Source organism: Heterocephalus glaber, unplaced genomic scaffold (genome assembly GCF_053883595.1).
Source record: "Heterocephalus glaber isolate CG9 unplaced genomic scaffold, H.glaber_assembly_v1.0 deba00001504, whole genome shotgun sequence".
Taxonomy (NCBI): domain Eukaryota; kingdom Metazoa; phylum Chordata; class Mammalia; order Rodentia; family Bathyergidae; genus Heterocephalus; species Heterocephalus glaber.
Genome location: NW_028258324.1, coordinates 73652312 through 73875279, shown reverse-complemented (window position 1 = coordinate 73875279; position 222968 = coordinate 73652312). Strand labels below are relative to the sequence as shown.

Sequence of the window (222968 nt, the reverse complement as noted above, 5' to 3'; positions counted from 1 at the left end):
TTTTGGCCCCCAATCTTTATATTGACCATGGGCTCGTGGGAGCCTAGCTGCATTGAACCCAGTCTGTGTCACTCACTGTCTTCCATCACAGGCAACAATGTGCCAGTATCCTTTCTTCCCTTCAAGTTCTGCTTTTTCTTTTCTTTGAGCTTTGGGTACTTATTCTTATAGTGTCCTTTCTCTTTACAATATGCACATTGGTCAAAGTGTAAGTCTTCACATCTAAAACCTTTCTATTGCTTTCCCTCTTGTTTTGTTCCCCATCCTTCTTTCTCTCTTCCTTGGCTCCCATAGCCACTGCTATATATCTGGCTCTCCTTTTATCTCACTCATTTTCCTTCCTTGCTCATTCTCTCTCACTGACTCTCTGTTTACATACACTTGCCTTGCTAATTGCAACAGCTGATTTATATTCATGCCTTCCCAAGTTTCTTGCTTCTGAATCTTTCTTCTAATGTCTGAAGCTGACTGAGTTACAAAAGTCGTGTTGATTAACTGTTGGTTATCAGGAACAGTGGGGTCAGATGCTGTGTACATTTTGTAGACCTTGCAGAGCTGCTCATAAAATTGTTCAGAGCTCTCATTGTGCTCCTGTTGTGTCTCTGACACTTTAATCATATTTGTATGTCTTTTACTCGCAGCTCATATCCCTGCCAGAAGAACCGTCTGATAATTTCTTAAGCTCTCCTGGCCTGCATGGGTATTGGGATTCCAATCGGGCTGCATATTTACTGGAAACTGCTGTTTATGCCAAGTGTCTGGATTTTGGGTGTCTCCCAGCATTCTAGGGGCATTAATCTTTTTAATCTCCCCTAGGATTCTTTGCATTTCTTCAGTAGTTAACAATGCACTGCAGAGTCCTTTACAGTCCTCCCAATTAGGAAAATGGGGAGCAAAGATAGAATCAAATAATTACAACATTTTGGATGGGTCTTCAGTAAAAGAAAGAGTACTTCTTTTCCAATTCGTCAAATCAGAAGAGCTGAAGGGTTGATGGAAGTAAATAATGCCTCCTTCTGATGGGCATCCTCTCAATGGCATTCGGAAGGTTGCTGCTGGGTCAGCTGATCTGGTTCTATGAGCTATTAGGGTGGACGGCACTGCCCCAGGAAACTGAGAAGGGCCATTCCCTGCCTTTGGTGGTGGTGAGGTGCTAGCTTCAGCTGACCTCCCTCTATAGGGAGGTGGAGAGTCTAATATATCTTCCTGATCCAATTTCTCTCCTTCTGTTTTTAACACAAAACAAGTTGACATGTTCCCTAAAACATAGATCTGGAGCCAGGGTGGTGGTCTCCTGCATAGGTCTAGCCAAGTGTCTATATACAGACGTTCATCCACTCGGCTTGCCTGGTTGCTTTATTCCACACCTGCCTAACTTTGTCTATGCTTCCTTCTGGTGGCCATTCAGATAACAATTGCGGCCATGACAATTCATAGAATTTCTTTAGTTTTTGGTCATAACTTCAACCCATAATCTCCCACAAATCCTTTATCAAAATTTTGAATCATGCAATCTAATACAGTTGGTTTAGTGTTTGTGTTTCCCATGATCAAAGACAATTATTACAACCTTTGAACAGTAACACAAGACAAACAAAGGTGGGGGATCACTCGCTTGCCTGCCTGGCTGCGGGCCTCTCTGCCACTTTAAGGTCCATTCACACTAAGGTTGGCTGTCACTTAAGCCCACTGTTGTGCTTTTGTTAAACATGACCACAGAATTGTGGGACAGACCCCACACAATCTCCACGATGCAGGGAGGGCTTCAGAGATGAATACATTTCAGTGTGGTCTTAATGAATAGTTTCAATGACGTGAAAACCCCCACCTAACTTGTCTATTGAGGGATAAGAAGGTGGCAGTGGGAGACAATTTACAAGGTATGAGAAGGAGGCCAGTTCACTATTAGGTTACCAAGATGAGGCTATTAAAATCTTCTTTCTTTTTTGCCCGTCACCAAAATACCTGTCTCCTCAGATTGGTGAGATCTTGAAATCACTCAGTCAGGTTATTCCATATTAGGCATTGGTAGAGGGGCTTGTGCATTCCCTTGGGCAGCATATAAACCTGGCCTTAGCCAACTATGGCCCTTTGATGAAATTTGGTCCACTACCGTTTTTTTTTTTGGTACTGGGGATTGAACTCAGGTCCTTGCGCTTGTGCAGCAGGTGGCAAAACCACTGAGTTAAATCTCCAGCCCCTTCACTACTTTTTAAAGAAAAACTATCTTAGTGTACCACAGCCAAGCTTATTCATTTACACATTGTCTATTTCTGTTTTCAAATTACAAAAAGAAAGTTGAGCAGTTGCAACAAAGAGAAAGGATTTAGGGTTTCCAAGTCCCCCATTCTGGGGGTTGGCAGAGTGGGTCAGTTCAACACCTAGTCCAAGCTGTTCTCTCTCCACAAACTTTCTCAGTTATCACTTTCCCCATTTTCCATCTTCTGGGTATTCTGTTTATTACATCATTGTTATCTCTCTTTCTCTCCCTCCTCACCCATCCTGGGAGGGTGTACTGAGGTTTAACCCAGGGCCTTCACACTGAGCTGCACTCCCAGCACATTTTCATTTGTATCTTTTTTTTTTTTTTTTTTTTGGTGCTGGAGCTCAAGCTCAGGACCTTGTGCTTTCAAGGCAGGTGGGGCACCACTGAGCTAAATCCCCAGCCCTTCATTTTTATCTTGAGACAGGGTCTCTGAGTTGCTAGATAGCTCTGGATGGGCTCAACTCCACTACGCTCTCGTGTGAGCCTCCCCAGCACTGTGACTTCAAACCTTAACCACCACACCAGCTAAATTTTAGCCATTTTTAATCCATTGTTAACATTTTGGGGGAAGTTAAACGTTTTTAAAGAAGTGTTGATTTCCTTTGATGCAATAAAAAACTATGCTAAAAATAAATATTTGGACAATTTGTACAGAACCAGCTTGTGACTGACAGAATTTTTTTTTTTGGTACTGAGGATCGAACTCAGGACCTTGTGCTTTCAAGGCAGGCAGTGGCACCACTAAGCTAAATCCCCGGCCCAACAGTAGAAGAATTATTAAATTATATAATAGAAATTTTTTTGTCTTTTGAGGCAGTGTTGCTGTGTAGCTCAGGGTGCCCTTGAACTCATTATATACCCTAGCCCGGCCTTGAACGTGTGGTGATTCTCCTGCCTCAGCACCCTGAGTGCTGGGGTTACAGGTGTGTGCCACTACACCTGGCATATGATGGAATATTATGCAAACAGCAAGGTCATAATTTAAAGAACAATGGTAACGAAAAGATGCTCAAAATAATACTAAGTGAATAACCCAAGGTACAAAATAAAACTATACAGAGCTCTGTTTCTTAAAATGAACATGCGTAGAGAGACAATAAATAGATTGAGTGTTCACAGTGTTAGATTTTCCTGCGTTGTCTACATGTTCTACATGAGCTTGAATGACTTTACGACCAGGAAAAGAAAAGTCCATAGGAGAGAAAGGATAATGCTTGTTCATGTGGTGAAACTTTTGTGGCGTGTGGGTTGGGTTTGAGGACGGAATAAGGGTGTAGAGGAATGAAGTCCCCAGTTCTTCAGGCCCCACTGTCAGGTGAAGGAGTTCAGTCCAGTATAGGGTAGTGATATCGTTCTTGCTGGAGTGTGGACGCTGGCCTGGTGGAGACAGGATTCCGGGAGACTGTGCCCGAGGGTTTTCACAGTCCAAGAGAGACCGTGGGATTCTGAGCCAGCCATTGGCAGGGGTGAGAAGGGAGGGACAAATTGTGTGCTCCAGACATAGAACGAGCAGGCCTCAAGGGCCACAGATGAGCGAGCAGCGAATCCCCAGTCAGGGCCCTGGTGGACACCCGTGATGGGACAGAAGTGGAGCCAGCGGCGGCCTTGGGCTGAGAAGGGCTGGGCGGAGGAGGTGAGCCGAGGCCTGGCAGGCTACCTGGCTGCCCCAGGCGACACTCGCCCCAGTGCCTGTGACCTTGCTGGTGCTCTCCCTCCGAGGACGCCAAGGAAGCCGGGTGCCTCAGGCCAGGCTGTCATCACCACCAGTCTGTTGAGGATTCCTGTGTGCCTGGCACCTCACAGCGATGACCCTCCCCGAAAACTTCTCTTCCCACCCTCATTTCACAGCCAACTCTGAAACCAAAACCTGTGCCCCTTCCTTGCAGCTCCTGTCTCAGCACCCCTGTCCTGACCTAATAGTTCTTTTTCAAACTGCAGTGCTTGCCTGTGGGATAAAGATCTGTTGTATGAAAGCATAGGGAGAAGTCAGAGGGTCCCATCCATCCAACCAGTCTCCTGGCCCGGAGTCTCCCAGTATCGCTCAGCTGCTTCCGGAGATGCTCTGTGCATTCACAGGTGCGAGCATCTCTGCTTTAAAAATGAACAAATGAGAGCCTAGGATGCGGCCTGCCTGCATCTTGCATTTTTCATTCGGTGACTTGGAGATAGCTCTGTGGCCCGGTGAGGTCCACCCCCTTTTCTCCCTGTTCCAGGGCACCATTGTGTGGATGTGCCGTAACTCCTGTGGGGAGGCTCTGTTGCTGGACGTGGGTTCTCTTGTCTCTTGCTGTTATTTTTTATTTTTTCTACTGGGGATTGAACTTGGGACCTTGCACTTCCGAGGCAGGCACCGGCACTGCTGAGCTAAATCCCCAGCCCTCTCTCGCTGGTATTGACAGTGCTGTGCTTAACATCCTGTGCACTGTCCTCAGTATGTGTGCAACTTGATCCACAGGACAGATTGATGAAGGAGTGCATTTGGTGTTTGTTTTGTTTTGTTTTGTTGAGACAGGGTCTCACTGTGTAGTTCAGGCTGGCTTTGAACTCACTATGTAGCCCAGGCTGACCTCGAACTCACAGCAGTCCTGGCAGTGGCCACTCAGCCAGCCCTGACTGGCCTCTCTTGCACTCCCCTGTATTCGCCTCTCCATTACCCAACTTGTGACCCACACCCATCTATCCATAGTGACACCGATCAATTCCTTGGCCACTGTCTCCATCTAGGCTGTGGTGTCTTTGTCCTTTCCCTATGTTCTCTGCCCTTATGTGCAACACCAAACCCTTCTTTCTATTCCACATAAAATGTTAACTTCAGGGGCCGGGGATTTAGCTCAGTGGTTCCGGCGCCTGCCTCGCAAGCGCAAGGACCCAAGTTCCATCCCTCGTACCAAAAAAAAAAAAAAAAAAAAAAAGTTAACTTCAGGGCAGCGATGTAGCTCAGCGGCACAGAGCCTGCCTGGCAAGTGCCAGGTCCTGAATTTGAATCCCGGTACCAAAAAGAAAGGCATTAACTTCACTTCATTTCCAGGTCTGCAGTCCTTGTTGCACCAATAAGGACCCTATCTCGATATAAAAGAAGGACCCTATACAGAAGGACAAATCCTGGATAAAGGATCCAGGGTTGGGAACAGGTTAGGAATTTCTGGGCACCAATGAGGGTTCTGTCATGTTATGGAAATATGTAGGCTAGCTGAGTAGCCGATGTTGCTGTTGAGGTCACTCTATGTGGGTCCAGGTTCAGAGTTGGTCCTTTATTCTATATGATGGGATCACTCGCAGATCTTACCTGCAGTCGGGGGTGGGGCAGGCTAGGCCAGCGCTCCACCACTGAGCCACACCCGCAGCCGTGTGGGGGCTATTTAAGCAGGTAGAGTATATTGTTTAAAGTAGTTCCTGGCTCCGCCCCTCATCCTTTCTCCCCCTAACACCTCCCTTCTAGTTTTCCTGAGGGCTGTGTCCGAGGCTAGTGGAACCCGCACCCGACTCCAAACCCCAAATCCTAGAAATCCAACCCACGGGCACTCTATTTTCAGACAGGGTCTCCCTAAGTGACCCGAGCAGGGCTGAAACTTGTAATCCGGCCTCAGCTTCCTGAGTAGCAGGGATTGCAGGCATACGTCACTGCGCTCGGCTTCAAATGTAGTCTTTTATATGAAACCGTGAAGGTAGTCAGCGTGGAGAAAAAAGGGCTGGATTTGGGTATTCACTTGAAAGAATTCGCGCTTTCATCCAGGGTACCATAGAGATGCTCCTCCCGCTTCCTAGAGAGGGAGCTGAGGGATGCATCAGAGTCTGTGACGCACGACCGGCCGCGCTACCGGACTTCCGGTCCCAGAACTACAACTGAGTTTTGGACTTCCGTACAGCTCTTGGACCTCAGGAGCCCCATCAGGGGGGCCCAGGACCTCACGGTGAGCAGGCGGGGCGCGGGAGGCCAAAGGAGCCTGGCTGGGTAGCTGGTTGGAAGCTGATGTGGGAAGTAGCCTCCGGCTTCGTCCCGCATTTCTGATTGTCCCTACCGCTCTAATCTGGGCGCTGCCCGCCACCCGGCCGAGCCAAGCAGGCAACCTCAGCGCTGCACACCGGGAGCCCAGCGTGGTGTCTGGCACAGAGGAGGCTCCTAGGAAGATGGCAGAGGGAATGGGTGAATGAATAAATGATCATTGAGTAGAGGAACGGGTTATCCTAAGCTACTACCGTGTCCGGGAACGAACGCCTGGGGCTTGGAAATCTTAGACCCGTTGCGAACCCCTGAACCCTGCTGTCCGGAAGCTCAGAAACTTATCGAGGAACCGTTTTCATCATGTGAAACGCCCCGAGTGGGAAGTCTCGAGGCCTAGGTTATAATTCAGGTGGGTACAGAGCTTGTTTCTTGCTCCCTGAAGTTGGACTGTCTAGTAGTCCATGCCTTGTTTTCTTCATAAGGCTTCATTGACAGCACATACGTGATCGCTTATAAATACGGACATTAATGTCTTCCAAGGAAATGCTAGTATCCATCGTACACCAAACATTTAACATAGTTCAGGGCAAGGCTATGTATAGCACCAGTGGTTTGTGGTCTGCAAAAGGGAAGATGTGTATGTGAGGTGGAAGTGCTGGAAGATGTGTAGATCAGCAGGTTTTGGTGATAATTTTTAAACTACATCTCTTGAGCACTTTGAAGCGGTTTGTTTGAAGCGGTTGTGCTAATTTACATAATTTCACAGTAGCATGTCTAATTTTTAAGCAAGGAAAGGAGTTACACAGAATAAATAACTTGTCCAAGGGTACATTGCTATTAACTTACCCAAGGCTGCAGAAAAAAATAGATACAATGTGCTACTACAACCTGAGTGTATTATAATCCAAGAATGGCTTCAGAGATTAGTACATTTCAGTGTGGTCTTAATGAATAGTTTCAATGACGTGAAAACCCCCACCTAACTTGTCTATTGAGGGATAAGAAGGTGGCAGTGGGAGACAATTTACAAGGTATGAGAAGGAAGCCAGTTCACTATTAGGTTACCAGGATGAGGCTATTAAAATCTTCTTTCTTTTTTGCCCGTCACCAAAATACCTGTCTCCTCAGATTGGTGAGATCTTGAAATCACTCAGTCAGGTTATTCCATATTAGGCATTGGTAGAGGGGCTTGTGCATTCCTTGGGAAGCATATAAACCTGGCCTTAGCCAACTATGACCCTTTGATGAAATTTGGTCCACTACCTTTTTTTTTTTTTTTGTACCGGGGATTGAACTCAGGTCCTTGCGCTTGTGCAGCAGGTGGCAAAACCACTGAGTTAAATCTCCAGCCCCTTCACTACTTTTTAAAGAAAAACTATCTTAGTGTACCACAGCCAAGCTTATTCATTTACACATTGTCTATTTCTGTTTTCAAATTACAAAAAGAAAGTTGAGCAGTTGCAACAAAGAGAAAGATCTTTTAGCCCATGAAATCTAAAATGTTTACTTTCTTTACAGAAAATGTGCGCTTCTCCTTCTCTTAGAGGAACTGTTAATCGATGGTTCATGATTAGAGAAGAGTGCCATCACCTACGTCTTTCCTGTACAGGTTTCTTCTTTTTTTTTTTTTTTCTTTTTTGGTACCAGGGATCGAACTCGGGACCTTGCACTTGCGAGACAGGTGGCAGAACCACTGATCTAAATCCCCACCCCTGAATTTTTTTTTTTTTTGGTACTGGGGATCAAACTTGGGACCTTGGACTTGGCAAGGCAGGCAGCGGAACCACTGAGCTAAATCTCTGAACCAAAATGATCATTTTTTTGTTTTATTTGGTACCAGGGATTGAACTCAGGACTATTCGCTTGCAAGGCAGGCACAGTGTCACTGAGCTAAATCCCCAGCCCTAAAAGACATTCTTGAAAGCAGAAATTATCATAATTTTATACCTGAGATGATCGTGGTAACCAATTTGATACATACTAAATTTAAGTTAGTTTTTTAAAATGTTAAGCAAAATATAGATAATAGAGGAAGCTGGGGGAAATCATTCATAATTCACTGTATCACTGCAATGTTTGTTCCTTCTTCTTTTTTTTTTTTCAGTATTGGGGATGGAACTCAGGATCTTGCACTTGCGAGGCAGGCCCAGTGCCACTGAGCTAAATCCCAAGCCCACAGGGCTTTTTAATGATGTACTCCCATGATTTCAGTAATTTTTTCATGTCAGAAGTTCTAGGGGTCTGGGGGTGTAATTCAGTGTTAGAGAGTTTGCTTAGTGTGTCCAAGCCCATGCCTAACACTGAAAAAATAAAGAAAAACACCACCATAAAACCCTGTAAATATATTTTTAGCCCACGTCTTAGGTCTGTTCCAAATACAAATGTCTTTTTGTACACACATTGCAAAACTCAGTGTATCTTCTTCCTCCCCAGACCAATGTTCCTCTTTAACTATAGGTCACTATCATCAGACAAGCCAACAACTGGACAGTTATCTTTGATTTGTCCCTCTCTGTTATGTCCTCTGCATTGCTCCTCTTAGGACTCATCCGGGCCTGGTGATTCTATCTGGAGTTGCCTCTCCCCTTCCTGGACTGCTGTGACCACCTCCTGGGGGTCCCCTTCCCTTTACCCTCACACTGTGCTATGGGCAGAGGGAAGGGTTTTGCTAAAACGGCAGATCAGATCATGTCAGAGTTTCATGAGATCTCCTCAAATCCTTGTATGACTTTTTGCTCACTTTAAGGTAAAGTCCTTCACATGATTTGCAGGTTCTGTGGGCTTGACCTTCATATGCCCTTGGGCTTTGCGTCTCACACTTTGGCCTTGCTAAGGCCCCATCATTTTAAAGTGCTGAGCTTGATTCTTTTTGCATTTTCTGATCACACTTGGTATAATTTCCTTTTTTTCAACTGTCTAGTTCTACTTTATCTGATCTTCAGAGAAGCTTGATTTCCTAGACAAGATTAGGTTCCCTCTGCTCCACATTACATGGTACCACATACTTCCACTTTTATAATCTCCATATTTGAAAGTCTGGCCAGTTGGGATGTAAGTTGTGGGCTGTCAGGAGCACTGTCTGGCTTTACCCCCAGTTTCTGGCAGCAGTCACACTCAAACCCCACCTGCTGCTTGCGTCTCTGTGGGACTCTGTGGCAGCTGATAGGTCCCCTTTGTGCTGCTCCTGTGGACGTGACTGGGAGGATGGGACAGCATCTTCATAAATGTCCAAAACTTAGTCGACAGGCACAGGCCGGGATGAGAGGCACTACGGACCCTTTGGATGTATTCAGCAGGTCCTTCCTGTTTCCAGCCTTTGAGGTCTGGACCCAGGTAAACCACCTCTCTGTCTTCCCTTTTCCTTGTACTAAAGCTGCTAGTTGTGCTTCTCAACTCTGCATTGTACAGAGAGGTATTTTGGAATGAACAGTTGTGATTTTGGCATTTGAAACTGCAGAGTATGCAGAAATTCTCTGTACTATTTTTGCAACTTTTTGTAAATCAAAGTGTATTTGTTTTCAGCCACAGCATATGTCCTCATATTGAGCAAAACAGTGTAACTGATACAACATCAAGAAGAAAGGACAATGAGTATAGCTGTAGTTTGTATCAGATAGAGAGGTCCCTAGGTGCAATCCCGCCTAGAAGTAAATGCACCAGCCTTCCAGGGAGGCTATTCTCTCATGCAGCTTTCATTATAATAACTGACTGAATGGCTTTTACTATATATTGTACAGGGTGCACTAATTGCCATGGATATTTCTATGCATTTAGTTGTCCTCATTCTAAATTTAAAATAGTTGGATGTATTTATCAAGTGCTTGATTGTTGGAAAGTATGTCTATGTGAGCCTGCCTCTTCTTACACAGCTGACAAGTGGGGTTTGTGAACTTAGGAGTGGCACATCAGCCCTGATTTTTGCTGACAGAGAAATGTTGCTATCATGAGAGGTATTGTGTAAAATACTAGATCATTTACCTAAACTTTTGCTCATTTTTCCATTTACTGGGAAAGTGATCTCCCCTCAACCTTTTCCCCCTGTGATCAGGGCTTGTGATTTTGAACATCTGAAGTATTTTCCAATCGAAGCAAAGAGAAGATTTGTGGATGTTGAAAATGCAAGGAGCTGAAGCCAGAATGACTGAAAGGGAGACTTCCCGAGGTGAGTACGCAGGTGGCCATCTCGGGAGAAGCAGCCAGCTTTCAGTTTTGGAAGATGAGATTCCAGACTCATAAAAAGGAGGTCAGGAACAGGCGTGGGTGAGCACTCTGGGACCAGCTTCTCCCCCAGTTCTCACTGTACCTTTCTCCCTTCCAGAATTTGCCCTTTTCCATTCTCCCATTCTCCACTCTTTGTATAGTAAGCATCACTGTTGCCTCTTCTGCCCTGATCTTAGCCTTGGTGTCTGTTGTTTTCTGTTTAATGCCATTGTCTGTGATCCTCTCATTCTTGAGTATCTATCGCTGCCCTTTCTGTGGAGCTTCCTTATCATTGTGATTTATTTCCCTAGTGGAGATCTCTCCCCATTTGCAAGTCTGAAGTACTTGCTGTGCTTGCTTCTGTTGGTCCTTACTCATTTGCTGTTACTGAGACCTGTGAAAGTTACGGTGGTATAGTCAGGTCTTCTACTCTGGTCTGCATGGTTTACTCTGATGGTTTCTTTCAGATTGGAGTAACAAGCGTGCTCTAGAGCATGATGTATCTGAAAATGGTTCACCACGGATCATAGCAAAGAGACTCCAAGAAGATGAATACCAGGATTTTACACTTGAAGGAAAGCACAGCTGTGAGGGCATGAAGGAGAACACTCTCAGAGAAGTTCCTGGGCCATGCCTTTTTCAGAAAGGAAGCTTTGGAGGAATAACCTTCATCCACAAAAATGCACACTCTGAAATGATCAGTCAAGAGTATAACATTACGAAGAGCTTGCTTTTGACCTCAAGCCTTGTTACACATCTCAGGGTGTCTACAGAAGGGAGCCTGCATCAGTGGGAAGCAGGTGACGTACATGCCAATGAGATATCCAACCAAAGTAAATGTGTGACTTTTTCCACACAGGAAAAAGCCTGGAAATGTCATGAGTGTGGGAAGAGCTTCACTCAGAGCTCGTCCCTCACCCAACACCAGAGGACTCACAGTGGAGAGAGGCCCTACACATGTGCAGAATGTGGGAGAGCATTTAGTTGCAGTTCATTTCTTGTTCAGCATCAAAGAATTCACACCGGAGTGAAACCATATGAGTGCAAACAGTGTGGGAAAACATTTCGATGCCGATCATTTCTTACTCAGCATCAGAGAATCCACACTGGGGAGAAGCCTTATAAGTGTACCGAGTGTGGGAATTCTTTCCGCAGTCATTCACATCTCACTGAACACCAGAGAATTCACAGTGGAGAGAAGCCATATAAATGTGACAGATGTGAAAAGGCATTCCACCAGAACACACATCTTGTTCACCACCAGAGGATTCACACTGGTGAGAAGCCTTATTTGTGCAACGACTGTGGCTCTTCTTTTCGCAAGCACTCAAACCTTACCCAGCATCAGAGAATTCACACTGGGGAAAAACCTCATCAGTGTGATGAATGTGGGAAAACCTTCCAAACAAAGGCAAACCTGTCTCAGCATCAGAGAATTCATACTGGAGAGAAGCCCTACAAGTGTAAGGAATGTGGCAAGGCCTTCTGTCAGAGCCCATCTCTCATTAAACACCAGCGAATCCACACTGGTGAAAAACCTTATAAATGTAAGGAATGTGGCAAAGCTTTTACCCAGAGCACCCCGCTCACCAAGCATCAGAGAATCCACACCGGGGAGAGACCGTACAAGTGCAGTGAATGTGGCAAAGCATTCATTCAGAGCATTTGCCTCATTCGCCATCAGAGAAGTCACACTGGAGAAAAACCCTACAGATGCAATGAATGTGGCAAGGGCTTCAACCAGAATACCTGCCTCACACAGCACATGAGGATTCATACTGGAGAGAAGCCCTACAAGTGTAAGGAATGTGGGAAAGCCTTTGCACATAGCTCTTCTCTTACTGAACATCACCGGACTCACACTGGTGAGAAGCTGTATAAATGTAGTGAGTGTGAGAAAACCTTCCGTAAGTATGCACACCTGAGTGAGCACTACAGAATTCACACTGGCGAGAAGCCTTATGAATGCATTGAATGTGGAAAGTTTTTCAGACACAGTTCAGTTCTTTTCAGACACCAGAAACTTCACAGTGGTGAATGATTCTGGCACATAGGTTGTGACAGTTCCTCTTGAGAGAGTGACTAGTAACCTGGCTGGGAGGAGAGGGCCAGGAGGAGAAGCATGAAGGATGCTTGGCTGCTCTACTCTGAGGGGTATACTCCAGAAATGGGGGTGGGGCTAGGATAATACAGAGCCGACTCCAAGTGGACACAGGAATATGGGGTAGAAAGGAAATTCTAACTTTTCAGATAAGCTTTGTGCCACCAGTCCTGCCTCTCCATGACTCAAGTCATTTGTAAGTTAGCATTTGTGCTTCTCCCAAACTCCTAACCACCTCTCTGACCTTGCTACCTGTATGCATCGGATGGGGAGGGGGTATGGTCCCTTTCCAAACAGTGTTCGGGTAGCAACAGTTCTGATACAGGGTTGAGCTAGAGGTAGCTTCCAGATGCTTATAGCTTCTTGAACATACCCATGTAGGGAGGGTCTGACCTGGGGGAGTGATCCTGTGAAGGGCAGACAGAAAGAAGTGGAAAACTGTATTCATTCATTCAACAAGGGGATGGTGGCAAGACCTAGCTTGCTCTATCCATGTCCACGTGAAAAAGGCTTGTATCAGGGTGAGGGAAACCTTTCTGGTTTTCCTTTCAATCTTATGGTTCAGTTGGGCTAAGAAGGAAGTAGGAGGTCAAGAGTTTGCCATTTTCTGGGAAGGCCAAACTGCCTATAGAGGGTACAGAGGAAATCCTAGCTGTGTCATAGAAGAACACTGACTTACCCAGGGGAGGTATGGTCTCTGGTACATGGCTGGTGATAAGAGGCATCAGAGCTGAGAACCTGCATGTGACTGTGCAGGGCACATAGAAAACAAAACCTTGCTGTAGCCTCAGGTGTACACACATGACTTGAAGCTTGGTCAGGCCCTGGTTCACAGGGACCTACCTAAACTAACTGTCCTACCAAAAGGTGAAAGCATTAGTGAAGAGGGAGGACTGCCTGTCAGGCTCCCTGGAGTTTGGGGGCTGTGGGGCTGGTCCTTAATAGAGTGTTGACATTCATCATGGAATTGTGGGGGAAAGTGTTCTGAAGAAAATGACCTGTAGGGCTGGGGATTTAGCTCAGTGTTTTCGCTGCCTGCTGTGCAAGCGCAAGGACCCAAGTTTGATCCCCGGTACCAAAAAAAAAAAGAAAAAAGAAAATGACTTGTGTCAACTTTCCAAAAATCAAGATAGCACAGGTCTCTACTGACTGTGGTCATATTTTATTTTGAGAAAAACAACTGTTTTCTTAATGTCCACAGCCCCTTTCATGCTTTTGGGGGTTTTTTTTTGGGGGGGGGTACCTGGGATCAGGACCTTGCACTTATAAGGCAGGCAGCAGAACCACTGAGCTAAATCCCCAGCCCTCCTTTCAGGTTCTTATCTAGCACCCAGAAGTTGAGCTCCAGAAAGGAGGAGAGCCTTTGACCAGTACAGTGGTGCCTCGGATTCCAAACTTAATTTGTCCTACAATTTTGGAAAAGATGGCCACATTTGTATTCGTGTGGGAAAGATGGCCACAGTTGTGTTTGTCACCCAATGCAGAGTTTGCGAACAAAAACAAAATTTTGCCAAGTGCTTTTTTCTGCAAACCAAATTGTTTACAAACAAAAGCATTCATGAACTGAGGTACCACTGTATTTGGAATAGTTACTAAGCTCTGAAGCATATATAGTTTTAAAATATGACTGTTACAAACAACTAAAATAGGCTGGGGATTTGGCTCAGTGGCACTGTGCCTGCCTTGCAAGTGCAAGCTCCTGAGTTTGATCCCCAGTACCAAAAAAACCCTAAAATAAGTTGATTCTAGAAGACCTGGTTATTTGGAACACAGCACTTATTTTTCTAGCACATCTGTCCTCTAAGCATTGGTTTGGGCCAGTGATGGTCACTTGTGGGAATGTGGAAGAAATAATGCATTTACTTTCCCGTCTCTAGCATGAGGATGGTGTTCTCAAAACCTGCCACAGAGGAATTTGTAATTGAGGAAATTATTACCTTATTGACAGAAATGCCCCTAGGAAATCTACCTGAGTATTTTATATTCATGAAAATATATTAAAATGTCAATGAGTTTATACTTTCTAAATGAAAATAACACTACAGAATTAATTCCTGGCACAAAGTAAATGTTCAATAAATATTTGGTGAATTAATATATTTTAAATCTATCTTTGCCTTCTAAAATAAAGGACATCCTGATGTGTAGGTATTTAGCGTATACTTACTACTATCTTTGAAATCTCACATGGAGAAAATGGAGAGTTTCCTTGAGAAATAGGAAAAACTTAAAGGTGAAAGATACCTATAAGTACTTAGGACCATGCCTTCCTAAAATTGAATGAACATGACCCTAAACATTTAATCCTCACACTGGAAAAGTCTGGCACATTTTTACTTCGTGCACAGACAGGAAGTAAAGATCTCATCTTCTCTGGCCTCACCCCATCTCACTGTCACCTAGCTCCTCCTGCTTTTCCTTCTGTTGTTGGCTGTGAGTGCCCAGCCATTCTGGTGTGGCCTTCACCTAGGAACTGCTGGCCCTGCAGCCCTCCCCCTTACTCAGTTTCATACCCATCCGATCACGTGCTGTTGAAGTTATCCCCCAGATCCCGAGGCCATCTTCTTTCCTTTTGCTTTGGTCCAACCCCCTGGTTTACTTCCTACACTTTCTGGTTTTTCTAACATTTTCAATTTCTTGTCCCACTAAGCTGTCTTTCGTATTTCTTCTGGACGATCTTTATAAGCATAACTGGAAGGGTATTCATTTTACTTTAGAATAAAGTCCTGCCCCTCCAGAGGGACATCAGAGCCCCTCATCTGGCCCATACCACCATCTCGTCCTCAGCTGCCAGTCCTTGCCCATGCGTTCTGTTTCACGTGCATGTTCCTGCAGCTCTCTAATGTTAGCACTGGACTCTGATATTTTTGCACATGCGGTTCCTATGGTCTTTCGTCCTTGTTTCTGCTTGCCTCAACAGCTTGCAATTGTCCATTCTGAATGTGCTCAGCCAACATCTACATTTTTTTTTTTTGAGACAGGGTCTTGCTTTGTAGTACAGGCTGGTTTTCAACTCACTATGTAGCCCAGGCTGTCTTTGAACTTGAGGTGATCTTCCTGCCTCAGCCCTCTGAGTTCTGGAATTACAGGCATGTGCTACCACCCTTCGTAACATCTGCATCTTAAAGCTGTCTCTAACCTCAGTTGTTTTATTCTGTGTGTGTGTTTGTGTGTGTGTTGAGGTATTGGGGATTGAACTCAGGGCCTTTGCACTGAGCTACATCCCTATCTCACCTTTCCCCCCTTTTTTGGAGACAGAACCTTGCTATGTTGACAGGGTGCGTTCTACCTTGTGATACTCCTGCCTCATCCTCTGAGTCCTGGGATCATAGGCATCTGCCACCATGCCCAGTTTGTGTATGATGTTTTCATCACTTTGTGTTATGTAATGTTTTATTTAGACCTCTTTCTCTTTTACTTACCTATCAGCTGAATCACGGCAGGAGGAGTGTGATATTCATCTTTACATCCACAGTGCCTGGCACTTAGAAGGTTGTCAATAAATATTTGTGGAACTAAACTAAAATATTGAATCATGTTGCTCCACGCCAATCTGTGAATTGGGTCTTAGGTCTCCAGTTGTCAGTAAAAAGGTATGGTGATTCTATCTGAAGTATTTGGCAGAAGCAAACACCAAACCATTCTGCAAGACTCTGGTTGTGTTAACCAGAGAATTCTGTAAGAAAAAGTAATAGTTATAGGAAAAGGAGCTTATTACAAATTAGCCCAAGTCTTCATCCCAAGAGGAAGGAAAATGTTCCTTAAGGAACACATTTTTGTCAACTGTAACTTCCATGAAATAGCTGGGCATGGTGATAAACTCCCGTAATCCCAGCAGCTCAGGAGGCTGGTGTAGGACAGTTCAAAGTTGAAGGCCAGCCAGGCCATTTTTCTGAAACCGTGACTCAAAATATAGGCTGTGGATATAGCTCAGTGGTAGAATGCTCGCGTACCTTTCACATGGCCCTGGGTTCAATCCACTGTACCACTAAAATAAATAGAGACAGAAGCAGAGAGACAGGAGCTGAAGAGCAATGCTGGCCTGGCAGTAGAGCGTGCTGAGAGGCCCACAGTGTGAACACTTCTGGGGCTTTTGACCTCTGATAAAGAACTGGATTGTTTGCCTTTTTTTCTCTTTTAGACAAGGTTGGATATGTAGTTCAGTCAGACCTTGAACTCAATGTGTAGCCCAAGCTGGTCTTGAACTCTCAGCTACCCTCGTGTGCCACCACTCCCAACCGTCTTGCTTATTCTCAATGCTGTAAAATTTAATGATTTCAAAAGGACACTGTGGGACCCGGGCACATCATATCCCCAGGGCAATACGAGAGAAGACAGGACCTGCCCAAGGCCACATGACCCCTCAGGGTTGGTAAATTTAAACTGAGCCCCCTGCTTTTCATTCACGTCTTTCCATTAAACCTCTGTTCTCTGTCCCTCTGTATCCACTGTGGAATTGCCACTTAGGGCTCTTGCCTTTCCTTCATCCGGAGGCTGGGAGGAGCTCACTTTATAAGCTAAATGCGGGTTTCCCTCAGAATCTGACTCCAGGGTGTGAGGTGAGCGCCTGGTTTTGCATTTGACCTCTTACTTCCCAGAATCGTAACTTCCACCCTCGGTAGCTCCAGCTTCGCTTCCCTCGTCGGCCGTATCACGGCCAAGGCTGCTTCTGTTACGTGGAGTGCTTTTGGTGTTTGTCCCTGTGAGCCTGAAACTAGCTCAGCCTGAAATGCTTTCATCCTAGATTACTGTTCTCAGTGCTCTTCCAAGGATGCCTCATTCCAGGCTTAATGTCCACACAGAAGAGCTGGGATTTAGAAATTCTTTGAAGACTAAAAGGAAGAGAAAATGATTAGATGTAGGCTCCCTGGCCTGAGGAATGTTAGGACTACAGGGAAGAAATTTCTGCTGCCAAAGAAGTGCTGAGAATGGGGGCCGGTGAAATTTAGGCGGCGCTCAGCGTTGCCACGTGGCATGTCACTACAAAGCGTCTAGTGGAAGGTGGCTCCCGGTGGCCTGTCGGTGGCACATCCCCTGCTGACTTTGTTCTCTTCCTGTTCAGGGCAAAGAGCCACTCTGGAAATCTGCGCGCAACTTCTCTGCTGCTTTTGATTTATTCAGAAAGCGTTAGCTCTGAGTGCCGGGGGCGGCTGAGTGGGGGGTGTGCACGGCCCCTGCGTTGAGCCTGAGGGCAGCAGGACGCCCTGGGAGCGAGCCAGGCGCCAGCTCAGCTCAGGCCTGGGGCGCGGCAGCCCACGGCGCACGTTTCCTGGAGCTTCGCAGAAGCTCGTGGGGCGCCACTGTGAGGGCTGGGAAGGGCACTGCGGCCAGGCTGCACGGTAGACGCAGGCGCGGGGAGTGGGAAGGGCGGCAGTCCCGACGTCTAGCAGGGCCAACCGCTCCTAATAGTGTACGGGAGCTGACCTCACTCACTCCTCAAGCCCATGAGCTCTGGCACCATTGTCGTACATGGCGAAGGACACAGAGGTAACGTGATTTGTCACAATCAGCCGCTGACAATTGGATTGACGCCCACAGCAGCGCTCTGTGCTTTCGGCGGCTTGCTGAATAAAGGTCACCGCTGGGTGAGGTGCGTGAGGTTCCTGGGAGGTGGCCCACACTCACTGGCAGGGGAAATGTGTGCGAGAGGGGTTGTGACAGCTTGGTGAAAGCAGTGCCACAGGAAGAAAACTGCAGCCGGCAGAAATGACACAACAGGAGGTCCTCGGGGTGGACCCCGGTGCTCGCATCCCTTCAGCTTCCCAGCGGCAGCCCAAGGCGTATTGAGGTGGGAGTGAGGACAGTGGGTAGAGCTCAACTGGGGGTACCGAGACGAGCCGCCCGCCTGCCTAGAGAGGAACGCTAGGGACCCTGGGCTGCGGCGCGAACTGATGACGTTACGGAGGCTGGTCGCGCTTGACTATCCCAGACGGCAACTGGGGAGTTTCGCGCGTGCGCCGGATCTGGGGCCCGCCCCCGCTTGTGAGCGGCTGCGGTTTCGCCGTTGCGGGTTTGACGCTGCGGCCGGTTCCAGCCCAGCCTTCTCCAGGACCCGCGGCCGCCGTCCCTCCCCGCTATCCGTGGCGCGGTTGCTGAGCCCGGGGGGGCAGGAGGGGTTGGCCAGATCCCTGGCTGGGTCGGGAGCCGGGCCGCAGTGCGACCTTCAGCACGCCGGCTGGAGCAGCCCCCGAACTCTCGGGGGCTTTGTTTGGCTTTTATTTTTCCTCGTTAGTGATTGCTCCTGCCTGCTTTGCCACTTCACAGGGCTTTGCGGGTTCAGTGTGTGAGGATTACCCCTTTCATTAAGTATCTGTTCATTTCTGACGGCAGCAAAATAGATGCTCCACGAAGATACAGACACAGCCGGGCTTGGGGCGCACGCCTGTAATATTGCTGTGGGAGGCCGAGGCAGGAGGACCACGAGCTGGAGCGCAGTCGGGGAAAAAGCGACTTTGTGATACCGTTTCAAAATTTTTTAAAAGTGGGGAGGATCTGGGGGATGTTGCTCATTTCAAAGGTTCAAATCCCCCTCCCCCAAGAATGTGTGTATGTGTATATGTGTGTTCATACTCTCGATGGTAATTTAACAGCAGATGCTGCTTGTTGAATGTTTACCAGCCAGCATTCTTCTAAATGCTTCCCACATATTAACTCAATTATTCATCACCAGAACGCTAGGCTTAACAGTTGAAAAATGCGACGTACAAATTTTTCCAAGATTGCTTGGCTAATAATAACAATAACGCCAGAACAGAGGTTCAGACCCCGAAAGCCTTATCACCACAGCCCTTGCCATGCTTGCCTTCAAGCTTAGTGAAGGAAGACAAAATGGAATCAGCATTGACCCAGAAGTACTATGGGGGTTGGGGATTAGCTCAGTGGCGCTGCGCCTGCCTCGAAAGTGCAAGGTCCTGAGTTTGATCCCCGGTTCCAATAAAAAACCAAACCAAAACAAAGTAGTATGGGAGAGATGAGTAAAGATCTTTAAAGAAGGGAATGGAATTAATATGAGAAAAAGAAAAAATGGAAACAGTCTGTAGATAGGGGTGGAGGGGTTGAAGGGAGGGCAGGGGAACGGGGAAAAAATAAGAACCAAGATGGATTATGTAAAGGTGCAAATTTCCAATGATGAATGTCATTATATTGTATACCTTGGGCCGGGGATTTAGCTCAGTGGTTCCAGCGCCTGCCTCGAAAGTGCAAGGTCCCGAGTTCAAGCTTCGGTACAAAAAAAAAGGTCAGACTTGTACTGTATACCTTAAATGTACCAACATAATTAAAAAAACAAAAAAAAAAGGATGTAGAGAATGAAGTGCCTTGGAAATGTGAAGAAAATTTTTCTACAAGGAAGAAGGTTCACATTTAAGTTGAATATTAAATTGTGACCAGAAGTAGCGTTACGTTTGTTCAGTGTCAGATAAAAAGTGCTAGTGGAATGGGATGAGTTGGTCTGGAAACTAGGTCCCTGTCTTTTAATACAGTTATTCCTATTAGGAAGGCTTAAAACCTTTCCCTTAGGGCTGGGGATTTAGCTCAGTGGTGCTCCAACTGGCTGGCAAGCTCAAGGTCCTGAGTTTCATCCCCAGTATCAAAAATGAAAAAACTATTCCCTTGGCAGAGGTTCTTGTCTTTCAGCAGAGTCCCCTGGCCATGGAGAGGCAGTCTTATTTTCCATAAATTCCTCCACCTCTGTGGAGGATAACTCAGCGAATTTCCCTGCTGTTGACACAGGCCACTCTTAACAAGAGTGTTTGTGTTCCTAACAGCTGGTCTCTGGTTAAGTAAAACCTAACTAGAGAGCCCAGTACGGATGTCACAGGGTTGTTCATTCAGGAGTGGCAGCACACTTACCATGACACCCACCAGTGACAGTTACCTAGATCCAGCAGCCCAAAAACGGGACTACCCAGAAATGGGTACCATTTATATTCAGATCAGTAAGAGTGACCTACTGTGACAGAATTCTGTGAAGTGATTATAGGACCAATGAGAGGGTGCACTAATTTCTTACATGCACTGGATTTTCTGTGGGTGGTAGGATTCCAAATGAGTTCCCTCTTGGACTAACTGGCAGAATAAGGATGTATGCTAAGATTAAAAATAAAACTTTTATTTGGTGAGAATAACAGTGTAGGAGATAATGTAGTTGAGGTTCAGCTTTTTAATTTACCTGATTAAGCCACTTGGAGTTTATTTTTGTATATAATATATCCACACTGGAAGACAAAGAAAAGAGCAGGCAAGGTATTCAGTATTAGCAAGCAGTGTAGTACAGGCACTGCGCAGTGAGATCAGTTTCTTGTGCAAACAATTTATGCACATAACCAGTGTGGACCAGCCAACCCTCAGCCCCAACAAATCCCTCTGTACCAATGCAAAATGACCTCTAGGACACCTTAAGGGAGGAAAAAAAAGCAAATTGTAGAGAAAAACCTAGAAGAGAATTTTGTTGATGTAAAGAGAATCAAATGCTACTTGTGTGTAGGAAAATAGTGGAAAGGGGACAGAAAATGTACTCCTTGAGTACACTGATAATTTGAGTAAACTTGATAATTTTGGAGGAAGGTAATTGTAGGTGAGCCCGGGTCCCAAGCCCTACATCAGGGCACTACTCATGGCCAACCCATCCAGCTGGACTTGTTCAGGACCTAGACCCAGTACTTAGTTCTCCCAGGCCCGGGGACAAACAAGGGTGAGTGACAAAGAGACATGGAGTCAGCTTAACACGTAGGCAGCCAGGGAGCTCTCATCTCTAGCAGGCAGAGGAGCCCGTAGCCTTTGGCTTGCCTCACTTTTATTCACACAAACACCGGCAACAAGCAATCAAAGTAACACGAGTCATCCGGTATCCATCAGTACATCTCTGGTAAACAGCCTCAGCTATCTCAAGTTTCCCCGAACTATGCCCTCACCCCTGAGTGCAGCCTTTCTCCTTTGTGCTCACAGAGGAGGCCAATTAGGCCTCACTTCTGCTCTGGTCTCTCACAGGGAATGGGTTTGTGTGGGTAGCATTGAATAGTAATAGCTACAAAAGTGACTGTTTTACCTTGTATAGTTGTATAATATCTAAATATATTTAAATGAGGGTATATTCATGTGTATCTTTGTGTGTGTGTGTGTGTGTGGTATGAACGAGTACTAGGGATTGAACCCAGGGCCTTCACACTGAGCTACATCTTCAACCCTTTGTTCTTTATCTTTTATTTTGAGACAGGGTTTTGCTAACTCAGTAAGTTGCCCAGGCTGGGCTCCAACTCGATTCCGCCGAGTGCTGAGATTGTAGGCATGAACTCCTGCACCTGGCTCACACGTAACATAAATAGCAAAGCTAAGGTATAAAGGAGCCTAGAGAAGAGGGATATGTCTGCGTCTCTTGCACAATTCAGGAAAGAGGTTGCAGGACCTGGATATCCATTTTCTGACACTGTATGCCCCTGTTCTGGGAATCGGGATTTCAGAATTTGATGCCATTATGGTCATCTGAGAATTCCTTCCTTTGTGCAAGTCTATGCTTCCCAAGGGGTTTCTTGATTCTGATGATTTTGGCTGCCATATGGTTTTTCCATGGTGAAGAGACTGTTAACCAGCTGGATACTGAGCATGAAATTTTTCATTGTAAATTAATAAACCAACTTTGTTTTGCACATGATTCCACCTGGAAACTGATTAGTACATTTCAAATTCTGGACCATTCCTGGTCTACAAAGGTGAATACCAGAGCCTGGATCTTGATGCTGTAACCAGGGCAATGTGCAATGAAAGCTTCTTGCCTAGGGGTCACATCTGTCTCATTTCTCTAAAACAAAACAGTGGTATTTTATTTCAATAAGGAAGATTCTAGTTTTCAAACCTATGGATTTCCCACTTGGGCACAAGGTGGAAACTATAGATGGTGAATGTTTTGGACAGAAAGAAAGATCCAGAGAGATTTGCATCAAGGTAAACAGATGAAGAAGGCTTGGTGAGATGCGCCGGGTAAGAGTTACAGTCTGGATCACCTGAAGTCTTGGAAGGGAAACCCTTCAGTTAGCACTGATCTGGCAAGCTATTGCATATAGGCAATCTAAGAAAATATCTTTACTCCTCACCTGTTTTTTGAGTAGAGACTGTAAATGGGCAGTAAATTTCATCCACTTTGAATTTACCCAAGTCTAGGGTACTTACTCCTTTTACATTTCCTGTTTATTACTATGGATGCAAGTCTAGATGATTCCAAATTACCTGGTTTTGTTTTTACTACTTGATTGTTTTAGAATCAATTATATGAGGGAATTCTGTAGGATTCCTAACACCTGTCATTACTTCATCTTTTTCTTTAGAGAAACTGGCTTTTGAAGAAGTTGAAAATATATGCTGAACTTGGAAGAGGAAGCAAAACCCTGCAGGAAGGACAGAGAGGGTGACACATCCACATGGACACTTGCGCACACCTTTGCAGGTCTCTCTGATGAGTCATCATTGAGGAAATGCCTCCTCAGGATGAATGTTCGAGGCCTTACCTAAACCTAAGCCTCTCTGGGTAGAGGTGTTACAAGCAGTGTGAGTTCCAGCCAGATTTCACTACAAATGGCACATCCAAGTGTTAGTGTGCAGAATAAGCCTTCTGAGTGCAGTGAATGTGGAAAAGTCTTCCCTCACCCACCAGAGGATTCACACAGGAGAGAAGCCCTGTGTGTGCATGAGTGTGGAGCCTGTTTCCACAAGCAGTCAAATCTCAGTAATCATCTGAGAATTCATACAGGAGAGAAAATGTGTCAGTGCAATGAGTGTGGGAAAGCCTTTTGTCAGGGCTCATCCCTCACTAAACACCAGCGTGTCCACACTGGTGAGAAATCGTACAAATGCTTGGAATGCAGCAGGGCCTTCAGTCAGAGCATATGCCTGGCTCACCATGAGAGAAGTCATTCTAGAGGCAAGCCTACCATGTGTGCTGAGTGTGGGAAAACCTTCAATCAGAGAGCAGAGCCTTCACTTAGAACTCCCTTGCTGAACATGAAAGAACTCATCCTGGGGAGAAGCAGTGTAAGTGCATCATGTGTGAAAAGGCTTTCTGCAAGCAGGCATACCTGAGCAAGCATTACAGGATTCACACTGGAGAGATGCCTCAGGAATGTGTCCAGTGTGGGAAATCCTTCAGGCACAGTTTAGCACTTGTTCCACACCAAGGGCTTCATGTGGAGAGTAACACTTGGAAAACAAAGAATGTGGAAAGATTTGTATGGATATGACTTTTCCTTCTATGTTCTTGGGAGTTTAAGACTCAGCAGCTAGCATCAATATTCTGGGTTTTGATGACACACTGTGTCCTAAAAATTAAGGAAAAAAACCTGGGTGTGGTGGTGGACACCTGTAATTCCCAGCACTCAGGAGGCTGAGCCAGGAGGATCACTGAGAGTTTGAGGCCAGCCTAGGCTACTTGGTGAGTTTAACGACAGCCTGAACTACATAGCGAGAGCCTGTCTCAAAAAACCAGGGGGCGGGTAGTATAAGAAAAAAGACCTCAGAACCACTCTTGGGCCTGCCACTTAAAGAATTGTGACCTTATTCTCTAAGCCTCAGTTTCTCTATCTTGCTTCACCAAAAAAACACAGATGCTTCCAGGGTTGTCTTAAGAGTAAAATTGCTCGTATGTGATAATTAACTAACTGCCATTCATTGGTTTCCAGATATTCCAAAGTTTATAAAAATACCTAAATCTGGACATGTTGAGCTGTGTTTGAAGCACCTTGGCATGGAATGGAGACAGTGTGTTTTTGGGGGGGTTTTTTTGATACCGGGGATTGAACTCAGGACCTTGCACTTGTGAGGCAGGGGCCAGAACCACTGAGCTACATCCCTGGCCTGACAGTGTGTTTTAATATTGCATTATCATCCCAAAGTGTCCTTGGGATTTTGCCTGAAAGCTGACTCTGGGAGGTCCTTCTTGCATTTGGTTCAGGACTTTAGGAAACTATCAAAAGAAGCCAGCCTATACCCAAAAACATGTTCAAAGGAGGCAATAAGAACTTTATGTAGTTTGTTGAGTGATTTCTGTGTTTAAGCCTTTTTTTTTTCTTTCTGGTACTGGGGATCAGACTCAGGACCTTGCACTTGTGAGACAGGTGTGGCACCACTGAGCTAAATCCCTGACCCCTGTTAGGGCTTTTGCCTCATTATTTTCCCAGTCACCAGGCAAGACAGGAGTGAGTGCCCTAATTTCATGGCTGAGGAAGCTGAGGACTAGTTGGTTGCCAGGGTTCACAATTTGCTCAAACCCACACAACTGTTGGCCTTGTCTGGGAGTGGGCCTGGGGGAGGGCAGGAAAGCATCATCTTTTTTTTTTAATAGCAAAGCTTTTTGGTGAATTTTAGGCATCGTGATTACTCACATCATAGGGAATTTGCACCTGTGCATGGTACATCCCGCCTCTTGTTCCCATGGCCCCCCTCAAGCCCCCTCCCTTCCCTGTGTACAAAAGCTGTTTCTATTTTTTCCTTTATTTTCACTTTTTTTCTTGTCCCTTCCTTTCTCCCCTCTCCTCCCTTCTTCCTCTTTGAGCATTATCTTCCCATTTCCCAATATCCATTATGCATCTCAGTCCTTGTTTCCACTTTCAGTTTCTCACACCAGAGAAACAATGTGGTATTTACACGTGTGTCCCATTTATTTCACTTAAGAGCATGGTCTCAAGGTCCATCCATTTAGCCATAAATGTCTGAAGCTCATCCTTCTTTATGGCACAGTAGTACTCCACTGTATAAAGTCTTGTCAGTTGATGGACAAGCTCAGGGACTGATGGTGTCACATCTCTGAGGAACTCTAGATCCTGAGGTCAGGGCTACTTCTTAATTCTGCTGCAGCATCAGCAACTTGAAATGGTTTGTTTTGGGGGCTGGCACCTGGTAGTAGCTAAAGAAACCAGAACGATAAGACATCTGGAGAAACAGCACACAAATTAGCCTCAAAAACCCACATTTTGTATGTTTAGGGGAAGAGATAGTGCACTATCTTGTGTAGGAGCAAGTGGCAGTTCTACCTGGAGGCTGAGCTCTGCTCTGCCTCCCACCCTAGGAATCCTATGAGAGAGCTGAGTGGAAGTGTGTCTTACAGTGTTTGCTCTATTAGGGTTTAGGGGTGAAGGTTCTGCCCCGTAACTGAGTGGTTGGGAAGCTCAGGACATGCTGGCCTCCACTCCTATATCCTGGCCATTTCAGGGAAGCCCCAGCTCTCTCCTGACTAGGCCCAGGACCAATACTCCGCTCTTGGAATGCAAGGTATGGGGTCAACAGAAAGAAAAACAGCACTTTTCTTCGACTGGAGTGACTGGCCACTGCCCTCTGCTTAGCAGGAGTGGATCATGCTATCAGCGGAGCTGAACAGGGCCGGGGCAAGACAGAGGCCAAGAGTGTGGCGCTCTAGCAGCCAGCACGCTTCAAACACTGTTGAGCGGAGCACCATGCAGGAAGTCACCTAGCTTTCAACTCTGGCCCCAGACTCCCCTCTCAGCAAGACAGAGCCTGCAGTTGGCAGGACCCACTGGTTTTGGAAAGCAAGTCTATAAAAGCTGAGGGAATTTCCTTAAGGACGCTCGACACGTCTCACAGGCCACTGTACCTTGGTCTTCAGGTTTTATCATAAATGCACTGCCTGGCTCATAGCTCTTATACTTACATTGTTATGCATATCGACAGCAATAGTTTCCTCAGTGTGATATATTTCAAGACTTCAATTAAAGTCTTGTTAAATTGTTTCTCAAATTTGTTTAAATGTTTCATCTTGTTTCATATATATGCCTATGGATTTCACGAAACATCGGGTTTCATTGTGGCACGTTCGTACACACGTAAGACACATTTAGATCATACCCATGCCCATCACTTTCCTTCACACCCACCTCCCTCCCCACCCTCTCCTCTTGGCCCACAGTCCATCTTCTATGCTCATGTCATCTTCCCCCAGATTCCACATATTAGAGAAAACATGTAACACTTGCTTGAGTTTTGCTTATTTTCCTTAACATGATCTCCAGGTCCACCCATTTGACTGAAAATGGATTTTTTAAAGTTGAAAAAAAAATATTTTTTTGGTACCAGGGATCAAACTCAGGACCTTGCACTTGCAAAGCAGGTGGCGGAACCACTGAGCTAAATCTCCAGCAAAAAAAAAAATTTACTTGAGACAGGGTCTCACTATGTAGCCTCAGGCTGTCCTTGAACCCATGATCCTCCTGCCTCAGCCTCCCAAGTGTCAGGGTTACAGGCTTGCACCACCACATCCATCTGATTTGATGCTTCTTTATGACTAAATAATACTCCATTATGTATATACACACACACATTTTCTTTATCCATTCATCCACTGAAAGGCAACTAGGCTGATTCTGTATTCTGGCTATTGTGAACTGTGACAATAAACATGGGTTCGCAGGTACCTCTATAGTGTGCAGACTTTAATTCCTTTAGATCTGTACCAAGGAGTAGTATAGATGGAACATATGGTAGTTCTGCTTTTAGGTGATTTTTTTTTTTTTTTGGTACCAGGGCTCGAACTTGGGATCTTGTGCTTACGAGGCAGGCGGCAGAACCACTGAGCTAAATCCCCAGCCAGCATCACTTATTGCTTACATTCTTACTGATAGCCATTCAGACTGGTATGAGATGAAATTTCAATGTAGTTTTGACTTGCATTTCCCAAGTGGGTAAAAATGTTGAACATCTTCTCATGTAATTATTGTCCATGTTTACTTCTTTTGAGAAATCTTTGCTAGTTCATTTGCTCATTTTTCATTGCACTGATTGTTCTTGTGGAGTTAAGTTTTTGAGTGCTTTGTACATTCTGGATATTATTCTCCTGTTGGAAGGGTAGCTGGGCGAGCTTCTTTCCTATTTTACAGGCTATCTCATCACTCTTTATTTCCTTTGCTGTTTTTCCAGTGTCTTTTCAATTCCCATCTTTAGTGCTCTGTAATGCTGTACTCTTCCAGTCCTCTGTACATTTTCATTGTACAGGTATTTCACTTCCTTGGGTGTTTATTAGATATTATTATTTGTGTGTGTGTGGTACTGGGGATCAAACTCAGGTCATTGCGCTTGTGAGGCAAGTGGCGGAACCACTGAGCTAAGTCCCTGGCACAATTAGATATTATTTTTGAAGCTACTATTAATGAATTGTTTCTCTGATTTGTCGGTGACTCCATTATTAGTGTACAGAAAAACCAATGATTTTTTTTTTTTTTTTTTTTTGGTACCGGGGATTGAACCTGGGACCTTGCACTTGCGAGGCAGGTGGCAGAACCACTGAGCTAAATCCCCAGCTTTACTTTTTTAAACTGATGGTTTTTAAAAAAAAACTCTAGCTGCTGTGCTGAATTTGTTCATCACATCTAAATATTGCTTGGTAAAGTCTTTAGGGTTTTCTAACTAGTGGATCACCTGCAAATAAAGATTTCACACCTTTCCTATTTGTATCTCCCTTGTATTTCTTTCCATTGTTTAATTGCCCTGGCTAAAATTTCAAGTAACTATTGGATGTGGACATCCTTGTCTTGTTCTTGATTGTAGGGGAAATGCTTTCAGTTCTTCCCAGTCTGAAATTGGATATGGGTTTGTCAACTATAGCCTTTATTATGTTAAGGTATTATCCTTCTATACTAGTTTCTTCAGGGGTTTTATCATGAAGGATGTGGAATTCTGCTGAAGCTTTTTTTTTTTGCATCTATTGAGATGATCATGTGATTTTTATCCTTGATTCTATTTATGTGGCTTATTATGTTTATTGACTTGTATATGTTGAACTATCCTTGCAGCCTTAGAAAAACTATTTTTTTCTGAGTTTGTTTTTGTGGTGGGGCGGAGGGGTGGGCGGTGTGGAACACAGGGCCTACCTTATGAACGCTAGGCAAGCCCTCTTCCGCTGAGGTTTGTTCCCAGCCTTTATTTCTTATAATAGTTCTAATAATCTTTTTAAAAATAAATTTTAATTTTATCCTATTACCCCCCTCAAGCTCCCGCCCCTATGTACAAAAGCTTTGTTCCCATTTTTTCCTTTATTTTCACTTTTTGTCTCTTTCTTCATTTCTCCCTCACTCCTCCCTTGTTCCCCTTCTCATTTGAACATCTTCTTCCCATTTCTCAATATCTATTGTACATCTCAGTCCTTATTTCCACTTTCAGTTTCTCACACCAGAGAAACAATGTGGTATTTACACACGTGTGTCCCATTTATTTCACTTAAGAGCATGGTCTCAAGGTCCATCCATTTAGCCATAAATGTCTGAAGCTCATCCTTCTGTATGGCAGAGTAGTACTCCATTGTATTAAAAAAAACCTTCTTTATCCACGTCAGTAAATGGGCATTTGGGCTGTTTCCAAGATTTAACTGTTTACAAACTGTGCTGCTATAAGCATGAATATGCATATATCACTGTACTTTTCTTTTGGGAAGAGACCAATTAGGGGAATAGCTGGGTCAAATGGAACCTCTAGTTTTAGTTTTTTGAGAAATCTCCAGATTTCTCCAGTGGTTGCACCAGTCTACACTCCTACCAACAGTGGAGCAGGTTCCTTTTTCCCCACAGCCTCTTCAGTATTTGTTTTTGATTTCTTGATAGCAGCCATTCTTTCTGGAGATGGAATCTCAGCAGTTTTAATTTGCATTTCACAAATGACTAGTGATGTTGAACATTTTTTAATATATTTATTTGCTGTTTCTAATTCTTCACCTGAGTAGTGTCTATTCATTTCAGATGCAAATCCTGAGTTTGATCCCCAGTACCAAAAAAAAAAAACCTAACCAAAAACCACATATATTCAGGGCAGGGATTTAGCTCAGTGTTTCCACTGCCTGCTTTGCAAGCGCAAGGTCCTGAGTTCGGTCCCCGGTACCAAAAAAAAAAAAAGCCTTTCAGATGCCCATTTTTGGTTGGGTCTTTAAATTTTGGGGTCTGATTTTTTTTGAGTTCTTTCTATATTCTAGATAGTAGTCCTCTGTCTAATGAATAGGTGGCAAAAATGTTTTTCCCACACTGTGCATTGTCTTTTCACTCTGATGGTGGTTTCTCTTGCTGTGCAAAAGTTTTTTTTTTTTTTTGGTACCAGGGATCAAACTTGGGACCTTGTGCTTGCGAGGCAGGCAGTGGAACCATTGAGGTAAATCCCCGGCTGCAAAAGCTTTTTAATAGATATAGCAATAATACAGATAAGGAAAAACCCACCTTGGCTTACGTAAGTGTGTATACATTAAAGACGGTCGGCACTGCTGAATGGTTTCAGGACTAATTTGAGTAATTTAGAAAGAAGCTATTTCAGACTTTCCTAGCCCTTCCAGACGCACTAATTTTGGGTAGTCCTTGTATTTTTAGTTTGAGTAGTTTTTATACTACGTGCTTAAAATGTAAGAAAAATAGATGCTGCTCCAAATTCAAGACAGGATGGTCAGAAATTTCCACTTTCACATGGATCTTAACAAGCCTTCAGTCTTGGCTGAGTTGAACTAGTAAGAAAATGTTAGGATTAAGCAGGTTCTTAAGGAATCATCTATCTAGAAAGGCTCAGGCTTTATAATGGTCCCTTCCCCTCCTTATCGCAATGTGTGGAAAAGTCACGCAGGTGGCCTAATAAGTGAGAAACTGGCACATGTCTAGAACACTTGATTATCGGAGGAAAAGTATGTTCAAATCCATTCCAGGTGAGATCAAGTTTAAAATCCAAAAAATGAAAACAGAGAAGAGAATATAGGTGATTCATCTCAAACAAAATAACAAAACAGACTGTAGATTACACAATTTACAAATTAGTAAGAAAGGTTCAGGAGTAAATCAACAAGATAGATGGATTAGCCGGGGATGTAGCTCAGTGGCACTGTGCCTGCCTTGAAAGCGCAAGGTCCTGAGTTCGATCCCCAATACCAAAAAAGAAAAGAAAAGAAAAGAAGAGAAAGAAAAGATGGATTAAATAATACATTAATTAGTATGAAAAACATGAGTGTAGTAATGGAAAGGAACAAAGTTAATCCAAAAAATGTAAAATCAGTTAATGTATAAAAAAACTGTTTAGATAGATCAAAGAAAATGGCAATTAAATTTAACTGTTAAACACCAACCCAAAACATCAAGGTGACTGAAATTCAAAGCTCAGTGCTAAGCCAAGGCTAATGTTATGGATGAGATGAAGTAGGCTCTGAGATGGGAAATGAATAAAATAGAGTAGTTAAAAACCTCTCTAGAAAGCAGCTTGACAATAAACATTAATAGCTTTAAAAATACTCAAATACTTTGATCCAATAATTCTGCCTCAGCAATTTGTTCTAAGGAAACTGTCAGAAATACAGGGGAGCTCAGTGGTTCCACCACCTGCCTCACAAGCACAAGGTCCCTAGTTCGATCCCCGATACCAAAAAATAAAAAAAGAGAGAGAAAGAAATACAGAGGTATGTCCGCAGAATGTATGACCAGATACACTGCACTGCTCAGGGCTGCACCTCGCTGTGTGTAACAGAAGCCTGGCTGAGGCTTACACAAGCAGAGTGTTCCTCCTCCTTAGGTATCCAGAAGTTCCAAGCCCAGCAGTCAATCAAGATCCAAGCTCTCCAGTCTTCCACCGTAACAACCAAAGCAAGTAGCTGTCGTCTTTATGCCAAAAAATGGCTCTGGTACAGCTGGGTTTCATGTCTGCATTCCAAGCAGGGTAAAGAGAGAAGGGCAAAGGCTCAAGGTAATTCAGTCTGTCCATCCGTCCGTACCAAACACCAAGCAGCTTTATTAAGCACTCCTGCATGCATCTCTTAATGCTCTAGAGTGAGTCACATGACCTCTCTTAGCAAAAGCTAGGTGGGATTTTTCAACAAGGTACATTACTGTCTCCCCCACCAGAAGTGGTATTTGGCTAATAAGGAAACTATAATAGGAAGTCTGTTTTATTATGAAATTCATTGTAGCTATTAATGTCAGGTTTTTAAAATTTACAGATCTGGAAAATGCTCACAAAGTAATACCAAATGAGAAGCAAGACAGAGAACATACATAATACAATCTTGGTTTAGTTTAAAAAAATAAAATTTACATATATACACCCACACATGGGAAAAAAATGTTAATTTTTTGTTAACTGGAGCCAGGTGTGCTGATGTCTGCCTGTAATCCCAGGACTCTGGGAGACTGAGGCAGGAGGACTGATTAGAAGTTTGAGCCCAGCCTGGGCAACATAGTGCTATAGTGAGACCTTGTCTCAAAATTTGAAAACTTAAAAGAGCTGGGGATGTAGCCTAGTCTAAAGGCCCTGGGTTCAATCCCCAGTACCACAAAACACAAACTAAAATTAACTGTAGTTAACGTCTACATACTGTAGTTGGTATTTCTAGTCAGACTGGTAATGATGGATAGACAGCTTTCGTTTTATTTTTTGCTACATTTTCTTCTCTTTTTTTTGGAACCAGGGATCGAACTTGGGTCATTGTGCTTGTGAGGCAGGCAGCGGAACCACTGAGCTAAATCCCTGGCCCATTGTGCTACATTTTCTAAATGTTCTATAACGTACTTATATAACTGGAAAAACCGTTATTTTTAAAAACACAGGAAAAGGGCCAGGGATTTAGCTTAGTGGAGCTGGGCCTGCCTGGCAAGCGCAAGGTCTTGAGTTTGATTCCCGGTACTAGGAAAAAAAAAATAGGACAAATATTATTTTTAAAAATACTTCAAAAGGGCTGAGGATTTAGCTCAGTGGTTCCGCTGTCTGCCTCACAAGTGCAAGGTCCCCAGTTTGATCCCCGGTACCAAAAAAAAACCAAAAAACTTTATGTACTTTTGAAGGAGACTAAGTTAAACTGTTCATGCTCACTCGTTTTCATCGTCATTGCCAAAAGAAAGGAGGCTGCTGTTTCTGATTTGCTTTTGTGAGTTCTTTTTAAGTGAATCCTGCTTATTTACTTCATCTTCATTTGTCTTCTTCTTTTTTGAGCTTGCTGTTAAACCTGAGTATTTTTCATCTGAGGGCCGCTTGACTGGTTTCCGATACAGGATTCTTCCATCAGCTGCGGCTGGTTCTTCATCTGAAGCAAAACAAAGTTAAAGAATTTTCTTCTCCCTCATTATTCTGCTATTATCAGAGAGTCCATGGGCAAGGAAACTCACAGTGCGGTTAAGGGCGTCCTTGAGTCCTTTCAGCATGGTCTTCTCTACCTCTTGCTAGGAGCCCCACAGACGTGCACTGACTCAATAAAAACTCACTGAGCTGCTCCACACTTTTTGTCAGTCTGCAGCTCATGACGGTTGGGGCCAAACCTAGGGCCTTGCACACGCTCTACAACTGGGGGGTCCCCCAGTCCATCAGGTTGTTTTGTTGGTTTGCAGCATTGGGGAATGAATCCAGGGCCTTTGCACTGAGCTATGCCCCCAGACCTTCTGCCTTTAAAAAGTTTTTTGAGGGGGACAGAGGCTCACTAAATTGCCCTGGCTCGGGTCAAACCTGTAATCCAGCTTCAGCCTCTCCCAGTGCTGGGATTATAGGCATGCACCATCATGTCTGGCTTTAAAGGTTTTGAAAAGTAAAATGGTACTTTCTTCTAATACAATGTAATAAAATATTTAGGAATAATACTATATACTACACATTATGCTATACACTAAACTTCAGATACTAATTACATATACTTTTATTGACTGGTTGTAAACCTACCACCTACTAAAGGATGCTTTTACTTAAATTTGCACTTAATCCTCAACCCAAAAAGGTAGGAACTTAATTAAGCCTTGGAGGTGAAATAATTTGCTCAAGGTTACATACTGAGGCTGGTAAGTGTCAAAGCCATTGCTTGAACCAGGGACTCTCTCCTTTGAACAAATCATACTATTACATAAACTAAAGCAATTTCCTACTCCAGGGTCTTTACATTATTAAAAAACCCAGATTACTCTCAGACCTACCTGTTTTGGCAGCCTTTACTTCCGCTTTAATTTTCATGACTTCTTCAGCTGTCAGGTCTCCCTTTTTTAAAACCACCACTTGGGGCTGTTCATCTTCTTTGTCACTGTGATCACCCTCTCCATCTGGGAGCTGAGGCTGGATTCTCTAGGGGAAAATACAAATACAACATGTAGGTTGCTGGCCTTGACTCAAATAGAGCCACTGCACCCCCGGACGCAGCTGTAATTATTAAAGTGAGGAGGTTAACTATCAACTCAATGTGGCAGGAAATAAATTTTCAAGTAACTCCAAAGAGCCTAACCTCGCCATATCAGGGAACATGGCAGTCACCCTGGGGTGCCTGTCCAGTGGGATCCACTTCCAGCTTGCCAGGACCCCGGCTGGCAGCTACATGTGAGGGCCTCTGCTGTGGGTAATGCTGTCATTCCCAGCCTACTCAAGGCAGCACTGGGCTGTATCACTTCTCTTTGCTTCTCGTCAACACTTCTCCCCTCCTCATTAGAGTTACACCAAAAGTACTCAAACACCATCAAAGTATAGAAAGCAGTAAGTAAAAGATTTTCTTTCCCCTACAGTATCCCTTTAACAGCTTCAGTTTAGTGAATATCCTATCAGCTGTTTTCCAAGTATATACAAATAATTAAGTATACAAAACATGTTATATACAAACAATACTATATTCTGTGACTTTTCTATTTTTTACGTTTAAATTTCTCAAACATAAAGAACAGAGAATAACGTAACAGAAACCACGGACTCCTACTATACAGGTAATAAATGGCAACATTTTGCCAGTTGATTCAGATTTTTTTAACTGGCAGACATCAGAAAAGCCCCACTCCAACTTTTTACTTAAAAAATATTTTTGCACAATACTTTGAGTACATATAGGATTATCTGAGCTTATAACTCACTGCCTTGAATTTAATTATGTACACAGTATAGTCATCTCATGATTTTTTATGCCCTATAAATAAAAAAAAATTAGTTGTTTCAAGTTTTTTCCTATGATGAGAAAAACCTTATATACATTTTTGCCCACTTTTGGAAACTTATGATAAATTCCTGGAAGTGGAACTGCTGGGGTGAAAGACATGCACACCAAAACGTGTCTGCACACATTCTTCTTTTTATATTTTAAGTATTTTTTGTCTTGTTTTGTATTTTGGTCTTTTTTTTTTTTTTTTTTTTGGTACCAGGAATCAAACTCAGGGCCTTGTGGTTGCCAGGCAGGCACCGCGCCACTGAGGTACATCCCCAGCCCTGTTTTTGTTTTTTTTTTTTTTTGGTACTGGGGATCGAACTTAGGACCTTGCACTTGCAAAGCAGGCCACGGAACCACTGAGCTACACCCCCAGCCCCACCTGGTTTTTGTTTTTTGAGACTGGGTCTATGTAGTTCAGGCTGGCCTCCAACTCGTGGTGATCCTCCTGCCTCGACTTCCTGAGAACTGGGGTTACAGCCGTGAGCCACCACACCCTGATCGCACACATTCGAGCGCTCGTTATTCTACTTCTCACGGAGCCTTGTCTCCCCAGCAGAGAACAGAGCCTTGCATGACTTGGCCTCAGCCTCTAACCGCTGCTTTGTCCTGTACCACTCTAACAACCTCTAGGCTCCAAGCAGGTTTTAGTATTTGGAGATCCATGAATGTACGCCCTTTTCCTCCCGTCTTAATGCAATCACTGGACACAGAGTCCTAAATTTACGTCTCCATACGTTCTCTACACATAATGGTCTGTTACCACTGAAAGTGGTAGAGCAGCTTTTGCTGTGAACTAGTTAAGGTGGAAACCTCGGCAGGCTCAGCACTTGATTCTCTCTGAAATCCTGTTCCCACATAGTCAGGTGAGGCTCTCTCCTGAAGCTCTTCTATTCCGACCTGGCGTTATAAGGCTTTAGCTTATGTCTTTTAAAAAATTATTTTAAGCTGGGGATTTAGCTCAGTGGTTCCGCCGTTTGTCTCGCAAGGGCAAGGTCCCGAGTTCGATCCCCGGTACCAAAAAATAAATAAATAATTACTTTATGTAACAAAGCATAAAAATAGATCCAATCCATGACGTTCCTCCAAAGATGATCCAGCCTCGTGTCTCGAGCCATGGTGTCATCTGATCCAGTGGCCTCAGTTTCCTTATCTGGAAAATGGACTAGCTATCACGTACCCTGCTTACAGGGTCTGAGATAAGCGAGAAAGAAGAGACAGGAAAGCGATCTTTCCTATCTCCAAGAACCAGGCGCTTTTCCCACGTCAGGTCATTTTGAAGAACGAAGCAGCGCTAGGAAAAGGAGAGAGCTCCCTAGATGCAGGAGGCTGTCACAGTCTGGGCAGGACGGGGCCAGAGTGTGACTGCCGCCAGAACCGGGACAGAAGGAGGGACAGGTTAGTACCTAGCCTCCAAGTACTAGCCTCCGGCGGAAGGCGGAAGTGGCAGGAGGGCAGCGTTTCTGAATTAGCGCGGCCAGCCCGGGCTCACCTTGGTCTCCACGGTGGGCCCTTCCCGGTAGCCGACCCGCTCCTTGAAGCGGGACAGGAACGCGGGCTCGGCGGGCCGTACGTAAGACACCCGGTTCCGCTGGCTCATGGCAGCTCCGGGGAGCTCCGGGCAAAAACAAGTTTCCTGGAACCAGTCACAGAGCGCAAAAGCGAAGACGCACACACAAGACGTCACGTGGCCACGGCCCTCGACGCGGAGGCGGGACCAGGGGCGGGGCCGTGTTGCGTCAACGCTGCGCCAAATTCAAATTCGCCGCCATCTTGAGCGGGCGGGATTTCGGCGCGCGGCGCGGCTGCCAAGCTGAGGCGGAGTTGGCGCTGCTGTCGGACCCCGTGCTTCGACCGCTATGGCACCGGGATGCAAAAGTAAGGGGAGCCTGGCCTCACGACCCCTTCACCAGCCCTGCCCGTGGGGTTCCCTGCCGGGGGCGAGTGCGTCCCTCGGTCCCTCGCCCACCGCGTTGGGCCGGAGCCAGGCCCGGGATGTGGAGAGGGGAGGCCCCGTCCTCACTGTCGTGCTCCGCGGCCTCGCGGCCTCGCCCCGGGTCCGCCGCGGCTTCCTCCCTGGCTGACCTCCCCCTTTCCGCCGGTCTACACGTCCCTGCCTTTCTACAAGAGAAAGATTTAGGTTCAAACGCTCCTTCCTCCTCTGGAGAGCCTCTCCTCAGATAAGGGGATTTGCAAGCAGAGATTGCGGTGTATCTCACAGGGGTCTCCCGACCCCGGGCCCCCGTGAATCCTGAAGCCTCATAGCGCCCTGGTGCTGAATGCAGTGTGTGCTCTGCTTGGTCCTGACGTCCGTACCTCTGCTTATGTGCTTAGTTTATGAATCAGGCACAGTAGTGAAATGGAGCAACGAGAGCAGACATTCTGTAATCATGGGTGCAGGTGATCTCTCTCGAAGCGTCTTACAGTATTGCACTCACCCTCTTGTGCGGTGAGATGATAAAATGTCTCTCTGGTGAGAGGAAGTGAGATGAATGACAGTGTGACAGGCTCCGAGGGTGACTTGAATACAAGCCCGGCGATCTGCTAATTGATCTGATAACAGAGGCTATGACTGCTGGGAGGGCGGCGATTTATAGACAGGGTGGATGCGTCGGGGCTGGAGGAAGCAGGGTCCTGTTAAGATAGGAGAAATACAGGTCGAAAGGAGACATGGTGAATGTTCAAATTAAAAATAAAAATTACTACAGTAAGAGACACATTACTGGAAGGATAGGCTGTGTGTTGTGAGGGGAGAGTTCTGAGAGGGATTAGTGTCAGTGTATCTTTTAGTGTAGTATTTTTTTTAACCTAGCATGCACTGTGTTTTTAGATCACCCTGCACCTCCAGCCCCAGACCACAGGGCACCACTGTCTGGAGGGCCCACTCTGTTCTCGGAGCCTGTGTTTCTTTAACTCTGCCTAATAAACCTTTTTTGTCTCTCGCTGTATCCTGAAATTCTTTCACTGTGATGAGTCAAGAACCTACTTGGCAGGCTGAATTGAAGTCCCCACCTCCTCCTTTTGGGGGAAATATTAGCCCCGTCTGGTGACTGAGATTTCATCCTCCTACTCAGAACAGCATGCAATTTAAAAGCTTTTGAATTTTCTTCTGGGTTTTCCATTTAACATTTTAAAAAATATTTTATGTGTATTGGTACATGTTGGCAGTACATAATGATTACATTTCCATTTAACATTTTTGGACTGCAGTTGACAGCCAGTGAGACACTGGAAAGAGAGTCCCCAGATGTTGGGGGGCGGGGTGTCCATTGCTGTATATTCTCACAATCTATTTTTGCCTCAAGGGCATCCATCCATTTCCTCCTCTTTTTTTAACCCCCAGAGGAGAGCAGCAGGGAGGGTCTCCAATTTTTTGCTGTCATTTTTGCTTTTGACAGAACTGCAGTGCTAGTTATAATGGCTGTGGGGTCACCCTGGGTTACTCTGAGTGTGATAAGGGCTCACGTCAGGATGTGAGGGACACAGTGGTGAGATCGGATTGTATTGCTCCGGTGCATGTCAGGCTGTTAAGGAACTGTGGTGAGAGCAGGGCACTCTTGCTCTCCAGGAGCCAGCAGGGATCCTATGTGGTGTGAGCCTGAGGCCAGGATGTCTCCTATGCTGTCTGTCTCCTGCCTCAATTGGACTAATAGAGTTGGCTTTACATCTGCCACATCTTGTTTTTTTTAAATACATTTTATTTTAATTTTATCCCATTCCCCCCTCAAGCCTCTCCCCTCCCTATGTACAAAAGCTTTTCTATTTTCACTTTTTTTCTTGTCCCTTCCTTCCTTTCTTCCTCCCTCCTCCCTTGTTCCTCTTCCTCTTTGAACATTTTCTTCCCATTTCCCAGTATCTATTATGCATTTTAGTCTTTATTTCCACTTTCAGTTTCTCACACCAGAAAAACAATGCAGTATTTAAACATGTGTGTCCAATTTATTTCACTTAAGAGTATGGTCTCAGGGTACATCCATTTAGCTATAAATGTCTGAAGCTTATCCTTCTTTATGGCAGAGTAGTACTCCATTATATAAGAAACCCATATTTTCTTTATCCACTTGTCAGTTGATGGGCATTTGGGCTGTTTCCAAGATTTAGGTATTACAAACTGTGCTGTAAACATGAGTGTGCATATATCACTGTGTTATGATGCTTTTAACTCTTTTGAGAAGATACCAAGAAGAGGAATAGCTGGGTCAAATGGAGCCTCTAGTTTTAGTTTTTTCCGAAATCTCCACACTGATTTCCACAGTGGCTGCACCAGTCTATACTCTCACCAGCAGTAGAGAAGGGTTCCTTTTTCTGTCATTACTGAGGTGAATCAGCACATGCAGGTGTCGAGGGGAATCAGAAGCTCCATTATGGAGGTGTTGACCTTGAGACGTTTGTTGCCCACAGGGCATCCAGCTGGAGAGAGAGATAAGCCTTAGACGGCCGGAGTCTGGGGCGCAGGAGAGCAGTCTGGGGGAAGACTCAGATTTGGGGATCATCATTGCCTACCTTGTGTTTACAACCATGGGATTGAACAGTGGGACTGGGATAAAAGGGGGAAGAGGATCCGGGCCTGGGCTTGGGGTGCCCCACAGTCCTGCAAGGGATCTGGGGAGACCAAGGAGCATTAGAGAAAGTGTGATTTACATAGTGCGATTGTAACCACCTCTCATGACTTCTCACCTTCTTTTCTAGCTGAGTTACGCAGTGTGACAACTTCTCAGTCTAACCAACCCAGGTAAGAAAGGAATCTTGTCATGACCCCCCAAATTAGCTATACAGTATTTCTAAAAGAACTATTTAGCATAGTAAGGTACCTTGTTTCAAATGTTAGTTTGATCATCAACCAAATGGAAACATGGGGAAATGCCTGTGGAGCAGAGGCTGGCACTTCCTTCGTGGGGAAGGGGAGCTGGGGAGGGAAGCAGCATGGTGCAGGCAGACTGGAAGATAAGCAGGACCACCTCAAGGGCACTATGTCCTGAGGGCTAGCAGAGCCACTGGAGGTGTCAGGGAAGAAAGGGTCCAGGGCAGAGGACCTCTCTATTTCCAGGCTAAAATGTGGAATCAATTGCATAATTCTCCCTTGGAATTACTTATCCTATCATTGCTAGTAAGGAAATGAGAGACAAGCAGTGTTTGTGTCTCCTTGCACTGAACTCCCTTTAGTTTTACTTCTAGTAAAAGGTGGTAAAGGTGCCTATCATAGAGGAAATTAATAAAGGGCACGGGTGGCATGAGACTCTTAAAAGTGGTAAATTTAAGTGGAGTAGGCTTTGTCAGCGAAGTTCATGGTGTACGTACTAGAAGCAATCTGAGACTCAGATTCTTTGACGGTTTTCTTTTCTCTGAAAATAGCCTTATTACTTTTTTTTTTTTTTTTTTTTTTCCTTTAGTAATGAAGGCGATGCCATCAGAGTTTTTGTACGAATCCGACCGCCTGCAGAGGGCTCGAGATCAGCCGATGGAGAGCAAAACCTATGCCTCTCCGTGCTCTCCTCCACAACCCTCCGGCTGCATTCCAACCCTGAGCCCAAGACCTTCACATTTGATTACATAGCTGACATGAACACCACTCAGGTAGAGAGAACTAGAAGCTTCTCCCATGGAATGTAGAAGGCTTTGTTATTTGTAAGGGTTTCATTTTTGTCATTTGTTTGGCAGACTTCAGGTCAGGAAGCTCAAACTCTCCATAAATACCTCAGATCTAATTTTATCATTTTTTTTTCTCTTTTTTCTGTTTATTCCCAGTACAGGACACATAAGCTACATCCCTAGCCTTTTAAAATTTTGAGATGGTCTTGCTAAGATAGTTGCACAGGCTGACCTTGTGCTTGTGAGCCTCCTGCCTCAGCTTTTTGAGTAGCTAGGATTGTAGGCATGTGCCATCATTCCTGGGTCTTGCTTACTAATCAGACTTTGTACTAGCTTTACTTTCCTTTTCTACTCAGTGATGGAAGTTAATGAGATATACTTTTCAGAGCCACTTGAACAGCTAACTACAGCCGACTGCTTAGTTTAATAATTAGAATTACTATGATGTTAGTAACTTTTTTCAGTTTAGATCAATTTAAGATCTAAGCTCTATCCAATAGGACTTTTCTGCAGTGATGAAAGTGTTTTATATCTGAGCTGCCCGTTACAGTACCTCTAGCTCAACATGACTATTTAAGTGAAAATTAAGAACCAGATATGGTGGCATACTTCTATAATCCCAGCACTTGGGAGCCTGAGGCAGGAGGATTGCCCCAGGTTCAAGACTAGCCTGGGCTATGTAATGAGTACAAGGCTAGCCTGGACTACATAGCAAGATGCTGTCTCAAAAAACAAAACAAAACAAAACAAAAAACCCAGCCAGGCATGGTGGCATAGGCTGGGTATGGTCGTGCACACCTGTAATCCCACCGCTTGGGAGGCTGAGGCAGAAGGAGCGCCTCAAGTTTGAGGCCTGCCTGGGCTACATAGTGAGCTCAAGGCCAGCCTGAACTACCTAGTGAGATCCTCAAAGACATTAGCCACATGTGGCCATTAAGCACTTGAAATGTGGCTAGTGTATTTGATGAACTAAGTTTTATTTAATTTTAATTAAATTTAAGCTGAGTATGATGGCACACACTTGTAATCCCAGCTGCTCAGGAGGCTGAGGCAGGAATATCACAAGTTCAAGCTAGCCTGGGCAACTTAATGAGATTTGGTCTCAAAATGAAAAAATAAAATGAAATAATGAAGTGAAATAAAATAACACTGGGAGCTGGATGTGGTGGTGCACATTGGTAATCCCAGTGCTCTGAGAGGCTGAGGCAGGAGGACTGCAAGTTGGAGCCCATCTTGAGCAACTTAACGAGACCCTGACTGAAAATAAAGAAAGGGCTGGGAAGTAGCTCAATGCAAAGTCATATTCTCAGTTCCCCAGAAGTTATATACTCAGTTTCCAGAGCTGGGGCAGGGGGACTTGGAGTGTATCTCAGTGTTGTAGAGTATCTGTGTGGAATGCATGAGGCCCTGGGTTCGACCTCTGCTGCCTCAAGAAAGAAATGAAATAAAGCACTGATGACAGCTCCACAGACATCATGGCTCTTGCTTATCTCCTTATACATAGGAACATTTTTGGTGGGGACCTTCACATCTTTAAATCTTCATTCTTTTCATCTAGAACTATAAGCTGAGCCACATAAATAATTTTTAAATTTTCTAGTAGACACAGGTACAGTTAATCTTAATAATATAACTTGTCTCAAAAGGTCCAAATCCTTTTTTTTCCCTCTTTGGCAATACTGGCAGTCAAACCCATGGGCTCCCTAGCACTGAACTACATCCCTAGCCCTTTTTAGTTTTTATTTTGAGACAGGGTCTTGCTAAGTTGCCTACACAAGACTCAAACTTATAGTCCTCCTGCCTCAGCCTCCTCATGTGCTGGAATTACAGGCCTGTGCCTCTATGCCCCACACAAGGTAGGATTTTAATCTGAAATCAATGTAAATTACTAATGAGAGAGTTTGCATTCTTTTTTTCCGGCTCAGTCCTCAAAATCTCGTGTATGTTTCCCCTTGCAGCACCTCATTGTACAGTAGTAACGTTTCAGGTGTTCAGTGGCCTCCTGTGGCTCATGAACAATGTGAGTTGAAGAGTTCTTGCATAGTTGATAAGACTGCATCTACTTATATATAAAAAATGAAAATGAAATTCATATTACTTGGTACAAACTTATGAGAGAAAAACTGAAGAAAATATAGGGCTATGTATTTTACACCAGTATCAATATAATTACATCCAGTATGCTAATTCTGTATGTTTAGATGTGTGCTTTTTAAAAAATATTTTTATTTTGAAAAATTGAAACACATTTATAAACTAAATAATATTGACACCTTAAAAAAATAGTACAAGTTGGCCATGGTGGCATATGCCTGTAATCCCAGCACTTTGGGAGGCTAAAACAGGAGAATTTCAAGTTCAAGTCCTGGTTTGGGAACTCAGCAAGACCTTATCTCAAAATAAAAGCAAGTAAAGAACTGAGGACATAGCTCAATGTGAAGGCCCTAGGTTCAATCTTCAATACAGAAAAAAAAATAGTACAAAGTTAGGTATGGTGACTCACACCTGTAATCGCAGTACTTGGGAGTCTGAGGCAGGAAGATCTTGGGTTCCAGACCAGGTAGGACTACAGAGCAAGCCCCTTTCTCTAAATTAAAAAAAAAAGCCAGGCATGGCAGCATATGTCTATAATCCTAACATCCTGAAGGCCAAGCCAGGAGGATCACAAGTTTGAAGCCAGCCTGGGCTGCATACCAAGGCTCTGTCTTTAAGAAAAAGTGCAAACTACGTGTTTCCTAGAAATAGATGAAATTAAAGACAGGTACTCATTAACTTAGCTTTCATAGCTCCTGGTGTGTGGTTGGGTTTCTAATGATGTCCACATACGTCTATAATTGTGCAGGAGATTAATGGGCCCTGGTCCATTTAGGGTTCAGTCCCCTTAGACAGCTAAGCCGTTTCCATAGTGGATATAATCTTCATGTTATCACAGTGTTGATCTAAGCTTTCCATTTTTATTGTTTTCTTGTAGAATGTAGTTTAGGAAAAATGTGTCCTATTTCTGAAATGTTAACTGTTTGGCACTTACCTTTGCAGGAGTCTGTGTTCTCAAGCGTGGCGAAGAGCATCGTGGAGTCGTGCATGAGTGGCTATAATGGCACCATCTTCGCCTAGTATGTTGCTGACTGTGTCTGTATAGAAGGGTGTAGTGGTGAATGTTAGTTCAAATTTCCTACTGCTGTTTTAACAAATTGAAGCAAACTGAGTGAGTTAAACAGCACAAATGTATTCTTACGGTTTTGTAAGTCACAAGTTTGGTGCTGGTTTCATAGGGCTAAACTGACGCTGGCAGGGCCTTGCTCCTTTCTGGGAGGAGCGCAGGAAAAGCTGCATCCTTGCTTCTTGCAGCTCCAGAGGCCACCCACATGGCTTGGCTTACAGCCTCACCCTTGTGGCTCAGTCACACCTCTGCCTAGAGCTGGAGATAGTCTCAGCTGTTAGGGATGTGTGGTCAGGTCCTCCCTCATGGGTAGCTCTCCAAGCTCTACTGCCTGGAGAAGAAAGTATCCGTGCTATGTGAAGCCTTCTGTAAGAACGGTGTGTCTTTGTCCTCTGTATAGTTATGTATGGCTTATTTACGTGCTGTGGCCTCATGTGGATTGCTACTGCACTTTGGATTATAATCCAGTCTGCGTTTTTCTTTTCCCTCACTTTGATCCAGCTTTGCCCAATGGGAACTCCTTTGAGGCTGATTTCTGTGTTCCCTAATTTTTTTTTTTTTTTTTTGTAGTAATTGGGACCGAACCCAGGGCTGCTCACAACCTTGGCCCATTTTATTTTTTATTTTGAGGCAATGTCTTGTTAAGTTGCCCGAACTGACCTCAAATTTGCAAACCTCCTGCCTCAGCCTCCAGCATTGCTGGGATTACAGGCATGCACCACCTCTCCCAGTTTGTGCCGCCACACCTGGATTGTTTCCTGTTTTTAGTGGTATAAACCTACCACAAACATTTGAATATTGGGTTTTGTGTGAATATAAGTTTTCACATCACTTGGGTAAATACCTAGAAAGGCAGCTGCTGGGTCACCTGGGTCATGAGAAACTGCCAAAGTGTATTCCAGAGTATCCTGGTCACATTTGCCCAGCCCGTGTGTCCTGGGAGTAAGTAATGCTCCTGCTGTCCTGGTGCCGGCAGCCTGGAAGCACCTCTGTGGGCTCTGTGTTGGGACTCCAGTGTGGGTCCAGAGGCATCCTGATTGTCTTGGTTTTTTTCTTTTAGCAATAGGCTTTAATTCTGTGTAAAACCAGAAGTTTTTAATGGGATGCAGTGAATGTTAGAATTCATTTTGAGCAGCAGTTGTATATTTTTAGTTTTGTTTTTGTTTGGGCCTATGTGTCCTGGTTCTTCTATAATTGGCTCAAAATACAAGAAAATAAAATATTATATTAGAAGTTAAAGTCTTCCCTTGTTTTGGAAACATTCCCCTGGGAAATTTTTCCCCTTTTTTTTCCTTCCTAGTACTGGGGATTGATCTCAGGGCCTCATGGGTGCTAGGCAACCACTCTGCCTCTGCCCTGCAACCCCAGCCCTTTTTATTTTGAGTCAAAGTGTCACTAATTGCCTGGGCTGGACTTGAACTTCCAATTCTCTTGCCTCAACCTCCTGAGTACCTAGGAGTCATGCTTATTTTATATAGAGTCAGCAGAACTACATCTTCTCTTTTGAGCAGGAAAAGCAAGCTGTTTTCTCACGTCTGCCCAGGAGAGCAGTGATGTTTTCCGCATTTTCATGGTGAAGTTCAAAATGAGTCTGAGATAGTGCCTGAGCTTATCTATCTTCAGAACAGTCGGCTTTGAAGACCCTGTAGGCACACTAATGGTCGTATTGAATTCATGGTGCACTCTTAATAACTTTGTGCAAGCTGCTTTTGGCGATATTAGGTAGAAGTAAGAAAGCATTTGGAAAGGACCTTGCTGGTGTGCTGAGGACAGCTGCATTCTAGAGCAGTGGTTAGCAGTGTGCCCTTCTTCCTCAAGGGCCTTTGTAGGGAATACTTAGAGTTGCTGTAGTTGGGGAGGGCTCAGTAATAGCCATTTCTCATTCTTAGTTACTGCTCAGCTTTTTCCACTACCTTCTAAAATTACAAGATAAACAATCTGACAATACTTTTATTAGTGTGGAGGGACATTTAACCAAGAAGTAAACTCAAAATTTCATATTTTTGCTATGAATCTAAGCTAAAGTCATTTCACATGCTGATACTAAAATTTGGTATTCTTAGTTCCGTATTGCTTTTGTTTCTGGTAAGTGGAATGACAGAAGAAGGATGACACTGCACAAGAAACAACCTATAGCATAGGGTTTCTAAAGTTGCCTTGCTTTTTTGGGGGGGGGACCAGGGATTGAACCCAGGGCCTTGCGCTTGTGAGTCAGGTGACGAAACCACTGAGCTAAATCCCCGACCCAAGCTGCCTTGCTTTTAAGCAGACATTTTAGTATCTTTTTGAGACAAATAATTTAGGAAAGGAATTGCTTCATTATTTAAAGTGGCAAAATTGGAAACAAAAGTCCAGTTGATTCTGGTTAAATTACTCCACAAGCTTCTATATCCATGAAATACTGTGGAACCATTATAAGCAATGAGGCAGACATCTGGTTTCTGACTTAGAAACAAATTGAGATAAAATGAGAAAAGCAGGTTACAGAGAAGTATGAAGGACATCGTCCCAATTTTTGTGAATGAAGATTGTGTTGGTTATGTTTATATAATCTAGAAGCATTTAATAGTTAACAGGTTAGCTCTTTGGAGTGGGATTGAAGGGAAAGAAACTAGACCAATCACTTTTTACATAAAATAATTTAAAAATAGAATAATTTTCTGTGGGGAATATTTGTACAAGTATTAAAATTAGAAGGGTAGTCTTCTAAATTTTATGTATAAAAATATAAGACATTCTTTTTTACAGTGGGCAGACTGGCTCGGGGAAGACATTTACCATGATGGGTAAGTTAATGAAAGATTAACCTTTTCTGACTTATTGTATTCTTCCTGATGACAGTGTCATACGTGTTGGGGGACATTTTAACTTCTGTATGATGTATCAATCTCATAAAACTAGGGATATGCCCAGGATTCTGCCAGATAGTGAGTTTCTGGATAGTAAGTAGGCTTTTGTTTTTTGGGGGGACAGTACTGGGCACTAAATCCAGGGCTTCTGCATATCTCCAGCTCTTTTAAAATTTTATCTATTATTATTGTTTCTTTTTTTTTTTTGAGGAACCAGGGATCCAACTCAAGACCTTACACTTGCCAGGCAGGCGCTGGCGCCACTGAGCTATACCTCCGGCCCTATTTATTGTTATTGTTGAAACAGGGTCTCACTAAGTTGCCTAGGCTGGGCTTGAATTCATAATCCTCCTGACTCAGCCTTCCAGAGTATGCCATGACACCTCATTTTAAACATGCCTGTCCCTTGATGCTTAGCTCAGACTGGTGCTAGCACAGCACTCAGCACAGAGCTAGGTGATCAGTAAACAGTTTCCAACAACTATTGGTGATTATCACCATTTCCTCATTTCACCCTTGAGTATGTGTGTGGCTGTGGCCTGGAGCGGAGGTCCATCCATGAAAGCAGATGTCGCATGCAGTCAGGTCGATATTTCTGCCTGTTTCTGCACTTCGCAGTTGGAAAATGGGAAAGCTTAATTCCTAGGTGGACTGTTGGTTAGTTTATGAAACAGCAACTGCTGTCTCTAATTATTGGTGGCCGCTGTGACCACTCCGTCAGGCCCATCCAGAAGGCAGCATCTCTAACCCTGGCCCCACAGCATCAGTGCAGCCCATCAGGAGCATACAGTGTGTCCTCTCCTCTCTGTAAATTTATAAATTGCCTGCCAGGGTTGCCACTTTGGAGGACTTGGGATAGCATGAAAATCAACAGGCTGGGCTGGGGATTTAGCTTAGTGGTTACACTGCCTGCTGCACAAGCACAAGGACCTGAATTCAATCCCCGGTACCAAAAAATAAAAATCAACAGGCTTTTCATTTATTTTAGGACCATCTGAATCTGATAATTTTTCTCATAACTTGAGAGGAGTAATCCCACGAAGCTTTGAATATTTGTTTGCCCTAATTGATCGCGAAAAAGAAAAGGTAAGACTGTAAAAATAGAGTTTGCTGAAATGGCGGGTTTTGAGGGTTAGCTCATGTACAACAGAAGGTGTGGGCAGTACCCTACTGTGTTGACCGGCTAGTGTGATATAAAAAAAACCCTTTGAATTCTTCACGTACAATTACAGGTTCTGGGAGTTTTGCTTTCAATTTCATTGAGTTTTTGGTTTGTAAAGTGTGCATCTTCCTTTACCCAGATTGCTCACTTACAAAGAAGAAAATACTGTTTCTTGGGCTCTCAAACGATTTTTTTTAAGAGAAAGTATAAAGAAATTCTCAGCCAAGGAAAACAGATACACGAAGCCCTGCCATCTGCCTGAGCCCACGCTCACTGGTGACTGCAGTTGTCCCCAGACCCTCATGACACCTGGTAGTGATGTGGCTCTTTGCCTACAATGTGGTCTTTTCTCTCACCAGCCTCAGGCTGGGCCATTCTGAGAATATGTTTCTTCTTTAGCTTGGCGAATTCCAGGCTTAAGAACCCTCCATGTTGTGTGTACCATTACTTGTGTACGAGGGAATTCATACAGAAAATTGCTTTACCACTTCTTTGTAGAAACTGTTACTAACATTGCACTTAGACAAATTGCATGGCAGTGAAATAAATAAGTTTGGTACTATGTAATCCCATGGTTAAAAATCCTGTAGAGAATCTTTTTTTTTTTTTTTTCTGTAGAGAATCTTTTACATGGATTATCTTCAGTCTTTAAAAGACATAATACTCCTTTCAAATAAAACTTCATGAGGAAGTCCATAGTCTGTCTCAGTGATGGCGAACCCTTTAGAGCTTTCATAACAGCCAGCTGTTTGTGCCATAGATTCGCCACCACTGGTCTGTCTTACACTAGAAGTCAGACAGTGGAGTTGCCCTCCTGACTGCTCACTGCCTGTGTTTGTGAACTGGCTCTGAGGCATCTGTGCAAACCTCCAGGGCTCCTGGGGCCAGTGTGATGCTGCTTTCGAGTGTCCTGATGTGTTAAACCTAGTTATTTAGACGTTTCTCACTGACTTTTCAGCATCACAGTATTCAGCATTAGAGGATAATTGTGTAGGAAACTTATGCACTGAAGCAACTCATGGGAAAGCCAGGGCTGGACACAGGGCAGTGATGCACCTAATGAGCTTATCTCCCCAGGCTGGTGCGGGAAAGAGCTTCCTCTGCAAGTGCTCCTTCATCGAGATCTACAATGAGCAGATCCATGACCTGCTGGAGTCTGCGTCGGCCGGGCTGTACTTACGGGAGCACATCAAGAAGGGGGTCTTTGTCGTTGGTGCAGCAGAGCAGGTGGTCACCTCAGCTGCCGAGGCCTATCAGGTACCTGTTGTGAGCGCTTGTTTGATGTTCAGATAGTCAGTGTGCTGTTGGAGCATCTCAGGCTCAGAAAGAATAAGAACTGTGGTCCAGGGATTTAGCTTAGTGGTTCCACCACCTGCCTTGCAAGGGCAAGGTCCCAAGTTCGATCCCCAGTACCAAAAAAAGAATAAGAACTGAATTAAGTGCAGTGGTGCACACCTATAGTCCTAGCCACTTGGGAGGCTAAGACAGGAACGTCACAAGTGCAAGACCAGCCTGGGCAACTTAGTGAGAGCCTGTCTCAAAATTTAAAAAAAACTTTAAAAAGGCAGCTAAAGATGTAGCTCAGTGGTAGACAGTGCAGGGGCTTGAGTTCCATCCCCAGTATCGTCCCCCACCCAAAAACAGTTTGTGAAGGCTTAGTACAAAATGTTCATTAAAAGTAAAAAAAAAAAAAGTCAATATTCTTCTTGTTTTGGTGCTGTGTAGCTAATTGGGAAATGGCCTGGCAATGAGAGCTTTTAGTGTCCATGTCCCTTTTCTTGTCTCTCCTGGGAGCTGCCTGTTGAGATGCTCCTGGGGTGCAGCCCTTTTGCCGGCAAGCTTTTCTTCTTTCTGCTTTTGCTGGCTTGTCGTGAGTCTAAAGTCAGCTCTGAGCTTTGGGCTCAGGACAGATTAACCCATTGACAGGAATTTATAAAAATATTCTCACTTTATGGAATCTGATCTGACCAACTGACTTTAAACAAGTCCGTCCGTGTGTCGTGTCCCACCCCACTACTGGGGATCAAACTCAGGACCTTGTGCTTGTGAGGCAGGCGTGGCGCCACTGAGCTAAATCCCTGGCCCTTAAATAAGTTTTATAATGTATTTAGTGTGTATGAAATATTGCCACCTGCATGTAGGTTAGCAAGCATGATGCCAAAGTGAACACTGGGAGCCCCTTAGGCAATTGAAGACCCACATGACCCTCTCCTATTTACCTGTGTGTTCCTCCCTGCCTCTCGTCCCAGGTGCCGCCCCCAAAATAAGCACAGTGCTCAATGGCGTCCTTTTCTTCTTTTAAATCACATATGTGCATGTGTATTACTATTTCGTGTTCCTTCTTTTGGAATTTTAAGAAATATATGGTTAGGGTGCCGGGGATTTAGCCCAGTGGTGCCATCGCCTGCCTTGTAAGCACAAGGTCCTGAGTTCGATCCCTGGTACCCCCCCCCCCCAAAAAAAAGAAATATATGGTTAGGGTTTAGCCTTCTATGATTTTTTTTTTTTCTTTTGGTGCCGGGATCAAATTCCGATCCTTCCACTTCATCCTTCTGCTTGTGCAGCAGGCACTAGAAACACTGAGCCGAATCCCTGGCCCTCTATGATTTTTGTTTGAGACAGGGTCTCACTAGTTTAAGCTGGCCTTGAACTCCTGGCAATATCCACCTGCCTCAGCCTCTCAAATGCCAGGATTATAAGCCTGTGCCACCGCACCCAGCTTGACTTTTTTTTAACTCAACTAGTTTAAGTTAATTCTGAAATGTATATTACATTATAAAGATATATTTTATTTATTTTTACTGTTATGTAATCATTTTTTTTAATTTATTTTTTAAGTTTTTGAAATTGTTTTGCTGTGTAGTTCAGGCTGTCCTTGAACTTGCTATATAGCCCAGGCTGGCCTTAAACTCATGGAGATCCTCCTGCCTCAGCCTCCCAAGTGCTGGGATTACAGGTATGCACCACCATGCACAGCAATAGTCCATTATTAATTTGTTCTTTTGTCTTCAACAAGCCTCCTGATTCAGACTTAAAATTGAGACTTCCTCAATGAGCAGTAGGTTTTACATGTAACCCAGTGTGTCTACACACATAATCACAAAGTCGTGGTGAGTTTTGTTATTTTTAGTTTTCTTGGTACATTTCAGGTAAATAATACAATGACATTCATCATTGAAAATTTGCACCTTTACATAATTACTCTTGGTTCTTATCATTTTCCCATTCCCTTGCCCTCCCTTCACCCCCTCCACCCCTCCCTATTTACAACGACTTTGTTTCCATTTTTTTCCTTTTCTCACATTAATTCCATTCCCTTCTTTCCTTTCCCCAACTGCTCCCACTTCCCCTTCCTCTTTGGACCTTTTCTTCCTATTTCACATTATCTATTTTACCTTATAGTCCTTATTTATACTTTCAGTTTCTCACACCAGAGAAACTATTTGGTATTTACACATGTGTGTCCTATTTATTTCACTTAATATCGGCTCAGTGTACATCCATTTAGCTATAAATGTCTCTAATTTCTCATTCTTTATGGCTGAGTAGTACTCCATTTTATTAAAAAACACCACATTTTCTTTATCCAGTCTCCAGTTGATGGGCAATTAATTGGGCTGCTTCCAAGTTTTGGCTATTACAAACTGTGCTGCTATGAACATGAGTCCACATATATCACTGTGGTATGATTCTTTTAATTCTTTTGGGAATATTCCCAGTAGAGGAATAGATGAGTCAAATGGGACATCTAATCCTAGTTCTTTGAGATATCTCCATACTGATTTCAACAGTGGTTGCACCAGTCTACGCTCAATGGGGGGATTTTGATTGCAATTGGATTGTAGTTAGAGACCAGTTTGGAGAGATTAACACCTTCATAGTACTCATTCCATTCATGAACATGGTATGTCTCTGTTTCTTTAGGTTTTTAATATCTTGTGATAAAATTTTAATAATTTTCACCACAAAAGTCTTATATATTTCTTGTTAACTTTAATATACCTTTTTTATTGCTTTTCTCATTTTTAGTAAATTGCATGTTGTCTGATGTGCAAAGAAATGCAGTTGATTTTGAGTCCTGCTTTTTTTAGTACCATAATTTGCTACTTTGCTAACTATTTTACAAAATCAAGAATGTTACAGGTTTTTGTTTGTTTTCCTCTATTTTTTGTGGTACTGGGGACAGGTCCTTCACACTGAGCTACATCCTCAGTCCTTTTTCCCATCAGTACTTTTATGTCTTAATGTTGTTAAGTATTTCTTGTAAACCCTGTAGCTGTATTTTTAATCCACTATTCAAAGTATCCTATCTAGTTTACACTGATATGTCGATAATCTTGACTGGTTTCTGCTTAGTGTTTTTTGTCTGTTTTATTCAGTGGTTTCTTTTTTCTTGCCCCTTTGTTTTTGATCTAGTATGCAATATGATTTGTTGAAAAATAACTTTTTCTCATTGGCTTGTCTTTGTACCTTTGGTGAAAGTCACTTGATTTTTCTATAGCCTGTTCTCTTTTCACTGATACAAATCTGTCTTAATTATTATAGCTTCTTGTTCAGTACTAAGTCTTATGATAAAGTATGGTGACTCCTCTTTGTTCTTTTTAAGTGTTACTTTAGTTATTCTTGGTTCTTTTCATTATCACTTACAAAAGGCTGCTGGGGTTTTTAATGGGTTGTGTTGAATCTGTCAAACATTTTTGGAAGAATTAATGTCTTAATATCAAGTATTTTTGGCTTTGGTCTTTGGTTTTTGTTTGTATTTCAATTTTTGTATAAGTATCCATGCAAGTGTGCTTGTATTTGTTTTTCCTTTATGTTGTGTAAGTAATAGTATAGTGTACTACTTTTATATCTTGCATTTTTTGGATAATATTTTGGAATGTTTCTTGTGTTTGAGGAACTTTTAATGTTTATAACATTAAATATGTCATAATTGATTTGATATTTAGTATTATGAAAAGGAAGCATAAAATACTATTGAAATATAAAAGATAAAAATAATTTCAATTTTATGGGCTGGAAATAGAGGTTAGTGGTGAAATACTACCATGCGTAAAGCCTTGGATTTGATCCTCATCACTGACAGATTTAATTTTGTATTGTGTCTTGTGAGTAGAGAGGCTTATAACAGCTAGTATTTATTGAGTATATAACCACGAACTGTGCTGGCTTCTGTGTATATTATTTCATTGAATTTTCAGTATACTCTTTCAGATAAAGATTGTAATTTGCCCACTATACCCTACACATACTGTGATCATGTTGCTCAGAATTTGGTTCTCAGCTGATTAGCATCAGCTGCAAGCTTGTTAGAAATCTGTGATCTCAGGCCCCACCTCACACTGAATCCCTATGGGGTAGGTACCCATATTCTCATTTTACCAATATGGAGCCTGTGCCTTGGGAAAGGTTCAGCTATCTGCAGACCATAGCTTGTAAGCAGTGAGGTTTTGAACTCATGGTCACCTGACTCCAGAGCCTGCAGCTGGACCATCAAGTATCCTGCTTGTCCTAGGACATAGACAGGGAAATCATACCTTTTGGCGGGAGCAAAACCCTAATAAAACTGTGGTTGAAGTTAATGTAAAAGTTTTTTTTGGTCCAACACTGATTATTTAGACAAAGAAAGGGAATCAGAAAGATTTTGTGATTTACATTAACACAAATAGAGAATGGCAAAACCAATTCTAGAGCCTATGCTTTCTTTTTTCTTTGGTACCGGGGATCGAACTCAGGTTCTTGCCGCTTGCACAGCAGGCGGCAAAACCACTGAGCTAAATCCCTGGCTCCGATCCTATGTTTTCTAACTTCCTATTTGTTCTCCTTCCATGTTATGGAGAAGGAAAGAAAAATAAATATGTTCTTCGATGCTAGTAATCCTTCTCACCACCATTTGCAGATTTCCCACTGATTTTGGTGGCTAATAGGTACCACTTGTTTTTGGGGTTTTTTGAGACAGGGTTTCGCTATGTAGCTCTGGTTGGCCTTGAACACACTATGTAGCCCTAACATGTTCCACTTGGAACTTGCAATCATACAGCATCTCTCAAAGCTGGATAACAACATCCAGGCCATAGGTGTTCCCCACCCGTGTTCCAGAAAGCAGATACGTTTTGTGTACATGTTGTGAAAGTAAATAATTCATTATATGTCAGTATTTTTTTTTTTGAATGAGTGATTCTTGTGTTCGTGTTTTATGTTTTAAGTTTATCTCAAGGGTACTTGTTGCAGCCTCTTGCAGCATGCTTTCCTTTTGCCTAGGTGTTGTCTGGAGGATGGAGGAACAGGCGTGTGGCATCAACATCAATGAATCGGGAATCCTCTAGGTCTCATGCAGTCTTCACAATCACAATAGAGTCCATGCAAAAAAGCAGTGAGATTGTGAATATCCGGACCTCCCAACTCAATCTGGTGGACTTAGCAGGATCTGAAAGGCAAAAAGATACCCATGCAGAAGGGGTGAGGTTGAAGGTGAGCATGAAATTGTGGCCCTCGGCTTGTATGTGAATTCCTTCTGGAAGTCATTTCCCCACTAAATATGGTGATGACTGCAAGGAAATAAATAGCTGCTATCTGCAAGGAACAGTTTTTGTTGTGATGAAAGGACAGTAAATATAAATGAGATGGGGCAAGTCTGTCAGTAACAAGAACACTTTAGTCTTTACCAGAGGGGAGACTGGTATAAGAAGCAATGGGAGAAAGCAGGGCATCTCATGGGCCGGTTGGGGGAATGGTGGAGAAGTAGTTTCTGTACTGTCATTGCAATTTCAAGAGATTTTCTTAGAGGATAGTAGAATACAATACATCCCCAATAAGGTGATTTTTTATTTTTTTGGCGATACTGGGGATTGAACACAGGGCCTTCATTTTTTTTTTTTTTTGGTACTGGCTATGAAACTCAGGACCTTGTGCCTGTGAAGCAGGCACGAGTGCCACTGAGCCAAATCTCCAGCCCAGGGCCTTCATTTTTTTTTTTTTTTTTTTTAATTTTAATTTTAATTTTAATTGTTTTTTCAGGGCCTTCATTTTTTATTGTGAGAAGGTTCTCACTGAGTTGCTGAGGCTGGGCTGGAACTTTCAGTCCTCCTGCCTCAGTCTCCCAGTGTGCTGGCATTACTGGCATGTACCAGTAAGATGGCATCTTAAGGGTTGTTATGCATGTGTAGAATGAGCTTGGTATTTGGCATTCCAGCTTGAGTACGTGCCAAGGTGGCCCAGATCATTGAGGCCCAGTTTGCATTCAGCTTTCCAGACTTTGGGAAATACTGAAAAGTATTGAGCTAATTAGTGATTTCATGAAAAAAACTCAGACCTTCTGAGCCACCACAGCCGCATCAGGCTGAGGTACTAGCCTAGGAGTAATTCTAATGTGAATTATTAAAATAGGTCTAGGTTCTGTAATTTAGGGTATATGTGAACTGGTGGAGAAGAGTCAAATGGTGGAGGAGAGACCTATTTTTTGCATTAAAAGTGAGGTTTGAGGGCCAGGTATTTAGCTCAGTGGTGCCACCGCCTTCCTCCGAAGCGCAAAGTCCTGAGTTCAATCCTTGGTACCACAAAAAAAAAAAAAAGTGAGGTTTGAATCTTAACTATTTGGGAGGCTGAGACAGGAGGGTTGTAAGTGTGAGGCCAACTTGTACAACTTAGCGAGACAAAAAAGGTGTGGGAATGTAGCTTAGTAGAGGTCTTGCCTAGCATGCACAAGGCCCTCACTCTTGTCCCTAACACTGCAAAGGAGAAGGGAAAAAAAGAAAAGAGTAAGATTTGCGTCTCCCAAGCTCTCAGGCAGTTTCAAACAACCTAAAGCTCATGTTCTGCAGCAATTTTTTTTTTTTCTTCTGATGCTAGGGATGGAATGCAGAGCTTGCATATGCTAGGCAAGTGCTGTACCACTGAGCTGCATCCCCAGACCAAGGATCATGTTTCTATCAAGATATGTAGCTTAAGAAAATAGCATGTTTGTGTCCAAGTAAATGTAAAAGAATTGAAGTTATCCCCTGTATTTTATCAGACCATAGTGCAATAAAATTGGAGACCAATAACATAAGAAACCGAAAAACCCCCACAAACACATGGAAATTGAATAACACCCTCCTGAACAACCAATGGGTCACAGAGGAAATTAAAGAAGAAATTAGACAGTTTCTACAAGTAAATGATAATGCCAGTACAACATACAAGAATCTGTGGGACACAATGAAAGCAGTTCTACGCCCAGAAATTCATAGCAGTGAATGTCCATATTAGGAAAACAGAGAGAACTCAAATAACCTAATGCAGAACCTCAATCTCCTAGAAAAAGAAGAGCATAACAAACCCAAAGCTCGTACAAGAGAGGAAATTATAAAGATCAGAGCAGAAATCAATGCAATGGAGACTAAGAGAACGATACAAAAAAAATCAGTGAATCAAAGAGTTTTTTTTTCGAAAGAATAAATAAAATTGATGAACCTTTAGCCAACCTTATCAAAAAAAGGAAAGAAAAGGCTCAAATCCATGCAGTTAAGAACAAAAAAGATGAAGTCAAAACAGACCCAGCAGAAATCCAGAGGACCGTCAATACCTACTTCCAGAATCTGTACTCTAATAAAATGGAAAACACAGAAGAAATGGACAGATTCCTAGATACATATGAATTGCCAAAGTTAAATGAAGAAGATATAAAAATTCTAAACACCCCAATCACAATAAGTGAAATTGAAAATTAAAATATTTACCAACAAAGGAAACCCCAGGTCCTGATGGGTTCACTACTGAATTCTACAAGACATTTAAAGAAGAACTATCACCATTACTCTTTAAACTCATCAAGGAAATTGAAAGGGAAGCAATACTTCCAAATTCATTCCTGGAAGGAAGTGTTACTTTGATTCCAATACCAGGAAAAGACCCAATCCAAAAAGAGAACTACAGGCCAATCTCCCTAATGAACATAGATGCAAAAGTCCTCAACAAGATACTGACAAACAGAATACAGAGGGTCATCAAGAAGATCATACACCCTGACCAAGTCGGATTTATCCCAGGGACGCAAGGATGGTTCAACATATGTAAATCAATAAATGTAAAACACTATATTAACAGAGCCAAGGACAAAAAGCATATGATCATCTCAATAGATGCAGAAAAAGCATTTGACAAAATCCAAAACCCATTCATGATAAAAACCCTACAAAAAAGTGGAATAGAAATCTTTAGCTCAACCTGATTAAGGCTGTCTATGAAAAACCTACAGCCAACATAATACTAAATGGTCAAAAACTAAAGGGGCCAGGAATTTAGCTCAGTGGTTTCGTTGCCTGCTGCGTAAGCACAAGGACCCAAGTTTGATCCTCGGTACCCAAAAAAAAAACCCAAATAAAACTTTCACAATAAAATCAGGAAAAAGACAAGGATGCCCACTATCATCACTCCTGTTCAATATAGTTCTGGAAACATTAGCCACAGCAATTAGAAAAGAGAAAGAAATAAAAGGAATAAAGATAGGAAAGGAAGAAGTGAAACTGTCATTATTTGCTGACAATATGATATTTTACATAAAAGACCCAAAAAACTCAGCCAAAAGACTTCTAGACTTAATTGACAGATTCAGTAGAGTAGCTGGATACAAAGTCAACACTCAAAAAACAATAGCCTTCTTTATATACAAATAACAGACCTACAGAGAGAGAAATTAGGGAAACAATTCCTTTTACAATAGCATCCAAAGAAATGAAATGTCTAGGAATCAGTCTAACAAAGGAAGCAAAAGACCTCTACACTGAAAAAAAAGACCTCTACAGCACTCTGGAAAAAAAGAGATTGAAGAGGATAAAAGAAAATGGAAAGGGCTGGGGATTTAGCTCAGTGGTTCCATTGCCTGCCTTGCAAGTGCAAGGACCTGAGTTTGATCCCCAGTACCAAAAAAAGAAAAGAAAATGGAAAGACATCCCTTGCTCCTGGATAGGAAGAACCAATATAGTGAAAATGGCCATACTTCCAAAACTACTGTGTAGATTTAATGCAATGCCAATTGAAATTCCAAAAATATACTTCACAGAACTAGAGAAAACAATCCAAAAATTCATTTGGAACCAGAAAAGATCTAGAGTACCAAAATCAATTCTAGGCAACAGAGACATGGCAGGAGGTATCACAATCCCCAATTTGAAACTACTACAAAGCTACTATGATAAAAATAGCATGGTGCTGGCAAAGAAACAGACTCGAGGATCAGTGGAATAGATTAGAAGATGCAGAAATAACTCCAGACATACTCAGCCACCTCATCTTTGACAAAGGAGCCAACCACCCTCATTGGAAGAAAGATAGCCTATTTAATAAATGTTGTTGGAGAAACTGGATTTCAGCTTGCCAAAGATTAAAATTAGACCCATATCTATCACCATGCACCAAACTAAGATTGAAGTGGATTAAAGATTTAAGTATTAAAACAAACACTAAACTTACTGGAATATAGGTAGAACTCTCAAAGACACTGGCATAGGAAAAGACTTTATGAACAAAACCTCAGTAGCATGGGAACTAGCACAAAGAATCAACAAGTGGGATCTCATCTTATTAAAAAACTTCTGCACAGCAAGAGAAATCACCAGCTGAGCTAAGAGACAACCTACAATATGGGAAAAAAATTTTAGCAGCTGTACCTCAGACAAAGGACTGCTATCTAGAATACATAACTGAAAAAAAATCAGACCCCCCCCAAATTAAAAAACACAATTCAAAAATGGGCATCTGAAATGAACAGACATTTCTCAGACAAAGAAGTAAAAGCAGCAAATAAACATATGAAAAAGTGTTCGTCACTGGTCATTTGAGAGATGCAGATGAAAACAGCACTGAGATTCCACCTCACCCCAGAAAGAATGGCTGCTCTCAAGAAATCAACCAATAACCAATGCTGGTGGAGCCAGGGATTTAGCTCAATGATTTCACCGCTGCTGCGCAAGTGCAGGGACCCGGGTTCAATCCCCAGTACCAAAAAAACAAACAAATGCTGGTGGGGGTGTGGAGAGAAAGGAACCCTTCTCCATTGTTGGTGGGAATGTAGACTGGTGCACCCACTGTTGGAAATCAGTATGGAGATACTTCAAAGAACTAGGGCTGGAGGTCCCATTTGACCCAGCTATTCCCCTGCTGGGTATCTTCCCAAAAGAATTAAAAGAATCATACCACAACAGTATATGTTTATAGCAGCACAGTTTGTAATAGCTAAAGCTTGGAAATAGCCCAAGTGCCCATCAACTGGAAACTAGATAAAGAAGATGTGTTTGTTTTTTTTATAAAATGGAGTACTACTCAGCCATAAAGAATGCGAAACTAGAGATGTTTATAGCTAAATGGGTGCATATCAAGGCCATACTCAAGTGAAATAAATAGAACACACTGAAAATACAGTGTAAATCCTGAATAGTTTCTCTAGTGTGAGAAACTGAAAGTGTAAATAAGGATTAAAACGAATAATTGATAATGTGAAATAGGAAGAAAAGGTCCAAAGTGGGGTAGGGGAAGTGAGAGGGGTAGGGGAAAGGAAAGAAGGGAAGGGAAAAATTATGAGAGAAAAAAATGGAGACAAAGTCTGTGTAAATAGGGAAGGGTGGAGGGGGTGAAGGGCGCACAGGTAATGGGGGAAAAAATAACCAAGATGCATCATGTACAGGTACAAGCACCCAATGATAAATGTAAACGTATACCTAAAATGTACCAATGAAAGAATTTAAGAAAGAAAAGAAAAGAAAATAGCATGTTTAAATGTTTCTCAACACAATACTGGGATTATTTTCCAGTAAACCCATTGTTCATTGGAAATGCTCAAGTCCAAAGAACCTGACCTGCTGAACGTCGTGGCCAGTGGTGGTCCAGGCAGTACACTGTGGAGGGTTGGTTATTGGCCCTCACGATCAGTGGTTGCCTGGGAGCTGTAGCTCGAGGCCGGGCGCAAGGCTCGCCTGTGACTGGCTTGGGAAAAGCTGAAGTACAGCTCCTCCTGTCTGTTTCCCCACCATTCTCCAGTTATAGAGTAACAGGGAGGGCCGGGGATTTAGCTCAGTGGTTCCGGTGCCTGCCTCACAAGTGAAAGGTCCCGAGTTCAATTCCTGGTACCAAAAAACCCCAGAGTAACAGGGAAAGGTTAGAGGGTGGTTGAACATACTCTTTTTTAGCTCAAGTTAATTGTCTTTAACTACTGTTGTCCCTGAATCATCTTTCCATCGTATAGTGTCACCTGCAAGATCTATTTTAGCTTGAAACATCAAAAAGTAACTGGCACATCTAAATTTGTATTCTTTTCTCCAATGCCTTAGGAAGCAGGTAACATAAATCGATCCTTGAGCTGCCTGGGACAAGTGATTACCGCACTGGTTGATGTGGGGAATGGGAAACAGAGACATGTCTGCTACAGAGACTCTAAGCTCACCTTCCTGCTGCGGGTAATGTCAATGCCTGGGCACCTGGCCTCTTCTGTCCTCACTAACCCTAGTCTCAGCGCTGGTGGCCAGTGTATATCTTCTCTTTGCCTAAAAAGATCTTGTGATTTCTCTCCTAAAAATGTCTGTCACTCGTGTCATTGAACAGGACTCTCTTGGTGGGAACGCCAAAACAGCTATAATTGCAAATGTTCATCCTGGATCCAGGTGTTTTGGAGAAACTCTATCAACACTTAATTTTGCTCAGAGAGCCAAACTGATTAAAAATAAGGTAAAACACCCAATTATACACTATGCTGTATTAAGTGAATTAGGAAAATAGTTAAGCTCTAAGTATACCATTTTTTTATTGCCTTAATATTGCCAATAACTTATTTATTCTCTATAAAAGCTTATCTTAACTGTATGCAAGGTTTCTCTTTAACCCCTACCATGCTGGCTATTCAACCCAGAGCCTTACATATGCCACAGAAAAGCACTGTCCTGTTGAGCTGCACCCCAGGCCTTCTATTCTATTTCATTCATGTAATTTGAGAGCTAGGTTATGTCTTATGGGCATTGTTGTTTTGCTGCTCTTTCTTCAGGCAAAGTTTTTCCTTTGTTATTATGTTGGAGAGTAAATATATTTACCTGCACAGTGCTAGCAGTCTGGTGTTTGTGTGCCCGTGTCTGCCTTCCCCTCGCACATATGTGATGTGTATTGTAGGGGGGATTGTATGAAAGTGCTTTGATAACATTGACATGTTCTGCCTTTTATGTTGTTTACATCACCAAGGCTTCCATAGTTTATTTGACATGCAAGAAGCTGCTTCCATATTGGTATACACTTGGAGTCAGAAAACTTCTTGTAAGAGCAAGGTGGTGACTGCTTTATGCTTCTTGGATAACAGCTTCTGTTCCCAACTAGAAGCTTTGTAGAGTCACTGTCGACAGTCAGCCCCTGCCACCTGTCAGTGACAAATGCTTGGGTGTCAGGGACTTGCTGACGGCTAAGCCATTCACATTTTTCCACGGGGACAGGTAGGCTGTGAGACAAGAACACTGGTCCTTGGATTGTCATTGTTTGTCCTTGCTGAGCAGTTGGATTTATCATAGCTGCAACACCCGATTATTCCCCTTTGGCCTGATTGATGTTTACCTATTAGCACTTGTTATTACCCACATAGGTTTTGTGGGTTCTCTCCTCTCCCTCCTCCCCGGTACCAGGGATCAAACTCGAGTCCTTGCGCTTGCAAGGCAGGCGGCGGAACCACTGAGCTAAATCCCTGGCCCTTTGTGGGCCTTCTTAAAATGTATTTTTGGGGCCTGGGATTTAGCTCAGTGGTTCCGCCACCTGCCCCACAAGCAGAAGGACCTGAGTTTGATCCCTGGTACCAAAAAAAAAAAAACAACAATAAAATGTATTTTGGGGCTGGGGATTTAGCTCAGTGGTTTTGCTGCCTCCTGTGCAAGCACAAGGACCCGAGTTCAATCCTCGGTACCAAAAAACAAAACAAAACAGTAAAAATGTATTTTTGTAATCAATAGATTTTTCTAGCAGTTTTAGATTTACAGTGAAATTGAACAGAAAATGCAGAGAGTGCCCATGTACTCGCTGTCTCCACCTGTGTGCAGCCTCCCCATACCACAGTGGCACGTTTGCTTGTGGGCCATTTTATCTTCTAGAGGTCTTCTTAACAAGACCTTTCTTCAATAACAGGAAAATGCCATGTAGTGTAATGAAATGCAGATACCAACCCTGCCTTCCAGGAGGGCTGCTATTGTCACAAAATACCCAAAACCTCAAAGTAAAGGAGGAGAGATGTATGTATTTTGGCTGGTGTTTTTAGTCCGTAGTTGGTGACTAAGGCAGATAGGCAAGGTGAAAAGCCCTGAGTGGAGAAGAATGGCGCGTGTCTTGGGAGTCAGCAAGCAGAGAGTGAAGGCAGACATGGGGGAGGGAGATGAACCCCCACCAGGCCACACCTCCTGCCTTCCTGACCTGCCCCACCTCCTGACAACACATTTAGCTGCAGCATCCCCATGTGCAGGTACCCTTCAGAAGTCCCCCCATGAGTGCATGAGGCTTTGGGGGGTGTCTAGATATAAGCATAGGAGGGTCTGTTAGAAAACAAAGGCTGCTTCGGAGAGGGCTGTTGGTGCCAAGCTGATGGGGCACAGGCCCACCCTGCAGGTCCTTGTGCTCTTAGCTGCCGGGCTAGCCTTGGGAACCAAGGCTGAGGGACATGGCATGCATTTAGATGTTCACTCTTCTTTCTTGTATGGGGCCAGGTGTCATTACCTGCAGTAGGAAGGTGAGCTTGGAGTCTCTGTAGCAGGGAAGGAAGTCTTAGGGCAACACACTCAGATCTGAGGGGTGACCCATTGTTAAAAACTCTTAAAAGCTTTGCCATCCCTGCTCTAGGCCACAGCACAGGAAAGGAAGCCTGCCTCTTCCCACACACTGATTCCAGTGGCTTTCTGACCATGCGGTGAGATGGAAGCAGATTTGTTTAATATTCATCACTCCAAAACATACAAACAAGTGTAAATAGGACCACAAAACTCAGAAAGCAACCCTCTAATCCTTTGTACCTTCTGGAACAGGCGGTGGTGAACGAAGACTCCCAGGGGAATGTGACCCAGCTTCAAGCTGAAGTGAAGCGGCTCCGAGAAGAGCTAGCCCAGCTCGCTTCTGGGCAGACACCCCTGGAAAGCTTCCTACCTGGAGGTAAGAGGAGCACAAGGCCCTTCAGCAGAGAAGGACCAGGAGTGAGTAGATAAACTCTTGGTCTTAAAATTTTAGAAGTAATCATTTTCCCTCCTTTCTCTTTCTTACTGGATCAGTTAAAGAGAAGACTAGATACAAGGAGTGTTTCCTGGAGGCAATGTTTCTCTTTAAGAAATCCAAACAGGAAAAGAAGGTAGGAAACTAAAAAGTTAAAGGGGATTCAAGATATTTCATTGTGGTTTTTAGTGCTGTACTAGGTGAAATACCAGTAGGTTGACAAAGGAAGTAAAAGAAGGCTGTGAAAATCTATTTAAGATCAAATCGTATGGGGCCGGCCAGGGATTTAGCTCAGTGGTTCTGCCACCTGCCTCACAAGCGCAAGGACCAGAGTTCCATCCCCGGTACCAAAAAAAAAAAAGATCAAGTCATAATCTAAAATTTAAGATCAAATTCTTAGTATTTGTTGCTGTTGCTGGGTTTGTGGAAATTTAGGGAAGCTTATTTTTCATGTTTAACCAAACTGAATTTCTTAAGTCTCTGGTAGAAAAAATTACCCAATCAGAAGACCTCATCCTCAAAAAGGAAAAATTTATTCAGTCTTATAAAATGATTGTGAAGTTACGAGAGGCTTACATCGTGCGCCTGGAGAAGCTCCTCAAGGAACCCCCGGGAAGCTTCCTGCCCGAGGAGCAGGACCGTCTGCTCTCGGAATTAAGGGATGAGATTCAGACACTGCGAGAACAAGTGAGTGCGAGGCATGTGCAGGCTCTTGGGATAAAGCAGGTCAAAGGAGCATAATTTTGGCACCAGGTGCTTGCTCTTTAATACAGTGGGAATGGTTGAAATGAATTGGGCAGTATGGTTTGCTTGATTCCTTTCCCCCCTTCCCAAAGCAGTTATCCCTGAAGGAAAAAGAGAAGACTGTGTCCTGATGTTACCTTTTGGCGCTCAGGCAGGGCTGGTCACACAGAGTCCCCTGGTGGGCAGTTGTGTTCACCCAAGTCAGCAGACTCTTCAGACTTGAGCCTTTCAAGTTCTGTCCTTGTTGTTTTCCCTTTTTCTGGGGAGGATGATGGGGTAAACAAAAGCACCTAGTTAAAAAACCAAAATAGGGCGGGGGATTTAGCTCAGTGGTTTCGCTGCCTGCTGTGCAAGCGCAAGGACCCGAGTTCGATCCCTGGTACCAAAAAAAAAAAAACAACAACAAAAAAAAAAAACCAAAATACTGTGTTAACAGCTTTTTTTTTTTGTCACTTTCCAGAGTTTTTAATGCATCCTTAAACTCACAGGATAAATATTTTTACTCTTAATTTTTTTACACTGTTCTGCACTTTGCCCTTTCAGTTAATGTGTCTTGAGGGCATTTCCATCTGGGAGGACAGAAGGTTCCCTCATTCTTTTCGATGTGTTGATTTTGTGTGAGACCCTGCCACACTGTACACTCTTGTGCTGGCTCCCCAGGTGCCTAGATGAGAGTCAGACAACTTAGTATAAAGAGCGTGTCGGATATGCATATTTCAGCCTGATCCCAAAGGCCAGGTGCTTTCTCAGTGGTTGCAGCAGAGCAGGATGGATGTATTTGTAAATGCGTAAAGTTGTGTGATTATTGTGTGCCACAGATAGAGCACCACCCCAGAGTTGCAAAGTATGCCATGGAAAACCATTCCCTCAGGGAGGAAAATAGAAGACTGAGATTATCAGAGCCTGTGAAGAGAGTCCATGAAATGGATGCCCAGACCATTGCCAAACTAGAAAAAGCTTTTTCTGAAGCATCCAACACAGAGAGAAATGACAAAGGTAAGAAATGATTCCTCTAAGAAAGGATGGGGTTTTTTTCAGACAGAATCTCACTATGTAGCCCAAACTGTCCTTAAACTCACAGCTATCCTCCTGCTTCAGCCTCCCCTCCTGAGCACTGGAATTATAAGTAGAAGCTGCCACACCTGGCACAAGGAGGGACTGTTTTAAAGGGCATTTTTAGTGCTTTCCAGTTAGTTTTCATTTTAGCCTCCAGACCCGGTATGCTAATTTCTTATGCAAATACTGTTTTATGTTACATAAAGGAATTTAGTTGCTAAATTTTTTCCTTTAAAAATCACAGAATAGGCTGGGATGTAGCTCAGTGGTGCCGTACCGGCCTGGCAAGCACGAGGTCCTGAGTTTGATCCCCAATACAAAAAGAAAAAGATCACAGAATAGTAAATCATGTAGGCTAATGATTATAACAAGAAAGTACTCACATTTCTCTTTTTCCCTACAGTACTCTGTATTTTGTTGGCCTCAATAGCATCTTTACTAACTACCATTTAGAGATACTCATGGTAATTTCTGAAACCAGTTTCTAAATGTGTGTTTCACTGAACAACATTTACACAGTATTTTCCCATGCTGGAACTTAGTGGACTCTGATGTTCTGTCTTCAAAGGAGTCCCTGAAGTCTGTTTTCTATCTGTTAGATGATAACAGGTTCTTTCAACTTGCTGCCCTTGCTGCTTAACTTTCTTTTCTAAATAATTCATCATCTGCTCACATTGGCTGCTAATGCTCGTTCCTGTGAGTCCGCACTATTGTGTTTCTCCATCCAGCATCATGCATGCAGCACCTGTCACCATCCATTGTTTGTCTGGATGGAGAGGTGTTGCCTTGACTCTGCATCTCCATCCTGCAGCCTCTCTGCTTCTTGACTATGACCGCTAACCCTCCTTGGCACACTGCGCTGTATCCTGCATCTCCTGATGAGGCCTTTTTATTTAAGAGTCCATATTCCAATGAACCCTTATGTATCTTCTTTGTGCATCCACATTGATGGCTGTCAGAGTACTTAAAAAATGTGTTTTGGGGCCGGGGATTTAGCTCAGTGGTTTCACCATCTGCTGCGCAAGTGCAAGGACCTGAGTTCGATCTGTGGTACCAAAAAAAAAAATGTGTTTTGTAGCCAGGCATGGTGTGGTATGCCTGTAATCCCAGCACTCTGAGATGCTGAGGCTGTAAGATCACATGTTTGAGCCCAGCCTGGCCAACTTAGCGAGACTCCATCTCAAAATGAAATTATTATACAAAAGGGAGGCCTGGGGATGTAGGTCATTGAGATGGCCCTGGGTTCAGTCACCAGTACCAGAGCCATGCACATATGTGCATGTGTGTGTTTGTGTGTGTGTGTGTGTGTGTTTTCTTATTTTCCTCTTTCAAAGACTGAGATTGTTTCCATATTATCAGGTCAGCAGGAATTTTCTCCCAAAGCTCTGAGAGAACCATGTTCATTCACAAATGTTGAGAAGTTAAAAGCACAGCTCCTGCAAGTTCAGACAGAGCTGAATAATTCAAAGCAGGAATGTGAAGAATTCAAAGAACTAACTCGGTAAAGTGTAAATACATTTATACTCATCCATTTTCTTACAGTGTTGATTTGCTGTAGTGTTAATATTGTGAATTTCATTGGGCATTTTACTTTCAATATGAAACTCCTAGTAAGAACTAACTTGTTTTGACATGAAGAGAAAGGGGCCTTTTGTCTTTCACCTCTGTTGTGTATCTAATGAACGAGATGATACAAACATTTATTTTTGTTTTTTGGATTTTTTTTTTGGTACTAGGGATTGAACTTGGATTGTTCTGCTTGCAAGACAGGCGGCAGAACCACTGAGCTAAATCCCCGGCCCGATCAAACGTTTAAACAGTGCTCTTGTAGAGATGTGTGTCAATTGAACTTGCATAGCAAATTTTGTCTCTTTATCACGTTTAAATCCCAGTTGTTATGAACTAAATAGGGATTTTTACAAATTACAGGTTTGGGGTCCAGATATTTAGCTCAGTGGTGCCGCCGCCTGCCTCGAAAGTGCAAGGTCATGAGTTCGATCCCTGGTACCAAAAAAAAAAAAAAATTATAGGTTTGTTAATATTCTTACTTAATACTCATTGTATAAAAGAAGAAAAGATTGGGGCCGGGGATTTAACTCAGTGGTTCTGCCGCCTGCCTGGCAAGCGCAAGGTCCCAAGTTCAGTCCTTGGTACAAAAAAAGAAAGAAGAAAAGATAAACCACATTGATATGCCGAAGACTAATCCTATCCTAAATATAAAAAAGTGTTTGTTTTAAAAGTGATATAGAACATGATTCCAATGATGAATGTAACTGTATTTTATACCTAAAATGTACCAATAAAGTTAATGGAAAAAAAAATGTGATATAGAAGGCCAGGGATTTAGCTCAGTGGTTCTGGCGCCTGCCTCGCAAGCACAAGGTTCCAAGTTCAATCCCTGGTACAAAAAAAAAAAAAATGTGATATGGAGACCAGGGATATAGCTCACCAGTGCAGCGCCTGCCTGGCAGGCACAAGGCCCTGAGTTTGATTTCCAGTACCAAAGAAAACAAAACCTGATATAAATGATACTGTCATGGACCCCTGGGCTTTGGATTTGTGCTTTACTGTCAGCTAACTGCATACCTTAGATAGTTGTCAGTCCTGAGCCATATTTTATTAGCCTGAAAATGATAATGAAAAGGTAATGATCTAAGAGAATATCTCTGATTTAAAGAGTTATAAAGTTATGTGTAAATATAAGCTGTAAAGTACTTTGCAGATGTTTGACGTTATTTATTACCTGGAATACTCAGTTTTACAATATCCTTTAGGAAGAAGCAGCTAGAATTGGAATCAGAGCTTCAGTCTTTGCAAAAAGCAAACCTTAATCTTGAAAACCTCTTAGAAGCAACAAAAGCCTGCAAGCGGCAAGAAGTTTCTCAACTGAATAAAATCCATGCTGAAACACTTAAGGTAGGATATGTGAAGCAGTGCTCCCGTTTGGAGTCATACATTTCTCTTATTACTGGAGAAGCCTGCGGGCTCCATCTTCAAATAGCAGTGCCATCCCTTGCAGAAAGTGCCTTGGTGCTCTGGTGTACACCCTTTGGTAGGGCTGGGGACCAAAGAATATGGCATTTGGAATCACCTTCTCCTCTGCCATTGACCTCAGGGTTTCTTCTTTCTTTTCTCTGAATTGGGGGTGAAGGTGATCTAATTGCAGGGATTTTACAGTAATAAATGCAGTCATTGATAAAGTGCCTGGTGTTTGAGAGGTCCCTATTAATGGTAGCTGTTGCTGTAGCGTAATGTGCACTGAGCTTGCAGTAGAACAGAAACCCTACAGGCAGAGAACCCTAAACAAGGGAATTATAAGGAGTATAAAAGGTCGGCGATGGCAGATCTCTTTCCTTCAGTCGGGGTCCCTCTTTGAAAGCCATTAGTGTCACCAAGTTGATAACCACTTCGTATTTTCTTATTTTACACACAGGGTTGCACAATATACATGTCATTCTACAGCTTTGTTTAACTTAATGATTTTAGTTTGCCCCATGTCTGAAAGGGAGAAAAGGCTTTTTTTTGTTTTTGTTTGCTTTTCTAATTTTTGGTTAGTTTTGGCAGCTGCATAAGAATCTATTGCAAGGATATTTCACAGTTTTTACCTGGTAATTTTTTTCTATAAAGGTAGGTTTGGGGGGATTTTTGGTGGTACTAGGGATTATACCCAGGGAGTTCTGGGCTGTGTTCCTATCCCATTTTCTAATTTTATTTTGAGACAGAATCCTCCAAAGTTATTCAGGGTGACCTCAAACTTGGGATCTGCATGCTTCAGCCCCCCAGGTAGCTTACAGGCATGCACTGTCATGCCCAGCGTTTTTCTTTTCTTTTTTTTTTTCCTTTTTAAAAAACTATTTGTAGGACATGAAAATACTTGCAGAATATTGCCAAATGTTTTGTAATCTTGACTGGCCCCTTAGCACAGTAGAGTTGTAGAGTGAAGAGAGGCTTAGAATTCAGATCTTTTGTTGTAGTTAATTGTATGAATACTTAATGAGTATATTCACTTTGTCTGAAAGAAATTATACACACACACACACCAAGGCTACACTTCCTTTTGAGCACCAGTGCCAAATTAGGTCCATTGTTTATAGTTTATTGTTTTCCTTTTTTTAAAAAAAATTGCATTTGGGGCCAGGGATTTAGCTCAGTGGTTCTGCCTCCTGCCTTGCAAGTGCAAGGTCCTGAGTTCGATCCCCAGTATCCAAAAAAAAAAAAAAAAATTGCAGTCAACCTGCATATGTCATTCTTCTGTAGTCTTTGTTAAATCGTGATCTGCCTCAGGTCTTTCCATACTAACTAGTTCCTAGAGTGCTACCTCATTGTAAACCCAACTTTGCACCATTCGGATGACTGTCAGTGTTAGGTGGTTTCCAGGGCACACGTTCTCTGGCTTGGATCCTGCTGGAAGATGGTCTTCCTAGGAGGGCTCTGGGGACGTGTGCGGCCTCTCCCAGTGCCAGCCCCCTCCCTGAGGTCCTCAGGTTCTATACCAGTTGACAATCGATTGGGAGCAAAATGAGATTAAGATTCTGATTCTCACTTCCTTCATTTCCAGTGAAGGTCAAATATATTTATATTCATTTTGTCTGCTTTTCCTTGAAGAAAGAGCCCATTTTCTACTGGCTGTTGATCGTTTTCTTGGGATTTGCATTCTCCTGTACAGTCTGTTGGCTGTGCACACTGCCAGTGTGTTCCATGTCACACTGCTTGTGTTTCATTTTTGCCTGTGGTGCTTCTGTTACATGAGCTTAAGATTTTGATGTAGCCAGTCTTAGAGACCTTTTTATTTTAATTTTTTTGTGCCTTTATTTTTGTTTTTACACAGGGGTGCCATGCATCTGCTATTTCATTTTTGAATGGTAGAAATGTTTAGCTTTTTTTGAACTTATTTTTTTCCCACTATTTTGTTTGACTATACACATGCTAATAAAGCATGGTTTTATTTTTAATATTTAGAAAAGGAACATTCATTTTATTTTTCCTTCAAATTCACAACGCTTTTAGAATTACACACTCAAATATTTCTTCGTTCAATATTGATTCTAGATAACTCACAAGTGATAAAGTATCTGATGACCCTCACTCAACAGTGGATGACAAATAATTCATACAACCTTGTGAGGAGTGGGGAGTCATTATTAGGCCGGAAGAAGCAAAACGCACATACTTATCCTCCCAAAAGGAGGGAATTGCCTGTGGGGCAGGGAGTATGGGCTCCTCACCTTCACTCTCCGCTTGGGAGGGAAATGGCCTAATCTGCCTAGGCAGGGTGGGACAAGAGCCTGACTTCAACCTCTCTTTTATTTTTTGGTTTTAATAGCTTTATTAGTACGTTAAACTATGTGTGTTTAAACTCAACAGGGTAGGGATTTAGCTCAGTGGTACCTCACCTGCCTTACAAGTGCAAGGTCCTGAGTTGGATCACTGGTACCACCAAAAAAAAAAGAAAAAGAAATGTTCATGTTGCTGGTGGGACAAAATTTTACAACAACCTTGGAAAATAAATTGACATTACTTTGTGAAGCTGAACATGCATAAACCCCACAACCCAGCAGTTCGGCTTCTAAGTATATGCTGTAGAGAGAGTCTTGCATTTTATATAAGAGACAGAGAAAGAAAGAACTGATTGAAATGTTATTCTTAAAAGCAAAAACTTTGGGCCTGGGGATTTAGCTCAGTGGCACCATGCCTGCCTCTCAAGTGCAAGGTCCTGAGTTTGATCCTCGGTACCAGGAAAAAGGAAAAACAAAACAAAAGCAAAAACTGAAAATGACACAAATGTTTATCTTGGGAGATTATATAAAATATAGTGTATTCCCACAACTACATAGCAGTAAAAATGGACTAGTTACATTCTTTAACATAGATGAATCTGGGGGAGTAGGTTCATTTTTCATTTGTTTCTTTTTTTCTCTTAAGTGTTCTTTTTTTTTTTTTGGTACTGGGGATTGAACTCAGGACCTTGCCCTTGCTAGGCAGGCGTTGGAACCACTGAGCTAAATCCCTGGCCCTTAAGTGTTCATTTTATTATCAGGCTTTGTAACTCCCATCTATGTAATTTTTTTGTTGTGTTGTTGTTGTTGTTGTTGTTGTTGTTGTTTGGGACTAGGGATCAAACTCAGGACCTTGTGCTTGCAGGACAGGCGGCGGAACCACTGAGCTAAATCCCCAGCCCCCCATCCATTTTTTTTTTAAAAAAAATGGTTTCAAATATTACATAGACAATTGAGAAAGAGGGCTTCCAGATCCACTCTGGTGGGCAAACCTGAGTCTGGCCCAGATGTCCTTGGATCAGGGAGAGAAGAGCAGACAGCCCAGCATGGGCAGCAGGCAGAGCCCTCCAGAGACCGATAGCAAGGGCAGGAGGAAACTTGGAGGTGTCGGACATTTTCACTGCTTTGACTGCAGCAGTAGTTCGCTAGATGTGTACTCACCAGATTGTTCACTTTCAACATGTTGAATTTACTTTTTTTTTCTGGTACTGGGAATCGAACTCAGGACCTTGCACTTGTAAGGGAGGTGAGGTACCACTAAGCTAAATCCCCGGCCCAACATGAACATTTCTAATGAGCCACATCCTCACTAGTACCCTTATGGGGAAACTTAACTGTGTCAATGTAATGGGTATAAAATGTTGTTTCAATGTGGCCTTAATTTGTGTTTCACTGGCTACTACTACTGTCATTATCTTTTCATGTATTTTCTTTTTGTGTGTGTTTTTTTGGTACTGGGGATTGAACTTGGGACCTTGTGCTTGTGAGGCAGGTGGTGGAACCACTGAGCTAAATCCCCGGCCCACCCCTGCTGACTTTTTATTTTAACAACTATACTTTTTATTTCTAGTAATTCTATCAGATCCTTTTCAAAACTGCCTGGTCATTTTTAAATAATGGCTTGGTTTTCGCTCATTATTTTTAATAGCATCTTTTATTTCTTAACATTTCTATAATCTACTTGATGACTCCAGAATAGGAAGTCCTTGGAGTCTGTGCTGTTTGTTGTTTGTTCACTCTCACTCAGGTGGTATATTTTCTCCCACTTTATCCAGTTTTCACTTATGAATTCATTTCTTCTTGTACCCGGTGGGCCTCAACTGTGTCACTGTCCTAAGGGCATCTCACTTGCCTCTGCCAGGATGTGCACCTGCCTGGGAGCCTTGAGCTTCCCTGAAGGACCCCCAGTGCATTTTGGGGTACCAGGCTCAGTTCAGCACCTTGCAGCAGGCTCTGTGCTTGTGTGCAGAATCCCTGCCTATGTGGACATGTGTCCCACGTTTACTCTGACTTCGTGCTTGTTGCAGTTGCCATTCAGATTCTAGTAAGTGTTTCTCTTATCTGTTTTTTTTTGGGGGGTATGAGTGAGAGCCTGGATATTTCCCTTGTTTTCTTGAAAGCTCTATCATTTTTTTCTTTTTTTAAAGAATTAAAGTATGGGGTCCAGGGATTTAGCTCAGTGGTTCCACCACCTGCCTCGCAAGTGCAAGGACCCAAGTTTGATCCCCAGTACGAAAAAAAAGAATTAAAGTATGGTTTTAAACAGCATGCCCTGTTACGTTCATAATGTAGTTTTATATTGGATAGAGAGATGTTTCTTCTCATACTTTAATTTTTTGTATAAAGTTAGATATCAACTTACCAAGTTTCATTTTTAAAACCCATACTAGAATTTTTGGGAGGATTGTGTTGAACTGATAGATTTACTTCCTTTTGGTCATTTTTATTTTGTTTCTCAAGGATACTTTTCCCTTTCTTTTGGTGTATAGAATTTTATCTTCTGTGTTTATAAAATTGCTAAATATGCTATTCTTTTCATGCATGCTAATGTTGTTGGCTATAATCTTTTTTTTTTTTTTTTGGCAGATTATAACTACACCAACCAAGGCTTACCAACTTCGTTCTCGATTAGTACCAAAATTAAGCCCTGAAACTGGGAGCGTTGGCTCTCTGCACACTCAGAATTGCAGCGCATTAGATAATGATATATTCAGTGAGCCTGTGCCTCCCGAGATGAGTGAACAAGCTTTCCAGGCCATTTCTGAAGAGCTTAGAACAGTGCAGGTAATGTTTTAGTTTTAAAAAAACAAAAAGTTGAATATTCACTTAAATAACTTTTCTTTGTCTATCATTTTAACTGCTTATAATTTATAGTGTTCTAACATGCTTGGTATTAAAATCATATTTTTTAACGTGTGGGTATGTAAGGATCCTTGGCTTGGAAACCACCCTAGTCTTATTCCTTTAATTCATTTTGTTATCCTAAGCAAATCATGCTCCACTTTCTGTGGGCTTTCATTCCCTCATGTGTAAGATGACTGCTTTATCACTAGCCTCAAGTTTCAAAACTGATTTACAAGACATGGGGCTATATCTCCTAAAGGAAGTTAAAATATTTGGCCGAATCTTACCAGAGATCAAATTTTCGGTAGCTTTTAGTGTACATGGTATAACTTGTGAGATTGCATTTTCTTGGAGTTCTGCTGGTTTGGTAATTTAAAAAAATTTTTTTTACTGTCCAGTAAAACTTGGAGTGCTCTGTCCCACTTTGAATCCCAGTATTTTGCCCTTTCGAGGAATAGAGGCCTTGTTGGAGAGGTAACCCCAGGTAGTTCTGCTCAGAAGTCTCAAGAGGGCTCTGTGTTTGAGGCCTTCTTTCCTTTGCAGGTTAACTTATCCACTTTGATGAACTATGAGTATAATGAAAATTCATCAAGATAGCAATTGAATTTTTCTGCCTCCAAACAGGCCTTGCTAATGCTTGTTCATATGCAGTTTTGCAGTGCTATCTTGTTTTATTCTGGTATCTTGTCTCTTTGATGAAAAAAGAAATTTGAAGGAAATCAAAAGAAATTTGATGAAATCTGAAATCTGTGTTGCAGGAACAAGTGAGTGCTCTTCAAGCCAAGTTGGATGAAGAAAATCATAAAAGCCTAAAACTTCAGCAGCATGTTGACAAACTGGAACACCATTCTACTCAGATTCAGGAGGTGAGCACAGGACCATGGCCCAGACAGTATAAAAGATGCGCAGAGTCAGAGCATCATGGGACTAAAGAGTCCTCCCAAAGCCTCAGTTGATCCTGACTTCACACAGTGCTCTGGTGATGAGGCTGGAGTTCACTGTCTGATTGCTGGCTGGCTCCGCCAACATTGCAGACGTATCTCTTGCCGGTGTTTAGAAGAAAACAAGATGGCTCATCCATGCTCTTGCCATAATCCAGTACTTTCTTGGTCACCTTAACTATAATTCCTAAAGACAGCCAAGTTTCTTCTGATCAGAGACCTAAAACTAGACATTAAAAACAGAAACAACTTAATGATTTGGACTGTTTCTTAGAAGGCCAGCATTCCTTTTCCACTAATCCTGTGTCTTTCCCAAAGCTTTTCTCATCTGAAAGAACTAATTGGACCACCCAGCAGCAAGAGCATCTCCTACAGCTCAGTATCCTTGAAAAGCAGCTTCGAGATGCGCAGACTGAGAATGACCGTAAGTGTGAACAGTTAGGATCTTTGTGATGTGACCAAGTACTGTAACTCAGGGTCCTTTTACTTACTTAGGTTAATGTCATCTGTCTTACTTTCCTTGTTGCTGGGACAAAATACCCCACACCCACAAGATGAAGGGGGAAAGCTTTATTTTAACTCTTAGTTTGTAGAGGTTTCACTCCATAGTTGGTTGGCTCTCAGGCATGGTGGGTTGGCAGAGGGTCACAACAAAGAAGAAATAGCTCATGGCATGGCAGGCAAGAAGCAGCACAATTTCATCCTTCTTTCCCTTTTTATTCCATCCAGGCCACAAGCCTGTTGGTTGGTGCCACTCATGCCCAGGTTGGGTCCCCCCCTCAAATTCATTATCCATACCCAGAACTGTGCTACACCAATCAGTGAGTGAGCTGATCCATTATCACACACCCATAATCCAGTCACTCGCAAAAGCTCCACCTATGAGTGCATGAGACTTTGGGGGGCCATCTGACAGACGGTATAACATTACCCCTGTGGTGTTTTTTAGTTGGCTGTTTTGTTGTTAGATATGACATAAATATTTGCTTAAAGTTGTAAATAAACTGCCTTGAAAATGAAGTCTCTTGATGTAATGGGATGAATGTTCTTATATTGATAGAAAAAAGCATAAATTATTTATATTTGTAGATATGGGGGTACATTTGATTCGAAGGGTTTTTTTCCTCAGTTTATTTTCTCTTCATCAAAGTATTTATAGTAGTTAAAAAGCTAAAACAAAATAAAGGCGTCCTATTTTCTTTGATCTAAAAAGTTGCCTAATTCACTTTACAGGTAGAGTTTCTTTAGAAGACTAGAAATGGTTAACCTATGTTATAAAGTTATGATATTTAGTAAAGGGTTTTCAATAACTAAGATCAGGTGACTTCATAAATGTTAATTCTTGTGATTTTTTTCTTAGATTAAGAGGCGATGCATGTTCTACAGGAGAAATCTGGAAAAGTCAAGTGACTGCGAGTGAGGGTCCAATGTTAGCTCTTCTTTTTTTAGCAGAAATGTAGGATGAACAGAGCACTAGGTAGAAGAAAGCAGGTCTCATTAGTCCTGGGCACTTAGCTCTTCAGCTTCTTTACTAAAAGGTGATGTCGGAATTTATTGGCCAACTTTATAAAAACACCCGTAAAGAAACCCACTGAGGAGCTGGGGATATAGCTCAGCAGCACCACCTGCCTGGCAAGTGCAAGGTCCTGAGTTTGATCCACAGTACAAAAAAAAGAAAGAAAGAAACCTATTGAGGATTTGTTTTGTTTTCTAGTTTTGAAAAGTGAGGTGCAAGACCTGCGGCTGGTTCTCCACTCTGCCGATAAGGAGTTGTCTTCGGTAAAACTGGAGTACGGTTCCTTCCGAGAGAGTCAGGAGAAAGAACTGGGCCAGCTGTCGGAGCGGCACCTGCAGGCGCAGCTGCAGTTGGACAGCCTCAGGTAGCCCCAGGCGGTGTGGGGGAGGGGTCCAGGAGGATTGGTGACCTGGAGGATGCAGCGTGCAGGGGCAGAAACCCGGTTACTCAACACACCCTGGCTGTACTTTCGCCTTGCACCTTGTGCTGAGCCTCTGAATCCAATCTTGGCTTTACTGCAGACTAGTTTTCTATGATTTTTTTTAGAAAATCACTCTCTTAATCATCTTGGATCTTAATCTCCTTGTGTTTACTTGATAGAGTGGAACTAGATTAAAAGATATGAAGAATCCACTCTGTTTAGCTGTGTACTTAAATTCTATCTTAAAAGTGTTAAGTACACTCTAGCTGTCTAAAGTACAAGGCACAATTTCATTTTTCTCAGGGCCTCTGGTGTTGAATAATGGCTTTCGAGCTGCTTGTTCTCCATTGTAACACTGAGAGGCTGTCAAGGCCTCTGAAGAAACAGCACAACACTGCAGTGTGTTTCTTAATTATTTTGCCCACTTTATCTATACTGCTTACATCCTAAGTACATAGGAGCTGGGGATTTAGCTCAGTGGTTTCGCCGCCCGCTGCACAAATGCTAGAACCCGAGTTCGATCCCCGGTACCAAGAAAAAAAAACCAAAAAAACCATCCTAAGTATATACACTATATATGTTCCCTCCCTGGCAATCTGTCTTTTAGCCCAGGATTTTATTCCACTTTGTGTTTGCTGCTCCTGCTGTGCTCTGAGCTGTAAGATGGTTATTTCTGTGTCTGATGGCTCTGTGTAGAAGCTAGGACATCTGTTGGGGGTCCAAAGCCAGCCTGGTTGTTTGCTGGGCTTGGCTGGGCTCTGGGGGCATGGGTATGACACATTGTATCAGGGGAGGAAATAAAAGGAGAAAACTGAAAATGCAGGAGGCGGTTCTTTGCCAAAGAATTTCTCTGTAGCTGAGATCAAGGCATGTTTGCCATCTTGCAAAAGCTTCTTAGAGCTGAAGAATGTGGCTGAGGTTGAACTGTCAGCTCTTGGAGATTAATAACTAGTGCCTAGCTGGGAACCCCCAAGTGAACCGAATCACCCCATATTGCCGGTCCATTGATTGTGTCTAGTTGAAGCCACAGGGGGTGAGCCTGAGAAAGTGATGCCTGCCAGCTGACACCCTCCTGGCTGGCTGCTGTCCCCATCCAACACCACCACCACCCGTGGTCCCGTGGGACACACAGGCACATCATGGACCCTTGCGCAAGGCCATGAGGAGCTTCAGTCTAGGCCAGTGTCCCTCAGCAGTGGTCTGTTGATGGCATAAATTGAACTGCAGATAATCTGACTCCAAAATACTTTAGCTCTTATATTTACCATTGTAAAATGTTTTCCTGGTAAAGATTAGAAAATGAAAAACTTCTTGAGAGCCAAGTCTGCCTTCAGGATTCCTACGACAACTTACAAGAAGTAATGAAGTTTGAGGTAGACCAACTTTCAAAAAGCCTCCAAAACTTCAAGAAAGAAAATGAAACTCTGAGATCTGATCTGAGTGTAAGTCAGGAAGGGGTTGGCAGTTGGTGAATGTGTCCTGGCTCTGGGCCATTGTCTTGGTGAAGGCCAAGGACCGTCTGAGCTCCCCTAACATCCTGCTCTGCCCTGTGCCAGCCACATGTTGGCCACGTGTTACCAGGCCCGGTCGTCTCCAGTCTAATCTAAGGCTGTCTTTTAGAATTTGATGGAGCTTTATGAAGCGGAAAAAGAACGCAACAACAGATTGTCATTACAGTTTGAAGAAGATAAAGAAAACAGTTCTAAGTGAGTGCTATTAATTGTTTCCGCTTGACTAAACTGCTGTTCACTACCATAGTCTCTTCTTGTTTTTGCTCCTTTCGCGTGGAGGCTTAACTTTTAGCTTGGGATGTGGCTCAGTGCGAGAGCCTCACCTGGCACTCATGGGGCCCTCGGTCCATCCCCAGAATGGGAAGGGGTAGAAAGTCTGAATTGACAGACGCAGATCCTGTTTCCATTGAAGGAAGCGGCTAAAAGGTAATTCTTTTATTCCAGAGAAATCTTAAAAGTTCTTGAGGCTGCTCATCAGGAGAAACAGAAAGAGATGGCCAAGTTTGAGCATCAGGTATATTTCCAATTATTCTGACTGTACAATTTGAAGTTTATAACTTTTATTCCTGATACCTAATGAGGTTTATTATAAAAAATTTTTTTTAACTTTCACTATTAGGAACTCCATCGTTTATGGAATTTTTTGTTGGTCCTGTTATTACTGCTATTATTCATTTATTGTGATCCTGGGGATTGAACTCAGGTCTTTATAGTGAGCTACATTCCCAGCCCAGCCCTTTCTTACTTTGAGACAGAGTCCTGCTAAGTTGCACAGGCTGGGCTTGAGCTCATCCTCCTGCCTCAGCCTCCCGAGTGCTGGGATTACAGGCCTGTGCTGTCACACCTGGCAGGTTGGTATTTTTTTAACTTATTTTTCTAACCCCCAGGTCACTGTAATCTTAGGATTTGTTGGTCTCTTGGAAAAGACCATAAAAATCATTGTCTTTCGATGTAATTTATCATTTTCAAGTATTACTCTTAGCTCAGACTCAATATGAAAAATAGGCAACAGCCTTTTTTTAAATGCATGTGTAGTTAACTTCGTGATTTAATTCTTTTTCTAAAGTATTTGTTTTTCTCTTAGGTGGCAGAAATACAGAAACTGGAAGAGAGTTTGCTTGCTGCTAAAATAGTGACCAGTTCTCTGGAAAAGTCTAGAGATGCTGACAAGGTAGGTGGACCACAGCTCCCCCCTCAGTGCTGCTTGACACTGCAGGCCCCTGAGGGTCACCTGAGAGCCACTGTTTCCTTTTGGATTTAGGCTGTGTTTGTCTTTATCTTTCAGGGGTGCCAGAGAGTGAGGTCTTCCACCTTAGTTAATTTTCCAACTAACTTTAAGTACAAACTACCCTGACACTTTGGATGGCAATGTTTGTAAAACACATCCTGCTATTTTAACTAGGATGCTGACCTTATCTCATTGATTTTTTTTTTTTTTAGACAGGGTCTCGCTATGTAGTTAAGGCTGGCCTCAGACTCAGTGATCCTCCTGCCTCAGCCTCCTGAGTGCTGGGATTACAGATGTAAGCCACCATACCTTGTCCTATCTCATTTGACCCTTAAGTCTCATGATACAAATTCTAAAATCCTTGGTATTGACTTTTTTTTTTTGGTATGGGAATTGAACTCGGAACCTTGGACTTGCAAGGCAGGCTGTGGAACCACTGAGCTAAATCTCTGGCCCACTTTTATTATTCTAGATAAAAGTCAGTACCAAGGGGCCCGGGGATTTAAGCCCAGTGGTACCCCCACTTGCCTTGCAAGCGCAAGGGCCCAAGTTTGATCCCTGGTATCAAAAAAAAAAAAAAAAATCATAGAATAAAAGTTACATTCCTATCCACAAATCAAAATAAGTGTAGAACTTTGCTTATCTAGATCTTATTCATAAAGATAGAGCAGCTGGCCCAGCATGGTGGTACAGGCCTGTAGTCTCAGCCTCAGGAGACTGAGACAGGAGGATTGCTGTGAGTTGAATGTCAGCCTGACCTACATAGACTCTGTCTTAAAAACACCCTTGAAATAAATAAAACCAAGCAACTGATTAAATAAAGTAGAATAAGGCAATTAAAATATAAATTGATATTAATAATGGAATGGGACGTGATATTTTACTACAGTAAATTTGCTCTTTTTTTTCTATACTGGGAATTGAACCCAGGACTTTTTATTTTTTATTTTGTGGAGATAGAATCTCTAAGTTACTAAATTGGGACTTGAATTTTTGATCCTCCTGCCTCAGCAAGGTTGCCGAGATTACAGGCTACCATACTGGATTTAAAATTTACTTCATATGCTGCCATTAGGAAAGAAAAATGACTTATCATTTAGAAATGATTGTAATGTGTTTGGGTATGAAAATACCCTTCTGTCTTCTTCAGGAAGTTATAGCCGACCTCACAAAGCGGATCCAGGAGCTCAGAACATCAGTGTGCGAGAAAACGGAAACCATAGACACCCTGAAGGAAGAACTGGAGGACATAAGTGTAAGTTCAGTCACCGTGCTGCTGAATTTGACCATGACACACAGTTCACAGACTGGAAAGGTTAACTGTTCCCAGCAGCACGAAGCAGTGGTTAGCATGTCAGCGTGTCGGAACACACTCGCCAGTGCTTGGGGCTAGTAGGTGCTCAGGGCCTCAGCGTATGCAGCGCTAGTGGCAGCGCTTCCAGTGTCCCTGACCAGAACAGGGTTCTCTGCACCACCTCGGAGCTGCTCACTCAAGCCATGGAAGAAGCAAACTGGGTGTTGCCCGTGATGGTTCAGGCCATAGTGCTCCTTGGTTGCTTCAGGAAAACAATGGCCCACTCTAGTGAAGTTTGGAGATACGAGCTGTGTAGAGAGTGGGTTTATTTCCCCAGAGTTAGCCTGATCAACTTCCCTAGAGCAGCCGCTTCTCTTTCCCAGTATCTCAGTTGGCGCTTGGTGCCCTCTGCTGTCTGGGTGGCTGTGAAGGTTTCCATTTGTGTCAGTGCTGTGCCCTAAGCAGAGTGAGTGCATTCCCTAAGGCAGGCTCCTGTCGAAGGTAACACAGAGTTTGTCCACTGATATGCTGGGACTTCACTTTTTTTTCTTTCATTATTTCATTAAGGATTTATTGAATTGTGTTCATCTGGTTACCATTGTAGATAGAACTCAGGCCATCCTTGTCATTTTAACCTACAAAAAGGCATACAGCTCTTGCATCATGACTTTCTTTCCCGCAGTGCAAATACAACTCCGCTCTCGCTGACAGAGAAGAAAGCAAAGTGTTGATTCAGAGACACGAAGTGGAAATTCTGGACCTAAAGGAAACCGTGAGGCTGAGAAAACTCTCTGATGACATCGAGGTAGATGTTAAGAGCATGCCTGTTTGTTTGTTGTTTGTCAGTGCATATATGTATGGAGGTTTAGAGTGAACAAGTAGAAGAATAGTTGGAGCCACTCTCCCCATGGGAGCCCAGGCAGTTAGGAGATAACCATGAAATCCTCGTGTTTGGGCAGGTGGTCTGTTTTTCTTCACTGATGCTGTGCATGGTAAGCTGGGGTGACTGACCCTCACGTAAGAGGGGCAGTGCGGAGCCTGCTCCAGTGGGATGCAGAGGTGGCAACAGATCAAAGAAAGGGCTACTTGGCGGGTTGAGTTCACGTATCCTTTGTGTTTTAGCTGAAGTACATATTTTTGTTGTCCTCATTGTGGGTATAAATGTATCTGTTTCAAGACTAAGTTGTACTGTCACAGGGTTCAGAAGCAGTGTCCCTTTCCTGCTACTCCTCCCTGTCTGTCATGTCCTCCCACCAGTTTTTGCTGTGTCTTGGGGGTGTAGACCAATCTCTCCTACTCTCACACAGGTGGTCACCCACTGTGTGTACTGTTGTGCATTTAGAAATGAGGTTTTCTTATAGACCGATGCTACCTGTGAAACAACAGATACTACTGTACCTACTGTACAGCCTATGCCACGGCCTACTTTCTAGATGTCAACCCAGGAGCGCAGAAAAGTGGGGAGAAGAAGAATGCTGCCTGAGGGATTCCAGAGAGCTCCCCAGAAGGGATGGTGTTTGTACACACTCTGAGGGTGGGAGGCTTGGTAGTGTGAACACAGGTGCAGCGCCCAGCATAGTAGCAGTGAGGAGAGCTGGGCCCGGGTGTGCAGTGACTTGAGGGCAGGGACAGGCCTTTTAGGAAAACCCAAGTAGAAGACCGGGAGGCCTGGGCCCAGAAGCGCTTCTGGAAGGAGTGGTTGTTGAGGATCGCAGTGGGTTGAGGTCGATGTCCAGCTGGATCTGGGCTGTGAGGGAGGAAGTAGTTGGAGGGCATCTGGCTGCTGACCTGCAGGCCGGGGTTCTGTGGACATCCAAGGAGGAGCAGAGAGGCCCAGGAAAGGAAGACTGAATATGTGCCCACTTTCAACTTACAGACCCTGGGAGGGAGCCTGGCGTGGTGCCGCACACCTGGCATCCCAGCTACCTGGGAGGCTGAGGCAGGAAGATCTCAAGTTCGAGCCTAGCCTAGGCAACCTAGTTATTTTGAGAGACCCTGTCTCAAAAGGTATCAAGAATAGTCAGCATGGTGGCACAGCACTCAGGAGGCTGAGGCAGGAGGATTCCCTGAATTTGAGGCCAGCCTGGGCTAGTGTTTAAGGACAACCTAAACTACATAGTGAGACCCTGTCTCAAAAAAAATGTGTTGTGTTGAGGATGTAGTTCAGTTCCTGGGTTCAGACCTCACCCAGCATCACACGCATGCATGTGTGCACACATACACACACACACACACATCTGTGGGGATAAATATCCAAGGTGGATATAACCAGTACTTTGTTTATATCTTGCCACATCCCAGGTGGGATTTGAAACTGCTAATATACATACAATACAAGTTTAAAACAAGTAAAATCAGAGTAACCGGAAACTAAGAGAGTTTAGAAGAACTGAAGTTTCTAGGAGCACAGCCTGCCGCATTGGAATTCTGGCATTTCTCTGCCTCTGTCGCACCTGTAGAGCTGACAGTACCTCCTGACACAAGGTTGTGAGGATGACCCCGGCTGGCCCCTTGCAGGTCCAGGACCTGCCTGCTGGGTGTGGTGGGAGGGGCAGATGAAAAGTCAGGCACTGCAGCCACACCTAAGGTGCCTGTGAGACTAAACCCTTGGCTAGAGACTGTCGGTGGGTGTGCCAGCCGGTGTGCCTGTTGTAATGGTAAAGAAATATGGAGGGGAGTAGCTCAGTGATGGGCGCTCATGGTGCCTTATTCAAAGCTGTTCCAGGGCCAGGAATGTAGCTCAGTGATTTCACCACCTGCCTCACAAAGTGCAAGGACCTGAGTTCGATCCCCAGTACCAAAAAAAGAAAAAGAGAAGAAAAGCTTTTCCTTCCTTCTCTCCCTGTTTTCTTTCTGTCTTTCCTACTTAAAAAAAAAAATTTTTTTTTTTTAGGACAGCAATAAGAGTTCCCGGACTGGTGATTTAGCTCAGTGGTTTTGGTGCTTGCTGTGCAAGTGCAAGGACCCGAGTTCGATCCCCGGTACCAAAAAAAAAAAAAAAAAAAAAAAAAGACAATAAGAGTTCCCAGTCAGTGCAATAAAATGAGAACAGTATGGGACATTACAAATATTCTAAAAACTGAAGATGACTGTTACTTACACATGAGTGGTGTCTGTCTGGAAACTGAAGTCTGTGTTTCCTGAGCAGCTATTAGAATAGTGGGCTTAGTAACCAGTTATAAATTATATCTGTAAAATATATTTGCTATTTACCACTTAACAGTGTAACAACTAAAAAATCTCATGCATATAAACAATCAAAACTATAAACTTTGGGCCAGGGATTTGGCTCAGTGGTTCCAGCGCCTGCCTGAAAAGCACAAGGTCCAAGTTTGATCCCTGGTACCAAAAAAACCCAACAAAACTATGAACTTTTTCAGGGAGCACATTAGTGGCACAAAAGTTTCCTGAGGGATATGAAAATAAATTATTTATTCAAACAGCTTTACTGTATATCACCAATAACCATTTACAAACAGAATTTCTTTTTATAGACTTATTCACAAAAACAACATAGTATCTTCGGGAGAAAACTTAGCCAGCATTAAGGACATGAAACTTCCTGAGAGATGAGAAATCTTGGGCAGAAAGGCTGAAAGGACTCTCGGACAGTAAGGCAGAGGGTGGCCATAGAGACCCAAATCCCAACTTTAAACAGTTTGACCAGATGCTTTTAGAATTCCCTGGAAATACGTGCACAGAGGTTCATAAACCCGGAGTTGGACTGGCGATGAGAGAGAAGTCAGCCAACTCTGTGACCGTCCACAGAGAGGTCACAGTGAAGGCAAAGCTGCAAAGGAAGGGCGACTGTGTACAACAGAAACACAGTACTAGGAAAACTGTCTGACCAATTTTTAAAAATATGGTTAGATTCTCTCTTTTTTTTTTTTTTGGTACCACGGATCGAACTTGGATCCTTGCACTTGCGCAGCAGGTGGTGAAACCCACTGAGCTAAATCCCCGGCCTAGACATGGTTAGATTCTTAACCAACAGAAGTTCTTAGATTAGACAAATGATGTTATAAAAGCACACAAATATATAAACAATCTTGAGATCGTTTATTGGTGACCCTTTGGGAAAAAATGTTAATACTAAGGTTAAAAAGCATAAGGAGGGTCGGGGATGTAGCCCAGTGGTGCCGTACCTGCCTCACAAGCGCAAGGTCCTGAGTTCGATCCCCAGTACCAAAAAAAAAAAGCATAAGGAGAAACTATATATATATTAAAACAAAAAACACTTGACAGCAGTTTGGAAGAAAACGTAATTGATGACAGTGTATTGTCTTAAAACCCAGAGGGGCTCTTACGAGTCCCGAGGACAGAATGCTCTTGTGGAAAATGGACAAAGGTGCACATGTGCTTCCCCAGAGAATCTAGATGTGAGAATAAACACATGAAATAAGAGTTCAGGTGGACCAGAATACCTAATGGTGGCTTGAATTGTGTTGCCTGTGAGATGGAATGGATGTCTCTCAATGAAAATTATAACAGTACAAAACAGAATGTTTGTGATACATTGGGTATTTTTTAAAATATATGTATACATGGGGACTAGGGATTTAGCTCAGTGCTTCTGCCACCTGCCTCACAAGCGTAAGGACCCGAGTTCGATCCCCAGTACCCCAAAAATACAAATTAAAAAAAAAATGTATATACACACACATACTTTTAGCAAGGAAGGCTAAGCAAATTCTCCTGTGATTAACAATCACATGTACTGTATGTACAGAAATTATGTGTGCAGCTGGGTGTATGGCACATGCCTGTAATCCCAACACTCTGGGAGGCTGAAGCAGGAGGCTTGTAAGTTTGAGCCCAGCCTGGACAACTTAGTGAGACCCTGTCTCTAATAAAAAATTTAAAAGGGCTAGGGATGTAGCTCAGTGCAACTGCCCTGGGTTCAATTACTAGTGAGTACTTTAAAAAAAAATAAGACTTCTCATTCTCTCTGCCACTTTCCAGCTGGGGTGTGGTGTCTTTTTCTTTCTTTTTTTGGTACCGGGGATGGAACTTGGGTCCTTGGGCTTGTGAGGCAGGCGGTGGAACCACTGAGCTAAATCCCCAGCCTGGAGTATGGTGTCTTTGATAGCCGTTTACCTTCTGGTGTGTAAAAGCCTGGTGATGGAACCATAGGTGTGCTCTGTGCTTCTGTCCTCCCCGAGAAAGAGAGAGGAGCTTTGAGATCCTGAGTGCGGGGTGTAAGTGCAATTAAGTCTTGCTGGGATTGCCTGTATGAATTTTCAGAAATAGTATTTACCTCTACACCTGGTCACCTAGACATTATCTGTTGGTTTGCTTTGGAATAAATTAACACACAAGCCAAAAAAAAATTAATAATAAGTTCTCACACAAAAACTCTTAACCTTTTTCAGAAAGTGTACATGGTAATGACTTGCAGACTTTTATTGAGTTATTATAATTTAGAACTCTTCCTTTCTGGGATTGTCTCGAACAGAGGGACATGATGTGTGAGGACCTGGCTCATGCCACCGAGCAGCTGAACATGCTCACAGAGGCCTCCAAGAAGCACTCGGGGCTGCTGCAGTCCGCCCAGGAGGAGCTGGCCAGGAAGGAGGTCCTGATCCAGGAACTTCAGCAGGAGGTGAGGGCGCCCCAGGACCCACCACTGCAGGGGCCCACAGTGTGCTGGGGAGGCGGATGTGCTGTGGGCAGTGTGGGTTCCCACCCGGCTACCTCCCTCCCCCACCCCCGGCCCTGCGTCCCTGACACTGGGGCAGGTTCAGTCAGAGCCAAGGCTGTGGCTCACCTTCATCGTCTTTTTTGGCTGCTGCTGTTTTACATTTTGTATTTTCTTCAATAAGCATTTTGTTACTTGTGAAATTTAAGAAGTAAAAACAGGTATAAATTAGTTTTCGGAGGAAAAATGAGAAGGTTGGGTTATGGTAGCAACTAAGAGAGACAAAAAAAGCAGCCCAGATTTCACAGTGTATTACTTTGAAAAATGCTGTGATATTTTTAGAAAATAGGTGGGCTGGGGATTTAGCTCAGGGTGCCGCCACCTGCCTTGTAAGCGCAAGGTCCCAAGTTCAATCCCCAGTACAAAAAAAAAAAAAATATATATATATATATATAAAATTGCTTTTTCAAATCCTGAAAAAATAATGTAAAGCGTATTATTTCTTCATACCTGAAGAACCTTGTGTGTGTGTGTGTGTGTGTGTGTGTGTGTGTGTGTGTGTGTGTAGTGAGTGCATTTTAAGAAACATCTTTTTTTTTGGTTCCAGAGATAGAACTTGGGACCTTGCGTTTGCAGGGCAGGTAGCGGAACTACTGAGTAAATCCCCAATCAAAGAAACATCTTTTTTTAACTGATAAATAACAGTTGTGTATATTGATGGATTACAATGTGATGGCATTGTGTGTGTGTGTGTGTGTGTGTGTTATGAAATGATTAAATCAAGCCCATAACTCATCCATCCCTTCATGCACTTAGCTTGTTTGTGGTGTGAACATTTTAAGTCTATACTCTCAGCAGTTTTGAAGTATACACTTTTTTTTTTGGTACAGGTGCTCAAACTCAGGACTTCACACTTGCCAGGCAGGTGCTCTCCCGCTGAGCTACATCCCCAGCCCTACATATTTTTAATTTCTGAAGAACTCATTTTTCCTGTCTGACCAAAGCCTTGTGCCTTTTGACCAGTGTCTCATCCGTGTCCTCCCTATCTGGTAGCACTGTTCTGGTTCCACTTCTGTAGGTTTGGTGGTTTTAGATTCCCACACGAATGTGCCAGTCAACTGTGATGGATGACTGATAAAATCGCAACTGGGGAGCAAGTCCTGGTTCATTCCATTCCAGGTGTCAGCCCATCACCAGCTGGCTCCATTGCTTTCAGGCCTCCAGCAGTGAGGCGGAAACATCCTGGCAAAGGGCAGGGGAAAGCAGCTCCCACCCTGTGGACGGGGCCCACAGTCAGGGTGTGTCCTCCATCATTTGCTTTCCCTGTGCCATTCTCCTCTGGAGGCTCCCTCACAGACTCCCGGACGTGCTTTACATTTCCGAGGTGTTTCTCAGTCTGCCACATTGGCAGTCAGGGTGACCATCACCGAGAGGCCAGGTGTATCTGTCTGTCTGTCCTGCCTCCTCCAGCTTCTTCCTTGCTGTTCAGTGACAGAATGTATTTCTTGTTTAGGCCTGGCTGGTATTCAGTTACAGGTATTGGTCCCATTTTCTTTGCTTTTCTTTTTTGTCACTGGGGATCGAACTCGGGACCTTGTGCTTAAAAGGCAGGCATTGGAACCACTGAGCTAAATCCCCAGCCCTTTGCCTTTTTTTTTTGTAATGTCCCATTTTCTTTACCCATTCTTCTGCCGATGGGCATTTAGTGTGTGTTACTCCATAGCTTATCTGCGGTGAACACGAGAGTGCAGATGTGTCTTCAACATATTACTTTGGTTCCGAGAACACATGCCCACGAGTGAGGCTGCTGGCCAGGTGGCAGCTCTGTTCTGGTTCCGGGGGAGCCTCCACTGAGCCTTTCCCAAGGGCTGTACGGTAGCATCCATCAGCAGTGTGAAAGGCTCTCCTCTCCTCACCCTGCCCAGTGCATGGCTTTCAGTCTCGTGGCTGGCCGTTCTGTGAGATGAGGCCTCCTGTGGTGAGGGTTTTACTAGTTGGTGATGGGGAAGCTTGTCTTCTCCAAATGGATCATGCACTCTTATTACCTTCTAACTCGTAACCCTTATCTCTTCAATTTTTCCAGCTCAACCAAAAGAAAGAGGAAGTGGATCAGAAGAAAAGTGAATATAACTTCAAAATGAGGCAGCTAGAACATGTGATGGGTTCGGCTGCTGAGTATCCCCAGGTACTTTTCAAAAACAAAAACAAGAGTGCATTTCAGGACGAATACAGGACTTATTCCTAAGATTAGGAAATTAAAGACCATAGCTTTGCTTTTTTACAAAAAAAGTTTCAGCAGCAGTGTCTGCTTTCTTCTTGATAAAAGTACCATTCCCAAGGGGGCCAAGGATCTAGCTCAGTGGCACCACGCCTGCCTCCCAAGCACAAGGTCCTGAGTTTGATCCCCACTACTGGGAAGGAAAAAAAAAAGTACCACTCCCGCTTGTTTTCTATGGACAAGAATTAGAGTAACTAGCTAAGTGGCCTGTGCTTTGGGATGAACATGTGAAATGCATGTGTTATACATGTTGTTGTTTTTTTGGTAGTGGGGATGGAACTCGGGACCTTGCACTTGAGAGGCAGGCAGCGGCACCACGGAGCTAAATCCCCGGCCCTGTTACATGTGATTTTTTTTCGTTTTGTTTTTTGGGTTTTTTTAGTACTAGGGATTGAACTCGGGACCTTGCACTTGTGAGGCAGGCGCCGGAACCACTGAGCTAAACCCCCGACCCTGTTATATGTGTATATTCAAAATGAATTCTTCATAATATCAAATGTTGATCAGATATTTAGATGGGATGTGATTTCATTTTAGAGTCCTAAAACACCACCTCACTTTCAAACACATTTGGCAAAACTCCTGGAGACACAAGAACAAGAGATAGAAGATGGAAGAACCTCAAAGACATTTTTGCAACAGCTTGTAACAAAGCTAAATGAAGACCGAGAAGTCAAAAATGCTGCAATCCTCAGAATGAAGGTACCTGGGTAATGTTTTTTCAATAATTTAAAATTTTTCAAAATAAACAGTGTCCTTCTCATGGTTACTGAGGATACAAATTCAAAGGGCACAGAACCAGAAGGTGACAGCGAAAAGTCTTCCTCCCAACCCTGATCCCTGGCTACCTAGTCTGCTGTCCCAGAGGCTTCCAGAGTAGCCAGCTTTTCTCTTTTTTAAAGTTTTTTGGTACATCTCTGACAAAGTCCTTAAGCATCTTTTCCATGTCCCGGTGCTGTTTATGCAGTGGTGTCACACTGTGGAGTGGCTGCACTGTCAGCCATGCAGACAGGGCCTGTTACTTGAAACTTTGCCTCTTGGCGCTGTCTGACCTCTGGATCTCTGTCGGTTTAAAGGCTGTAGCATGTTATCTCAGTGTGGTTTTAAATTGGTATCTGTCCTCCTAGAGGTCAAATTGTGAACTATACCCTTTCCCATTTTTCTGTTGGCTTTTCCTTAATGATTTATGGGCTTTCTGTATATATGAGGGAGGCTCCCTTTCCTCTGTGCGGCACAGTGCGGTGCACTTGCACTGGTGCGGTGCACGTGTGGTTAGGCGTGGCGGGTGGAGAGGATCTGGGTAAGTGGTGGGGTGGGTGGGACAGGAGCTCCTCACAGGTCTCCTCTCACCTGGGCATTGCCCTGCAGGACCACAGTCCGATCACTGTATCCCAGGGCCAGGAACCACAAAGACAGTGTCACCCCAGGTGTTCCTGCTCGCAGAGAGGCTTCTTGTGTCTCTTTGTTCAGGCGCCTCTCTGCAGGTTGTACTGAATGTGGTTGTTACTCAGATTGGCTTGATCTTGAAACACACAGCTGTGCCAGGTTAACAGAGACCAGCCTCTCAGCAAGTAGAAGTAAGCTTAAAGAGTGTTCCTCCCATGCAAGTGTTTGTTTCTTCTGGATGGTTAGACTCGTGATTTTCAAGTGAGGGTCGAGTTGTGATTCCGAGAGTTGGGCTATGGCATCAGTTTTTTCTTGTGAATTTTAATCGAAATCTATTAAAAAGAATCCCGTAGCTGAGAAGTTTACCAAACTAGGGCCTTTGCATCATTTTTTCTCATAGTGGAATTTTAATGCATTACATGATATGGTTGTGGGTCACAGCTCTCGGCCCCCAGAGCTGTCACAGCTGCATTTGATCCAGCGATAACCAGCTGGTGCTCGGTACATAGGAGGAGCTGAGAGGACCCGTGTCATAGTCATGGCCTTGGGGACAAACACACCTGCCATCATGAGTGTTCTGAGACTACTTGTTTGGTGTCTTCTCAGGAGCAGTTATGTGAGATGGAAAAGCTGCGCCTGGAGAATCACCAGCTAAAAGAGAGAAACTGGCTCCTGCAAGGTCAGCTGGATGACAGTGAAGGACAGGACAGCAGGTGAGGAGGCCTGGCCTGCCTGAACATGGTCCGGGGAGTGAAGTCGGAAGTGGTTTCTAAAGAGCGCCACATCCCCACTGGCCAGAGACAGAGATAGTCCCTCAGGTGCTGTAGTCTGATGAGAACATTGCTTTCCCAGAGTGGGCAGATAAGGCGTTTGTGTCCACCCACTCAGTTAGACTTTGCACTGTTGTCAGCTTGCTGAAGTAGCTTGAAGTACATGAGACACTTGTGCCAAACTATTCTTTAAAGCCAACAAGGCATGGTCCAAGAAGCCTTGCAGAAAGCGAGGATTTCCTCTAGCTTTGTGGCTGTTGGTGCAGGTGGGAGGGCCAGAGCACTGGGAACATTTCAGAGCAGTGCTGTCCTAGGAACTATGCTGGGCGCATCCCAGCTTCAGTCACAGCTTTCCCTGGTTAGTGCATTTTCCACAGCACGGCAGAGTGCCAGACTCCACATCCAGACCTGGGTCCTGGGTCAGACCCTTTAAAGTCTTGTGAGTTCTCGAGCAATTGTTAAGGGTTTGGTGCCTTGGTTTCCTTAGAATAAGATAAGAAAATTGCCTAACACGGTGGCACAAACCTGTTATCCCAGCACTCTGAGAAGCTGAGGCAGTAAGATTGGAAGTTCAATCCCACCCTGGGTGACTTAGACCCTATCTCAGAATAAAAACATTTTGAAAAGGGAAAAGAAGAAAAGTGTACCTTCCTCAAAAAGGGATTCAAAGGACCAGGGATTTAGCTCAGTGGTTCTGCTGCCTGCCTCGCAAGTGCAAGGTCCTGAGAAGTTCCATCCCTGGTACCAAAAAAAACCAGTGATTTAAAATAACAACATATAGGGCTGGGGATTTAGTTCAGTGACAGAGTGCTTACCAAGCATATTAGGACTATGGATTTGATCCCCATCATAGAAAGGCAAGATGATAAAGTGACATTCACAGCATTCAACTGGGGCTGTCTCCCCATAAAAGGGAGTTAGTAAGTGCACAAGGCAGAATTATTATCTTGGCCGTTGTTAATTTTCTGCCTGAGAGATTACAGATGATGAGAAAGACCAGTAAAATTATGCAAGGAGGTGAATTGAACCAAAGGTTTGGGGTCCTCTGGGATGGAGGCCCTCACTGAATTCCCTCGCCTGGATGAGGAGTGTCTGCTGTCCGTGTTGCTGCCAGAAAATTTTGACAGAAGCTTGCCAGCTCCTCAGCCCTGTCCAGAAGCCACCCTGAGACACACTTCCCAAACCCATATGGTCGGCTCTCTGTTGCTGGGACAAAACACCTATGACACCCTCACCTTAAAGGAACGAGGCTTACCCGATCACCTACAGTAACCCCAAAGGGAAACGAGATGGAACAATCTGATACTCAACCACCTGGACTCTCTGAACTGGCAACAAAAGAGGATCTGGGAAAAATGAAAGCAGAAATACTCAGATAACAGCAAAGATTGTGCTCATGGTGCAAGACATGATTAATAAATCTAGAGAGGACACAGATGAAAACATAGAGGATCTGAGGAACATGATGGAATCCCAACACAGGAAACAAATGGAATCCGTAAAACAGATGCAAACAGATTTCCAGGAGATGAAAAACTCCATTGAAAGTCTGCGCAGCAGAATGAACCAATGTGAAGATAGAATTTCAGATATAGAAGAAAAGATTGCAATTAGTGACCAGGAAAAGAAAAATTGCTTTAAAATTGTAAAGGAACATGAAATCAATCCAGCAGCTGCTACACAATGCAAAGGAGAATAACATAAGACTGACTGGAGTCAATGAAGAAAGAGGAGAGAATGCAGATGACATAAAAAAACTCTTCGCAGAAGTGATGGCAGAAAACTTCCCAAGGAGGGGAAAAGAACTTGACATACAGATAAGTGAGGCATATAGGACTCCAAATAGCCTTGATCAAAAAAAATCTACACATAGGCATGTAACAGTTAGGATTCCAGAAATCCAACAGAACAAAATTCTACAAGCAGTGAGAAAAAAGAAATCACATACAAAGGAAAGCCCATCAGAATCACAGCAGAATTCTCAATGCAAACTCTCAAGGCAAGAAGAGCTTGGAGTGATGTATTTCAAGCCCTAAAGGAAAACAGCCTCCAACCCAGATTGATGAACCCTGCAAAACTATCTTTCAGAATTGCTGGAGAAATAAGATACTTTCATGATAAAGAGCACCTCAGGAACTTCATGAATATCAAACTGGCACTCCAAAAAATTTTAGACACTACCCTAGGAAAAGACAATGAGGATCACAACCCCAGGAAACCCAGCAGAATGAATCCATTGGGCATGACAAATTAAACACAAAGCGGGAGAATCCAACAAAAAGAAAAAGTCATGACAAGGCTTTTAAAACTTTTAACTTCATCTCCCTAATGAGTGTATAATTCAATCTTGTTATTGTACTGATTAGTATTTTTCTGATTCTAGAGTTGCACACCTTTCCTTGTGCCATACTGGGTATTTATCATCTTACGTACTTTTTAAATGGGTTGTCTGTTAATGAGCTGTAAGAGTTCTTTATATATTCTAGTCGTAGGTTATATGCATTGTAAATATGGTCTGTTTAAGGACTACTTTTCATTTTAATGATGTCATTTAAAGTTCTAAATTTTGATGGAATCTCATTTGTCAATTTTTTTCTTTTATACATCATGTTTTTTGTATCCTAGGTAGTTCTTGCCTACCCTGAATTCATACTCATTTTCCCTTATAATTTCTTCTTAAAGTTTTATACTTTTAGGCTTTCATATTTAGGTTCATAGATCCCTTCAAGTTATTTTCATGTATGGAAATAAAAGATTGAGATTAATTTTTTATATACGGATACCAGGTGTTCTAGTGCTGTTTGCTGAAAACACTATCTCTTCCTCGGCTCTTGAATTGAGTTTATATTCTATAAAATGTTAATGTTAAATAATCTTTCAAAACTCAGTGGACCATATATGTGTGGTTCTATTTCTAGATTCTCTGTTTTATTCAAATGATCTATATGTCTTTCCTTACACCAACACTGCCTTGATTACTGTAGCTTTAGAAGAAGTCTTAAAATTAGGTACTAAATGTCTTCCAACACTGTTTTTTTTTGTTGTTTTTTTTTTAACTTTTCTAGGCCCTTTGTATTCCTACATAACTTTTAAAGTTCAATATCCAATTCTTCATTTATAGCAAGTATACACAGACCTGAATTTTTATATATACCTTGTGTTTTCTAATCCTGCTAAATTCAAATACAAGTTCTAGGGGCTCCTAGAGATTTCTTAGTATTTTCTCTGTAGATGATCATTTCATGTACATAGAAAGATTTTGCTTCTACCTTGCCAATCCTATCCTAATTGTGTCATTTTATTGCCAGACTATTTTGGTGGGGCCTAGGTTTCAAAGTTTAATGGACAGATAAAGAGTAAGCATATCTGCCCTTGTTCCCCACCTTGAGAAACCGTTGTATCTTCTCCATTCATATAAGGCATTCTCACTGGAAGTATGGAGTACATGTCCTTAATCTGTTGAGAAGGTTCTATTCTACTTCTGGTCTTCTGATAGCTTTTACCATGAACAGCTGTAGAATTTAGTCCAATACTTTTTCTCCAACTAGTGACAGGATCATATGGCTTTTTCCTTTCCTCTGTTAAAATGATGACTTTTGAGGGTGGATCTTCCAATGCTGAACCAACACTGCCATCCCTATAACAAAACCACTTTCTACATACTGCCAGATCTGACTTCTAATAGTTTGTTTTGTTAAACAAATTTCTATCTATGTTCATACTTTTTCTTCTATTATCTTTATCCAGTTTTAGGATTAGCACAATGTTGATTTCCTAAAATGTGGGGAAAAGTGTTCCTTCTTTTTTCTGCTTTAAATGTTTGATATAATTTATCAGTTAAAATGTATATGAGCCTGTTGTCATATAGGTAGGTTTTCAAGCTAGGAATATACTTTCTTTAATAGGTGCTATTCAAATTTTATATTTCCTCCAGAGTTAGCTTCATTAATTTGTCTTCCAAGGTACTTCTTAGAAGTTGTCAAATTTATTTCAAAACAGATTTTTGAAATATGCTTTCTATATCCTTTTAAATTCTGTAAAATCTGTGGTAATGTCTCCTAGGTCTTGATATTGTAATTTAAAAAGTGTATAATTGATATTGTGTAACAGGAAGAAAAGGTCTAAAGGAGCAGGGCAAGTGGGAAGGGTAGGGGAAAGGAAAAAAGGGAAAAGAAAAAATATGAGAAAAGGAAAAAAATGGAAACAAGGTCTTTGCAAATAGGGAAGGGTGGAGGGGGTGAAGGGAGGGCAAGGGAAGGGGAAAAAATATGAACCAAGATGCTCATGTAAAGGTACAAGATCCCGATGATGAATGTAACTATTTTATACTAAAATATACCAATAAACTTAATGGGAAAAATAAAATAAAATGGAGGTAAATATAAAAAAAAAAAGAGGAACGAGGCTTATTTGGCTTGTGGTTTCAGAAGTCTCAGTCCAAGGTCGCTGGCTGTATGGCAGAAACATGGCAGAGGGTGTGGCTGGGAAGAGCTGCTCAGTTCATGGCCGTCAGGAAGCAGCACAGAGGGCTGGACAGTGCCCAGGGTCACACCCCATGACCCACCCAGACACACTCGGAAGTGTGCTTCACTCACCTCCACAGTGTCCTTCAAGTCAGTGGGGTTGACAGTCAGCGTTAACCATTGCAGTATTAATGTGCCTGTGCTAACGGTCTCTCCTAGGTGGGTCTCTGCACATGTTAGTAAGCATCAGAGGTCTCAGTAGGATGGGCCAAAGCCAGAAAGCTGCATTTGTAATGAGCACCTTGCTCCCCATCTAGGGGATTGTGATGTGTGTAGCTGATAGTCTGCTCACCTAGTATCCATGTGTCCATCCATCCCCATGTCCAGCCTTTTACCAAGATTGAGTAAAAGCATGGAGCATAGAACATTTCCAGATCATCTGTTAAACCACAGTTAAAAACACTTTACCTCGGGCCGGGGAATTAGCTCAGTGATTCCCCCACCTGCCTCGAAAGCACAAGGTCCCAAGTTTGAGCCCAGGTACCAAAAAAAAAAACCACTTCATCTCAGAGTCTCATGTTCCTTGTGTGAGGAGCCACACAGAACTTTTTTGAAAAATTAGGGATGAACTACAGCTCAGGAACCAAATCCAGCCCACACGACATGGTCACTATCGCTGCTTTTGCACTGTAGTAGCAAACTTGAGCAGCTGTGATAGACAGATGGCTCTCAGAGCCTAAAACACTTGCGGTCTGCTTCTTACCAGAAATAGTTTGGCTACCCCTGAATTAATGCACTTTTGAAAACACCCCTTCCCCTCATGATTTGCAGTGTCCTCCTCAAGGGAGTCTCATTACCATCTTTGCCGGATTCCTTAAGGGAAAGGAACCTTCCTGTCGCTTCTGTTTTCCTTTGAGAAATGGTCTTGGTACTCACCGGTCAGAGTCCTAGAGAAGCCTATGCCTCCAGGCTGGTTCTCTTTGGGAGAGGTCTTGGGTGCTAGGGACTCTGCTAATTCCCTGCACTGGCCAGGCTCACAGCATGAGGGTGCCATCTACAACTGTTATTCTGAGGATTCCTTTTCCATGAAGAGATTATGTCTATGCCCAGGGACTCCCCATCCTGTCGTTTGCATACATGGGAAGCCAGAGCAGTCACCAGGAATTCACATGAAGGGAGAGGTGGGGTCCCCAACTGGCCCTTTCCCTCACCCTCCTCTTGCTCACATTTGATCTCCCACAAAATTTCTAATTTATCTCACTTTCCAGCATGCCTGAGTTAGATTTCCCAGCTCTGTTCCTCTTGCTTCTGTCCTGGGAAACAGTCCCAAGCTCTGAGGAGGGTCCTTGTGTCACCCATGTGCCAGTCACATTTCTCAGCTGTGCCGATGGACCTAATCCCCATAGTTAGCTTCTGTGAGCATCAGTGGCCATGGCTCCATGTAATAAACGCACAGTTGATACCTGAATGAACTTCACAATGTCTCCCTGTCTGTTCCCCTAATCTATGCAGTGATCAGAATCATCCAGAGAATCAGCAGCTGAAGAATGAACATGAAGAAGAAATTCTCAAAGAAAGACTTGCTAAAGTATGACTTTTTTTCTGCAATAGTTTTTTGTTTTTTTTTTCTTGAGACAGGGTCTCACTATATAGTTCAGGCTGGTCTTGAAATCACTGTGTAGCCTGGGCTGGCCTCGAACTCAGCCATCCTTCTGCCTCTGCTTCCCGAGTGCTAGGCTTATAGGCATGTGCCACCATGCCTGGCACATGGAATAGTTTCTTTGAGAAAGTCTTATAACTAACGTTTTTGGTTATATACTTCAGAAACCATTTTATTATTGAAATTCCTGTCTTTTCTGTTTTCTCACTGTGAGCATGCTGTTTACCATCAGAATTAGACACAGCTGAGGAGTAAGAGTGTGCTGTGTTCAGGCCTGCATGGGAGCTTGCTGCTCTGCATGTGCACCTGTCCATTTAGAAACAAGTTTGGGGCCTTGGTTCCCCGACGTGGGCACAGCTGGCATCAGGGACAAGAGAGTTCATTTGATTTTCTCAACATGAGAGAATGGACTGATGCCTTTGTGTCTTTTTTAGCAATGTTATTAAATAACCTAAATCTTTTTTTTTTAATCTTATAGAGTAAAATAGCTGAAGAAATGCTGAAAATGAAAACAGAGTAAGTGTATTATTTTATAAATAATTGTTGATAATTGTTTTTATTCTCCTTTAAAGGAAAAATAATTCTACAAGGTAAGTAACTTCTTTCTAACTGCAGTACTGTGTGAACAGAACTGATACTTCCAATACCACGTGCTCAAGGGGTCTTCAACTAGAGCCACTCCAAAAGAAAAGCTTAAAGAAATCAGTGCATGGAAAAGCTAAACTTCTTTGAGCAACTGAGTGGTGTTCTCCTCACTGATTAAAAGAACAATATCTCAGCCGGGCATGGGGGTGCACGCCTGTAATCCCAGCACTCGAGAGGCTGAGGCCGGAGGATTGCTGCAAGATCAGGGCCACCCTGGGCTACATAGTGAGATCAGGGCCAGCCTGAACTACAAAGGGAGACCCTGACTCAAAAAAAAAAAAAAGAACAATATCTCCGACTGGTTCCCCTTTTCTCTTAGGCTTCTACTTCCTTGAATTTAAAAACTTGAGGCCCTCTGAGACCAATGGATCAGTATCTGAGTCCCTTGTCTTGACCTAGGTTCTCTGTATGTTTCCTGAAGCCATGATTTTAATTTATGTATACAGTTTTCATATTTATCTATCCTTATAAATTGCCCTATTCTTTCATGTATAAGGTATACTATATTTTCTGCAGGTTCAAAACAAGTAAACTGATAGGTGTTAACCAATAAAATGATAAAATATCATTAGAAGGATATTGGAATAAGTATTCAGAGTCGTCCTCAAACATATTTACTTGTTATACTTCTTAAAGGAATTTTGAAATACCATTTAACCTCTTTTTTTTTTTTCCTCTCGGTACTGGGGATTAAAACCAGGGCCTTTGTACTGAGCTACATCCCAAACTTTTTTAATTTTTTTATTTTGGGACAAGTCTTACTAAGTTTCCCAGACTGGGCTTGAACTGGTGATCCTCGTGCCTCAGCCTCCTAGAGTGCTGGAATTATAAATGTGTGTCACTACACCCAGCTATTGTGCATCTTTTTTCAATTTTTATCCTTTTTTTGCAGTGCGTAGTGATTACATTCCTTATGAGGAGTTGAAACATGCACGTAATACATCTCTTCATCCCCTTCCCCTCCTTTCTCCCTTCATCTCTTGGTCCTCTTCTCATTTCCAAAAGATCCATCTCTGTTTCCTATTATCTATCTTTTCTTTTATCTTACATATTTTTGAAGTTGGCTTTATGTGTAAAATTTTTCATTATAAGTTTAAATTGTTCAAAGGCCAGACATTCCTGTTGCAACTCCAAACATTGTATCTCCACAAGATTACATTTGCAAGAAGGTAGTTTCCACGGGCTTTCTTTTGTCTAAGTTCCCAAGAATCAATTTGTGTCTCCTTGCTACAAAAGGCACACATGAGGAACCTTCAGGGGAAGCTGTGACAGCCAGTGTCTGACAAGGGAGTAGAGATAACCATACTTACCTTAGATCAGTTGTTATTTACTACATTCTTGGGAAGCGAGTTCTCCAATTTCCCCCAAACTAGCCACTGCTCCCTCTTTTTGTTTTCCTCTCACCCTACCCCTTTCTCTTTTTCTTCCTCCTCCTCTTCTCCTTTTTTTGTGGTGCTAGGGGTTAAACCAGTTTGGGGAGAAATATGTAATTTGAGTGCTGTTTTTGAATTACATTTCTTGGGAATACCATAAAATGATACTTATTCTTAGGCCGGGGATTTAGCTCAGTGGTTCCGGCACCTGCCACGCAAGCACAAGGTCCCGAGTTCAATCCCCGGTACTAAAAAAAAAAAAAAAAAAAATGATTCTTATTCTTCCAGTCTAGGAGAAGTCCAAAGTGCTCTTCATAGCAAAGAAATGGACTGCCTCAGAATGGCTGAGGAAGTTGAGCGAATCCAGACATTGGAGGCTAAAGCATTCCAGGAAAAGGAACTACTAAGATCGAAACTGGAAGAGATGTATGAAGAAAGAGAGAGAAACTTTCAGGTGTGTTGATATACTGGGTTTTTCATGGTACTTGGAATCCTTGAATAAAGAGGATTAATGGGCAGAAATCTCCTTCCTGTGAAAATGCATTCTGGGATAGGATCTTTGGTTTGAGTCTCTCTAGTCCCACAGACATGGTTGTAGGAGCTATAAACTAGGCTCCATCTCTTACACCCTGTGCTCTTGGGAGACAGGAAGTCATGTGAATTTCAGAGGATGTGAAGTCCTGCTTTTCACCTTCTCGCTCGGGTTGATTTGTCTACAGGAGATAGAGATGTTAAGGGAGCAGGTGGAGTTTCTCGCGGAGGAAAACGGGATGCTGGCAGGGCATCAGAACCTGCATCAGAAGATTCATTATGTGATACGCCTGAAGAAGGTACGCTCTGAATGTTACTCTGAATTAACCCACTCTGGCTTAAAAGTGATCATTTTATTGAAGGGAAATTAAAATTTTAATGACTGAATGGCTTACTTCAGGGAATGTCCTGAATTTGAGAAAATTTTGTTCTTTACTGTTGTAATGTAATTAATTCCAATAAATTCTCATAGATGCCAAATTTCTATTTAATGTTATGCAGTTTACATATTGAACATTCTAGGTTTAATTTAAAATATATGCTTATTGAAAGTCAGGAAGAATATCTCCTGTACAAGTTAGAGCCTTAAATTTTTTCCTCTCTTTCTCAATTACTTATAGGAGATGGAAAAGTTGCGTGCTGAAAATGTAGTTTTAAAAGAAAAGAAAAAGACTGAATCATAAGGATCCTGGTCACCTATTAGGAATTGCCTTGTTTGGAGATGTTTTTCTCTCCTCTCTCTCTTAGAAGTAAGACCTACTCCTGCTGACTCAGGAGAGTGAACTTAAGGACCTCAATTGTGAATTGTATACATGGTGGTGGTCACAAGCTCACTGATTGTCAGCAGTCTGCTAATAACTGGCTGCCATTTTCATGTTTCAAATCAGTTGTAAATACAGGAAAACCTTTTTGTCTTATAAAATTAAAGGCCTGTAGCTAATGTCTATAGTAGACATTAGTCAGATCATTTTTTCCGTAAATAATCTTGTTTGAGTCTCATGGTAGCGCTAACAATATATGGTGGTTCCAAAACATGGCAGTGAGTTTGATGGCTGCATTTGCAGCCCCCTTGTTTTTGTGTTTTTGTTTGTTTTGTTTTGGAACCGGGGATCGAACTCGGGTCCTTGTGCTTGCGCAGCAGGCAGCGAAACCACTGAGCTAAATCCCTGGCCAGTAGCCCCCTTGTTAATGTGATAGTTTTTGTACGTTTGGTTTAGTTTGGTTTGGTGTGGTTTGGTTTTTTGCAGTGCTGAGGATCTAACTCAGGGCCTCGCATGGCAAATAAGCACTCTACCTCTGAGCTACACCCCAACTCCATATTTTTGTATTCTTTAAGTATTTTCATGAGCATTTTCTACAACTGTAAATATGGCCATTTTTTCAAATAAAATCTTTTAAAAACAATAAAGTAACTTAGATGATTCATTCATTTCTTTTTGGGTTTTTTTTTTTTGGTTCCAGGGATTGAACTCTGGTCCTTATGCCTGCAAGCCAGGCAGCAGAACCACTGACCTAAATCCCCGGCCAATTCATTCACTTCTTCACTGCATATGTCACTGGGCTGGGTCTGAGGGTCCCCAAGGCTGAAATAAGGAGTCTGTCCCACCCTTGTACAGAATGAGTTTCAGGTCCGCTGACTCCCATTACAGTAAAAGAATTTTCAGGACAGGTCAGTAAGAGGCACAGAAGGGTTTGTTAGAGATTTTAGCATGCACTCAAGAAAAGTGTGGACACTCACAGAAGAATGACACACATTGTGGGCCAGGGCTGAATGTAGTTTAGGGGTCTGGAGTGTCTTCAAGGTGGGTGATCTGGGGTGTGAGTTCCTGTGTCTGTTGGGTTATGCCAGAATGCGAGCACCTCTGTGTTTGAGGCTGGGACTGCTCCCCACCAGTATTGCTGCTTCCTTAAGGGCAGAGGAGACGTAATTGACAGGTGAAAAGGCCAGGTCCAGACCCCAGATTTACAGCCTTACTGTGTCTTAAAACTTCCAGGAATTGTTTTAATGAGTTTCCTGGAAGGGAAAAGGGCTTGAGCAACCTTTGTATCTTCAAGCTGCAGTTAAGTATAATTTTTTTGTTTGTTTTACTCTTTTTATTGTTGAGCATATTAATTTTAATTTTTATTAGTACACATCTACAGTACTTAATGATTACATTCATTGTAGGGAGTTTGTACATGTATATAGCACATCTTCATTCTTAAGTATAATTTTATTTATTTATTTATTTATTTATTTATTTATTTATTTTTGGTACCGGGGATCGAACTCGGGTCCTTGCGCTTGCTCAGCAGGCAGTGAAACCACTGAGCTAAATCCCCGCCCCTCTTAAGTATAATTTTAAAATCTCGATTTCCTTGTCTCCTTTTTGCCTAGTTTTTGTTTCTTATTTTCTGCCTCACATGTACTTAGTGAAAGCTGGGCATGGTGGAGCACCTCTGGAATCCAGCACTCTGGAGGCTGAGGCAGGAAGGTCACTGTAAGTTCAAGGCCAGCCTGGGGTACATAGAGACCCTGCCCCACCTTCCACCCCAAATAATGTACTTAGCATCTATAATGTGCCAGATACTGATCATCAGTGAACAGGCAGGTACGAGCCCCTGTCCTTGAGGGCTTCCATGTCGGCATTCTGGTCCTTTTTACTGACAGTGCAACTCCACTGTATGGCTGTATCATGTTTATCGCTTCTTTAGTAGCTGGACCTTTGAGTTGTCCCCATCATGGTTGTATTATAAACAAGGCTGCTATAAATGTGTGCGGTATGTCTGGGTGTGGACATGTGTTTCACATCTCAAGTACACACCTAGAAAAGGAAGATCTAGGGCAGTGATGGCAACCTATGGCATGTGTGCCGAAGTGGGCTATTTGTTACCATTGAAAGCTCTAAAAGGTTCGCCATCACAGGTCTAGGTCATCTGGGAAGTGTGTGTGTAACTTCTTAAGTCAGTGCCTGTCTTCCAAGTGTACTCTGGCTGCGCCATTGCATCCCATTAGTCTGGCCCAGCACTTGTTACTGTAAGTTGCAGTACAAGATGGAACTTTAAAAGTTAGATTATTTTTCTTTTAGAGGTAAACAACTTCTCTAAGCTTCCTCCTCCCTCCTCTCCTCAGCCCAGATGAAGTGACAGAATATGCAGATGCTGACACCAGGAGGCAGGAGCCCAGTTTTCTTCCCAGAAGGAAGGGGACAATGAGCTAAAGCCATAAACCACGTGTGGCGATCTGTATTAGCTCGGTGCTCCTTCCCTTCTGTTAGGGGAGGTAGGTAATACCCTTACCTGTTTACCAGGAGATGGTATTTGAGGCAAATGGACCCCTCCATTTCTTCAGAGCTAGGTTTTTTGGGGCAGGGGGATCGAACTCGGGAACTTGTGCTTGCAAGGCAGGCAGGCACTGGAACCACTGAGCTAAATCCCTGGCCTCTTCAGAGCTAGCTTTAAATAAATCCTTTTTCCTTTTTACCAAAACAAATGGCCTCCTTTGATTTGTCAGTGGTGAGCAAACGAACCTGAGTATATGAACCTACATGGCCAGTAAGGGTTTTGGTGAGCTAGGCAGGAGCTAAGGCCCAGCTCCTAAGAGCCCTTCATCCTGGCAGGGAGTTAGGAAAAGGAACTGACTGCTCATAGCTACTTCAACCCATGGTCAGGAGCTGGAGAAATTTTTGCACCCAGAACCCTCATCCTTTTCTGTTCGTGGCATCAGTTTCCTATAAATGCTTTTGTTGGTAAAAGGAAAAAGGTTTAGGGGGCTGACAGGCTCCAACTGTTTTCCTGCTGGAAAATGCACTCCCGGGATCTACTGTCTCCGTCATTTGGACTTCTCTTGGGTCACTCAGCAGTGCCATTTGGCTGAGCTAAGGACCTTCGCCCTTTGTAGCCATTTGGTCATATTGGGCACTGACTGGCCATCAGGGCCATTTAGGGTGAGGCAAGCACCTTCACCATTTGGCCGTTGGTCATTTTAAGGCACTGACTGATGTGATGAGAGATTCAGAGGTAGAAAAATTCCAGGCACTGGCTGGTTTGGAATCCTCATTTATTTTGGTTTGCTTTGGTTTCTTTTTCTCTTAACCACTTTGGTCTAGAATGGGCAGTAGGGTACAGTACCATCTAGAAGCTGCACACTAAGTGGACAGGTTGCAGCCAGGTTTCTGTGATGAGGGGCCTGCCAGAGCTGTGTGTTCTGTACTATGTGGAGGTAAGGCAGGAAATCTCTGCACCTTCAAGACCTGATGGAGCACTCAGTTTGGCCAGAGAGCTTCTCATTTTGGGACAGGACAATACCTCTAAGACATTATTCGGTTAGAGGTATTTGCTCAGGAATGAAAGTGCTCATGCTAGCTTGTTGAGGACTGACCCTAACCAGGACCTGGTGTCTGCTCCTGTGGCCATCACACATGTATGCATCTTTCCACATTGGCCACTCTGGCATCCAGATTGGCAACACCTGCTGGGAGCTCGCCTGGCTGGAACATGGCGTCCAGCCTGGTAGCCAGATGCCAAGTGACAAGACCCATGGGGAGGAGGGTGGCTCCTTCAACGCCTCTGGTGAGAAGACCTGGAGGAGTCATTGATGAAGTTCACACAGGCATCGGCCACCAGTTCTTCCACCCTGAGCAGCTCTTTAGGGGCAAGGAAGAGGCTGCCATTAGCTATGCCAGTGAGCACTACACTCTTGCCATGCAGGCCACTGACCTTGTCTTGGCCCGAATTCTTACTGTGCCTGACCAGCGCACACAGATCTACTACTTATTTCTCCATTGTTTGGCAAGGGAGCTGTCTCTGGGTTCACTTCCCTGCTGATCAATATGTTTGTTGACTATGGCAAGAAATCAAGCTGGAGTCCTTCATTTACCCAGCCCTCCAGCTTCCCACAGCTGTAATTGAGCCCTCCGACTCCACGCTCACCACCCAGACCACCCTGGAGCGCTCTGATTGTGCCTTCGTGGTAGACTGTGAGGCCATCTGTGACATCTGCCATAGAAACCTTGGTTACTGAGCATCCAGCCTGCCCTAACATAGCCATCTTGTGTTTTCTGTCACTGCTTCCCTCAGATGTGATGAAGCCTGAGTGTTGACCTGTCAATTCCAGACCAATCTGGTGCCCTACCCCAGCATCCACGCCCCTCCAGACACTCCCCTGTCGGCTCTGCTCAGAAAGCCTCCTCAAGCAGCTTTCAGCCAGCAGCCACATGGTGAAATGCGGGCCTCACCACGGTAAATCGATGGCTTGCTGCCTGTTGTACCATGGTGATGTGATCCCCAAAGATGTCAGTGCTGCCATTGCCACCATCAAGGCCAAGCACAACATCCAGTTTGTGGACTGGTACCCCTGTGGCTTCAAGGGTGGCATTAATTACCAGCCACTCACTGTCGTGCCTGGTGAGACCTGGCTGAGGTGCAGCGGGCTGCATGCTGAGGCCTGGGTTTCTCTGGGCCACGGGTTTGATGTGAGGTGTGTCAAGCATGGTTTGTTTTGGTTTTTTTGGTACCAGGGATCGAACTCGGGTCCTTGCGCTTGCGAGGCAGGCGATGGAACCACTGAGCTAAATCCCTGGCCCAGGTCAAGCGTGGTTTTGCTCACTGGTACATGGGTGAGGGCATGGAAGAAAAGTTTTCTGAGGCCCGGGAGGACATAGCTGCCCCGGAGAAGCATTGTAAGGAAGTTGGTGTGGCTTGTGTTGAAAGAGAGGGGAAGAAGAGGAGTACTGGTTATCCATTCCACTCCTTGCCACTTCAGCCTCGGCTGCATGTTGTGCTCCCAAAACTCCAGCTTCAGTATAACTGACAAGCACTGAAGTCTTGACTTGATTGTTTCTGTGATCTTCTGTGATTTTCTCATTCATGTGTACCTCTATGGTTTTCCCATCATGTGTCAAAGTAAAGTCTTTATGAATGAATGTGCTTGTGTTATTTGTGGCTTCCTAGAGAAATTTTACTTATCTGTGACTTAGAAAAGGTGATTTTATTGTATAACAACATGGCCTGTCTAACTGAAAGTGCAGTCTGATTTCATGCAACTGTCTTGTTTTTTGGGTTGTTTTTTTGTTTTTGTTTTTTTTGCAGTACTGGGGATTGAACTCAGGACCTTGTGCCTGCAAGGCAGGTGCAGTGCCACTGAGCTAAATCCCCGGCCTCATGCAACTGTCTTTAAGAGGATTGTTTGAAGTAGCTTTGGCCAGGATAACATCTATAGCTGCTTTTCCTTGCCCCTTTCTGGATTACCAGCCAGATCCTTCGGTGCCACTGACTGCACAGTTGTTTGACTAATGTGGACCGGTTTCTCATTGCATTTAATTTTCCCCTCAGCTGGCTAACGGTCTTGGTTCATTCTAAACCAGTTGTGTTTCAAAACATTTGTTACAACTTATTTGCTGAAAACTGATATTTGTGATGTGTAAACTTCTGACCAACTTTGTATATATTTTAGCCCAATGAAAGGAAACAAGTCTTAAAACTTGGGGCAAGAGCTTTGTAAATTGACTTAAGACAGGAAAAAAACTTCAGAAAATTCAAACTCATATTAACTGAGCAAGCTATCTCCTTTGAGATGTATATTTCTCACCTTGCTACAACCTGGAATCCTTTCAAATGTGGAAATTTAGGGTTAAGTATTGCTTGGGACACTAAAAAGAAAAATCATGCCAATAGTGTAATTCTTTAAAAGTTGATAAAAATAAGAGCACACAATAATTAAGAAAGCACAACCCCAAATGCCTTTTAGTCCACATGACTTAAACAAATGTTTATAAAATAAAAGTGTCTTCAGAACCATTGACACACATTTTTCCCATGTTAGCTGTCAGGCTTGGCAAGTGAGACCACTGCAGGGCCTGACCTGGCCTCTGCTGATAGCAGAGCACCATGTCTCAGCCCCTCGGTTCCAGGAAACATCTGCACTGCAGCCCTGACTGAGGAGCTCAGCCCACACCATCTGGGCCCTCAGACTCCTTAGGCAGTGATGCTCCAGACTGATGCTCAGCAACCGCCACCATCGCCTAGGCAACCATTTCCCTACTTAAGTGTATGCTTTCCCCCACCACGCTGAATCCCCTTCTGGACCCAGCCTGGCTGCTCGCTCTGGAGTGAATAAACAGCGTCACTTGCTCTCACAAAGCATGCTCGGGTGGTCTCTCTCAATTCTCTCTGCCTCTCTTACACATTACCCAATCAAAATTAGTTTTTAGCTATTTGACTTCAAAAGAGACTTTGATTTCACAAAGGCTGTAAGAAAGACTAAAGCGCATGAAGCAAATGCAATTAAAATTTTTGAGTTTGTTATCTCAAAGACTCGTGGGAATCAGAGTCAGTTGAACATTGAGAAAATGTGCCACACGTTAACAGCACTGGCTGGTTGTTCCTTTATTTACAAGTTTAAATGATTTAGTAATAGTCCGTGTGCATGAAGGCTGCTTCTGGTATTAGCAAGAGTCATAAGGGAGTATTTGCTAGACACTGTTACAAGTTATGGTTCATGGTGGGAATGGCTCTAAGTCTGAATGCTTTTAATGAGCAGCAGGCAAGGGCCCAGGCCTGCTGCTCCTCCTCCCTGCAGTGGTCTCGACTGTGTCATGACTGCATCGGTTTTAGGACTGGTTTGTTCCACACTGTGCTCAGGACTGCTGCCCTGTGCAAGAGTGGTTTAGAGACTGGCATCCTCATTCTGTGCAGCAGAAACTGAGTCGGATAAGAGGTATCCCCTGTGGCTTACTACAGTAGACAAGTGAGTGTGACTGAAAAGTCCACTTGGAGCTCCCTAGCTAGGTCCATGAGAAGAAACAGACAGTTTTGTCTTTTTTTCTCCAAAAAAGCACTTTTATTTTCATCTCAGCAAATGTCATTTGGCACCTGACACATCAAACCAAAGACTTTAGGCAAAGAAACCAAAGATAGAAACAAGCTCCCATCTGCAGGTCTCCATGCCCACCATCACCAGACCACTGTTTCTATCTTTGGTTGCTTAGGGAGCCTGAAGTCTGTCTCAGGTGCGCTGATGGTGCCGGCCACAAGGTGGTGGAAGAGTCCATGAGGCTGCAGCCGGCTGTGGCAGAAAGCCCTGCAGTGCTTTGGCAGCAGGTATTCCCAGGTGGCGGGTATCTGGAGAGGGTCCCAGTTAGGTTCTTAGCAACATTCTTCTGTCTGAAGAAGGGCTTCTCTCTCCTGTAATGCAGGGCGGGAAATGCAAGCTCTCTTGCACTCTCAGAGCTCAGCTGTCTAAGGAAGTGTGACCTGCATGGACGGGACCAGTGAGCTCTTGGGTCAGTGCTGCTGGCCGGACAAAGTCCCCAAGCCCAGTTTGCTGCTTTTGGAGAGGAGTCCATCCCCACTGTGGAGAATACTTAGAGCCCAGCAGGACCCTTGACTTAAGTTTCCTCTGCCCCGGGGCCCTGCTCAGGATCTCAGTCAGGATTAGCTACTCAAGGCATGAATAACAGGAAATACATTTCAGGGATCAAGGCTGCTCTTCTTAGCCTGATGAGGAAAAATCTCAGATGTGACTGGGAGGAAACTGGGTACCCAGCCGGGCACAAGCAGGTGCTGCCTTCAGGCCAAGACCTCCTCTGGTGTGGCTCAAGCAGCCCCAGTCAGGACCGGCACTCCCACTGTGCAGCGCTCCCCTCCGGCCCTGCCAGAGGCTCGATCATGAAGACAGTGATCAGGGTGAGCCAGAGTGCTGAGTTTGCTCCACCAGCTTCTAGCACAGCAGCCTCTCAAAGACAAAGTGGAGGCTAAGACGGTGAGGACCCAGAGGAGGCACAGCACAGCAGCCAGCCGCTGCTCCCAGTCCTGGAAGAGCTGCACAGACACAATGGTGGTGAGGTAGGTGCTGAGCCGGGCAGCGGTGAAGGGCACCAGCACATCCCACCAGGAAAGACCAGGGGCCACTGAGAACGCCAAAAGAATGGCAGGTGCGCGAAGACCCCAGAGGTGGGGCCCTGGCCACTGCACCAGCTGTGCAGCCTCCCGTATCCTGGGACCCCCTGCCTGGCCAGGACTGGTGCTGGCTGCTAGGGACACCTGCCTCACCCGTTTGGCCTTATGCATCGAGTTGTGTCTGAGTACACACTGTCCAGCCATGCTGTGCCTGCTTTCTAATTTCCTGAAAGAGCTGGGTCCATGTTTCCGTGGGTAAGGACTTCCTCCACTCGAATGATAAGCCAGGAAGCCCTGATGCAGCAGCAGTATTTCAGCCTGTGGTCTGTGGATCTTTTAAAATCTTCTGAGCTTTTCCACTTTAAAAACTCACGGTTATTAAAGTTCCTTTAATAGTCCTCCAAGTGGCTTCACTTACGGGCTTCCTTATTCTCCAGGATCGTTTGCATTTGGTGACATAAAAATTTGGTATTCAAGGGCCAAGGATTTATCTCAGTGGTTCTGCCGCCTGCCTCGAAAGCGCAAGGTCCTGAATTCGATCCCTGGTACCAAAAAAAAAAAGATTCATTGGGTTCAATGTAAATATCCAAGTTCCAAAGCCCCAGAAACCCTTTCAAGGATTTTGAAACATTCTCTTGTAGCACATGTAGATGCAGTTTCCAGGTACTGACTACAACTTTTGAGAGATTTTTTTTTCCTCTCAGCAAAACATTGTTTTGGGACATTAACTTGTGTTTGTCAGATATTTTACATTTGTGAGCAATGTAGAGGTAATTGTTAAAAATTAACAATTCCAAAGAGCAAGGGCCTGAGTTCGATCCTTGGTACCAAAAAAAAAAAAATTAACAATTCGATGAATATGTGAGTAAAAATCTGAGTTATTTATGATTAAAATACTAAAGACACTTGCTAAGTATATATTTGTGTATTCTTCTTAAAATTTATAAATGGTAATGTATTTGAGTCTATTAAGTGTATTTCATAGATTGCTAATATATATGTATGTGTATAACATTGATATAAGATCAAAGAGGGCCAGGGATTTAGCTCAGTGGTTCCAGCGCCTGCCTCTCAAGTGCAAGGTCCCAAGTTCGATCCCCGGCACCAAAAAAAACAGATCAAAGATATCTGGGCTGGGGATGTAGCTCAGTGGCACAGCACCTGCCTCCCAAGTACAAAGTCCTGAGTTTGATCCCCGGTACTGGAAAAAAAAAAAAGTCAAAAGATATCTGACATTTTCTTTTATTTTTTTTTCAGTACCGGGGATCAAACTCAGGACCTGGCGCTTGCCAGGCAGGCAAGGTGATGCTGAGCTACATCCCCATCCCCATTCTTTTCTAGATGCACAGTGCTTACATTTATACATTATAAGGTCAGACTGAGGCATGACTGAGACCTCTAAAGCAGGCAAAGTCTAAGCAACATTCGATGAGCTTATTGCCATCTGAGTGCAGATGGGCCAAAGGCGAGAAGGCCACTGGCACTGACAGGAGCATGCTCGTGGTTATATGGGGTGTTTTAGGTAGGGGAGGGGCCCTGGTCTAGAGGGTGGAAAATTTGAGAGTCCCCTGGGTGATGGGCCTGGGGCTGGCTGATAAACAGGGTGGTGGTGAGAGCTGCAGGGTGGCTGCTGGCTGCCTCTTATCTCTGTGCTCCTGTGGATTCAGGGAGGGGGTCTGCTTGGGTGGGGGTCTGGCTTGGGGCCCTGTCATCCTTGCCTGTTGTGTTATTAAGAAGAAGAAGAAAGGGCCAGGGATTTAGCTCAGTGGTTCTGCTGCCTGCCTCGCAAGCACAAGGTCCCAAGTTCAATCCCCGGTACCAAAAAAAAAAAAAAAAAGAAGAGGTTGGGGGATTTAGCTCAGTGGTTCCGGCGCCTGCCTTGCAAGCGCAAGGACCCAAGTTCGATACTCAGTACCAAAAAAAAAAAGAAGGAAAGGGTAGGGGCGTAGTTTCTCATGATTTCTTTCAGCGTGGCTGGGGACAGCGTGAGCATCCTGTGGGGAGAGAGAGGAGAGCAGTGTGTGTGGGTGGAGGGTTTAGTTCCAGAGTGAGGCAGTGGAGGTGGCAGGAGCATGGTGCCTTTCTGATCCTTCTCAGGGTCAGCCAGAGGCTCTCGTGGGACAGCAGTGTTGGGGGGAGTCAGGCGGAGTTGTCCAGATGTCATGGAGCGGGTCTATTCCTGGATAAGATCTGTCAAAAACTTTATTATGCAGGGTCCAATCAGTAATAGTAGAAAAATTGGGACTAGGGACTCTAACATGGGGAGAAGCCAGGACATCCAGCCGTTTGCCTGTGTTTTGAGCCTGGTGGCTTGATCCTGGGGGCTTCTGAAGCTAAGCTGGCAGCGAATATGAGGCAGGGGTATACATGTGAGTGGGAAGGGAAGATGGCAGCACCTAAGGGAGCTAGGCTGCCGGAGTGGCTAGACAGAGGGTCAGGGAAGGGTGTAAAGGTGGACTTCGTCCGGGGAGAACTCACAGAGGGTCCCTGGAACCATCCAGAGGAGGAATCTGGGGAATCACTCTGAGGGTGGGGGAATGACTTGCTGTCTAAGGAGTCGAGGGGCCCCTCAGTTAGTTTATAGAGGGGTTTTGTGTGCATTGCAAAACCTGGAATCCAGAGATGGAAACAGCCAGGGACTCCCAAGAAGGAAAGGAGCTGCTGTGCCATGGTCAGGGTTGGGGTCTGAGTAATTAACAGTGTGTGGTGGGGGAAGAACTAAGGGGTGTGGAGGGGCAGTGAGGTTGAGTGACAGAGGGGACTGAGATGCCCCAAACATGCAGGATGGAGGAGGGAGAGGACATGGGGTAGGAGGAGGGTATGGAAGTAGGTGAGAAAGGGTGGCGATGAGGTGGGGAGCGGAGCCTGGAATAGTGAGGCTGGCAGAGAGCTTTGTTAAAATATCTCCTCTGAGGAGCGGGATTGGACAGGTGGGAATGACGAGAAATGAATGAGCAAACATTGGGTTTCCCAGGTGGCAGAAGAGCAGAGGGGTTTCGAGAGGCCTGGACACAGTGCCATCGATTCCCACAATAGTAATTGAGGCTAAAGTTGGCTGTCCTGAGGATGAAAAGAGGGTGAAATGGGTCGCCCCTGTACTGATCAGAAATGAATCAGTCTTAGCTTCCACTGCAAGATTTACCCAGAGTTTGGCACCTGTGATGGTCCAATGGGCATCGGAGACCTCCAAGCCATGTCAGTCATCTGAGGTCCAACCGTCAGGACAGCGAGGGCACCTGGGCCCTGGCCAGTGGCCCTGGGACCCCTGACGTGGGCCCGGCCACCCCAGTACAGCCTGCCTCCTACTGCTGAGGGCTTTTGCACGTGAGCATGGCTTGGGAGGGAGTCCTGGGTTGGGACAGTCTTTGGCCCAGTGGCCAATCTGGTGACACTTAAAGCAGGGTCCTGGACCCATTTTTTGTTTGTTTGTTTTGTTTTTTCAAATGTCACATTTAATTTTTTCACCACTGTACCTCAAATCTACATTGTACAAAGTAACCAGAAAGTGTGCCACAGTAATTGACCAACCTCTGAGTCTTCTCGGGCTCTTTTGATACTAAACACGTTTCTCATCCAAGTGAATTGAAATGCTTCAGTTGGGTTGATTCACAGGAGCCTCACTCATTTAAAAAAACAAAGATATTGCACCATCTTTGCATTTTTATTTTTTTAAATTTATTTATTTTGGTACCGGGGATCGAACTCGGGTCCTTGTGCTTGAGCAGCAGTGAAACCACTTAGCTAAATCCCCGGCCCACCATCTTTGTTTAGCAATTCAATGTTTGTTTCTTTCACAGCAAACAATTACTTCATTGAAGTTAAAACTTCCAAACATAACTTATTAATAGTCTTCAGGGGCTGGGGATTTAGCTCAGTGGTTCTGCCGCCTGCCTCACAAGCGCAAGGACCCGAGTTTGATCCCCAGTACCAAAAAAAAAAAAAATTGTGAGTTTATCATATAGGGCCAGAGATTTAGCTCAGTGGTTCTGGTGCCTGCCTCGCAAGCGCAAGGTCCTGAGTTCAATCCCTGGTACCCAAAAAAAACAACAAAAACACAGTCTTCAAATTCGGCTCAGATCACTCAAGATGAAAATACTCTGCTAAATACAGATAAACTACAATAACTTTAACAGTTAATTGTCCATAAACACACACCAAGGTTTTTCCTAGACCAAGACAATCCATTAGTACTCCTTGTACAGGTGAAAAACAACCTTCAGTTTTCTTGTCTTTATTTTTAATATAAAAGTTGGAAGGGACGTTCAAGTTTCAAGTCTCCACATTGAATTTAAAAAAAAAAAAAAATAGTCAGGCCAGGGATTTGGCTCAGTGGTTCTGGTGCCTGCTTCGCAAGTGCAAGGTCCCGAGTTTGATCCCTGGTACCAAAAAAAAAAAAGTCATCATCAGCATGTGGAGGTAAACAAGCCAAGGTGAATAACTCCAGGAGGTAGGGGCCTTCAGTTTGTATTCATATATACATATGCCAGAAGAATTCAGTGTTCCAACAGAAAAAAGAATTTGTAAAAAGTAAAAAGTTATTTACCACTGTGACATTTCCAAACTCCCACAGCTTTGCCTAAGGACACAAACACATTTGACATAATTCCCTATGTGCCTTTTTGTGTGGCTTTAAATTTTTTTTTAAATTTGTTTTTGTCTCAATTTATTATTTTTCACTGTTCAGGGCAGGAAAAATCTTACAGAATTTCACAGACCTAAAATGTACAAGCTAATTCTCTATATAGCAATGTTAGGATTCTTTTGAGGCAGGCAGCAGAGCCACTGAGCTAAATCCCCAGACCTAGGATTCTTCTGAAATTAGCCCAGAAATGAATTATTTACATACATGGAAGATGCATGCTAGACCCATTGTTTGGATCTCTGGAGGTTTTATTGGCTATCAGCCCTTTTGGTGGGTTTCTTACAGTGGATGCGAGTGGTTATAAGCCATAAATACAGCTGGAGGGCAGCCGTATCACGATTATTGAAATGCTTGATTGATCAATTTCTGATGGGAATTTGAGGGCCAGATTTAATTTTTTGGAGCTTTTTGTGACTTTGTGGGGCAGATTGGGTAATTAAATGTATCTTTAAAATAAGCTGCCCCTCCACCGCCTGCCTCGCAAGTGCAAGGTCCCGAGTTCGATTCCTGGTACTAAAAAATAAAAAAAAATAAGCTGCCCTTCTGAGTCAGGGATTTAGCTCAGTGGCACCATGGCTGCCTTGCAAGCGAAACGTCCTAAGTTTGATCCCCAGTACTGCAAAAAAAAAAAAAATCACTTGGGGGGAAGAGGCCAGAGGTCTGATGTCAAGGATGGCCTTGAAGGATGGCAGGGTTCAAGGGAGAGAAGCTCAGACCTCCCCGTATGGGCCACCAAATGTAAGGTCAGACCAAGGCATGATTGAGACCAGGGAGTCAAAGTCTAAGCAACATGCGATGAGTTTATTGCCATCTGGGTGCAGATGAGCCAAGGCGAGAAGGCCGCTGGCAATGAGAGGAGCGTGTGCAGTTGTTATAGGGGACTTCAGGTAGGGGAGGGCGCACCGGTTCAGGGGGTGGAAAATCTGAGAGTCCCCTGGGTGATGGGCCTGGAGCTGGCTGATAAACAGGGTGGTGGCAGGGCAGCTGCTGGCTCCCTGTTAATTCTGTGCTCCTGTGAATTCAGGGAGCGGGTCTGCTTGGGTGGGGGTCTGGCTGGGAAGGGGGGCTGTCATATATGACACAGTTTGGGACCCAAATATGAGTAATAACATGACTCTAAATTTTTAAATTTTAATATGATTTTTTAAACTATTGGTAACCTATGTGTGGAGTGACACAATTTTGTAATAATGTAAAAGTTATGTTTTTGTTGTAAGTTGATCATCTATGTTAAACGTATCTTTTGAGTGAAACTTTTTTTTTTTCTGGGTACAGGGGATCGAACTCAGGACCTTTCACTTGTGAGGCAGGTGGCACTACTGAGCTAAATCCCCAGCCCTTGAGTGAAACATTTCTAATTGCAGTTCTAAAACAGATCTGAAATCATTCAAAAAGTGAGCAAAATGTTGCAGAAAAATTGGAAACTGCATTTCTCACAGAGGCCATAGTCCATAGAAAAGACAAAAGAGATGAACCATACCCTACAAAGAAAAATGGTCAAGCTCTGTCAAGAGACTCATTTTATTACAGATAACTAAGTTAGCTAGAAATTATAAAGCAGTTAGACAAGGCTGAGAACTCAGAATAAAAAAAAAAAAACTGATGGGCCAGGGATTTAGCTCAGTGGTTTTGCCACCTGCTGCGCAAGCGCAAGGATCCGAATTCGATCCCAGGTACAAAACCCCCCCCACAAAAAAACACCTGAGGACATTCACTGGTTAGCATTATACAAAGGGAAGGTACTGCACCCATTTACTTCCCCTGGGGATGAACAGCAGTGATTGATAGTTTGGGTTTTTTTTGGTACCGGGGATCGATGGAACTCGGGTCCTTGTGCTAGCGCAGCAGTCGGCGAAACCACTGAGCTAAATCCCTGGCCCTGTACTTGTAATCTTACTGGTTGGTCATGGTTTTGTCCCACCTCATGCCCACCTTGTGACTTTTCCATTGGACCTTACAGTTTCGTCCCACTTTGTACCTGCCTCACCTCGTGGCTTTGCCCTATGAAAAAAACACCTTTGAGAAGTGAGGTGGGCGGGCAACCCACTTTCTGGTCCCCCTTCTGTCTCTCTTAGACAGACGCTATCTTTCTCTCAGTAAGTTTTTCCAACTCTTAACTGCCATTGTTCCTATAATTCATTCTTTGATTTTAGAGACTCCTACTCATGTTTCGGATATCTAGCAGGTTGGGAGTTATAATATTTCCCTTGTTTGGATTATTTTTGCTTATTTGGATTACTTGCTGCCTTGTATCAATTTAAGCTGGATAAAGTCTTGCCTATTCCCCTGCTCCGAATTACAGCAGTATCCAGAAGTGGCCAGGTGAAGCCCTTTTGAAATTATGTATGGAAAACCCTTTCTAGCCCCAATGAAGGTGCCCCACACTTTGAATCAGGAAAAAAAGCTAAAATTAAACAGTGAGCAACAGTTAAGTTGATATTAACTGCTTGGCATCAGTTTGCTGTCTCCAGGTTCTCCATTCCCCTGATGAACACTTCCATCCCAGCCTGGAGAATTCTGGCCGTGCTGGAAACCTGTAGGAACCCAGACGTCTCTGGCCATCCTTCGATCCTGCCTAGTCCTTCATGCCAGTGGAAGACCTTAGGTATTTATGTAAAAGAGAAGGACAGAGTGCTTCGGAAACGGCCAGCCCTTTGTTTTTCTCTGAGCATCTGTTCGGCTGGGCAGTGCTCCAACAGGAATACCTGACACAGGACTCAGCCCCTCAACCCACACCTCGTTTGCCATAGGATCGGGAAAGTTTCTTAGTGTGCCTCTTCCCTGGCCCCTCTTTGCTCAGGATATTGGGAACAGGAAACCAGGCATTCAGCGCCATGTTAAAATCTCAACCTTCCTTTGAGGGGGCCTCGGGTAAATAACACCCAAGATCAAGCTTGTCTTTGAAGTCTTAAAATCAGGCTTCACACCCATAATAATAACAGCAGAAATCTACTTGGGGGTGAAGTGCATTCTATTGTATTACAAGAAAGATATAAGCAGGCCTCCAAATTGGCTACCAGGACCAAGACTCCAACCAACCTCCCTCAAAAGGAAGACAGAATTGTCAGGTCAAAACTTTCCATTCCAAGATTCCCCAGGCTTTGCCCCTATTTAGCAGGAAGCAGCTAGATCAGAAATCCTGCTGCTCATTCCCCTCTATAAAAATAGAATGGAGGGATCAACAATGAGAAGTGTAACAGAAAAGGTTTCACTTTGCCAGAATAATTTGTGTTCTCTTGGGTTGATAGCCTGACCAGTTAGTTGGGATGCCCGACCACCTGATGAGGTCACTGCAGGGCATGACAGAATAATGTACAAAGAACAAGGAATCAAGAATAAAGAAGGCTAGCTTATTACTGGGGGGGGGGGGGGGGCTGGGCACTGACCTTCACTCTGTCCTGGCTAAGACCCTGGGCTCAGGGTCAGTCAGGATTTATGATCATACAGCACAGCAGGGGCGTGAGGCAGATGCAGGGAACAGCAGACCTGATGCACAGTGAGCCAGACTGTGGAGGGAGTGACCGTGTGTCCTGGTAACGGGTCACAGCTAACACAGCACCCGTGCTATCTGCAGGTCACAGCTAACGAGCCACCTGTGTGATCTTAGCTAACGTTTGATTGTGGAGAATGGCTGCACAGAGTCTTAATTATTTAGCTGTAGTGTTTCCTTGCTATTTGAGATGTCACAACCTCAGCAATCACTGAGCTCTCAGTTGTGACCACTGGCGTGGTCAGTGACCAGCCAAAGGCTCTTTAGCAAGCCACATTTAGGCCTTGGAATGACTCATAATTTTAATCAATAGCTGAATTTATAACCCAAATCAGTAATCTCTAAAGCCTGCTCAGTGCAGTTTCAAGCTGGCCTCCTGCATTCTCTACTGCTTTTTTTGTTAGGTTTTAAATGTTTAGAAAAATTAAGTCTTAAGAAGTTCATATTTACTTAAATATTTGTTTAAATTTTTGTTTTAAAAGTTCTAGTTACAAGAAAAAAAGTGAAAATAGAAGGAAAAAATGGAAACAAAGCTTTTGTACATAGGGAGGGGAGGAGGAGGCTTGAGGGGGTAATGGGATAAAATAAAAAAATTTATAAAAAATTTTAAAATAGAATTTAAAAATAAAGTTCTAATTATATAAACTATTATGATTTGTCTTATATTAAAAATATAATTGCCCTGGTATAGTATAGTCATGATTATTATCATAATATGCTGTCAAAGTAGCTCATTTCTTTTGCCAAATTGCTACCTTGTACGTTGCTTACAGTCGTATAACTGGCAAAAGCCATGTTCTTCTTGGTCATTCAGAGTCTCGATCAAAAAGCATGTTTCTGGTTAGTAAAATTACATCTGTTCTTATACATTGTTCTGTGTGTATGTACCTAAGATATTCTAAAGATGTTACTCAGCTGTAATTCTTGGTCTTGACATTAGTGAATTGTGTGCTCTCTCACCTAGTGATCCACACTGGTTTACAAGAACAGGGCACCCTAAGTATTTGCTTCTTACACCTCTCTGGGAGAAGTAAGCTTGCTTCACAGAAATACTGACTTTCTTTGATTAATTTGGACCCATGTTTCTTGGTTCAAGTCTACTGTGCAGACTGGATTTGCTTTGCTTTTCTTGAAGTATTTTATGTCTGGTTATAAGCTTTGTGACTGTCAGTGCTAATATTTTAGGGTGCTAACTGCAGAATAGACAAGAGTAGACTTGACAGTGGACTCTAGATAACCTCAGCCTGAGTCACTCTGAGTCTCTGATATTGCTCATTTTTTGGCAAAACAAAAAAAGATTTTATGAGATTGATCCCACCTGTCTGTCACGTTCCCTCCAGAGGGATGTGTCCTGACAGAACACTGAGGATCACTACCTTTGCATCGAGGGATGGGGCCACAGATGGCCAACTGGCAACACCTTCAGGAGGGAAGAAAATGCGATCGGAGATGGGGGGGAGCAGAGAGCAGAGTTACCTGCAACAGCTCTACCAGAATGAGCAGAGCTGCAGAGGTTATGCAAGAGGCTTCGTGTGCAGGATTGCACTGCCAAGGAGCAAAAGCCCATCTGTCTAGCAGGTGTAACGATCAATCCTAGCTCTGGCTTTCTTCTGAATTTGACTGCCCAGTTTTTATGATCTCAATTTTTTCTTTCTTTTTTTTTTTTTGTACCGGAGATCGAACTTGGGACCTTGTGCTTGTGAGGCAGGTGGTGGCACCACTGAGCTAAATCCCCGGCCACGGCCAGTTTTTAGTGATGCATTTTCAGCTGAAGTGCCCCTTTGCTTATGCTCCAGCTGCCTTGGTTGGATCTCCGCGTCACTCCAACATGAGACGCCAGCCGGTTGTCATGGCACCTCAAGGCGCTCAAGATTGAGGGCCGGACTGCACCAAGGGGGAGTTGTATGTAACTGGCAGTGCAAAGTAGAACTTTAAAAATTAGATTCTTCTCTATTAGAGATAAGCAACTTCTCAAGTTTCCTCCTGCTGAGTTCATAGCCAACACCCCCTCCTCTTCTCAGTCCAGAGGCAGTGACAGAACAGGCAGGAGCCCGTTTCTGTCCCCAGGAGAGGGACAAGGAGTTGAGAAGCTGGAAGCCGTGACGCAGGCGTGGACGTCTGCACTGTCTCTGTGCGCCCTCCCTGCTGCCCCTTACTGTACAGGACCCTCGCCCACCTGTACACGGGGAGACGGTGATTTGAGGCAAATGGGCCCCTCCACCTCAGAGCTGGCTTTGAATAAATCCTCCTTTCTTTTACATAAGTACATGGTTGCCTTTGGTTTGGTCAGCGGCAAGCAAAGGAAGCTGAACGCACGAACCTGAACCTGAGTGGCCGGGAACATGACCCGGGCTGTTTTGTTTTGTCCCAGCGTTTCGGGGTGTGCAGTGTGTCTGCACTGCCCAGTGACTGCGGCTGCTGGGCACTGATCCTTATTAGGAAATCCTAATGGGCAACAGAAAGCGGGCAACTGATGGTCCAACACCTCACAGCGTAGTGAGCGAAAGCAGCCTGGCCCACGTCCACGTCCACGTCCACGTCCAGAGGCAGGGCGTCAGGAAGTGCATCCAGAGCCACAGGAAGTGCAGCGGGCGCCGGGATGAGGGTGGGGGTGGAGACGATTGTGCGGCACAAGGGAGCCTTCTGAGGTGGAGGAAAAGCAACTTCAGTTTAGTGCAATGGGGCCCAGTGAGCAGGTGCCAGGGGCGCTGCTGCCCGGGCCAGACGCCTCCTCCATCTCTGAGACACTCTGCTCCACGAAGTGCACTTTCTACGGTAACTTAAACGCGCACAAGTGCACAAGGGAAGAGAGGTGGTGGGTGACTGCTTCTCACAGCTTCTGGGTTTCCTGTAATCAGCGCGGACCCTTCAGGAGCCTCCTGGGTCCGGAGGTCTCTAGCGCCCCCTGCCGAAGCGCGTCTCCATTCTCCGCCTAAAGGCGCGGTGTAGACGCGTCCAACGGGTCTGGGCGGGCCCCAATTCCGGAAGCCGAGGTGGGGCGGCACCAGCTCAGGCCCCTCCCCTCTCCCCGCCCACTGCCCGCCCGAGGCCCAGAGCTCCGCCCACAAGTTGCCCCGCCCACCCTGCGGCCTCGCGTCACGTGGGCGCCACCTCACGTGAGCACCGCGTCCTCCGCGACAGCCAGCACCATGGCGGCATGTCCGCTGCCTTTGGGCTGCGCCGTGACGGCCACCGCCTACCCCGACACGCCGGCCGCGGTCCCCCCGCGCCTCCAGGCCGGCGCGATGCGGCGCCGCTTCTGGGGCGTGTTCAACTGCCTGTGCGCTGGCGTGTTCGGGGCGCTGGCCGCCGCCGCCGCCAAGCTGGCCTTCGGCAGCGAGGTGGAGCCCGGGGCGCGGGGGCGGGGGGCGCCCGGGGAGCGGGGCCTGGGTTCGGAGCGGCCTTCGGGGCGGCCTGCGGGGCGAGGGGCGCGGGGCGCGGGGCGCGGGGCGGGGGCGGGGGGGCGTCGGCGGCGGGGCCAGGCCCCTCCCTCCAGGCACCCGGCCGCCCCTCCGTGCTGGCTTCTCGTTCCCGGGGAGGCCGCCACCTCCTCCCTCTCATTTTAAGCCCTTAAATGGGCTTCAGCTTTTCTCTGCGCATGACTGTGAAGGTGAGAAACCTGTTGCCCATCTCTTTTCTCCGACATCAACGTCATTCATGGATCTTCTCACCCGTCTAATCTGCTACCGGGAAAACTGGTTGTCGGGGTAACCCAGGCACGAGGGAACCCTGAAAGATGGGTTCTCAACCTTTCTTATCAGGAGAGGCTGTAGCCTCTCACCCCGGGTCCACACCAGGCCTGCTTGCTGGAAGGCTCTCACTGCCCCTGCAACCCCGGCTTGGACCCTGATCAGGGCAGGAGACTGGCAGCATTTAGGTGCCAGCCTATTTCGAGCTAATGTAGTGAGAGGTGCGGGATGTTAGCGTTCCGTGGGGCATAGTTCTTGGGTGCGTGGGCCAGAGTAAAATGAGCGACCATGGGCCATGAAGTTTCTTATTTCCTAGTCTTTGCATTTGTGATCTGGCTTTCCTAATTCTCTGTTGTGGGAGAGGCTGTCACTGGCCCTTAGGATGCTTTTGTGTAAATTATAAGGAAGACCCCCTGTCCTCAAGACACTTGGTATTCAGCTCCTGGAAAATCGACAAGAAATAAGTATGATGATGCCAGGTGCGGTGATGCACACCTGTAATGTAATCCCAGCACCCAGGAGGCTGAGGCAGGAGGATCACCACAAGTTTGTGGCCAGCCTGGGCTACATAGTGGGTTAAAGGGCAGCCTGTTCAAGATACGGTGAGACCTTGTCTCTAAAAGAAAAAAAAAGTATAATGAGTGGATAGGCCTACTGGAGGGCTCCTCAGCCAAGCAAGCTCTGCATACCCTTTGTGCAGGGGCCTTTTAAAGATCCTTTCCTCTCCCAACGTTTTTTCCCACTAAAAGACAGGAGATAGGGCCTGGGATTTAGCTCAGTGGTTCTGGCGCCTGCCTCCCAAGCTCAAGGACCCAAGTTCGATCCCCACTACAAAAAAACCAAAAAAGCAAAAAACTCCAGGAGATAAAGAAAGAAAACATTTGCTGCAGGTTCTCCAAGAGATGACCCGGGGTGGGGTGTCCCCAGGCAGGTCTGGGGCCCCATGAGGAGCTTGGGCCACAATGCTTGGGGTGTTTTTGTTTTTGTTTTTTATCAGGGATTAAACTCAGGATCTCCTGCTTGCCTGGCAGGCCCTGTGCCGCTGAGCTACATCCCCGGCCCTACCCAGGTTTGGATCCTTGTGGTGTTGTCTAGTCTATCACTGGAGGGAAGTGACATAATGCCTCTAGTTCTTCATCTGTCAGCCTGCACAGACTGGGTTTGAGGAGGAGAATGGAGACTGCTGTGGCCCTTTGTGCTTTATCTGACCCACCCCCAACTGGAATTGCACACCAGCTGAGGCACTGGGACCCCAGCACTGGCACTGAGCCAGACAGGGACTTGTGCTCTATGGGAAATACTGTTCTGGGTCAGCATTTTGCTTCTGCCCAGGCTGTGTGGCCAGCCAGGGTCTTCCTGAATCCGTTTCCTCTGTAGATGGGTCCACTGCAGTTATGGGAGCCCCACACAAGAAGTTCTGAGGGTGCCTGGGCTCTGGAGGGGTGTTCTGTGAGGGTGGCTGCAGTGGCACTTTCTCCTGCAGGTCCACGTCGGCTTGTGCATCACAAGCATCGTTGTGATGTTCTCTGCCAACTCTCTGATGTGGACCTTCTTTAGCCGGGGCCTCAGTTTCTCCATGTCGTCAGCCATTGCATCAGTCACAGTGACCTTTTCAAACATCCTGAGCTCGGTGAGTAGTCTGAGGGCATGGTGTCAGGTCCTAAACCTGTCCTGAGTGAGTTGTCTTTGAGGAGCCCCTGCTTTCCCAGGCAGAAGGGACAGAAAGTGACGTGGAGGTTGGGTCGAGGCTTGACCGGTGCCTGGCTGCTCCTCCAGTCACGGAGCAGTTAAATGTGGATGACTTCTCTGGAAGTGGGGATGAAGCCTGACCCGGAAAAGCCTACCTGCTTGGAGCCCCGAAGGTGGAGCCTCTTCCTGAAGGCCCCCAAAGCCTGGGTGTCTCCTGGGGTCGTCCCTGCACACCCTGCTGGGGTCTGGGATGGGAAGGAGGGCGTGGAGCCCCAGCTTCCTGCTGTGGACCTGCGCCCTGCCCTGAGCTGACCTTGGGGGGGAGTGGGTGGGACCCTGACGCTGTCTCTGCCCGCAGGCCTTGCTGGGCTACTTGCTGTACGGTGAGTGCCAGGAGGTGCTGTGGTGGGGAGGCGTGTTCCTCATCCTCTGTGGGCTCACTCTGGTCCAAAGGAAGCTGCCACCTGTCTGGAAGCCTGTCCCGCACAAGCAGCAGTGACGCCACCTGGTGTTTGGCCGAGAGCTGACTGGTGGCCGCCTCAGGCGGGTGTGTCCTGTGTGCCTGCTTCCCCTGTGGCCTGGGTGTGCAGCCTCCTAACTGTCGCAAGGGAGGTGCCATACCAGCCAGCCTTCTTGATGTCAGTGCTCCCAAGGGACCAGGCCCCCAACCTCCAGCTGGGAGGGTGGCAGCGAGCCACCTTGTGCCCAGAGTGCCCGCAGTGTCTGTGCAGTGCTTCGATTCTCGACCTGGGCCACCACGGTGAGCCCCACAGATGTAGAGGTCCAGGGTTTCCGCGCGCCACACCAAGTTCTTGTCACACTCTGCTCCCGGGGGCTTCCTCGGGGCTTCCTGACTTCACGAGTATGTTAAGCAAGATGAGGAAACCTGGGCTAATAAATATTTTTTTGTAAGTTAAAGCCGCCGGGTGTGGAACCTGGGCCCTTCCCTCCCTTTGGTGTTGGAGGCTGAGAGCTCTTCCCCGGGTGGGTCCTGCTGTGGTCACCGGGTGTCTGTCCCTTGTTGGGAAGTCAGGCCTCACCTTGACCCTGTTCCTGTCCTCTGGAAAGGGAAAGTGGCCTGGAGCCTACCTGGCCCTGCGCCTGAGGCCCCTGGCTTCTTGGCTCCTCCGTCCCAGGGCGCTGGTGGTTCTGAGGCCTCGGGGTCTGAGGTCCCCGTTGCCCCTGCTGTCTGAGCCCTCAGCTTCTCCCCGTCTTCCCCCTTCCCTGTGGGCCGTAGGCTCTGTGCCCCACTCAGCTCTGCTGCAGGACGGGAGCCTGGCAACATGGGCCTGCTCCCGGCTGCCCTCACCTCCGTGACCCCAGAGCAGCGCTTCCTCAGGCTGGAGTCACCCCGACACCTGTGCTTCCAGCCCTGGTGCGGAGCTGCTGTGCTGCTTCTCTGCCCCTCTGCTGTGGACTTGTACCCTCACAGGGGCCCCGGCCAGGCTGTGACAGTGCTGACGGATCAGGTGGCGTGGACACCTCCAGCCTCAGCCTTACCCCGGGGGGTCCCCTGTTCCTACTGTGGGGTGGGGGGCAGGTGAGCGGTTTGCCCAGTGCCACACGGCTACCGAGTGCCAGTGACCATGGTGCCCATCTGCCTGAGCCCAGGGCTGGCACCAGTTCCGCAGTGGGCCACGCTCCCTCAGCCCAGAACCCAGGGGCCACCGGCCACCTCTCGCCTTCTCCAAGGGCCCCCTGCCCCAGCCCTGAGCCAGTCTGACCCTGCTGTGGTAGCAGCGAGGAAGGGCAAGGCCACAGCCCTGTGGGTTGAGGTCCTGTGGGGCGGGCACAGGACGGGGCTGAGAGGCGGGGGGGGCGGGGCCGGCACCCTGGGCAGTGTGTGACTGCCAGGAGGAAGCCATGAAGGGACCCATCCACACAGAGGCAGAGGTGGCTGGCTTCACACTTGATTTACCGAGTGCACCTGGGTGGCATGGTGCTGCACGCCTGTAATCCCAGCATTTGGGGTGCCGAGGCAGGAGGAGTGCTGCAGTTCAAGGCCTACCTGAACTAAGTGAGACATCTCGAAAATGACGACACACACACATCTGCAGGAAGCCCACGAGATACAAGATGGCTTCTCAAAAGAAACAGGCCACTCTGAGGCACCTTGCAGTCATCTCAGACGCATGGGAATGATTCCCGTATCTGCTTGTGCATTTCAGGGATTGTCCTCAGTGAACCTTGAGTCAATATTTGTCTCTGCTCGGCACCTGGGCAGTGGGTCGAGCTTGGTTTTGTTTGTGCTGGACCTGGCAGTTTGATGTTGTGTCCTCCAGCCAGATCCTGATGGGGCAGTCACCAAGTTTTTGTTCTCATTTTTTATTTTACCTATCTCTTTTTTTTAGTCTTTTTTTTTTTTGGTACTGGGGATCAAACTCAGGACTTTGTGCTTGCGGGGCAGGTGGCGGAACCACTGAGCTAAGTCCCCGGCCCATCTCTTTTTTAAAGTATGCAACCCAGTCTTTTTTTTTTGTAGCACCATGAGATTTTTCAACCGTGATCACTGTCTAATTCTGGCACATTCCCCAGTCAGCTCCTCTGTCTGCTCTGGCTTTGCCTGTTCTGTGTGCTGCATGCAGGCCGCATGCCGCATGGCCTGGCTTTTCATTCAGGATGCTGTTTCAAAGGCGCAGAGCTATTGGAGCCCAAACTGTACTTCCTTCCTACCAGTGGGTTAGTGATCCTCCCTCCTGTGGCCACACCACGTTGCTGTGCCTGTTGGTCAGGTGATGGCTATCTGGATGTTTCTGCTGTGGGGCTGTTACAGGTAACGCTTCGAAGCTGGGGATGTAGCTCAGTGGTGCTGTGCCTGCCTGGCAAGCCCAAGGTCCTGAGTTTGGTTCCTGGTACCAAAAAAGAAAATGCTGTGATGACTATTGGCTTGCAAAGTTTTTGTGCGTGTGCGATTTCAGTCCTCATGGTCTGCTGGGCCGTGTGCTGCCTCTTATGCTCACCTCCTGGACGCACTCTCCCACTCTGCAAAGCAGCTGCACATTTTCCATCCCCACCGTCCAAGGGTGAGTGAGGGTCCCAGTTCTCCACTCCCTGCCGACACTACTACCGTTCCTTCCGCAGTCACCTGGCTGTGTCTTGCTGTGGCTTCTGTTTGCCGTTGCATAAGGACTGATGTTTTCTGTGCTCTCTGGGTGTTCATACACCTTCTTCGGGTTTGGGACAATATCTAGAGTCTTTGCCATTTTAAAAAAATTTAGGATTGAGGGCCAGGGATTTAGCTCAGTGGTTTCACCACCTGCTGCACAAGCTCAAGGACCCGAGTTTGATCCCCGATACAAAAAAAAAAATCCTAAAAATGTTAGAATTAATTCAGCAAAGTTGCAGGATGCAAAATCAACACAAAAACATCAGTTACATTTCTGTATACTAACAATGAACAGTTTTAATCTGAGAAGGAAATTCTGCAATAGTTTCAAAAACAATAAAACACTTAGGAAATATTTAACCAAGGAGACAAAACAGTTCTGCACTGAAAATTACAATCCATTGCTGCCAGACGTGGTGGCACACCTGTAATCCCAGCACTAGGAAGGCTGAGGCAGGAGGATCACTGTGAGTTCAAGGCCAGCCTGGGCTACATAGTGAGACCCTGTCTCAAAAAACAAAATACAAAACCAAAACAAACAAGTGTTAATGAGGTTGGAGAAATCAAAACCCTGTGTGTTGCTGGTGGGATGAAGCAGTGCAGCGGCTGCAAAGAGCAGAGTCTAGGGTTCCACAAGAGGTGAAAGGCATTGTGTGTGTCGTCAGGGCATCTGGAGGCTGCGGCTGCCTGTCGCCTCCGTGGTGCTCTGTCCGGCCCTGCAGGAAGGAGGTGTACTTTTTCCTGCTCTCTTTGAAGTTTTTTGTAAGACCATGGCTTCTTTTTTTTTTTGGTACTGGGGATCGAACTCAGGTCCTTGCACTTTCGAGGCAGGTGGCGGAACCACTGAGCTAAATCCCCAGCCCCGAAGACCGTGAATTCTTTAGAAAACAGTGGATGAGTTGGACGTTGCTGGACAAGACACTGTTCCCGTGGTGGCTCAGCAGGGACACTCGGGCCAATGACGCCCACGTGCTTTGGGGCCACATAAGGAGTGTGGCAAATGGGATGGGGACGCGGGAGGGGACGCCTGGCCACGGTGTGGGCCCCAGGCTGTGTATTCCAGAGCCACCCACATCCCAGAGACAGGGTTAGAAGACTCAGTTTCCCCACAGTCTTCCCGCTGGTCAGAGCAGCTGGTCAGAGGTGGGTCGCGTGGGCCCTGTGGATGCCTGCATGAGGTTCCTGGGAACCCCTCAGGGGAGGGGAGACCTCAGTTTATGGGATCTTAGATTTCATCCTATAAAGCTGTTTGCTTGTGTGCTGCGAGGGCGAGGAGCGAGGGCAGATAGGAGCCGGATCTGAGGCGAACAGAGCCAGGTCAGGAGGAAGGCTGTCGGCCCACAGACCTGTGCCTCCCTGGCTCCACATGAAAGTGGGTATCGCGGCACTTTCCTCCTCAGGACAAGGGGAGTGTGGGGTGGGGGTCCCTCAGAACGGGGGTCTCCCTGCCCGTGCGCATCACCCGGCGAGGTGGCCCAGCCCTGGAGCTGCTCACATCTGGGCCTTTTGGTTTTCACCCATGAGCCCAAGAGCCACCGGGCCCCCTGCGGGCTGGAGACGCCAGGTGACTTGGTTCCCTCCCTGCTGCCATCCGTGCGCCTGGGAGTCCCTGCTGCCATGTCCCTGTCCCTGTGCCCACGGCACCTTGTTGTCCTCATGCCCTGCCTGCCTTCTTCACCCTGCCCCGTCTCTCTCGCCCATGTCCACAAAGGTGCCGTCCATGCCGTGTTTCCAGGAGGTGCCTGCAGAGCCCTGACCCCTCTGTGAGCACAGTGAGGGTCTTGCTTGGGCAGCCGGGGACCCCGACATCAGGGCCGGCCACCTGCAGCCCTGGTGACCTGCACCAGACCCCAAGTCCTGGGGGCACAGGCCAGAGAGCGAACGCATGACCCTTGAGGCAGTGACAGCTCCCACACCACCTGCAGATGGGGCCTGGCCAACAGTGCTGGGACCTGGTCATCCCTGGAGGCGGGGACACCTGGGGGCCCTCTTCAGGCATGGGATGGGCCCCTCAGCTAGGTCCCTGGCACACTTCTGCGCCCCTGGTCCTGGCCAAGCCGGGACTGCTCTCAGGCGGCGTGGTGTGCACGCGCCTCGCCAGGGCTCCTAGACTGAGCTTCCTCTCGGTGGTTTGAGCTGTGGATTTCATTTTCACAAGGTGCAAAATTCTGATGGCACACAGGGGAACCCCAAGAAATGTAAGCTGTCGCCCGTATCTCTGGACCCCAAAGCAGGGCTCGGGCCCCTGTGGACAGGGCCAGCCAGGGCCCTTCCTTCTTCAGTGCTGTGTGTGCTCTGGGCTGGGGCCGTGTGACTCACCGTCCCTCCTCCCTTCCCCTCTCTCCATCCCTCCGTCCCGCCTATGTTCCCTTCTTTCTTCCCTCCAACAGGGTCTCACTGTGTATCTCAGGCGGGCCTTGAACTCATGGCCCTCCTGCCTCAGTGCTGGAATTACAGGCGTGCACCACCACACCTGGTTTTCATGGCCTGTGTGCTGGTGTCTGGGGAACAGTGGGGAGACTTTTGTCCCAGGACATGGCATCCAGGGTGACCCGGCCACACTCTGCTCCTGAAGCTCCTGGCTGTCACCATTCGGTGCCCTCCCACGCAGCCCAGCGCTGCAGTGTTAGGGCTCCAGTTGGACCCCACTCCTGCCCGGGGCCTTGTGCCACTGGGCCAGGCTGGTGCCTTTCAGCAAAATGAACATCATTTTTAAAAACCACAGGTGGGGCCGGGATGTAGCTCAGTGCTTCCGCCACCTGCCTCAAAAGCACAAGGGCCTGAGTTCGATCCCTGCTGACATGGTGGCACATGCCTATGATCCCAGCCCTAGAGAGGGTGAGGCAGGAGAAGTCTCATGAGTTCAAGGCCATAACGAGACCCTGTCTCAAAGACAAAGCCCCACAGGTGGACGGGAGAGCACAGCGTGCCTGTGCCAGCCCCAGCGTCCCCTCGAAGGCCCTTGGTCTCCCTTTGGCTACAATGGAAAGGAGTTGCCCTGTGCAGAGCTTCCTTCTCCTCGCTAAAGCCCAAGCGCAGCGAGAGTCCTACAGCTCCGAGGCCCAGTGCAGGAAGTCGAGGTGGGGGGACTCAAGCCACACTGGGCGCTCTGACTGTGGGGCCGCCTCTGGGGGACACCGGCCACATGGAAGCTTTATATATGCAAAGTAGAAAACCAAACACTGCGCCCCTTGCTGGGGATCGAACTTGGGTCCTTGCGCTTGCAGGGCAGAGGGCGGAACCACTGAGCTAAATCCCCCGCCCTCCCTTGACTTTTTAATGTGAGGAAAGAAAACCTCCAAGCCGGTGCTGGACGGTCACTCCGGTCACTCCACACACGGCCAGTCACCGTGCCGGGCCCCTTGTGGTCTCATGAAAGCCGAGGGGCCGCTCCCCACACTCCTCCCAGGACAGCGGCTGCTTTGCCCTCATCCGGCCCAGATAGGACGGTTATGGGTCTTACCGCCCTCATGGCTGTGCTCCCAGGGCCGCCCCTTGGCAGCTGCGCAGGTCACGGCCGCATAAAAGGGGCCGGGCTGACGCTCCGCAGCGCAGGGGGGACGAGCGAGTGCAGGACCATAGCGGAAGGTGAGTGGGGCTCCCCCGCCGCTCCCACCTGGGGACCTGGGCCAGGGCCGGCGCCCCCACCCCTCCTGCTCTCCGCCTAAACTTGGCCTTCACTTACCACCACCTGCTGCGAGGAGGATGCGAATTCCCGCGTGCCCGCCACCTGCCACCGAATCCCGAGTAACCAGCTTGCTTTTCAGCCTTTTCTTTTGGTTTTCCTCCTTCTTTTAGACTGAGAATGAAGCCCAGGGGTGTTTTCTATCTGTGAAATTACATCCCTAGACCATTTATTTATTGGACCCGGGGTCTTTGCCCTGAGCTCCTTCCTCAACCCCTGGGTTTTTTGGTACCAGGAGTCAGTCTCAGGGCCTAGTGCTTGCCAGGCAGGTGCTGTGCTGCTGAGCTACATCCCTGTCCCTTCCCAGCCCTCCTTATATGTTTTATTCTTTGTTTTGAGACGGGGTCTCACTCAGTCACTAAGTTGCTCAGGCTGGGCTCGAACTTGGCCTCCTTCTGCCTCAGCCTCCTGGAGTGCTGGGAGGACAGGTGTGGCTCACCCGACAGCTGCTGTCTCAGGCCAGGGTCTGGGCCAGGGCCACCGGATGGAGGCCCTGCTGATCCGGTGAGGCCCGTGTGAGTCTCCAGTAGCAGGAGGTCGTGCTGATGAGTGGGGCCCCGGGCTTTTCTCAGCCGTGAAAGGGGCCGACCCCGAGACAACGTCTGGAAAATGCCAAGGCTGCTGCAAGAGAAGGGCTGACTCTGCTGCGGGGCCCCTGAAGCATCCTGGCCTTGGGGGGCTCGGCACAGCTGCCTGGGGTCTCGGTGCGAGGGGCAGGGCGGTGACACGGACCTGCTGCCCTCACGGGGTGTCAGCTGCCTCCCTGCGGGCACAGCTCAACTCTGCTCTCCAGGTCAAAACGACCGGGACTGGGCCTCGGGGGCCCCGAGGCGTCCTGCAAGGGGCTCTTCCGTGTCACGGGCCCCGTCTGTCCTCCGAAGACAGGGACGTCGAGGCAGGGGACCTGGATGGGGCTGTGGGTGTGGGGAAGGCGGGGTTCTCGTGGAGGAGAGCCACTGGGCTAGGCCCCGGAAGGCTGGTCAGTGCTCCTCGAAAATAAATGCCAGCTGCCTCGGCAAAGTCCAGAAAAGCCCTGGTGTTAGAGGAAAAGGGAGGGGCAACGTTTCCAGGGAAAACCAGAAACACGAAGGCGACCAGAGATGAAAGCAACTCTAGAAAAGTTAGAAATACGCATGTGGCCAAAGCTTTAGAGTCAGAAGACAATAGGCTAGGCTGTGAAAGTAGCTGCCACACCCACAGGAAGCAAAAGCTGCCACTGTGGGGCACACATCCGTGATCTCAACTACTTAGGAGGCTGAGGCAGGAGGATGTGAAAGTTTGAGCCTAAATTTAGTGACTCAAAATAAAGAGGGCTGGGGGCATCGCTTGGTGATAGGTCCCCGAGTTGGAGCCTCAGTACCAAAGAAGGAGGAGAAGGAGGAAGACAAAGAGAAGGAGGAGCAGAAAAAGCTATTTTGTAGTACAACTTAGTGAGTTAGGAGACTCTCAAAAAGTAAAAAGGTCTGGAGATGTAGCTCAGTGCAAAGGCCCTGGGGTCCATCCCCAATTTTGCAAAGAAAAATGAATTCTCTTTGTATCAGCAGCAGCCTTGGACCGTGGCCTCCGTCTCCCCGATTTCCACCTCTCTGGGGCACTCGCCCCTGGCCCGAGTCCCTCCGCCCCGGCAGGGAACAGTCCCTGTCCACCACTTCTGCCGGGAAGTGCCGCCTCCTCTGCCCAGCCTGGGGTTGGTGGATGGAGAAGGCGCAGTGCCCTGGCCCGCTGTGGCCGCGGTCCTGGCTGCAGGGAGACACGGCCTGGGGCGGGGCACCCAACAGCTCCTGGGGAGGTGACCTCGCGTCACCGGTGGGCAGCGCAGCCTCAGGAAGACCCGGCCACGCCTTCGGGTAGTGGACCCCGTTTCTCCTCTCGCGCCGTGGGCAGAGCTGCAGATCCGCCACGTGGACTTCATGAAGCGCGACAACGCCGTGTCTCACCACACGGCCGAGTTCCAGACGCCCGACCTGGTGCTGCGGCGCGGACAGACGTTCATGCTGCGGCTGCAGCTGAGCCAGCCCCTGCAGCCCCGCGACGCCCTGACGCTGCAGTTCAGCACGGGTAGGGTCAGGCTCCCCTCCGGCCTGGAGGACGCACGGGTTGTGACCCGGGGTGGCCCGTAATGCCTTTGCCTCCTGGCCTCAGTTTCCCCATCTGGGGAGTGGGAGTGGTGAGCGCTCCACCCGTGGGGGATCCGAATCCTCGGCCCAGCAGAGGGCGCTGGGGAGGGAGGCAGCCCCTAGCTGCTCCGGAGACATCCACAAATTTGTAGAGGGCGGGTGTGGCAGGAGGACTGCAAGTTCAAACCCAGCTTGGGCAACTTAGCAACTGAGTGAGCTGCTGACTCGGAAGGAAAGATAATAGGAGCCAGTCGTCCACCCGTGGGTCGGTAGCTGCGTGCGCCTGGGGACGACCGAGCTGGACGGCGGGGCCGGGAGGCCGGGGGTGGCGTGGCCCGTGTCATTCTCCGCCCGCGCCCGCGGGACCCTGGCCCAGCGTGTCCAAGCACATCCTGATCTCGCTGGACCCGCACTCCGCCGGCTGCCACGGCTGGAAGGCCAGCGTCCGCAGCGAGGCCGGCTCGGAGGTGAGGCCGGCGGCCGCCTGCCCAGCGCCGGGCTCACCCGGGTCCCTACAGGCGGCTTTAGAACAGCGGCCGTGGCTCCGCCCAGCTGCTGGCTTCCGGGGGTGTGGTCAGCGCCCCCGCCGATTGGGGGGTTTTGGGGACCCGGGAGTGGCTGCGACAGGTCTCCCTGTGGCCTAGGCTGCCTTGGACTCACCCGGTCTTCCTGCCTCAGCCTCCCCAGTGCTAGATTACCCGTATGCGCCCACGCCCAGCAAGGCTTGCTATCACCCGTGTTTCAGCCACTCTGCCCAGTGGGGGGGCCGAGTGCAGCCTGGGCACCGGGACGGCGAGGGGGCGCGAGGGACCGGGTCCCGCCCTGCCGCGCAGAGTTGCGCTTTCCTCCCCTGCTGCCCGGGCGGGACGCTCCCGGGCTCCGGGCTGGGGGGACCCCGAGTCTGCCCGCGGGACTCCGGGCCTCCCACCCGTCGCGCCCCGCAGGCCGTCGTCGCCGTCACCAGCGCCCCCAACGCCGTGGTGGGCAAGTACTCGCTGGAGGTGAAGAGCGGCCACAGGGCTTCCGGCCCAACGAGAGCGCCGTGTACCTGCTCTTCAACCCGTGGTGTGCAGGTGAGGCGGGCGGCGAGCCCAGGACGCCCCGCCCTGATCCCGGAGCCCCGCCCCGGACCCGAGCCCCGCGCCCTCGGCAGGCACCGGAGCCCCGCCCCTGCGGGCCTCACGCCGGCCCCGCCCCCAGAGGACGCCATGTTCCTGCCGGCCGGCGGAGGAGCACCGAGCCGAGTACGTCCTCAGGGACACCGGCTACCTGTACATGGGCTCCTTCCGGCAGATCAAGGCGAAGCCCTGGAACTACGGCCAGGTAGCGCCAGGGAGGGCCTGGGGAGACTCGGGCCCGCTCTGCCTGTGTTTTTAATAAATTTTATTCCATACCATTCCCCCCGCAAGCCCTTTCCCCTCCCTATGTGTAAAAGCTTTATTTCCATTTTTCCTTCTATTTTCAGTTTTTTTCTTATTCCGTCCTTCCTCTCTCCCTCCTCCCTTGTTTCCTTTCCCATTTGAACACTTTCATCCCATTTCCCAACATCCATTATACATCTCAGTCCTTATTTCCACTCAGTTTCTCACACCAGAGAAACACTGTGGTATTTAAACTTGTGTCCCATTTATTTTACTTATGAGTACGATCTCAAGATTCATTCATTTCGCTAGAAATGTCTGAAGCTCATCCTTCTTTATGGCAGAGTAGTACTCCATTGTATATATTAAAAAAACACATCTTCTTTATCCATACATCACCTGATGGGCGTTTGGGCTGTTCCCAAGTTTTAGCTGTTACAAACTCTGCCGCTCTAAATATGGGTGTGCATATGTCACTGTGTTATGATGCTTTTAATTGTTTCAGGAAGATACCAAGAAGAGGGATAGCTGGGTCGAATGGAACCTCTAGTTCTAGTTGTTTGAAGAATCTCCATACTGATTTCCACAGTGGTTGCACCAGTCTGCACTCCCACCAGCAGTGGAGAAGGGTTCCTTTTCCCCCATAGCCCTGCCAGCATTTGTTGTTGGTTGATTTCTTGATAGCAGCCATTCTTTCTGGAGTGAGGTGGAATCTCCGCCTTGTTTTAATTTGCATCTTTCCAATGACCAGTGATGTTGAACATTTTTTCATATATTTATTTGCCATTTCTAATTCTTCGTCTGTTCATTTCAGATGCCCATTTTTGCATTGGGTCTTTAAATTTTGGGGGTCTGATTTTTTTGAGTTCTTTATATATTCTACATAGTAGTCCTTTGTCTAGTGACTAGGTGGTAAAAATGTTTTTCCCATGCTGTGGGTTCTCTCTTCACTCTGTTGGTGGTTTCTCTTGCTGTGCAGAAGCTTTGTTTTTTGGTACTGGGTATCAAACTCTAGACCTTGCACTTGCGAGGCAGGAGGTGGAAGCACTGAGGTAAACCCCCCACCCAGTGTGGAAGCCTTTTAATGAGATGAGGTCCCAGTTGTTGATTCTTTGTAGTGTTTCCCTTGCAGTCTGGGTTTTGTTCATGAAGTCTTTGCCTACTCCTGTGTCTTCAAGTGTTCTACCTATTCTCTCTTCCAGCAGATTTAGTATTACTGTTTTAACATTTAGATCTTTGATCCATTTTGATTTTAGGTTAGTGCGTGGTGAAAGATACAGGTCTAGTTTCAATTTTCAGCTTGAAGCCAGTTTTTCCAGCACTATTTATTAAAGAGGGTATCTTTCTTCCAGTGAAGGTGTTTGGCTTCTTTGTTAAAGATAAAGTGGTTGTGTCTGGAGTTGTTTCTGCATCCTCTTTTTTGCTTGTTTTGAGACAGCATCTGGATATGTAGTCCAGGTTGGCCTCAAACTCATTATGTAGCCAAGGCTGGCCTTGACCTCACAGTGATCCTCCTACCTCAGCCTCCTGAGTGCTGGGATTACAGCAGTGTACCACCACACCCCGCGATTATTATTTCTTTTTACTTTGAGACAGGGTCTTGCTGAGTTACCCAGTCTGGCCTTGAATTTGCAGTCTTCCTGCCTCAGCCTCCCGAATAGCTAAGATTACAGGCGTGCACCACCATGTCTAGCAGTGCACTCCTCTTCAATGGCTGCACCCTATAGGTGGTTTCTTTTCGGGGAAGTGGGTCCCGGGTTGGCGGGAAGGGCAGGTCCATGGTGTGTGTTAACTTTCCAGCACCTAAAAAAAAAAAAAACAACAAAACTTTCCAGCACCGGTGGAGCTCTCATGGCCCTTCCTTATTTCCTGAACTAGTTTGAGAAAAACGTCCTGGATTGCTGTATGCTCCTGATGGCCCAGAGCTACCTGAAGACCATGGACATGCGGGACCCTCTGATGGTGGGGAGGAACATGGGAGCCATGGTAGGTAGGTGTGGGAGGGAGGGCAGGCAGGGGCAGGGATGGTTTCCAGGCCTCCTGCTGGACCTCGAGCTGCGGCAGCCCACCAGCAACCCTGACAGCTTGGGAAGACAATTGTGGTTGCTGCTTTTCAAGGTAGGGCTGAGCCCCAAATCCCAGTTTCCCTGCTGTGAGTTCTGTCCCTGGGGCCAGGCCGCAGTCAGGGTGAGTGCGTGGCTCCAGCTCAGCTGGGAGCTTTCAGGGTTAGCGTAGAGAACCCCAGGGCCAGGACCCCGCCCTGGACAAATGGGCTGCGGGTCACCTCGGCCCTGGGTGTGCGGAAGTCAGTTTCCCAGAGCATAGCAGGTGTGCGATGCTTTACCACGAGCAGTGGCCACGCACCCAGGAGCTGTTTACGAAGTTAGAGCCACAGATATTTATTGCATTAGAATCAAAACCAAGAAGCTCAAAACTGTTTTTCTTCTTAAAGAGTAGCAACAAATGTATTCCATGTTAACATATCTTTGTAACCACCCCCCCACCCCGCCAAAAAAAAAAAACAAACCCTAGAGGGCCAGGGATTTAGCTCAGTGGTTCCACTGCCTGCCTTGCAAGCAAGCACAAGGTTCCGAGTTCGATCCCCCATACTAAAAAAAAAATAAACCCTAGAGCTGGGTAAGGAGGCGCACACCTGTGATCCCAGCACTCAGGAGGCTGAGGCAGGAGGACGGATGTGAGTTCGAGGCCAGCTTGGGCTACATAGCGAGACCTTGTCTCAGAAAACCAAAAACAAAAGAAAAACCAAAACACTTGTTTTTCAAAGCATACAACACATGGAGAAGAGTAACACTGTTTACATTTTTGCAAATCCCATCAGCCAGCCTAATAGAGTCAGTGACGTTTCTTACCTGCTGGGATGCGGGGGTGTAGGTGAAATACATGAAGGAAATCTGGCCTCGAACGGATGTATACATGCAAAAGGTGGGAATATTTCCATAGCCCTTGCAGGGAATGGGATATATTCTTTTTGATACTACACCCATGCTCAACAAGTAGGGAGGTGTTTTTTGGGGGTTTTTTTTGAGACAGGGACTTGCTACATGGCCTCAAACTCACAGCCATCCTCCTGCTTCAGCCTCCAAGGACTGAGGTTACAGGTGTGCACCACTACACTCAGCTTTTTAGCTTAATGTGCTTTTTGTGAGTGGGAGGGCCTTAAAGTTGGCAACAGTGTGGACTCTGAGGCCACACAGCCTGTGTGTGCTGCACCTCATGCTGATTGTGGCCTGGTTCAGCCCCATACCCGGATCCCCGGGTCTCCCAGTGCCACCGGGCATTGCTCTCTGCTGGTCCCAGCCGCCTGGCGTCCCTGGGTGGTGCCAAGGCGCCTTTCTGTGAGCCTGAGCCAGGAGTTCCCAGGTGCGGCTTCCCCATGGCCTCCCGGTGGCAGCTGCCTGCTCAGCCCAGGTCTCGGCTGAGTGAGGGGCCAGGCCCCACTCACCACTCAGTCCGCAGTGTGCAGGCCACGCCTGGCAGCAAGCCTGGCCTCTGGGCTTCATGCCTCTGCTGGGGGCACAGGACTCCGCTCGCGGGCACTGAGCTCAGGAGGCGGAGGCTCAGTGAGGGAACCCAGGCTGCTGCCCTCAAGCAGCTGCTCCTAGTGCAGTGCTCTGTCCGCCCTAAAGTTGCTTCCAAAGATGAGGGTCTGGAGCCCCCGCCCCTTTCGCCCTGGGCCAGAGGGGCTGCCTGGGAGGGTGGTGCCAGAGAGGATGCAGCAGTCAGGAAAGTGTGGTGCGGCTTTCCTGGCCACACTGGGGAGGTGGATCGAGGGGCACAGTGCCTGGTGGGGAGGGGTTCTGCAGGGCACGGCAGGAGGACAGCGGGGCCTGGCCAGGCTGCGTCCACTCCTGGAGGTGACTGAGCATCCTTCCAGGGAGCCCGGGGTGCAGGTGTCTGTGGGTCCTGTGGGCCCTGAGTCCCTGGCAGGGGAGCAGAGAGGGGACGTGGTGACAGCTCAGGTGGTGTGCGCCCCGCAGCCCTCCCTGAGCCTTCCTCGATCCTGTGCTTCCCACAAGGGGCGCATGGAAGGCTCCTTGGGAATCAAAACCGAATGAACCACAAGCTGGGTTCAGAGCCGGCAGATCTTTAACCCCTCAGGTTACAAACTGGCGTCAGTAACGCTGAGGTGCGAGGCAGTGACCGTGCACCTCTCGGGCCGTTGTGGAGCTGGCAGAGGGGATCGTTGTCCCCCGGCCTCCCTCGACTGTCGTCCTCCGTGGGCTTTCAGAGGGCCCCTCGGGGCTGTCTGTACAGGCCACCTTTTTAGGGATTACACCGGCAAATCTAACTTAGGACTCTTTGTCAATTTTTTCCCAGTGCTGGGTATCAAACCCAGGGCATTGTGCATGCCTGTGAAGTGCTCCAGTGTGCTACCCAATTTATTTTTATTTTATCATTTTTGTGGTACTGGGGATTTCACCTAGGGCCTTCACACTTAGCTCCATCCCCAGCACTAATACAGTTTTTTATTTTGAGACAGGGTCTTGCTAAGTTGCCCAGGCTGGGCTGGAACTTTCGATCCTCCTGCCTCAGCCTCCCAGAGAGCTGGGTGTACAGTCATGCACTACTGCCTGGAAGAGCTTGTGTGTTTAAATCAGAGAGCCCTTCCCACGTGCCACAGTTAGGAGAGGCCCTTGTGGCTTTACCTTCTCTCTGGTTTTAATCAAGTTGCTGGGTGTGGTGGCACATGCCTATAATCTCAGCATTCGGTAGGCTGAGGCAGGAGGATTGCTGCGAGTTCGAGGCCAGCCTGGGCTACATATTGAAGCCCTGACTCAACCCCCCCCCACACACAAATCAAGTGACAGGGGTGTCCTCCCAGGGTCCTCCGGAGAGACGCAGGCCCCCGAGACACTGAGAGGGAGTTCAGAGATAGAAGCTCCCACAGCCGGCAGAGCTTTACCCAGGTCCCCTGAACAGCTCTCAGGGTGCTGCCATGACCAGCGTGGAAACTGAGGCACAGACAGCATGGGCGGGTCAGGCGGCCGCACGCGGCGCTGTCCCCTCAGGGCCGCTGCCCGCCCCCGCGTGTCAGATCAACTCGCAGAACAAGGCCGGGGTGCTGGTCGGGAACTGGTCCGGCAACTACGAGGGCGGCACAGCGCCCTACCTGTGGTCGGGCAGCGCGCCGATCCTGCAGCAGTTCCTCAGCTCCGGGGCACCCGTGTCCTTCGGCCAGTGCTGACCGACGGTATGGATGGGAGCGGCGGGGCCAGGCTGACGCCCCGCCCCTGCAGTGCTGAGGGCCCTGGGCGTCCCCGCGCGCAGCGTGACTCCGCCCACGACACGGAGGAGAACCTCACGCTGGACATGTTCGCGGACGAGATGGGGAAGACGGTGCCCGACAAGACCAGCGACTCCGTCTGCTAGGCCCCATCCGTCCGCGCCTCCCCGGGCCGCCGCTCCATTCCCAGGCCCAGGCGGCCGCGCCGGGAAACGAAGTTTTCAAATTAAGTCCCAGAAAATCTGTTCCAGGAGCGGGGACCCCCTCCCCGCCGCAACCTCACGCTTGTTAAAAATGCAGGTTCCTAGCCAGGTGCGGGGGAGCTCACCTGTAATCCCAGCTCTCTGGAAGGCTGAGTCAGGAGGATTGCTGTGAGTTCGAGGCCAGCCTGGGCTGCCTAGGGAGACCCTGTCTCAGCCCTCCCCTCCACCCCAGTGCCATTCCGAGGGTGCTGTTACTGTCTGGAAACCGGGGGACCCACTGAAAACTAGCCAGGATGCGTGGCCAGGTACAGTTACTGAGCCGGCAGTGTGCCCGGCTCTCGTTAACTGGGGGCGCCAGCCCCACACTGAGGCCCGCAGTGGCCGCCCGCAGCCGAGGAGCACCTTAGCATCCTGGGCGAGGCTGTCCCTGACGGTCCCCGCCTGGCAGGAACTTCCACGTGTGGACCGAGGCCTGGATGAGGCACAGGGACCTCCCCTCGGGCAACGACGGCCGGCAGGTGGTGGACGGCACCCCGCAGGAGCTCAGCCAGGGTGAGCGGGGCGGCGGCCTGGGCAGCGCCTCTAGGCCGGCGGGTGGGGGCTGGGACCCCAGCCGCCCAAGGCCACCTCTCTGGCCCCCAGGGCTCTATGCTGCGGGCCCTCGCTGGTGGCCGCCATCCGCGGGGCAACATCTTCATGGGGCGCGACACCAAGTTCGTGTTCTCGGAGGTGAATGCCGACAAGCTGGTGTGGCTGGTGAGGACGGTGGGCGGGCGGGCCCAGGTCGGCCTGCTGTCGATGGGGACCACGAGCACCGGCAAGAGCATCAGCACCAAGGCGGTGGGCCAGGGCCGCTGCAGCGACATCACCCACCAGTACAAGCTCCCCGAAGGTGGCCGGCCGGGGCTAGACTCAGCAGGGTGCGGGGCAGCAAGCACCCGGCCACTGTCCTCTGCCCCAGGCGCTGTGAATGGTGTGGCAGTGCAGTCTTATGGACGTTAAAAATGGAGCGGGGTGTGGTGGGGCAAGCCTGTCCTCCCAGCACTGCGGAAGGCCGAGGCAGGAGGATTGCAAGTTGCAGCCCAGTCTGGGTAACTTAGTGAGATACTGCCTCACAGTAAAACCCAGGGTGCTGGGGACAGAGCTCCATGGGAAAGTCCTGGGTTCGTTCCTCAGTACCAAGAAACCCTACTTGAGAACGAGGCACTGTGTGGCAGTGGAGGCCCCAGGGCAGGGAAGCTCAGCCCCAGCTCCCCGCCCTGGCTATAGCCTGGCTTGGAGGTGAGCAACAGGGATCACAGGGATCGGAAAGGAGGGCTCTCAGAGGACGAGCAAACACACAAGCAGAAAGCCAAGCGGTGAGGGGCCAGGGCGGCAGGACAAGGCACGGGACTGAGAGCTGTGCTCCGCGCTGCCCGACTACGGCCTCTGTCCGAGCACGACAGGTGCCCAACGCTGCCCTGAGTCGTCCTCTGCCACGCTCGTCCATCCTTGCGGCCCTTTCTACTCTGAAAGGCAACCTGACCCCTCCACGTCCTCTCTGGGATGCCGCTGCCTCTCAGCCCCTTGCACATGTTTTTTTTTGGGTTTTTTGGTGCCGGGGATTGAACTCCAGACCTTTCACAGCAGGCGGTGGCGCCCTGAGCCACATCCCTGGCCCGCCCTGCACATGTTTAAAAGGGTTTCTCTAGCAAGTTCACGTCCAGGCTCCTTCAGGAACAGTTTCTGCTTTTTCTCTTCTTTTTCTGGAGGTGCTGGGGATAGAAGCCAGGGCCCTGCACAGGCCAAGCCAGGCCTCCACCAGGCTCCCTGCCCTTCTGATATTGAGGCAGGGTCACCCAGGCTGGGCTCCAACTTTCAACCCTCCTGCCTCAGCCTCCTAGAGTGGGGAGATTACAGGTGTGTGCCACCATGCCTGGCTCTCAGGGACAGTTTCTCCTGACTGCTCTTTTCTTCCCTGTGTATGTCCTGTGGTTTCTTGCTGAAAACTGCATCTGAAGAATATAACAGGGCAGCTCACTTCCTGCGGGGCGGAGGCTTGGGGTCTTTACAGGTGAGGGTGCCAGGCTTTCGGGCCTCAGCAGACCTTCCGGGTGTCCTGGTGTTGCCTCCTCCTCAGCTCTTCCTCTCAGCTTTGGTCAGCTGCGTCACTGTTGCCTGCCCTTTCCCTTTTTGTTTTTAACAAATGTGCCTGGGAAAATGCTGTTTGTAAAGCAGGAGCTCCGAGCCAGGTCAAATGACTCAGCTCTCGGAACTGAAGTGTCCAGGGAGCTGAGGTATGGGTCACACGAAGAGAATTCCCTCTCGGGCCACTGGGCTGCCAGCCCCAGGCTTCTGTGGCCCCAGGAGGAAGAAGCGGGGAGGGGAAGGGGGAGGCCTTGACTTCCTTCTCCCTGAGGTGAAGGCTGCTTTTCCTCCATGAGGGCCAATCAGAGGGTCCCAAGCCTTCAGTTAATTTCAGGACTTTGGAGGAAGTTGATTTTGATCATTTCTCCCAGTTTCTCAGCGTTATGGCGAGGGCAAGCTTTGGAGGTCTTTATCCTGCTGTTCCCACTGTCACCAAGAACTGGTGTGGGTGGCTCTGGGGTGAGCCCCGGGCCCCGGCAGGCCAAACAGGCCCTCTGTGCCCCGTGGAGGATGCCGGCATGCTCAGGTGGCTGCTGTGTCCCCGCAGGCTCCTTGGAAGAGAGGGCAGTCATGGACCACGCCTTCTCGCTGCTCAGCTTCAAGCGGGAGTACACGATCCCTGCCAAGGAGGACCTGCTGGAGCTCTCCATGCAGGAGGAGCCGGTGCTGCTGGGGGACCCTCTCAGCTTCTCTGTGACGCTGTGGAGGAGGGCCACCACCCCCTAGACGGTCACCTTCTCAGGCTCCTTTGACCTGCAGTCCTACATGGGCAAGCAGCTGGCACACCTCGGTGGTATCCAGAAGACCGTGCAGATCCAAGAAGAAGGTACTGGGCCGGTACAGAGCACTGCGGGGCGGGGGGGGTCAGGGTCCCAGCCTCTGAGACCCCTGTCTTCTCCATGACCTGTGCACTAGCAAACAGGTGTGCGTGTGAATAAAGTCAACACGCACTTACGAAGCGTCCACCTTTGGGGGGGTCAGGGGACCCAAGCACAGAGCAAATGCGGGCCAGAGACAGGGACCAGGAGCCTGGGGTCTGTCAAGAGTCAGAAGTTAGGGGCGCTAGACAGGTCCCTACAGATACTTTCTGGCCAGGCGTGGTGATGTGTGTCTGTAATCCCACTCTGGGAGGCTGAGGCAGGAGGACTGCAAGTTGGAGGCCAGGCTGAGCAGCTTAGTGAGACCCTGTCTCAAAGTAAGGGCTGGGGTTGCAGCGAAGGAGCCCGAGTTCAATCCCTGGCAGCACAGAACACAGCAAGCCAGTATGTTCTGGTGTGAAGAGACTTAACCTGGAACATCTGCTCTCAGTGGGTCGTGGGTCCCCAGGGCGCAGCGGTGGAGGAGTGGGATGTCCCGACAGCTGGTAACATCTGTCATGCTCCGGACAGTGCCTAGAGAACTTGCCAGAGTTCCGAGTTGAGCCCAGCTTCTTGTCTCGGGGAAGCAGGGCCGGGGGTGTGCCCAGGCGATCCCAGCCCGTGCTTGATGATGAATGTCACTCCTCTGCCCGGCTCCTCCGCAGTATCCAACGTAGTGCTGACCTGGGATTCCAGCACCTACTCCGACAGCCTGGACTCATTTGAGACGAGCCGGTCATCAAAGGGTTCATCGTGGCGGAAGTGATGGAAACCAGGAGACCATCAGGAGACCATCACCACAGAGATGTTGCTGTGTTTCCAGTACCCGCGGTCCACTATAGAGGTGAGCGGCGGGCAGCCAGCGGGCAGGAAGAGCCGCCGCCCCTTGGCTGTCACCTGGGAAAGTCTAACTTCCAAGACTCCCCGTCTCCTAAAGGAGCCATGCTTGGTGCTAGGGATCGAACTCGGGACCTTGCGCTTTCAAGGCAGGCGGTGGCGCCACTGAGCTAAAGCCCTGGCCCCACAGTTCGGGATTCTGAAGCTGCTAATGGGCGGCGAGGAGCCCTCTTCTCTCCTGTCTCCTTCCGGAAGTGGCAAGCGTTGCTGTGTTTTCCTCCTCCGCCTGAGTTTACACACAGCAGTTAAAGCTCAGGTCTTGGCGCAGGAGCCCAGGCCTGTTGACCCGCTCAGCTCCCAAGGAGGCTGCCCCAAGCGCTTGTGGCGCCGTGAAGTCGCCATGGCCTGGGCTCTCTGGGGAGCTGGGGAGGTCACCTGGCAGCCGTGGCACAGGGTGACACGGGGTCCCTGTGGAATGGGGCCTCTGCCGGACTCTGCCTCGGCAGGGAGAAGGCCCGGCCCACGCCTGGCGCCAAGCGGGGGCGCTGGTGCCCGGGTGAAGGCAGCAGAGAAAGACGCGGGGCAGGGGCACCGGGCCCAGGGCTGGGCCCCGCAGAGAGGTGGTGGCTCAAGGACGGCTTTGGGCTGCTCTGGGCATCTTGGGGCTGGTTTGTGAGCTGGGCACAGAAGGAAGCCCGGACGGCGGGGCGGGAGCCTGCAGGTGGCACAGGAGGAGCCCATGCAGGAGCTGAGCCCCAGAGGCTGGAGGGCACCCTGTCCCTAGGACCCCCACCCTCCCGCTGGAGGGGGTCCTGGGAGGTGCAGGCTGCAGGGCGCTGAAATCCTCTATGGCTGGGGATTTAGCTCAGTGGTTCTGCCACCTGCCTCAAAAGCGCAAGGTCCTGAGTTCGATCCCTGGTACCAAAAAAAAAAAAAAAAAAAAGAATTGTACAAATATTTTGCCAGGGATTTCGCTTAGTGGTTTCGCCACCTGCTGCGCAAGCTCAAGGACCCGAGTTTGATCCCTGGTACCAAAAAACAAAAAGAATTTATTTTGGAGAGGAGGGGTCCTAATTAGGGCTGAAAGAGGTCAGGCTAGGAACTCTGGCTGCCCGAAGACTCTTGAGTTTTAAATTCCTTTAAGAAAATGTCTGGCCAGGTGCAGTGGTGCACACCTGTGATCCCAGTTCTTGGAGGCTGAGGCAGGAGGATCTCTGTGAGTCTAAGGCCAGCCTGGGCTACACAGTGAGATCCTGTCTAAAACCCTAATTTGGATGAGTGAGTGAGTGAATAAATAGAAAAGCTGTGACAGAGCCCAGGATGTAAGGCTGTGGCTATAGACAGAAATGCTGGCAGTACCAGAAGCTGAGAAAGGCGTGGACAGAAGCTTCTTCCCTAGACTCTGAGGGACCCTGGGGCTGTGCGCACTGGCCGCAGGGACATGGACACAGGCTTCTCAACCGAATCGCCCTTCCGTGTTATGTGGCCCGAGATCAGCGGTCAGCACGGGGAGGCACGGCTCACACCTCTCCTGTCTCCCTGCAGCTGCCCAACACGGGCAGGGTGGGCCAGGTGCTCGTCTGCACCTGCACCTTCAGGAACGCCCTGGTGATCCCGCTGACCCACGTCAGGTTCTCTGTGGAGAGCCTGGGCCTGTCCTCCCTGCAGACCGTCGAGCAGGGGTGAGTCTGGTCCCTGGGGTTCAGCCTTCTTGGCTCTCAGTCCGCATCTCTGCGAGCTGGATTCTGTCTGGTTAATGGGCTAAGGGCTGTCTCCAGTGGGCTACCTGTCTGTATCTTCTATTTTTCCTACTGACTCACACTTTTTCACATTAATTTGACAGTGTTGCGTTGCAGTGTTAAATTATCACTGCAAACTTTACCACAGCTGCACCTTTCTTTTCTTTCCATGCTGGGGATTGAACCCAGGACCTTGTGGATGCTGGGCAAGTGCTCTGCCACAGAGCTGCACCCCAGCCTCCCCTTTCTCTCTCTCAACACTCACCATTAGAATTTTGAAAACTTTGGCTACAGCCAAATTTTAATCTTTTCCTTTATGGATACTGAGTTTCATGTCACCCCAAGCATACAGATACAATCTGCTGTGCTCTTTCTAGAATTTCTGGCTGAATTATAATCTGGGGGATGTGGAGCAACGCAGAGCTCCACCTTTGTCAAATAGTCTGTCCTAGCCGTGGTGTGGTGGCGCACACCTGTGATCCCAGCACTGGGGAGACTGAGGCAGGAGGATCGCTGAGTTCAAGGTCAACCTGGGCTACATAGGGAGCTCAAGACTACCCTGGGAGACACAAGGAGACCCTGTCTCAAAAAACACAAGTCAGACCCGAGCGTCTTTGGCTGACTGGACTCTGTGCCGTGTCTCCCCACAGTAGCAGTGTGTACAAGGCAGACTCCGCCCCATCTCCATGTCCATGGACCTTCTAGGATCTTTTCTTCCTCCCCTCTGAAAGTCAGCAGGGTGTGACTGGCGTTACAGTCACTTTACTGATGCCTGTGGGGGATCTGAGCCGATCCTCGGTACTGAATGGTGGAAGGGAAGTCATCTTCCCCAGTTCAGCTCTTCTTTACAGAAGCATGGTTTTCTTCGTGTATGACTCAGACATTCGTGCTTAGATTCATTCCCAGGTGTGCTGCGGCCATTGCTGCTTCAGTGGATGGGATACTTCTCACCTGGTTTCTAAGTGTGTACTGGGAGTATAGGAGTTACTGGTTTTGGTACATGGATGGAACCGAGAAAGACGTTACTGAGCTCAGAGGGTTTGTTCCTGAGAGGTCTGCGGCTGTCTATTTTGTTGTTGTTGTTGTGTTTGTTTTTTGGTACTGGGGCTCGAACTCGAGTTCTTGCACTTGCGAGGCAGGTGCGGAACCACTGAGCTACATCCCCAGCCCTATTGCTGTTTGTTTTTTCGGAGACGGGGTTTCGCTATGTATTTCAGGCTGGCCTTGATCTCACAGCAGCTCTCCTGTCTCAGCCTCCTGAGTGCTGGAATGACAGGTGTGTGCTACCACACCCGGCTGATTCTACGTGTCTGACAAGCTCCTGGGTCAGGCCAGGATCTGGGACCTCCTTGAGTGGCCAGGGGCTGGACAGCCCTTCATCTGTCAGGAGGCGGACGCTCCTCAGGGCACAGAGCGTGTGAACTGACGGAGCTAGCCAAGCCCTGGGGCCAGCTGGTCTGTCAGCTGCCTCACCTGGGCGGAGGCTGACTACTGCCCAGGTCCGGGGCCACTACACCAGGCCCAGATGGCCAGCGCTTTCCTGGGAGGCCATGGCTGGGGCCTGGGCTCCTCCGCTCCTCTCTCCAGCATCCGTGGCTAATTCCACATCCCTCTGTCCCTCAATTTTGCAGGACGGTGCTACCGGGCAAGACCGTGCAGTCCCAGATAAGATGCATCGCAGTGAAGGCGGGGCCCTGGAAGTTCATCATCAGGCCGAGCTCCAGGCCCGTGAAGGAGATCCACTCGGAGAAGGTGGTTCTCATCACCCAGTAGCCACTGCCCCAGCCGTGGGGACAGAGCCCCCCCCACCTACGGGGTTGAGCTTGTCACATTTCCTTCCCACTTAGCCACAGATCACACATGATTAGCTTCGACTGCTCTTGGGAGGCAGATTCAGGAGCCAGTGGGCAAGACAGGAGGTCAAAGGCAGCCACACCCACCTGGCCAGAGACCCCCGGCCTCAGCCCAGAACCCTCCCACCTTCCCAGGTCACAGCCTCCAAAAGCAGGGTCACTGCCATCTACAGTCAGAACCCAGACATGGAGCCTCAGGCCAGAGCTGCTGCTGCTCCCTGCAAGAAGCCACCCTGGGGACAGCCGAGGCAGGGACTGGGCTGGAGAAAGGCCAGAGTGGGAAGCCCAGGGTGCCTGTTCTGTGCAGCACCCGGAGCAAGTCCCTCCCCTCCCCGACGAAGCCGCTTCCTCCTGGGTCTGCCTCCCACGCTGTTCTGCTCTCCATGATCAGATGCCTCTAAACGCTGCTTCAGGGTGACCAGGTGGTCCCAAGTCACGTGTTCTTTACTCCCCAAGCTGCTGGGCGGCCCCAGGGTGCTGCATCCTGGAACACCCAGGTCCAGGCTCCATCCCTCGGGCTCTCGGAGTGGATGTGTCCCAGGCAGGGAATTGGTGGGATACTGGACTCCCCCCATCTTAGGGTAAAACCCCAATCCCAGGGCTCTCGTCCTGGAGATCCACTTCCTCCCTGGCGCACCTGGCGCTCAGTGGGGTCAGAGGTGACCTCAAGATGGAACCACCCTGGTGAGGACTGACTGAGATCCACGGCAGCGCTGGGCCCCAAGGCAAAGTGACACTCGCATACTTCGCAGGCTCAGGTACCTCGCACACTGACCCGTAAGGTAGGCACTGCCCAGGGCTTTGGACTGGGATCACCATGGGGAACAGGGACTCACCACAGAGGCCAAGAGAGCTCTTTATTAAAGAAAGAGGCGAGGCTCGCAGCCACCGCCCTGGGGAGACCTGGCCTTGCTGATGCCCAGTGGAATGTGATGTGGCAGCTGCCACCTCGGGGAGAAGACCGCTGTGTCCCCAGAGTGGGAGCACGAGGCTCAGGCTGGGACAGGCGCAGCTCCCAGGGGGTGCTGGGCGCGGCCCCAGGGTGTGCGCCCCTGCCTGCCCTCCCCCGGGTACCTGGGGACAGCACTGCTCTCCCGGTGTGCAGCTGGCCGCCCAGGGCTGCATGGGTCGGGAGCACATGGGGCCCGCGGCCGGCGGACAGCTCTCTTCCGGGACTCTGGGCCTGGCCGGCCTTAATGAGGACTAAGCTGATTCCGGCCGGCCGGAAGGCGCTGCCCTCCTGGCTCTCTGTTAGTTAACGCTAGGCCTGGCCACCACCGTCACAGGGGGAGTGGGAAGCTCTGGGTGAGGGTTAGCACGGGGTGGCCCTGGCCTGGGAGCCAGCGACCACAGAGTCTGGGGCAGCCTAGGGACAGGAGCGCAGACAGGGCGCTGCCACCAGGGGCCACCTCCCTCTCCGGTCCCCAAGCTCTCCTGGGTGGGTGACTGCTGAAGCAGAGCGGGCAGGGCTCTGGGCTGCCGCAGCCACTGCTGGGGACATACGGAGGGACCAATCCGGAGTTGGGGCTGGGCCTGGAGCGAGTTTCTCAGACAGCGACTGTACAGAAGGGGGCTCAGCAGCCACTTCAGCGGGCTCAGGACAGGACACCCAACACTCCGACTTCACACGGGCCGAGGGTTCCAGGTGGCATGGGGTGCCTGTCCCCTCGTCTGTCTGCAAGGTGTGGCCATCACCCCTTCGTTCTGGGACAAGCCTGCCCTCTCTGGGAGGACTGGCGGCTCAGTGGGTCCTGCACAGCTGGCCTGTGGCCCTGCACCCCCAGGAGGAGGGACGCGTTGTTCCCACGCAAGGAGGCCCTCCCGTCCCCTGGAGGGGCTGTGGCCGCCAGCGGAGGACCCCAGGGGCCCAGCGTGGGGCTGGTGTGGGGTTCTCCAATGACAAGTGCTGACACTCCACCCCGGGTGGTCCCCGCCCATGCGGGCCTGTGAATGTGTGTGCGTGTGAACATGTGTGCGTGTGAACTTGTGTGTGTGTGTGAAGAGTTGTGGCAGCCACGTCTTCCTCTCAGGCAGGCAGTGGGTCAGGGTCCAGCCTGGTCTCCTGTTCTGTCCCCAAGGCTGGCCCTTTGTGTCCTCCCAGCAGAGGCCGAGGCAGCAACCCTGGAAGCCCCGGCTTTGGGTTGGGGGGTCCCCTGCTGGCGAGGCTGTGGCCCCCCGCCCTGACGGCCCAGCACAGGCACACTGTGGCCCCAGCAGGGCAGTGTGGGGCCCGGGAGCCCAGGGGAGGACGGCCGGCTTGAGCGCGCCCAGTGCCCATAGCAGCACTAGGCGTCTATCACCTCCACGGGCTCCTCGTCTGTGGTCCCCGTCGGCTCCTCCGTGGCCAAGGTGTCGTCCGTGTCTGACTGTGACACCTGCCGCACCAAGTCCTTGTCGGGGGGGATCTCTGGCTGCCCTGAGAAGGGGTTGCACCAGTTCAGGGAGAAGTCCCCGCCGAAGGTCTCCTTGAGCGGCTGCCAGCTGCGTGCCTGCTGCTGCCGGTCCTTGCGCTGCAGGCGCTCGATGCCCTGGGGAGAGCGAGGCCAAGTCAGCACCTCTGTCCCGGATGTGTCCCTGTGCTGGGGCCTGGGGACTGCGGCAGCACAGCAAGCAGCCCGTCTCCGCCACTACCAGCCTTCCTCCCTCGGGAGCACGGGCCCAGTGCTGACATCGCAGCCTCTCCAGGTGTGGCCTGGGCCAGCCGTGCGCCAAGGCAGCATGTGCTGAGGCGGCCCCTCCATAGGTTCTCTGGCTGCTCCCTCCTAGCAGGGGCAGCAAGCCTGGCAGGAGGAGGCCTCGCAGGCAAAGGGGGAGTGCAAGACACATGCACGCCGTTCAGGGGGAGCAGGGCCACATGCGTGGGCAGCTGGCAGGCACAGCTTCGTGGCAGGCGTGGGGTGGAGGTGGAGCTGGTCATGCAGGGGACACCGTGCGGCCTCCCCAGCTGCCCACTCACCTGGCTCTGCATGCTGGCTGTGACATGGCACCAGGCCACAGAAGAGGGTGCCGGGCAGGGGAGCCCAAAGGGGCTAAGGACACAGCCAGGCCACAGCCCCTCAGGGGCGCAACGCCCTCCAGTCTCGGCTTCTCCTCCTCTTCTGCACGCAAAGGGGACTGGCCGGAAGCTGGCCGGGCTCGGGTGCGCTCATTTGCACGGCTCAAGTCCTCCTCGGAAAGGTCTTGTGCACCTACTCCTCTAAGTTTCCTGTTCCCCACAAGAGCCTTCTACACTGGAACAATCGTTTATGTTACGCACACAGAAGCTGAGGCACACACTGTCTCGTGTAGAGAACCCTAATACGGATTATGCCCAAAGCAGTGCAGGCTGTGAGGAGCTAACCCCACAACCGGTTGTTTATAGGAGTGAGCCTGGCTGAAGCCTACGTGCCCAGGTCAGAGTAACTCACACCCAAATTCCGTTCCCACAACTAAAACCTTCAGACTAGAAGGACAGTTTTCCAGTTACAAGCATAGATTTTGTGTATTCTGTTCCTGATTCAAGAATGCTTTGTCTTGTCCTTTATGAGCCTTGTTTACCTTAATTTCCATAGAACCTGCACGTGGCTGGCCTTTACCCCAGTGGATTCCCAGTAAAAGTCAGCACCTGGGACTGGCCAGGGCCTGTGTCGGTTGCGCTGACATTGGTCGTCCGGGCCCCGCTTTCTCTCCTACCTCTGTCTCAGTGTGTTTATTTCTCAGGCCTGTGTCGTATACTGGGCAGGCGACTGGAACCTGACTGCAGGGCTCTCTGGCAGTCTCAGATTTACATTTCTTGAACAGAACTGGAAGTTAAAGATCTCAGAGCATCTCCTTACAAGAGACTTGCGCAGTACCAAGGGGGAAGCAGCAGTAGCTTCACAGGAGGGAGACATGGACACCACCCTAGCCCAGGATCGCACCCCTCCCCATGAGGGTGCCAGGACGCAACACTGCAGCGGGGCTCAGACCCACAGAAAGCACCTGACAAGCACAAGCTGAGGGCTTTTCTGTGGAACGTGCCGGCCTCCAGTCGGAAGAGGTGCTTGCATAGCAGTACGGATGAATTTAAGCCCCAGGATGGCTTGCTTCAAAGGGCTTATCTCATGTTTCATGGATTTCACTACCATTTCAAATAAGGTGAAGTCAAGGTTATGAAAACTAGAGAAAAACTGAAAAACAGTCACAAATTGGAGGCGACTAAAGAGATGTGACAACTGGTGGCACATGGGATCCTGGAATAGAAAAGGGCATTAGAGGGACAGTTGGAGAAATGTGAATAAAGTATATATGCAGTGATCAAAATATACGGTGACTGCTTAAATTTTTAAAAAATGTACAATGTAAGACACATTGCCACGAAACCCCCTCAAAATATTTCTCTTCCCCTTGACCACGCTTCTCCTGTGTTCCTGACACTCTGCAGCAGCTCTGGAGTCCTCTTTCCTGGGCTTCTTTAGGTGTGACCAAAAATAGTGACTGCTGCCGAGCGCCCCCCAGCGGAAAGGCAGCTCATGAAACCATGATGCCATGTCCTCATCCACCTTATTCCCCAGATGTGGCACCTCCTTATGGGAAACTCCTGGCGACTCCTGGCTCTTCCCCAAAGTCAAAACCACCATGAAAGGGCAATGTGCTGAGCTCGCCAAGGACACCAGGGCAGCCAGGACAGCACAGCTGGGTCAACCTCTCCGGGGCCCCTGCTCTGCTGAGGAACAAATGCTGCCTGGGTCACCTATGAGCTTCCTGAGGGAGGGCATGCACAAATGAAGCCTCCCTTCAGGGGAGTGCACTGCTCAGTCTCCTGCTCTGCTGTGAACCCGTCTTTGCAAAGGGGTCTCACTATGTCTCCCCAGCTGGCCCTGGACTCAGCTGCAAGTGCCAGGACGACAGGCGCACACCTCCATGCTGGCTCACGGCGAAGTCTTTCCCTTCTTGAGGTGACTCGGGTTGGCACATCTTGGGTGCTGGGCCCACAGATGGGAACCAAAGGTCAGGACGCGAGCCTGTGGCCATGCTGCCCACAGCCCTGGCTGCCACTTCCACCTGGGTCCCTTGGTTCCCCTCTCCTCCTGCTGCCTTCCTGCTGGTTCTGCAGCGAAGGTGCTCTTGGTGGAGACAGCTCAACAGGGATGGCGAAGGAGCGCTGGGCCTGTCCTCCCGCCACCCTCTTGTTGGGAAGGCCACAGGTTAGGGTGGGGGCTCAGGGGCTTCTGTGCAGTGGGAGGCCCCACTCGCCTCCCTGCCAGCCCTGCTCACGGGCAGCGCGGCCAAGGGAAAAAGCCTCGGAGCACCACCAGGAGGGCAGTCTGGGCTGGGGAAGAACATGCCTCCTCAGCCAGCTCCGGGTGACACCCATGCTGCAGGCCAGGGCCACCTGGAGGAGTCCTGCAGGTCTTTCTGTGAGGGTCCCACGCTGGGCAGGCGCCCTTGGCTGGCTCACCCTTTAAACTGATACGGGGCAGCTCTGAAGAGAACCCTAAAACCCACAAGCCTGGTGGGGAGGGCTTCTGTGTGCTGCCAGCCTCGGGTGGGCGTTTCTAAGAGTCAGGCTGATCTTGAACTAGGTAGCCCAGGCTGGCCTTGAACTTGTGGCAGTTCTCCTGCCTCAGCCTCCCCAGTGCTGGTTGCATGGCTCCTTGGTAACTGTTAGTCTCCCTCATGTGGGAGGGATCTGATCAGGGCGGTGATGTTGCTGAGCGGCTGAACCACAGCGAGCAGCAGCAGTCGATCCTCTTGCCCTCCCCAGAAGAAAGTCTTCCAGACAGAGGGGCAGGGGAGACTGACACACGCAGCTCTACGCAACTGACGGCACCCGAGCCGTGCCTAGGCCCGCCCTCCTCAGTCTGGCTGGCGCTGATAGACGGGCCGCCACGTCCTCTCCGCTTCCATTTCCAGGGCCCTCGTCAGAGGCTGGCTGCCTACAGCTCCCCGCAGGGGACACCTTTGTGCAGAGACGTCTTGTCGCTGGTCTAGAGTGCGAGGAGCTCGGCGGGGTTCTTCCTGTCCGCAGCCAGGCTGGGACGCACTCCCGTGGACGCACTCCCGCACGGCCCATGGTGTTGGGAGGAGTGTACAGGTCTCAGGTGCAGTGTTCTTCTCTGACGTGAGAGCTGGGGACGTCCACTCTGTCCAGCTAGAAACTGGGGGCAGAGTCACAGCGGCTGCCTGAGGCCTCTGCTCTGGAGAGGGACACTCAGGAGGCTCAGGGGGAGGTGCGGAGCCGTTGTGTTGATGATAATTCAGCACTGCCACCGACGGCAGGCCTGAGGTTTGCCCCACACAGTGCTGAGGACACCTCAGCCCTCAGAGGTGGCTCCTGCAGCCCTGGAGCTGGCCCCCGGGGGGCAGGATTCTGAGGGTGCTGTGGAGTCGTCCACACAGCCTGCTGCTTTCCTACCTGCGATGAAACTTAGGAAAAAAAGCACATGGAGAACAAATACTATAAACTCGATCTGAAAACAGCCTCAAAAAACTCGATAGCCACAGAGCGTGGGGTCTCAGGGCTTGACTCCAGGGCACAGCCGTCTCAGCAGAGGGGAGGTTCCCGAGTGACCTCTCTACTCGTCCATGGACACGGCGGGACCCTGAGCTGTGCACAGAGCAGGCCGCAGCCTCCCACACTCGCCTCTGGCTCAAGTCTGTTCTCTGCCTCACCCCCACAAGAGACTCCGGCCTTTCGCTGTAGCCGCGGTGAACCTGGTGCCAGAGAGCCGAAAAGTCTTTTAAAGACACAATTTAAAAGCCCCTCATGCAAGACAGGGTGCAGTGAAACAAAGGAACTCTGAAGTAGGGAAAACCCTGGGCCCTCGGACAATCTGCCCTCCTGCGGGTTGGCCAGGACAGAGACAGCAATGCTGGAGGAGGTGTGGAAAAGTTTTATTGCATCGTTTCCATGTGGAAGCACTGACTGAATTGAAAAGAGGCAGCATGTTCCACCTTCAAAAAAATCACAGGGCTGGATCCACTTCCTCCCTACCCAGGTCTAGATCCAGCAAGACTCCCCCCACCCCACCCAAGCCAAAGCTAAAAAGGGAGCTCTGTGGCAACTGCTTACAAAACCAAACCAGGGTGCAGAATTTAGATGGTCAGGGGTTCCGTTAAGGCCCTCGCCTGCCCCCGGCATGTCTGGTTCTTTCCCCTCGCCCAGGAGCTCCTCTCGGGGAACCTCGGCCCGCAGTGCCCCCGAGTGGGAAGGCTGCGCTGCTCCCTGGGCGTCCCTGAGCCCAGCCAGCGGGATGCCATCTGTCCCCCTCGGGATGCGGCCCGGCTTCGTGGCTGCCCAGCCTCGCAGAGCTGAGACGCAGCTCTGTGCCTCTTTGGGCCCTAGTGTCAGCACGGAGCCCACAGGGCTGATGTCTCACCAGGGAGCGGATGGGGTGGGTGGCGGAGGAAGGAGCGGCGACACAGGGAAATGGAGCTTGTCTGAGCGGCATGTCTTCCCTCTTGATTGTGTAAGGCATTTTGAACAGAAAAACTTTCCTTCCCACGCTTGAACAACCGGAGGGCTCTAACTGCTGAGTGACTGGGAACACAAATGAGACCCGCCTCTCTCCCCACCCCAGGCCCAGCGGCACAAGGCAGGGTGTGATCTTGCAGGGTAGGAGCAGATTGTGCCTGCCTGCCAATGCTGGCATCCCGGGCCGGGCCTCAGGGCCAGCAGTCTTCTGTGAGGTCGCCAGTCCCCCGGGCGCCTGCTGTGGCCTCCCAGGCAGTGGGGGCAGGGCCGCTGGGCTGTACTGCACAGGGCACGCCTTGTACAGTTAGGACACGCGGCACAGCGTGGGGAGAACACCTCCGCATTAGTCACGCCAGACAGAGCAGAGAGGGAGCCAGAGGCCAGAGAGGTGATTTTAAAAGAAAAAAGAGCAGCTTCGGTCATCAGAAAATCAAAAGGATGATTCTTAAAAAAATAAAACATGGGGAGTCATTTTTTTTTCTCTGCAATGCTCAGCCATTTCACTTGAGACATAAAAATGTTTTAAGAGTAGTTGTTTTGCTTTTCGGTCTACACATTCATGAGGACAGGTCGGGCGGAGGTGCTGGATGTGGCTGTGTCTGGTGGCAGTGCCGTGGGACCTCAGACCACGTACTGGTAGGGGTCGGCCTTGCCGTGGTCTGGTGTGGCAAAGGGGCTGGCCCAGCCCAGAGAGAAGGGGTGGCCGAAAACGGCTTTCATGTTCATCCATTTTGTTTTTTTAGCCCATCTTCTCTCTTCCTTTTTCAACTGTTCTATTCCCTGAAAACAAGAACAATCACACTTTCAGTCACGCACTGTGCCACTGGAGTTTCGGGGAAGGACGCCCATTACCTCAAGGAGGCTGGAGGAAATGCTTTCCTGGAAGGCACCTACATAACGTATTTTCTTTCCGTCTCTCACAGGAAGCGTCATTAAAACAAAACCCTACTGCTTTTGCTGGGCACACCTTTACACGTCCCTCCAAAAAGGAGGGAGAATGAGCCCATGGTCAGGTCCCAGAGCCACTGTCCCCAGTGTGGGGAGGCGGAAGGACCAGGCCCAGGTGCCCCGGGCTGTGCTGTGGGGCCGTGGGCGGCGGGAAGCCTCGGAACGGGCAGGAGCCCGCTCTCCAGACAGATGCCGATGGTGGCTGTGCATTTGGGACAGATTCACGGGAAGCTGAAGCTACTGTGACCACTTTGCAGACAAAAAAAAAAGAAGAAAGAAAAAGACAAAGGAAAGAGCAAAAAGCAAGAACTCAAAGGGCTGGTGTGCACCGAGCGAGGAGGGCACAGGAGCCAGAGGGGAGGCGGCGCGGGTCGGCGGGGAGGAGGGCGCGGCTGTTTCGGGGCCTGCGTCTGCGTCTGCGTCTGCGTGGGACGGCCCGTCTGAGACTCCGCTGCCCGCCTAGGGCCCGGCAGGTGAGTCAAGGTGGGACACGGCCCTCTGCCCCTCTCCTCCTTCCCAACAAGGCTGCCCCCGGGATCCATCTGGACCTGAATCCTGAAACCAGCAGGGCCTGCCGGTGGGCCGCGCTCCCGCGGGTCTCAGGCAGAGAAGCGGTCACTTCCTGCCGGCTAACACGGCTGGGTCCACACCGCTGGCTGCGGTTTCTGCAGCTCTGTGATGGTGCTGTTCCCCCTCGGGAAGAGCAGTGGCGGGAAGCCCCCAACCTCCTCACCCCACTGGGCCCCTGGCCCCACCCTGGCACCCTGGCACGGGCAGCAGGTCCCTCTTCTCTGCTCACTGCTTGCCTGGCCACAGCGGGCTGGCTCTGTCTTCCTGCGAGGCTCCACGTGACCCTGGCGGCCCAGGAGCCCGGGCCCAGGCCGCTCTCAGCGCTGCCTGGAGTTGGACGCGGACCCCACGGTCTGTTCCCCCGCTCGGAGCCAGGAGCTGCCGCTCTCCCCGAGGCCCTCTGCCCCTCGAGGCTCCTGGTCACCACAGGAAGCTTAGGAGGTGGCAGTGGGGGCAGGAGGGAGGCAGGCTCCAGTCTGGGCCAGAGGAGAGGGAAGGCTGGGAGGAGGACAGGGCATGGTGGGGACCCCGCTGCTACAGGAGCTCGCTGCCCTGGGGGCTCTGCCTCCCGGAAGCCGCCGCGCCTGTGCCTGTGTCCCCGTCCCCGTCCCCGCTGGGTCAGGACCCTTTTCCCCACGCTGGTGGCCTCCAGAGGTGTGCAAAGGATTGAGGGCCGGGGAGGAACGCGCCGAGGGCTGCAGGGCGCGTGCAGGAAGATCTCCCAGGGTCACCCCCCGGCCTGGGTGCAGAGTGGGGTGCAGGCACCTACCGTCTCGTCCGTGCAGATGGAGTGCACCTGCGTGCCGAACATCACCGACGTGAAGATGAGGAAGAGCAGCGCCTCGAAGCACAGCAGGATGAGGAGGATGACCGTGGTGGGCGGGGAGAAGGAGCTGCACTCTGGAAGAGAGGGGCCGTGGGCTAGGGCTGCTCTGCGCTGGCCCAGCCCCGCTGCACCCCTCCGAGGATCTGTCCCTGGGCCCAGGCACAGCCCTGGCGGTGGAGGACTGGGAGGGCTCTGAACTGGGCGTGAGGGGCCCGTGACAGCCCGGGCAGGGACGTGGGGCGGCGCGGTGGTCCAGGGGGCCCCGGGCACTGTGGTACCGACCAGGGGCCCCAGAGGTAGGACAGCAAAGGCAGGTCGGCCGCTTGGTGGCACCAGAATGTGAGGCCTGGCCCCACCTGCAGCGACGCCTGCACCCAGGGTGGGGTGTTGGCTGAGGAGTGGCCCGCAGCAGGTGCTCCCAGCAGCCTGACCTGGAGACTGGTGCCCTGGTCCCACCAGCCATGGGCCCTGCACTGCGAGCAGCCCTGTCAGTTTATTCTGAGTGGAGGACTCTTTTGCCTGAACAAAGCCCATGTGAGGAACCAGAACCCTAAAGAGCGGCTAGGAGCTTCGGAAGGTGGTGGGGTGGATGGAAAGAGCCCGGGGGCAGCCCCAGGTCCAGGAGAGGTGCACACCCAGGCACAGGGACAGTCCCCGCAGCACCTGGGCCCAGGGCACCTGTGGCTCTGTACTCAGAGCTGCCTGGGCTGGGGCGAGACAGGGCCAGCAGCTGCCCATAGGATCACCGGAGGGGCGGGAAGCTACAGACAGGAGTGCTGGGGACAGGCCTGGCGGTGGGGCCCAGCCGTTTCATCTCCAATGCTCCCCGTTCCAGGCTCCCCAGGCCTTGCCAAGCAGGGCGTGGTCGAGGCCACCAGCCTGGTGGACAGGTGGGCAGCTCTAGGCACAATTTCCCCAGCACCGGCTCTGAGCCCGGCCCTGCCCACCCTGATGGAGCAGCCGATTCTTCCTGCCCTTGCTCAGATCTGCCTGTCTTGCTACCCCTCCAGCTCTGGGAGCAGACTTTTTTTTTTTTTTTTTTTTGGTATCGGGGATCGAACTCGGGTCCTTGCGCTTGCAAGGTAGGCTGTGGAGCCACTGAGCTAAATCCCCGGCCCTGGGAGCAGACTTTGTCTTGCTCACAGCTGTACAATCAGCTGGGGAGCTGTGCCCAGCAACAGCGGAACCTGGCAAGGGACTGGGCTCCTGAGAATGGGCTTTCCCTCTGTTCATCAGAGAACATCTGCCTGGCCCAGCCTGGCACAGGCGCATGGGGCGCTGGCTGGAGGGCGGGCCATGCCCCGCCTCGCCTGTCTCAGCTGTCCAAGTACCTGGCGCTGGGTGCCAGGAGTTGGGAAGGCAGGACCCGGATGCCAGGAGCGGCCCCACCTCCCTGCTGAGAAGCCTCATCCCGTGGGCTAGCCCTCCCCTCTACACAAGCTCTGGAGGCCCGGTGGCTTGGCCAGGGCTGAGCAGTGGTGATAGCGACCGTCACCCATAGGCACTGTCCTGGGAATGTGACCTCTGCCCGGAGTCCTGACCACAGGGCACCAGGAGCGTGGCTGGGAGGGCTCAGGCCCTGGAGCCAGCCAGGTCGGCCAAGCGCCCTGCTCCAGACCACAGCTTGAATGGCAGGCTCACTTCTTAGCTGGGGAGCTGGGGACCTGCTCAACCTCTGGGTGTCCCAGCTACGTGGGGTGCAGTCCCTGTCCCATGGGGCTGCTGTGAGGCGGGAACAGGCACTGCTCAGAAGCCCTGCACCGGCCCCTGCCCGAGCTATCCCCCACTCTGCTGGCCGGGGCTGAGGGCAGCGTCTGTGACAATCTCATGTCCCCTGATATCCCAGGCAGATGCCCGTCAGTTGGCCAAGCGGTTGGGGCTGGCTGGAGACCCTCAGCTGTGCAGATCGGCAAGATCCGCAGCCCCCACTCGCCCCGCTGTGGCTTCTGCCAGGCTGGGGCCAGGCACCCTGAAGCTGGGTGCTGTACAGGAAGAGCAAGAGGCCTGTAGGTGGTGGATGGAAAAGGGCACCCACCATAGGGAGGCTGGTGGGATGCACGTGCCTTGCTGAGACACTGGTCTCACAGGTGCTTTTTAAATTGTTTATTAGTAGTGTTTGTGACACATAATAACTACATTCACCCTGGGGAGCTGGTGCATATGCATGTTGCATCTTTGTGTGTGCGGTAATGGGGACTGAACCCAGGGCCTCAGCACTGAGCTACATTACCAGCCCTTTTCTATTCTGAGACGGGGTCACCCTAAGTCACTAAATTGTCCAGGCTGGGCTTGAACTTGCAGTCCTCCTGCCTCAGCCTCCCAGAGTCCTGGGATTATAGGTGCGCGCCACATCCAGCAACACATGGAATCTTGATCACCTGGCTCAGATTCTGAGTGTGGAAGATCCAGCCGAGCAGGAGGCTTCACCCCCCACCCGTCTGTGCCAGCATCTATTCTCCCTTTCAGGGTCTGTGCAGTCCTCGGGCTGGACTTCCTCTCTTGGCATCTGCACAAGTAAGTGGAACACTTCCAAAGCAGGAAGAACTGGTCTATGGTCATATAAATTGATGATTATCAATATAAGCAGATGAAAACAATCAAGCACAAAAAAACAAATGCAAAATCTCTGAGAGCTAGTCAGGAAGTTAAAAATGTATGCCTGCAAGATTGGAAGGAAGTGGCCTTTGATGAAAGTGCCCCATTAGGGCTGGGGACTAGCTCAGTAGAAGAGTTCCTGCCTAGCATGTACGAGGCTCTGGGTTCGATCCCTGATACCGCAGGAAAAAAAGGAAAAAGAAGAAAAGCGCCTGACTCCAGAAGAGGCGATGCTCTCCTGCGGGTGGCCCTGGCAGAGCCCTGGGGTCTGTGTGTGTCTGGCCGGCCGGCAGGCCTGTCACCCTCCGTGTTACCTGCTGGCCTGACAGTAAGGGGCTGCGCTTTCGCATGGAGGGAGACTGGGGCCTCTGCCGGTCCTGCCCTGTCCAGTCCGTAGGCTCGTGGGAGATCTGATGAAACGAGGGTGGCCCTGGCACCTCGAGGTGACACAGCCCCCAGCCCCGGCCTGTGGGCCACACCCCCTCGGCGGCGGGCGGGCGCCTGGCGTACTCACTTGTCCAGTCTTCCTCGAAGCAGTGTAGGAAGTGGACTCCCACCATGACGAGGGCGTGCAAGGAGATGAGCGCTATGTACATCTGAAACGGGAGAGCGGGCCTGGGCCAGGTGACCGGCACTGCCGGGGCGGGCGGAGGGCAGCGGTGACTCCAAGGCCCCCGCCCGGGTCTCTGGGTCTCGGGACACCGGGGCCTCCCCTTCCCCGCAGCTCGGGGGCCGAGGGCAGCGCCAACGCCATCTTCGCCGGGCTCTCGGGCCAGCCCTGGGGCGAAGCAGGACGTGGCCTTGCTGCCAGGCTCTCCGTGCTCAAGTGCAGGGCACCTGCTGAGCTGGAGCGGAGCCTCTGAAGGGGCAGCGTCCAGGGGGCGGGGCGGGGCGGGGCGGGGCTTCCCATGGCCGGGGGCGGACTCACTGTAAACAGGACAAAGTACTTCTGGTTGTTCTCGCCGACACAGTTGTTCACCCACGGACAGTGGTGGTCCATCTTGCGGATGCAACGTTTGCAGACACTGAAAGAGCCCACAGTCAGACCTTTAGGGGTGCCCCGTGTGTGTGTGGGAGGCGAGGGGAACGAGGGACCCCACCCCAGCTCCTGGATGTGAAGCAGCTGCCCTGGGCACTGGGGTCTCCGGGTGTGTCCTGCCAGGGGCCAGGCCGCCCCGCCTGTCCACTCTGCTACTAGGGCCAAATCCGCGCCTATCCACGTGCGCACCACACACAACGTGCACTGGAATCACAGGACTTGGTCCCCGGGCACGATCTAAAAGCAGGACAGGGAGTGAGCAGCGTCCCCTGTCCTGGGCTGCAGCCCTGCACCCAACCCCAACACCAGCTCGGCTCGGCTCATTCCCCTGGTTGGTGGCCGCCCTGCCAGCTCCCCAGTGTCTCCTCCTCCATTGCCAGGGGAGCATTCCACTGTGTGACCTCTCGGCAGCCTGCACCTCGTGGCAGAGGTGCAGGGTAGCTACAGTTTAAACAAACACCACAGCAGTCACTGTCCATGCCCGCCTGGCCTCACTGAGCCGGTGGACACCAGGAAGCAGGCTGCAGGTGGTATGGCCCGTGGCGCGCGCACACACACACACACACACACACACACACACACGAGCATGGGCACTGGCACGCATCGCGTCTGGGGCACAAGAGTGAGGCAGCCCCGGAGGGCAGGTGTCGGGCTGTCAGGCCCTGAGGTCCCAGTGTCCCCTGCATGGCCCGGGGCGTAAAGGCCGGAACAGGGGAAGGACCTCTGGCTCAGGCCTGCTGTGTCACACAGGGAGCTCGAGGGGCCCAGTGTGGCCCTCCACCCCAAATGAGGCCCATGGGGACTGTCACTTCACAGGGGCCCTCGGACAAGGCCACAGAAGCTCCCTAGTTACACTGAGCCGGGGCTGCCAGCCACGCCAACAGAGCTACCTCCTGCCCACCTGGCTGGGGACAGCCCCAGCCCTTCTGTGTGGCAAAGCCACATCCTGATGTGCCTCCTCCAGGCTCTTTCCATCATGCGCCTGGCTGCCCGCTCTGCTCTCTCTCTAGCACCTGCCCCGTGTCCCAAGGACCAGCCACTATGGCCTGGGAGCTCCTGGGCACAGGACAGGGCACGCAGCGACAGTCACCAAGCGACCCAACGCCTTACACAATGTCCTCGCCTTCCAGGTCTCCCAGGCCCTGCCTGTGCTCCGTGTTAAGGTCATGAAGAGGGCGGACCCATCTCCTCTCCTCCTACCATTTTCCAGGACTTGCGCTCTCGTGGGCTGGACAAGCTTGGGGGTCCTGTGCACCCACCCACTCGGGCCTGTCCCTGTCCCCCGGGAGGCGCCTCATCCTTTCTTGGCGTGCACCCCAGGGCATTGGCCGGGACGCTCCTGGCTCCCTGGGGACTTGCAGCAGGCAGACAAGCTGTGTTCCGGGGACTCAGCTCTGGGGCAGCCTGGAGGACTAAGGGGCCAAGGCCTGACGGGGTTTTCTCTTCACACCATGCTGGTGCCAACAGGAAAATAAGCAGGAAAGCAGACGGTGCCCTGCTGCCATGCACAAGTGGCCTTGGAAAAGCCAAGCAGCGCGGGTGGATAGGGGACGCAGGTCCTCCACTGCTGGGCACCAGTAATGTAGCGAAACGCTCAGAACACTACCCGTGCTGGGCAACCTTCCTGGTAATCGTCACCCGGGGGCAGAGCCGGGGCTGCCACCCTTGGCCTGGCTGAGAGGTGTGTCCCCTCCCAAGGGAGACTGACTGCGGACGCCGGAGGAGTCCTGCCGGGTCGCCCAGGGAGAGACCCGGAGCCAGACGGACACAGCACAGTGGCGAGGGCCGTGGAGCTGGCAGGGCTGGGGTGGGGGACAGCAGCCTGGCACAGCACACACATGCAGCTTCTCCAACAGGCAGCCCCTGGGCCCAGCCAGCGCACACAGCCAGTCCGCCCAGTGTGGGGCCGTGGGTCCCCAGAGGGCCAGGCCGCCACGCTGTCAGCGTTTCCGAGCAGCAGCAGGCTGCCACTGCAACCCGGCGCCCCAGCCCGGCACCCCGTCTGTCCAAGCTGCTGGGTCGACAGCCTGGCGTCAGCCCCGGGAGGGAGGCCAGGAGCAGCGCGGGGCTTGCAGGGCACAGGCAGGGAGAGACAGGAGCCGCTGTGGCCGCCCACAGCTCCTCCCCGCGAAGCCCAGCGCCAGGAGCCCAGCACACATCCTCTTGTCACCAAGGGGCTGCGCCGGGTAGAGCTGGGCGACTCACGGGGTTTACACGGGATCCTCACAGCCAGCCTGCTTGGCAGAGAAGGGACAGGGTGCTGGGGACAGCGCGGCACCCCACCTTCCACCTCTCCCAGGTCCTGGCCAGAGCCTGGCCCGGCCCATGGAGCAGCCCCGGCAAGCGGGGTTTCACGGGCCACTCCCGAGCACCAGGTCCTGACCAGGAAAAAGGCGAGGTTTACGTCCCCACCTCGGGCAGACACCCAAGACACACACCCCACAGGGGCAGCAGCCCCACCGGCCCTGCGCACACGCCTGGAGCGGGTAGCCTGGAAGGAGGAAACACGACGGCGGCGCCGCGGCAGGGCGGGCACGGGGCCCGGGCGCTGGAGGTGGGCCCGCCTCCTGGGTGCCAGGTAGGCCATGCAGAAAGGACCTCTCTCGCTCGGGTCCCTCACTCCACCCAGGTCCTGACCAGGATGACTTCCGAGAGCAGACTCTGGGCCTCACCCCATCCCAAACACTCACATGGTGGGAAGGGGGACCCAGGGACGCTTGTGTCTGTGATGGGCACCTCGAGTCCTCTCATGATGACACTGCGGTAGGTGTAGCGCGATGTCTTCCAGTCAGGAAGACAACACCACGAAGAACTCAGAGCACGAAGGGCAAACTCACTGCCGAGAAGATGCGACAGTGGGTTTGGGGCTAAGTTCTACACGGTTGGACCCTCTGCAAGCCTTCTCTCCAGCCCAACGCTCACTTTATGTGCAAGACAGCAAAGAAATGACCTTTTCTTGTTTTTGGTTTTGTTTTTTTTTTGGTACTGGGGATGGAACTCAGGTTCTTGCGCTTGCACAGCAGGCGGCAAAACCACTGAGCTACATCCTCGGCCCTGTTTTTGGCTTTTTGAGACAGGGTCTTGTTATGTAGTTCAGCTGGCTTTCAACTAGGCAGCCCAGGCTGGCTTCAGACTCATGGCAGTCCTCCTGCCTCAGCCTCCCAAGTGCTGGGATCACAGGTGTGCGCCACCACGCTCGGCTCACAAATGCACTTCTAAGGCTGTCTCTCTTGGCACCCTGTCATGAGGATGCGCGGTAGGAGGAAACCCAGGAGTCCCTGCTGTTTCACGCATAGTGCAACGAAGGCTGGCACCGGGGGTGACAGCACCCGGAGGGAGACTCAAGGTGCTCATGCTGTGCCCGAGCAGGGGACACTGGGAGTCCTGCTGTGGGCCTGGCAGGGCGCACAGGCGCAGGAGGCCGTACCTGCAGTGGTGTGCGCGGTCGGGTTTGATGCTGCAGCACTTGGGACACTTGTACACCACCTGCCCAGGCTTCAGCTGCAGGCTCTCTATGAACTCCTTCGTAGCGTTTCCCTTGGGCACCGCTCCCTGCAAGAGAGGAGAGGTCAGGGCTGGGCTGGCGGCTGTCAGCCGTCACCATGCAGCAAGGTGGGCACCTCACAGCTGCCACCACACCCGCACACGGACCTGTTCAGAAGGACGGGGCACGGAGGACACTTACTGACCAAAGGGCTGAGCAGTTTCCTACAGGGCAGCTGCACCGTGGCGGGTATTTTGCTTTTGTTTCTCTAACCCTGCTTTCACTGAACCCATTCTCCCCAAGTCAACATCACAAGGACGATTTCCCCAGCTGCGAAGTTTCCTGGCACAGCCTGGGTCTGTGCGTGTCCCCTTCGAGCAGCTCACCTCCCAACCCCGCTGATGAGCCCTAAGCACTGGGAAGGGTTTGGTGGATTTTACTCCTCCCAGACAACCACTGTGACTGCGCTATTCTCAGTAACTGCACGGGCAACGGGAGCCAGGGCCCAGGCATCTGCCCCTTCTGGCCAGGCTGCTGCTCACCTTCTCGCTGGCCACTCTTTGGGTGGAGCCAGCGGGAAAGGATGCAGGCCAAGCCCACAGGGCAGGGGTCCTGGCAGTCGGCCCCTGCTCACTGCCGGGGACTCGAGTCGGCCTCCAGGGCCTCTCCGGCCTGGCGAGTGACCTGCTAAAGTGGCTCCATGTGCAGAGGCTGGAGCACAGGGGAGGAAGCAGCCGCCTATGCAGGGAGTCAGAGAAGTTTGAGTTTTCAGAAATGAAAGCTCATGGTGAAAGCCAGCGTGGCAACACCCGCCTGTAATCCCAGCTCCTGGGAAGGCTGAGGCAGGAGGAGCGTAGGCCAGACTGGGATGTAGCTCACAGCAGCGTCTGCCTAGTGTCTGTGAGGCTCTGGGGCCCCTCCCCGTACAGCAAGTGAGAAGAGCAATGGTGCTGCAGGGCTGCCCCGAGTGGGGAGAGGGTTTCCAGGGGGAGCTGCGGGGGACAAGGTCAGCAGATGAGGGGCCCGTGGAGGGGCAGAGGGGACAGTGGCACGCCTGAGTCAGCAGGGCAGCCAGGGCAGTGGGCAGGGCCGCCCTCCCTGCAGGTTCAATGCCAGAGGTTTCTTTACAGGGACCGTGGAGCCCGCGTGAGCGGTGACAGCAGACTCAGGAAGAGGCTCCCTGTGCGTGCGGGCGGACCAGATCAGGCCCCAGATGCTCAGGAGGCACTCTGATGGTCTGGGAAGGAGGCTGAGCCGTGCGGACACAGAAAGGAGGGGAATACAGGCTGTTTCCAGAGTGGTGGTGGGGACAGGCGGGGAGAGGGGCACCCTGGAGCCCTCGAGAACAGTGGAGAAGCACAGCGTATGTGTGACCACTGGGACCCGCAGGGCCTAAGGGACACCCAGGACAAGGTATGGGGGAGTGGCCAGGAATGGGCAGTGGCTCGCAAGGGTAAGAGGCACCCCTGCCTGGCCTGGGGAAGGCCTGGGCCTGCTCCGCCTACGCCTTCTGAGCGCTGCCCTGTGCCGCCGGTGTGAGGACCTGCAATCCCAGGCTCCACCCCAACTGCTACAGCAGCAGTACTGCTGCCTGCTTCCCCACAGGCACGAGCTCCAGGGAACTGCACAACTCAACCCACACCCAGAGCGGAGCCCCTCCCTGGCCCGGGCGCATCTACCTCCCCCTGCAGCCGTGGGAGACCCAGCCACCGCCCTTGGCTCTTCCCGTCTCACCCAGCCCAGCTGTCACCGGCCCACCAGCAGCGTCCCCGAGCCTTGGGCCTGCAGCCTGTCCTCTCCTGACGTTAATGCCCAAGACTGGATCTGACCACGGACCCTGCCCACAGCCCAGTCCCGGGACCTCGGGACCGTGGACCAGAGAGAGTCCCGGGGTGGGCAAGGCCCAGAGCCGCCTCCCTCCTGCCCCAGCCAGCCCCAGGGCCCCCCACCTCCCTGCCACTCCCAAGCCCACAGGGCCACCCCTTCTGCCTGTCCTGACAGCCCAGGCCGAGCCCACAGGCAGCTCACGTGTGGGTCACAGCACACTCCGTGTAACTGCACACCGCTCCACACCGTGACTGAGCCCCGGATCGCAGCTGGGTCTTTCAACTTGCAGGCAGCACACTGCCCCGCCTGGCACGGAGCCTGCATTCACCGAGCCCATGTCAAGAAGTGAGGCAGAGGCTTTACTGTGCCAGGCACAGCTCCAGACGTCTGCGACAAAACTGTATCTTGTGCGCCACTCTGACCACCAGCCTATGTGGCGGAGACTCCGGGATCCTCATTTTATAGATGAGGTAACTGAGGCGGACAAGCCAGTGACTTCCCAAGACCACACAGCTGTCCCCGGCAAGAACAGGGACCCAGAGCCCAGCCACCGCGTCTAGAGACGCAGCCACCACAGAAGGCGGGCGCAGCGATGAGTCTCTAGGAAGTGGCCTGGAAAAGTTCTTCTACCCACTGCCTCGAAGCTATTGCCCCCTCCACTGCCCACAGCCACGTCAATACCACACTGACACTAAGGCCGAGACAGGACTGGATAACTGTGTGTTTCAGTAAGGGCGGGACAGTATGACTATGTGAAAAGCACACTGGAGAAAGCAGCAGAGGGTGCAAAATATGCCAACAAAGGATTGAACTTAAGAAAAAAGGTGTGTGTGCTGAGCGTGGGGTGAGCTCGGGGCGGAGGGCCTGCCGAGCATGCGTAAAGGCCTGGCTTTGAGCTCTGGCACCAACAGCAGAATGGAGACCAGGTTGCTTGTGATTTCTTTCTTTTTCTCAGGACCTTGCAGTTGCCAGGCAGGCGCCGTGCTGCTCAGATACACCCCTGGGCCTTGTGATTTCCATGTGGCTCCGGCCTAACTAGCTTCATTAAAAAATGGAAGAAATGTCAGCAGTTTCAAGAACTCAACATGGGTAGCCAAGGCCTGACAAGGTGCTTGTATCATGTCCGGCCCCGGGGGGCGGCGTGTCCCCTTCTACAGCTGTCCCTGGAACAGGGCCACCTGTCTCCTCCACAGACAGGCAGGGGCTGGTGACCTGGATTTGGCCACTTTGCCTCTCTGGAGCCCCAGAGTTCTTGTGGTTGTCTACAAGCCGTTCAGCCGCGGCTGTGGGTGCGGCCTGCGTGAGAGGACGCAGCACTGTGCAGAGTAGGCGGTGCCAGTGCCTCCGGCGGGCCCTTCTCTGTGACACCCAGCACCTGCCTGCTTCAGGAGCCTTTGGTGCAATACGGCTAAATGGGACGGGTTCTTATCCCTTCTTTTCTCAAATCTCAGATTTGAACTAATTTATGAACGTAAAAGAATTAGGTGCAAAGAAGGAGGGGCAAAGTACATGAGCCAGAGGGTTTTTGCAACTGCTGAGGTTGTGCACTGCCGGTGTGGAGAGCCCCGGCGGCCGGGGCTAAGAGACAAGCGGGTCTGTCAGCTGTGAGCACCTTCTGTGAAGACACAGCCCGATCTGAGCGCGAGGCTCCTGAAGGAGTTCACAGGGTGGATGGACTCGGAACAGGGACCGAACTGGCAGGAAACCGGAAGCGGGGAAGGAGAGAGGCTCCAAGATCAGGGATTCCGACTCGAGGCTGTCCTCAGGGGCTGCTCCTCAGGGCGAGCAGGCCACCACAGACCTGGAACATCTGTGTGGCAGGCACATAGGAGGCTCCTCGGGGGGCGGTGCGTAAGCTCAGGGTGGGGAGAAGAGGGTTTCATGGCACCCAGCCGGCCTGAGTCACCGCCGCCCAAGCCCCCGCGTCTCCAGGTGAGCCGGTGGCCAGGGAGATCCGCCTGTCCTTGCCATCTCAGACCCGTCCTCTCCACCCCGTGTCTCGGGGGCAGCATCTCCCGAGGGCGGCTCACGCACGATACGCACGAGGCATTTCCCTCTGCCCCTTTCTGCCCAAGCCACGTGCGGACCCAGGCCCTGCTGCAGTGGACAAAGCTGTGGGGGCTACACCTGCTCTGATGTCGCATCTGAGATGAAATTCAAACCTTGCAGTGGTAGGGCAACACTTTGGTGGGAGACCATGCAAGACTGTCTTTCCTCCTCTCCTTTTTTTCTAGCGGTGCCGATATGCAACACCTACACTGTTTAAAACCTGTGGGTGTAAGTTACTCTGCAGTCATGGGCAATATGAACCCCTGACACCAAAGCATCATAATCCCATTAGGGAAGCCCTGGGGCCTTATGGGGACCCTGCCTCGGGGTTCTGCTTTGGAACGGAGACCTGGGCCCCCAGGGGTGCCACAGGCCACCTCTCCGCAACTCCATCCCACTTTCCATGCCAGGTTTGTGGTACGGAGGCAGGAGGTGACATGATGACCCTGGGTCAGAGCCTGTCTGCAGGACACGCTCCGCTTGCTTCCCTCACTGTGGCAGGGATTCGGCAGTGACCTGGTTTTCCGGTCTGGTTCTTTCTGGGGCAGCGGAACACATCCGGGAGAAGCTGACCAAGGTCTGGCATGTGGTCTTGTGGTTCTCACCTGTTCGGGACTGGAAGCCAACAGCACACTGAGTGAGAACCACACATCCCACTGCAGGCCGGGACGGGGCGGTGGGGGGCCCTCCTGGAGAGGCAGGGCCTGCACAGGTACTGGGGGAACCAGGGGTGAGGCAGCAGGGCCCGAGGCAGAGCCTCCTCTCCCGCTGCCCAGCCCCAGCTCCCCCTCTCCTGCAGGCCTTGGCTCGACACACGCTGCTCCCTCTGCCTGGAGTGCTGCCTGTCAGCCCCTGCCCCAAGGCTCTGACAGGACTGGCTCAGTGTCAGCTCTGTCAAGCAGCCCGCTTCCGTGTCCTTCTGCTGGGAACCATGCTCCTCCTGCCTTGAGGGCAGAAGAGCGGTTGGGGCTCAGCAGCTGGCACACTATAAGCTGAGCAGAAGGGCATCTTTTACCCCTGCAAACCTGATGCAGCAGGTGTCACAGAAGCTTCTGCATAAACCCGACTCGCTTTCAGTTTTGTTTTTTTTTTTGGTACCGGGGATCAAACTTGGGACCTTGCGCTTGCCAGGTAGGCGGCAGAACCAATGAGCTAAATCCTTGGGCCCCTGACTTGTTTTCAGGATGATCGAGTGGACACTGTTGGGAGTACTCTCTATGTCCTGGTGTCAGGACCTTTTGACCACGCCCACGGACCTAATTTCCTCCAGGTGACACTGCTCAGCACGCCTGTGCCCAGGCAAATGCATGACAGGAGGGACCGCCTGGGCCTGTCACTGACATGCAATTGGGCCAGCAAGCTGCCTTCCCTGGGGATGATTTAGTCCACCACCTAAGCCAGCAGGAAATGAGCTCTTCCCCAAGGGGAGTGTGCTCTCCTGGGGCTCAGAGAAGTGACATCTGGGTGCCGGGGCCAATGCCATCCTCGGTGCTTTCTGTCCCTAATTTAAGCCCCACCACAGGCATGGTGAACAACAAAGCCACAGCAGTGTTCACCAACAACGTACTCAGATAATGGACAGGAGGGAGGACTGAGAGCCAGGGCAGGAGGCATGCACAGCCCGGCAGGCTTAGCTAAGTCTCTGAGCAGGTCAAGACGCTCCCCGCTCCCCCCACAGTCACAAGAGGCACCTGCTGAGCCTGAAACAGGCCAGGCCAGCTCTTCAGGAAGAGCGGAGCCTCGCCCGGGCAAAGAGCAGGCTACATCCGGGCAGCTACTGGGATACGTCAAGTCCGCCTGGCTCCAGTGCTGACTTCACTGCCCTGAGTGGAAGCCCAGCATGCTCTCTGGACTGCCCATCTGGCCCCGTCTTTAAGGAGACAGACTGTCTTCCCACCCACAGGGCAGGCTCCTCCAGCAGGGCACTAAGGCAGCATGAACACACACGTCAGGCTGTGGCCGAGACCCATGGGCTGCCACGTCCCACTGCCCTGGCCCGTTCTGCACATTCCCAAGGGGTAGGGGAGCATGCAGGCTTTGGCCATGCAGGGCCAGAGGAGGAGTGTGCGGGCCGGTGAATACGAGCCCAGACATACTCACGGGGTCCGTGAGCATGGCCCGGCAGTGGGAGGCCAGGGCCAGGAAGGCCAGCAGGTTGAACATGATTCCGTTGATGATGCTGTACGCGTAGTCTCGGGATGGAATCAGCATGACAAAGAGGACCACGAACTCCGCGTAGAGGACCAGAAACCAGGTGACGATGGCACAGGCGATGCCACAGCCGTCGCGGATAAACCACATGGTTCCCACGGGCCCAGGGTAAGGAGGTGGCATGCACTTCTCCAGCTGGAGGTACTCTGGCTTCCGCTCAATGTTTCGGAAGTGGTGGGCGGGGGTGAGCATCATAGGCTAGTTTGTCCATCCTGGCATCTGCAAGAGGAGAGAAGCCACACTTGGGTCACCCTGTCAGGACGGAGACTGGACAAGGAGAGCCGCGGGTCTGACGAACAAGCCCTCGAGGCAACGTGAGTCGCCTTCCCACTCCTGACTGGCAGAGAAGAGGGCACCTCCTGAGGGGACAGGCCCTGCCAGGGCCAGCTGGAGCGCAGCAGCAGACCCACAGGAGAGGCAGCACCGGACCAGTCTTCGTTGCTAGGGCTCTGCTGGGCCCATTCTGACTGGAGATGAGAGAGGCAGGCACGGGTGGAGATCAGTGACTGCTTGGGGAAGACCTGGACAGCAGGCCTGGAGGCGAGTGTCCCAGCTGTGTGGGGCTAACAGAAATGGGTGGGAAGAGGACTGGAAGCCAGCCAGGCCCGGCACCAGGCTGCAGCCATGAAGACCTTCCAGCTCCCTGCAGCGCACAGGAGGGTGCTTGGCACAACAGACTCTCTCGTGGGGAGCTCTGGACACAGGCAGGTTTTTCAGCTCTTCTGGGGAAAGGAGACTCTCAGGTCCACTCCCCATGTAGGAGACGGGGCAAAGGGGGAGAAGGCCGGACAAGGAGCTCAAGACCGGTCCCATCTCCCAGCATGGGCTCTGGACCTGCTTCCCTGCCCACAAGGAGGCTGCATCCAGCCCTGGCCTCCGCCTCCCGGGTGGGGGATCGGTGGAGGTGCCTGTGACAGATGACGGAGGCTGGGACACCTTCCCCAGCTCATGGGCTGCATGGGCATCTCTCAGCCGCAATCCTGGCCTCTGGAGACACCAATGACATTTAAGAATCAACGACTGAGTCTCTGCCCCCAGCATGTGCTGCAGGACGCTCCTCCCTCTGCTCAGCCTCCGTTCTCAGAAGGAAACTGATGGCTCAAGTCCACCGCCAGATGCAGGTGCCACAGCAAAGCCACCGGGGGCCCAGTGGTGGAGCAACAAGTAACACCTGGTCTTTGGTTACTCCACAGGGGCCGCCCTGGCTGCCTGTGCCACCTGGAGGGCAAAGGCAGCTTCCCACACTGTGCTGCCTGCCTCGGCTCGCAGGGGAGCACCTGGACCACACAGCGGAGCCTGATGAGGAGGGCAAGGCCAGGAAGACGAGCAGCAGGGCAGCACTACTCCTCACAAGCACAGTCTGGGCCCAGTTGCAGGGTGGCCCCGAGCAAGGCCAGCTCCTGCAGCCGCTGCCCAGGGGCTGGCAGATGGGAGATGGGAGCTGCGTGCCTGTCCAAAGGACGCTCAGCTCAATGGGTCCGCAGTGAGAGCACACGTCGGGACCAAGACGCCACAGAGCGGGTAGAACAGCTCCCTTAAGCAGAGGAAAGAGGTAATTCCTAATGTCCATCAGCTGCAACCTTCTAGCAGAACAACCTGTGCTCTCCAGAGGACAGTGACAACTTCATGCTGCCAGTGACAACCTAAGTGGATTAAAAGCCTCGGGCCTACCTTCTGAAGCACCAAGCAGGGCAGCGGGAAACTGCGGCCCAGGAGTGTCTGGGCCCCGACTTGGACCAGCAAACCCTGAACTCCTAAACTCCACGGGACCCAAAACCAACCAGAGCACACAACAAGCTGACATCCAGCAGGATTCAAGAGCGGACCCAATCAACAGCCGGCCACCCCCAAACGCAGGCCTTCTTGGGCCTCCCTGCTCCCTCCAGACTGGCACACGCAGCACCAGTCACCCTGAAGCGCAAAACCAGTCACCTGTTCCCGGCTCGCACCCGAACCACTCGAGTACAGGAGCTGTGGCCGCTCTGACATCACAGTGGCAGAGGCTGAGCAGTTCTGCTGGAGACCACGTAACCTGCACGTCTGCTGACCTCTGGTTCCCACCAAGTCAGTGACAGAGCCATCGTGACCCTGCCTCCCCTGCATAACGGCTCAGTGTGACGAGGGTCGCTGATAGCCCCCTCCCCACGCCCACCTGTACTGCGCAACCTTCCGTGGAGCCCAAGGCTCATGTGCCCCAACAGTGCCCGCCTGTCACAAAGGGTGTGGCCTTCATGGATGGGTGATCACTAAGGATAAATTTATAATTCTTCTTTAGATCCTTCCAGGGATTAAAGTACGCTCATGGTGCAGTCAGTGACTGTATTCTCTCTGTCAACACCATCCATTCTGGACTGTACGCAGGACGGTGGGTGACTCTGCTTCCTGTGTGTTACTCTGCTGAGGGAGGCCTTCCAGCTACAGACAGACAGGGAGGGAGGGAGGGAGGCAGAGAAGCTGCTCCTGCCGTGGGTACAAGCCTCCCTCTCCTCCGAGATGAGCGATGATGACATAGTCTGCAGTGTGCTGGCTAACGATGTCCTGGGGGCTGCAAAGGCACCTGCTCTGGCCCCTGCCGCTCTGCCGCCTCCTTTGCACAGTCCCTTGTCCTCTCCAGCATGGCTGGCCACTGTCACTTCCAGATGTGCAGCCGCCACTCTGGGCACACTGCTCATGTGGTGCTGCTAACGGGCTGTGAAGCGGAAGGGCTGCTAACAGGAAGCCGGGCTGGACCCCGCAAGGAAGGGGCTCGCTCTGGGCAGGGCCTCGGGGACACTGGCCATCCGGGAGGGTCTGGCCCGCAGCAGCTCCCACACAGGTGTGCATTAGACCAGCGTGTGGGCTCTGTGACCCTATGGCCACCCGAGGCCCTTCTTGTGCCCCCAGGGCTGGGCGGAAGGTGTTCGGGCAGCACCGTATAGCCCATGGGCTGACTCCTGCTCAAGGGGCAGCAAGGGTACAGAGGCGCTGTTCCCACCCCTCCTGGCAAGCAACAGCCAGCAGGAAGTACCACAATAGTCAGCAGGAAGTACTGCAAGAGTTGGCAGGAAGTACCACAAGAGTCGGGGCCAAGTGTTGCCTGCAGGCACCTCCACCCCACACTTCAGTTTTGAAACGTGTCAGCTGAAACCACACGCAGAGAAGGTTGCTTCACCCCGGGCCTCCCAAAAGCAACGGGAGGAGCGTTCCGGTAAGGACGGTAGTCTCAATTAGCCAACAGAACCTGCGAGGGATGTGGGCGAAACACCCTTCGGGAGGGAGGGGAGCCCTGTGTTCCTGCAGCCTGTCCCCGACAGCCAAAGGGCAGACGCAAACCCTCGCCTTTCTATGTGCAACAGGGAAATGCCCGTCCTGGGGCTCAGAAGCAGCTCTCTGGCAGCAACGTCTTCCCATGAGCCCATTCCGCCTGGGTGCTCAGGCCGTGGAGGGACTGCGCGGTGGCCTGTGGGTCCCAGACCCCACCACAGCCGCCAGCCAGACGCCGCTTGCTGTCTCCTTCCTCACGCTGGCACCCTCGGCCCCTAGGGTCTCCTCTCAGTCAACTCCAGAAGACTTTCACGAGCAGCCACTGACTCCATGGAGGGGCTGGGGGCGTCAGGCATGTGCTACCGTGCGTTCCACCACGCCCTCCTCCGGCTCCCAAGCCGCTGCCTCATTGGCTTTCGCCTGCTAACTCACGGCCCACGGGTGTAGCTCTAGCCTGGCACCCGACAGGAGTATGTGCTCGACTCAGCGGGCCTCGTGAACGGGCACATGTATCAGATGTAACGCCAAGCCTAGGACCAGCAGATAGCACGGCGAAGGGGCAAACAGGGCCAAAGCAACCAGCACTAAACGGGAAACGACTCGGGAGTGAGACAAGACTTTCACAGAAGTGCCCTGGAAGGGACGGGTGGGGCGGGGAAAGTGGGGAGCTGTGGGGGCGCTGGTGCCTGGGCTGCAAGCAGTCGGCACAGACAGGGCTTCACTGGGAAGGGAGGGCAGGACGGGACGTGAAGCTGGAAAGGCAGGCGAGGGACGTTTCAGGAAGCCGCTGAGCTCTTGGCGTTCACTCTGGGGGCACTGGGGAGGCGAAGTCACCAGGGAAAGTGGAGAGGGGATTGTGCTGACTGCGACAGGCCAGACAGGTGAGAGGGCTGAGGCAGGGGCGGTGAGCCTGGGAGGCTGAGGAGACAGCCCGGAGTCCTACTTGGGGGAGCCAGGTTTTGTTTTAAGAAGCTCCCGGTTTTCCAAGGAAAGATCAACAACAATGGTCATTTTGTAATTTTAATGATAGTTACCCGCATCGTACTTTTGTGGCTAAATCTTTTATAGCATTCAAATGTCAGCTCCTAAGTGTTAGTGATCTATGTTCAAAGTAATTTTTCTTGCTTGGTGAAGAGTTTGGAGAGGCCCAGAGAGGCAAAGGGACAGTAGGCTGCGGGGTAAGGAAGGGACTGCAGAAAAGGATCCACAGCATCTGAGTTCTGAAGTCCCTACAGTTAGCATTCTTTTTTTTTTTTTTTTTTTGAGACAGGGTCTTGTACCATGGTTCAGGCTGGCCTAAAACTCACTGGAACTCACTGTGTAGCCCAGGCTGGCCAACTCTCGGTGATCCTCCTGCCTCAGCCTGCTGAGCGTTGGGATCACAGGCTAGAGTTACCTAAGATGTGGTGTTAGATTGATGATCTCAGTCTGTTGGGGGTGGGATGGAGGGAAATCAGCTACAGCTCCGCTCCTTCCTAGAATTTCAGAAGCCAAACTCAAATGACTGACATTAGCACTAATTTTCTAAAACAAAAGCACCTTCTAGTCCAGAGAAGCATGCTGGACCCACGTGTAACACGCAGCCTTCGTTACTGGACTGGTCCCCTTCCCTCACCCAGATGGACAGATGCAGAGGCGGCCAACGAAGCAGAGCTCAAGGACCCGAGGCCCGGGACTGGACTGAGCCCAAGACGCCAAACTGCTGGCCACACCAGGCAGCTCCAAGCCCCTCCCACTGTGGCCCATCAGCAGGGATGAGCGGAACAAGCTACGGTGCCTGTCATTTGATGAACGAGGGGCCAATGCCTATAAATCTATCACTCAGGGTAAAATACGGACCCACAGTCCGTGCTTTAGGCCCAGGGACCGAAGGCACGGCTGTCAAGTAAGACATGAAAGTTCCACAGCGGAGCCCCGGGCCCTGCTGTTTTCAGTCCAGTCCCCAACAAGCCCTAGGCACTGCCTTCTTGGGACAAGGCCCGACACAAGGTCTTGGAGCAGCTCAGACCAGTCCTAGGAGGCACTCAGAGCCCTGTGAGTTCCGTTCCCAGAACAGCAGCCACTCGCCTCTCAGCGCACCTGTACTCACGTTCCAAGCACCATGGCTGGGGATGGCAGAGACAGAAGGCCCACTGGCCCCTACCACGAAGGCCTGCGGGAGCCGCTGGGCAGAGGCTGCTTAAACAAACTCAAAGTCGGAGGCAAATATTTTCCCTGGGCTTAGAGATGAGGACCATCTAGACAAAGAGTGAGGGAGGGAGCTTTGGGGGGCCCTAGAAACAGGAACATGGGATGGAAACCCTTAGCCCCTGGCAGACTCCTACAGGGGAGCTCTGGCTCAGGTCAAATTGTTTCAAAGGAATTTGTAACATTTTAGCAAATCCGGGGAGGCTGGGTACTCCGTGATTTGATTCAGCAAGACTCTGTCTCAAAAAGTAAAAAGGAAAGGAGATACAGCTCAGTGCAAAGGCCCTGGGTTCAATCTCCACTATCAACAAACACAGCAAACCTAGTGCTGCCATGGGCTAACAGTGGGGAATGGGGAGCTGGTATTCTCCGGAAAGGTTCTGTTTAAACTAATTATTATCTGAGTTCAATAACGCAGCCCACCCTTAAACGGTCACTCACAACATCCCCACTGAGCGGGTGGCACCCTTAGTGAGTGCAGCCCCAACCTTCCTCGGTTTACAGACACTGTGTAGAGCATGTGCTCGCCTCTCCCAGGGCGGCTCAGGTCTCAGGGACCCACTTCCACACAGCAGTCTTCCCAGGCTGGCCCTGCAACCTCGAGGACCCGAGGACATATGGCCTCGCCCTAGAATCTTTACAAATGAATATGGTCAGGTTGAACATTATTTACCTGAGTAACAACTTAATTTAAACATAAGAATCCAAAAGGCTTTAAGATGCCTGCCCATTTCTAGAGAAGTCTCAGAAAAACAAAGGAGCCATGAATTACTATGCTTCCAATACTTCAAAGCAGAGTGTGCCACCCGCTCCTTCTGAAAGGCGAGGCGGGGCACAAAGCCCTGCAGGGAAGACGCCTCCCTGCTGAAAGTGCGGTGTGGACAGACAGAGCCTGTGCTATGGGACTGGGGCCCGAGGTCTACACTGCTTCTCCCAGAAAGGAGGGTCAGTCTCTCCCTGCCTGCCTCTGTATGTTGTACTCAATCTTCAACAAAAAAAACGTACCGGAAAAAAGAAAAGCAAAGATATCGCAGGCATGAACTAGAGTTCATCTACGTGAATGCTCACCCAGGAAAGCAGGAAGTCATGAGTAAGCTACTTTCCCTCTCCGCCTCTCATCAAAGCCATTCTCAGAGTGCCCAGACTGCTAACAATGGTGACCTTCACTTCAGAAAAAAGTGTGGGCTCGGGCAGCTGCCACAGGGCAAGCACAGTCCCTCTGCTGCTACTGGTGGCTGTTTTGCCATCTCCCACTTGACAGGTCTACTGAAGTGTCTGCCACACGGAGTGTGACAACATGGGTTGCCATCCCACAGATCTGTCCCGTAACAAGTTCTGTTTATGGGCGTGGTGTATTATATGTTGCAATGGTGAGAAAAACTGAGACAATGTTAAAACAAGATCACATGGAAGATTAACTGGCAAAAAAAAAAAAAAATCACTATCTGAATCCGGACTCCAGCCCTGGAAGGGCCAGACTTTATCAAATTCTCTCGCTTTACAGATGTGGAAATTGGGGTCCATTTGACCTTGTGTCAAGTGCAAGTGTTAGGCCAGACCTGCGGCACAGTCTACAGATGGCAGGGAGGCGACACTGCATTCCTGGTGCCCTCCGTGCTGTGCTGAGCACGAGGACTGCGAAGCAGCGGGCCTCAGCTCCTGCGGTGGCGGCTTGTCGTGTTCTCCACTGCAGAGATGGAACTGAGCAGCTCACAGGTTTTGGCCAATGTTCCCAAGGTCACACACCAGTGAGGATCCCAAGCTGGCCCTGCCTGCCCTCACAGCCTGGCACGAGGCTTCTGAGCACAGTGCGGGCTCCTTCCCTTGGCCCCAGGTGGGGCGGGGAGGGTGACCAAGCACAGAAGGAGCTCCACTTGCTGCACCTTGTGTGCATCTAAGGGACCCGAGCATCAGTCGTCTCGCTTCTGAAGGGGTGGATGAGATCTCTAAAGTCTGTGACTTTAACAACTCAAGGGCACTCTGTGCAAACTTTCCTTCCACTAGCTCCTGGGAAACCAGATACTCATCCTTACAGACAAAACATGGAACACCAGCTCTCCAAAAATAAAACACAGGAAAACCCACGGAGCACCACTTTACTGGTGATGTCCACCAGGTACCTGCGCACGGGGTCCCGGGAAGCAGCCCCGGAGGGAGACTGAGGCCGAGCTGACCATCCAGACCCTGGCGGGGCTGTTTGACAGATTAGCAAAGAGCAGAGGCTCAAGGAGCTGGGGAGGCGAGGCACCCTCAGAAAGTCCTGCGAGAGGCTCCAGCTGGCTTCCTAGGTCCAATGCAGTTGCTTAACGAGCTGCCATGCAGCTGTCACCCTGCATCAACCCAAGCCCAGGAGGAATCTCCACAAAGCCATGGTGACTGTCACTTCACAATGACAACGAGTTACTGACCCAGCTGCCCAAGAATTACTTACCAACGACTGTGAAACTCTCAGTTTTTGAAGCCCTTTACGATCAATCCGGTGCACCAGCGCCTACGGCCCTGACCTGCCTTCTGGCCTGTCAGGGTCCTCTGACCCAAGGACACCCGGCTTGACTGCCACTGCAGGCAGAAGCCACTGAAGCAGGGTGTGGCCAGGGTTTCCCAACCCTGTGGGATGCAGACCGGCTTCTCCCCACCAGGCCCTGGGCGGTCCAGGGGTGCTCCGACCTTGCAGATAAGCCCCCATTTTTCTTTTCCCGTTAAAGAGATGAGGAAGCGGAGGCAGAGATCTGCCGAAGCTCACACTCTGAGGAAGAAAGGGAGACGGCATGCACTCCTCTCACCCAGCCTGCTTCAAACTGGGTGCTACAACCATTCCATTTTGTTTCGGAACTAGAAAACAAGGGCCAGGTCACTACAGTTGGGCTGTCTTGCCCACTGGGCTATGCTGAGACAGGTTACCAGCTGGGGCCTCAGCCTACACAAAAGCATTTCGAGCTGAAGGTCAGCCAGCATTCAGAGGCCAGGTCCTGTCCTAACCCAGGGTCAGGGCCATGCAGCCTCAGCCCTGACTGAACTCCTGCTGCCTGCTCCTGCTGGAGTACCATCCTGTGGGACCAAGTACCAGGACGCTGCTCTCTCTGAGGGAAAGCCCACCCGTGCCAGGCAAAGACCAAACAGCACAGGTGCCCACCTGAGGGTGTGAGGACAGCATGGGCCCCACACTGTGCCACGGCAGACACCCAGCACTATGACATCACCCAGGCAGGAGGTGAGGTTCTTAGGGACTAAAAGCAAAAGTGCCGGAGGGGGAAGGCTGGAAAGACAGCTGGGTCAGAGAAGGACCCAGCCCTGCAACTCCACCAGGCTTTGAGAAGGGGAGCTGCTGCGTGGGGTACATGCCCACAATCCCAGCACTCTGGAAGCCTGCGGCAGGAGGGTGGCAAGTTTGAGCCCTCAGTGGGGAACTTAACAAGACGCTGTCGCAAAAGCTAAGAGCTGGGGACATAGCTCACTGCAAGGCCCTGGCTTCAATGTCCAGTACTAAAAATGGGTGGGAGAGCCATCTGGCTTCAGAGTCTCTGCGGATCAAACATATCCCAAGCACCTCAAATGGGAACGCAGGGCCCTGGGGGACCAGGACCTTGGAAATGAGGCTCAGTGTTCTACAAGAACATATCCCTGGCTGGGGAGTAGCTCAGGGTATGGCACTTGCCTGATGTGTGGAGGCCCTAGGTTTGATGCCTACACACACGCACAGCGCCGGCCCCCCAACTAGGAGGGTACCGGATACCCTTGCATCTGCCACAGGGCTCTGGAGGGAGAGGGAGGGCTAGAGGGGAGCCCTGAACGAATGACAGCTCAGGTCAGGCGGCCAGAGCCCCTCAGTCCTGCTCCCCTACCCGCCCGGTCTCAGGTGAGGCAGCCACCTCCTTTGGCCTCAGTCCCCTGGGTCCACGAAAGAAAGGGACAGCTCAAGCTAAGTGCTAAGGTCCTCAGACCCAGCAGCCCTTGCAGGGCCGAGACTCTAGGAGTCCTCCATGCTCTGGGACAAAGTCAACGGTTTCTTTGTTAGTTTCTTGAATTTTGTATCTTTCATTTTAAACCCCTTTCCCCATTCTCTGCTAATAGTCAAAAAGAAACCCACAGTAACTGTCTCTGTTGGCAGTTTCCCGAGCATGTGTAGTGTTTTCAACCATCCATGGCATGTAATTACTATTTCCTTTTCTTCATTCATTTAATTTTTTTCAAAGTGGAGAAGTACAATCGAAATACATTAAGTATTACAAAATGAACTGAGAGAAATCTTAAAAACCCCAAGTTAGGGCCAGGGATTTAGCTCAGTGGTTCCACCTGCCTTGCAAGCGTAAGGTCCCAAGTTCGATCCCTGGTACCAAAAAAAAAAACCCCACAAAAACCCCAAGTTAAACACAGCCCCATTTCCTATGTTTAAATGTCTACATATCCGGGGTCTATTCTGAGTTTCACTACCTGGCAAGATCGTCACTTTGGGTTCAAATGAGGCTCGGAAAGGCTGACTGACTGGCTTAAAGCCACGGAACAAGCGTGGCAAAGCCCCGGCCTCTGGACTGGACAATCACTAGTGCATTTACTGTGGGTCGCTGCTGTCTTCCTAAACAGCCTGTCTTTCTGGATTCCCCGGAGACTCATCCTTGGGTTGGAAACACTCACTTTCCACAGAGTTGGGACTCAGGGAACAGGACCTCAGCCTGAGTGCACACACGGAACTGGGCCTGCTTTGCTATGGCAAGAAACCGACCTCGTTCAGACTTTCCATCTCCACTGACCCGACAGGAGCTAGAAACCTCTTGGGGAGCACAGAAGATGGAGAGTTCAGTCACCAAGTCCCTCTCCCCTGAAGGCTATGGTGTGGAGACCAGGAAAAGATGAAACTTCCCCAGCATTCAGTTGTCCTGGGGTGAATATTAAATTAGGAACATGCCTCTTCTCATCTTCACTCGGTAGCAGGAGTGGCCTGGCTTTCTGTCTCTGGAAATCTGCTTCCAAAAGGAAAGCAAATGATTTTTAAAAATGTAAAACCAGATGGGCACGGTGGTTCACACCTGTAATCCCAGCACTTGGGAGGCTGAGGCTGGAGGTTCCCCAGGAGTTCAAGGCCAGCCTGAACTACACAGCGAGACCCTATCTAAAAAAAAAAAAAGCAAGACCAGGAAGAAATGAGCCCTCGCCATAGGTCGATATCGAGATACCACCCCCCTTTTCTACTTCAGACTGCTCTGTATGGCCATCGGCATGCACATGCGTTAAATATTCCATACTTGGTGGTCAGCACGTGTGACCTTTTCTCATACATGCTCTACAGAGCACAGGAAGCACCCTGCTGGCTTCTTAAAATGAAACACACATTAGACCGACCCTTCCTCTGTTTTTAAAATTTGGGGGTTATTTTTGAGACAGGGTCTCAAGATGTAGTCCAGGCTGGCTTTAAACTAACAATGATCTCCTGCCTCCGCCTCCCAGTGCTGGAATTACACGCATGCACAGCTGTGCTGGGCTTGGACGCTTTCTCTGGTTGGGACTTTCTAGCACTATAGTCTCACGTTATGTCTCGAACAAGATAGGCACAGGTCTGTTGGCCAGACTACAGGTTATTTGTATCTAGCATTCTTTTGTTTTTTTTTTTGGTACTGGGGATTGAACTTGGGTCCTTGTTCTTGCACAGCAGGTGGTGAAGCCACTGAGCTAAATCCCCGGCCCTGTATCTAGCATTCTTTAAGACAAGGTACAGGCAGGACAAATACCAGGTATAGGGAAAACGGTAGCTTGTTTTGTGCTTTCCTAGGGGCTAGCTGATGGTGAATATGAACAGGTCTAAAACGGGCTGGGAATAAAATACACCCTGCTGGGCTTTCAAGAGCTCTTTGCAACTTCAGCACCACAGACCCAACACCGCCCCAAGCTCTTCTCTTCAGTAACTGGTGTTCAGGGCTTTAATTAACCGAGGCTAGGGATTTACTCCATCTCTGCAGTGCTGTTATTGCCTGCCAGTGCCCAGCAGCTAGCAGCAGCTTTGCCTCTTGCTCTCCGTGCCTGCCCTGCACAATTAGCTCCTCATTATAGCTGGCCTCTCTTCTAATCACTACATGGCTCAATTGAGCACTTTATTTTATTGTCTGGTTCCTGCACTAGTTCAAGGGTTCCCCAGCTATAATAAATCCTACCTCCTTTCAGGCAGGTGTTTGGAGTTTCCTGCCTCCTGAGGCCCATGAGAACACTCCAGGGACTGGAGGCATGCAAACACTTCCTGACCAGAGAGCCACTAGCTGAGCGTTCCGGGGTGTGGCACAGGGCTGGAGTCTGGCTCCACAACCATGTCCCAGGAACTCCACACACAGGCTCCACGTCCTACTGCGCTTCGAGAGCTCTCTTCTTAGCAGCTGGGGCCACACTCTGATCCCCTGTATATTACTTTCTCTTTATCTAACAGGATGGGCTGAAACACATAAGGAAACATCTTGTGGGCAGCACAGCCCATGTTTCTCTAGAAAAAAGACTCACGGGATGTGAACAGACTCTTGCTTTTGGAACCACATCTAACTATAGTTTCCGGGGCAGTGGCCCAATACCACAAGAGCAAAGATTTTAGTGAATGAGGTGGAGTTCGGGGGAGGCTGTAGAAGGGGGCGGGGTGGGAGCGAGAACATCTGGACTCAAATCCTGCCTCTCCCATTCACTCCTGTAATTACGTTATCCGTGACCTTGCTCAAGGCACTGAATTGCTGTGCCTCGCTTTCCCAATCTGTAAAACAGGATTCAACGGCTCTTATGAGGGAGGACTCAATCTTTGTACAGTGCTTGGCACATAGTAAGGATTACAAACAGCGTTAAAGATGCAGAAAGGGTAGGGTTTTAGGACAGACACATCTGCAAAACAGTACGCCCCTGCAGAACCCGCCGATGACAGAAAAACAAGCTGGCTTACAGAATGCTGTGCTATCCTTGGCTCCTTGATTTTTCTGGCCATTATATGTTCTTTGAATCACTTCACTAAACTAAAAAAGAACTTTGAATTTATGAATTTTAAAAACATCTAATGCACTATCACAACAAAGGAAATAAAAATGTTCTGGCAGCATTTAAGTTGAATGATTAGTGAAGGTATGTTGTTTTCACTAGAGAATTTAAAATGAACACTCAGCTGTTTGCATCTCTTCATACCTACCTGGCCTAATATAACACTCAACGTTATTCAGAAAGTACTGCTGACCTTTCTCCAGCGAGGAACCTTTTGTCAATTGTCAAGATGGTTCAAATACACGTTCTATACTTTTTAAAAAGTTTTTATTACTTCCGCAGTGCTGGGGATCACACCCAGGCCTTCACATATGCTAGGCAAGCACTCTACCACTGAGCTACACTGCTAGCCCTGTTCTGTATTTTCAAAAACATACAGAAAGGCTTTTCTATAAAAATAACTCTATGGGATACATTTTTTTTTTCTTTTTTTGGTACCGGGGATCAAACTCGGGTCCTTGCACTTGCGTAGCAGGCGTTGAAACCACTGAGCTAAATCCCCAGCCCCAATGGGATACATTTTTAACAACAACAATAATAACAAAAACAACTACGCGACTCCATGGTATCCAAACTCAGATATTCTCCTGTGTCTCCTCTGATTTCCTGCCACCCTTTACATCCTTAGTTCCTTTAGACATCCTAGTTGAAATTCCACTTCTAAGGTCTCCATGCTTTCTCTGGCACAAGACACCGTATCTAACACCAAGAGTTCCTTGCTATCCCAGACTCCCTCACACAGAATTGCTGTCCAGTCACACAAAGGTGTGTACCCATGTGCCATTCCAAGGGGGCACCTGTGCCTTCGTCAGGAAGGCCTCCCTCCCAGCCTCAGGCTCCCAGTTTCTCTGGAGGGCAGAGTCCAGTCCCACAAGGTGTCCTCCCTTCAGGTGCAATGTAGAGAGCTATGCAGAGGCCGAGGAGGTGGCTACCATGGTCAGCACGTGGTGGCACCTCTTCCCCACGACTCTTTTAGACACTGTCCAATTCCACTACCCATGATGGCATCACCATAGCTCTAACCACAGAGCTCTGCAGCCCTGTTGACTCCCGAGCCTTGCCCTCTACTGTACCTGGGGAGCTTCTTTGGGTGGAAGTTGTGTTTTGCTCATTTCAGTGATCCAAAGCTAGCACAAAGCCCCTCTATAGTAAGTTCCTGATATGTAGTTATCTGTGATACTGTATTTGAAGCCACTGTCTGAGAAACACCTCCTTTATGATTAAGCTCACAAGGATTACTTTCACAGGGAGATTCCTCAAAAATAGGACATCAAGAAAGTGAGTTGGGCCGGGGATTTAGCTCAGTGGTTTCGCTGCCTGCCACACAAATGCAAGGACTTGAGTTTGATCCCCAGAAGCAAAAAAAAAAAAAGAAAGTGAAGTTTTGGGCCAGGGATTTAGCTCAGTGGTTCCATGGCCTACCTCGAAACCACAAGGTCCTGTGTTCGATCCCCAGTACCAAAAAATAAAAATAAAAAAAGAAAGTGAAGTTTTGCTATGTGTGTTAGCTTGTTTGTTTTTGGTACTGGGGATCGAACTTGGGTCCTTGCGCTTGCGCAGCAAGCAGCGAAACCACTGAGCTAAATCCCCGGCCCTGCTGTGTTAGTGCACACCTGTAATGCCAGTAAGCTGGGAGGCTGAGGCAGGAGGATCTCAAGTTCAAGCGCTGTCTGGGCAACTTACAGACTTAGCAAGTCTATCTCAAAATAAAAAACAAAAAGAAAAAAGGGCTGGGGATGTCACGCGTGCGAAAGTACTGGGTTCAATCCCCGTACCAAAAAAAAAGAAAAAAAAAGAAAAAAAAAAGTGAAGCTTCAACCAGTTTGGTTTAACTTTCTCCTCATTCATCCGCTTGGTTCCTTTAAAATTTGCATCGTAATCTGTCTGCCCCTCCTCCGTGGGCTCCTTTCTGTGACCGAGCTTCACCTTGCAGGTATCCTGTCAGCGTGTGTGAGGCCCAGACTCCCACTGCGCGCCTCCGGGCGATGCTCTCTTCCAGGCAGCTCCACAGCTCCCGGCGATCCCCTCCGCGGAGCCGGGGATTCCGGAAGTGCGGAGACGCCCCAGGCACCGCACACTTCGCGCCGCCAGCTACCCAGATCCTCCCACTTGCTCTCTTAGGACGACGCTAAGGCGACCACCGAAGCAAAGGGACCTCGCGAGGTCCTGGGTCCAGGTTCGGCGCGCGCGGGGGTGGGGGTGGGTCCACTCCCGGCCCAGACCCTTCCCCTAGAGAGTGACTTGAAAGGGTTGCGTCGCCTCATCTCCTCCACCATCCCAGGGACCCAGGAAGCGGCCAATCGCGACATCGCTTCCCTCGCTGGGGGCGGGGGTCCTCCTCTCTCCCCACTGCTCCGAATCCAGCTCCGAGCAAGTGCACCCCGCGCCGGCGCACGCGAGAGCCCGGCCTCCCGCCTCCCCGGCTCCCTCTCCCGGCCCAGCTTCCGTCCCCACTGACCGCGAAGCCGGTGGCAGTTCCCAGTCCCAGACCCCCGGCGGGGCTCCCGCCGCCGCCGTCGTCTCCCTGTGTAGTCGCCTCGGGACCCGGCCGCGGGCTGCGGCGATGACTCCCCGGCCCGAGGTGCCGCGGCTTGCCGGGCTCAGCCACACACCCGGCGACGTGCAGGAGCAGCCCATCGAGGTCCCGGCGCTGGCTGCGGCCGCGGCTACAGGACCGGCAGCGGCGCAGCTTGGTGACGCGCGGGCTCGTGGCCGGCGCAGGCGGATGACGTAGCGCGGCGGCTCAGCAGCATGGCGTCCGTGTCGCTGAGCGAGGCGGAGAAGGTGTACATCGTGCACGGCGTCCAGGTAGTAGCTCCAGCCTCGGTGGCCCGGGTTCTCTTACCTGCGGCTCGCCAGGGAAGAGCGTCCAGGCCGCTGCGAGACTGGCTGGCCTCGTGTCTTACCGGCGCGGTGTCCGCGTGTGCTGCCCGGAGCTGGCGTCTTGGGACCCTGAGGCAGAGGGCGCGCTCGGCATTGATTACCTCTTGCAGCCTTTCGGGTAGATGAGATTCGGTCCTCGCCCGGAAGCGGGGAGCAGCCGCTGGGGCCGTCTCTGAGGGCGCTTTGGCCTCACGGGCTGCATTCAGCTTTCGCGCCTTCCTGAACTGAGTTCCGTGTTCTCCCCCAGGAAACGAGGTGGGCATCTGGCCCACTTTTCCTGACCTCGTGCTGGGGAGACGCAGAGATAGCGTGCACCTGAGGTGAAAGCGCTTTGAAAATACACAGCGCTTTACAGAAAGCAGCTTGGCAGCCGAGATCATGATTGTTGCTGCTTCCCATCTTCAAAGTGGAGAACTAAGCGCCCTACGCAGCCATAGCTAAAATTTTCTATGCTCACACTTTGGCTCCTGGTTTCGACCATTCCTGGTAACGATGTACCTGGTATCTCTTCCCGACTGTGTCCCCACTTGTGAATGCACGGGGAGGTGCTCCTCTCAAGAGTTCTTCAGCCCTCTGAAACTGGACCCTGGAATGAGAATTGTTGGCTCTTGTAACTGCCCTGTGTAGCTCTTGGCCTGGGTCAGTGGGTTGGTGTCCCTCTCTCCTGGCTAAGAACAATACAGAACTTGGCATTTTGCTTCCAGTCTGCAATTAAATCCTACTTAAATACCTCTGACCTTTAAATTCTCAAGGAGCACAAGAGGCATTCTCAACATGCTGCGTTTTTGCTTTTGCTGTGAGACTCTCTGATGGCGCTGGAGGCAGCTCCCTGGCTCTGGGGCAGCTGAATGCTATGGGCAGGTGGATGCTCCTGGCAGTGGTGCTGGTGCTACTGCCTGCTCGCCTGCTTCAGTCTATGAAGCTTGTTTTGGAATTTTTTTCTCTTGGGTTTAAGATATAATTTTAATCATTTATTTTTGTTACCTAAGCAATGTATTTTAATCGTAGCAAACCTGAGAAAATAAAAATTAAAGGGAAAATTTTCAAAAAAAAAAAAAAGAGTTCTTCAGCTCAGCCAGCGGAGCCCTGGTGGCAGCTCTTCCCATTTCCTTCGTGCTTTCCCCCTGCCAGGACCAAATTGGAAAGTCACATGAAGGCAACCCCTAGAGGTCCACAGCGTCAGTAAAGACTATGTCCTTTCTTTTGAGGCAGGGTCTCCCTTTGTATTTCAGGCTTGCCCTGAACTCACTGTGTAGCCCAGGCCAGCCTCAAACTCTTGGCAATTCTCCTGCCTCAGCCTCCCTTGTGCTGGGATTATAGGCGTGTGCCAGTGGAATATGCAACGTCAATATTTAGTCAGTGGGTTGCCTATTAAACTTGGATTTAAAAAGTCAAAACTCACAATTCCATGAGCTTTTTAGTCTCAAGAAAAGGAGGATTCATGGCAAGAGCCAGAAAGATCCCACGCGGTGCTCCCAGGCTCTGTAAGGGATCACATTGTCTGTGTAGCTGTCTGTAGCAATAACCCTGCTTTTCCTGTCAGAGTATCTCCTGTCTCTGTGAACACTTGCTACCCAGCATCTCTTACGCCTTAGTAAAATCTGCCCTCCTCCATACCTTTCCTTTCCTTTCCAGCTCCCTACCACATTGTGACCTGTTGACCCCTCTCTTTGTTTTTTTTTTGGTACCGGGGATCGAACTTGGGTCCTTGTGCTTGCGCAGCAGGCGGTGAAACCACTGAGCTAAATCCCTGACCCCCTGTCTTTGTTTTTAAGACAGGATCTTGCTTGTTCATTCTAGCCTTGAGCTCACTGTGTAGCCCAGGCTGGCCTCAAACTTGTGATCCTCCTGCCTCAGCCTCCTGAATGCTGGTATTACAGGCATGCGCCACCATGTCCAGCAGCTCCTCTTTAACTCTTTTCTTTGAAGTGTTTCCCAGATCATAGATGGAGTCAAGTGAGAGAACTAGTTTGGCCTAGTAGTATTCCATGCCCTGAAGAGCTGGTACTCCTGTGATTGTACACCTTCGAGTCACACACTTACCTCTAGCCCTGGCTGCTGAGGGAAGATCGTGACTCAGTTATGTGGCTACTGAAGAGCTGTAGGCACAGTGGGCTTCCCCACCGTCAGCCTACAGGAAACTGGCCGCCACGGGTTCCCCCTGGCCTAGCAGTTGGTTAACCCCAGCCCAGAGGCTTTCCTCTTGGGGTCCCATCATGGCTCCTTCTTATATGTTCTTGTGTGAAGGAGATGTGGCTCAGCCAATGGTTTGTTGCTTTTCTGTGCCCCTAGCTTTCATCATGATCCATTGTGGGGGACTCGGCACAGGAGAGAGAACAGCTACAGCACAGAGCCCAGGCATGGGCCTCAGCTGTGAGGTTGTTAGCACTCAGGCGCTCAGTCTGGCAGTGGCAGATTGGAACCAGCCCCCAACACTCTTGCTAAATAGCTTCCCTCTCTGGCACAAACAGGAGGCTGAAACTTGGTGACAGAGTTTCCTTGTCTGTACCCTCTTCCAGGGTTAGTTTTGAGGGCTCCATGAGCTTGCACAGGCCCAGGAGCAGGGGAAGGGCACTGCTTTGAAGGGCAGGCTGAGGGTGGCACCCTAAGTGATCTGTGCCTTTTGTCTCTCCTGTAACTAGGTGGGGGTTGTTCCTGCTTTGTGGATGCAGAAACAGGCACTTGCTTGGGGTCCTGAGAGCTGGTGTGTGACGGCAGAGACACTGGTCAGAAGGTGACTCTTCTATTGTACCACACCCAGGGCAGTGCTGTGGGAGCAGCCGTGGAAATGGCCAGGAGCTGCCCCGAATCCCGAAGCCCTTGCTTCAGAAAGTGCTCAGTCTCTTCGGCACAGGACGGGGCACCGCACCACCATGTGTGTCAGCCATTGACCTCACCCTCGGCTCAGGGCAGCCCGTGTGGAAGAGCTTCCGCCCGCTCTCTGGGACAATGCTCTGCTCCTGAGCACCGAGTGCTGCAGATGCTAACAGCTGTGCTGAGGCTCTAGGCCCTGAGCCAAGCCAGGCAGCTTTAAGCAATTTCCTCAGCTTTTTATAAAGGAAAAGCAGATTGCAAAGATGTTGGCCTGGGTGCAGTGATTCATAGACTGGGTCCCCCTTGGCCCCTCACCCCAAGAGGGAGAAAATGTGTCTTACGAACCCTCGGAAAGGGCTTGTGTTTTCTCTTGCTTGTCACCTGAGCCTTTCCTAAGAGGCAAAGAGTAACTAAAGGGTAGAAAGCAAGCTCTGACGAGGCCCCATTTTCTGACACATCCAGCCCTACCTCAGGAATGGGAGTTGTCACTTCCAGGAGGTGTGACTGGATCTTTCCAGAGTGTGGCATTTTATTTGGGGGGGGGGGCCTGGGCAGTTTTATTACTCGTTCCCTGAACCTCAGCTGCCTCATGAATAACACCCATTTCACAATGATAATAAATACAGGAATGCAAAAACAGTATTTGCCTAGGTCATACTGTACCCTCAACAAAGGTCCGTCATCAGCTGCCATTATTTATGTGCCCATGTCACCACAGGGATGGAAGGTTTAACAGAAAACAGGTTTTTGCTCCCAGGACATGTGAGCTGCCCATTTGTCCTTCATTTCCACAGGTGTTCTGTCCTGGACTTCTGCTAGGTGGCTTTCATCTGCAAAGCTGAGAAAGGCCATCTGGGCTGTTTGGGTAGAAGACACTAGTGTTTAATCTTCCAGCCTGACAGACCTGGACACGTTCTTGTCTATGTAGAAGACTTTGTTGGGGAAGGCAGAGAAGCCGAGGCTGGTGCCCTGGCTGTACCTTCAGCTCATGGTCCGGTCATAGTCCTGCTGCAAGTTCTGCTGCAGGGTGTTGGCCACCGCCTTGCTGAGGGCCATGTTGGGTCTTGCAGTCATGCTAGGGGGGCGGCTGAACGAAGGGGACCGATTCTTAAAGCCAGCCATAAGTTTGACAAAGTTCAGTTTCTGTTCCTAGCTTTCAAAAGCTGCCGTATCCCACTGGCCAAACCGAGTCCCGTCCGCTTCCTGGGTTCCGAACCTTCTGTCTTGCCCGACTCCCGATCAGTCTCTTCTTGCAAGACCTTGCGCCTCACCTGGTCTGTGTGCGCCTCATCCGTGTTGCCTTTTTTGCCCAGCGCTAGCCCCAGGTCTGTGTCTGGTGCCTTCAGAGGGTCTGCTGCTACCATGCTCTCTTTCTTCCTCGTTTTCTTGCTTTTCTGAGCCAGCTCCTTAACAACTGGCTGTTCCACCTTTTTCTTAGGGTTTGTTTTCATCTTCCCTGGGGCCTTAGGGTCACCTCCTATCGGGATGTACTCTAGAACCTCAGCTTGGACCAGCCGCTGCTTTCCTTCCCTAGGGTTGCTCGCCGTGGACCTGGGGAGCTCCCTGGCCTAGGAGGGCGTCTTCCTCCTGGTGGACTTTCTTCTTCTTCACTTTCCCACTGTGTTCTCTGGAGCTGCCCTGCTTCCGTTTCTGCCCCAAGGCTGCCTGCTCCTCCGCCCCCTTCCCCACTGTGCATCCATAGGAAGCATCTCCGGCCCTGTAAGGGCCGCGGGTCCTGGATGGGGCAGGCTGTGCTACCCTGGGCCTTTTTTTTTTCTTTCTTGTGTTTTCTGAGCTTCTTGCCTCCTCACCCTGTCTGGGGTCTGGGGAGGCCTTTAGCCCTGAGCCCTGTGACCTGGCCAAAGGCAAGGACTTCTTCTTTTTTTTCTCCCCTCTGAAGGACTCTGAGTGGTCAAGGGCCAGCTTCCTGGGGCTGGGGGACTTCTCTGTCCATCTGGCTCGTGATGTGGGCTCAGATTCTGGGAGCTCCTCACAAAGGGTGCTGTGGCCTTTCTTTTTCTTGTTTTTCTTCTTCACCAGGGGTACCTTGGGGGCCTGCCCTTGGCTCATAGTCCTAGAGGGGGCTGTGGCCCTCATAGGAGAAGTATCAGCAAAATAATTGCCATCATTTATAATTGAGGATCAAGTCTCTGGTTTTTTGACCCCTTTTTTCTATTTCTTTTTTTTCTCCAGGAGCGCAAGGTCTACTTTGTGAGTTTTGGTGATCATTTCTGCAGGTCAAACCTCCCCGCCTTCAAGTGCGAGTGCGCTCTGCTGTGACCAGAGTGTGGCCTTTTAAAAGCAGTGGTTGCTCCCTCCTGGCCGTGTGGCCTTGGCCCAGGGTTTGGGTGTCCTCCAGCCTCAGTTTCCCATTGGTGAAATGGAACGAGGAAACTTGTGGGGTGCTGTGAAAGACAGACGTAGGATTTGAGTGTTTCTCACATGTTGTCTAATCCGCAGTAAGTGCACAGTGCACGGTAGCTCCTGTTATTTGATGTGCGTAATTGCAGCCATTTCACAGTCTGTGGAATTAGAGAATTACCTTGAGAGCCGGGGATTTAGCTCAGTGGTTCCAGCACCTGCCTCCCAGGCACAAGGTCCTGAGTCCGATCCCCAGTACCAAAAAAGGCATGCAATCTTTCATAAAAGAAAGAAGGAAACAAACAAACATTCACATATCTGCTCATTGGTGGAGAGGAAATACAAGAAGGATAAAGCAGAAACTAAAGAAATGTCTCACTAACCTGGGGTGGCTGTGGGTGGTGGGAAGGGGAACCTGAGGGGGGTGCAGTGCAGACAGGGCCGGTGACATTTCTCTGTGCTTACCCTTGCTGCAGCGTTGACTCTGGGAACCACAGTGATATTCTGAGTACCAACAAGGGAGTAGTTAACCAGGGTGCTGCAGAACCCAAAGGGAAGTAGAGACAGTTACAGATGAGCCTGAGTTACAAGTGAGTGTTAGGACCGAACACAGGAGGGGCGGGAGCAGGTTTTGGCTGGGTACAGTGGGGCCACAGACAGTAACTCTGCTGTTGGTACACTCACTTCTCCTAGGGATGGAGCTTAGCAGCTCTGAAACTGCTTCATAATAAGACTGAACAAATACAGAAACATACTGTGACAGAGACAGACAGACAGACAGACGTAGTAGGGATTGATTGCACTGAGCCACATCGCCACGCTTTTTAAATTTTGAGGCAGTCTAAGTTGCCCAGCATGTCCTTGAACTTGCAGTCCTCCTGCCTCAGCCTCCCAGAGCACTGACATTCTAGGCCACCGCACCTGGCTGACAGGCAGCTTTCCCCATCTTAGAAGTTACCAATGAGAAAAGAGGAAGGTTGGCGAGAACCCTGTGGGAACCGGATTGGAGATGTCAGTATGAACTCATGGCTTTTCAGTAGGTCTGTGGGTGCAGAATTACACCTGCCTGTGTGGGAGCGGTCCTAGCATACGTACATACGTGTTTTTCTAGAAGCAGTGCTGCCCGCTGGTGAACTTAGCACCCAGAACCTGGTTTTTAAGAGTGTGCTCTGTGGGCCGGGGATTTAGCTCAGTGGTTTTCTCGCCTGCTGTGCAAGCCCAAGGACCCGAGTTCGATCCCCGGTACCAAAAAAAAAAAAAAAAATAGTGTGCTCTGGTAGAAGAAACCAAGGCCGGGCACGGGGAACATGAGAGGCTGGGCGGCTTGTGTTGTGCAAAGGTAGAGGTGCTCCAAGGAAACCGGAGGTGTTGAAAGCCCAGGAACCGACCCACAGGTGCTGCCAGGGGCCAGGTGTGGGGCAGAGCAGTGGTCTTAGTGGGTTATGCACAGCCGTAAGCAGATGTGTGTCCGAGTCGTGCTGCTGTGAACGGTGGCAGAGGTGAGTCCTCGGGCAGACCCACGGACGGACAGTGTGCAGACCGCCTCAGAAACCCCCAGAGAGGAGCTGGGAAGGCTCAGCGGCTTTCCCATCGCTCACGGCCCACTCGCCTCTCACCTCTGCCGTGGTAGGGAAAATGAATGGGCGTGGCCACAGCCCTTCGCCTGCCGCCCTGCTTTAGGAGAGCAGCTGCTCCTAGCTTCCTGAGGGCGCTGTGGCGGGAGGCCGCGGTGGAGGCAGCCCACCCCGTGGCTGGGCTGAGAGGGCTGCTGGGGAACTGTCAGCTTGCAGGTGTGGAGGCAGGTGGCCGCTTCGAGCATGTGCAGACGTCCTGTTTGGCGCACGCGCCCCGCTGGCAATGTGCTCGGTGGCCCTGTCACACGGCGTGGCTGCGGGACCTTGCACAGGTCGCTGGACTCACCCAGGCCTCCTCGTGTGTCGCTGGCAGTGTCGGTGTTAGCCGGGGGCAGGATTCCCGCTGAGGAAAGGAGATGCGCTGCGGTCTCTCCAGGGGCAAAATCATGCGCCAGCCTCGAAGGCCCTGTGGCGCGGGGTCACGGCCTCGGGCGGTGTCGTTAACTCAGGAGGACCTCCGCGTGGATGGCCGCAGCTGTGAGGACTACCGGTGCGCGGAAGTGGAAACCGGCGTGGTGTCCAACACCAGCGGGTCTGCCAGGGTCCAGCTGGTGCGTACTGGGGCGGGGCGGCTGGCCCTGGGGAGCGGGGTCTGTACCGGCCCCGAGGGACCCCTCCTCCTAACACACCCGCTTAGCCCCCAGTCCGTGTGCTGCTCCTCAGAGCCCTTGGCCTGGGCGCTCGGAAGCAGAAGGCCGTGGTTCCTGGCTGCCTGCCCTGACCGAGGGCCCTTCTCGCTCCTGTCCCCAGGGTCACACAGACATCTTGGTGGGGGTGAAAGCAGAAATGGGGACGCCGAAGCTGGAGAAGCCAGACGAAGGCTACCTGGAGTTCTTTGTTGACTGGTCAGTACTGCGGGTGTTTTAGTTTTTGTTTTTTGGTACTGGGAATCGAACTCAGGGCCTCATGCTTGCCAGGCAGGCACTGCACTGCTGAGCTACATCCCCGGCCCCTCGTGCAGGTGTTTCTAAAGACTGATTTAAAGCGTGAAGATTCGGAAAACAAACCTCTAGTTTCCTATGGAGGCTTCATTTTCTCTGCATTTATTTAACCCCTCAGCTTTCCAGGAAATGTTTGCTGACTTGGTACAGGTAGGTCTGGACGGAAGTCCTGCCCTTGTCTGAGTGGCCTGGCCTTGTTTGTCCTGATTTGCCCTGTCTGAGAGGAAGGACACCAGCCCAGTACATAGGTGTGAGGCCAAGCCGAATGTGTCCCTGCTCTGCAAAGTGCCAGACTCAGATAGTGAGGACCATTTGGTCCAGGATGGCCTGTCTCTTCCTGGTGTAGCTCTGCAGAAAACTGTTCTTGACTTGCACCCACCAGGCTGCAGAGGTGGCTGCTGGGAAGCTCGGCCAGCCCTGGGCCACAGTCACACTTACTTCTGGGTCTCCAGGGTGGTTCCTCTGTGCCCAGTTTCTCCATCGCAAAGGTGGAGGTGATAAAAGCCACAATGAGGAGGAAGTGAAGGCTGAGCAGGCACCCGGCTTGGTGACTGGTGCCCAGGGGGCTCTCGGTCGTGTCATTTCCCTCCTTGTCCAGGGAGGGCCTGGCCTCCACTTCTGTCTGTAACCCTGCTTCCGAGGCCAGTGTGGACAATGGCCTGGCAGGTTGTCTGTTGGCCCCTGGAGGCGATGATGTGTCAGGTGTCACGAGGCCACCTCTGCCTGCATGGACCGTGGGGTGGACTGACAGGGCCTAGCGGTGCTGTGGTTTGGACAGCGGTGAAAACACAGCGACTGTCTGCGACCTTCCTGCCCAGGGATGCCCACTAAAGACTGGGCACCGGGAGTTTTCACTCAGGGCTGGGCACATAGGCACCCTCTCTTCACACACACAGCTCCAGACTCCTGCAGGGAGGGCCGGTGCAGTGCACAGAGGTCTCTGTCCTACTGATGGGACTCGGGCCCGGCTCCCAACGCCAGAGGCGGCATGTGGAGTGTGCAGAGGCGGTGACTTTCCCAGGGCCTTACTGCTCAGGGCCCAGCTCCATTCCATCCCACTGACTGGTCTGTCTGCTTTGTGCAGCTGGAAGGGGCCGGCCTTAGAGGGCTTGTGATGGACGCCCGGCGTAGCCACGCTGGTCTCTGGCCGGTGTCTCCAGCCGCTCCCGCCTCCTCCAGCCCCGGCTGCCCGCGCTGCCCCGTGGAACTGGCTCTGTCACGCGAGCGCGGATGGTGGCGACCTTGCCCAGGCCCCTGCTCGTCCTTTTGCTCATGGAGGAAGTGCAGTGCCTCTCCTGACCTTGATCCGCCCAGGCCAGGGCAGGGGACGGTGACCGAGGAGAGGAGCTGCCCTTCGCTTTCCTTCCCTTGCCCCGGGTCGCCTCTGCCTCACTCATGGGAGGCCACCCAAGCCTGTCGCTGTCGCTGTCGCTCAGCTGCCCTGGGATGCCCGTACCGTACCGGGGAGCATTCGCTGTGGCAGGCCCGCCTGCGCTCAGCCCTACGGGGCCTCCCCTGGGAAGGGGCCTCTGAGCAGCCTGGGAGGAGCTGGCTTCTGGAGGCAGCATCACTCCCGGCCCAGGAACTGCCGCTGGCCTCTTCCTCCTCGTAAGTCGGAGAGGGACCTGGGCAGGCTCAGGAGTCCGGTCCTGGGGCTCTGAGCACGCCCTGGGGTGGACTGTCTCCAGGTGGCACATGGGCCCTTCCAACAGGAGGCGAGAGGCTGCCGGGTGCTGGCTGCCACCCAGATCAGAGCCTGCTGGGCGGCCGGGGGCAGCCCTCCACTGCCTCACTCACGCGTCCTGCGGTCCTGCCCAGCACAGACCGGCTTCTGGCCACCTGGATGCCCCAGCAGGAAGGGGCCGCACACCCCTGCACCCCTCCCTGGCACTGGTCTCTGCTCCCTACTGGGAGAAAAGTAATTGGTGCGCGGGCTGGGGGTGTCCCTGCTGTCACTCTGCTCTAGCTTGATTTAATTCCTTATTGGCAGCTTCCAGGTTTTAATTATTTAAATTCCCGAGGGTAGAGAGGCCTCAGAAAGCTAATTGCCTACCCGCTGACTCATGTCCCTTTGGGTTTGTCTACTTGGAATGATGGCACGCAAGCCCGGGAGACAGCACCTCTCCCTGTCCACCCTGCGTCTCGGGAACGCCGGAAACGCCATGGGTCTCAGCCCTTTGCCGAGGCTGCCTGCTGCCCTGACCCCCAGCCTGCTCGCAGATGCCTGACTATAGTTTCTCTGAACTGGAAGCCAAATCAGACTTCCCAACCCTGCTTCTTGCCTTGGCCTGCTGGTGGGAGCCTGAGAATGCACATTTTAAATGAAAACTCGGAGCCCACGGGACTGGTCTAGGACCCAGAGGAGGCAAGCGTAGTAAGCTAGCACGTCTTCATGGCTGCCGCTAGGTGGCAGGCCGTCGAGGGTCTTAGCCCTGTGACGCTGCGCGGCTTTAGCACTGTTTGGGCTCTGGGGGAGGCGTGGCTTTCAGCTGGGGTAGGAGACTGTTTGATTCGTAAGTGTCTGCGGGGTCCCCGTTGGCCTTAACTCCTTGTCAGTGTCTTCTCTGGTGCCCTTCACAAACGCAGAGCCGGGGTCCCTGCCGCCCGCCTCGGTGGGTGGGATGGCTTCCCTGCCCCTTAGGGCCCACTGCGTGCTGCTGGGAGCAGGTCAGCTCTGGGCTGAGGGCCAGGCTGAGGACAGCACAGGCAGCCTGCCCAAGCCGCAGAGGCCGTTTGTCCTCAGGTCTCCAGCGCGGTGAGGTCACTTCCGGAAACTGCGCAGCCGCTTGCAGTGGAAGGTTGAGGAGTCTGCCTGCGGCCGGAGGGCTGCATGTAGCCTGCTCAGTACCCCTGAATCACACACAGGCTTGCTTGGTTGTGCAGGAAGCAGCCGTGGGGCTGGAGTCCAGACTCTGTGCCAGGTGAACGTGGCCCTGATTGCAGGCCACCCGGGTTAAACCAGAGATGTCCCAGCCAGAGGAGCGGAGTGGAGGTGCAGGGTGCAGAGGCGCAGGGTGCAGATGCGCCAGCTGGGAGGAGGAGTGCCAAGATGTGGGTGACGCCAGGCTGCAGCTCTGGGGCGGGGAGTGGTCCTGCCTAGGAAGCGCCTCTGTCAGATTGCCGACCATAGCTGCATTGTGGTGCATATGATTTGTTTTTTCTGGTACCGGGGATCAAACTCAGGACCTTGCGCTTGCCAGGCAGGTGCGGCACCACTGAGCTACATCCCCGGCCCTCGTGGTGCATGTGAGCAGGGAGCTGGAGTTGGCAGCCAGGGTCCTCTCCACACCCCCAGCTGTGTATCTACCCACGAGTGTGCTCTCTGACGGCGTTTGGGGTGTAGTACTGAGTCCCAAGCCAGAGCAGCCGCTCAGTGTCTGGAGGCAGAGGTGAGCCTGAGGAGAAGCTCACGGACCGCTGTTAGGGGGCAGCCCAGCGTGCGGGGCCCTGGACACACTGACGTGCCCTTCCTGACTTAGTTTCCGAACCCCTGAAGTGGAGACAGCGCAGTGGCAGAGCACTTGCCTCTGGGTTCAATCAGTCCCCACCACCACAAAAATAAAATGGCAGCCGAACTTCCCTGGGCAGCTGTGAGAGTGCAGTGGTTTGTAGCTTTGGGGACCTTTTTAAAGTCAGTGCAGTTATGTGGGGCGTGGTGGCACACACCTGTGATCCCACCACTTGGGAGTTGAGGCAGGATTGTGAGTTCAAGGCCAGCCTGGACTCCATAGTGAGACCCTCTCCCAAGGGGAGCAAAAAGTTGCTCAAGTTTCCCTCCTTGTAGAATGAAAAAGCCACCCTGCAGGTCGTGTCCCGCCCATGAGGTTTTCGTTTCACCTGTGGGGTGTCTGCTTAAAGGGGAATTAAAATGCCCGGAGAGTGCCCAAGTCGCTGTCCCACTGCTGGCCCGTGCCCCTGTTCCGTCCCCTGTCGCTCGGGGGCCCTTTCCAGTCCGCACTTCTCCTGACTGGTGGAAGGGCCCCTGTGCCGTGCGTGCTCCCAGGATGAGGTGGCCCCTCGTCCCTCCCGCCCACATCCGTTCTTCAGCAGAGCGGGCTCTGGCTCTTCTTCCTTGCTGTCCGAGCCTCCCGCTGTCCCAGCCTCCTCCCAGAGCCAGAGCCTGCCCTGGTCCCTGAGGCGGGAAGAAGGGCGGTGTGTCTAAAGCCAAAGGCTTGGAAATGGGCAGAATTTCCACTGCAGAGAAACCTCGTCTCAGGAACCCACAGGGCCAAGGCTTTGTAGACAGACTGGCTTAGATGCTGGATCCAGGCACAGAGGGCGCACTTACGGTGGTACTCAGTCCTGCCTACCGGGAGGGGCACCGCCGCCTCAGGCTGAGCGCGCACGGAGGCCCTGCGGAGGTATTTTGAAGCACCTGCAGCACAGGGCTTCGTGTCAGTGGCCGGGGTTTAAAATTAGAAGGAAGCTGTGGTTGCAGGCTGTGCAAAACAAAGACTTGGTCCCTGGTGACTCCATTATTTCCCGGAGCCGAGTGGCATTTCACAGCTTGATGCCGAGTCCCGCCGAGGTAGTGAGGGAACAGTGGCGTTGCTATGGCAGTGAGGCAGGTTCCCTTGGAGCTCTTTAATTGGCTCCCAATGGCCCACGGGGTGAGGAAGCTGAGGTAATTAGACCAGCAGAGTCGCTGTACAGTGGCCGTGGTTCTTCCCTTTGGGGGGCATACTGGGCACTGACCCAGGGAGCACAGTGTTACCCATCTCTATTTCGAGATGAGATCTCGTCAAGCTGCCCAGGCTGGCCTCACACTTGTAACCTTCCTGCCTCAGCCTCATGAATAACTGGGATTAAAAGCATGTGCCATGCCATCCAGTGTTGCCCACTTTTTATTTATTTATATTTATTTATTTACTTATTTATTTTGGGGGGGATACCAGGGATTGAACTTGAGTCCTTGCTTGCACTTGTGCAGCAGGTGGCGAAAGCACTGAGCTAAATCCCTGGCCCTGTTGCCCACTTTTTAACTGGGTTTCTTTTAGCTTTTTATTGGGGGGAGGCAGTACTCCATACCCCAGTGCTTTTTCTTTCTTGAGGCAGGGGCTCACTGCAGCCAGGGCTGGCCTGGACTTTAGATACTCCTGCCTCGGCCATCCCAGTAGCTGGGATTTCGGGCACACACCTAGATCAGGGCAGCTCCTGCGGCTTTGGTGGCACAGCAGGGTGCCCTGTCCCCCACCGCTCCTGCCTGCGCCTCCACCATCTGCTCCCTGCTGTCATCCTGTCCTTCCTCAGGAGACGCTGCAGGCCTGGCTGTGTCCCCTTGCTCAGTCTCGGTCACTGGTCCTTGCCGTGCAGACGAGGGCTGACAGACCTCTGGGTGCTTTTGCAGAGTCTGCAATGCAGCAGCGGGTTTCTCACCTTTCCTGGCCGCTGTCATCACTTCCCTCCCAACAGACAGCTCGGGTGGGCTGAGCCCACACTGAGCGATTTCCCAGGAGGGTGGCGAATATTGCGACTTGTGGGTTCTTTGAAGAAGCAATTGGACACAAGTAGCAAAAGGCCAAGAAAGAAACATTTTCTTCCTCTTGAAAAATAGCAAATAAAAGGGGCTAAGTGGATATTTAGTCAGGCAACAGCCCTTCTCTTGTTCCCATTTCTTTTCCTTCTCTTAGCACAGCGCCAGCCTAAGGTCTGTCCTAGGCGTGTGGGGAGTCTGCAGAGCGGCTGCATTGGACACGGGTTCGGTCCTGGACACCGGGCTGGTGTGTGGTGGAGCCGCCAGAGCAGGGCATCCATTGTGCCTACCCAACTGTGCTCCTGCTTCCCCCTGGCCAGAGGGGCTTCTGTGGCAGTCGCTGGGAAGTCCCACGCACACACACCCGGCCAGGCGCACACATGCCCGGCCAGGCAGGCGGCAGACACACCCTTCCCTCGCTGGTCCTTTCCCTCGGCCGAGCCCTCCGCCCAGGCTGTCCCCACCCCAGTGATTGTCCCAACAGCAGGGGGCTCCCCCAGCCTCACAGGGGAGCCTGGGGGTCCTGTCCTCCGCTCCTGGCATCTGGAAACACTCGGGCTTTGCCCCTCCTGTTCCGTGCAGCTCAGCCAGTGCCACCCCTGAGTTCGAAGGCCGCGGAGGGGACGACCTGGGCACCGAGATCGCCAGCACCCTCTACCGGATATTCAGCAGCAGGAGCAGCGTGGACCTGCAGTCCCTGTGCATCAGTCCCCGGGAGCACTGCTGGGTCCTCTACGTGGACGTGCTGGTGAGTGTGCCGCCCGCGCTGCTGCGGGACACTTGGCTGCCTCCTCCCGCCGCTTCCCCCTGTGAGCTGGGTGCTTTCAGCCTCCACGGGGGTCACTGGGGAGAAGGCGGCTCCTGCGGTAACTGTGTGGAGAGAAATCCAGCGTGTGTATGCCGACACACACGCAACGCCATTCTGCAGTGAGCTTTGGTCCGCGCAGTAATCCAGAGAAGTCCCCAGGGTTGGAGAGACCAGGAGAAGCTGTGGGTGCCAGGCAGGGACAGGCGGGTCTGGAGCGGTGGAGCTCTCTGGGGCCCTTTGAGAGGCTGCTGTGATGGTCCCTGTCTAAGTGAGGAAGCCACGACCCAGAGGGTGGGTGTCGGAGCCGGCGCTGAAGACCTCAAGGTGGCCTGGTCCCTGACAGCAGCAAGCCCGCTGCTCCTAGCCCCTTCCAGGTGAGCCCCAGGCCCTGCCTCCTCCTGCAGAGCTGGCTCCACCTCCTCCACACTCCGCCCCGCCCCGCCCCGCCCCACCTCGCTGAGGGCGCCGGCAGTAACCTCAGTGTAGCTGTAATCGATTTTCCCGCTGTGTAGCAACGTGCTTATTGGGTCTGTTTTCCCCAGTCTTATTAATTTTGTGACCCTTGAGAGAAGTAACAATATCCTCCTCCTCAGATTGAGGACGCGAGGCTAAGCTATCGGCCAGACAGAGCCTGCAGGGAATACAGATAATGAAGAGCTTGTGGACGCAGTGAATTGGACGAAGAGAAACAGCCTGGCTGTTTCTAAACATTGTCTGGACATGAAACAGGCTAGCGCTTTCCGGATGCTTTTAAGTTAATTTGATAATGGACGGAGCTTGGAGAACAGATAGCCTTGGGCTGGGGAGAGCCGTGGTGGAGCCAGCACCACCAGAGTGGGAAAGAAGGTGGTAGCCATTGCCCGGCAGGTCAGGCCCGTTCTGAATGCTCCCGCTCATCGGTGAAATGACAAGTCCGTCTGCGTGTCCTCGGTCCTGGTGAGCAGGTGTACGGTGTAGGGTGACTCCTACCAGGAAGGATCTGGTGTTGATGAGGGCCCAGGCAGCCCTGGTGCTTACCCGGCTACCCCGGGAGGCACAGCCCTGAGCTGTGTTTGTCCCCACAGGGGACCTAGAGGTTGGGTGTCACCCAGGGGTGCAGGCGGAGGTGGACCCAGACCCTGTGAGCGGCCAGCAGGGGAGCGGGGGGCCTCGGGTGGGGCGGGCAGGATGAGGCTCCTTGTGCAGCTCGTCTCGGAGGCGGCAGAGGCTTGCAGGAGCCCCTGGGTGTGATCTTGCTCGGCCCTACCCTCCCCGGCCCGCCCGCTTCTGTGGGAAAACCGCCCGTGTTTAGGCAGCCTTCCTGCGGGGGTGGGGGACAGGCTGAACAGAACCACACGGGTGTGTACAGGTCTATGTGGCTCCGGCCGGCCCTGTCCTTTCCGCGTGCGACCTCCCTTCCGTGGGAGCCTGGCAGAGGGGAGCGCGCTTCGGCTGCACTGACTGCCACGGGGAGCACAGGGGGAAGTGACGCCTACTGTTCCTCCCTCCGCCTGTCTCCCTCAGCTGCTTGAGTGCGGTGGAAACTTGTTCGACGCCATCTCCCTCGCTGTGAAGGCTGCGCTCTTCAACACGAGGTAGGTCTTTGGGGAGCGCACAGGCTCTGAGAACAGGGGTTGTGATGCCGAAAATGGTGAGGTCTGTCTCACGTTAGGCTCCAGAAAAGAGACTGCCCAACTTAAAACTAATACATAGCTGGGCGAGGCGGCTTGCGTCTGTAACCCCAGCACTCAGGAGGCTGAGACTGGAGGATCACTGTGAATTTGAGGCCAGCCTGGGCTACATAGCAGGATTCTATCTCAAAACCACACATTTCTGGGCCGGGGATTTAGCTCAGTGGCACCCTGCCTGCCTGAGTTCGATCCCTGGTACCAAAAACAAAACAAAACAACAGAACAAACCACCCCCCTACATTTCTGTGTTTGTCTTTATATTATTTTCATCAGTGAACACGTATTGTGTAGAAAAGTATTAGAAAGCCACAGAAAAGGGAAAGCATAGCTGGCAACCATGCCAGCTGTTCCTGACTGGCTCTGAGCGGGGATTTTACCTTGCTGTCTCCCAGCGCTGAGAGCACGTGGGGCGCAGTCGCCCGGTCCTCGGTGTGCACGAGAGTCCTGAGAGCCAAGGCAGCTGGTCCCGTGCTCTGGCTGGGGCCAGGAAGTGCTTGCGCCTCCCAGGTAGCCGTGTGGGAGGGGGCCGCTGAGCCCCCTGGAGGTGGCGCGTGTCCACACTGGGTGTGTAGCTGTCTCCCTCCCATGCACGAGCGCTTCTTCGGGGAGTTCCTAGCATTTGAAAGTAAATATGAGGCGGGGTTCATTCTCGGAGAGCTTACAGGAAGCGCACAGAGAGTGGGGTCAGGGCATTAAAAAGGAGGGTTAAAAACTTGGGGCTGTAGCCGAAGAAAATGGTTGAATACGTGAGCGAAGATGCTGCCTTGGGCCCTCGGAGTCCCAGCATTGGGGATTCAGAGCCGCACAGCATGGTTAGCAGGAGGCTGTTCAGTAGCTCCCGTCTTCGTGTCCTGCATCTTGCCTGTCTGTTCGTTGTGTTTGCATCTGGTACCTCTCATGTTAATGTGCCCTGAGACACGTGCATATCCCCCAGAATGGTCACGAAGGTGGTTTTCCCTGCTCAGCTCGTGCACAGCTTAAGCTGTATCTGCTTTCTAGAGGCCTCCGCAGTGAACTCGGGCTGTCTGTATGGGTTAAACAAACACACAGAGTTTCCAGGAGAGACCGTGTTCCACCTGCCGTGCCCCAGACCCCTCGCCGAGGCCACTCAGGGTGTGGGCCTGGCCCTCGCCTGAGGCCACCATCCAGGAGCGTGGGAGCCCGGCCACGCTGGGCCCCGTCCAGGCACTTCATCCCAAAAGTGCCCTGGGGAGGCAAGTGGCAGGGCAGTGGGAGGTTGTGCGCCAAGGTCCTTTTGGAAGGCCACCCGAGCGAGGGCTTCTCTAGCCCTCCTGCCTGGCTGAGTTGTAGCCAGAGGGTTGGGAAATGGAAAGATACTCTGTGTGTGTGTGTTTTTAACATATCAACCCCAAGTTTTGTTTTATTTTGAGACAGGGTCTCGCTGCAGTTTGGGCTAGCCTCAGACTGGAGGCAATCCTCCTGCCTCAGCCTCCCATGTGCTAGGATTGCAGTTGTGCATCACCACACCCAGCCATACTAACCCAAAATTATGTTGGTTGCCCTCTTCTTCAACAGGGTATTCCTTAGTCCTGGGCCCTGACGCAGGGGCTTCAGCCAGGGCAGACCTCAGCAGGACCCTCCCTGGTATGGCTCACTGGCCTAGACACACCGCGTACAGGAGTGTCCTGTGGAGCTCAGGCCTGGGCAGAGGACCTCACTGTCCTGGTGACAGCAGCTCAGGGGCTGCCCCTTCCCCCGGGCTCCTCCACCCTTCTCTGCCCTGCATTGACTTCCTGGGTTGAATGTGTCTCCCAGCACTCAGCGGAAGGGCGGACCATGGCCACCCAGGGCTCCATCCCTGTCCCTGTGTGGTCGCCGCTCTCCGGTGGTGGCCAGTGTGCAAGAGCTAGAGGAGCTGCATGCTTCACGAGGGAGCACACACAGCCTGCTCACTAGTGCATCCAGCTTGTCCAGTGAGCATCGTGCCGAGACTGGGCTTGGTGCCACAGTCACACGAGCTTTGCAGGGCAGTGTGCCCCTGTGAATGGGGCCGGCCACTGGAGGAGCACGAGTTCTGGCCGGGGCAGGGCTGTGTTCAGCTTCATAGACACCACTCTTACCACTGTGTCCTCGCACCAGCAGTGCCAGTTCTGGTCCCACACATTTTTGCCAGCCCTCGGCCTTTCCGTTGTTATCGTTATCTTCCGACGTCAGCCTTCCTGGTGAGTGCCTCTTGGGATCACGTCACAGTTCCGGTTTTCATTCCTCCGTCACATGTTTGAGCTGAGAGACCTCTCACAGGTGACTGGCCGTTGTGTTGCCCTGCGCTTGTGTCAGGAATGACAGGGACAGGGATGGTAAAGTGCAGGCAGGCATAACACAGCCTCTGCTTGTACGATACGGGTTTCAACTCCTATTCTTAATCTCAAGAGAAAGAAAGCATTTTTCTTTCTTCCAGTCAGTGGAAATTTTGATTGTGCTTCTGCTTCTAGGATACCGAAGGTTCGCGTCCTGGAGGATGAAGAGGGGTCGAAGGATATCGAGCTCTCTGATGACCCTTACGACTGCATGCAGCTCAGCGTGGAGAACGTGCCCTGCATCGTCACCCTGTGCAAGGTGTGGCTCACGTCTCCTCCAGCCCGCTGACGCTGCTTACCAAGCTTGGAGGTTACAGTTGCACAAACCATGTAGAAGTCGAGAAGCCCAAACCCAGTGGTTTGGTCACCGGGAGAACGCTGCCCCATAGCGCTTTCCTTTCTTGTCAGAGGCCTGCTACGTGCTCGAGGAGGGGGCTTCTTTTTGGGGTTTTTGGGTTTTTTTTTGGTACCGGGGATCGAACTTGGATCCTCCCGCTTGCAAGGCAGGCGTCAGAACCACTAAGCTAAATCCCCGGCCCCGAGGAGGGGGCTTCTTAAGCCCCTTCGCATACCGTGTCCTTGCTGCGTTTCCTTTAACGCCCTCAGCTCTTTGGGGCCTCAGGCGGCTGAGGAGTGCTGGGGTTGGAAGAGTGTCCCTCCCCTCTGGCACGTTGACCCCGGGCCTGGGTGTCTGACGTGTCGGGTGAGCCTGTGGAAGAGCCCAGGGCCCTGCCGACGTTGGGCCGAGGCTGTTATACTGGCGCTCCCTGGGCTGAGGGTGAGGTGGCTGACTCCCCTCGGGGCTTGTGACGCGTGTGGCTGGGCCTCCTCCCCCGGGATCGCCTGGGAGCCTGGAGTATGTGACTCCTTCACGCGGAGCTGCCTGGCCCGAGCAGGCCACCTGGACTTGCCTCGTGGTTGAGCTTGTCCCTTGGCACGGGCCCTCTGGATCTGCCACAGCGGTGAGCGGGATGTCACATGGCCGCACGTGTGACCTCCTGCCCCTGCCCCTCTGCAGGGAGCCTTGTGCCTGTGACCCCGGCAGCCCGTGTTCTGGGCTGTTTCTGTCCTGGCCCTACACGGTGCCCCACAACAGAAATGTGGCGTTGGCCCGGGAGCACAGCAGACCGAGAGGAGATGGAGAATGGGTACAGTGCGTGAGGCCTCTGCCTGGCATCCGTGTCGGGTGGGGACCCGGGGTGCACACGGGCCTCCTTGCCTCTGCAGATCGGCTGCCGGCATGTGGTGGACGCCACCCTCCAGGAGGAGGCCTGCTCCCTGGCCAGCCTGCTGGTGGCAGTCACCAGCTCGGGGGTGGTGACGTGCATGAGGAAGGTGGGCAAGGGCAGCCTGGACCCCGAGAGCATCTTCGAGATGATGGAGGTGAGGCGGCCAGGCGGGTGGGGCCCGGTCCCAACCCTGGACTGGAGCTGGGGGAGCAGCCAGGGGCCTGGCCAAGGGGGTGGGGTGCGGGGCCTGGTCAGGCGAGCAAGTCCCCGCCCCTTCTCTGACCCGCGAGTTTGCACCCAGCCTGCAGAGGGCGCTGGCCTCTCCCACCAGCACGCTCACCGCCGGCTCCCCGCCCTCCCTGCCCTGCAGACCGGCAAGCGCGTGGGCAAGGTGCAGCACACCACGCTTCAGGACGTCCTGCACAAGGAGGAGAGCCTGGGGCCCCGGAGGCAGAAGGTTGGCTTCCTGGGGTGACAGTCGCCCTGCCGCGGGGGACGGTCCGAGCTGTGGTCCAGGCTGGTCTGGAACTCCTGGACTCCTGCCTCAGTCTCCCCAGTCAGTCGCCGGAGCAGTGTGCGCCACTGCACCCAGTCTCCCTTTTCCTTTGGAACTGCTCTGTATATATTTTTTCTTAGCTGTTGAGAATTTAAAATTAAAGTCTGTTTTCCAGTCCCCCGTGGCGTGGCTCACATTCTTCAGCCGAGAGCTATGGCGTGGATGCCTCAGGAGACGCCTGCTCGGAGTTCATGACGGGCCCTGGAAAAGGCCCAGCAGGAAGAGGCTGGGGGAGATGCTCGTGCTGTGTTTGGGGAGTTCTTCTCCCCAGAGCGTGCAGAGCCAGACTCCCAAGAGAAGCACCGTGACCCTGCGTGCCCTGGTGTGCCCTGGTGTGCCGTGGTGTGCCGTGCCTGGGTGGGGAGAGGAGCCCAAGGCCCCGCCTTCGGTAGCCGCCTGGTCCTTAGCCAGGCTCTTACCGCGCGCCCTTTGGAAGCCTTGTGTTCTAGGCACTCCCTGGTGTGTCCGAGACCTCGCGTGTCAGCACTGTGGATGCTGCCTCTGACTGCTCAGCCTGCTGGGCACCACTGTGGGCAGGGCAGCCTCAGGTCCTGCTCGGCTGCCGTGCGGCGCTGGACGGCGTGGTCTTCTCTGCTCAACTCCTAAGTGGACCTTCAGGCCCCGGGGAGGAGCTGGTGCTCGGAGGGGGACGTGTCGCCTGGTGGGAAGGGCGGCCGGTGTGGCTGAGCCCTGCAGGCTGCCCGCCTGTCTGTGGGGAGGTGTGGCTGCCATGTCAGGCACAGGCTGGGTCTCCAGTCTTCCCTTTTCTGTTTTTCCAGTGAGTGTCCCCTCGGTGCCATGACACTCCATGTCTCTGATGGCAAAACCTGTCCCCACTGTCTGCCGGTCGGCCCTTCGGGGTGAGGCCAGTGCAGGCCTGGGCACGGACAGTTGCTGTAGCTGACAGGACGAGTGCTTCCGACAAGCGGAGCTCAGCTCATCCACGTCCTACGTCCGCCCAGTGAGGCTGTGAACACTGCAGGCACAGACCTAGAGATCTGGGTTCTGTTTGCTCCGGCAAAACTGGGGTCATCTGGTGGCTCTAAGTAAACATGTCGGGGAGAAGCACGTGCACATCAGCCTACGGGCTGAAATGCTGTGTAAGATGCAAGGAGATTTTGCAGTTTCTGGGACCCTGGGCCTCACAGCTCCTGTGAATTCAAGCCCAGAGAGCCCTAGGACTTAGGGGAATCGCGGCCGTGTGCATCTTGCTCACTAACAGCAGTGGTCTCACAGAGGAGTGGCCCACCGATCACACATCTAGAGCACACCAGCCCCGGGGAGGCCACTTGGCAGTGGGCATAGACCTAGGAGTTCCACTTCTGGGAACGTAAGCAAAGTGCATGGCCCAGGGTGCAGGCAGGACCATTAACTACATGGAAGCTCCTCCGTGTGTTTGCTCACTGTGCAGCGGTCTGGGAAGTGGCCTCCTGCAGTGACCTCAGGAGCATGTACAGCCCAGGGTCTCTGGGGACTCGGTGTCCCTGCATGGCAGAGGCACCTGGGGAAGTGCTGCTCTGTGTGGCCACCAGATGTTTGGTTCTCTTCGAACTGCATTGGTGCGGCCAGCGGCAGGGCCTCGGGACAGGATGGGCCCTGTTGTCCCCCCTCACACTCCCAGCTCCCCCTCAGCAAGTCTGTCTCGGGCTCTGACACGCCAAGCACTGGCCCCACAATGGTCCGAGAAAAGCCTCAGCGAAACTGGCAGGTGGCACACACCCTGCCTGCTGCCGGTGCAGTGACAGGGTGAGGACGGCCTCCTGTTACGCTGTTGCTGGGTGAACTGGGCGTGCAGGAGGACACACCACGAGGGGAGGGCCCTGCCACGTGGAGTGCGGAGTCCGTGGTAGCGAGAAAGGCTGCAGCTTTGCTGGCTTCTGTTAGCTGCCCGGCTCTCCCTGGTAGCATGCAGGAGAAGCCCTATGGCCTCCTGGTGCCGGGCGAGGGACGAAACTTTGGGACCCCCAGGCACCCGGCTGGGTTACATCGCTGCTTCTCAGACCTGGAGAGCGTTTCCTACAGCCTGAGTCTTTGTCCTGCGAGTGTTACTGCACCGGCTCAGGAGGTGACATCTGGCCGGCCCAGGTGTGGAAGTTCCACTCAGAGGACCCCCTGACCCCAGGGGAAGACGGGAGGAAGGGTGGGCACTGCCATCGCATGCCTGGCACCAGGCCAGTGAGGGCGCTCACAGTGGCTCCCACACCTTTGCAGATTCCCAGCTGTCTCCCGCACTGCCGACTCCGTGTGTGCCCGGAAGGGGTGTGTAGCAGGACAGAGACCCTCAGCTCATTGGAGTCTGAGTCTGAGCAACTTGCCCAAGGGACTCAAGTGCCAGGGGTCTTGGGTGACTTGGAACTTGACTCCCAGTTCTGTTTCCCTGGCAACACTGCTGACCCTTTTGGGGGTTGGGGGTGCGGGTTGAGACAGTCTCTCTATGTAGTTCATGCTGGCCTTGAACTCCTGGTGATCTTCCTGCCTCAGCCTCCCGAGTGCTGGGATTGCAGGCGAGTGCCACCACGCCTGGCTACACACTGCTGACCTTTGAGGACAAAACGCCTAGGAATGAGATCCCCACGAGAACAGACCCCTCACTGGTGTCTTGCTGTCCCTAAGGCCCACCTAACACAGGACCTTGGCACGGAGCCCCTGGACTCAGAGTCCCTTGCCAACCAGGCTGGACCAGAGGGCCTTCCGAGTGAGGGCCCTGGGTGGATGTGCTGGACCATTCGGGCTTGGTTTTTTTTCCAGTACTGGGGATCAAACTCCAGACTTGGCGCCACTGAGCTACATTCCGGCCCCATTGGGACTTGGTTTTGATGCTCCCAGGGCCCCAGTGTTCTTGGAGCCATGCACTGGGTGTGGGGAGTTCTCCTCTCCCAGGGCCAGGCCCATTTGTTTCTGCTGATGGTCCAGGCCAAAAGGAAACAGCTGTGGGTGGGGAGGGCTGTCTGTGGCCAGTGTCCTTGGTGCTGGGCTGCTGTGGGTGGAGGGCCTGGGGCTTGTTTGTGTAACTCAGGCTCCAGCAGCTGGGAGGAGAAAAGGAAGAGCAACCCTGGACACGGACTGAGCCTTCCACGAGCCCCTTTCCCGACTCAGGTTGTCCTTTGTGCAGGAGGTGATGGACAGTTCCTTTTCTGGCTGCACCCGCCTTGCGCAGCTGTGGTCGGCCAATCTGGAGTAAAGGGAGCCCATGGATTGGGCTGCAGGGCCGCTCTGTCCACCTGCAGAGCCATGGGCTGGCCGGGACCTGGGTGTGGTAGTCTGGAACTGCACCCAGCACCCAGTAGGTGCAGCTGCTCCCCTGCTCTGGGTCGCTGTCCCGGGTGCCCTGGACCCACAGGAGCTGCCCTGGGTGGCCCGGTGGGGTCTTCCTGAGATCCGCTCCTCGAGGCGGTGCCCGGAGGCTTCCATCCAGAGGGGCTTCTAGAGGTTAAAAACCTCATTACAGAGCAAAGCTGGGCCAGGAGAGAAGGACCCGATGGCTGATTTGTGGGATTGCTCCCAGGCCGCTGCCAGCGGCCCTGGGCGATGTTTTGGGGGTGTTGGAGAGGGCCGGTGGGGAGGTTGGAGAGGGCCGGTGGGGAGGCGCAGCCACATTGAGGGCAGGACGGAGAGGTGGAGGGAGCCGAGGCCCTGCTTGGCGCAGGAGCCCGTGTCTTGCTGTGGAGCCAGGCGCACTGCCTGTCACAGTTCTGAGTCCACCGAAACGGAAAAAATCATGAAATGTCTAAACAAGGTTACAAAAAAACCGATATATTCCAGATGCCTTGAGTGACAGTGCTTTTAACACACACAGGGCGTGGGGCGGTGTGCTGTGTGTGTAACGCACCTTTCTGAAACGGCAGCCTGCGGGTGACAATGGCTTAGAGGGGAACAAAGTTGTCACCTCCCGAGACTGCCGCTGCATTTCTGGGCCCAGCAGACCCTGCCTGTGGGACAAGCTGGGCATGGCGTGTGCCTGGCCTGTCTTAAGTCACTGACAGCACCAGCAGGCTCCTGTGCACACACATGCACACGTGTACACACACACACACGTACACAACCTGCAGGTGAGGCGACCAAGATGCTGCCCACTGCTTATGCAGACCTGAGGCCAACTTCCTACTGGCAGGTTCGGAGTCAGCCTGCCAGCTCGGGTAGGGAAGAGCCCCCCGGGCGTGGCCCTCGTGTACTGGCAGAGGGGCAGATGGGGCCCCGCACCCCCACACCACAGCCACAGGCTCTCTCCCGTGTGCATCTGGTCTCAGCTCCCCACTTGGCCCTGTGTGGGCCTCGATGTCCCCTCGAGGCAGGAAGAAACGGCTGGAAAGACAAAAGACCGGAGGCCCCACCTGGGAGCCTTTCTGCCCTGGACCCACCCTCAGGGTTGGACATTAGCCCAGGACTGGGACACCGGGTCTAAACACAGCAGGACAGGTGACCAGTGACTCAGCTTACGCACAGTGAGTCCGGGGCCTGCGCCTGCCACTCTCGCCCGTCCAGCTCTGATCACCAGGTCCCTGGCCACGCAGATTTGACCCTGGTGGGCCATGGGCGCCATGACAGATCCTCCCAGGGCTACAGAAGGTCAAGGCCTCCACCGCCCTACGGAGAAGGAGCTGAGCCAAGTGCTCTTCGGCAGGAGCCACACCTCAGAGCAAACCCCAGTCCCACCCCGCCCTGGGTGCCCTGCAAGCCCCTGCAGACAGTGTGACACCCCTGCCTCAGGCTCCCAGGACCTGGCATGGCCCGGCTGCCTGACAGAGGCCCCAGGTACCAGCAGGGCCAGCGGGTCCAGCAGCGTCCTGACTGAGCAGAGTCCTCCTGGCCTCCCAGCGACGGGACACGCAGCAGCCAGTGTCCTGAGTCACCTCACGGAGCTTTTTGGAAAACACCCACCCCAACACACCTAGGACACAGCGTCCACCATCGATTGCGTCCCGAGAAACGGGGCTCTGGCTGCCACGTGCTTGGAGAGCATCCTCCTGGTTCTGTCAGCTGCAGCAGACTGGGCCAAGGCAAGGAAGCGGGGGAAGCAAGGGCTTAGAGAAGGAGGTGGTGGGAGAGAAGAGGAAAAAGAGGAGGAAGAGGGGAGGAAGGAGGAAGATTAATTTCCCTAGCCAGCTGCCACCCGCCCAGAGTTCAGGACAAGGGCCTATGGGTTATGTAAGTGTCAGGCTTGGATCGGGTCACTGCTGGCCCAGCTGTGGGGCTGAGGGTGGAGGCCTGGAGGGGAGCCTAGTACACAGCCCTGACCCCAGCTCCTCCACCTCTCCAGGCTGGGCAGAGGAGCTTAGGGTCCAGCTGGCCCCATGGCGACCCAATGACCAGCGCCCTGCTGTGACCAGTCCCCATTCCTGCTCCCCGCCAGGGGAGCTCCAGGGCTCCAGGGCCCACGCAGAGCCTGTGCTTCCCTGGGACGCTGCTCCCCGTGCTGGGCTCAGGTGCACACAGGAGTCAGGACAGGGACGCCTCCTGCCCCTTCCTCCGCCTGTGTCACCTCCTAGGACCCGAGCATGAAAAGGCGGAGTGGAGCAGAAAGGCCTCCTGCAGAACAACAGGGCAGACATTCTGAGCCGACAGCCCCCTCGCCGTCCCCTGGGAGCTGGGCAGCTTGGGTTCACAGAGCCTCAGTTTCCCTCACTGTAGATGGGGAAATGACAATGCTTTGCTCACAGGGTCAGCGTGAGGCCACAGTGGGCAAGTGACAGTGGACCTGCAGCCCCACTCCTGCTCCGGGAACTCGCTGCTCAACAGACACCTCTTAGGAGGCAGGGCTGGCAGGTGTGGTGGTACACACCTATAATCCCAGCACCCAGGAGGCTGAGGCAGGAGGATCGCCTGAGTTTCAAGGCCAGCCTGGGCTACACAGTGAGCTCAGGATCAGCCTGAACTACATAGCGAGACTCTGTCTCAAAAAATAAAAAAACAAAAAGGAGACAAGGCCAGCACGTGGATGTTCTTGAGCAGCACAGCTCAGTGGCTGCTGGGCAGTTCCCCTTCTGCAGGGTTGTTGTCTCTTTCTTTTCTTTATTATTATTGTTTTTTGCCACGCCCCAGCCACGTCTTGGGAGGGTTTTCTGGACAGAGGGCCTGGTGGCCGAAGCCATAAGACGCACAGACTGGGGCGGAGGCCGCCACTGCTTCCCGCCCAGGCCCGGCAGCAGCAGCAGCATGGAGCTCCTCAGACCCCGCCTGCTCCTCTGCGTCCTCGCCTTCCTGACCCAGGGTGCCGCCGAGCCACCAACCTCCAAGCCCAAGAAGGCTGCCAACGCCCGGAAAGGTAAGAGGTTCGGGCCCCTTCTCTGGACCAGGTCTCCCTCCCGCTCCTCCTCCCCCCACCCCTCCTCCTCTTCCTCCTCCTCCTCCTCCTCCTCCTCCTCCTCCTCCTCCTCGGTGTGCGCTGGAGAAGCGTCCCAAGGCAGCAGCTTTCCCGCTCATCTTCTGGCCTCACACCTGGGCTGGGGCCCAGCTCAGTGCTAACACCCTCCTGACATGCACAGCGCCCCAGGTTTGACTCCCAGCCCCGCAGAAACTGAAAAGAAACCGAAGTCGCTGGGTCCCCAGCGTTCGCCCTGGAGCCTGTGTGGAAGCTCAGCCCCAGCAGGGGCGCTGCAGGGCTGCGCAGCGGGGAGACTGATGTCTCCCACTGAGGGTCTGAGGGTGCAGAATAGTGGGGGCGCCTGGCCCAGACACTGCTGTGGTGACGCAGAGCGGGTGTCACGGCCGGGTCAGACACTCCCAGCTGCCCTGGGTGCGGTGATCTTGGGCTTCCAGCTGTGAGGTCACCCCACTGTGTGGACACAACATCAGGGATGCCATGGCAACAGGAGGGGCTGTCCCCACACCACACGGGAGGTGGGAGGCAGGAGGTCAGGGGTGGCTGCCCCAGGCCCCCTGCACCTCCTTCCAGGGCCCCACAAGGCTGCCAGAAGGAATGGGAAGGGCTGGGTCTTTTGAGACAGGGTCTTGTAGCCCAGGCTGGCCTTGAATTTGCGGTGATCCTCCTGCCTCAGCCTCCTGAGTCATGGGATTACAGGTGTGCACTACCATGCCCACCTACAAGCATGGGCAGATCCAGGAGCTGACAGAAAACCCCAGACTGGGAACGGGGCTGGGACCTGCCTGGTGTGTACCAGGCCCGGTCCATCCCCAGCACTGAGGGAAAGAGAACAAAAGAGAAAATCATTTCCAAGGTTGAGTTTAAACGTGAACAAAGACAATTTCAACGCGGACACAACATTTGCTCGGCAAAGGCAATTCGTGTGAAATGCTATCTTCATTGTATTCGTGTGGAATCTTCCAGAAGTTGGCACAGTGTTGCGGTACCTCTGGGAAGAGGAATGGCTCGGGGACAGTCTCCCTGGAGGGAGGTTTCAGCTTTGGAGCTCTTTGGGTTTTTGGTGATACGCATTTGTGACCTCCTACAAAATGCTTGTGTAAGGAGGAGAAGACAGAGCAGGGCGTGGTGGCGCACGCCTGCAATCCCAGCACTGGCAGGCCAGGCAGGAGGACTGCCAAGAGTTCAAGGCCAGCCTGGGCTACCTGGCGAGACCCTGTCTCAAAAAGTGAAAACCAAAACAAACAGAAAAGACTGAGTGGGTGTGTGGTTGTCCGAGCCCTTATCAGAACTGACACTGAGGAAACTTGGTGAAAGGCACAGCTTCAAGGCCAGAGCCAGGGCACCAGGGGAACGCAGGGAGCTGCACACTGGCCTCCACTGGCCTCTCCACTGAATGCCCTTCTGCAGGGCCCAACCCTCACTCTCATGTGGCACCCTGGGCTAATGCATCATGGGACTGGGGACAGAGGGACCATGACCCCAGAAGCAGAGGCCTGGGCGGGGTGGGACATGCATCGGCCCGGGCTCCCAGCCCACCCACTTCCTGCGTTGCTCACACCTGGCATGTTCCATCCTGAGTCCTGCTGTGGTCCCATGGAGGAATCCATGGGTGCACAGGGCCCTGACCCCGCCCCTGGGGGACATGGGCTTCACAGAACCTGTTGCCCCCTCTAGGCTGAACTCCTCTGGGGTTCCAGAATGGCTGGGGTCCCCTCTGCAGACCCTCGGCCCAGGCCCCTGGCCAGCTGAGCTGCATCCTCTGCCTCAGTGTCCTCGCTGGTGACTGGTGGTAGGCGGAGCCCAGAGCCTGCCTGAGCTGCCACTGCGCAGACTGAAGAGCCTGGCTGGATGGGCGTGGTGGGGCAGGCAGTTGTCCGGCACTCTGGGAGGCTGAGGCAGGAGGACTGCCAAGTTTGAGCTCAGCACGAGTAATTTAGCAACACTGACTCAAAAATAAAAAGGGGCTGGGCTGTAGCTCAGCGTGAAAGCGCTGGATTGCATCTTTATTTTTTTTAATTTTTTTTTTTGGTACGGAGGATTGAACTCGGGTCCTTGCCCTTGTGGGGCAGGCGGCAGAACCACTGAGCTAAATCCCCGGCCTAGATTCCATCTTTAGTACAGCAAGAAAAGCCTGGTCCTCCTGCCCGCCGAGGCTGTGAGCTGGGGGTGGGGGGCATTATCATCCATTTTTATTTTTTATTTTTTGGGTACCTGGGATCAAACTCAGGACCTTGCACTTGTGAGGCAGGCAGTGGAACTACTGAGCTACATCCCCAGCGCTACTTTCTTTTTAAATTAATTTTACTGGTACGCTTCGATATACATAAAGCTCACATTCACCATAGGGAATCTGCACCTGTACACAGTGTATCTCGATTCTTCTTTTCCCCCATTCCCCTCCCCTCCCTTCCACCCTTTGTCTTTGTCTTTTGTTTTCTTTCTTTTTTGTAGCAGAGGCTGAACCAGGGCCCTCACACCGACTTCCATCCCAAGTCCTTGTTATGTTTTATTTTGAGAACAGAGTCTCGCTAAATTGCTAAATCTCCCAGGTTGGGCTCACACTGCCTGCCTCAGCCTCCCGAGTGCTGGGACCCCAGGTGTGTAAGGACAAAGCCTTCCGGGAAGCCAGCGGCTGGCCCGGACGGAGGGCAAGGCGGGCAGCGGTGCCCCTCACTGGCCACCCCTGTGCCCGCTTCCTCCCCCTCCTGCAGACCTCGTGAGCCCCAAGATGATCGCGGAGCTGCAGGGCCGGCTGGACAGCCTGGCGCAGGAGGTGGCCGTGCTGAAGGAGCAGCAGGCGCTGCAGACCGGTGAGAGCGGCGGGGCGAAGCCGGGCTGCGTCTGCTGCCCCCTGGCTGCCCCGGCCCCGCCGGCCGCAAGCGCCACCAAGCCACGAGCGAGTCCCAGCAGGGGGACAAGCGGCACCCAGCCGGCCTGTCCTCCCGCGCGGCCTTCCCGGCCTCCGTCCATGCTCAGCCCTTCCCCTGGCGGGGGCGGGAACTCCTGGGCCGGCCGCCTGTCTGGGTCCCTTGCGCGCTGCTCCCGGCGGATCTCAGGGAGGGGGCGGGGCGAGAGGAGGAGGGCGGGGCGGGCAGGGAGAGGGGCGGGGCGTGGCCTGCGCCCCCCGTGACCCCGCCCCGTGTCCCTTCCCGCAGTGTGCCTCAAGGGCGCCAAGGTGCACCTCAAGTGCTTTCTGGTCGTGGCTCAGGCGCTCGCCTTCCACGCGGCGGGAGAGGACTGCATCGCGCGCGGGGGGACCCTGGCGGCGCCGCGCTCGGAGGCGGAGAACGAGGCGCTGCGCGAGTACGCGGCGCGCAGCCTGGGCGCGGCGGCCGAGCTGTGGCTGGGCCTGCACGACCTGGGCTCCGAGGGTGCCTGGGTGGACGCGAGCGGCGCACCCGCCGCCTTCACGCACTGGGAGTCGGAGATCACGGCGCAGCCCGACGGCGGCGCGGCCGAGAACTGCGCGGCCATGGCTGGGGCGGCGCACGGGCGCTGGTTCGACCGGCGCTGCCGCGACGCGCTGCCCTACGCCTGTCAGTTCGCCATCGTGTAGCGAATAAAGTCGGTGCCACTCGGCCCAGCCGCCGCGGTCTCAGTCTGTCTGGGCGCGGGCGGCGGGGCCGCTGCAAAAGGAAGGAGAGGCCGAGGGAAAGACGAAGCACAGAACCCTGGCCTGCTGTCTCCTGTTTTTGCAGCTAAAATTTTTTTTTCTTTTTTTGGCTTTTTCTAGACAGGGTCTCACTGTGCAGTTCAGGCTGGCCTTGAACTCGCGGCGATCCTGCTGCCTCAGCCTCCCAAGTGCCGGGACGACAGGCGTGCACCACCACGCCCTGCACCTTTTTATTTTTCATACAATTTCAGACTTCCAGAAAAGCTGCAAGAACTTCTGATTCCCCAAGTCCTAACGTTTCCTTCTGCGCGCTTCACCCTTTTATTACCTTGACAGTAAATGCAGACAGGATGCCCGTTTGTCCTAGTGCTCAGGGTTCCCTGAAAACGAAGATTTCTCTATTGAGGCACAGCGCGGCTCTCCAAGTCAGATTGTAGGCGACAGGCTGTCCTTAGCCTGGGCGCAGCCGAAGGCACGTTTCCAAGCTTTTGGTAGCATCTGCTCCCTGCTCCCCCCATTTCCCGAGGGCCTGGGCCGCCATCCTCCTTCTGGGGACCCATTTCTGGGGTGCTTTGCTCAGCCTGGAGGAGCGGGGAGATTCGCACCCTGCGCCTGAGGCAGATAGGACAGGCGCCAGCGGAGCTCACCAGTGTCCCCTCCCTGCCACTCCGAAAGTTGGGTGGGCGTCGCTGGCTGCCAGAGAGGAGCACCTTCCGGAGCCCACCGTGCTGCAGGACTTGAAACCTGTGGTTCGGTTTAACTCTGCTCTCTCGGGCGGGCGAGATGCGTCATCATGAGGGGAGCTCAGGGAGGCCGAGGTTGAACCCAGGGCGATCCTGGCCGCGTGCGACAGCACCTGCCTGGATTTCCGGGGAGAAAGGGGGAAGCGGCCCCTGCAGCTCCCGGTGCGGCCTGGCCTCCCGCGGGAAGCGTCCCTGTCCTGCCGGCGTGGCTGTCACCCGCTGTCCGGGTTCGACGCCTCTTTCTCCTTGCTGGCTTTGCGTCGGGCCTCGGCGAAAATCTGGTGAGGGTCTGATTGAGGGGGTGGGGCTGGCAGGGAGCCGCGGGCACGGGCCAGGTCTGCGGTCCGTCATCGTCGCAGACAGCTCCTGGCGAGTCCCGCACTTACGGGAGGAGGGAGGGGACCCGCGCTGGGGGAGCGGAGCAGGCTCCAGGGCGTGCGGCGCCGTGCAGTTGGCCAGCTTGACACACCTGTGTCGCCTTCTGGACCCCCCCTGCCCCCTGAGGCCTAGCAGGTAGAGGCGCGCAGTCCCCGCCGGCGGCAGCGGAAGCGGCTGCTTCCAGCAGGTGGCAGCATGGGCCAGAGAACCCTGATGGCCTTTGCCAGCCGCGAGTGCGCTGGCGTTGGGGACATTGTCATGCTCAAACTGGGCACGCTTGTCCTCCACTTTTGAGGGCTTTGCTTTTTTAAGTTTATTTTTGTGTTTTGGAGACAGGGTCTCACCATGTATCACAGGCGGGCATTGGAATCATGACAATCGTCCTGCCTCGGCCTCCTGAGTGCTGGGATTACAGGCATGTGCCACCATGCCTGGCTTTTTTTAGACTGGGTCTTGCTGTGTCGCCCAGGTTGGCCTGGAGCTCCTGAGCTCAAGGGATCCTCCCACCTCAGCCTCCTGATGATCTTGTCTGTATTTTAAATTTTGTCATTTTTGTTCATCGTGGATTTTTTGGGGGGTTAATTTTGACTTTTAAAAAATACGGTATTCAGATATTGTTTATCTTGTTTACTGATTTTTGTGTGTGTGGTACTGGGGCTCAAACCCAGGGTCACTGTACCACTGAGCTACATCCTCAGGCCTTTTTACTTTTTATTTTTTTGAGATGGACTCTGGCTAAATTGCCCAGGTGGGGCCTGAGATTGGGATGCGCCTGCCTCAGCCCCCTAGAGTGCTGGGATCACGGGCGTGTGCCCTACGCAGGGTGTGCAATGATAGGTTGTGTTTTTTTTTTTTTTTTTTGGTACCAGGGATTGAACTCGACTCCTTGCACTTGCAAGGCAGGCAGTGGAACCACTGAGCTAAATCCCCAGCCCCAGCAATGATACTTTTAAGGTGCTTAATTTCTGGCTTTTCTGTGGAGTAGAGCTGCAGGGCATGGCACAGGGCAGAGGCCCGGGGGCCAGGGCAGCATATCCTCCTCATTCACCTCCATGCCTCCTCATAAAGGAAAAGCTGACAAATGAGGGAGGCAGCCGGAGACCTGGAAATATGGGTGCAGGAAATGGGAAAATAGGAGCAGTAACCCATCCTTTTGCAAATCTAAGATTTAATGTTGACTCCCCCTTTATTCTCTGACTCATGAACCATTATTTTATTTTGTTTATTTTTGTATCTTTTTTGAGACAGGGTCTCACTGTGCAGTTTAGGCTGGCCTAGAACTCACTATGTAGCCCAGAACTTACAATGCTCCTCCCGCCTCAGCCTCCTGAGTGTTGGGATTACAGGTGTGCACCACCATGCTGGGCATGAGCCATTTTTAAAAAAACTATTCATTTGATTAAGAAAATTCACTGCCTGCCTTGGAAGCCCAAGGTCCCGAGTTTGATCCCTGGTACCAAAAAAAATAAAAAAAGAAAGAAAGAAAGAAAGAAAGAAAGAAAGAAAGAAAGAAAGAAAGAAAGAAAGAAAGAAAGAAAAGAAAAGAAAAGAATGTTTAGTTATATTTATAAAAATATGTAATAGACCTGTGATTTTTGGATGAATTGTGTGCTAACAGAATGTGTTGGTTGGCTTTCCATTGCTGTGACAAAATGCCTGAGACAGCCACTGCTGTAAGGAGGAAAAGTGGATGCCAGCTTACAGTTTCAGAGGTGTCAGTCCATGGTTGAGGCCCCATTGCCTTTGGGCCTGTAGTGGACAGGACAGCAGGGTGTGGGCACAGAAGAAAATGCTGACCCTGTGGTGGCCAGGAAGCGAAGAGCAAAAGGGTGGGCTGGGGTCCCAGGGCTCCCTTCATGATCACAGGGACCCAGCTGTGCCCCAAACCTGGGGTGTGGGGGTGGCTCACACTGAGGTTCTAATAATCACCAGAGCCCTGTGCTTTCGACCCCTGTGGGCTCCCTGAGCTGTCCCCACTCTCTGGGCCCCTTCTGCTACCCGAGCCATTGCTGGTCACATTCCTCCTGTCCTCCCCGCCCCAGCGTCTCTACAGCCTCAGCCACACCCAGGCCACCGAGCTGCTTGTGTGGAAAGAAGGTGCCTTCAAGATGTGCAGGGGTTGGGCCTGCCTCGCTCACAAACACGCATCTTCTCTGCACCTTAGACCTCCAGGCAGTAATTCTGCCTTTGCTTTTGGCTTTGCAAAGAGAAAACAGGAATCTGTCTACCTATCATCTGTCATCTACCTGTCACCTCTCTATCTATTATCTATCTATCTATCTATCTATCTATCTATCTATCTATCTGTCATTATCACTTATCTATCTGGGATCAAACCAGGGCCTCACACGCCCCAGGCAGGACATGGGGTGTTAACAAGGAAGACCATGCTCAGGCTGACCGGAAGCCCTTGGCTGTGGGATGACTGTGCTGGATGTGTGAGCCTGAGGAGGACATTCCTGGACTTAGCTCATGATTGAGGAAAGTGAGGTGCAAAGGTAGCTCTGAGGCTGTGCAAGCACAAGGACCCGAGTTTGATTCCCGGTACCAAAACAAAAAAAAGGTAGCTCTGGGGGCACTGGTCCCGGCCCCTGAGGTGCCAGCCGCCGCCATGGAGAAACATGCCTGTCTTCGGGACACGGCAGAAGAGTTGGTGGGGTGGGCGTGGGACGCCGTGATGGGTGCCGGATGCAGGCGAGCACTCACCCCCCCGATTACCGGGCCATCTGTGAGGCCTCGTGCCAGGCCCTGCCTCACCTGCTGTCCACGGCTACCCAGTTATGAGTGTGGCTCATGAGTCTGCCAGCTGAAAGCCAGGTGTGGTGCTGCATCCCTGGAATCCGAGCACTCGGGAGGCTGAGACAAGAGGATCGCTGAGAGTTCGAGGCCACCCTGGGCTACACAGTGAGTTCAAGGGCAGCCTGAACTACAAGGGGAGACCCTGCCTCCAAAAACAAAGAAAAAAACAATCCAACATGAGCAGGAAAGTCGATCATCATGCTGAGCAAAATAAATTGGACTCAGACAAATTTTGCATATTGTCTCCAATATGGTGAATAGTTTTAAAAAGATGACTGTGAAGTAGAAAGGAAGGGAGTAAGGAATAGGGGCCTAAGGGCAGGTAACAGAGGGGATGGAGATGATCCAAATATATGCATTGAAACCTAACACTTTGTAAAATTAGTAGGCACTAATACTAAAGGAAAAAGAAAAGACAAAAGGAACAAACAGCAAAGAAACTGGAAGTGACCTCAGAGTGGCGACAGATGGAAGTCTCGTACTGCGGGCGGGCTGGGTGCGAGCGGGGGGTGTGGGAACTCGAGCTCATCTGCACAGCTGAGGGGAGCAGCGCAGGGAAAAGGGTGACTGGAACTTGCGGAGCATCGCAGGCGCCCCTGGGGAGCACTTGGGACCCTGAAAGAAAACGATGAAAGGTGAAAGCTGATCCCACTGAAGGAAGAACCTCGACAGTCTGCCACGTTGTGGCAAGGCACTTACTGTGCACAGGGTCCTGTGGAAGGGGAGGAGGGACTCTGTGCCATGCTCTGACAGAGTACAGGCCCTCCACCCATGACCGCAATAAACAGTGTGTGTTTAACCCTAAAAATACAGTAAGAGACATCGTGCCAGCAAATCCTCCCCGCATTTTGAACACACTCATCCCCTTGCTCTGGCCATTTCTGAAACAGCTCTGGAGTCCTCTTTCGTGAGAGTCTTATGAAGTGGGGTGGAAAATACAGTGACTGCAGCCACCAAGCGCCATCCCATGGAGAGGCAGCTCATGAAAACATGGCACTGTGACCTCATCCACCTTGGTCACCGGAGCTGGCACTGTGTGGCTCTGGCTCTTCCCAAAGTCAAGATGACCGTGTAAGGAAAGCATTTTGAATCCATTCCGGACAGGGAGGCAGCCAGGATGGCACAGCTAAAGAGACTCAGGAAAGAGGGCTCCAGAGCTGCTGCAGAAAGTGTCGAGAACCACGGAATGAGTGTATTCAACTTGAGGGGGAGGATTTGGGGGTGATTCACAGCAATGTGTCTTTCACACTTAAAACATTTTAAACAATCACAGCTCATATTCTGTGTGCCTAATGCTTTATTGTTTACTTATTTAATTTTTTTGAGACAGGGTCTCACTATGTAGCCCAGGCTGGCCTTGAACTCACAGCAATCCTCCTGCCTCAGCCTCTCAAGTGCTGGGATTACAGGTGTGTGCTACCACACCTGGCCCTAATGTTTTAAATTCATGTATTTAATGTTAATTTTTTCCTACTCTTTCCGTAATGGAGAGTAAGACGCTTTTGATGTTCTGACAAACACCTTGAGAGTTCAAGAATACTCGTAATTTTCCCAAGTGATGATTAAGATTGAGTGGCCTCAGCTTCATGGTCATTTTGGGAGTGCCACAGTACTGTCCTCAGTGGGGGCGTCCTGTATTCATGGAGACTGGATGTGACTGTCTCGCAGTGGGGGCACAGCCATCTGCTGCTCTGGCAACTGTGATGCAGCTGAGGCTCGATTTCTGCCCTCCACATGGGACCCTGAGCTGCCCTAGGTGCTGCCCATATTGACAGGGTCACAAAGTTCAAAGAGCTGGAGGTCCAGGGCACGGCAGGGTGGCAGGGCAGGCATGGGCACATCTCTCAGTTACCGCTTGGCATCGAGCTTTAAAGACATTCCTTTCTGACTTAACAGTTTCTGTAGCTTACATAAATTGTGTGTGTGTGTGTGTGTGTGTGTGTTACAGCTTTGAAATCTGTTAGGGGTTGGGATATTCATTAGATCGAAATTTGCCATTTAAATGGGAAAGAGGTTGCAGGGCATGGTGGCACACATATGTAATCCCAGCTACGCAGGAGGCTGAGGCAGGATGGTCACAAATTCAAGGATAGCCTGGGCAACTTAGCGAGAATTTGTTTCAAAGAATAAAAAGGGCTGGGGATGTAGTTCAGTGTTCCCTGGGTTCAATCTGTAGTACAAGGAAGAAAGGGAGAGAGAGAGAGAGAGAGAGAGAGAGAGAGAGAGAGAGACAGACAGACAGACACGGAGGGAGGGAAGGAGGGGCAGAAAGGAGGAAAGGGTTAGCGATGCTGTCTGCAGAGGCCGGGGGGCTGTCTGGGCTCCTCTGCTCTGGGCCGGCCTGGTGCCCTGCCTGCCTGGGAGCTCCTGGTCCTGGGAGTCCCCTCTAAGCCTGCCCAGAGGGCTCCTGCGTGTCACCTGTGACCGGCTTCCTTTGGAGAGGCCTGGGAGGACCAGCCGGGCGGAGCTCCCTGCTGGGCACCGTGGCCGTGTGGGAGGACAGCTCTCCCCACAAGCGCCCCAGCCTCTGCCCACCGGATCCCGGGGACTCCTGCAAGTCAGATGGGCACAGTGGCTGCAGACCTGGCCGGGTGTCCCCCAGGGGCACAGGTGCACCCGGTCGAAAGCTGCCGAGGCAGAGGATCCTTCAGGGTCCTCAGAGAAAGGTGCGTTCTGCCTTTGTGAGATGCTTCAAACTCCAACCGTCACTTAACACGACTCAGAGGAAAGCATTTTTTATTTTTGGTTTTCTGAGACAGGGTCTCAAAATGTAGTCCAGGCTGGCCTTGAACTCACTTCCTAGCACAGGGTGGCCTGGAACTTACAGCGATCCTCCTGCCTCGGCCTCCTGAGTGCTGGGATCATGGGCATGCACCGTCACACCAAGCAAGCCTGTGTCTTACACAGGGGCCCTGAGACAGAGTGTGGCTTTCTCTTTTAGCATCCAAAATGAGAGTTCTTACAGAATATTGCCGGGCAACCACTGCAATGTGTCCACATGGCTTCACAGATGAACACAGAGCGTCTGTTTGCTGATGGAAGTGACTCACAGCGTTGCCTTGGGAGCAGAGCTAGAAACGGAAGCTCAGAGTTGGGAAACTGAATAAAAATTGGCAAAGAATCCTCATCACATTTTCACAACCGCCCCTGTGGCCACATCCCCAAATTGATTGTTTTTCTAGTGTAGCAGCGTCTTAGCAGCTCAGTAAAGCACCTCACGGGATGGAGATACCAGGACTGAGCTTGGTGCCATGTTTGTTGAATGAATAAATGAACGTTCCCACCTCAGGTTTGAAATTGCCCCACCCCACCCCAGCCTAGCTGAGCCCTCCATGATGGCCTAAAGCCGGCATTGGTGCCAGCGGGTGTTCAGCAAGGGTGGATGGGGAGAGCTAGGCTGCCCAGTGAGCAAACACCGTGGCCTTCAGTGCCGCCCTGAGGAAATCTTTCCTGCAGACGAAGTGGGGCTCACACTGCACTCGCTGCCCTTCTGCTCAGCCCTGGGCCAGGGCAGGGATGGATGGAGACTTCTGGATGGGCAGGGGCAGATTTCAACTTGGAAATCGAGGTCCCTGGCCTGAAGAAGATGAATCCCATTGATTGCTTTCTTACCGCCAGGAACCAAGGCTCTGTCCTTGCAGGAGAACCTCGTTTCCAGATTGAGGCGAACATGAGTCACCTGACACTGCACGTTCTCTGCAGAATCAGGTGTTTCTGTCCTCCTTAGGGCAAGGGTGTGTGTTTGCGCCCTAGTGGGGTCAGAGACTCCTCCTCAGAAATGTCCCCGGGAGAGAGTGAGAAGTTCCCGCACCCTGCGCCTGGGTGGGAAGAACCCGAGGCATCCTCGCTCCGGCCTCTGAGGCTGCGTTTCTGTAAGGGCTGGTTCGGTTCCCAGGGGTGCGGCGGGGGGGGGCATTAAAGGGAGGACGGGCACTGCTCCTGATGACAAATTCACACACAGGAAAGCAAGCAACCAGTTAGCTGAGGCAGGAGGATCGCCTTGAGTTCGAGGCCAGCCTGGGCTACACAGTGAGCCCATCTCGAAAAACAAACAAACAAGAAAAAGAAAAACAAATGGTTTGGTTATTAAATAATCTTTAACATTCTTCCTAATACAAATCTCTCACAATTCTTTGCTTTCGTGCTGGATGAAACAAAGATCAACTGAAAGCACAGTCTACCGTAGTTTTTGTTGTTATCCCTGGGGTGCACACCTGTCATCCCGGCTACTCAGGAGGCTGAGGCAGGAAGATTACAAATTCCAGGCTAGCTAGGGCACCTGAGTGAGACCCTATCTCAAAATAAAAAATAAAAAGGGCCAGGGGCATAGCTCAGTGCTCTCCGGGTTTAATTCCCAGTGCTGAAGGAAAAAGTGATTATGTAACCATGGGGGGGGGATTTTTTTTTTCCCTCAATCCTCCTGGGTTCTTCAGCCCCTCCATCTACCCAGGACTGATCTATTGTTTGCAAATTGTAACAGGGCCCCTTTCAAATTGGAGAATTTAAAACCAGCTGCGGTGGCACATGCCTGTAATCCCTGAGGATTCTTAATTTAAATATTCTTCATACATTTTGATCTTAGGTGAGAGATCAGCAGCCACTGAAAAAGTATTTTTCTTCCCCCAGTGCTGGGGATTGAACTCGGGGCCTTGCACTTGCTAGGCGAGTGGTCTACCGCTGAGCTACATCCCCAGCTAGCCCTGCCAGAGTTTGACAAGTTGCCCTGAGTGGGCTTGAAATTGTGATCCTCCTGCCTCGGCCTCCTGAGTAACTGGGATTACAGGTGTGCGCCCGTGCCTGGCCACTGGAACGACCCAGCACCCACTTTGGAGTGTGGAGCAGGTAGAGGAAGGGCCTCACCCCGCCCCACCCACAGGGGGCAGCAGCAGCCACTTTCCTGCTGTGTCGCCCTAGGCACCAACCTGTGTTCCTAGAATCAAGAATGTTTGGAAATCCCTCTGTGAATCCACTGTGGGTGTCAGCCTCCTTTGAGCCTCTCAGGGAGAGGGGACCCTGGGGCAGCCCGCGGGGTGGGCTCCGGGTCTCAGGGAGGGGTGAGGTGCAGCCTGGACGGGGGATGGGGGCGTCAGGTGGTCCTGCTGTCCCACCCTGCAAGCTGGCTTGGGGCACACAGGAGGCAGGAAGTTGGCAGCCCCGGGACCCCCTCGGCAGCCCAGGGCTAGTGTGGGCTGAATCCAGTCTCTGAGCTGCAGGCTGGGGCTTGGCTGAAACATTTTCCCCGCAGATGACACAGCAAGCCCAAGGGGGTCTTCCAAGCAGCAGCTCTCCCAGGCCGGGCTTCCATCCCCACCTGGGCAGCGCAGGAAGCCCGAGAGGCCTGCGGTCATCTCTCAGGTGCCCCAGTACCGCAGGATCACCTGCGGGAGTGTGGAAGCGGCCTCAGCAGGTTGGAGCCGATTTCTGGGCCGCACCTTCCAGTCTGTCCAGCAGTTGGCCTCTCGGCTCAGCCAGAGGGAAGAAAAATCTGGCCCAGCAGGTCTCACTCTCCAGGAGGGGCAGCTTGGGGACAACGGATTATTAGAGGCCAGCAAGCTGGAGGCACTTATTTTTAGGGACATTTAGTAGCCACAGTACCTTCTAGTGAGCTTTTAAAAAGAAGTTTTAACTTTCGTTTTATTTAAAAACTAGTCATACCCAGCTACTGGGGAGGCTGAGGCAGGAGGATCCCATGTTCCGGGCCAACCTGGTCAACTTAGTGAGATCCTGTCTATAAATAAACTAAGTAAATAAATGGGGCTCATGGGTAGAGCATGTGCCTCGCAGGCACAAATTCAGCTCACAGGAGAGCCGTTTCCTCAGTGCAGATTATCTGGCAGTGGCTCCTGAGCCCAGCACTTAATGAGGGCTTGTCTCTAAATGAGAAATAAAAAGGGCCAGGGATGTAGCTTAGCCCCAGAACGCCATCCCCAGCAACACACCCACCCACACGCGTACACACACTCACACATACACACTCGACATGTATCCCAGAGGGGACCCAGCCATATTCACACCATGTGCACAATCTCTCTGCCCTCAGTGTCCTGGACACCGTGAGGGTGAGGTCACCACTGCACTTCCTGCATCCCTCCTGGAATGCTCCTGGAGGAGAGGCCACGACCCTCACCCTGGCCCCTCGAGTCCACCTGGTGCCCCCGCTCTCCTGTGCTCCTCAGTGATGGGGAGGCTATTGGTCCCCCACGGTGATACCCCTGCCCCACCCACTCCAGTTTCCGTGGGGACGGTTACCCGGCCCCTGCCCCACCGGGGCTGCCAATGGAGCTGGGTCCCTGGCCTCCACCCGCGTCCTGTGAGTGGGACTCAGCCACCATGAGCCTCTCGGGGCCTGGGGTCTGCAGCCGGGGATTGAGGCAGGGTCCTCCATGATGAGAGGGACCTGAAAGTCTCCTTTTCAGGTTGAACACAGATGTGTTTTGCCTTTAGCACAATGAAACCATAGATTATGCCAGGTCTGAATTGGTGTTTGGTCTGGATTTTTTGAGACAGGGCCTCACTATGTGGCCCAGACTGGCCTTGAACCCACCACAATCCTCCTGCCTCAGCCTCTCAAGTGCTGGGATGACAGGTGTGCGCCACCATGCCCGCTCAATGTCACAGTATTAAGGACCTCCACAAGGAAGGTGAGATTACCACACTGGACCCCCGGGGACCCAAGGCCTCAGGGTTGGAACTTGGCAACGTTGGCCAGGGCTTTCCCATTCCTCTATGATGGGCTGCGGTCCTGACAGTCGGGGACATCACGGGGCCGGGGAGCAGGGAGACTCCTGGGCTGACCTGCTGCCTGTGAAGCAGGTCAGCATGCTCTTCCGGGGCAGCCAGGGACTTAAGAGCCGGCTCCATGTGAGCCGCGATCTCGCCTTGGGCCCGGGGGGGTAACTGAAAGCAGAACCCAGCTGGACCCTCGGTTTGTACCTTTGCTGCCGGAGACCCTGAGTCGAATCCCGGCTCCGCTCCGTGGGGTCAGCCAGGCAGCCTGTCCCTGTGTACAGGGTTTTCTCCCACTCCCTCTGGGGGCATCAGCCATGCTCAGAGCCCCTGACACACCTGGCCACGAGCCCCGGATTCCAGGACGTCGGGGCCCTGCTGGCTGCGTTCTCTCCCTGAGACAGAGAGCCCTGTCCTGGGATCGGACCCTCCCTGGGCCATGGGGTTCCGAGATGGGACCCCAGGCCTCTGAGGACGACCGCGCCATCCCAGCCACCAGCCAGTCCTCGAAGCTGGCTTTGGCCTTGGCGGGTGGCCAGGCTGGAGTGGGCTCAGAGTGTGCCCCGCCGGCCCGCTAAGCTGGGTCCCTCCCTGTCCTCTTTCCACCTTCCAGTGAAAGCTTTTCTCTTGGAAGAGCTGCTTTGGTTATAATTTCCATTTCTACTAAAATGAGCTCCGATGACAGCCAACGACCACTGGGTGCCCGAGACAGGCTGTTTCCTCTGTGGGTGGCCCTGGTGGGGGTGGGGGATCCCTGAGAGGAGACGGGGACCTCAGCTCACCCCACCCTCAGGGCAGGCTGTAGGTTCACAGACTTCTGTCACAGAAAAAGGGGGCTTTCAAGACAGGGTCTCCT

At 50.5% G+C, this 222968-nt stretch overlaps 8 protein-coding genes, 2 long non-coding RNA genes and 1 pseudogene across 31 annotated transcripts; 7 read left to right on the top strand and 4 right to left on the bottom strand.

Moving 5' to 3' along the window:
* Window positions 1-6219: 6219 nt before the first annotated feature.
* Znf502 (zinc finger protein 502) lies at window positions 6220-14605 on the top strand. 9 transcript variants are annotated; one of them, XM_021257491.2, is made up of 4 exons: window positions 6220-6618; window positions 10079-10159; window positions 10258-10371; window positions 10877-14605. In XM_021257491.2, the coding sequence occupies exons 3-4, from the start codon at window positions 10317-10319 to the stop codon at window positions 12448-12450; spliced, it is 1629 nt and encodes a 542-aa protein (XP_021113150.2). In that variant the 5' UTR covers window positions 6220-6618; window positions 10079-10159; window positions 10258-10316; the 3' UTR covers window positions 12451-14605. The 9 variants fall into 9 exon arrangements, with proteins under 9 accessions (XP_021113150.2, XP_021113130.2, XP_021113127.2 ...); XM_021257471.2 differs by adding an exon at window positions 9449-9542 and having other exon boundaries at window positions 10079-10371; XM_021257468.2 differs by adding an exon at window positions 7728-7812 and having other exon boundaries at window positions 9449-10371.
* Window positions 14606-24969: 10364 nt separating this feature from the next.
* Window positions 24970-36091, bottom strand: Kiaa1143 (KIAA1143 ortholog). 4 transcript variants are annotated; one of them, XR_002394565.2, is made up of 5 exons: window positions 35883-36091; window positions 33408-33552; window positions 32323-32533; window positions 31004-31157; window positions 24970-25399 (listed from the first exon to the last, which is right to left on the bottom strand). XR_002394565.2 is itself a non-coding variant. In XM_004835064.3 (4 exons), the coding sequence occupies exons 1-4, from the start codon at window positions 35988-35990 to the stop codon at window positions 25336-25338; spliced, it is 528 nt and encodes a 175-aa protein (XP_004835121.1). In that variant the 5' UTR covers window positions 35991-36091; the 3' UTR covers window positions 24970-25335. The 4 variants fall into 4 exon arrangements, 3 of the variants coding, with proteins under 3 accessions (XP_004835121.1, XP_004835122.1, XP_004835123.1); XM_004835064.3 differs by lacking the exon at window positions 31004-31157; XM_004835065.3 differs by lacking the exon at window positions 24970-25399 and having other exon boundaries at window positions 26925-31157.
* Window positions 36092-36122: 31 nt separating this feature from the next.
* Window positions 36123-114779, top strand: Kif15 (kinesin family member 15). 4 transcript variants are annotated; one of them, XM_087187105.1, is made up of 36 exons: window positions 36123-36268; window positions 39080-39122; window positions 39781-39964; window positions 43016-43092; window positions 45888-45925; window positions 46977-47074; window positions 48228-48407; window positions 53412-53621; window positions 59453-59578; window positions 59724-59846; window positions 62162-62285; window positions 62402-62478; window positions 62820-63029; window positions 63905-64082; window positions 65502-65643; window positions 66917-67058; window positions 72005-72202; window positions 73021-73128; window positions 73522-73627; window positions 74918-75083; window positions 76432-76582; window positions 76761-76846; window positions 77096-77165; window positions 77407-77502; window positions 77736-77822; window positions 79030-79134; window positions 79856-79978; window positions 84629-84775; window positions 86895-86996; window positions 87627-87791; window positions 89082-89188; window positions 95221-95296; window positions 95847-95884; window positions 97675-97840; window positions 98106-98216; window positions 113894-114779. In XM_087187105.1, exons 1-36 carry the CDS (start codon window positions 36250-36252, stop codon window positions 114143-114145), a joined length of 4431 nt encoding a protein of 1476 aa, XP_087043231.1. In that variant the 5' UTR covers window positions 36123-36249; the 3' UTR covers window positions 114146-114779. The 4 variants fall into 4 exon arrangements, with proteins under 4 accessions (XP_087043231.1, XP_087043234.1, XP_087043232.1 ...); XM_087187108.1 differs by lacking the exon at window positions 113894-114779 and adding an exon at window positions 98538-99342; XM_087187106.1 differs by lacking the exon at window positions 77407-77502 and having other exon boundaries at window positions 113894-114777.
* Window positions 114780-118024: 3245 nt separating this feature from the next.
* Window positions 118025-121222, top strand: Tmem42 (transmembrane protein 42). Of its 3 annotated transcripts, none has more exons than XM_021257343.2 (4): window positions 118025-118267; window positions 119613-119684; window positions 120099-120245; window positions 120325-120656. In XM_021257343.2, exons 1-4 carry the CDS (start codon window positions 118076-118078, stop codon window positions 120442-120444), a joined length of 531 nt encoding a protein of 176 aa, XP_021113002.1. In that variant the 5' UTR covers window positions 118025-118075; the 3' UTR covers window positions 120445-120656. The 3 variants fall into 3 exon arrangements, with proteins under 3 accessions (XP_021113002.1, XP_004835118.1, XP_021112998.1); XM_021257339.2 differs by lacking the exon at window positions 120325-120656 and adding an exon at window positions 120663-121222 and having other exon boundaries at window positions 118036-118267; XM_004835061.4 differs by lacking the exons at window positions 119613-119684; window positions 120325-120656 and adding an exon at window positions 120663-121222 and having other exon boundaries at window positions 118034-118267.
* A 154-nt stretch (window positions 121223-121376) lies between these two features.
* On the top strand, window positions 121377-147717 carry Tgm4 (transglutaminase 4). The gene is given in 20 exon segments (XM_087185992.1): window positions 121377-126998; window positions 128980-129212; window positions 129307-129371; window positions 129445-129679; window positions 130157-130229; window positions 130232-130285; window positions 130413-130432; window positions 130434-130535; window positions 132452-132559; window positions 135630-135861; window positions 135864-135959; window positions 136469-136577; window positions 136664-136701; window positions 136704-136913; window positions 138696-138974; window positions 139671-139727; window positions 139730-139788; window positions 139790-139849; window positions 141388-141524; window positions 143213-147717. Coding segments are annotated over 20 exon segments (2445 nt in total). The 5' UTR covers window positions 121377-126862; the 3' UTR covers window positions 143355-147717.
* LOC147825457 (uncharacterized) lies at window positions 144278-146572 on the bottom strand. Its single transcript, XR_015441076.1, has 2 exons — window positions 146391-146572; window positions 144278-145962 (listed from the first exon to the last, which is right to left on the bottom strand). It is a non-coding gene; the product is annotated as an uncharacterized LOC147825457 (long non-coding RNA).
* Zdhhc3 (zDHHC palmitoyltransferase 3) lies at window positions 147718-181485 on the bottom strand. 6 transcript variants are annotated; one of them, XM_087186881.1, is made up of 8 exons: window positions 181303-181485; window positions 166304-166637; window positions 160275-160399; window positions 156737-156833; window positions 156323-156404; window positions 156123-156218; window positions 153157-153287; window positions 147718-149821 (listed from the first exon to the last, which is right to left on the bottom strand). In XM_087186881.1, the coding sequence occupies exons 2-8, from the start codon at window positions 166611-166613 to the stop codon at window positions 149616-149618; spliced, it is 1047 nt and encodes a 348-aa protein (XP_087043007.1). In that variant the 5' UTR covers window positions 166614-166637; window positions 181303-181485; the 3' UTR covers window positions 147718-149615. The 6 variants fall into 6 exon arrangements, with proteins under 6 accessions (XP_087043007.1, XP_087043008.1, XP_021112970.2 ...); XM_087186882.1 differs by having other exon boundaries at window positions 149627-149821; window positions 166308-166637; XM_021257311.2 differs by lacking the exon at window positions 147718-149821 and adding an exon at window positions 150269-151649.
* A 34-nt stretch (window positions 181486-181519) lies between these two features.
* On the top strand, window positions 181520-201648 carry Exosc7 (exosome component 7). The gene is made up of 8 exons (XM_004835060.4): window positions 181520-181652; window positions 188986-189087; window positions 189287-189381; window positions 195533-195698; window positions 197262-197332; window positions 199882-200005; window positions 200974-201129; window positions 201346-201648. Exons 1-8 carry the CDS (start codon window positions 181596-181598, stop codon window positions 201448-201450), a joined length of 876 nt encoding a protein of 291 aa, XP_004835117.1. The 5' UTR covers window positions 181520-181595; the 3' UTR covers window positions 201451-201648.
* Window positions 185134-186785, bottom strand: LOC101703284 (lysine-rich nucleolar protein 1 pseudogene; annotated as a pseudogene).
* Window positions 189388-194303, top strand: LOC147825456 (uncharacterized). Its single transcript, XR_015441077.1, has 2 exons — window positions 189388-193399; window positions 193455-194303. It is a non-coding gene; the product is annotated as an uncharacterized LOC147825456 (long non-coding RNA).
* Window positions 201649-207575: 5927 nt separating the features above from the next.
* On the top strand, window positions 207576-211432 carry Clec3b (C-type lectin domain family 3 member B). The gene is made up of 3 exons (XM_004835050.3): window positions 207576-207793; window positions 210565-210663; window positions 211009-211432. The coding sequence occupies exons 1-3, from the start codon at window positions 207685-207687 to the stop codon at window positions 211407-211409; spliced, it is 609 nt and encodes a 202-aa protein (XP_004835107.1). The 5' UTR covers window positions 207576-207684; the 3' UTR covers window positions 211410-211432.
* The last annotated feature ends 11536 nt before the right edge of the window (window positions 211433-222968 follow it).

Excerpts from the sequence above, each read along its gene's own strand:
- Znf502 (XM_013072757.3), top strand. The coding sequence starts at position 10,317 with ATGTTGAAAATGCAAGGAGCTGAAGCCAGAATGACTGAAAGGGAGACT. Across the intron at positions 10,372-10,876 it reads TGAAAGGGAGACTTCCCGAG|ATTGGAGTAACAAGCGTGCT; the intron begins GTGAGTACGCAG and ends GGTTTCTTTCAG.
- Kiaa1143 (XM_004835064.3), bottom strand. The coding sequence starts at position 35,990 with ATGAGCCAGCGGAACCGGGTGTCTTACGTACGGCCCGCCGAGCCCGCG. Across the intron at positions 33,553-35,882 it reads GGCCCACCGTGGAGACCAAG|AGAATCCAGCCTCAGCTCCC; the intron begins GTGAGCCCGGGC and ends ATTTTCCCCTAG. Across the intron at positions 32,534-33,407 it reads AGTAAAGGCTGCCAAAACAG|ATGAAGAACCAGCCGCAGCT; the intron begins GTAGGTCTGAGA and ends GTTTTGCTTCAG.
- Kif15 (XM_087187105.1), top strand. Across the intron at positions 73,129-73,521 it reads ATTCTACTCAGATTCAGGAG|CTTTTCTCATCTGAAAGAAC; the intron begins GTGAGCACAGGA and ends TCTTTCCCAAAG. Across the intron at positions 87,792-89,081 it reads CTGCAATCCTCAGAATGAAG|GAGCAGTTATGTGAGATGGA; the intron begins GTACCTGGGTAA and ends GTGTCTTCTCAG.
- Tmem42 (XM_021257339.2), top strand. The coding sequence starts at position 118,076 with ATGGCGGCATGTCCGCTGCCTTTGGGCTGCGCCGTGACGGCCACCGCC. Across the intron at positions 118,268-119,612 it reads AGCTGGCCTTCGGCAGCGAG|GGATTAAACTCAGGATCTCC; the intron begins GTGGAGCCCGGG and ends GTTTTTTATCAG. Across the intron at positions 120,246-120,662 it reads TTTCAAACATCCTGAGCTCG|GCCTTGCTGGGCTACTTGCT; the intron begins GTGAGTAGTCTG and ends CTCTGCCCGCAG.
- Zdhhc3 (XM_087186881.1), bottom strand. The coding sequence starts at position 166,613 with ATGATGCTCACCCCCGCCCACCACTTCCGAAACATTGAGCGGAAGCCA. Across the intron at positions 153,288-156,122 it reads CCTTACTGTCAGGCCAGCAG|AGTGCAGCTCCTTCTCCCCG; the intron begins GTAACACGGAGG and ends CCTCTCTTCCAG. Across the intron at positions 149,822-153,156 it reads CCATCTGCACGGACGAGACG|TTTCATCGCAGGTAGGAAAG; the intron begins GTAGGTGCCTGC and ends TTTTTTCCTAAG.
- Exosc7 (XM_004835060.4), top strand. The coding sequence starts at position 181,596 with ATGGCGTCCGTGTCGCTGAGCGAGGCGGAGAAGGTGTACATCGTGCAC. Across the intron at positions 195,699-197,261 it reads TCCTCTACGTGGACGTGCTG|CTGCTTGAGTGCGGTGGAAA; the intron begins GTGAGTGTGCCG and ends TGTCTCCCTCAG. Across the intron at positions 201,130-201,345 it reads GCATCTTCGAGATGATGGAG|ACCGGCAAGCGCGTGGGCAA; the intron begins GTGAGGCGGCCA and ends CCTGCCCTGCAG.
- Clec3b (XM_004835050.3), top strand. The coding sequence starts at position 207,685 with ATGGAGCTCCTCAGACCCCGCCTGCTCCTCTGCGTCCTCGCCTTCCTG. Across the intron at positions 207,794-210,564 it reads GGCTGCCAACGCCCGGAAAG|ACCTCGTGAGCCCCAAGATG; the intron begins GTAAGAGGTTCG and ends CCCCTCCTGCAG. Across the intron at positions 210,664-211,008 it reads GCAGCAGGCGCTGCAGACCG|TGTGCCTCAAGGGCGCCAAG; the intron begins GTGAGAGCGGCG and ends CCCTTCCCGCAG.